The sequence below is a fragment of the Lissotriton vulgaris genome, chromosome 5, assembly GCF_964263255.1.
Source record: "Lissotriton vulgaris chromosome 5, aLisVul1.2, whole genome shotgun sequence".
Lineage (NCBI taxonomy): Eukaryota > Metazoa > Chordata > Amphibia > Caudata > Salamandridae > Lissotriton > Lissotriton vulgaris.
In genome coordinates, this window is record NC_141693.1 from 500,596,413 (window position 1) to 500,884,770 (window position 288,358).

Consider the following 288,358-nt stretch of genomic DNA (forward strand, 5'->3'; position numbering starts at 1 on the left):
TGCAGCATTGGCGCAGAGATATTCAGTCATTATGATCCCATTGACTTCCGTTCTTACTTGTTCCTTTTTTATTTCAGAGAGCGCATCCTATTCGTTGGTTTGAGATAGAGTCTGTGTCAGGTCTTTGTCTTGAAGTAGCGATGGTAGGGAAAGAATTGCAATGATTTCTTCTGTCGAGTAGCTGAGTCTGAGGTTCGCAGCCATTTCACTCTACTTGTTCAGAGGCGTCGGTAAGTTACAAAAAAGAAGACAAAAATTCCATTTGGGTAATGCTCCGAAAGCTGTGCGCTGCTCAGTCTTTATCAAATCAAAAAGAGGGAGAAGGAAGAAACAGTGATCCACAAAGCTTCCTTATTCATATATCACAAAATCAACGGGGGTGGAACACTTGTCCTGATTAACTAGGGTTTTTAAGAATTTTCATACACTGTACCAATAAAAAACCCTTATTCACGTATGGAGGACAGTGGTGGCGGTATATCTTGAATATCCGCCTTACTCCTTAGGAACGTGACAGCATCATCATGGGGTTAGTGGTTATGCTTGCTCCACCCGGAGGTATTCCCATGGTTAGTAGTGATAAGTAATTCAGAGGGTTTTGTGGTGAATCCCACAGAAGGGTTTTTGTAAAAAACTCGTATAGCCAGATTGAAAAAATGTATTTAATGGTTCTGGGTTTGTAGTTGGTTTCAAAATCTGTTCCGTGCGTAGGGGGATCTGTTAGGAATCACCCTTCAGAATTACAAGAAAAAGGTGCGTCATTTATGCTTTCCTAACTGCTGATATATTTGGAAATATGTTTACTGATTACTTACATGCATTGAAATGTTACAGCGTGTTGAAGAAACAGGTATACATCTTGTGCCTTATCAATGTTATTACATAGTCCACTTTACAAAATCCTCTTTCTTTGCAGTCAGAAAATTGAAAGTATGCATCATTCTTCATGTTTAAAGAATAAGCATCAATTTTTAAGAAGACATAGCCTGACATTTGATCTTTGCCTCTGAAGGACAGTAAATATTACAAAATAAACATATTTGTTGTTAATTTACTTTCTGAACTCCAGTATGGATATTTTGGGAGTACTGAAGCAACCCCTGCATACCTCCTTCTAGCTTTTATGTCCATGAATGAATGTTATTTGGGGTGCAGATAGCTGATATTATCAGCATGTCTTGGTGCAGACCAGCATGTTTCAGAGAATAAACACTGTGCTCTGCTGAGACTGAGACAAGCTTTGACAATAATGCCTGCACCAGAAACTACCCTGGGCCTTATTGAGAGCCCAGCCTTAGAGACTCAAAATATAATAGCCAAAGTCATTAAGATATCTTTAATTTTGATAACTCCATGCCGTTCAAACAGTAATTAGAGGATCCTCTAAACTCAACAAATAATGATGACTCACCTAAGGAACCGCGGATACTTGAACACCTATTCAAGATTATTAAATCTGGCATCTTTAGGCATAGTCTCCCCTTACTTTTTTGGCCCTTGTACCTTGTTAGGACCTTGTTTTGCTGGTGGCGGTCTTTGAGCTCTTTGACCCTACAATTCAGTGCCACAGTGCTGTGCTTTTCATATACATACTGATGACTGCTGTGTACATGATTGGCTGATTTGAGTTAGCTGTAAGCCCCTTGTCTAGGGGTTAATACATATACATAGGTCATGTAACTCAAATGCGCCTAGTGGGCATGTAGCACTAGTTGTGCAACCGACTGAGGTAGCTCTTCAAACGTGCAACAGGTTTGCCCAGGGGGGCCTGTGTGTGCAGGTTACTGTTACTTGGCTTGGCATTTAAAAGCTACTTGCCATGGTTCTGCATGTCTCTCGCTACATCAGAGTACTCCCTGGGGGCAGGGTGCGGTAGCAGGAAGAGACAGGGCATGGGAGAATATGCACTGGTAGTGAATGGCACCAGGTGGTGAGTTCGATACGGTGGGACATACTTCTTGCATCAATTAACATGTGGGACGAGTGGAAAGGCTATTGAACAGTATTTCCTTTCCTACATGCAGACGTGTAACAGTATAGCTTTTGATACTTATGAGTTAGTAATGGCAAATCATCTCTGTTAATGCGAGTGGATTTGACATTACTAATGTGGAAATGGAACTTTAGGAAGTGGCCATTTCTTTGCTTGTGGCTCTGTGTGCCTGTCAACCTCTCTCCATTCCACTTCTGGGTGCTGGGGGGATAGCTACATCTGTTCATTCCTGATAGAAGCCCATACAGTAGGGTCTCAAGAGAAACTTCCTGGGATGGATACGAGGGGGTTAGAATTGGCAGAAGGGAATGGGGTTTATACCCCACTAAAGATATTGATTAAGCCTGCCAGGGTAGGATGACAGACAGGACAACATTTAGAGAGGGCCTGAACATTTCAAAGATGGTCTTTTGAACTGATCTTAACTTCAAAGGCCATTGTGGGTGTGGTGACTGCGGCTTTGCCCTTAGGAGTTAGAATGTAACCATTCTATGCTGCTTTAATGCTGGGTCATCAACAAGAGGAACCATTGAGGCAGGAGGGACTGCAACAGGACTACCCATGGACTTGTGGTGGCCTGGAACTTTTTGTGATTGAGGAAGGGGACTATCGCTTGGTGGATTTTGCCTTAATGTTGCTGGCCTACATCTAATTGCCATCTGTCGTGATCCGGGTCGCTAAGCACTTTCCAAGGGCCGGTTGGCTGCCCCCCTGTACACGAGTTACCAGGGACAGAAGACAGGATGTCCCTGTTTCCACAAAAGGTGCAGTGGAAACGGGTGGAAGTGATCCTTGACTGGGACAAGGACCATCCTGACATATGCCATAGTCACACTAGGCAGAGGAGTGTCATATAAAAATCAGCGTCCCACCCGGGGTGCGAAAATGTGAGGAGTTTGAGGAGTGCTGGGGAAGTTTGCCAAGTCTGAGGGACCTGTGCTTGCAACTGGAAACCTGTGCCTGCTCACACTGCATAGCATGTGGTGTCTGAGGGGTTTTAGGGGATGATTGCCGAGTCCGCGTGACCCAAGCTGGAAGTCTAGACTGTCTGTGACCTCCAGATTGGGAGGATGACAGTAACTGACATCGCGGACTCCATCTGAGGTTGCCTGTTCCCTATTCCCAGATACACGCCACAAGGTACTCTGTTATTGAGAATATCATGACTGGACCCACGGGGTCTCATGCCTTATATGCACCCAGGACTGGCTGCCTGGAGCAACTGCAGCTCACACCTCTGCCTAGAGGGAAACATTTCTCTAATTTGAAATTGCTCCAGCTTCTGGTATCACAGTCTTTTGCTTCTGCGGGGATTGTAATTCCTCACTCCTGAAGGTGCCACTCAGTGCCTAAGTGCCTACTCTGGAGATAAAACCAAGTAACTGTTTCCTACAACTTTAGGTGGTCTCAACAATCTAATTAAAATATCAAAAGTAGCGGCAATGTGTATTGTTAGCTGGTTTAGTTTCAGTGGCCTAGGGCCTGGGTCACAAGGTGTAGTCACAACCTATGATTTCTTGTCCTTTACAAAAGTATGGGCAATGTAATATTTAGAATGTCATGTTTTATGCCAATGTGTTAATGGCAAAGTAGAATACCCTTGAAAAATCTGCATATATGTTTCTGTCATTTTTGATATGGGATGGATTGCTTAGAACATGAACACCTCGGAAAGTACGCTCATGGGTTTATGTTGTTTACAAGGCTAAAATGGATAATGGGGCAAATGAATACCTATGATTAGTACATATATGTTCATGGCATTCTGCTGCTAATAGGTGAGTTTCACAATTGCATATAACTGTAAATTATATATCCAATGTGTATGTCACTTTGATTTCAATGTGTGTGTAATACAAAGACGAGTGTTTTATACATACGGTGTGTAGTCTTTTTGTAGTATACTCAGTGTGTTGTGAAGGTGTCCAACCTTTTACGTTTTATTCCGACCTTTTTAATTTGTTTCCTTCTTCTTTTAACTGACCATTTCTTTTACTTCCAAAAGCTATTTGTAATGGTTTTTATTAACTGTACAATAAAGCATTTACTGTTACTGTGAAGGTGGCGTTGTATCAATACTTTACTCTTTGACTCTGAGGATAGGCCTGACTGCTCTGTGCCAAGCTACTCAAGGGTGAGCACAGGTTATCGTATAAATTTATCTTACTCATCCAATCTACGAGTATGGATTCTCTCTGGCTTTGATATGTCCTAGCCAGCATGAAACTTCTGGGTCTAACATACACCAATCCTGCCCACTCAATGACAGACCAAACCCACAAGCAGGCAGAAGCTGATGATCAAGCACACGCTCTGGAAGGTTCAGACTTTCATCAAGAGTGTTTTAACAATCATGTGATTTGGCGTCACTGATGAAGCCTGTGACATGAATTTTGGTCAGTTCTCATACATGAACTTCATCCCTCTCCTTCCACCACTTGTCAAAGATTGAAGCGGGGTCAGGGGTGCTAATCTCACCTACCCAGTGATGAGTTGGGAAAAGTCCTTCCTTTGTAATTGACATTCAGACTTGTGCAGAATGGGGCTGGAGCCTAAAGTGCCCAATCTGCATTCAATCAGTGAGGGTGCAGCACTTCATAGAAGGGAGTGGTCTTAAGCCTGTCAGGCCACAGAAGCCTGCTCTGGAAGCAGGCAGTTGCAGTAAACTCTGAGACAAGGCTCGTGTGTACAAGGGCATCTGCCTTATACAGAGCCCTGACTCTGACATTGCAAGAGCAGCATAGTAGGATTCAATGTATGTATTTACTTTAAATAATAAAAGCCCAAACTAAGGGAGGCATGTGCCCTGAAATAAGTAGTCACCACTGCTAACCATAGGATTCTTATAGTGTTGAAAACCTCTTCAGTGATACAGAAGGCCACATTTACTTTGGAAGATGGATAATCTTTATCCAAATAAAATGGACAACAATAAATCATACCCAAAGCTAGTGCAATGATTGTATTATACTGATTGTTAGACATGGGATTTCTAGTTGACTGAGGTATGCACCCAGGCCAGGCAGAAACCACCATTCTTGTCAGCGTTATCGAGATACACATTAAAAGATAACCTGTGCCCAACTTCAGTAGTTTGGCTCAGAGTAGACAGGCTTCTCTAAAGAGGCAATGTGTAAAAGTATTTGTGCAACACATACACACACACAGTAACACAATGAATACACCACAAAAACACTCTACATGGGTTTGCATAATAGAGAATAATTCTTTGAGCAAAATAAGACCAAAATGACAGAAATCCAATCTGTAGAAGTCAAGATATTCATTTTTAAAGATTAAATGCGAAAACAGTGCTTAGAAGTCAATAGCGCCCAAAGGTTACTTTAAGTCACCGTAGACCGGGGTAAATCCAAAGTTCAGGGTGACGTAATCGCCAAAATGCTGGTGACAGGACACAGACAAGTCCTGCTGAAGAAATACCTTGGCTGTAGCAAGTGTCTACATGCAGAGCCAACTGGGCAATGCAATGCATCGTCAACATGCATCATCATTGAACAGCACAGGCTATTGATCTAATATCCTCGAGCAGCCTCTGCATCAGCTGATACAATGGAATGTCTCCTACACTCTGGTGATGCATCGGTTTTTGTAGAAAACAGCTGCAGAACCCACTTCTGAGGCCCAGAACTCAGAGGCCGCAACTCAGGCAAGGGTAGGACTCGCGGAAGGCAGAGCCCTGCAGCTCCAGCAGACTTGCAGGAAGTGTTTTGTGTCCCTGAGACTTCAGAATGCAGGAGACAAGCCAACAATCTCTTGGAGATCACTTGGAGAGAATTCAGAGTCCAACTCTCCTTCCAGCAGAATCAGGGAGCAGCAAGCAGCAGGGCAACAAGCAGAAAAGCATTCCTTCCAGAAGAGCAGTCAAGTTGAGTTCTTTAAGCAGAATAGCAGTCCTTCTGACAGAAGTTCAGTCTGATTTTAGGGGGTTAGAGACCCAGTACTTATGTCCCAAAATGCCTTTGATGTAGGGGGGACTGCAAAGCAATTCTCTAAAGTGCATAAAGCCCTCTTAACTTAGTCCTGTCTGCTCAGTTATCTGTGGGGGGTGGGGTTAAATCATCCCTTTGTGTGTGAATAGGAAACTACCTATTGAAGTGTGTCAGCCCCTCCCATTCCTCCCTGCCCAGGAAGACCCATCAGGATGCAGATAAATGCAGATGAGTGCACAGAATGCCTTTGAACCTCACATTCCTGTATCTGTGGCTATCTAGAGGGAATGGACAAAGCGTAGTTGTCACCCAACCCAGATGTGTATTGGAAACAGACTGTCAAGCACAAAGAACAGTAGATGCAGAGAAATGTCCACTTTCTAAAAGTTTGCAAAAACAAGGGGAGTTAGGCTCACGGGACAGAGAATAGGCAGGGCCATTAATGAGTACAGAACTGGGGATGAGCCTAAGGGGTAGATGTATCAAGATTTTCGTTAGCGATTTCTTAATTGCGAGTCGTTGCGAATCGCTATTAAGAAATCGTTAAATGCGATGTATGTATGTTTCTGCGACTTTTTTGCGATTCCTTAGAAGTCGCATTTTATTCTTAGAATTTTATGCGACTTCTTAATTTGCGAATTTCGCAAATTAAGAAATCGCAAAAAAGCGTGAATCTGCTGCTGCCAACTACAAAATAGCTGAGTCATACTCAGGAAATGGGCTTGATTAGTTTCACCTGCATGCCTGAGCCACACCCAGTGGCAGTTGGAAACCTGTTTGGCTGGAGAGAGGAGCTGCTTGACTACAGGATGGAGGCTGCAAATTCTGAAGGAGGCCCCTCAGTAGAGAAAAGAAAAAGGAAGCAAAAATGTTCTGAGAGGGAGGTGGAGACACTGGTGGAGGAAATGGCCTGCCATCATGAACTTTTGTTTGGAAAGCAATCCAAATATGTTCCAGAAGTCAGAAAGAGGAAGTTATGGCTGGAAATCCAGGAAAAAGTCAATGCAGTTGGTGTCATCCCAAGAACAATTGATTAACTTAAAAAGCGTTGGTACGACATGAGGCTGAGGGCAAAGGAAAAACTTGCTGAAAGACTAAAGGATGCCAATAAAACTGGTGGAGGATCTGGAAATGTGGACCAACCAACCCCACATGAGGAGCTCATTGAATCTACAATTCAGCATGAGAGTGTTTCCGGAGTCTCAACAATTGACAGTTCTGATCACACAGTTGCTGAACATGGTAAGCAGGATGCTTGACTTTTTCATTGCATAAGTTAGAAGCATGAGTGTATGAGTGTGTGAGCATTATTCCATGTGTTTAATAAATAACTGCACTTAAATGTGAAAATTGATCCCCTTTTTTGTTCCACATTACTGCATACTTATGATATGCAGTACATTTAAGCTGCACCAACATACATGCATCTGAATAAGTACACAATACTACCTCTTTAGTTAGCTTAATTTAATAGTTATGAAGCACACAGACAGGCAAGCATCTCATGTGACTCTTTCTTTATTCCCAGATCATGTTGTAGATTCACATGATGGTGATGGGGGCCAATCCTCACAGGAACATATTACAGCCCCAGAAGAAGAAAATGTCAGTGATGAGCATGAATCATTGTCTTTTATGAGAAGAAAAAGAAAAGCAGTTGCACAACTGCAATCTTTTGAATAATCTGATGATGAACCTGAGGGATCAACAAATAACATAAATGTGTCAGAACAGGAAGTTATACATCTTGACACAGTTAGTGATTCTGCTTCAAGAAGGTCATATTCTAATAATAACACCAGGAGAAGCAGGGGAGAAGTCACAGAGACAGCAAATGTTTTTGCTGGTTTGGAAAACAACATGCTTTCAGTGCAACAAAAACAACATAAAGCATTAAGGTCAATTAATGCCCAACTAAATAAATTAAACAAGAGTAACAATAAGGTGGGTGATGGTATGGCCCGGATGGCTGACTCCATGAACAGACTTTGTGAAGCAATTGAAAGATCAGAGTCAAACAGAGTGAGGGATTCTCGCACTCATAACATCAGACTAAAGAAGTACTATGCAGCTATAAATAGTCTGTGCACTGTGACAGCACAGAGTAATAGGCGAAGCATTGCCATGCAACGCATGGTTGGTGAATGCAGTAGAAATGTTGCCAAAGGGCTGGATAAAGTATCCCATTCTTTTGAATTATTAAAAACTTGTCAGAAAGGGGCAAGTGCGTTCTTTGAGGCCATTGAGTCTGAGGACACTTCCAGTAGAACCAGCAGTAACCCTACGCCCACTTTGGACACCCCTGACATGAGGAGTGGAAGCCTTGGTAGCCAACCTACATCTGTGAGGAGAAGTGGGCCAGGCCAACGCAGGAGTAGCAGAAGGGGAAAAAATTAAAAAGAAAATTCAACATATATATTAATAAAAGAGAATGACACTGTGAGCAAACATTCTCAGATGTATGTCCTGTGGATTAACAGGTTCCAGGTTTTTGTTACAAATTTAATTTTGAAAAATTAAAGGTTTACATAATGAAAACAAAGATGTTGTGTTTTTATTTCTTACCTAGAAATAATTGTTAGTAATTTCTGCACGCCTTTGTCGCCCAGCCACAGCTCCTAAACCTGTAGCACATCTTCTTGGTGGAGGGACATCATCATTGTCTGAAGATTCAGGGTCACTCACTTCACATTCTGTTCCCTTTCTAATAGCCATGTTATGTAGCATAGCACAACTTGTAATTGTTTTGCAACACAATGATGGCTTATATTGCAAGGATCCTCCACTTTTATGGATTCTTCTGAACCTGCTTTTCAAAATTCCAAAAGTTCTTTCAATGACTCCACGTGTAGAACGGTGTGCCTTATTGTATCTCCTTTCATGAATATTACTTGGATTTAGATAAGGTGTCAAAATGAAATCACAAACTGCATAGGCGCTGTCTCCTAAATTGTAATTTCAGAAATATGACGATTTTAAAAATTGCTTGACGAAAGTTTTAAAAATGATTTTGTGTTTTTAAGTAGCACTTACCAAGCAGAAATCCATCTCCAAATTCACCAGCACTCAAACGTCCATGTAATCCACTGTGTCTAAATATATATGAATCATGAGTGCTTCCTGGAAATTTTGCAACAATGTCAGTAATAATATATTTAGCATTACACACCATTTGAATGTTTAAAGAGTGGTAACTTTTCCTATTCCTATAAACATGCTCAGTTGCAGCTGGAGGTGTAATGGCAATATGTGTCCCATCTATACATCCAATTACATGTGGAAAATTGGCAATTTGATAAAAATCAAATTTAGAAATTTGGATATCTTGAGGTGTGCTGGAGAAGTAAATATGATGTTGCAACCTGTTCATCATTGCATCCAAAAATACCCTAAAAAACCTTGAAAAGGCACTCTGAGATACTCCTCCCACCTCTGCAATCACCCTTTGAAAAGATCCTGAGGCAAGAAGGTGCAGGGAACATAAGACCTGCACATGAGTTGGTATAGAATGTGTCCTGTGTGTCTCATGCTCCAAAAAAGGCTTTAACTCCTCAATTAAGTCCAAAATGGTATGTGGATGCAGTCTATATTTCTCAAAAATGTCTTCTTCAGTCTGTTGAAATAAGGTAATCCTCAGTTTGAAAATCCTTTCCTGCCTCTGTCTCATCTGTGCAAGAGCTTGGATGCGCAGTCTTCTAGCTATCAGGTAAAGTAAAGCCATGGTTGTGTTGAAAAAATCAGTTGGGGCTGTCTTTTAAAGATTCAAACAAAATTACACCTGGTTTGAGTTAGTGTTAATTGCGAATTCTTATTTTGCGATTTACAGTTTTTCGCTACTTGCGATTCTTTGATACATTTCATAGCGACTTCTTAAAATGTGATCATGCAAAATAGAGAATCGCTAAGAAATATTCGCATAAACATGAAAACGCAAATAACGAAACGCAAAATATAGCGATTTCTTATTTTGCGCTGCGAAAAAATACATACATCCCGAAATATGCAAAATATTCATTAACGATTCGTTATGGTCAAAATTCTGCGAATTTTGGCCATAACAAATCGCAAAATGCTTGATACATCTAGGCCCAAATCTCTAATTATTGAAAAGCTTAAATAGTTTGAGCTTTTGAAACAAACATTTACAACTTATGTTTATCCTTGTTCATTTATTCAAACCTCGTCATTTAGTATTTTGAATTGAATTTATATATTTTAGCCACATAGAAAAATGAAAGCAATGTCTTTCAGTTTTCATGGAACAGGTAGAGAAGGCAGAAAGCAGACAGTTCTCATTTGAGAGTCACAAACATAGTCTGGCAAAATAAGGGCATGTAGTAATGTGCGCAAAAGCAGCATCTTGGTAGCAGAGCTCATGCTATCTTAGCAATGTCATCAATGACGCTAATGGCCATATAACACCCTCCCCTTGGTAAGATCACAGTATATAGACAAAAGACCAAAACAGAGTTCAAAGTTAAGCAGTTTAGAATTTTGTATGTCATTTAACATTTTTGTTGATTCAGGGGAAACGTGATTGAAAACACCAAGGCACACCAATTGAGTGTAACTATCATCCAATTCCCATATTCTGTAGTTTAGCGCGTCACAAGTAAATGTCCTTTTGAAATATTGCACAATAGACGTTGAATCAGGTCCCTTTTACTTGTTTTATTCCATTTTGTTATAGAGAACAGCAGCAGCCGACGTACTTTTCACCCCCATGGGATTTCTCAAGGCTTTGATTCAAAACATTGATTTCGATTTTATTAACAATTCCATTTACGTGCAAACAGTTGTTGTTATTCCGATAAATGATGTCAGATGTCAGCCCGACTGGCAATCAAAATACCTTCTGTTTCAGAATACGATATGTACTTAACAAAATGTGGCGGAAGAATTGTCTTCTTAGCAGGTGTAGAAGCTTGATAAGTCCTCTCTTGTTTCCACAGTGATCCTGGCACCTCGTAACTGGCAACAGTGCTGTTGGCAACATCCATTGTGGAATTCTTTCAAAAAGACATTCACTTGTGATGCGCTAAACCACAGAATTGGAAATTGGATGATAGTTACACTCAATTGGTGTGCCTTGGTGTTTTTGGTTTGAGATTGTTCTAGGCTGTTCACAGTCCTAGTTGATTTATACCCTGGTGGGAAGGTAGGCTGACACCATGAGCACACCATAAATTATTGTGATTTCCTGGACACGGCGGTGACAAACTGAATATTAATATAAATAGATGTGCAGGTCATGGACCATACTTACAGTCTTTGGTAACAATGTGATTAAGAAGAAGGTGGAAAATCCATCAAAGTATGTGAACCTAAGAATGCAATACGTTCCAATAGAATATCCCTCTTGTTAGCAGAAAAAAGGGATGCCATCCAATCAAGTAGGCAAAGGAACAGTCATGCTCCTCGTAATCCAATGCTACCAAGAGCATTTCCGAGCAACTTGTGTGATATTTGATGAAACTCTGTTAAAAGAGGTTCTGTGCAGCTGCACAGACATTCCACTCAGCAAAGACTCCAAGTGCAGCCGCATATGCCATATGGCTATTCACTGAAAGGGCCTGCTCATGGGCCACTAAGGGACCCATTAACTGGTCATAATCCAGGTCTGAACCTCAGGTATTGGAGAGGCATAAATCCAAAGCATAATAGAAGGGGCACCGCTGACAGTAGAACACAGGTTGCACGCAAGTGAAGTAGGCAAAAAGTTAGTCCATAACTCAGGCTTAGCGTTGCTAATAGCAAGCATCCAAAACGTTTTTTTTTTTTTTTATCCTCATTTGCCTCCTCGCCACCCATAACTTCTATCTTAGTCCACCACTGGGCTTTTTATCTCATAAGCTGGTTTAGAGCAGTGGGGCTTAGACATCACCTTTTTTTGAATCCGGCCTTTCTCCAAACTGCCCTTCTTGGCCGCCTGACTCAACAAGTGTGTCTTCCTCCAACTCTACTTTTCGTCCTGGAGAACCATATACCAGCGAGATAGGCATGGGCTTAATCATCGGAAATCAAAAAAAATTGTTCAACCAAAACATAAAAGAAGGGTATCCAGAATCCTCAATTTCTCTTAGAATGGTCTAAAATATCAAGCTTAGCCATATACCTCATGGCTAAAATCCAATCCATTAAATTAGGACTAAGTGGTGAGACCCATAACTTGCATATCTCTCTACGCGCTAGCAACATAGCATAAAAAGTGAGTCTAACATTGTTATTCAGATTTTTGTTTTCAAAATCATATCTTCCTGTTATAATTAATTCAGGGCTTACCTCAATGTGTTGGTTCAGAGATTTGGAAAGAGAATTACTTACATCTATCCAGAATTGCATTATTTTTGGACAGGAAACAAACACATCCACATTTGGGGCTTTACATTTTGGACACCCAACAACTCCGCCGGCTTTAAATTTGGAAAGTCTATAAGGAGACCAATATGCCCTGTGGATAGTAAACAAAAGATTTCGCCTTAGGTTTTCAGGTTTAACGATACTATAAAGCATAGACATTGTTACTTGCCATTGGTTTTCTGTCGCGATCCTTGGCAAGCTATCCATCCACAGGGTCTCTGGCAAGACAAATGGTCCATCTTCCATTTCTAATATCGCCCAATACCAAAAGGCCACTTCCTTCTTAAAGATCCCTGTCTCCAGCTTCAACTCAAAGTCATTTTCAATTCCAATCTCTGTTTCCAAATCATTAGCCCAACTTTGGATCTGTAAGTACTTGTATTTTGAAAACACCAGTCCCCACATTTGTTGGCAAAGACCCCATGAAAGCAGGTTCCTTTTTCAGATGTGTGCTAACGCATCTTTTGTCCAGAATGGAGCACCAGGAGACTCCCATATTGGAGCCATATAACTAAAGTAAGGCAGTTTTAACAACTTTCTAATTTTATACCATGTCTCAGCCAAGTCCAGCAAAATCTTAAGTCTCACCTTTTTAAAAAATTTAGGGTCTGCAAACTTATATAAAAAACTAAAATCATGATATCCAGACCTTTTCAACAAAATTCCAAACGTTTCTCCAATCGTGGATTTGAGTAGGGTACCCAACAACATCCTACAGTTTTTTAAGCAAAAAGCCCATGCATAAATTTGAATATCTGGGGCCGCCAAACCTCCTTTGTTAATTCTCCTCCTTAGTTTCTTCCATGAAATCCGAGAGCCCTTTGACGCCCAAATAAAAGATGTTATCTCGCTCTGTAATTTAGCCAGCCATTCCTTTTTAAAGCCAAGTGGGATAGTCTCAAACAAAAATGTGATTTTTGGTACTATCACCATTTTTACAAGATTAGTTCGTCCATATATTGAAAGAGGTAGATTCATCCATCCTTTTAATGTAGCAACGACTTCTTTTTTAATCCTATCAAAGTTAGTTTTAGCTAATTCTTCAATCTTTTGTGTAATCCTGACCCCCAGATATCTCATTTCTGATGTAGTTTTTACCCCCCCCCCCCGTATTGAGATTCCAGGCCATTATTTCGGTCTTATCCTGATTTATCTGATAGCCAGAGATCTTTCCAAATTCCTTCGTTATTTTTACTAGATTCTCCAAAGAAAGCAACAATTTAGAAGAATAAATAATAATATCATCTGCGTATAATCCAATTTTCTTTGACCAATCCATAACCACAAAAGGGGGTATCTCTTCTGAGGCTCTGATTTTACAGGCAAGAGGCTCTATGTACAAATTGAAAAGCAAGGGCGATAAAGGACACCCTTGTCTGGTGCCCCGCATTACTTTAATAGAATGTGTGAGAGTTCCATTAACCAGAACACGCGATATTGGTGAACAGTACAAAGCAAAGAGAGATTGCATGAATGTATCTCCTAGGTTCAGATATTGCAACAATATTTTTAAGTATGTGAAGTTGACTCGGTCAAAAGCCTTGGCAGCGTCTAGAGCAGAGGTCTTCAAACTTTTGGATGCCGAGACCCCCCTGTCAACATTTTCAAGCGTAAGGACCCCCCCCTGACAAAAATTTCTAAACCTCTAGGTTATGAGGAAGGTGAGGACCAAATTATGCGACAGGCTTCACTAAATTGTGTGAGTAGAAAATGTAAATAATGTTCTGTGATGCGTATTTTGGGGTCGCATTGCTTTATTATTTCGAATATTTTTAAACACTGTAATACTGAGGAAAGATTTCACCCCATCAGTACCAGTTTATAACCAAAATACAGCAATTAACATCAGAAAGATGTCTAGTCAACCTCTGTGAAGGGCCTCCCAATCGCAGGAATACGCAATGCCACATTAGAAGCTCACCTGGCCATGGCCGGGAGCAGCACAGGTGAATTCAAACCGTGGTGGTCTTGTGCAGAGTTAAGCAGTTTACCCATGCCCCTTTCCTCTCACCCCCTTCCTTCCATCCCTCTCTTCTCTTCTCTCCTCTCCCAACCCTGGATCCCGCTCTCACATTGCAGGCAGATGGTTATTGGCCCCAGGACACCTTTTAGTAACAGTAGCGCCCTACAAATGTAAATAATAGGCAGAAACAGGGGATCCACTAGACCCGAACTTCGTGGTGGGGGGGGGGTTAACACTCCAGCCATGGCTTGTCCAAGCACTGGTCGCACACGGTGCAACAGTCTTTCCAACTTCTCCATGAATTCCCTCACTACCACTCACCAACAATACACCTCCTCTCTCTAAAGCACCTGTCTGACAAACATTTCATTTTTTTTATAGCGGTACTCATAGTTTACGCACACTCAGTTCTGTGATGTGCATGGTGCATCTTCTTTGTACCAGGCACTTTAACCTTCTGCACTGTGTGGGTGACAAGAGTGCCCATGTGACTGCACGGTGAGCAATGCAACAGTGTGAGAGTAGGGTAAAAGGAGTGACTGCAGGGTGAGTGAGGTGACCATATGAATTTGGGTGCTGCTGTAAGTGCAGAGTGGGACGAATTAGTGCATGGTTAGTGATGGCCTTGTTTGAGTGAGCTACAGATTGAGCAGTAAGGGGGGGACAGGTGAGTGGAGTGTGACATGAGTGCAGGGTGAGAAGTGTGCTCGTGTGACTGCAGGGTGAGGTATAGAGTGAACAATGCAAGCAAATTTTTAGTGCAGAGTGATCACTGTGAGAGCAGGGTGAGCGGGTGAATGTTGTGAGTGCATGGTGATCAGTGTGAGTGCATGGTGATCATTGTGAGTGCATGGTGATCAGTGTGAGTGCAGGGTGAGCGGGTGAATAGTGTGAGTGCATTGTGATCAGTACGAGTGCATTGTGATCGCTGGGAGTGCAGGGTGACCGTGAAAGTGAAGGCGAGAATGGGAAGTGAGTTGCTGGAAAGCAGGGTGCATTCCCAGAAACTTGATGCGTAGTGTTTCAGATATAAGTTAAACTATTGCTATAATGGCATTAATCAGGGTTCGAGGGTGGAGGAAATAAATACTGTGCTGATCCTGCAACAAACTTCCAGTCTAATGATTAGGGTTACCAGCTCATTATTTTGATGGCCCAGAAATAAGCAGTCACCTACAGCTGTATTTTTTGCACTTATCTGTGAATATTTAGAACAGCAAATATAAATAGGAAGCACTTTTAATTGTGTTCTAGGGATGCCTCAATGATCCATGATTAATAATTAAAGAGAATAAAGACAGAAAAATCACATCACTAATTAATACATACTTTTTTATTTATAACTCAATTTAGTGTCAAGAGCAGGGCTCTGCAGGATCTTTAAACAACACATAGCAGGCATGTTTCTTTTGGCAACCCAACTTTATATTTCTTTTCATTAAATGCATTCTCACACTACAGCAGTAAGTGTAAAAATACAAATGTAAGGAATAGGCAGTGTGGGGGCCCAGGGGGTACTGGAACCATTAAAAAACTAAGCTTTGGTAATAAGTTAACAAAGGTATGTAAATATGTTAATGGTCTTTAAAGACCTGTGAAAAACTCTTCTGAGATAAGACTCCAGACACTGCCCAGCCGAGGCCCCAGGAGCGAGCTGCACTGCAGCAGCCCGGGCTGAGAAACAGGATGGGGAGGAGGGGGGCTGAAACCCTGGAGGCCAGGGCAGAAGTGACACTGTGAAGGCGCGACCCCCTTTGCATCGCTCCACGGCCCACCTGGGGGTCACGCCCCACAGTTTAAAGACCCCTGGTCTAGAGCGATCACTGCCAAGGGGTGCTCAAAACTAGAGGCCATATCTATCATACCTATCAAGGAATATGTTAATTATTTTAGATGTCTCCCATTTGATGAAACCTCTTTGGTCTTCGTGAATCAATTTGTGAATAATTGAATGAGTCTGTCAGCTAAAATTTTTGAGAAAAATGTATAATCACTATTTAGAAGTGAAATAGGTCTGTAAGCATTTAAACTACTAGGAGATTTCCCTGGTTTAAGTATTAGGGTAATTGTTGCCTCATTCCATGAATTTGGTATTGTTACCTCCCCACTAAGGGACCCATTAACTGGTCATAATCCAGGTCTGAACCTCAGGTATTGGAGAGGCATAAATCCAAAGTATAATAGAAGGGGTACCGCTGACAGTAGAACACAGGTTGCACGCAAGTGAAGTAGGCAAAGAAAAAAGTTAGTCCATAACTCAGGCTTAGCGTTGCCAATACCAAGCATCCAAAACGTTGTTGCATTCAGTCATGGTACAATTGCAATTGGCCTGGTGTGTGCATTATCACAAGATGGGCAGCCGTTGAGTAGCAGGAGCAGAAGAATCAGGATCCCAACAGCTTCCTCCATTAACAAAGGGAACCCTCCAAAGATGCTAGAAAAAATGTAATGAATAAAAGCGGTATTGCCAAATATCATCTGGAAAGAAGTCACAGGGCCGGATCCCACAAGTTAAAAAAAAATTGAACAAGGACTTTGGTGTCAGACGCATTAAATATTTGATGTTTAAGCTTCAAAAAGTAAAATGGGAGGTTTGTGTTCAGAAGCGACTGAATCTCGCTAGATGTTCTAGCAACCTCCAATTCGAAGGTCTCTAGAGCCAAAGTGAGAAACACTTTTTGTTGAAACAATAGCACTTTGAGTCTGCATAATTTGTTCAAATCTGTTTTCAAAGTTGGAATGGAAGGCCAAATGGAACTATCTACTTTCCCATGTGGGGGCAGAAAAAGGACATTGCAACAATAAGTAACACATTGTGAAACTGTTACTATATACTGGATACCCGCCCATAAACCTCAGCAGCCGTGGTTGTTCAAAATAAGATAACTGCAGTTACTAAGCTAGTAAGCTAGGTAAAAGTGGGGATTTTTGCTGGGACAGGAGTTCCTTTAAAAAAACAAGCAATATTAGGCGCAGATACATTACAAGGGCTGTGCAACTTAACGTGTTTACAAACCAGGGAATGTCCTACTGTAGAATCACAGTCCTCTCCTGTTATGAAAATGTCCTTATCCTCTCGTTGATATCTGTAAGTGAAAGGTAGGGACCATAATTCATGGAGAATGCACTACCCAGGGGTTCAAAGAGGCCTATCAGGAAATGTTTCTTACATGATTTAAATTGAAACCGAGAAAATGGAAGAGAGATAGCCCCATGGATTAACTATACAGCTTAATCTGCTTCTGCCACAGAGAATGGCAAATTGTTTAAGCATTCAATGTGTAAAAGCAAGTATGTAGCATCTTTCATGGGCATTAATCTTTGCTTATCTGTTAGATTAAATGGTAAAAACAAAGTAGAAGCATCCAAATAATCCCAAGGGACATTTCCCATTTTGAGTGTCTATAACGTATATACAAATTGCATCATGGATCGTAATTGATTTTGACCATGATATAACACAGATACATCATTCTGAACAATATCAATAACAGATGAAACAATTTTAATCCAAGGTATAAATGCGTGAAGACAGTGTACTGATACAATTGTAGACCACTGCTCTGACTTTTTCTAAATTTGCTTTGTCACTTTGGCGCAGACGAAGCACTGCCACAATCTGCAAAAGTTTCCATACTTCATTTTAAGCTGCATAGATAAACCTCTTTGTTCTAGGAATTCTATAACCTAAGATAATATAAGCCAAATTGATGACGCTTGACAGGAGTGGCAGGTGTTGTTTCACTGATGAAAAAGTGGAGTGTACTAACCATTGTTGGCTCAATTTACCCACCAAGTATGTGGTGACCGAATGTGAAAGTGGAAAACGAGAATCTGGTCTAGTCTGTGTTAAACCAGGTGTTACATCATAAAAACGCAGTTTGCATGCATTTGAATTGGTTTCCCACACCAACTATCCAGACGGGTCAACATTAGAGACATTGAAAGTGTAATTTCGAAACAAAGCTTGTAATACATTGATCCTATAATTTGTTTGTGTATGCCAATTTTCATATTCAGCTAACAACGGAATGGATTGGATATTCAAGTTTTTGGCAGTTGCAAAGCCAAAACAAGTAGTTTGTTTCACTGTGTCATTTAAAAATAAAATTTGAGTCTGGATTAGGCAAGAGCAATGCAGAGCTTCATTTGCCTCAACTTGACAAGCCTTAGTGCCCCAAATAGATTTCAAATCAATGGTATCTTTCCGGTGATCCAAACCCTGTGTGGCCAAATCAGTTCTAAAGGAATTGAAATAGATTAATTTAGTGTGGGTCAGAATAAATTTGGGCTGAGATGACAACTGCAATTTTTAAAAAAAGGATTCCGGACTGGATGAGTTATAATCTGTGAAATAGGTGAACTTATCCCTAAAGGTTTTAGAACACCCCTGTATGGCAGTTGGACAATAACCCCATTGTATGTAATTAAAAACAAGTCTCAATGTGTTTATTTTGTGTAAGAAATGATGTACATAGTGTTGATAACAGTATAACTCAGCATAATTGGCAGAATTTAATTATAAATCTTCAGCATCAAAGGCAGCACAATACTTTAAATGTACTGCTTGTACATCCCAATCATGGGAATGTGTCTGTATGTATGTATCACCACATCGCCTAGAGAAACACAAAACATGTATGGTATTTTGAGGACTTACGTTGAGCCGTGAATTTAAAATGAAATGAAATGTGATTTGTAGAGCGCATGGCTGCCCGAAAGCGAACCAGCGCTTGCTTAGGGAACCCATCATGGTATTCCCCTGCGAGATAACCCATTACTGGGCATCCCCAAGGTGAAAGCCAGGCATCCCACTGCGAGGGGCCGTTGTGGAGATTAAGCAAGCTATTGCCCAGAGTTACAGAGTGGGACTCCATGATTGGAATAGGCACCTGAGGCGAGAATTGTCAGGTCCGGGGAAATTTTGAGCCCAAGACCCGCCGAGGCGGGGAATTGAACCCTGGTCCGGGCCAGACCTCTGCATCAGGGTCTGCCGCTCCAACCACTTGAGCCACACTTCTCCACAAATGCTACTTTATGCCAAACCATGCCAAATGCAACGGAGAAAGCCGAAATGTTCACAAGAGTTTGATCACATTTCATGACATGGGACAATGTATGGGGGGGCAGAATTCTATCGACCAAGTTCACAGCAGAGTGTTCTGGCAAATAATGACCATTGATAAGCAAGAAAAAATATTGTCACAAATCCAATTGACATGAAGAGGAAAAGTAGGATAAGTACCAACCAGGGGTAGATCTATGGGGGGACAGGTAAGTCTTTTTGACCCAAGAGATGAAAATACCATTTTTAGTCCGGGGAATTGCCATAGTGGAAGACAAGGATAAAGAGTCATAAGAGAAGCTTGCACGGTCCCCAAAATAACCACTGGTACCCATGTTCCTTAAAGGTGGCAGGGCAGCATCAGCTTGATGTTGTCAAGGACTTGTCGGCACTTCACTTTGGAACGCATCTGCTGGGTAAGTATACTTGACTTCATAGTTGGATGAGAATGGAAGCAGAACAGGCAAAAAGTCAATAGTATTGTCCATCTCACCCTCAGCAATAGGGGTATTAGTTGAAGAGAATAAATTCACCGGATTCTGAGATAGCGTTGCATGACACTGCAGGTTTTACACTATTCAGAATCGGCCAGATGGTGTAACTTGACATTGTAGAGTTGTGTTTGCGGAAACCGCAGGTACATCCCCAATGAGGCACTCCAGTAATGATCATCAGACGTGATTCAAAAATTCGTTTGAAACATAACTTTTATTTTCTTCAATGTTTTTTTGTATGTTCCGTTTTGGTTATTTTACTGATATTTAAAGCATATCAGAGGACAACATCGTTGAACACATGAACAGTTATATCCAATGCATTTCGGGCTGTTCAGCCCTTGATCACGGAAAGGCTGAGGAGGAAGAGTACGAAGAAAATGTCAGGGGGAGTGTGATGGTCCAACATAAGAATAATGTGCAAGTGCTCATGGTGCTAAACACTATTTAGACAAACGGGTGCCAACTAATGAAGTGAAGAGTGAGGGGATTGTAACGGGATTTGTGTTTGGTGATGATTATGCAGGGAAGAATCAGCTTATGCAGTCGGGTGATGGCAGTGAATAGTTATCATTAACGAAGTGCTCGAAGTGAGTTTTAAGCCGGTCAGGGAGTGCTCCGGAAAAGACCGGTTGCGTGTTCTCTAAGCGAACGAGGTGCGGGTCCGTAAGTCGGTTGCACTTACTTCATGATGAATAACGTGGTGGCGCCGAGACGTGTGCTCATGCAGGATACCGCCGGTTATCTGGCGTGTTGGGAAAACACGGGAGGATAAATGGACAAACAGTGAGGACGGACTAAAACATGCGGGGAGGGTTGTGGTGGAAAGTGGAGCGGCCATGTTGGAACGGTACAGTGGTGGATTGACCAGTGAAAGATACAGGTACAGAAGCAAGGGGAACAATATGGAATCATGAAGATGTGTGAACGATATAAACTCATAAAAAACAACTAAATTCAGTGCGATCATTAAGCCCGTTCGGCTTAAGTGTCTGTAACATGTAGATCCATTCAAGTTCTCTCTTTAATAGAAACTTGGTGTTATCAGTCCCTTCTCTTTTGGAGACAGTTTCTAGAATGATGAATTTCATTTGGGCAATGGTGTGGCGAGCATCTATAAAATGCATGGCAATATTTGATTTTTCTGATTTCAGTCTGATGTTTGATTTATGCTCGTTGAGGCGTATTTTCATTTTCCGTTCAGTCTTGCCAATGTACAGTTTGCCACATGGGCATTTTAACGCATAGATCACGTTGGCTGTATCACAAGTTGCATCAACACGGAGTTTCACATTGTGTCCTTTCATTGGGTGCTGTATGGTATTTCCTTTTATTACATTATTGCAATGACTGCAGTTGAGGCACGGTTGAGTGCCACGGTGGTGTTTAGGTGTCTCTGTTGATTTTGCAAGAATTTCTTTTATGTTGTTGCTCCTGGTGTGTGCGAATAATGGGAGTTTCGCAAAAATGCCCTGGAAATCGGGTTCATTCTGTAGAATGGGCCAGTGTTTACATATAATTTTCTTGTATTTAGGACTTGCAGTAGAAAATTTAGACACAAGAACCATGCGTTGATCTGGATTTTTCTGAGTTTTTGTCATGCTTTCTTCTCTCGATATGTTGGTGACACGAGCCCGTGCTTGTTGTAGAACGTTGTTGGGATAGCCTCGTTCAAGGAACCTGTTTTGCATTTCTGTGATGCGGTCTTCAACCAAAAGTTCATCAGACACTATGCGTCTGACACGTAGCATCTGAGAAAATGGGAGATGTTTTTTAAGGGAACCTTGATGAAAACTGGCATAATGTAAACAGTTGTTGCGATCAGTATTTTTTCTGTAAAGGTCGGTGACCAATCCTTGTGGAGTATTTTTTATATGTACATCCAGAAATGCGATATCGGTATCGCTGATGAGCCATGTTAGTTTGATGCGTGGATCTTTGTTATTGATTTCAGTCATGGGGTCATGTAGGGTTTCCTTGGTATCTGACCATAGAAAGAATAGGTCGTCAATGTACCGCACGTACAATTTAGAATGATTCTGGAAATGAGGGTTGGTATATATGTGATGTCTTTCAAAATTTTCCATATATGTATTCGCGTATGACGGGGCAGCACAATTCCCCATAGCCATCCCTGAGAGTTGTAGAAACCATTGATCATCAACTGTAAAATAAGAGTGGTACAACGTGAAAATCATCAATTCAATCAAAAATGTTTGCATTTTCGAGTCGATTTCACTGTTGAGTAGGACTTGTTCAATTGCTTCGATGCCTCCTAAGTGTGGTATGGAGGTATACAGGGCGCTCACATCGGCAGTACATAAAACATACGGTTTATTGTTGGGATTTTCTATTTTGGAGAGTTTCATCAGAAAATCGGTAGTGTCTTTAATGTAACTGTCTGATTGAATCACTAGAGGTTGCAAATATTTATCAATGAACTTTCCAGTCATTTCATGTATAGACTGCTTAGTGGATACTATGGGCCTGAATGGCGGATCCATGAGGTTTTTATGGATTTTAGGGCTCATATGTATCGTTGGACTTTTTGGACAATCAATGAGCAGATATTTTTTGGTGCGTTCTTCGATAACCCCATTTTGGAATGCTTTGTGAACAATCTCTTTCAGCAAGTCTTGATATTCATTGGTGGGGTTACAGTTCAATGCCATATAGGTTGAGGTGTCTTCTATATGTTCTTTAAGTTTTTGTCTGTACATCTCGCTATCAAGTATAACTAGCGCACCACCTTTATCAGCTTTAGTGATTTTGATATTAGGATTGTTAGCCAGCGACTTGAGAGTATCTCGATCTTTGGTAGTTAGGTTTTGGATTTTCCTTGGTGTTTTAAAGTTGATGTTAGTAAGGTCTTGCCGAACTAAAGTCTCAAATAGGTCTATACATTTGTGGCTGGTTGGTGCTAAATATGTGCTCGGTGGTCGTAATCCTTTGAGCTCATCATCTTTGGTTGTGGTTGAAGGAGGTAAAACATTATCGAAGAAATGCCTAAGTCTGAGTTTACGGGTGAATTTGAAAGTACTTACTTCAAGTTCCAACAGGTTAGTGGAGGTGGTTGGGATAAATGAAGTGCCCTTTTCAAGTAATTTCATTTGATAATCACTGATTTCTGTCTTCGAGATGTTGATTACGAGACTTGTTTCTTTTTGGCAATCGTGCTTCTCGTGGTTGGTGGACTTATGTCTCTGTCTTTTGTTTTTGCTCCGCCTGGGTCTTCGGGTGGAGTTTGGCCAACCTCTAAAAAAGACTGCGAGGTTTTCCGGAGCACTCCCTGACCGGCTTAAAACTCACTTTGAGCACTTCGTTAATGATAACTATTCACTGCCATCACCCGACTGCATAAGCTGATTCTTCCCTGCATAATCATCACCAAACACGAATCCCGTTACAATCCCCTCACTCTTCACTTCATTAGTTGGCACCCGTTTGTCTAAATAGTGTTTAGCACCATGAGCACTTGCACATTATTCTTATGTTGGACCATCACACTCCCCCTGACATTTTCTTCGTACTCTTCCTCCTCAGCCTTTCCGTGATCAAGGGCTGAACAGTCCGAAATGCATTGGATATAACTGTTCATGTGTTCAACGATGTTGTCCTCTGATATGCTTTAAATATCAGTAAAATAACCAAAACGGAACATACAAAAAAACATTGAAGAAAATAAAAGTTATGTTTCAAACGAATTTTTGAATCACGTCTGATGATTATTACTGGAGTGCCTCATTGGGGATGTACCTGCGGTTTCCGCAAACACAACTCTACAGTATTACTCAGTGGTGTGCAGACGGAGAACACCACCCTGTGAGAGCACCCATAACTTTTCTAACTTTGTGCCAAACATCCTTTTCAACCCAGTTGTGCACCCTCCACGCTCTCTTTTTGTAACTTGACATTGCCCACCGGATGTATCTGTAGTCTTTGCGACCAGGCATAGGTGATAGAATTACTGTATGAGTACCCTTCAATCCAAGCACAGGAACCTGTGTACGATAAGAGGGAAAAAAATGTTTTTCTTCTCCAGCTTTTCTCGTACCAGATCTCTAATCGTAGGAAGCCAACAGGCAACCAGAATTAGCAGTGCAGTAACAGTGGAAGAGGGCAAATGTTCAGTTGTGTAGCTGTCACAGGTACTTTGTAGGTCCTGTAACATAGTAGAATGATTATCTACGTCAAAGGTCACCACAATCTTGAGACAATCAAGGTCTGGCACAAACATTTTAATCCCAAAGAGCATTTGTATGGGGTCCACCCACCCAGAGATCTTCTTGGGAGATTATTAAGTGTACAATTAACTCCACACAAATGGCCCAGTAAGTACCTAGGACCCTAGCTTTCAAAGGTTGCTTTAAGTCATGGTTCATTTGCTCCACTATTGAAATGCCCTCAAGCCTGTATGGAGACAAAAACTGCACCAGCACCCCCATCAACTTCATTGTGCCCTTGTATGCCTTAGAGTTGAACGCTGGACCTTGGTCTGAATGGAAGGTGCCACATGCAAACATCCCGACAAAGACACGAGAATTTATAATGACATTTCGAGAGTCAGCACAGCATTGTGGCCAAACCCAGAGGAATCTAGTTCACAAATCAACTGCAACAAAAATGTATTTATATGCAGTATCTGAAGAAAATGGACCGCAGTGATCACAACGGCTGATTGAAAATACATATCTGTGTATATGGTGGGTGTGAGACTGTAGATGGTTTGATTTGCTGACAAATGTCCCACGAAAGTACATAATTACAGTTCTGATATTATATAAACCATGCCACCATTGAAGTTGCTGTAAAATAGAGACAGTCGAAGATACCCCAGAATCAGCTGATCCCCAACTGATGGTATTTTAGTATAAGGAACTTGTTCAAGAGATAAATGTTAAGAATATTTCGAAGGGAAGCCCTGTAATTAAGCAGTTCCATCCATTATTGCAGCTATAGGTGCCAAAATGTCTTTATCTATCTTAGTCATAGACCTTGCAACTGCTGCAATGGAACACATGGCTACTGCATATTTGGCTGCCTCATCAGCCAAAGAATTACCTACAGCATGTACTCCTACATGCTGATGGCAGGAGTATGTATAATCGGTGTGAGTGGCACACGTTCTTTAAGTTCCGCCACTCGAACCCAAAGCTTTTTATGCTTTACTGCACTGCCTTAAGAGTCTTGATAATCATTTTGAGACCAAAAGAATAAGTTGGTATTGAAAGACTGGACACAGTAGTAAAAATTGCATACAAGAAGAATATTCACATTAGGATCAGCAAATTCAAAAGCTATAATAAGAGCATGCAGCTCCGCCAATTGCGCTGTACAGTCCATAAGTGCCTGTGTATGCACAATGGAAGACTTAACTTTTCCATTCACAATTGAACCAGCCACAATAGTGCAAGCCGCTGAATAAGCGTGCTTGGAACCGATGGGCGGTTGAGCCATGCCATCGGTATAAATGATACATTTGTACTCATCCAAAGGAAGTAAGGACAATGGAGGAGGATGAACATGTTCATACTGTAAAAACTGGGTCTGAAGAGCAGGATCAAAGATAAATGTGACATCAGTCGATGTCAAAGTAGTAGCCTATTGTATCCAACAGCGATGTAAAGCCTTATAGGTTTGGTACACTTGCCTTAGTCTCTGCTTCTAAAGCAGGGAGAGGCGTGACCACAAGAATGAATTTCCCTGCGCCAGAGAGCGTTCCTTCAGGCTCGTCATTTGGACTACCATCAAAACTTTTTCAACAATCGAAAATCGCATTTCAGCCAATGTGTACAAATGTGGTTTGTATGCAATAGGTACTGTGTCTCCCTCATTGAACATCCAGTAAGTGAAACCCACCGTCCCCGGTACTATACGTATCACCAGGTTTGTGGTATTATCACACTTCAACAAGAAATTAGTCGAAAGCACATCTGATTGCAAAGATTGCAGAATAGTGGTATGTTCCGGAAGCCAGTTGGCAGAAGAATATGTTGGTTGTATCAACACATAAAGCGGTGTGATAAGATGGGCATAATCGGAAATGTAAGTCCTCCCAAAATTAAAAAATCCCAGCAAAGACTAAAGTTTCTTCAGAATTGACAAAGGTTGCAACTGTGCACACTTCTCCAGAAAGTGGGGGGCCAACCCCCTACCTACATTGTTGCACTCATAGCTCAAAAAGAGCACTGAAAAACAAGTGATGTGTGACTTTGCAAAGTTTAAGTTTGTATCAATAGTTGGCAAACAACGGAATTATTCAATCGACTCGTATTAGATAAAGCATTAGTTCATTGTCGGTCAGATAAATATTATCAACGTGCGAGAATGCATCTGGGTCTATGCTGTGTAATAAAGACACAACACATGCAGCGAGAACCCCCGGGCTATTCTTATACCTCATAGGCAAACGCATACATTTTTTCTGATTTCCAACAGTGGTAAATGCTGTCAAGTCACGGGTCTCAGGAGACAAGTTGTGACTATAAAAACCATTAAATATATATCCAGTGTAGTTTTGTTTTACTTATGAATAAGACTGTTCACTAGCGCAGAGCTACATGTGTTCTGCACCCCAAATGTACAAAGACTATTAAAATTTCGATAATCCATTACAATGCGATATGAACCATCAGGTTTCGATACCGGAAAAAGAGGATTACTTATCGATGATACGCAGGATTCAATCATACCTTGATTCTCCAAATGAATTAGAATATCACAAATGGGAGCCTTAGCTTCTCGTCTGTTGGATATTGTGGCTTTAGTGTAGACCTTAATGGTATCTTATGTGCCGGTGAATCTCTATCCCAGCCCATCTGTTTACAGTACACCACCGGGGCAAGGGCCAAAGCCGACTCAAATGCGTAAGCCTTTGCATGCTCCTCAGGGATGTAATATGAAAGACTCTGAAGTATCACGTCCTGCCCTCTAGAAGCGGCTAGTACAAAATGGTGGAGGCCAATCTGCCTCTGCCAACAAAACGTTGTATGAAGAGGTCAGATGTTCCCAGAAAACAACAGTGATTGTACGCTGTATATCACCTTCAATTTGGAAGACAATTTCATAAAGTCTATTGGGGGCAACTTGTGTATCTGCTGTTTCAACTGTAATAAATTTACCAGTTGCTCTCGCCTGGAGACAGGGGGCAGTGCCTCCCGCACTATGGTAACCTCCGCCATGCTGTTGAGCAGAGCCACTGCCTATGACCAAGTGAGCTGAGTGAGACGAGACAAGACAGCGCATGAGCTGCAGAAGCCATTGAGAGCTACGGGAAGGCGCTGGAGCTGAAGGGCAGTCGCGGTTGACTGAAGGAGCTGCCGGGGATCAGGATGCCCGAGAAGCATCATAGAGAAGGAGAGAAGGAAGACCTGTAGAGCCGGGGGCAAGAGAAGCCGCTGGAGTGAAGCGCAAGAAGGGGGAGCAGGAAGCAGCCGTGCAGTAGAAGCAGGAAGTGGAGGTGAGTCATTGCTAACCCGCTCACAGTCAACCCGCTAAACTAGTCAATTTACCGGTTGTCTGCTCACTGTCCCCGCTTGTCCCGTAACTCTCACCAGTCACCTCTTCCCTCCTCTTGGCAAGCCCTGCAAGGGGCCTACAGCCTGCAGCAAAAAGAAAAAGCTCATAAGAGCCCGAAGACACCTGGCAAAACACAGAGCCAGAGCCCCATAAGGAAACATAAGGGAAAAATGGTGACGGAAGTTAGGAAGAAAGGCGGTACACATTAAGAAAGATATAAATCTAGTAACCCTGTGGCCACGTCCTCCTCTCTCTTGATCAGTACCCCTCGCATACCCCTGACTGCGGCAGTCATAAAGGGGGCAGCTGCCTGTAGGAAAATCTAGAGCAATCCCTCAGCAACCCCAGACCCCCTAAACCGAGCTCACTCTGACATTTAACAACATCAGCAGCATTGCCGAGTGAGTGACCCAGTGGGGGGGAGGGGGGGGGGGTTCAAACTGGCGGTGACTAGAGGAGGAGAAGGAGGGGACAGAAAGCTCCAGGGGTAGGACCACAGACAGGAGTAGGATAACGGCAGGATAACGGCTAGAAGACTAAGATAAAAGACACCCTGTGCAGGATCAGAGCAACCACAGGGAAAAAATAAATGACAGAAATAGAGATAGAAATAGCACCGTATCATTGTCAATCATCCCACCCCAATGGAGAAGGAAAGAACATCCGGAACTAGACAGGATCTGGATAGGAGCTTGATAATCTTACAGGAGTAAAAGGACTTGGATAACTCAAAGACAACTAACTGGAGTAAGCAAGGAAAGCACAAATCAAAGATCCCCACTTCTACATAGAACAATTGCGAAAGGAGGGACAGCAGAGAAGAAGTTAGAGATCGAAGTCTATCAAACAAGCTTATTGAACAAGCTTATCAACTGAAGTAAACCAATAAAGCAACAATTGAAGGGACGAACCACAGCCATCACACAAATACTCAATAAAACTAAAACAGGTAAGGTAAAAAACCTAAGCAATTAAAGGTTCGAATAAAAAGAAAAGAAAAATAAATACCACCAAATTACTAACTTAAAAGGGAGAGAAATTGACCAACAACTGATCAACTCAAAACTTGACCTCAATACCGATACCAGCTACCTGTCCACCTGGTCAGTCATGAGGTTGGGTAAAGTAAGAAGGTCCATTATAAAGCCTTTACCAAAACATAAAAGGGAGGCTGTATTAAAAGACGGCGGTGACATGGCAGCCTCAAAGACACCATTGAAACAACCAACATCAAGAACGACGAGGATGTCAAAGACACTAACACCAACAAAAATACCTATAAAGACATCAGCTCTTGTCAGGCGGTTGGCATGGAGGCCAGCAAAGACAGCAGGCTACCAATCACAAAAGGATTAAAAAACGCAAACCAACCAAACAACACACTTAAGAGGGATAAAAGAGACAGAACGGAAGAGCTCATTAACACAGAGGGGGAGCCCTCTAGAAAAATCTCAAACTCTTACCAGCCAAACATTTACAACAAATTTGCATTTTTAAAAGACCCTGGAACAGCAATTTACACAATAAATGAGAACATTGAGGCCTTACAAACCCTGTTTCAGCCCAGGAAATCAGAATATCCATCACTCCAAACACCGAGAACATCAAGAACCGCAAAGGTCACAGTTGTGGATATACACATGGATAACAGTCACACGGTACCCAGCAAATGCTGGCCGGAAAGCCCAGTGGGGGATGAAGACACAGGAGGAAAATCGACTGAATGGGTTGCGGGGGCCAGTAGTCCGATAGACAACTTATCAAAAAGCCAACAAGACCAGGAAACATCATCCAGTCGGATTAAAAGAGAGAGGGCTACGGAACCTACAAGCACTCCAGAACATCAGGAATCTAATGACTGGGGGGACGAGTCAGCAACTCCACCAGATCAAAAATCACAGAATGGACAGGACGGAAGGACTATAACACCCCAGACAAAAAGCAGTCCCTCACTGATGCCGAAGAACGCACAAGCTGGCACCCTGACAGCCTTAACCCCTTCGATGCTCATGACCGAACGGTTCCGTCATGAGCATCGGTTGAGCTGTGCTCATGACAGAACCGTTCCGTCATGATCACGCCCATTTTCGTTAGGGTTCGGCACCCGGCGGTAAATCTTACCCGCACAGATGTGGTTAAACAAGCAGGGGAATCATCCAACCCAATTTATCCTCGAATGTACTACAGGAGGGCTTGCGCACCACAGATAGCAAAATGGCCTTTCTCGCATCACAAGATTGGGAGGATTTAGTGGCTTCATACAGTTTAAAACCCACCAAAAACCTTAACACAGACTAACTCACCAGCATGCACAGAGAAGGGAGCAACAGTCTGTCAGATACATTTTGGGTAACTATCAGCAACAGCACTGCAATACCAATCTGATAAATTAGACATGTATTTAACAATCCTTCACACACTAGCAGAATTCACTTACAGGATAGAGAGGAAACTAGGAGAACTAAATGGCCTCATCAAAAGGGGATGAGAAGCAGTACGAGTCTCTCAAATTGTAATAACTGAATGCATCTGTGCCCCAATAATGGACAAGGTATCAACACTTCTGTCAATGTTAGGGAACCTCCGGGCAAACTTGAAATTAAATACAATACCACATTCAACAATTAAAGTCAATGTGTGAAATACAGCCTAGAGCGAACAAGTAAAAGAAATCGAAGATAAGCAGACTAGACTGCAAAAACGAGAGAACTCACCTCTCAACCCTACACAAACTCCAGAAAACTCCAGCTGAATAGACTCATACTAAGAAAGAGCCAGTGCAGCAGCATTTACAAATGTATGAATTCATGGGAAACAAAAAAGGAAGGGCAGGAATAGGAAAATAACAACAGCAATCAACAGTGAGGAGAACCAGCCAGCGGAAACCCTGGGAAAATAAGAGCAAACAAAGTAAATGTCAACTTCTACCCAGGTTGAGCAGACTCCCCCCTTGGATAAGAAACTGAAAACCACAAGGATTTCCAAGAAATTGGAAATCCCAAAGCCAAAGGAATTATTTGAGACGACAAGCGAACAGCCGAGCAGAAGGAGAGCAGAATGGTAAGACGCATGCCACAATGGGAAAGAGCTGAGTCCGAAAGTTACTGAGTAGAGTAAGGAGATGGACAGATAGTCTGTCAAAGGAAACAATACAAAGCGGGCATAAGCTGGCTATAGAGCAAGCACCGGAAGAATCTAACGGAGCCGGAAGTGCCACACTAAATAGCAAAAATAACAACCAACTCTCTGACAGGGTCCAACATCATGAGGCATCCTCACCCCAGGAAACCAGGTCCATCATTTCAAAGGAGACAGACATTATTCTATTTGTCCCAGAATACAAATACAGAGGAAGAGTTGATACCTAAACAGAGGAAATATATTAGGACTCATCCACACAAACAAAGGACTGGAAGATAACAACTTAACAGATTTGCTTGCAATCAAATTCCAACCTACATTTGGCCCACAATACCCAGAAACATCAAAGACAATATGGAAATTAAACGAGTTGGTTGATTGAATCCTAGGAGAAATCAACAAATTCTCTCAGTGGGGAATAAAACTGGAACTATGAAAAAGACTAGCCTATCCAACACCCTTTTTAGAGGAATGCAAAAAAGAACATTTACATACAGTAACATCATTTCTAAAAGAAGCACTAAGCCACTCTCCAGGGCCTCAAGGAACCCTCTCATACACAAAAACCTTAACAACACAATCATCTGTCTCCACCCTGGCCAACATACAGTGAACAATAACAAATGGGGGAGGGCAGTGACAAGGGGTACTCGTTCAGACTTCACCACATACCATTCTGAATAATGTTAGTATATGTATCTGGAATACCAATGGTCTGATGAACAAGCTGGAGGACCTTAAATTACTTAAGGTCATTTGACCTGATATTACTTCAAGATACCTGGGACGAGCATGATATAGCCCTAGAAGGATATACGTCACAAATTGTCCCAGCCGATAGAAGTTCAACTTTTGGTCATTGCTCAGGCAGTCTGATGATATTTGCCTCAATTCTTACTATAGGAACAACAGGAGAGATAAAGATTAAAATCACAGCCCCAAGTGCGATACAGGCAATAGCCATAACAATCAAATTAAAGAAGGTGGATTAGCCACTTATTATAATCAACTCATATATACACCCGAAGCACAGACTTAAAGGGGCAAAAGAACTGGTCAAAGAAACAACAAGAATCATAGAAGAGAGGGATGTAGAGAATTTGATCCTGGCAGGTGACTTCAATCTTTTCCTCTTCGGAACTGCACTGGAAGATGAACTATCACAGGCACTCAACATATCCTGGGTAATTCAAAACCAAGCCCAAGCACTTCCATATAAACAAGCAAGGTGTTCCATTCAATTACTGAAGGATTTAGAACATTAAACCTAAGGGTGTTGAATTCCTGATTCAAAGAGGATACCCCACCAGTATCAACTTATCACTCCTCAACCATCTCTTCTTACCTAGATTATACCCTGGCAACTCTCCCTTTGTTTGACAGCATCAAATCATTTAGATTGGGTGATAACAACAAAAGTTACCACCTACCGCAAGAAATGATGCTAAGCGTAGCCAGAGGGAGCCACATGGAAACAAGGATATGTGCTGGGACCAAGTACACCTCGGATTTTACACGAATAAGGTACAAGGAGGACAAGATTGAAGGGTTATCCACAAGTGCGAAAGAACTTATTCATCAAGACAACAACTTGACTATAACCCCAATTGAAGCTTGGGAGGAGTATACGAAAGCCCTTGAGAAAAAACATGCCACAAAGCCAAAGACTTTTAAAGGGAACTCTCAGGGTCCCATATCAGGAAAGACAATCTCGCCTGAGACAAAAAGACTTAAACGAAAAAAAGATCAAATTTAAGACGACTTCGAGCACAATCACGAAATGAAGCCCTGAAAGGGGAGCTACGTAACCTAAAAGCAAAGCTAAAAAAGGTGATCTGGGAAAAGAAAAGACAGATGAATGATGAATTCAGGGCAAAAATAATGTACGAATTGAAGTTGAAATATAGCGGCAGGTTTTGGCGGACAATTCATAGTCTCCAACGGCCAGGTCACCATGGAATAAGCTCATATATAGCAGAAGCAGATTGGGCAAACCTCCTGTACAATCACTCTAACGACAGAAACCAAGAGGGAAACTCAACTGAAGAGAAATCATGGAACACTAAGATGAAACAGAATGAAATAAACATAGGAAAGAACAAACAAGGGACTAGTGAAGAAATCAAACAGGTTGAGAAACGGCATGAACAAAAGGACGAAGATGGGGTAGGGAACAGAAGTCCAAAATTACTATCAAGTAGTAAAGAAAATAGTATTAACATATCAGCGGCTCGGATAAAAATCACAAATAATGAAGGGCAAGTCGGAAGGAGCACTAGGTCCAAATGGAATACCTCCAATATTGTACAAGTACGACATTGAATTTTGGAGCAACATACTGGTACCAGTTTTCAAGGGCATTCAAGAGCTAGAAACCAGCCCGGCATCTTGGAAAGGCTTAACTATAAGTCCAATGTACAAGCAGGGCTACAGGAGCAGCACTTGCAATTATCGGCTCTTCGCCCTAATTCACATAGAGGCAAAGTATTACACCGGCCTAGTCCTGGAGGAATTGACATCCTGGGCATCGTCAAAAGATTTAATCCCCGCAATGCAAACAGTGTTCTGTAGAGGAAAGGGTACTACTACTAATATCATGGCGCTAACCCTGCTAGCAGACGTGGCAAAAGTAGCAAAGAGCTCGCTATTTTTATGTTTTATAGATTACAGCGCAGCGTTTGACTACATGGATCAAGCCAAACTATGGCAAAAGTTGGAAAAGTGGGGGATGCCAAGACCTCATATGAAACAGCTGATCTTACTACATACCAACACCTGGGTTAAAATCAAGCTGGGAGATGGGATGCATCTCTCAAGGCGGATTAACACCTTCAAAGGTTTAAAACAAGAGTGCATTCTAGCCCCGTGCTGTTTAATCTCTTCTTAACAGACCTTCCAGGGGAATTGGACAACACTACATCACATGCCCCGCGATTGGGAAAAACCGTGCTGTCCAATCTCCTATACGTGGATGACTTAGCCCTTATAAGCCTTTCTCCAAACGGCCTCCAACACCTTCTGGACACTACCAGTAAATTCTCACAACTCTAAGGATTAAGTATCAACTTAAATAAAACAAAAATTATGACTGTGAACTACAACAAGACCAGGAAAAACACTTGAGGGCATATCATCAAGGCGGCGCTTTTAGGCAAAAAGCGGCAATAATTATATCGCCTTATCAGCAAAGTCACACTATTGCGTGAATCTTTGCCTTAGCGCCATTTTCCTCCTATGCCCAGCTTTGCATCTCTAATGAGATGCAAAGCTTAGCAATAATTGTCTCCGGTTGTTGCTGATATGCTCCTTGGTATTTGGAAGGGCGGAAACTGGATCAGATAACTAGCTATAAGTACCTCTGGGTACTAGTGGACAGCAGAGGTATGTTTAAACCTCACCTAGTGACCCTGCCACGAAAGGGCACGATGAGCTATCTCGCGATGAAACCCCTGAAGAAAGTCCAACCAGACTGTATACTTGACCCCCTCCTATAAGTAATCAGAGCACGATTACAGCCCATGCTCACATATGGGAGAGAACCAACACATGGAAAAGATGCGTTGGACCTAGAGAAAGTGATTAGCAGCACATACAGAGCAATTTTTCAGCTACCCAACTATGTATCACCTGCCCAAATATGCCTTGATTTTGGCCTTCAGAAGCAAACAGTGAAAAGAAGGGGCGCCTACATAAAATGTTAGCTCAAGATCAGATGCAGAGCAAGGAACTCTAAATGCCCACCTTTGGACTGAGTTCTTACAACGATAGCAATCACCAGCCATGGAGTTTCTGTTGGAATCATTAGAAAGACTCGAGTTGACCGATCTTTGGGAATCATGAACAGATCATAAGAGATCATAAGAGCAAAAGGTTGCAACCAAAGTAACGAAAATGATATCCTTAACAGAAGACAAGGAAGCTCTAGCCAAGAGGGAGCACGGATGGACAGTGTTGAATGATTACAAAGCACTTATGCCACAAGCTTATTTGAAGAGGAGAATCAGACAGAAGATAAAAGAAAAGTTTTTAAACTTGCGTTTTGGTATCTTACCAATTCTCCCTCACCTGGCACCTTGGAAAAGGAGACAAGAAGAACAGTCCTGTTTTCTCTGTAGAACAGGAACTGAGGATGCAATACACATTATCTGTATTTACCCAAGCTTAATGGACAAAAGGCAAGCTTTTTTTCGAGCAGAATGGAACCAGAAGGGCATCAGGTCTTGCAGGCAGGCTGTCAAACTGCGTGTTAACCCACAGGAGACCCGGCTAAACTGCTGTCTTGCAAAGTACTTTGATTCAGTGGCTGGAAGACTAAAGTATCAGCAAAACGTGGGAGCAGAATAGCAGGCAGCTAGCACACCTTATAGACCTAGCCAACAGCCAAACCAAAGCGCGATTGTTTTGGCCAAGTTTTTGCACCTTGAAGCACAAGCCCTTTATTATGTCTGGAATAGCCTGAATGCCTGAATAGGCAACCCAAAGCTCAATGCGACTCATCCACAAATTACAAAAAAAACATTTTCCAAAAATTTGGAAGGACAGAATAGATGGCGGAACAGGGACTCTAGCTGTATAACATCAATAAGCTAACCTGAAAGTATGAATTGTAACCACCAATGTATAAAGTGAGACAATGCTGTATTTTAAAGTTTGAAAGTTTTTTTTAAACCGTGAGTTTTAAATTGTGAGTTTTAATTAACTGTACAATAAAGACTACTACTTACTTGCCCATGTTCAATCAAGAAGCCATGTTCTCACCGTCTGAGGTATATTTCGCTGTTAAATCTGCGTAAAACTGTCTAGGTTGATCCCGTCCATGTTGTGTGGTCCTACCTTTGCCACAATACTGGCATTCCCCACCACGACTTGAGTGTCCGATGTGTCCAGTAAAGAACGAGGAGAGCGCTGATCAGGGACTTGAAATCTATCAGGAGTCTTAATTTTCGCACGGGCGCGCAAGTCATAAGTACACTCAGAAGACTCAGGTGTTGGTGATCTAGCATGCGAACCCTGCTTCTGTTGTTGCTGCACCTAATTTTTATTTCTCCAGTTCTTTTTAGGAAAGAACGGGTGCCCATCCTTATCAGTCTGGGCTTTATGTTGAGTTTCAGTTTGCCATTGAGTAAAAGGCTTAATTACCAGTCTATTGCGCCCTAAGGTTTTTTAAGCTTTAGAAATAATCTTTGGCAATTCTCTCTGTTTGTCTGCATCTACCACAGCCTCCAAGCGTTGCGCCACTTGTAAGCTCACAGCATCACCCTTATCATTAGCAAGTATAATAACGCAAACATTGTCAAACACACCCACCAGTCTCATTCCTAACTCCAGGACCGCATCGGCCGCATGTTCATCCTGAACACGTGTTTATCACGGAAGGGAGAATGGTCACTGAGGGGGTGCCGAAACACATTGATTATACCACTGCAAATACTCTACCCCAAGTGTTACAATCAGCTAATTCGGGAACAAGGCCTTTAGGTAAACTCTTGGTGAAGATCTTGTGTTTCTCCACAAGAATGGTATTTGGTAAAACAGCTTAGAGTCGTCCAAACTTTTCAGCAAGCCAATAAGGAAGTACATCCTTATTTTGTGGATCCATGCCCATCACAAAATTAATAATTATTGGACTGATGATTACACCATCAGGTGCTGGTGGTTGCGCAGCAATGCCAGATGGTCGCGCCTGGAAGTTGACAGCATTAACTGAATAACGACTCTATGCACACGTATTAACGAAATATGCAATATGCTTAGCTCTGAGACTGTAGCAGTGAGATAATTTGGGTGTGGAGTATGCCAAACTAAAATGGGCCACGTGGCCCCATCTATTGATAAGGGGCCTAAATGGACCGGTGTGATTGGGTGTGGCCGGACACCATTAAACCATATTGCATGTTAGTATTGTGAGCCGTTAGCGGAACTTCAAGAGACCTATAAGGTGATAATTCTGAGGTAGGGCCATTGCAGTATATTTGTGAAACAAATTATCTGCCCCATTGACTGCTGGAAAGGTGGCCTAAGAATAAAACACTTTGAAGCATTGAGCTGCATCCCCTTCCACTACAAAAATGGGTGTAACACCAGCATTAGGGACCCTCTATTGAGTCAAATAAGCTGTGACTGCTGCCTGGTTAGGCGGTGCAATGACAACTGCCATAATCAATAGTAGAGAATAACAACTTATGCGTAGCAGCACAATAACGTGTTAAAAAGAAAAAGAAAGACCTTTTAAAATTCAACCTTGAAAAGTCTATAAAATATCACAATATAGTAGGCAACACCGTCACAACCATCCCCGGAAACAGAAGTGAGGGGTTTGTGGACAAGCACTACTCAGGAGTCTCGCAGATAGGAACCAGACCAAACGCTGGGTGCCATGTTGCGGGGATTCTGCATATACCTAAGAACTATGTGCAGGAAAGCAGAACCTCGATGTATAGGGGTTGCACCTTCTTACCACCTTAGTACTCAAATTCCCAAAACCCGACTAGCTATAGTGTCTCATTCGTTCTTCTACAGAATCACAAAGCTACAAATAATTGGACCCTGAACACAACACTCCCGACTCTCTCAGGATTCGCGGTAGCAAGGCATACCCTTTCACTCGCTCACTCGTACTTGTCCACAATAAGAATTGTCAGAGCATTGGTTATAGTTCAAAATGTTTATTTTAAATATTGTGCTCGATAAAGCACTATGCAAGCCACTACCAGCAGCAAAATGCATAAACCTAAAATAGCTAGCATTGTTACAATTCCATAGAATATAAAGGGGGATGACATCATATACAGACAGTGGAAAAAGGACTAAAAGGCCTAACCACCCTCCCCTTGGTAAGTTGAAGTTTATTATATCAAGGAAGATCTCTGGACTTTGTCAGCAGAACCCATACCTTAGTGCCTAGATGGAAGTTTTACATCATAGGAACAGCATAGCTCTTCTCCCTGGAAAGGTCCCTCTCCAAGTGTGTGTTTGAACAACATGCATTCCCATAATATCAAAGCACGAGTTTCCAGCAGTTAGGCTGTGTTAGCATGTTTTGTCTAGGTGCTAGGGACTGACCTCAACAGAATAACAGGGAGCATTGTTTATTGAGCTTGCAAATCGTGTTCAGACTAAACTCCAGGAACTAGCAGAGAATGCAGAAAGCAGACAGTTCTAAAGTGAAAGGCACAAACAGAGTCTGGCGAAATAAAGTCATGCAGTAACGTGTGCAAAAGCAGCATCAAGGAAGCAGAGCTCATCCTAATTTAGCAATGTGGACAATATCCCTAACGACCATATAACACTAAGTGACTTCATATGTACAATAAGAGTGACATTTTTATTGTCTATGCCACCTACAACTATCAGTGGAAAACTCCATGTTATTCACAACCCCCCAGAACCTTTCCCCCTGTGCAGATCATCATGTGGATCAAAGGTGAAGCCCGGTATGATATGGGGTTACCCACTTCATTTCCACTCTCTAACTGTATTTGAAGAATTCCATTTACCTTGTAGCCTATCACCAATCACCATTGAAGGATCCCTCCCTTAGGTACACACAATAAACGAGCTGTCCACCTTCGTCACACCGCACCTATGATAGTAAACTCTCCTCCCCCAAATGCACAACATTTATGAAAGTCCTGCTACCCACCTTCACCATTCTCAAACGCAGCCTTCCCATTCCATCCAAATATTTAAAAAATATATGTTTTATCATGCCACCCTGCTCTTTCACACATGGAAACTGGTTTCCTCAAGTTCATTTCTGCTTTTGTGGGAGCTGCTTGTCAGCGTGGCTAGAAATTCCCTGTAAGAGTGTATCTGTGCAGATCTGTGTTGAGAGAGCAGGTTGTGTATGATATTCCCCACCCCTGTTGAGTTTTCGGGCTCTAATGAGCGGTAGGAAAGATTGCAGCTCAAGAACGGTGATTCCGCTTTCTCCCTTGGGTTCCTGGAGAACTGAGGATAGTGGCAGATTTGCATTGACAAGAGCACTGCTTTAAAAACCTAGAGCTAGATGAGCAACCCAATTCTTTGGGGCATAAGCTCTGATTCAGAGACTGCAACTGCAAAAATGTCCTGAGGGTCCAATATTTATACCTGTTTCCATCAAGAAATACTGTCCTACTTCAACCTTGTTAAACCTTTTGTCTTGTAGAAAATTCCCAAGAACAGAAGACTGAGACAGGTGAGAGCCTTAGGCCTCACTTATGTGTATGGTGATCATGCATAGTGTAGCAAGGATACACACAGAAAGTCCTGAGGAAGTCCCCAGACCCGACGTGGGGGCTGAAACATGGTGGCAAGTAAAGAGAAGGTTTAGTTGAACAGTTATTTTCAACAAAACGTTACATTCTCTTTTAACCATATCCCAGGTACCCAAAGAATAAAATAAACTGCTGGGTATACCTGTAGATATTTTTAATATTATACTTCCCACCTGGATGTCTGCTTATCCAGTTTTGATTTATCTAAGAACTCCCATTCCAACTTTGGTTGAGTCTGCCCTGGTGGTATCTTATCAGGGTGCGGATAGGCGCTGATGATGAAGCATGTCACGATCAAGTGAGTGAGGCGTCTAATCCAATATCTTTAGACACCCAAGAGATTCAATAAAAGGCTCTATCCTTACATTCATGACTTATTAATTAATGGCAATATTCCAGTTGCTTTGTGTGTGACTTAACATACAACTTTACAATTAAAGAGGATTTTAAATTAAAATTAATTTAAGACCAAACCTGACTTTTCTACCATTTCTCAATCAAAAGTTAGCATTTACTACATGAAATAAAGTAAACAAATATTATCCTATGAGAGATGTAGTTGAAAAAATGTGGGAGGTTTTAACTACCAGGGCATTTAAAGCTTCAAAATACATGTCCTCACTTTTAAATACAATTAACCTTGCCCTATGGGCTATTTGAGGTCTACTTTAAGGCTGACGTACATGCCCTAAAAACTGAGATTTAGGCCTGGCAAAAGGTTTACTTTGTCAGGTCCAAAAGACAACTTAAAACTTCATGCAGGATTCAATGGTTGGCCTGAGACATGTTTTAAAAGGCTAATTAGTGGGTGGCACAAAAAGTGTTGCAGGACCACTAGTAGCATTTAATTTGCAGGACATGGGTGCATGCCGTACCACTTTACTCGGGACATATAAGTAAGTTAAATGTGCCAGTTGGGTGTAAGCCACTTTTACTATGTTTAAATGAGATAGAACAAGCACTTTACTACTGGTTAGCAGTGGTGAAGTGCACATAGTCCAAATGCCCCAAAAAAACAGAATTCAGAAAACAGGAGAGGTGAAGGCAAACGGATGGGCGTGACCCTGCTGAAAGGGCAGAGTCAAACAAAACCGGTGATCAAGATATGCAAAAACTGGACAAAATAGTCACATTGGCACATAGTTCATTACTACTTGGTTTAATTAGTCTGACAAAGTAATTAAGAGCGAAACTATCACGTTATGAAAGAGAATGAAGGCGAAAGCACAGGTCTGCATTATGTCTTTTGGATTCCAAATCTTTCAGTGCTAGTCTACAACAGGTGCTTAATTGAAGCAATTAATGCATTTTGGATTGTTTCCAGAGCTGTGACTGCTGCCAAAGTCTGCCAGTATTGAAGTGTAAACACCATTTATTCCATAATTGCTTTCAAAAGACTGTGATGTAGGCACAGTAGTGTTTGCGCTGGGTATGTTGGACTTACAGCAGGGTGTGCTGTGAGGCCCTGACAGTGTTCCCTCTGTGAAAACATACAATGATTTTTCCCCATTTATCTTACATAGAAAGGGAAAATGAAAAATTAACATTCTCATTATCTCATTATCTTGCATTCTTGCATGAGATCCTTGTATGAGCATACTCAAAAAATATTAATTTCAGCATTCTCTCCAATCTATTTATGTCACAATTGTTGTTGCATAATATGAATGCTATTTAGTTATAGGCGTGTGCACTTTGAATTAAAGGCAATTAGAAGGAAGGCAAAGAAATAGGGCATTTGAACAGTAAAGAAAATCAGGAGAACATAAGTGAAGTGACAAAGAGCTCTGTCAGCGTCTCAGCGACAGTTTGTATCGCCCTAAAATCTTTAGGCATTTTCCTCAAATCGTTTGAACATTATTATCACTGAACCTTTAATTGTGGACGCCTGTGCCTTAAATGATCGTTCTTAGAGAGCCAGGTTTAGTTATGTGAATGACGTGGGCGCTCCTGGCATTACCTGCACATGCGTGAACGAGAAAATCCTATGTCACTACCTAGACTCCCTGGGCCTCATTTATGAAAAGTGACGAATCGCTGCGTGAAAACTGCGATGCGCCACTTTTCACTGCGCACTCCTTGCGACACCAATGATGCGTCATATTTAATGTATGATGCATCATGTCGCAAGGACTTACAGATACGTCAGTATTTCTGACGTATCTGTAAGCGCAAAAGTGATGCATTGCTGGAGTGTGTCACAAAAGTGACGCAATTGCAGCAATGCGTCCTTTCACATGGGGAAAGCCCCATGTGAAAGGGCTTGCGTTAGTCTTACGCCTGCTGTGAGGCAGGCGCAAGATTTTGACACAACAGCATCCTAAAAGTGACGCAGTGAAATCTCATAGATTTCACTGCGTCACTATTACGAGGCTTTTTGCGGGGGAACCCCTCTCTGCATACTATATACCTGACGCAGGTATAATGTGGCGCAGGGATTTAAAAAGTGACGCATCTACCTAGATGCGTCACTTTTTAAATATGGCGCAACAAGGCGCATATTTTACGCCTCTGCTGCGTCACAAAAAGTGATGCACCGCCGGCGCAAAACTGACGCAACGCCTCATAAATAAGGGCCCCTGTGCCATCAGGAGCTCAGCGCTGCAAAATAGCCTTCTTAGTCGCTGAAGCTCACGAGTGTATGGGTTCAGTACTAATGAGTTTGTGTGACAAAAGCAAGAACTAGCCAGTTTTGTTTTTGATTTTGCAACATAGGTGCCCACATAATTAAAACACACACATATATATATATATATATATATATATATATATATATATATATATATATATATATATATATATTGCAATTCATATGATTTTTGATACCCCATCTCAGCCTTTTACTAGCAAATCGGAGCACCTGTTTTTTACGGTACTTAAAAAACAGAAAAATTGTGAAATTAATTGAATTACAGTAAAAACACAGATGACTCTAGCAGAGTCGAATATTTTTAAGATGCATGGTTTATTATAAAAATAGTTCATAATAATTCATGCATGTGAAGATATTTATTTCATTTTGGAATTATGTAGAGCACCTCATAGCGAGGAGATATCTTTATCACTCTACCAAATTAATTATTTCGGTAGTTTTATTTGTCTCCGCATTTTCGGCTAAAACTCCCCTTCCATTGGTCTTCATTCGAGCAGTACACAGAACGCTGTACTCAAAGTGGGGGTTGATATGTCAGGAGTGCGGGGGGGAGACATCTTATAGAATGCGCTGACCGTACACAACTGACCTTTTCTTCCAAACTGCATCGATTGGTGTACTGCGTTCTTGACTTCCTTATTGATCACGAAGACTTCCACATTATCAATCACCGTTTCGCTTTGACAGATTTATTTAGGAAAATGCACATTGAAGATGATCGGTTTGAAGTTAACCTTTATTCTGTAATACCCTTTGGATCGTCATTTGCTGAAGCAATGTGCACGAGCGCTCTAATCCGCACGTGCCAGTTCCTGTTGATGAATGGTCTCGATGGCGACCAAGTGGGTCGGGGCTCTGAGGAGCCTTTGAGGCCAAGGTAAGTGCTCCGCAAAACTGTTAAATACATGAGAAAATAACGGAAGGAAAAAAAGTTCACCTATATCCTCGTTTGATCACTCACAAAATATTCCAATCAGTGCATATCAATAAAATAATTAATGTCACGCAGATAGCAGATCACGTTTAAAAAAAAGTATATGTCACTAAAGACACTTTGGGCAGATTTAGAGTTTGTTGGGCCTGTTACTCACCAACGGGACTGATATCCTGTCGGACATATTACAAGTGTATTATATTTGAGAGCACTTGTAATACGACGAGGGGAAACTCGCCACCTTTGTGATGGTGTATCTCATTCTCCAAACTCTAAATCAGGCCCTTGAAAACATTGCACCCAACTCTAAATGTGCTTCATATCATAAACTCAACACATCCCTTCATTTTATTTTTCTGTTCTACACATTGATTTTCACTGAAGGACATTTCACATATGAATGCAATGTTCTCCCCTGCAGATTTAGGCAGGATTCAAATGTAGGCTGCTTTTTTACCTAAGCGAAGACATACTAAAACATACTTTATATACTGCAGGTCAATATTTTGGAGACATTACATCCTTTAGTGAATCGCAATGTACTTTAACACTTTATCCAAATATTTGTAAATTAGTTGAACAACTCCAATTAATCAGAGAAGGCATTACAATAATTGTTATATGATCATGCAATCATAGATGGACTTACAAACAATCAAGAGGACACTAAAACATCATTAGGAAAAACTTAAAAAAGATATTCTACACTTTGCAAGAGGTGTTATCTTTGCAACAGTTTAATATTCTGAGTTAGATTCAATAACAGAAACATAAAAAATGGCCGACCGACTGAATAAGGACCAAACTAACAGAGTTCATCTCAAGGTCCCAAATCCATCGGTTTGCATGCTATTCAGGCACATCATGGGATGGGAGCATATCATCAGAATACTTCCTCTCCTAAAAGCAGACGAAAACTCTTGCTGCAATTTTGTGTATAATATTGAAATATAGCTCCTGGGCTGCTTAATTTCTCACTGATCATTCAAGTGCAATGAAAAAAATAACATGAATATCCTCAGTGGGCTCATATACTCCCAAATCGATAAACTCATCATTTACTTCAGAAGTATCCAGCCGGCAGGTGTTTGGTGATTACCCTTGAATTCTAAATGATTAAAATATATATGTAACAGTAAAATGACAAATGCAAATATATGTATATATATACATGCTGGGGAAGTTGTGTAATCGAGCAGAATAAATGTTTTTACACGCATCTGTGGTCCGTACTCCGTTCTTGAGCGCAGGGAGAAGCATAGGTTTCAGGGGTGTTATAGTTAGTTGGACATTTCACTTGTACAAAACCATAGAAATTCCCCCGTTATAGTTAGTTCAGCTAACTATAACTTGCGCCCCTGCAATGCACTGCTGAAGACGTCACATATTACAACACTCATGACATGGTCAGTGACATCACTCATGACATCACTGATGACATCTCAAATGACATCAATGATGACATCATCCAGTGAATGTGTGTTTCTGTGAGATTTAAATATGTTTTATATATGTATATGTCGAGGTCGATGGAAGAATAAGTGTGTATTTAAGTGTCTAAATGGATGATTTTGTTTGTGTGAAACTAATTGTATAACTGACTGATTGAGTGTAACTTAGTGAATACATGGGTTAGTGAGTAATCTTTAAATGTGTAAAAATCTGTATCAGTCTCTTACTTTGTGTATAAGTGGCAGCTTGGGTTCGTGAGTAGCTCCATGAGTGTCTGTATGGTTTATTAGTTGGTTTTCTGAGCATCAGTATGAGTGTCTGAGTGTCTGTGTTGTTCGTTGGGGGTATTACTTTGTGCATAGATGCATGAATGAATGAGTCACTGTTTGTATCTGTTGAAGACAGCATGTGTGCAGGACTGTATGGGTGGATGAGTGTGTGTTTGGGTGTGTTGGTGAGTGAATGACTGTCTCAGTAGTGTCTTTATGAGTAACTACATATGTTTTAAACTAGTATATGTGAATATTGGTGTTTGTATGTGAGTATATGTGAGAGTGAGAGATTGGAAGAGCACCTGTATAAATGAGTATGTATTTCTATAAGTGATTGTTTAAGAGAGAAAGTATGTGTTAGCTTCTGTAGAAGTAAGTGCGGTGGTGTGTGTATAACTGTACACGCAAGTAAATGGATCCTTGATACTTTCTTTGTATGTGTGACTATGTGTGTGAGTAACTCTATGGTTGAGTGGCGGTGTGTAAGTGTAAGTATAGATGTATGAGTACATATGATTAGTGAGTGCATGTATGAGTGACTGTATAGGACTTTTGGTGAATGAGTGGATGTGTGTGTAGATCTTGGAATTAGTGAATGGGTATATTGTAACTGGTATTGGTGTGTCCATTGTTTTGAAAATGGTGTTTTGTATTTTAGAGTGTGTGTATCAAAGGTTATATTAGGGTGAGAGGAGGTCTGCCACTCTATCACAAGGATGATGTCATCAGTGATGTTATTTGAGATGTCATCAGTGATGTCATGAGTAATGTCACTGACCATGTCATGAATGATGTATTATGTGACGTCATCAGCAGTGCATTGCGGGAGCGCAAGTTATAGTTAGCTGAACTAACTATTACAGGGGAATTTCTATGGTTTTGTACGAGTGAAATGTCCAACTAACTATAACACAACTTAAACCTATGGTTTTTTCAGTGAATTTCTAAGGGTTTTTAAATGATAATTTCTAACTATAACATGCCTGAAACCTATGTTTTTCTTAGTGAATTTCAAAGGTTTTTAAAATGCTAATTTCTAACTATAATGTGTCTGAAGCCTATGGTTTTTTAAGAGAATTTCAAAGGTTTTTTAAATGCTAGTTTCTTACTATGCCTACAGAGGTAGGACATGTGAAGAAAGAAGAAAAAAGCACAGAAAGAAGCAAAAGAAGTGCAAAAAGAAGCAACAAAAGTCCACGAAGAAAAGTGCAGGAAGAAGCAAGACATGTGCAGAAAGAACCAACAGAGGAGCAGAAAGAGGCCTTGTTGCAAAATCATCCTGTGCCCACAACTTTTTCTGACGGGTACTGGTGGTAACTGACTCTGACTAACCAGGCCTAGAGCCAGTGCTATGCTAAAAGACACATAGAATACAGTGAAAACACCTACATACACTAGGGAACACTATGCGTTGGGGTACCCCAGTGATTAGCATGACCTCCTCTGTAAGCCCCTAGTACATAATAGAGCAGGGGGATTAAAATTACCTCTAAGTCAGAGGAGCAGAAATATGCTACTTTAACTAGTAGTCACGTTTGCAGAGTGGTGGAGAAAGGGTGCTGGGCCTCCAACCAATGCTCAGGAATTCCACTGCATAGGACTTATATGAGGTACCCGGAGGGATTCTTGGCCCCAAACTCCCTCAGGACTAAATTGGACTTCATCCCCCATCCCGTAGTCTGCCACGAGGCATGTTTGCAGAGTGGTAGAGAAAGGGGACCATGGCCTCCGAAGAAGTCTTAGCAAGCAGACTGTGTGGGACTTACTGGAGGTAACAAGAGGGGTAGTTTGCCCCAAGAACATTCTTGGGGGTCAACTTCCCAAACTATTACCTCCAGTCAGTCCCACACAGCAGCAATGTTCAGTACTCGTACCAGGCCATGCCCACTTTGCCCACCACTCTACAAACACACTCCCTGGCAAGCTCTTGGATGCAAAATGAAGCCCCCTTCACTGCTGGGGGTCCGTTAGGGGCCAACTAGCCTACCTTTTACCTCCAGTAAGCCCCAAGCAGTTGGATTGGTGAGAGGTAGACAAAGGCCATGTCCCCTTTCTTCACCACTCTGCAAACATGCCCACTGACCCGTTGTAAGTTGGGGAATTAAGTCCCATTGATTCCTGAGGGTCCCTGGGGTCCAACTAGCCCTCCAGGTACCTCCAGTAAGCGCCACAGAGCTGCATTGGAGAAAGGTGTAAAAAGGGGCATGGTCTGGGCCACCTCTCTGCAACGCAGACCTGTGGTGGCTACTGGAGGTACCTGGTGGGCTAGTTGACACCCAGGGCCCCTCAGGATGACGGGGAATTAATTCCCCAACTTAAAACGTGCCACAGGGCTTGTTTGCACATGTTACCTCAGGCCCAGCCCCTCCTTCACAACTGTGTAAACACGCCTGTGGCATGTTTTCAGTTGGGAGATTAAGTCCCCTTGAATCTTGAGGGTCCCAGGTGTCCAACTGGCCCACCCAGTACCTCCACTAAGTGCCACAGAGCTGAGTTGCAGAGAAGTGTAAAAAGGGGATTTGCCTGGACCACCACTCTGCAACGCAGGTCTGTGACACTCAATGGAGGTACCTTGTGGGCTAGTTGGCCCCCAGGGGTCCTCAGAATTGAAGGGAATTAATTCCCCAGCTTAAAACATGCCACGGGGCGTGTTTGCACACATGTCACCTCAGTCCCCGCCACCTCCCTTTACCACTGTGCAATCACGCCCTGTGGCGCATTTTAAGTTGGAGGATTAAGCCCCCTTGAGTCTTCAGGCTCCCTGGGGTCCAACCAGCCCACCAGGTACCTCCAGTAAGTGCCACAGAGCTGCATTGCAGAGAAGTGTAAAAGAGGCGTAGCCTGGACCACCTCTGTGCAACGCAGCGCAGTACCTTCAGGATTGAAGAGGAATTAATTCCCCAACTTAAAACGCGTCACATGGCGTGTTTGCTCATGTCACCTCAGGCCCCGCCCCCACCCTTTACTACTGTACAAACGTGCCCTGTGGCACGTTTTAAGTTGGGGAATTAAGTCCCCTTGAAACCTGAGGGTCCCTGGGGTTCAACTAGCCCACCAGGTACCTCCAGTATGCGCCAGGGAGCTGCCTTGCAGAGAGGTGTTCAGAGGCCACGCCCATTTTTACACCTCTCTGCAACGCAGCTCTGTGACACTTACTGGAGTTACCTGGTGGGCTTGTTGTACCCCAGAGACCCTCAGGATTCAAGGGGACTTAATCTCCCAACTTAAAACGTGCAACAGCGTATGTTTGCAGACATGCAAACATGCGCGCCCCCTCAGGCCCGCCCCCTCCCTTCACCACTGTGCAAACACACCCCGTGGCGCATTTTAAGTTGGGGGATGAAGTCCCCTTGAATCCCCAATGCTTTTTTTGGCCCTAGGGGTCCTTGTGGGACCCCTAAGCAGTCCTAGGGGGTGAGGTTGTTTTAACCTGCCCTCTTTTCTTGTTGAAAGCCTTTGTTTCCCTGTTTTCTTGTGCCTCGGTCACAGAGGCACAAGATGGCTGCCAACACTTCCTGGTTCGGAGTGTTGACAGTCAATTAGAATAAAGCTCTGTGCCTCTAAATATCGAAACTTTTAGTTTTTGATTTTCTGAGCAACTACTGAACGGATTTACACCATATTAAAAAAAAGGTCTCTTTCTGAGCCAAGGGCTACCTTTGTGCCAAATTTTTGTAATTCCGTTCAGCAGTTTCGGCTGTAACATGTCTTCCGACCTCTTTTTTTTTATTTCTCAGGAACTACTGAACCGATTTACACCATTTTAAAAAAAGGTCTATTTGTGAACCAAGGGCTACCTCTTTGCCAAATTTGGTGTAATTCCGTTCAGCAGTTCGGTCTGTAGCCGTGTCTAAAGTTCCCTTTTTTCTCTGGCCCCGCTTGCCGAATCACCCAAAACCTTCAAGATAGGAGCTGACCAGAGCGCTTCATTAGTTTTGAAAATTTCGCAAAGATTCATCAACCGGCACCAAAGTTAATGGGAAAAAAAAAATGCTCTTTGAATTGAAACAAGGTCCTAACTATAACTACCTACTGTCCGTAATATATATATATATATATATATATATATTCACTGAAAAAAACATAGGTTATAGAACATATATAGTTAGGAATTAGCATTTACAAAACCTTGAAAATTCACTGAAAAAACCATAGGTTATAGACCATATATAGTTAGGGATTAGCATTTACAAAACCTTAATTTACTCGCACAAAACCATGGAAATTCGCATATATAGTTAGTTGCAATAACTATATATCGCGCACCCGCAATCCACTGCTGATGATGTCACATATTACATCATTCATGACATGGTCAGTGACATCACTGATGACATCACTGATCACATTATCCAGTGACTGTATTTTTCTGTAAAGTTAAAATATGTCTTACATATTGAAGAATGAGTGGATGTATAAGTGTCTTGATGAAGGATTTAGTAGGTGCATGACTGACTGTATGAGTGAGTGATTAAATGTGTCTCACTGAGAGCATGAGTTGGTGACTAAACTGTCTTAATTTGTGCATCATTATGTCTGTTGTTCTGTAAACTGCTGCATGTGTTGATCAGTAGCTATATGAGTAACTATATGGGTTATTGATTGGTTGCCCAAGTATTTGTATGGGAAACTGAGTGTGTGTGTGGGTGGCTGGGAGGTGTATGACTCTGTGCATAGATGTGTGAGCAGTTGATTCACTAGATGTATGGGTTCAAAAGTGCATGTGGAAACAGCTGTATGGGCGGTTAACTGTGTGCATGAGTGTATTGGTGAGTGAATGGATATCTCAGTGCTACCATGTCAAAGTAAGTACATATGTAAAACACAGTACATGTGAGAGTTGACATATATAAATAACTGTGCATAAGAGCCAGTGAATGTGTGAGTGGCTGTGTGGATCATTGTGAACTTGTATCAGGGATTGTATAAGAGAGTAAATATGTGTTAGTATATGTTTGAATAAGTAAGGTGTGTATAACTGTATAGTTGAGGAAATGGAGGTGTGATTGATTCTTTGCATGACTGACTAGGTGTGTGAGTAACTCCATGGATGAGTAACAGTCTGTGAGTGTCTGTTTACACTGAGTGGATCTAAGGTTATATTAGAGTCTGAAGAGGTTCATCGTATTATCACATGAATGATGTCATCAGTGATGTCATCAGTGATGTCATTTAAGATGTCATCAGTGATGTCATTTGACATGTCATCAGTAATGTCATTAGTGATGTCATTTGAGATATCATCAGTGATGTCATCAGTGATGTCATTTGAGTTGTCATCAGTGATGTCATCAGTGATGTCACTGACCATGTCATGAATGATGTAATATGTGACATCATCAGCAGTGGATTGCGGGTGCGCGATATATAGTTATTGCAACTAACTATATATGCGAATTTCTATGGTTTTGTGCGAGTAAATTAAGGTTTTGTAAATGCTAATCCCGAACTATATATGGTCTATAACCTATGGTTTTTTCAGTGAATTTTCAAGGTTTTGTAAATGCTATTTCCTATGTTCTATAACCTATGGTTTTTTCAGTGAATTTCAATGGTTTTTTAATAGCAAATATCAAAAGCTGTCAAATGTCAAGTATGTGATAGGTAAAATTTTTTTCGTGTTTATGCATGCTGATGTGCTTTGAACGCTGCCCCCCCTCCCCCCCCCCTCTTTTCTCTTAGGAGTACTCTCTCTTTGCAGATAGTGAAGGGTAGTTAACGCAGGCCTTTGCCCCCGTTGTAATCCGTCGTGCCTGCTTCTCTCTCCATTTGATTGATTGTTATCCAAGCATTTACTGTTTTAGAATTGGTTCTCTTTGGTACATTCTCTATTTACAAACAAGCACAGAGTCGCAATACTCTGTTTAGTCTTTGCAGATAGTGAAAAATCGTTTAAAAAAACAAAAGGAATCGAGCAAAATCAGTAGGCCACTAATGGGATCTCTTTTTGACCTCGCTAAAATAGAAACATTAACAACAACCCCTCATGAGAAATACAAAACTAGTGAGATGAACTGAGCTCCACACCATGATGGCTGCAAGACAGCTCGGCTCCGCCACCCACCCCACCCAAAATAACGACAAACCCTATGCAAATATTGTAAATATATACAACACACCAGCAAAGTAACAGGGTAAAACATTTTATTAAATAACTATTTACATAACTATTTTATACTTTGTGTTGCCCGATCCGGCTAGCTCAATCGATCGAGCATGAGACTCATGCACTCTGATCTCCTTGGCCTCAGTCAAGCATCAATAGTAAGATTTTCATACATGAGTGTACGTTCATGGTTTTGGTCCCTGAGTTGCTTCAATGTCACTGCCTTGCACAAATGACATAAGTCCTGGATGTTGGGTGCCATAGTTCAGAGTTCTGAGCAGCGCTTGTAACACTGTCTGAAGCTTATTTACACCTGCTGCAGCTTCACTATTCTCAAAGTAAGTGGGGGCCGTTTGTGGACCTGACTGCATTTGAAAACAATGTGATGCGGTGCCTCCCTAAACCGCTTGACGGAGGCCGCCGAGGGGCGGTGTGATGGCACGGACTCGGAGGGGGCGCTTGGCTCCGACCCCCTCCCCAAGTCTTGTTGCCCTGGTGTGCCCTGAGATCGCCCCCGACATAGGCAGCCGGCTCCCGGGGTCAAGCGGAACTTTTTGCCTTTTGGTGACTCTTCCATTATGGACCTTGTCCCACAATCCGTTCGACCTGAAGACACGTCCTGCGGTTCCCTAGTCCGACCATCACATATTCCTGCGCCAGGAAACGGGGTGGGATGCACTAGAAGGGAGAGGTGGCGCGAACGAGCCTCCCCCACCTCCCCAGGTGGAGGTTTTTCAGGTACACCCCAGCGCTTTACGCAACCAGCTGAGTTGCGCCCGCTCTTGCGGCTACAGCGTCTCTCCCACCATCCACTTGTATTGCGCCCACTATTGCAGTGCAGCGATAGGCGGCTGCCACAGGACTCTCAAAATGGCGGCCGGCTCTTCGGATTTTGGCCTGACCCACTAAAATGGCCCTGGGACACCTTGGAACTCGGACGCTTGACTGCTAGGGCATGGACCCCATTCCCAAAAGCGTCCCCTCAGCCTTGAAGATACTACAAAAGTCACCCGGGCCCCTGACTCCCGCAGACTTCCGGTGGTGAGCGACTGCCATGATTGCTCGCGGAATGGCCACGACGTAGCCACGGGGTGCTCTCATGCTGACGCCAGCTTCAATCTGAAACATTCAGAAACACTATAGACTACCAATTCGATCAGTGCCGGTGGAGCCCCAACATGACCCGGTAGAAAAGAACTTGCCCTCCCCTTTTTTGAGTGATGGTTCTTGTTGCCTGTCCCTTCTGTTGTCATTTTACAGAACTTTTTGGACTACTGAAAAGGGTTGTGTTCCGACCGCTGGTTGGTGGAGACATTTTGACTATATTCTGGACCTACGTTGTCGCGTAATGCGTCATATGACGCGTCGCGTTAGCGCACCCGGAAGTGCTCCGGTGCGCGAGGCGCAGCTTCCCGGAAGCGATCCAGAGCGCGGCGCGCAACCTAAGCATAACAGGTCATGTGACTTGTTAATAAAACTTTTCATTGGTTCATTTTACTTTTGTTATTCTAATGATGAAAGGCTTGGTCATATGACCTAAAAATAACGCTTTTCATTGCTTTCGAACATTTTTTTTTCCCAAATGATGAAAGCCCCACCTTTTTTTTTCCCACTCTGACTTGTAAAGCAAAGAACCCAGATGCATTTACAGTTTATCACTAACAATGTTCCAGGCTAATGTATTTTCCCGGGAAATTTACAACTGTCCTGCAAGTAAAATATTCCTATTTCGAAAAAAAGGACGTTTCTTCGTCCCATGAGGGAACCGTTGAGCAAAAGAGGCTCGGCCTGCTGTCTTAGTCGCTGATAGGCATGAATATCAGATTCTTATCGATCACTTTATGTTGCAGGAGTAGAAAACACAACAGCCCTTGACCATTTATCTTTACTGCGTTCCTGCGTATTATACCTTTTAACCGTCATGTAATTGGACTGCTTTATTTCACTTGCCTTTTACTGATTCGAAAACAGTGGCTATTATTCAAAACTTTACCAATGTAAGTACTACTACCATGTTTTGTTTTAAAAACCTTTATTGTGAAAATGTCAGTATACAAATACGAGCCAATAACCACGTGGGCCGGACACGGAGCAAACTGGAATCGTATATGATGAGGGGACATTTACACTGTAGAAGAACGTAACGGGCGGGTCATTAGGTTGCAAGAACTAAGGTGTCTAAGAGTTGCGGAATCGATGGACGTACATTTTATAATTAAAATACGACAAGCCAGTTACAATAAAATTATCTAGATATACATTTGCGGGCAAGTACCATGGGTGACGTTAATTCGAACTTTCAATAGTACAGTAATCAATAACAGATCAGAACTTAATATCAATAGGGATGTCGAAATGTTCAATCAATTCTCGTCCCCGCCCACCATGTGCTTCAAAACTGCATACGTATCTTGTGATATCAAGGTTGGGCAACCAGTACACAACAAGGAGTTACGAGTCCCATTTATACCGGCGCCATTTTGGGCGAGGCCGAGCAGGTCCAGGATATAGTCAAAATGTCTCCACCAACCATCGACTATGAGGATGTTCATAAGCTCTATTGATTAGACTAACACTCCTCTCTCCACATGAAATTAATTTGCCGCAAGTTAAACATGTCATTTTCATTTGTCCAAAGTTCTTCTAAAGATTTAGAACCATTTCCCTTGCCTCTGATGCTGTCACTGCCACTTCATTGGTGGATGTACTGGCTGGTCGGGGGTTATCCACCAAATCTCGAATTTGGGCAGCACTATAATTAATCGGGTGCCACCTCTCCATATGACGATGCATGGTATAATTACCATAACTATATATTTTTTCGGTTCCTCTGGAGAGTACATCGTGGCAGATGAGGCAGGTAACGTACCGGGTATTTACCTTTTTTGCATGTGGAGGAAAGGAAAAAAATTCGAGCGTCCGAGTTCCAAGGTGTCCCAGGGCCATTTTAGTGGACCAGGCCCAAATCCAAAGAACAGGCCGCCATTTTGAGAGTCCTGTTGCAGCCGCCTATCACTGTAGCAGCAAGAGCGGGCGAAACTCAGCTAGACGGCGCCCCACTGCAGATGAAGTGCCTCCACCTGGAGAGGCGGGAGAGGCTCATTTGCGCCGCCTCCCCCCCACAGCATTGTAGGATGGCCACACCAGTACGGCAACTTGCTGGACACCACCTCGGTGCCATCCAGATCTCGGCGCGTTGTGCTGCCTTCGGCCTACTGTAGCCGCAAGTGCGGACGCAACTCAGCTGGATAGCGAGTGAAACACCAAGGGGCGCCCCACGGCAGCCGAGGAGCCTCCATCTTGGGGGCGAGGCACCGCATCACATTGCTTTCCAATGCAGTCAGATCCTCAAACAGCCCCCACTTACTGACGCCACCTCACAGGCCAACAGGGCACCCCACAGCGACTTTCGCCGCAGCATTGTAGGATGGCCACACCAGTGCGGCAACTTGCTGGACACCACCTCGGTGCCATCCGGATCTCGGCGCATTGTGCTGCCTTCGGCCTATTCGCACATCGGTCCGCTTCTGACGCCGCCTCACGGGCCAACGGATTTTTTTGGGCTTTTTATAGCCCAAAGCCGCATAACAGGTCATGTGACTTGTTTTTAAAACTTTTCATTGGTTCATTTTACTTTTGGTTTCCTAATGATGGTAGGCTTGATCATATGACCTAAAAATAACACTTTTCATTGGATTAAAACATTTTTTTTCCCAAACGATGAAAGCCCCACCTTTCTTTTTCTCACTCGGCAATCCAAAAAGGTTCTGTTAGATGACAACAGAGGGGACAGGCAACAAGAACAATCACTCAAAAAAGGGGAGGGCAAGTTCTTCCCTACCGGGTCACGTTGGGGCTCCACCGGAACTCATCGAATTGATAGTCTACAGTGTTTCTGATTGTTTCAGACTGAAGCTGGCGTCAGCATGAGAGCACCACCATCTCGTAGCTCCGTCGTGGCCATTCCGCAAGCAATCATGACAGCCGCTCCCCACCGGAAGCCTGCGGGAGTCGGGGGCCCCCAAGACTTTTGTAGAATCTTCAAGGCTGAGGGGACGCTTTCGAGAATGGGGCCCAAGCCCTAGCAGACAAGCGTCCGAGTTCCAAGGTGTCCCAGGGCCATTTTAGTGGACCAGGCCCAAATCCGAAGAGCCTGCCGCCATTTTGAGAGTCCTGTGGCAGCCGCCTATCGCTGCACCGCAAGAGTGGGCGCAACTCAGCTGAATGGCGGATTTTGGCACAGTGTACCAAAAGCGGGCAGAATGGCAACTGAAACGGTAAAGGGGCGCCCCACTACAACAGACGAGCCTCCACCTGGGGAGGCCCGTTCACGTAGCCTCCCCCCCCTCCCCGGGGCGCCCCACGCCATTTTTCGGAGCAGCATTGTAGGATACCAAAACCAGTGCGGCAACTTACTGGACATCACCTGGATGCCATCCACATCTCAGCGCGTTCTGCTGCCTTGGGACTATTCGCACAACAGACCGCTACTGACAAGGCCTCTCCCCCCCCCCCCCCGGTGCGCCCCACGCCATTTTTCGGAGCAGCATTGTAGGATACCAAAAACCAGTGCGGCACCCAGGTGACATCACCTGGGTGCCGTTGTGCTGCCTTGGGACTATTCGGACAAAAGACAGCTACTGACCATTGTTGCTTCTTTTTTCAAATTTTTTTTTAAATGTGTTTACTGTTTTTGTTGCGTTGTATATATTTATAAGTTATTAAAGTTTTATAATCCTACTACTTTGTTGGAGTGCTATATAGTTTTAATGTGACACATAATTGTAAAAACTTTGATGTACAAAGAGGCATCCCTGGAATCTTCCGCTTCAGGCTCGGTCCCACACACCCTCACAGTGAGAATCCCCTCCCCAATCACAATACAGGATGGTTATCAGATAGTAAGAACGCGTGTGCTGTGACGGATCTCATGAGGTGGGGGCCTTGATCTACTGTAACTCCTTTGAACAGGGGTGATTCTTTAAAGTTGGGGCCATAAACTACATCCGCATGGCTAGGTGATAGCCTAGGACTGGCCTGGACAATTAGACACAGAGGAAGAGGAGTGTCAGAGGGTGCGGTAGTGAATAGGGTGAAAGGGAGGTGTCGGGCGGGCACAGGAAGTGATTCACAGGGAAGAACAGCGCAGATGGGGGGAGGTTTATGGCCCATGCATGAGAGAGAGAGCGGGGGTGACCAGTGCGTGGGGGAGATGCTTGCAAGGGTGGGGAGCCATGCTGAGGATCGGCGACGTGCAGAGAGTGGGTCTGGTCAAGGCATCTAAAATGGCTGCCGTGCACGACAAAATTGTGGCATTGGAAAAAAGGCAAGATGGCGCAGACAATGTTTATCAATACGGATTAATTTATAACAATTATTTTTGACAAAATATTTACTCGTAGTGACAAAATGGCGGTCAACACTTCCTGATTTCCTTCGAATCGAACGTTAACAGACGTCACACAGCAAAAAAAAAAAAAAAAACACTCACGCGCAGCCGCTGGAAGACATGTATCAACATATATGAGCCTCCTCAGCCACCCTCAGAAAACATAAAGGGTCAGGATACGTCTCCCGTACCCCCTTATACCCACTTCTCACATTGTTTTTCCTCCATCTTGTAATTTAATTAAAACGAAACACAAAATGGGGAATTCCCGTTTCGCGACCCGGTTCGCGAACCGGGAAGCGCTTCTACCGCGAAAAATCAAATTGTTTTCATTTGCCCCACGGGACCCTTTAATAACCCCAACATCATTCCTAGGGGGTCAAGAGGGGTCTACCTTGCCCCCTTTCATTAAATTCCCCCTTCGTTTTTCTCCTCCTCTTTTCTCTCAATCCTACCGAGAGACAAGATGGCGGCCGCACCGGACTGTTTAGAATGTTGACAGACACCGGAGAGCCAATCAGCTTCGCTTCGCAAAGCTCCGTTACGCGACAAGTTCGCGAACTGGAGCGCTACCCGGGACGCTGTCACAGATATATCTGTTTTTTTAAAACGTTAATTTCTCAAAATACACTGGAGCACATATATTGAGACCCAGCAAAGGCACATCGGGCTAACAGTCCCTACAATTTTGCCAAGTTTCGTGTAAATCCATTCAGCCGTTCGAGCTAAAAGTGAGGCCAAACGCCCTATGGAAAAATGAATGGGAAAAACGCGTTTTGGGACCCCCTTTTTTCTCGGCCCCCCCCTTGACGAAACCCCCCCAAATTTTTAGGGGCTGATCAGAAACAAAATTTGCCATTTTCCTGAAAATTTCAGCCGATTCCGTCCACAAACGCCAAAGTTATTAGACATAGAATTTTCAAAAGTTCCATAGAGAAAAAATCCTAACTATATATACCTACTGGCGACCGCCAGTAGGTAATATATATATATATATATATTTATATATATATATATATATATATATATATTACCTACTGGCGGTCGCCAGTAGGTATATATAGTTAGGATTTTTTTCCTATAGGATTTCTGAAAATTCTATGTGGAATGACTTTGGCGTTTGTGGACGGAATTGGCTGAAATTTTCAGGAAAATGGCACTTTTTGTTTCTGAGCGTCCCCTGAAAGTTTGGGGGGGTTTCGTGAAGTGGGGGCCGAGAAAAAAGGGGGTCCCAAAACGTGTTTTTAACATTGAGTTTTCCATAGGGCGGTTGGACTCACTTTTAGCTCGAACGGCTGAATAGATTTACATAAAACTTGGCAAAATTGTAGATATGGTTTGCCCGACGTGCCTTTGCTATCTCTCAATATATGTGCTCCAGTGGATTTTGAGAAATTAACGTTTTAAAAAACAGATATATCTGTGACAGCGCTCTGGTTAGCGCCCCGGTTCGCGTACCTGACGCGTAACGGAACTTCGCGAAGTGAAGCTGATTGGCTCTCCGGTGTCTGTCAACATTCTAAACAGTCCGGACCGGCCGCCATCTTGTCTCTTGGTAGGATCGAGAGACAAGAGGAGGAGAAAAACGAAGGGGGAATTTAATGAAAGGGGGCAAGGTAGACCCCTCCTGACCCCCTAGGATTGATGTGGGGGTTATTAAAGGGTCCCGTGGGGCAAATAAAAAAAATTCGATTTTTCGCGGTAGAAGCGCTTCCCGGTACGCGAACCGGGTCGCTCACCGGTAGCGTAACGGGAGTTCGCCATTTTGTGTTTCGGTGGAATTTAATCACAAGATGGAGGAAAAACAATGTGGGAAATGGGTAAAAGGGGGCACGGGAGACGTATCCTGACCCCCTAGGGTTTTTGAGGGTGGCTGAGGGGGCTCATATATGTTGGAATAAAAACAAAATTGAATTTTTCGCACGGTTAGCTGCCGGTACGCGAACCGGGTAGCGAACCGGGAAGCGAACATAAGTGAAAATTAGTGAAAAAAGGTACATTCGAAATTTGGAAAGAGTAATTATAGTTAAGGTATCTCTGAAAAGAGCTTTTGTGTTCTGTGTAAGTTCTAGGTACTTATAAGTAGGTACCAATACACAGTCTTAAATTTTGTATGAAAACTCTGTTTCCGTCATCTGAGAAGTGCACACCATCTCCTCTGTAGATATCTTGCATGTAGTAACGCAAGTTATTGTTGGAGATGGCGCCCATTCCATGGTCTCTCATATAAGCTGAAACAGACTTATTTACATGCTTCCTCACTTTCTCAATTTGTGGACAACATTGATTGGACCACCTCCATTTTTGTCTTTGGCATATATTGGAATATACCAAGGCAGTTTGAGGAAAAAGTGCCATTAATTGCTCAAAGGTGTCCTTTAAGAGCATTTCCAGACCTACCCCAGTCAAAGTGCCCAAATCATTTCCTCCACAGTGCACTATTATGAGGTCAGGGTTTGGCAAATGCAAAAAGGTTTTCACCAATGGTATCAATTGGTGACATCTCAATCCTCTTTGCCCAATCCATTTGATTTACACATTTTGTAAATTGAGGTTGTGTAAATTTCTGTTATCAACATACCTGTGAGCCCAGTAGATGTAGCTATGTCCAAGAATCCAGACAGAAAACATGGTGAGAGGAGGTTCTGCTGCAGTCATATGAAGTGTGGGAATGAAATGGCAGTTGAAACAGTAGGAGTTTGTAAAGAAAAAAAACTGTGAAGTTTCAGTGCTAATGGTTCATTAGCAGTGATTGGTGTATTTCCATTGCTGAAAACAGAAAGTTAGGGTGCAAGGATGTGTTCTTTGAAAGATGTAATTTGAATGGTTAAAAAAAATGATTTTAAGAAAGATTGCAGTGGATTAGCAGGTGTACTGAGAGTTCAGAGTTCATTTGAAACATTGTTGTGTGAACTTGTAAACATGAGAGGTCTGGCAGGAGGTAGTTGCTATGGAAAAAGGACAGAAAGGGCAGAGGGGGGAAGGGTGTTGATTTGAAAAAAGTGAGGAAAGAGTTTTGATTGGGTGACATGAGAGATATGTGTGATGAATATCAGCATTTCTGTGCCTTTCTTGGTTGCAGCCTCTGGAGTGCATACCTTTTGCTCTGCTAAAGAAAAATTGGTGTGTTTCAGAGACTGTTTTGAAATTCAAAAAACATTTGCTAAGGTGAGATATGGTTCCTTTATTTTAGAAAGAGACTAGTATGCTTTTTGGAGAAAATAAGGAAGCCAGCTGTGCATTTAAAATGTTGTTTTGTGTCAAGTGTTTGCATTATGTTTTCCAAGAAGATTTTGCATTCTTTTACAAATTGTAATTGCAGATAATGTGAAGTATTAGTACTGACAAGGTGTGCTTCTACATAGGAGCTGTGCTGTGTTTTCAAATTATGATCAGAAAATCGTTTTTGAAGTTTCCTGCCTTTGCTACTTCCCTCATTTATTTTTCTACTACTTACTCACGCTACTCTTTCCACTCCTTTTCTCAGTCCCTCTTTAAACAGTATCTCTGTGTTACTCCCTCTATTTGTCTTTCTTTTAACATTACTCTCTGTTTACTTACTCTTTTTAAAAAAAAAAAAAAAATTTTAGTTCGCTTCCGGTTCGCGTACCGGAGCGCGAACCGGGAAGCGAATCAAAAGAAATAGAGGTTGCCAGAGTGCTAAACATTCTAGCAATTTCTTATAAAGGGGAGGTAGTTCTGAAAAGAACTTTTTTTTTGTTGTTATTTTATATTTTTTTTATTATTTTTCAGAACATTTTTTTAGTTTTTTTGTATTTTTTGAACGGTTTTATATTTTTTTTGTTTTTTTTGGGGGGGGAAACGAAAATGATTCATTATAAAAGGCTCAACAGGAGCAACAAAAAAAAAAGATAATTTATTTTCTGGGGCGTTTTGTACATTGATGATTTTCAAAAGATGTATTGATTAGAGTTATACTCCTCTCTCCATAGGCAATTAATTTGCCGCAAAATATACAGGTAAATCTCATGCTCCCAAAGTTCATCTGTATATTTGGGACCGTCTCCCTCGCCTCTGGTCCCGTCACTGCCTCTTGATTGGATGTACTGGCCACAGGTGGGGGGTTATTCTGCAGGTCACGTACTTGTGCAGCACTATAGTTTATAGGGTGCCATCTTTCCATATGCCGATGCATGGTATAATTCCCATAGCTATATTTCTTTTCTGTCCCTCTGGACAGTTCATTTTGGCAGATCAGGCAGGTAACGTACCGGGCATTTACCTTTTTTTGTCCTTGGGGAAATTAAAAAAATTACCATATATAACTCTCTTTGGCATGGGACCTCCTTGGCTGTTCAGGTAAAAACCTATTGGTCACTTGCTCCTCTTCCTCTTCTTCCTCTTCTTCCTCCTCTTGCTCAAGGATAACCTGAGGAGGTGGTCCTCTCTTCCTAGGAGGTGGTGGTGGTGGTGGGGGTCCACCAGCTGCAGCAATCAATGAAGCCATTTCTAAAAAATGAAAGTCAGAGTGAGGAAAAAAGGTGGGGCTTTCATCATTTGGGAAAAAAAATGTTCTAAACCAATGAAAAGTGTTATTTTTAGGTCATATGACCAAGCCTTACATCATTAGGAAACCAAAAGTAAAATGAACCAATGAAAAGTTTTATGAACAAGTCACATGACCTGTTATGCTTACGTTACGCGTCCCGCTACGCACCCGGAGCGCTTCCGGGGCGCTGCTCTTCGCGCCTCGGTTCGCGCTCCGGAGCGCTTCCGGGTGCGCTAACGCGGCGCGTCATAAGACGCATTACGCGGCAACGCGATACGTCGCGCTTACGCGACGCGTCACGATGTTGTTTTCTAACGCGGTAGTTGCGCTATCGGAACGTTTACCGGTTCGCGGACCGGGTCGCGGAACCAAATTGAGCTAACGGAAAGCTACCCGGTGCGCGGACCGGTAGCGAAACAAAAAAAAAATAATTAAAAAAATATATAAATAAAAAAATTATATTACAAACATATAAAATATATTTTTGCATTAAAAGAAGAATACATTTTACAGCTTTTGATATTTGCTATTAAAAAACCATTGAAATTCACTAAAAAAACCATAGGTTATAGACCATATATAGTTAGGAATTAACATTTACAAAACCTTAAAAATTCACTGAAAAAACCATAGGTTATAGACCATATATAGTTAGGGATTAGCATTTACAAAACCTTATTTTACTCGCACAAAACCATTGAAATTCGCATATATAGTTAGTTGCACTAACTATATATCGCGCACCCGCAATCCACTGCTTGATGATGTCACATATTACATCATTCATGACATGGTCAGTGACATCACTGATGACATCACTGATGACATCTCAAATGACATCACTGATGACAACATCCAGTGACTGTATGTTTCTGTAAAGTTAAAATATGTCTTACATATTGAAGAATGAGTGGATGTATAAGTGTCTGGATGAAGGATTTAGTAGGTGCATGACTGACTGTATGAGTGAGTGATTAAATGTGTCTCACTGAGTGCATGGGTAAGTGACTAAACTGTCTTAATTTGTGCATCATTATGTCTGTTGTTCTGTAAACTGCTGCATGTGTTGATCAGTAGCTATATGAGTAACTATATGGGTTATTGATTAGTTGCCCAAGTATTTGTATGGGAGACTGAGTGTGTGTGTGGGTGGCTGGGAGGTGTATGACTCTGTGCATAGATGTGTGAGCAGTTGATTCACTAGATGTATGGGTTCAAAAGTGCATGTGGAAACAGCTGTATGGGCGGTTGACTGTGTGCATGAGTGTATTGGTGAGTGAATGGATATCTCAGTGCTACATGTCAAAGTAAGTACATATGTAAAACACAGTACATGTGAGAGTTGACATATATAAATAACTGTGCATAAGAGCCAGTGAATGTGTGAGTGGCTGTATGGATCATTGTGAACTTGTATCAGGGATTGTATAAAAGAGTAAATATGTGTTAGTATATGTTTGAATAAGTAAGGTGTGTATAACTGTATAGTTGACGAAATGGAGGTGTGATTGATTCTTTGCATGACTGACTAGGTGTGTGAGTAACTCCATGGATGAGTGTCAGTCTGTGAGTGTCTGTTTACACTGAGTGTATCTAAGGTTATATTAGAGTCTGAAGAGGTTCATCGTATTATCACATGAATGTTATTATCAGTGATGTGATCAGTAATGCCAAATGAGATGTCATCAGTGATGTCATTTGAGATGTCATCAGTGATGTCATCAGTGATGTCACTGACCATGTCATGGATGATGTAATATGTGACATCATCAGCAGTGGATTGCGGGTGCGCGATATATAGTTAGTGCAACTAACTATATATGCGAATTTCAATGGTTTTGTGCGAGTAAAATAAGGTTTTGTAAATGCTAATCCCTAACTATATATGGTCTATAACCTATGGTTTTTTCAGTGAATATATATATATATATATATATATATCCAAACAGCAAGATGCACCACAATTTGGAGGCCCACACGCATCCGTGTAAAGTTATTTATTTTCACTGGCGGCACAGAAATCACCTTTACACACTCCAGCCAACATCGCCAACGGAGTTCTTTCCAACGCGTTTCGGGCGGCGCCCTTAATCATGGAAAATGGCACTTAGGGAGAGGCAGCATCATAGCCCTTTAAATGTTATTACGAAGTCCCGCCCTCTGGCTTCTCGGTTATGCATTATGGTACTTGTATTTCTTCCAATTAAGTCTATAGTAGTTTCTGCTGCCGTTTTCTCCTCAATATAAATTATAAACCACAGTGGGTTGCTGGTGTGGTTACGGGCAATTGCTGTGCCAATCTCAGTCCAGAAGAACATCACGCTGCTCCAAAGGTGCCATTTAGAGTAATGACACGGGACCCGCTCTTTCGGGACGGGGGATCTCCGCGACCCAGTGCGGGCCGCCATATATCTAAACAACAAGACGTACCACAATTTGGAGGCCCACATGCATCCGTGTAAAGTTATTTATTTTCACTGGCGGCACAGAAATCACTTTTACACACTCCAGCCAACATCGCCAAAAGAGTTCTTTCCACGAACTAAACAGTTATAACACTGTGAAATAGCAAAATGTACGGTGGTGATCACAAGTACTTCGCACTCACTTTTAACTGTGTTTTAATGCATTACACTGATGTACAGAGTCAAGAAGCAATAACAAATGTAAAAACCCAATAAACAAATTTAAACAAAAACAAAATACTAGCAGTCACTTCTATACATTGAAAAGAACCACCATTCGTATGGGTATTTTCAATGTGCAGAACGTTTGGTGGTCCTCCACCATTGTTTTTTGACAACCACTCACAAACCTTTGCCAAAACATTTGCTTCTCAGAAACATAATCCAAACAATATTGTGTTTCTGAGTAACAAATATTTATCGACCTACACACTCTCAGAGTTTTTCCAAAGGTGTAGTGTTTATTATTGTTTTCTTCTATCCTTCACCAACAAGTTTTTTCTGTCTGTGATCGACAGGAAAACAACATTACAATATTCTTCCTAAATAGGCCTGACTATGTAATGTCCTTCCTCAATGGCCTCCCACTCTGCGAAGGTGTATGTTGATGGAGAACACAGGGGCTCTGTCAATGGAAAATGTAAGGTCGGTCCATCTCTAGTTGAGGTGGGTGGACCGAGGGAACGCAAAAGAGTACTCTTTCTGCCAAACTCAAAACCAGACCCTTAGTTCTAACACTATGCCCTAGCTTCCTTTCTGTATCAGTACATCGCTGTGGTTTCTTGTTGAAAAACTAAGTTTGCATCTTTCAGACATGTTAATATTTGAATCCATCCCCCCAAAAATCACATCACTTGGTTAGTATTACCTGGACAATGAACTCATTTATAACGTTATTGCTCAAGAAAAAATTGATAACTGTGGATATCTGTTTGCACCTAGACAATAGTAAAATTAGGCAAGAGAGACTCCTCCACACATACATCCATAGACGTTTACAGCAGTCCCCCAGAAACAGTAGTTTAGGAATCATTTTCCCCAATTATCAATTCCTTCTTGTTCTTATCATTAAGATGCCTTTTAAAGTAGACTTTACTACTGCTAAATGCCTTCTGTGAATACCAAAAGTAGTACGCTTAGGATTTTGTCTACAGTTAGTTCTGTGAATCGGGCCCAGGGATACTGCGAGGTTGACTTTGTTTTGCACTTCTGTGGGTGATAATGTAGGGATCTTTTCTATATCCTTGTGAGCCTGAAGTCGGGGGAACAATGTAATATGTTTGAATATATGACTGTCACATTGTGTGCAGAGCTGACCTGTAGTAACAATGTCTATTCACAAATATAACTGATTGTGAAGTCTTGACTCTGTGCAGGAGATCCACACTTGCAGATAGTTTTATAAGAGTCACTGATTGTAAAATGTGAAGCTGAAATAACAATAAAAATTACTTTTAAAAAAAGGACAGAAAAACATTTTTGGTGATCAATATTTAATTTTTGGTATTTTTGTGTTTTGATATTGCATCAATATTATGTCAGTGATCTATAATTACAATCAGTCATTTTGGCTGTGGCCGTGCTTAAAATTCCCTCTGGAAATTGCATGGGGAAGTGTTTTTGGATAACACATTTCTCTCAGCAACTGCTTGATGGATTAAACCAATAGTTTTCAAGGAACGAGCTGAGTTAGGTCAACTTTTTTAGGGGAAAGTTTTGTGAAAATTCATAAAGAGAGTCAAAATTATTAGAAAATCAGTAAATCCATAATCTATTTAAAACCCGTAAAAAATATGTAGTGGGCCAGGGTAGGGATACCATGCCCCCAAGACCCCATGAGGACGCCAAAAACAATTTTTTGGGTTCTACCACAGATTCACAAAGGTTCTGTAGATCTGCTGCTCCATGAAAAAAAACAGGTAGGGATCCACTCTTTTGATTTAAATCCCTCTGGGTGGGTCAAGGCCAACAGTAGGTTGGTACATTTTATTTTTAGAGGGGGTGCATGCCCCCCCTTCCTGAGCCTTATACAGGTCCCTTCCCCTTTCCCAAGACCCAATTGCTTTATTGGAGGAGAGATGCATGCATCTCCATCCTGAGCTTCTTTAAGGCCCAGGGACTCCATTCCCAGCAGGGCAAATCACTTTATTGGGGGTAGGGAAGAGGGTATGCTGCCACCCTCTACAAGTCTCTGTAATGCCCCAAAAACCCCATCCCGCATGGCCAGTTTTTTGCCCCATCCCCAAGCTGAACAATGAGCCCAGGGAACCCATTCCTTGATGCAAGAACAAAGCAGTATCCCAAAGACCCCCATGTCCCAGGACAATATTGTTTCCTGCCCTGGAGTGTGTGGACATGGAATACAAATTTAATTCCCCTGCCCCCATTCTCCCAATCAGGGACACAATTTTGTTTGTGCTCACGGCAACAAAGAAAAAAGCTGCTGTTGAAACACAGTGGTAGAATCATACTGAGTATGGGTGTTGTGTGGGGAGCTGGCAAGGACTGCAGGTGCCTTGGGACTCCCGCCAGGGTCCCAACGATGGCAATGTTATGGGTGCCCCAGGTAGGCACCAAGGTACCCACTCTACAATGATTTCTGGCTCCTGCCGTCACATAGTAAGTAGTGCTTGCCATGGAGTCAGAAGGAGCCACACAGACCCAGGGTCTCCGCCCTTGGCCCGAAAGTTATTATAAAGTGTAGGTGTCTTGGTGGGAATGAGACAACCAATAAATACATTATTTAACAAAAATAATAATATATGAGTCACAGGAGCTGCTAATTTATTATTCACTGCTCCAAGCATTGAACACCTCTTAATGCCTGCAAGGCCTTTTCTGTATATTTTGGGATTCTGGTAATATCCCTGAATGGAACAGGAGCACCATAAACCATTTGTGTTAATGTCCTGGGGGTTGCAGGGAGTGCAGCAGCCCCCCAGTAACATATAAAAACACATTAAATTAAATAGGTAATTAAATCCATGACCCCAGGAGAGCTTACCATTTTTTTAAACCACATCAACTGGAGCTGTATGGTCTTCAGCTGAAATGCAGGAACCCCTTGTAATTAGTTCTATGGCTACACTTTGTGACCTAAAATATATTTAAAAAAACAATCAAAGACATGATTAATGTTTTTTAAATCGGTTATTGAAAATATTTTGTTACACTCACTAATAATAAACAATGCAATATGTATATTTATAAAAAATAGATTTGATTATACTTATTGGTGACTTTTTACACTTTGGTGTAATGACTCTTTGCCTGTGTGTCTACTTCATTTAAAATGACCCCCTTTATAATGTTACCTGGCACAGTGAGCTGTGCTTGCCCGTGGGGGGAGGTGGGGGTTTGGTGCTGGGCTGGGTCACAGTTAGGTGCCCGTGGAGGTTGACCCCAGTGCTTGGCCCCAAGCCATACCCTGGGCCAACCCCAGCGCGAGTACATAGATAAACACCCTACTTTACATTAAAAAACACATAGAAATTTACTGGAAAAACAAAGGCAAATGTGATGTTATAGTTAGGACTTTTAATAATATTGTTAAATATGCGGGAAATATCAGTCTGACAATAATATCATTTCAAGCACTATTTCTTGTTTCATCTTGTTTAATCACATATTTTAATATTCGTCCTTTAAAATGGTCTCTCTTGCTCTTCTCAGTTATCTGAAGGCCAGGACCATCAGGAAGTTGAATGCCCCTCAACAGAAGAAAAAACCACAGGTAGTTTTTTTTGTTTTGTTCTTGTTTTGTATTATTTGTTTTTTTTCAGTGAGTTGTCATGAGGAAGGACAACATATTCATTCCAACTAACTCAGCACCAATTTTATAATGTTAACTTATAGCAAAAGGAGAAAAAAAAAAAAAAAAAAAAAAAAAAAAGCAAAAGGAGAAGAAATGGGCTTTTATAACTACAATATTTCTCCTTTTATTGTGGAATTAGCTTAACTGAACATTCCACTGGTAAAATGCCTTTCACTATCTGTTCTGTCTTCCCATGTATACTTTAGCTGTCAGTACTTTACTATTTATTTCCTTGCAGCAAGCAAGAACATACCTGGGCTAGACGCATTCCTCCGGGAATGTTGCAGGGAGGGTCATTCTCATGGTAGCCTCTTGGCTTCTCTTGAGGTCCCACATATGCTTTAATTTTCCCCATCACCACGGTCTTCTTGCGTCGTTGCCCTCATTCCGAGCATTCTTCGATCCATACTCTCAGCCTTCCTCCTTCTGTTCTTTCTTCACCTCCAATTGCTCCATTCATCTCACATCTTTCTTTCGTACTACGCAGTCAGCGGTTTCGGAAAATTTGAAAGGTCCTATCCCTGAAGTTAGAGTGTTTAAATAGTGACTTTCATCCCACATAGATTTATTTGTTGATCTCCTGTCACTGTCGGAAAATGGAGAATAGAAGACTCATTACGACTGGTGCTGGGGACGTGCCAGGAGAATCCATCAGGGTCTTCTTCTTCCTCCCCTACTTCTGGAGACATACTGTCACAACAAATAACTTACATTACATTTTTTTTAAACTTAGAAATTAACCAAAAAAATACAAAGGTTAAAGGGTAGTTATAGTTAGTTAAAAACGTCAGTTAAAACATACCATTTAAAAACTGCTAAAATTCACAAGTTCTAGTTAACTCAAATAACTCTAACTCATGCTTTAAAGTAAGTATAACTCGCACACTCGCTATGCACTCCTAATTATCTCACATGTTACAGCACTCATGAAATGTTCTATGACATCATTGATAACATCACTGGAACATCCAAAATTATATTATTGATGACAACACTGTGCATTGAAGGGGGAACAGATGTACCTCTCTGATGAGCTCTCACTACAGTGACACACATGTTAGGAATACTTTTATTCATTCCAGGTCACCGTGATTGGTATTTTATCAATCCAAACCTGTAATACTGTGCATGAAGTGGTAAAATGCTTTTGTCATTTTTGGGATTGGCATGTATGGCATTTGCTAACCAACTTTGCTGCAAAAATGGCCAAAGGCTTTGTTATTTTGTAGCTTGGTGTGGATGGTACTGTGCTAATCCTATGCTTAAAATCTCTGCTAGAAAAACAAACACCTGAAATGAGCAGATTCAGAGTGTTGGTTGTGTTGTAAGGTTAGCAGCTGCTCTCCAACTAAACTTGAGAACTACCCTGAGTTTCCTGCTACCTTTTATACATAATGTATGCATCATTCTAAGCCTAAATGAATGAATGAATGAAGGAAAAGCTTTTTTCGATTTCACTATGCATAAAATCATAAAAGCAACAAGTTCATTTACAAAACATATATCCCAAACAGTTACAATCATAAGAATAAATACATGTGTTTTTAAAAGTTGATTGAGCTTTTCCTTTTTTTAAAAATGCTTTTTCAAAAGCCTATCATTACGGCCACACAGTATACGTCATTTAAAGATAATAAAAACAATAGTGTCGGACGGCATTGGCGCCATGTGCCATGGTTTTTTAAAAGTGGTTTGATCCACCTAGACCTTTCTACATCATAAAATTTACAAAAACAAATAACGTGCAGTGTGGATTGATTGGACAGATTATCACACGGGCACTTACAAAGGATTCTGCCCCAATCGTTCGGTTTTGGAAATGTAATTAAGCGAAAAAAGACATAAAACCTAAATCTTGTCAATAAATGACAATCAAAGCCCTCCAGACACCAAGTTAGATAAGGCTGAATTGAATAAGAGACTAGAGTAAGTTGATGTTGCATTACAGTTTTTTTTGTTTAATTCTATTCCTAGTCTGAGAGCTTCTAAGTGATACCAGCACAACAGCTTCAAGTCCTTCCTCGATATACTACACATAGAATCAGGGTGATAGATAAACTCAGGTCTTCCTAGATCCATAGTAAATTTACAGGTATAGGACAGCCAGGGTATCCTGATGGCCTTGTCCAAACCCATACAGTCAGTAATAATGTCTCTGTTAAGCATTAGATCGGGTGATGTCCAAACTCTGTGCCAGAGCAATAGGGGTTGTATACTGATGAGGTCGCTAACATATCGGATGCCCAACTCTGAGTGCCAATTAAATACTGGTGAACTTTGGGGGGTTGCCAGAATGAATCTTAAAAAAGAGTTTTCTACCTTTTGGATAGAGGAAGAATCGGAAATTCCCCCCACACCTGCCCCGTAAATGGCTGTACTAATGCACTTGGCCTGATAGATTTTTACCTGGATTTCGGGAGGTCTTTTTCCCATCTTTTTAGAGAAGGACATAAGCGGTGCCATAGCTCTTTTAAACACCATTGTCCTGTTTCTAATGGCAGGCCCCCAGGACCCAGTTTCTTCCAAAACAATGCCCAGGTAGGAGAAAGTTTTAGTTGAAGCAATTTTTTCCTTCCCAGCAAATAGTCGACACTCTCTATTCTTGTGTCTACGACAGGTCATAACAAAAGTTTTGGTTACATTAAGTTTCAGACCCCTGCTATCGATAAAATTTAAATATGTATCCAATGCCGTTTGTAAGCCTCTTTGTGTGCGTGCCATAATCACGGCATCATCCGCATACAAGAGAGACACAATTTGTTTATGATTAACCTGCGGGGAATCACGAACTTCAGCCACCAATTCTTTTTCCAAGTCGTTAGTGTATAAATTAAAAAGAAAAGGGGGGAGTACACATCCTTGCCTTTTTCCCCGCATTACATTAAACGACTTGGTACATTCACCGTTGGTGCGGTATCTCAATTTCGCCCTGGCTCCAGCATAAAGTTGCCTTAGGTAGGAAATTAACAACTTATCCACCTTCAAATCCTTTAAGATCTGCCATAATCGGCTGTGGATAACACAATCAAATGCAGCGCTTAGATCAACAAACACTGCATAGAGTTTGCCATCCTTAGCCTGTGTATATTTCCCTAAAAGCAGCGAAAAATTTAAAACCTGTTCTATAGTACCCCGTCCCTCCCTGAATCCGTATTGTACAGGGGATAAGACATTAGCATCTTCTGCCCATTGTTGCATGCGGTTCAGAATTACCCTCCCTGTAACTTTCATAAAAGAATCCAGGAGGGATATAGGACGATAACAAGAGGGATTTTCCCGGTCCCCTTTTTTTAAATATCGGGATGAATTTTGAGTCAGACCAAGTTTTAATAAAACCCAAATCACAGCTAGCCTGAAGGACACGAGTGAGTAACGGGGACCATAACTCAGTCAAGTATTTAAATAAATCTATAGGAACGCCGTCCGCACCCGGGGCTTTATTTCCCTTACTCTGTATAATGGCCTCTGAAATTTCCTGAACTGTGATCGATAAATCCATTGGGACAAATGTTTCCCGATACCCATGAGTTTTTGTCCTCATGTCTGCAATTTTATTTGCCCCACCTGGATTGTAGACTTCTGCAAAGAAGTCTATCCAGGAATCTTCAGTTATCATCACTACCATTCTCGCCATGTCCCCTGTGCTAAAGAACGGTGCCTTGACAGCTTCCCAAAAAGAGGAACTATCCCTTTTCAGCGAGGCCTCATATAAATTCACCCACGCATCATTTTTAATTTTACTTTTGCAGGACTTTCTTGCTAAGTTATACTCATGCTTACATTTTTTTATTTCTTCCTGATTTCTCTGGTTTTTATGCAGGGCCCTCTTTAGTTGTGCATGGGTCTTCGTACAGATTGTATCAAACCACCCATTTTTACAAGGTTTCTTGCCTCTATTAGAGTAAATTGGCTTGAATAATCCTAGTAATGTCAGCAAAAGAGTCTAGTACTTCTGGATGTGAAACCTCCTCCTGCAGACATTTGGTAATAGATGTTAGGGCTTGCTTTATTATTTTTATGTTAGTGACCTCCGGATTACTCTGTGACCATCTAAGAGCATATCCATTTAGTCTATTCAATGTGCAGTTAGTGGTCCAGGCCAACCTTTCTACCAGTGTACATTCTTTAGCTTTAGGGAGTTGATTACAAAAGCTAAGTGGGAGGTGATCACTTATTCCTATCATGTGGGTTACAAAGTCAGTTAGCCAGGTTGCATGGGAATTTGAGATAGTAATAAAAACAATCAGCGTGCTGTGCCCTCTCCCCACATAGGTTAGGCTAAACTCCACTGTAGGTGTGCATAGCATGTTAACAAAGCCCATATTATATGTGGCCAACATCTTGTTAAAAGAATCGCCCCCGTTATTATGATAAAAATGGGGTTGGTGCTCCAAGTTGTCTGCCTCTTGATCTCCACATCTGCTCTGAAACTGTTTGCAAAGATTGTGGTTAAAATCACCTCCCGGGGGGCGTGGCCAAGATGGCAGAGTGAGAGGACGCTTCTTCTTGCAGCTCCCCGATCCGACTAGGCCCAAGCTTTGAAATATAGCTTTTTCTCCCCCCGCTGGAGCTCAGCGGCGCAGGGAGAGGTGGTGTAACCGGTGCGAAGACTCTGATCCAGAACTGGCCTCAAATCGGCCTCAGGACAGCCCGTTGGACGGCATCGGAGGACTGGACCAGGAGTCGGAGAAGAAATAGGCCAGCCCCCGAAGCACGTGGGAAGGCGATGCGAACAGCCACACGCCGCGCCCATCTTCGGCCAGTGTGCACCATCGGGGGAAGGAATGCCCCACAGCGCCTGGGCTGCCTTGAGTGACAGCCGGAGACCTGACGGGTGGGCCTGCTCTGGCGGTGCCGCTGTGGGCGGCACTCAAGGTCGTGGCTTCGGCCTAGTCGACTGAACGCTCGCTGGGAGTGAACCGAAGCAGACGGGGCAATAGCCCGGAGCTCCGCCCCCGGTCTTGAAAACCGAGTATCTCCTGGAGCCCCTCTGGACTGGAGGGCGAGCGGAAGACGCGGCGGAGGCCCCATGCGACTGGAGGTTCCGAAGCACGGATCAGCACTCGCTAACCGGACACCGGCTGTTACTCTTGTGGAGCACGGCACGACTGTACTGGAGTAGACGAAGAGAGGGGCGACTAGAGAGGCTTCCGCCAGTGGACGCACCTGAAGGGTTCCGAGATGAACCGGTGGGCCCGCGGCGTAGACCCCGTCCGGGGCCGATCGAGGTCTAGCAGTAACGACGAGCGCGAAGGCGGCATCGAGGATCGCAGTTGCCACCCATAAGCAGGAATTCGAGCGGAGACTCGCCCTAGCGACCTGATCCCTTCCATGAAGCGGGGTGCCTAGCGGAGTTTGCTACGACCGGACACCAGCAGGGCCCAACGGACGGGTGAGCAGTGTAACAGCGTCCGCAGTCGCGGCTGCGGCTGAGGCCTGGTCCGGAGGGGCTGGAAGCGAATTTCCCGAACACACTCGAGGCTACCGTTGATACCGGCCGAGGGTCCCCCACTCAGCCCAAGAGGACATCTATAGTGCCTGGAGTATCGAACCGAGGGGACGGGACGACCTGGCCTGCACTCGTCCCAAAATGGCGTTCGGTAAAGGTACCAAAAGAGGGGACCGCACTCTCCCAGAAATGCTTAACAGGACTCAGCAGAGAGGAGACAGGGGACAACCGTCACCAAGCTCCGCCGGAGGATCGCAGGATACGAGCGGAGGGGAACCACCTGTCACTAGATCCTTCCTGGAATCTCTGTTCAGCACCCTCAGAGATGATTTTCAGACACTGAAGCAGGAAGTGGCGGGAGAAGTAAGGGAGGTGCGCAGAGAGGTAGATGACTTGGGAGAGCGAGTGGCCACGGTGGAGAGCACGAATCACCGACTCGACGAGGACATTGTGCAGCTGCAACAGGAGGTGTTGCGCCTGAGGGACCAGCATCTGGATCTTCAAATGCACAACGAAGACCTTGAAAACAGGTCACGGCGAAACAACATTCGGGTCCGGGGAATTCCATCTACAGAAGAGGGCACGGATGTGGCTGGCTACTTACGCGACCTGTTCAGGGCGATCTTGGGCGAACCAGCGGAGTTCCCAGTACGGATTGATAGGGCGCATAGGGTAGGACCACCACGACGTGCATCAGCGCCACCCCCGGACATTCTAGCATTTCTCCCAGACTTCCCGTTGAAAGAAGGCATTATGGCTGAGGCACGGAAGCAACCCTCATTCACTTTTTGCGGTCACTCTGTGGCCCTGTATCAAGACTTGTCCGCTATCACCCTCCAGAGGCGGAAATCATTTAAGATTGCAACTGACTTTCTGAAAGAGCATGAAACGTCCTATGCCTGGGGACACCCCTTCCGCCTCATTTTCAGGTGGAATGGCACGATGCACCAATTGCGATCACTGCAAGAGAAGTGCGAGGTTCTGGGAATCACAGCGGAGGAGGAAGAAATGACTACGCTAAGCCAGAGACGCAGCCCTAGAGACAGTTGGCAGAGGGTGTCGAGGAGACGGGCGCCTGCCACTCTGGCCTTACAGTGCTCCTACACACTACCTGCACCACAGCCGCCCCTCATGGGCCGTGATTCAGTGCTTGAGCTCTGTTTGTACCCACACCGAAGACAGCCCTTAAGGTCGTCACCTTTAACGTGAAAGGGTTGAATAACCCGGTCAAGAGGAGAGCAGTGCTATCATTACTAGAAAACACACACGCAGATTTCTGTCTCTTGCAAGAGACCCATCTCCTAGCCCGAGACTGTCAGAGGATGCGTTCTCACAAATTCCCAACACAATTTTTCTCCTCCAACACTACCAAGACAGCCGGGGTAGCAATCCTAGTGTCCAGAACATTTAAAGGGGAGGTCCTACATAAATTTGCAGAACAGAAAGGGGGGCTCCTAGCATATAGAGTCAAGTCGGGAGGTCTGGTGTTTACCATTGGGTCGATATATAGCCCTAACGAACATCAGGAACGATTTCTTAATTCGGCCATAGTGTATATCACCGCCACCCCAGACAGGCACATAATCATAGGGGGTGACCTGAACATGGTCTTCGACTCGTCCTTGAATAGATCAGCACAGAGACACCCGCAGACGGGGGAAATCTCGCAGACCGGCAGATCCCAACTGGAGGACCTAGATCTCCACGACATCTGGTGCCGCCTCCATCCCACCACCCGAGACTACTCCTATTACTCACACGCACATAAGACCTATGCGAGACTGGACCACCTTCTGGTCACGGGGCGGGTCTGTGACCTAGCCATAGCCTCCGATATAGGGGTTCTCTCCCTGTCGGACCACGCCCCTGTCATGGGCGCATTCCGACTACCATCGATGTCCCCCTTGCGCGGGGTCTGGCGCCTCAGGGATACTCTTCTGCATAAGAAGACGGTGGTGAAGCACATACAGGTCTCGGTACATGATTACCAAATGCACAATGATAATGCTGATACCACCCCGGCGACACAGTGGGCAGCATTGAAGGCGGTGCTCTGGGGGGAATTCATTGCTATTTCCTCGTCGGAGAATGTAGAACGACAGCAAAAGCGTGACGAACTCACCCGTAAGGTGCGTGAGCTGGAACAGGTACACCAGAGGACGGGAGCCCTCAGAATCTGGAAGCAACTTAAGGCAGCGAGGAAACTCCTTTCAGCCTTGGATATGGACAGAGCGGAATATGCTGCGTTATGCTTGAAACACGCGTATTACACGGGCGGCGATAAGTGTGGCAGGTTTCTGGCGAACAAGCTCTGAGTGGCGCATCAAAGACATTTGGTAAAGGAATTATCGATCTCCGCTGGTGAGACAGCTACGGGGGATAGCCAGATAGTGGAGGGTTTTCGCCGGTTCTACGCTGACCTATACACGGGCGAACCCCCATCGGCACAGGCAGAGGCAGATTATTTGAACTCGGTTGACCTTCCCTCTCTCACTCCAGAACAAGCAGAGCACCTTGAAAGAGACATTCGAGTTGAGGAGGTGATGAGGAGCCATCTCCAAACTCAAACACGGAAAGGCTCCGGGCCCGGACGGTTACACATCACTTTTCTATAAAACATTCTGCTCAGTGCTAGCGCCGATCCTTACACGCCTCTTTAATTCATTCTCCACCCCTGGAGCTATCCCTCCAGATCTACTCCAAGGTATCGGTCATCCCCAAACCAGGGAAGGACCGGACGCAATGCAGCTCATACAGACCGATCTCTCTTTTGAATATCGATCTCAAATTGTACACTGGGATCCTGGCGGCCCGCCTGGCGGTTCATCTACCGGGACTGGTGGACCCAGATCAGGCGGGGTTTGTCCCCGGGAGGAAAACGGTGGACAATACCAAGTGAGTGGTTCATACCCTGGAGAAGGCCTCCCGGATACCCGGAGAGAGAATGCTGCTGGCTGTCGACGCGGAGAAGGCCTTTGACCGGCTATATTGGCCTTATTTGGAGAAGGTCCTGTCGAAAGTAGGCATAGGGGAGAAATTTCGCACTCTAGTATTCAATTGCTACAGATTCCCGTCTGCAGTGGTGCGGGTGAATGGCTGCAGCTCTCAAAGGTTTGCGATAGAGAGGGGCACCAGGCAGGGGTGCCCATTGTCCCCGCTGCTCTTCGCACTCTATATGGAGCCCCTTGCCCAAAGGATACGCCAAAATCCGAATGCAACCGGAATACGGATGGGGAGGTATACGCACACCATTAGCCTCTACGCAGACGACATTATATTGACACTGGCTGATCCAAGGAGGGAACTTCCGGCGTGCGTCGCTGAGCTTGAGAACTTTGCAGCTGTCACAGGCTTTAAAATGAATATGGGGAAGGCGGCGGCCCTCGACGTTTCGTTGACTGCTGCCACGAGAACCGAATTGCAGGACCGCTTCCCCATGCACTGGTCTAAAGACCTGGTGCCCTACCTGGGAATACTACTGGCACCCACCCTACCCGCCATGGTGACCGCTAACTACGCTGCCTTGGGAAAGAAAATTAAGGAGGAACTAAGTCGTTGGAGCAGGGGCACACACTCCTGGCTAGGCAGAATAGCCGCAGTGAAGATGACCATCCTACCACAGGTGCTATACCTGTTCCGGGCTCTGCCGCTCCAGCCCCCGAAAGGATGGATCCAACCCCCGAAAGGATGGATCCAACAGATTCAAGCGGACCTTGCACGCAAATATTTCCAGGCGGCACAGTTGCGCTATTTAGTGAAGTGGAGCAAATGGGAGTCAGATAAACACTGGCTTTTTCAAGACCAGGCGGTCGTGGGCCGGACTCTATAGGAGGTGCCCTTCTTACGTAGGGTTCACTGTTCCCCCAACTTGTACGCGTCTTTTATCACACGGGTCCCGATGAGAGTGTGGGACGCCACTAATGCAGTGCATGATCTCACTACCTTCCCCTCGCCGTTCACGCCATTGGTTGAGAACCCCGATTTTCATCCTGGGATGGAACCTGGGGCCTTTGCACACTGGCGGGCTGCAGGATGCAGAACGCTGTTTCACGTGTATACCCCAGACAGCGTCATTCCGTTTCAAGATTTCAAGAGGGAATATCAATTGCCCGAGACGGAAAGGATGCGATATATGCAGGTGCGCCCCTGGGCGCTGCAGCCGCAGGTGCGCGAATCGGCAGACAGGAAACTCCTGCCTTATGAGAAGTGGCTTGTGACACGCACCTCAGACACGAAACTCATTTCGGATCTATATAAAATCTTGCAGCCTTCCTCCTCTCATCTTTATAACCCGGGTAGGGAACGCTGGGAACGAGAACTGGGGAGGGCCTTAAGTCACACAAAGTGGGGGCACATTTCCTACCGAGCAAGACACTCTGCGTATCACACAGGACTTACAGAAACGTTTACTAAGGTATCCACATATTGGTATTACACACCTGAGAGATTGCATGAAATGAATCGTAACATTGAGAACACTTGTTGGCGGGCTTGTGGGCAGATAGGCACACTCACACATGTTTTATGGGACTGCCCCCTACTGTGCCCCTATTGGAAAGAAGTTTTAGATGAGATCGACTCAACCTTTGACATTGAACTGCCTCGCTTCCCTGCATATTTAAATGTAAATGTAAATGTAATGGACATTTCTACCGCGCGGCTTTCACTCCAAGGAGTATCTTGGCGCTCACACAACTCAGGTGGGAGAGTTGGAAGGGAAAGGGTGACCTATGTTCTACACAAACATTACACCAAGGTCCTACATATGGCGTCAGGCAGAGAGAAAATCCAAGTTTTTAATGCCTTCCTGAATGGGGCTTCTTGAGAAAATGACCGCAAAGAAAGAGGGAGCTTGTTCCAGGCCTTAGTGCCCAGTACAAAGAGGGATTTGCCACCTTTTGTGGCCAGCTTGAAATGAGGGAGGGTAAGTAGGTTCTGGCTTGCAGATCTCAGACAACGCGTTGGATGATATCTTTTAAACCCGTTACGTAAATAGGTTGGGCCTCGTTGATGAAATGCCCTAAAAGTGATTAAAAGAAGTTTAAACAAGATTCTTTTACCTATTGGCAGCCAATGGAGAGTGTTTAGTGCTGCTGAGGCTGACGACTTACGGGGCAGACGCAGTACAAGGCGGGCTGCCGCATTTTGGACCATTTGTAATTTATGGAGAACAGTTTTATTAGCTCCAACGTATAATCCATTACAATAGTCCAGCCTAGAACTTATTAAGGCCACTGCGACTGTTTTCCTTGCCGATAATGGGAGTAGATCGAAAAACTTCCTCAGTGCTTTTATGATCTGAAAGCACATGCCTGCTACTGCTACAGCCTGGGGTTTAAAAAATAATTGGTTGTCAAATTTGATGCCCAGATTGCGGGCGGAAGCAATTGTATTGGGGGGTTCTTCGGCTTCCGCTGGCCAGCACATTTTTGGGGAAAAAAGATTGAGATTCCCTATGGGTAAAATTTCTGTTTTTCCGGCGTTGCACTTTAAATGGTTGTTCGTCATCCATTTAAAGGTTGCTGCAAGACAATCCTTAAGATCTTCTTCGGCACCTGGCCGCTCCCTATCCAACACCAGTATGAGTTGAGTGTCGTCAGCGTATGAAATGGAACTGATCTTGAATGACGCGATCAGTTTCATCAGGGGTACCATATAAAGGTTAAAAAGGACAGGGCTCAAGCTAGAGCCCTGAGGGACCCCTGAGCTGACGTCTTTAGCCTCAGACTGATATGGGCCTAGCACTGTTACTTGGCGTCTGTTGGTAAGGAAATTCCTACACCATGCCAGGACCTGTCCTCCTACCCCTGCGGCAGCCAACCGGTCCACTAAGATGTTATGTGAAACCGTATCGAAGGCTGCCGACAGGTCAAGTAGGATAAGGACAGCCTTCTTTCCCTGATCCATTGCTACCCGTAATGTTTCTGCGGTAAAAAGTAATGCCGACTCGGTAGAATGTTCTGACCGGAATCCTGACTGGTTAGGGTGGAGAACGTTGTTCTTCTCCAAGAAGTTAGTCAGTTGACTATTGACAAACTTTTCAGTCAGTTTGAATAGAATGGGTAACAAGGAAATTGGGCGCAGATTGGAGAGGGTGGTAGGATCGGCAAGGGCCTTTTTTTGGAGAGGCTTAACAGCTGCAAGTTTCCAATCATTAGGGATACTTGCCGTAGTTAGAGAGGAATTGATAATCCTGTTGATCATCGGATTAACCATCTCTATTAAAAGATGCAACACCGGAGGGGGACAGGGATCGAAGGGAGATCCCGATTTGCTGGCCAAAATCGCTTTAGCAGTTTCCTCCAAGGATACTGGAGCGAAATCATCAAAGCCGGGGGAAGTTATAATCTCCACTATCTCTTCAACATCCACCGTTGCAGTTGCTCCTGATGGAAAGGTCTTCGTGATAGCCAGGATCTTATTGTCAAAATAGTCAGATATCGTGTTACAGAGATCCTGCGATGGAGGAATCTCTTGCGATAGAGCTGAGGGATTCATAAAATCCTTGACAATCTTGAAAATTGCTTTTTGTTCCTGGCCTGCCATAGATACGGCCTGTAGATAGTGTGTTTTTTTTGCGGATTTTATTCCTGCATGATACTTCCGTCTCGCTGCTATATAGGTGTTACGTGCAGCGGTGTCGTAATTTCGACGCCACCTCCGTTCCAGTGCTTTAACTTCACCTAGTTCAAGCTTTAAAGTTATTGAAAACCAAGGGGCGCTCTTTTTGATCTTCCTGGGTTTAAAGTTCTAATTTCTAGATGACTTTAGCAGAGTTCCCGCTCCAGCAATCCAGTCACAAAAGGTCTGATTGTCTGTTGAAGTAAGATCGACTAGGACTGGCATACTGTCTTTTAGTTTGTCAATGACGTCAGGTCTGCTGGCTAGTGATTTCCAGTCCGGGATCATTTTAATTTTGGGTTTGTTGTTACACTTCGAAGGATTTATAGTAGGTTTCAAAAACCCAACTATATTAAAAGGGATGAAAAAGTGATCTGTTCATGTACTGTTGGGCTTGCCCAACGGGCTGATGTACCCTCTAAAGTCTCGTAGGGGGAGGCAGATCGCGATAGCACTGGGCTCTGCAGTTCAAAATATACCACACTCCCCTCCACTACGGGTTGGCTGCATAGATTGTGGCATGTTCTGGGGATGGAGAAGTTGTCGCTCATGGTGGCGGGAGAGGTGGAGCAGTTTAATGACCTGTGGCAGCCGTTTCACTCACTAGTTGTTACGGAATTTAAAGAACTTACATGCCCCCGATATCTTCGATTGTTGAGATTAACTTCACCAGCGGATTCAGCTAACCAATGAGTCTAGGATTATGTGCAGCTGAGAGGAGAGGGCGGCTTGGGAAGGATGATGTGAGAGGGAGACAATAGCACTGGATGGGAGGGGATTGGAAGGGGTTCGAGGGGATGGGAAGGGAGGGGGGAGTTATGAAGGGGATGGTTTATTTTTGAAGTTATTGTTGCAGCATACGCACCAAGCGCCACACTTGGATGGACATTACGATTGCAGAGCCTTTGCGCGCTGGCTGAGCTCCTATATGGTTGTGCCATAAGCAATGATTACCTGCGACAACTGTTTTCTATTTGTAAATGTATCAATAAAATGCTTTAAACATAACATCACCTCCCCAGATAAGGATGGGATCCCTCCCTGGTTTATCCATCAAAATCCTTACCTCCTTGTTAAGGGTGATTACTATATCACTTACTAAACCGTTTTCTATGTTGTTATACATATTGATGATGATTATCTCAACCTTAGGGAACACCTGTATTACAATAATTTGATAATTGCTACACGACCTCACCATTTTCAGCGTTACTACCCCCAATAGGTTTGTTACGTAAACACTGAGCCCCCCTTTGCTCCTCCCGTGATTAGATGGACCTGCTGGTACATGATATGTTTTAAAGCCGTCAATAAAAATGTCATCGCAAGACCAGGTCTCTTGCAGGCATAATATATCTACGTCTTTAATAAAATCTGCCCAAATTGGATTATTTATCTTGGAGCGAAGCCCCACAATGTTCCACAAAGTAACCCTCAGACCTTTCATAGCATGTACCCCTGATGAAACATGTAGGGTGATCAGCTTCTGCTGTTTACCTTGACTGGCTACCACTGTGTATTCTATGACAGTTGCGATACCCTCCGTAGAGATATCCCCAACCTTACTGGTTGGTGGTCAATCAACTCCTTCCAATCCACTCAAGGGTGAGAAACGGTTTATACATTCGACAGCTGGAGCGTAGCCCTCAATTCCCCTCCATATCCGAGTTGGGTAGTTCTTTCTGGGAAATTCCCAGCCCTGCCATATTTGCGGGTGTGGTGTCCTTCTTTGACCCCAGACAGTTTCTCTACTTGGTTTAGATCTATTCAGGTCCCTGTAAAAATAATCGAGAGGGAGAATCTCAATACCTTTTCGACGTGACCCGACATTAAGTAATGCCTCGCTAAGTATTCTTCTTACTGGATCAGGACTTTTAAAAATAATTATAACACAGTCCCCTGTTTTATTCTTTCTTGTCCTGCCTATCCAGGCCACTCTGCGGGCCATAATGATGTCTTGCCATATCTTTTTGCCCTCTGATGTATTGTTTGCGATCCAGTGCGCCGCCTTGTTTTTGAGTTGGCCATAATTCTCCCTTGATCCTTTATTCAATACAGGGACATTTCCAAGCACCAATACTAGTGGTAAGGACTCGGTCGGGAGGTTAATTACGGGCAGGGGGACCTGATCGTCCAAGTGGGCTTACACTGTCTCCCCCCCCCCCTTATTCTCATTTATGTTCGGTGATGTTATAATTGAAGTGCTTTTTTCAATGGGTTTATTTTCTGGTGGTTTCTGTGCTTGGCCAGTATTGTTACGGTCTTTAGAGACGGCCTTTGGCGCGATGTTGGTAACTAGAGGACCTTTAGATTCTAAAGTGTTTCTGCGCTCTATCTCACTATCCTTGTTGGGCTCGAGTGGTACTAAAATGTCCAGCTTTCGTGCATTCTCAAGTGCTACTTCACTCAGGGCATCAAGCTTCCCATTGATAACCCTTAATCTTTCAATCAGAGGGAAAGTAAAAGATCTTAATAAGTGTATCATGTTAGGAAAAGACATTTCTACCTCTTCCTCTTTCCCCGGGGTTTGTGCACTGCTATGAGACTGTGGGACTGGTGTCCCTGATCCTATCAGTCCTTTAAAATGCTTATTAGATGAAATAGTGGCTTTTTTTGAAAGAAGTACACCTGAATTACATGATAACTTTGATATTTTCGGTTTCCTACCTGAATGGCGACCCCACCCCTCTTCCTTTTGCCTGCTTGCTTAGGACATAAAGGTGCTTTAATTAGTACATCTGAGGGCTGTAAACTTTTCCTGGTCACTATCGGATGAAAGCCCTCTGACGATGCACTGCTACATGACAAAATGTTCAAAGATGGTGCAGCGTCACCCCATGCTGCAGAGTTGTCTTTAAAAACATGTCTTTCCAGGTCGATGGGGCTACGTGTGAGTAAGGTTCTTGATTCAACGTGGTTCAGTGAAACAGCGTTTTTTAGTTCACCTAGCAAAGAACGTTTGGCACCCAAAAGCTCCTGTGATAAGCGTTTTTCAGTTAATGCAATTTCTCTGCCCACACCCCGGCCGCTCTAATGAAGAAATCATCCAGGGTTCCTGTTAATCCTCCCCCAGAGGCAGTAGTAGTAGGGCAGCGTTTCCCCTCCTTTCCGGGATTTAAGGCCATTCTCAGTTAGTTACAGAAATGCTGATGAATTAAATGGTCTTACCACAGGGAAAGAAAACTTAAGGGGGCTGGCCCAGCCCAGCCTAGTCCGGCCCTGGACGGCCGTAGACGGCCCGCCCTCTGCCTGGGCTCAGCCCGGCGATTGCCCGCGCGCGTCCCGTGACGCGGGACGGGCGCAGGATCTTTAAGCACCTCCGGGCGCAGATGTGCGGCTGGTGAGCGGGTCTGTCCCGCAGGGTTCTCTGGACAATGTGGTCCCCCAGCTCTGCGGCCGCTGCGATGGTGGGTTGCGGCGGCGGGGGGGACCGTCTGGAAATGTCGCCCTCAGTGTGCAGGACTCAGCGGGACTGTAAAACAAGATTTACTCAGGTAGGCAAAGGTCTAAGCCTGAATGTGTATTGTCTTCACTTATGCTGGGCTCTCCCTTGTGCCAGGACAAAGCTATACCTCTCTTATGACCTCTAAGTAAAGTAAAACACACAAGTAAGGAGTTGCATTTATTTATTCCAGGTTGACTTGAATGGTACTTTACCAATAAAAAGTTGTAATACTGTGATTTGAGTGGTAAAATGCTCTTCTTATTTTTCAGCTAGGCGTTACGGCACTTGCTAATTTTATGCTTAAAAACTATGCTGTACAAATAGCAAAAGGTTTTTTCATTTACTAGCTCAGTGAGGATGACACTGTGCTGATCTAATTCTTAAAAACTCTGCTCGAAGAACAAGCATTTGAAGTGAGAAGATGTGTTGGTGGTATTGCAGGGTGATCCATATGAAGGGGCTGATCTTCACCTTACCTTGGAAACTACCCAAAGTACCCTGATCCCTTCTTTGCACAGTTTAGACAGCATTCCAAACCTGAAAGGGTTTTGCCTTGCCTTATACTGTGTTTTTATTTCTGTCTGGACAAAGATATACCTCTCTGATAAGCTCTAACTAGAACAAAACATGTGTATGGGTTGCTTTTATTAATTCCAGGTTGGTTTTACCAATACAAAGCTGTAACACTGTGTACACAGTATTGAAAGGCTTTTGTCATTGTTTGTCTCAATGTGCATGGCACTTGCTAATCCCATGTTTATAGATTTTGCTGTAAAAATAAAAATAGACGTTGTCACTTTCGAGCTTTGGTTGCATGGCACTGTGCTAATCCTATATTTAAAAACTATGCTATAAAAACCGATATTTGAGGTGAGCAGATTCAGATAGCTGGTGGTGATGTAGAGTGCTCTGTATAAAGAAAATCCTATCCTATGTCTGAGTTTCATCTTTATTGCCTACAGGTAGCAAGCGTGGTATAGAACTGAGTTTCACACTACTGTGTGGCACACCCTCATATTTTTCAATGGTGTGCTCATTTGACTTAGACAATCACCAATTTTTTTGGGAGCCGCCTAGAATGACCTTCTTCCTTTTTTAAAATTACATTTATATATACAAAATTTTGATAAATTTAAAGTTCCAACCCACTAAGACAGTGCAACAACACCCAACAGTAGATTAGAACTGCAGGGCAGTGATACAGGTGACCAAAGTTATATGCCAAGCTCAAGTTCTAGTAAGGAAATTACTTTTTTAGATGAAATAAAACTAAGATTATCAGGAAAAAGAAGATTGTACAAAAAAATTACAACACCGTCCAAAAACTAAAGGAGAGAAAACAGCTAAAAAAGGGTGGCCAACTAGAGGAGACAAAAGAATCAAAAGAACAGTGGCACCACCTCATGATCGAAAGGGAAACACATACAATAGAAACAAATAACATAGGTTTAAGTACAAAAGAAACAAATAACATAGGTTTAAGTATTCTTACAAATGTTATAATTTCTGACCTTGAGTGAAGGACTTCATTTTTTAATATTGTCAATAGGTAATACCTCTGGATGATAAGATAAATCTATTTCAATGTGTTAACAAATTGAAGCTTTAACAACATTTTCAAGTGAGTCTAGAAAGGACAAATGAACAGAGTCTAATCATAACACATTCAGACATTTGCGTTATTGATTTGAAATATACTCAGCAATTGCTGAGTTCAGAAAATAATGAAGTGGATAGGACTAAGGGCAAAGTAGTAATCATAAACATAGACATTCTTTAGATGTGATTGTAGCTTTTTGCAAGCAGCTCCAAGGGTTTACATAAGTTCATTGATCATATGCCCAAATAATGTTAATTCAAGTATGTAAACTCTTCATATCCATTGTACTAAAAATGTGTAAAAAGTCACTCCAGACAACAACTCTTCAGTACACCTCTTGACCTGTGGACACTACTAGAAGGAGGACTTCTGCCCTGTAGGACTGCTGCTTGCTGTGCTAAGCAGCTGCCTGCTGCCCTGATGCCTGGATGAGAAGTACTGGATCTGAATCTGTTAAACCCAGGACCCCAAAGTGACTACAAGGGCTTGTTTGCTGACTTCCTGACTAGAACCTTAGAGACAACAGGTTACAATCACCTAGAAACAAGCAACTCTGCAATATATGAGTCCTGCCCTAACAAGTAGTGCCCCCCAGTCCTAGACCTTTGAAGTGGGCCTGACGGTGGTCATCAAGAACATCTGTGGGTCCAGCAAAACAAGCAGATCTCCTCTTCTGCTTGATGCAAACTCGAGCAGAATCACCTCTGCTGCGAAGATTCTCTCACAGCAAGGACTCGATCTTACAGCCCACATGAGAGTTGCAGCTGTACAAATTTTCACCAACGCAGGAACTCGCATCACAACTATCTCACCTACAGCAGCCTCGACAATGATGCAGGTTCTCGCATTGCAGCCTCACAGCTTTTGGGAAATGATAAATTGCCTCAAATCTGCAGTGCATCCGCAACACTGTACTTCAAATCGCAAATCTCTTGTCGACGGCAGCATCAACAACGACATAGGCTTCAGAACTGAATCATTACCTTAACTGTGCGACGCAACAACAACGCCAGATTTTGCATCAAAAGCCCTCCTCAAGGGGATCCTAGACAACTCCTCAGAACAAATGCATCGCCTCAGCTGCATGATAGATTTAATGTACTCTTGTTCAGCAGGCCTAACTGGGTCCCTGTTGTCAGCCAACACTCCATCACGGTTAGCCTGAACTCAACTTTGATCTAATCTGGAGCAACCAACTATCTACTATTGGCGCTTCATGCTTTTTGTTACTAGTTTTACTGAAATTTTTGAAATAGCATATTGCCAGTTCTAGTGATTGTATTTTGTCATTTTGCTCCTACTTTATCATTCAAATGTACTGTATTTTTCTAGATTATTGTGGGAGTTTCCTTGTGTTGCCCTTTCACTTATTTACTGTTTGAAGTGCTGAATAAATCCTTTACACATTGCCTCTATGTTAGGCCTGATTGCTCTGTATCAAGCTACCAGAGGGTTGGGCACAGGTTAATTTGGGGTTTGCATATGCCTCACCCTGACAAGGATTGTGGTTGCTGCTTGAGAAGTGTTTCAACACCCTCAACCAGTAACCCAAATTCTTACAATCACTTTAGCCTTTATTTTTTCAGTGAATTTTTCAGTTTTTTTAATGTACAGTAAGATATTATTACCATCTCTAGGTATAAAATCATGTTAACCTTTGTTTTTTTCCTGTATGTCAAACTATACAAACGGAACTATGGGGCATATTATCAAGGCAGGCACAATGAAATTATTGCCGTTTTTATGGCCGTTTTTGGCCTCAAAGCGGTGATAATTTCATCTCCCTATTAGCAAGCTGTCGCTAACATCAGGTACCGACAGCTTTCAGGTGAAAGCGAGCGGTTTGGGGCCCGCTTTGCATGTCAGCGATATTTATCGCTAATGACATGCAAAGTGGGCGTACCCAACCAGTTAGCGACTGAAAGCAGTCGCTAACGTCGATATCGCCTATTAGCAAGGCAGGCGTAGCGATAAACAAAATTGTGCTAGGCGCAAATATCGCTAAAAACTAACACCTGCTCAGACCAGTTCTTAGCCATTATATCCAATAGGAGGTGGATATTCTGGCTAAGACCCTATTGGCGATGATGCGTGAATATCGCTGGTTTTCCAGCGATATTCACGCATTTTGCCGCTATCGCCGGTTATTTTATCGCATTGGAGATAAAAGTTGCTAATAGTACGTTATCTCTGCAATAAAATCCAGCGTTGCTTGCCGATAAAAAAAATGTCGCTATATATTCTCTAGTACGATGTATTTTAGCTCTCTCTCCATGAACATTTTTTGTCAATAAGCCAGTAAAGCCATTTCCACATACCTGCCAAGAAGATAATATCTTGAATAACTTGATGTCTGAGTTTCATCTTTATTGCCTACAGGTGGCAAGCGTGGTATAGAACTGAGTCTCCCACTACAGTGTGCACACCCTCATATCTTTCAATGGTGTGCTCTTCAGAGAGGCTACATTTGACTTAGACAATTAGAAGTGATTTACAATTTGTTTCACAGACAACAACTAGCCCATTTATTGATTTGAACAGTGGATAATGCTGAGTTGATTCCCATACAAACCACTATCTTTGTAAGACCACCTTCATCCAGAACTCTAAGGGCACTACTTCCATTCCTGGAATTTCAATTGATTAACCAATGCATTTTGGATGTTTACAATGATTTTTAGGTGAAAAAATCAGAACTGTAGACAATTTTCGAAACGATCTGGAGGGAGGAGGTTACCCTAATTTAGACTGTTTTGCTCTTGTGATGTAGTAATCGAGCAGACCTATGACCCAATGAAGCTATGCATGGCTTGTATAGTGTTGGAGGAGCATTTAGAATGAGGAACCAGATAAACATTTGAGTGTGTATGCCCCCGAATGGAAAAAGAGAGTTTCAGAGGCGGGTTTAGAAATTCTGGAGTGCCAGCTTTATTAACCCATACAATCAATCTAACTTAAGCAATCAAGTATCAAAGGACACGTAAATCATCATGGATATTTCACAGTACAATTTACGCATTTAGGAAAACTCAAGTATGATGAGAATTTACCCTATCAAAATGAGTGATAGGAAGAAGAGATAACAGCAGAGTGCAATGAGTCAATGCAATCCTATATAAGTGAGTGTCAGAGACACAGAAATCATCAAAGTATGCAATACCAAGGAGAGATAGGAAGAGAACAAAACAGCATAATATGATGACTCAGATAAGTCTAACCTACGCAAAGATAAGGCATCTATCTAACCCAGCTTGGGGAACATTAAGTGGCGACAAGTTGACTGCTTATCAGTGATGTTCGTACAAGGCTCTGTGACAGTCTCTTAAATACAGTTCTTCACACTGCAGTTTGACCACAAGGCCAGGTGCTTGATGAAGAAACACCTTTACAAAATTAGACTCAAACCGCAAATGTTCTCCTCATACCTAGGTATTGAGGGCAAGGGTAATGAGTTCATATACAAGTAAGGCCCACATGGGCTCTTTGATTCTACTGGCTAGCAGCATAAAGCACAACACAACATGATTGGTCAATTTTATATGACATGACGGTCCCTTGTAGGGACATCTTCTCAGGCCGGGGCTTATTTACTCTGAAGGACCAGAAGACAGTGACCTGGGGTTATGGGTCATACAGAAGAGATGTACCTGAATGAACTAGAGGGCATGTGGCCTACAGCTTCTATTTTCTTCAGGGCAGTGTGGACAATTTAGCACAGCTCAGCCTATGGTCTGACTGGTTCGGTCTGGATTGGTGGATTAGGGATTTGCTCATGTATATGCTTTAAATCTGAAAACTGGGGGGTTTAAATTGGACCCTGCTACACTAGTACACTTTTGTGCCCTATGAGGCTGTAAAGGAACTTTGGAACATTGGGAAATCCAATACAAATATTCACTGGCAGAGGGTAAATAATGGCTGGTATAGACATTCTGCTGCAGCATTACATTGTTTCTCTTTATGTTTTTTCTAATTCGTTGTATTTCTCCTCTTGTGGGATGAAATGTTCCAAAAGGACTACAACCCTTCTCTAAGCCTTGGCTACATTTTAATTATGCCGTAGTAATCAGAGTGTTTTCAGAAATTTTGTGTTAGCCTTTTGACACAAATTTACCAAAAATTATGTGATTACGACCGCAGATCACAGAAACATTAAAGTTAGCAAGCATTAGTGGCTGTTGCTGTTCATATTCTGGTGCATTTTGTGCTATTTTCTTAGCACAAAATGCACTTGTGAGTCCACTTGCAAAGGTGCAATTTGTGCTAAGAAAATAGAACTGTTGGTTTACGCTTTTAGCGTAATTCTGCTTCATCTTGCATAATGTTGCTTTAAGTACGATACAGTAAATTATGTGAGTTACACCACAAAATTACTCTTACGTCGTTGGATATGCCTGTTTTCAATGCACGTATTTCCTGTTATTGACCTACGATTTTGCTTGGGCTGTTCACTCAGGGAAGGACATTTCATGGCTTGTATCATCTGTGCCAGACTGTAACGCAGCCTAACAATGTTTTACAGATTGCCAACTCTTGGGAAAGCAGACTGGTGCATGTGGTACTTTATAGAATTTCTATATTGGTTACATTTATGTTTATGTGCACCCTTCCCTCTTTACACACGTGTGACTTTCACCTTGTAAGTCGAATTGAGAGTAATGACCAGAATTCAAGGGACAGAAGTTCCTCAGACAAAAAGTAAATGAATCACATATCAGAGAGTTGGAGTTCCAACGAAATTCACACATACTAGATTTGCTTTGCATTTATTCAGATGTCCAGCAAGTATATCAAACTGAAATGCCATAACATAGTTAGATTGAGCAACAATAGTGAAGATCATACAAGATATTGAAAATAAGTCGGTCAAAGTACATGCATTTGAATTCAATCACGTCTGGGTGTTTTGTTGACAGGAGGCTTCTACAGTAAAAGGAGTTGGTGTGTAGAGAAATTTTCAAATCATGTTTTAAAAAGAAATTGTATACAAATAGCGCAAGCACCTGAATATTACAGAAGAACAAAGCATGTGGAGTTTAAAAAGGATGGCAATATTGGATTTGTGGTTAACTGTGGTGACCAGAGACTTTAAAGAAAATTGGAACGGGTAAGGTGGTTTTAGCATAAAGCATCATAAGAACTGTAATGAGGGGACAGTATAAAGAACCATAGTAGACTATGAGCCTGCCTGCCTGATGTTTTTTGGCAAGTCAACAATATGCAAGTGGCATGGTTTAAGACTTGTTCAAGTAGTTAGGAAGAGAGTGATGGTAGAGTGGGAGGTTGTTGCTGCATTTCTTGATGAAAATGAATGGAAAATGTATTATACTTGTAGACTTGGAGGTGGGAACGCAGTGAAGTTTGCAGATGATAAGTAGGTGTTAGCAGTAATATAAGGCAACCCAGGACCTTGTGGTCACTGATAATATGAACCCTAGGTTTGTGAGTATATGGTGTGAGGGTTATCGAGTTTAGGTTGGTCAGATGGAATCAATCAATCAGATTTATTAAGAGCGGCAAATCATCCGTGAGGGTCTCAAGGTTCTGGAGTTGCTAGGTACTTTGTGGAGAAAGCAGTGAAAAATGATGGCAAAGAGAGAAAACAAACTCAGAAAAAGTGGGAGAGGAAGGAGAAAGCAGCCAAAATTAGGGAAAAGGAGGAGAAACCACTCGGAAAAATGGGTGGAAAGGAAGGAGAAAGCAGGAAAAAATAAAGCCCTGAGAAACACGGAGAAAACAGTAAGAAATTAGGCAAAAGCAGGAAAAACATTCAGAAAAATAGGGGAGGAGAAGGAAAACAAAACGAGGCAAAATCAGGAGAAAACACTCAGAAAACCAGAGATCAAGCAGGGCGGTGTAGCAGCAGGGATAGCTAGACCTGGTGCCTACTCAATGGGGTTGAGCTGCGGCCTCCATTAAGTAGGTCTGGGAGGAGGGAGGGGCGCTGCGAGATGGTGGGCAGGGTTAGGCAGGAAACAGGAAAATGGACAGGAGCTGTAAATGTGGGGAAAAAGAAAGAGAAACCATGAAAAACGAGGGAATAGCAGGAAAAAGCACTCTGAAAAATGAGGGGAAAATACGGAGAAAGCAGCAAAAACTAGGCTAAAGCAAGAAAAACACTGAGAAACGGGGGGATGGAAGGAGAAAGTAGTGAAAAATGAGGCAAAAGTAGGATAAACTCTCAGAAAAACGGCAAAGCAGTAAAAAAACTGGTAAAAGCACCAAAAGCACTAATAAAAAAGGGGGGAGGGAGGAACAAGTTAAACAACGAGGACACAGCAGGAAAAAGCACTCTGAAATACAGGGAGTAAGCTGATTGATGCAGCGGCCCATGAGAGCTAGGCCAGGGGCAGGAATATATTTGGCAGCATTGAATATTTGGAAGGAAACAATCATATTCTTGGTGTGAATCTCTATTGCGCAGAATGTGGACAACCAACTAATGGATGGCAGGGAGCAGTAAATAACTCCAACCTACACTGAAGAATGAAATAGGTTTAAATGTAGCATGTTCATAGGTGCACTGACAAAGACTAGTAGTTGCAAAAATAGCAGTATTGCAAAAATCATCACAAAAACACAGGAGTACATTTTGCACAGATAATGCTTGTTCAACATGGTGTTCGATAGAAAATTATTTCAGTTTGCTTTGGTTTAATGTAATGTTTCAAAATCATAAATAATAAGTATCACCACAACAATTTTTTAATTTCCTACACAGCTGCAGTTGCTCCCCCACAATGGTAGTAGTGACTTTAAAGACACAAGAGGATATGAGTGAAATATTACTAAATAGTTCAAGTTCAAGTTCAAACTTTGTATGGCGCACTACTCACCCAGAGGGTCTCAAGGCGCTTGAGGGAGGCGGGGTGCTTTACTTATCGAATATCCAAGTTTTTAGTTGTATTCTGAAGGAGAGTTGGTTCTGTGTAAGGCGGAGGTGGGTGGGGAGAGAATTCCAGGTCTTGGCCGCTAAGTAGGAGAAGGATCGTGCCATTAAAGCTGAAGATGTTCTAATTTTAGTAATACATGTCTCTATTCAGTTCCTACTTGCCTCCATACGTTCTTCAAAACAGATTCCCTTTTTGACTATTGTATGCTTTTTTCATGCCCAGCCTTAATCAACCTATACCTATGCTGAGCAAGAACAACTGAGACACATTTGAATGTGCTCCTTTAGGAGGGTTTATAGTGATATTCAGTGCTCAGAGGGAAAACAATCCATCATTGTCAGGGACTAAGTTTATTCTGAAAATCGTGGCAGGAATTTAGGCAATGATTGTCACTGGAGTGGCAATTACCTGTCACTCCAGTGTAACTATAAATGGTTTCCATGAGGAATATGAAACCCCCTCTGGTATAACTCCTGCTCTACTATTATCTGATTGATTAAGCATAACATACACTATTTTCTCTTTCTTAATTATCCAGCGCTTTATAACAATACGAGTTTGAATTTCATCATGGGAATAGCTGCCGGCAAGCTGCCCACAATGCTATTTTCAGCAAGCGTTTTAAGATTCCACAGACCCCAAAGTTCATCGCTTCATTACCATCTGTCTTTTGGACGTTTCAAATATAGAGTGACAGGAGTCAAGGACCCAGCATCAATAAATGCATGTTAATTCATTTTTGGTGATTAATTAGAATTTCATTATATCACATTATTCATTTTCAGTTACAATCAGCACAAAGGAAGACAAATAGCGAGTGTTAAGCAAACAGTTTACTAGCATATTCAATAATCAATATTCACAATAAATATTGTGATTATGCCTAAGAAAAGTTAATTAACACCTGACAAAAGTTATTCTAATAAAAAAAATGAGTTTTTAAGTGATTACAAAATTTTTTAATATCTTGCACTCTTCATCAAGGAAGTGAAACGTGGCACTTTGATTTCAACTTTGGAAGTCGATTCAAATGATAGTTTACATCAATAATTGCTGCTATTTGGAGTTGTTTGAGAAAACCAAGGCATTGAAAAATGGAGTACTTAGCTGGTGCAGGAACATTTCTGGATGCCATTCAAGGACTCAATTAGGCTTTAACCTCTCAGTAGCTTAAAAATGTCCTTTTCACACTGCCAGAAATCCCATCTTCAGGGAGGCTTTTCTGGAAGTGAGAAATTGATTGTACATGGTTGTTTGGCTGTCGTGTAGCAGCTTTTGCAGTGTTTTTCCATTGCCAGTCAGAGACAAAGGCAGCCATTAATGGCAACTTGGAAAACTTGTCCTGCTGGCAGTCAATTTCCTGAAGCCAAAGTTCCTGTCCATCTTGGCTGGGACATCCAAATGCAGTGAATATTGTAAGGAAGATCATAAGCTATACCATGCGCAAGGTTGGGGGAAGTCGATAACATTTCCCCACTTTTGTCCTTTATATCCTAGTACATATTTCAGCAGGAGACCTCAGAGGTAAACTTCTCAATTCCATATTGTAGTTGGTAGTTAAAATTGTTTTGTGTTCAGGCATTTTGTGTTAAGTTAGGACTTTCAGAGCTCACTTCCTTTCATGAGATACCACCCTCGATCTTTAGGGTCTTATTTATGAGGCCTTGCAACACTTTTACACCGCCGTTGCGTCACTTTTTGTGATGCACTTGTGGCGTAAAAAATGTGCCATGTTGCATCCTATTTACAAAGTGACACATCTAAGCAGATGTGTCACTTTGTAAAGCCCTGTGACACATTATACCTGTGTCAGGTTTAATATATACAGGGTGGTCATTCACCCGTAAAAAGCCTCGTATCTATCAGATTTCACTGCACCAGTTCTAGGACGACACTGTGTCAAAATCTTATGGCTGCCTCAAAACAGGCATAAGACTGGTGCAAGACCATTGAACATGGGACTTGCCCGTGTGTAATGACACATTGTTGAAGTGATGTCACTTTTGTGACATACTCCAGCAATGCATCATTACTGCACCTACAGATATGTCAGAAACACTGACGTATTGGTAACTCCTTGCAAAATGGAGCACTGTACATTAAATATGGTGCAGGAGGGCGCAGTGAAAACTGTTGCATCACTGTTTTCATGCAGCAATGCAACGCAACACTTTTCATATGTGTGGCCCTTAATTCTTAAATTAGGTATATCCTCACTTGAATGCTTTTAAACCCTAATCAATACTATTCAAGCATTTCCCTAATCCCTCTTCAATTTTTCTTTAACCCATCTCTTGGTTTTCCCTTTCGGCATTCTCTCTTTTCAGCGAGTTTAACATGGTTGATGTCTCATCCTTTAACTTTGATATTTTGTACATTTTTCTGTGTTTGAGTGTTTATGGTATGTCTCCTCTTGGTTTGGTCTGCCACATCTAGATGTAGAACTAATCATGGTGTTGCATATTCGTCTTTGTCGCACCTATATTTTGGAACAAACAAGTCATTGCCATGCCTAAATTTCTTACTCTGTAGTCGTTCTTTCATTCTGTGATTCCTAGCAAAGTTATAGTTCCTCAGTAGTTCTGCTATTACCTTTCCAACTAGGTCAATTCAATTATTTCTTTATTCGTCCTTCCGAAGACAGGTCATAAAAGATACACAATATTAAAAACATCATATAAAATCATACTCATTTCAGCAATTATAAAACTCATTTTCCATTTAAAAGGAGTACAGTATTTGTATTAATTCACATATGGAAACACAGCTGGAGGCATGTTTTATTGGAATAATGGTTAAAGTTCGCAACGCCTCTATTACAATGTGTGGGTTTAATGACACCGCTAAGAGGAGGATGATCCAGGAAGATCTCAAGTTGTTAAATGCAGATGTTTATTGTCTACAGGAGACCCACATTGCTGGGAATGATGGCAACCTACTTGAATCCCTGGGGTTGCAGGTAGCAGCTTACACTACACAAGATGTGAAGACTAAGGGGGTTACAGTTCTCATAAAAGGCAGTGTCATCAACCCAGGTAGGAAAGCTGTCGATAGGAATGGCAGATGGGTATTATTGGAATGCAGGTACGCAACTGGCTCATTTACATTATGTACAGTATATGTCCCTTTCCTAGATGACCCAGGGCTATTCTGTTTTTTGGCCATTGAATTAGCATCTTGGCCAGCACCGTTTGTGGTGCGTGGGGATTTAAATCTTAATGGATCTAGAGACATTCCGGGAATATTAGGTACCTCCAGTGAAGGGCTGGAGCCACATTCGATGAGGGTGTTTAAAACATGATAAATGATAATGGTTTGTTAGACGCTTGGCCTAAAATTCGAGCTCCGGAGCCCGGTTATACTTTTTATTCCGCTCCAGATTGAAAGTTTGCCAGATTGGACTACTTTTTAACCTCGCCATCTATACACCAAGAGGCACGGTTTGATCTCTCCCCCAGAGTTATGTCCGATCATAACCCGGTAGTCCTAGAGCTTTCAGTATCTGGAGCATGGAAGGTGTATTCAAGATGGACTTTTGAGAGGGCTCTGCTATCAGATCAAAGATGTATTGAATATATGAAGGGTTGAATCAGGGAATTCTTTGACAATAATAGCGTTAGTACCCCCTGGAATGGTTTGGGATGCTTTTAAAGTGTCAGTGAGAGGTGAGATCCTGCAATACTGCCTGAGAGAGGAAAAAAAAGAGAAAGAACAGACTAAACATTTTTATCAAAAACTTGCCCAATCAGAAACTGAATTTATTAGTACCGTGACTCGTGGAGGCGAGGTGGTCAGAATCATGATCTCTATTAATATACCTAAAGCCTGTCTGAATGATTTCACCGCTGAGAGGCTAGTGGGACAATGCTTAGCTAAAAGGCAGGAATTTAGAGAGACCATTGGCAGATTATTGGCAATCAGGGCCAGACAGCAGGCGGCAGCAGGATATATAGATAGGATTAGAAATAGGCAAGGCAAAGTCGTGACAGAGCCTGCCGAGATTAGAGAGGCTTTTCGAGAATTTTATAAAGACTTTTGCCCCATCTTGCGATAGATATTTTTCAAATCTGGAAGTTCAGGAATTTGACCCGATCTGAAGGGTTCCATAGGAGGAGAGTGCCCATCTAGGGGCAGAGATTACACAGGAGGAGCTATTAGTGCTCTTCAAGCCCTTCCATCTGGTAAGGCATCAGGAATTGACTGTATCCCTATAGAGTTCTATATAGTCTTCTTCAGCGAGATTTACCATTCTTTGCTCAGTTTATTTCAGGAGATCAGGGAAGGGGCTACACCATCGGGCTCTTGGGGTATTGCGAATATTGTAATCTTTTTTAAAAAGGGGAAAGATCCTTTGAATTTAGGCTCATATAGGACTATAATGCTGCTAAACAGTGATGCCAAGCTTTATTCCAAGATTCTTGCTTCACGCTTGAACTCTGTGATGCATCATCTTGTTACGGTTTGGCAGCACAGGTTTTTTACAAGGAAGAGGAACTGCAGATCATGTTAGGAGGTTAATCACCTTCTTTGATGCTACAGAGATTTCCTCCAAACCTATGGGGTTGATTTTTTAATCACAGAGAAGGCTTTTGATAGGGTGTCATGGAGCTATTTATGGCAGACCCTCGAGGCTTATGGCCTAGGGGATTCATTTGTGAAAGCAATACAGGTCTTGTATGTCAACCCTAGAGCAAGAATATGACTTATGGGGGGAAGATATGGCACCATTCTCAATCGGTAGGGGAACAAGACAGGGCTGTCCTGCCTCTCCCCTACAGTTTGCCTTGTATTTAGACCCACTTCATGGTGTCTGGAGGCCTAGGTATTATCATCACGGCAAAGGTAGACTATATAGTGGATTTAAATATTATCCCTATAATGGGGAAAATTAAGAACGATTTCCAACGACGGGATAATTTGAAATTTTCAATATCAGGGAGATGTGATCTCATCAAAATGATGATCCTGCCAAAACTATTGTATATTTTCCGTGTTATTCCTTTGGAAATTCATAATTTTTAGTTTAAACAAGTAGAGAAGGAGGTAGCTAGGTTTATCTGGCGCTACCAAAGGACTAGGAGAGCTATTGTATTCCTATCCCTTTCCAGGGATAGAAGAGGATGGGGACTCCTGCATATTATTTAGAGGCTTTATTCCAATATTACTGGCCTCTCTTTGGAGTCAAGGAAAAGGGTAGGGAGGATTCTGTTTTTGTGCCGACAATATATGAGCTACTGATAGGCGCCCCGAGCTAACAGCTATTTCTTGAAATTCTGTGAAGCAAGTTACTTTAAGAAAATGCGATTCAAGGTACTCATCACTGCTTTTTGCAATTAGGCAGGCATAAGGAAAAAACTTGGGGTAGGGAGGTTCAGCAGCTATTCTCCAATGATTGGGAATGACCAACTGTCAAGGGCATCACAAGATGCATGGCTGACAAGGTGGGGAAAAGGTGGTTTATACTGGATAAGGGGCCTGTTAGCTGGGGATCACATAACTTCATTTGAAGTAGTTAGGGAATGGTTTGGTGTTGGCCCCCTGGATGGTTTACTTTCTATAGCTGAGGGATTTCCTGCTCAAAAAGGCTGGTGGTGTGGCAGGGTTTGGACAAGTACCTTTGATGGAATTGTTAACTAGTAGTGCCAGATCCTCAATTACACAAATATATAGATGCCTGCTGGAAAGAGTACCAGTTGATTTAGATAAACATCGGCTGAAATGGCAGAATAGGCTGGGGGTTGAGGATTCTTGTTTTATGAGATCATTAGAACTCTGAAACATGGTATTGTGCACTGCCAATCTACGGGCCCAACATTTTAAGACCTTATTTGATCTCTATATTACACCTGTGAAAATTGTTAAATGGGGTGGAACAGAGAGGACTTCTTGCTTTAGATGTGCAACTTTAGGTGTGGATTTGGTGCATATTTTTGCCACTTGTTCCTGTATAGAATCTATAGGTCGTGACATCTCAGGCTTTTTACAACAGGCCCTTAATGAAGATGTTCCTCTGACACCTCAGCTGATGCTGTAAGGGGTTAATGATCAAGTCGAGAACATAGGGGAAGAACTCACGTTCATAGCTATGGCAGTTTTCAGGCTATCTGTCACCTCAGCCTGGCTTGATTCACAACCTCCAACCTTCCAGCAGTGGAAGGGACAATTTTTACATATATATAATTTAGAAAAGGCACTCTATGAACAAAGAGGTAGAAAAGTTAGGATCAAAGGGAATAGGATCTGGGGCACACTTTCCTCCTGGATTGCGTCTTATTTATAAACTGATTTTTTTTTTCTAATTCCATTCTGAAAATTCTGTTGTTACATTATGTTATTCTCTAGCTTATGATTTATTGATTATTGTGCACAATGTATTACTTGATTGACACTTGTTTTTCAAATGAAATTATGGTGTTATGTTTGGATTGTATGTATATATGATTAACACTGCATTTACACAGTTTTTAGCAAAACATTTAAATATAATTAAAAAAAATAAAAGGAATACAACAAGAAACAAATACTGTAATTTTCCTCTGAGCTAAAGTGACAATGCAAGGTGATTGGGTTCATAAGTAGCAGCAGTTATTATCTAATACTGCAAAAAACAACAGCAGCAAATAATTATCCAATAATACATGAATAATAAAATCAATCATTTTAGGGGGGAGCAGCAGGGGTAGACATTTTAGCTGCAAATCAAATACAATCCATGCAGTAGAATGGTAAAGTGCATTGGAATTAAAACAGCATGCTCCTTCTGTTTGCTAAAATACACTTCAAAAAGCACCCAACAGCAAAGCAGACATCACAGTTATTGAGTTGCTGCAGAAAGCACAAAGCCGCTTTGCACTTGGAAAATTTGTGTCTACGCAAAAGAGGTATTAAAAATGTCATGGTAAATGAAAGATAAAACTGACAAGAAAATACAAAATGTAAAATGTTTGACAAAAATTTTCATCACAAGGATAGATAGTAATAGATTCCGAAGAATACTGACCCAAGGGAAAGCATAGCAACCACCGAAAGGACCCCATCCTGAACCAGCTCAACAAATTCCTTTCATGCACATTATTTACATATAATAAATACGGGGCAATATAGGGAGGTAATTTTATAAGGCAATAATTCCTCACAGTGGTTTTGGCTACTTCGGACAGTTCCCTAGATGATTCTTTGTGTTTTTTGAAAGCTCACCAAAACCCTTTGTCGGGGGCGTGGCTAGCAGCCAATGAAGATGGCCGCAACCTAAGCGAGCTCCACGATGGTTGGCGCAAAACCTGCATAATCCTGTCACTTATCCGGCGGAAATGAGGAAAAAAAACAGTAGCCGAGAGTCCTGACGCCGTTATAGACCATCCGAATCAAGCAGAGATCCCGCAGGTGCCATCAATTCACTGCGGCACCGTGAAACGTAGCTGCGGCCTTGGTCCTGACAACAAGCCGGGGGATAAAGTAGATACATGCCGATGACGGACTCAGGAGAAGAAGACCCACCTCTGCGGAGCACCAACACTCGATGAGGTGCTACGAATAAGGAACTGGACGCAGCTTCTGTGCATCAGACGATCCGCCTCGAGATACGAAGAAGAGGTGATACGCCGGCCGCCATTTTCTGCGCCACATCAGACTAGATTCCAACCAACCCCTGCCCCCCAACGATACAGACACCGCAGTGATTGGGATCCTTCAGCAGAATACCGAGGCCAGGTGAGGCGCTGGGATTGTGGAAGCAAACCACCACTTAAGCAAACAGGAGTGTCTGCCACGCACCAGCGCAACCCGTCTCACCTACCGCCAGAAACGACAGACTGCATGATCCTAGCGGCTCCCAATGAAGCACAAAGCAGCACGCAGACTCTGCGCACCTAGCCCCGGAGGTATTGATAATACCTGAGTCATACCTGAGACATTGAGACGAGGTCCTCACTGCATTGCCACTGTGCACGTGGTGCAAAGAAGCCTGCTCCTCCCACTGAGGACAACAGAGACAGGAATAAACGTCGCCTTGAATCTGACACTTACATCAACGGCATACTCAGCATGCATCCACAGGTAGTGGCCACGACAAGTTGCCAACACAGTAGACTCATCCGCACAGCCCACACCGCCCAAGCTCCAGACAAAGTTCCTTGGTGACCAACCGAAAGACTCCTCGATGGATAAGGGACACAAGTGACACAGACAATCCAGACAACTGCAAAGGGAGGGAGGGCATAGGAAAACTGGAAGGCCGTGCGTGGAAGGAATTCCCGTGGTCAGACGATGGCAAATACTATGCTCCCCCATAAGTGATCCTCCATGATGGCCGAGGAGGATACCTTGACATGAGCGGACGTGGCCTAGGCACAGTCCAGACGAATAAGCTGGACAAATATGCCTTCAATAATGAGCAACTGGGCCAATAAGACCCTCCCACATCGGAAACCGCAGATGACCCATTGAAAGTAAAGCCAAAAGAGACTACACTACAAGACATAATGGCGGGGCAGGATGGAATCTGCGTGAGTCCTCTTCACTCGGCTGCTCACGCCGGAGGCATTACGCTCGGCCAGCCACCCTGCGCAGACCCGACAGATGCCAGAGCTAGAGAGATGCAGAGGTTGATGCTGACTCTGAAAGGTCAGAAACCAATCATAATTTCGAAGCCTTCCTTCCGAGTGGGGGCTCCCCTGTAAGTAATACGTGGCGGATTGGAAATTAGTAACTTTGTGCAGGAGGCGCTGCTAATTCTTGCCATAACTCTTGCCGGCCCACAGGCACGAGCCGTCCTGCTCAACATCGCGGCACCAATCATCTTTCAAGCCGCTTTTACCCCCGCTGGTCTTCCGGCAGAAGGCAGAGTTTACCACAGCCTGACATCACACAACGCCCGGCGCAGGAGCATCATGAGTGCCAGGGGTGCGCGAAGAGGCTCTAAAACAAGGACACCGGTTACCGCAAATGATTGCAAGAGCTTCAAAGACTCAGCTATTGCGGCTGTCAGTGCGGTCACGTCCGGAGGTGTTTCGGGAGGAGCTGCCAGTCACAGACCTGAGGTTAGTTTGGGGCCGAGACTGCAGGGGAAACCGATGGCTAGGACGGGGGGGGGGCAGTGCCTAAAGACATGTAGCTCACCCCCTCGGGCAAAAATATTTTTGGGCACTAAAAAGATTCACCACAATACCGCTCTAAACGTTAAAGCCCAAGCAGCCTCACAGCAAGAGGGGAGTGCCACGAAAGAGAGTTCTAGTGGAGGGCCTACCCTCGGCCCAGAAGAAACTGCACATAGCATCTCTGCTGAGCCCACAGTGATCGCTAGGGATATAGATACTCTCTCTCAGACCTCCCTGCCAGATCAGTCTCCCAGCGACCCCTCTCTACCTCATGTATCGGGCAATGGCGGCAAGAACTCCTGCCCTGAGACTTCAACTCATGCTCTGAACCCACGGGCAATTAGCACTTTACAGGCGGAATGGATTGACAAGGTCATTCAAAACTTGGTGGTGCCCTCCAGCTCACAAAACCCCTAGACACCAGAGGCAGAATTGGAACTCTTTTACTCTGTTTCAGACAGCACCCCTACGTCCTCCAATGATGGGTCCGAGGGTGCTAGTGAAGGGGACAGTGAGGTCTCACACAAGGACATCTGCACTGTTCAGCGACCTAAAAAGCCTAGCAGCAAGAGCAAGCGTCGCAGTCAGCTGAAGTGGGACTACTCTGGCTCTCAAATGTCATACTCAGCAGATGAAGATGACCTTAACTCGACCCAGTGTGGGAGCTCAAAGAATCTGCAGGCTGACTCCTCTGAACCCTCCTTAGCTTCCATACTAGCTTCCATCAAGGAGTTCCACGAGAGGTCCGGGCAAATAACTGCGCAGCCAAAAACGCTGCTAAGAAACTACAGGGTGGGCTAAGGCGCCTGAACAAAACTTTCTCCGACATCAGCGATCATGTCACCATGATGGAGGCACAAACGGAACATCTGGAGACAGAAAGCCTTGCCGCCAAGCAACTTTGGGAGTCCAACACAGCCTACATGATTTACCTGATGACAAAGCTGGAGGATCAAGAAAATCACCAGCGCCGAAATAATTTACGCCTACTTGGTATTCCTGAAAGGAAGGAGGGGGATGACCCAAGACGTTTCATCGTCAAGCTGCTTCAAGATTCCTTTCCTGATGAACCAGGCTGAGATTGGGACCGCGAGGTACAAAGGGCGCATTGCTTCCCCTTCCACCTAAAGCGACAACATAATAACGGTAATCCGGCTGGAGGACATCCAAGAGTTTTTCTGGTGTATTTCGGAAACTTCCTTCTTAGAGAGATGATCTATGACAAAGCTCGCCTCAACTCCAAAAAAGGTGTCAATGGAATAACTTTCTTTGCCAAGCCAGACTTCTGTCTTCAGACAGTTGAGCGTAGATGGCGCCTAAAACAATTAATTTTACCTTTTCAGCAACAAGGGACGGACGTTTATTTCATGAATCCCGCTAGACTTAAGGTCATCACCAACGGGACAACCAAAATCTTCCTTTCCGAAATAAAAGCAGGGGAATACCTGGACGAGCCCAAGTCTGAAAGAAGTAACAGATGACCATCCGGAGCCAAGCTTGAGTTGACACTACCTGTCCCGGCCGTGTGCTTCCTATAAGATTACTTCTTGTTTCTTCTCACATACACTGATGCCTCTTTTTCATTACCTTTTTTGTTTCTCTTTTTCTTTCCTCTGTCGGTTCACACACAGTAAATAACACAAGGGATTCTGGCTATCTAGAGAAGGAACTTAGCATGGGTCTTCTATCTCATTCCAGCGTGGCTGACGGCCGGGGCTCATGAAGATTGCCATCATTCAGGTTTCACCTGATTGCTCAAAGAAGGGGGGAGGGAAGCACTTTTAATGGAAAAAAGGGGCACAGAAATTTGCTGTAACTCACTTCTTAGTCACTTTGTGTACATACAAATAGAATTTATATTTCACGACACCGGACGACTATTGCTCTCTTTTTTTTAAAATCACTAACTTAGACACATTAAAAATCGTTTGTGTAAACATCTGTGGACTTAATGATCATTCCAAAAGACAAAGTGTGACACAGGGTCTTCGGACTTTGAGGGTTGACATCTACTGCCTGCAGGAAACACACATTGAAGGCTCACAGAAGCACCTGCTTCACTCTTTAGGGTTCAAAGTTTTAGGGGCAACCACTCAGGGTTCTAAAACCAGGGGGTGGGCATCCTGGCCAAAAGAATACTCCTTCTTAATACTCCTCAGGTCAAAACGGACTCTCTCGGTAGATGGGCGATAACCGAATGCCTTCTTCCTGACAGTCCCCCCTTTACACTGTGCTCAATTTATGTTAGTAACACGGATGATCCTGGAATTATCAACCTAGTGTCAGGGGAACTAGCCCACTGGCCCACCCCTATAATTCTTTGTGGTGATCTCAACTTACACTTACCCAGTAATTGGGCGATCGATAACAACTGGAAGTATAGGGGCAGAAAGCCCCTGGTTTTTCAGGCCCTGATTACCCTGGCTGAGACACATGGCTTAAAAGACGCTTGGGCTAGCCGACACCCTTCTCAGCCCTGTTACACTTTTTTTTCTGCTCCTCACCACACTCTTGTCAGGCTAGACTATTTCTTTATCTCATCATCTCTCATCAACAATAGCTCCATTGAGGTAGCCCCACGCTTTATGTCTGACCACAACCCTCTTATCCTTAGCATTAAGGGGCTGGGAAAAACCTAGAACGCCCTCCACCTGGAGTTTTGAGAAAGCCCTACTACAGGATTTTACATATCAGACACATATGCAGGGGCGGATACTTGAATTTTTAGAAATAAAAATGGGGTCAGCTCCCCTAGCGGTCGTCTGGGAAACATTTAAAGCAGGTATCAGGGGGGAGACACTTGCATTTTCAGCTTGTAAAAATAAAAAGGAGAGGCTTCTGATTAGTATTTTTCAGGAGAAGCTTAAGACAGCTGAAACCAAACTAGTCCAAGCTTTCCACTAGAGCTAAACACCGAGGATATCCAGGATGAGGTAGTCCTGGCCAGAGCCAAAATAGGGGCGATTTTCTCAGAAAAAACTGCTGCAAAATGGGCTAGCACACAGCAAAAAAATTACAAATGTAGCGATCGCATAGGGCACCACCTGGCTGTCAGGACCGGGCAACAGGTTTCTAGTAACGAGATACACACAATCAAACTCCAATCAGGAGAAGAGACAAAAGAATTTGATATGATACGTAAGGGCTTCCAGGATTTTTATTCTAAACTATACACTGAAGAGAATAAAGGTCCAACTGATATAATCGAGAATGATATCTCCAGCTTCCTAAATGAGATCAATCTCCAAACACTCTCCTCCAACAATAGTGACTTATTAGACCTAACTCCTACTTGGGAAGAGATACTGGATTTTCTTAACTCCCTTCCTGATGGGAAAGCCAGTGGCCTGGATGGTATCCCGTAGAATTTTATGAGATCTTTGCACCTCAAATCAAAAAAAATATTAACTGAGATAGTTACATCTATGTTAATGACTCCAGCTTCTTGGTCCAATGCAAGAAATGAGCTCATGTAGACCAATAACACTCATCAATTGTGACTCTAAAATCTTTTCTAAAATATTGGCAAATCGAATCTCCTCAGTGGTGGAATCCCTCGTATCAGAGTGGCAGCACAGGTTTATCCCGAAAAAGGGCACAACAGAACATGTTAGGCGAGCCATTACCCTATTCCACGTCGCACAGGCGGCCGGAGACCCAATGTCATTAACACTCTTAGATGCCGAAAAGGCCTTTGATCGGGTCTCCTGGAGATACCTGTGGGCTGTCATGAACAGGATGGGCTTTTGGCCAAAGCTTATACAGGCTGTACAAGCACTCTACCTGAAAGCTTAGGCCTGTGTCTCTATAAATGGTCAATTAACCGGGTAACTGGGGATCTCCCGAGGCACTAGGCAGGGCTGCCCCTACTCCCCTCTGCTGTTTGCCCTTTATTTTGACGCTTTTATTAAATAGATCGAAAGCAATCACAACATCCCCCCGGTTAGTTTCCAAGGTTGTAGCACTAAAATTCTAGCATACGCGTACGATCTGGCTATTACCTCACCACATCCTTCAAAAGCCATAGCGGGCATGGAAATGGAGGCAAAAACATTTGGAAAGTTTTCTGGCTATGCCCTAAACAAAAACAAAACCCAGATAAGAACAAATAGTCAAATCTCTCGGGCTGACCATAGGGTGGTACCTAAAGCCAAATATTTAGGCGTTTCAATTTCTTCTAATCTGGACGAAATCGTTTCCGACAACCTAGTTCCGCTCACTACACATTACAGGAAGGCATTGAAACAAATAAATAATCTACACCTAACCCTAGTTGGCAGATGTAATGTCATAAAAATGACCTATTTTCCCAAACTTCTATACTATTTCCGTGCAATACCTCTAGAATTTAGTAAAACTAACCTTTTGAAATTTCAACGGATATTTACACAATTCATTTGGGCATATTCTCAACCCAGGAGGGCACTCAGACAGCTATGTCTGCCAAAAGACCAGGAGTCTGGTCCTTTCCCAACATCACTCGGTACTATTGGGCCGCGGTTATGCAGTACAGCTCTGAACTTGTAAAAGAACATCCTGCTACTTATACCACAGAGCTGCCATCTCCTTTCCAACTGTTGGTTGGGGAGCAGCATTGGGGGTGCCTGCTATGAGAAACTACCTTTGGATACTTTAAACGGGTGAGATTCAAGACTCTGCTTAACTCGTTTAAGGTTTTCCGAAGCATCCGTAGATGTTTTGGGATAGGCAGATATAATCACTACTCCCCCATTTTAAACAATAATAACCTCCCCGCTATTTTTGGAAGGGCTTACGTCTTTGATTGGTACACAGCTGGTATTAGAAAATTAGGGGACTTAATTACCAACAAGGGATTTATACCATTCTCTGATCTACTAGTTAAATTCAGCCTCAAGAAAGAGGATGCTTTTAAATATCTCTCTATTTATGATTTTCTCTCTAGGAAGGCCGGGGGAGCCTCCAGATTCATGGAAGTTGAACTTCTTAATGTTCTGCGCAAACCCCTGACCCCTCAAATTGGCCTTTTATACAACATCATAAATAGACAGACTCCGGACGATTTACAAACTATTGCTGACAAATGGCATAACAAACTTGAATCTCCTAGGAATGTCTTCTTTAACTCACTCACCCTTTCTCAGAATATTTTACTCTCAGCTAAATTACAAGCTCAACATTTTAAAACTATCTTTTTATCCGAGATGTTCTGAATTTGGAGCCCACTCTATAAACATTTTTGCCTCATGTACAAAGCTTTCACCTACATTGAACCGAATAAAGCGGCTTTTAATGGAAGTCACCTCTCAGCCGATAACCTTGAATCCCACCACCATTATGCCTGGAACAGAATCAGAAACACCACGCCTGAGAAGTGAGGGTTTAACTTTCATAGCAATGGCGGTTTGGAGGATCTGTGTGGCTAGACCTAGGGCCCCCCTCATTTTCTCAAAGGCTTGCTAGATTTGTGGCAACATACCATCTGGAAATAGCTGTATCTACAAAAAAGAGACAAAGGGGCCGGAAGAAAGGCCTTGAGGTCTGGGAGAATCTTACAAACTGGTTGACCCCATCTGTATTCTCGTTTTTCTCTTATTGACTGTTTGTCTGATTTGTTGTCTTTTTTTCCAACCCAGCTGTTCTATATTGGAGTCTTTCCCTCTTTTTGTTTTCTCTAGTTACTTTACTCTTCTCTTCCTTTATTTTTCTTATTCTTTTTCCCTCTTGCTTTCTTTTTCTTTCTTTTCTCTGTTACTTCTTTAGTTCACCTTTATGCCTTATTTCCAGGTACATGAAGTGCTCCTGCTATGAGGGGGTGGGGGGGGGGGACTGATGTCTTCCAATGTGTATTTGAATTTGTACGCACTTTGCAATTTGAAAAAATAATTAAAAAAAAAAAAAAAAAAAACAAGACATAATGGCTACGCTACAAGTGCGAATGTCAAACAGCACAATATCCACGGACATAACATTTCTACGTGCTGACTTTTCCAAAATGAATTCCAGGATCTCAGAAGTTGAAACCACAACAGCTGGTCTCTCCACCGACACAGCAGCCTTACAAAAGCAGATAAAACAAATGGAGCACCTTACTCAGCAGCTGGCCACTGAGCTCGACGGCCAAGAAGGGTGCTCACGGCTCAACAACATCTGCCTGTTTTGAGTGCCAAAAAGCGCTTGATCTATTCGTGGGAGACCTTGTAAAAAAGCATCTGCAGCCACGTGGTCTGTCCAGCTTCTTGTCAGTGGAAAGAGCCCACAGAGTTCCAGGGGGAAGATGCAAGCCCGGGGCCCCCGGGCCTATACTGGCCCGCATCTTCAACTATTGCGACAGGGACGCAATTCTTCAAATGGCACGTGTGGCCCCTCCGTTACAGGTAGAAACTACTATGGTATCCATGTATCCCGGTTACACAGCGACAGTCACAAACCAGCGTAGAAGCTTCCTAGAAATAAAATAAGAATTACGAAATCGAGAATTAAAATACGCTATGCTCTTTCCCGCAAAGCTTAGGTGGAGGCGGAATGTAAGAGTTGTTTTTTCTTGATCCCAGAGAAAGCACAGAACTGGCTGGAGGGCTGGAGACCGGCCTCAGGCACGAAACAACTTATCTCAGAAGACAACATCAACTTTCAACTTTGGAGGTGCCAGCATCAGCTCGCCTGACAGAGTCAATAATCAGCATCCAACAGATCACTGATGCAGACTCTGAGTAGACCAGAAAGCAATTAATGGACAAGAACGGCCTAGGAAACTTCAGCACAGATAACACCAAAGCACGCACATGGACTCGCAGAGAAATAGCGAAGTGACATCATTGGGAGAATGTAGATTGACTTCTTGTGCTCCTGACGTGAGAAGGGTCTTTACTATGGTACACGCAAATGCCACCGCAGATTAGGGACAATACAGGGGACGAATGCCACACAGTCGCTAAGAAGCTCCACCTCAGACGCAAGTATATAGTTATGGGACAGAAGTATTCTGCTTAATTGGGGTGGCAGGTAGTTCTAAATCTGTGATGCAGGGAGGCAGGGAGGGGGAGGGGGTAACAGGGTATGTTCAAGGGGTTAATGTTTGTTTTTAAATGCAACAGTACTTAACACCAATACAATGTACACATAGGGGTTACGAAAACTACACTAAGAGATGGTCCACGCTCAATCTCACGAGAATGACGGCAAAAGTAAAGGCTACAACATCAAAGGATGGTCCTAACACAGGTGAATCAACACAACAAATTAGATACCATGCCTTTACAATAATCGCATGGAATGTGAATGGGCTCGGGGACAAAATAAAAAGAGGATTGGTCCTTCAATATATAAAACTTAAAGGGTCTACAATAGCTCTCATACAGGAACCACACCTGGTAGCTTCCACATGCAATTCTTTGGACAAATGGGGCTACAAGATGGCAGACTTCACCTCCGGATCCATGGGAGTTGGCATTTTAATTAATAAACGCTTTCCACTGATACTACAAGGGTCTTGGTCAGAAAATCAAGGACACTTTGCGGTCATAGCCTGCCAATGGAAGGGACCCACCTACAATCTGGTATCGGTATATGTTCCCCCAGCACAACATCACACAGCAATATCTGCATTTGGTAAATTTCTCCTATCACTCCCAGAAGGAGAACTTATACTGGGAGGACTTCAACACTACGATGGGCGCATCCATGGATAGACAGCCCCCCAGGACCCAGTAGACCTGTTTGCAGACTGTCGGAATTTACTGAGACGACTGGCCTCATCGATATCTTGCAGGCCAGGCACCCACATACTAGAGAATATACGTTTTTTCTTGGGAGCACACAGTAATCTCTCCAGAATTGACTATATACTAACATTGGCAACAGCTGTGGAAAAGGTGTCAGAAATCACGCCAAGGGTCATATCTGACCACTCACTGATAATAATCACCTACGTTTAACACACCCCGGGTAGACGGCCTGTATTCCCACTGCACCCAGGCTATCTTAAAAACCAGAAAATGGGAAAGGACTGCTAAAAACCACAAACCAGTATTTCTCTGAAAATGAACACACAGTGACATCTCCGGCAACCCTGTGGGAAGCTTACAAAACGGTGATAGGAGGACAGGCCTTATCCCCAATCACAAAACGTAAGCAGAACAAATGACAGCATGTTGAGTCTCTGGAACAAGAAGTATACAGGGCTGAGACCGACTGTGCAGCAGACATTGGAGAAATCATGGCTCATAGGCTACAATTAGACCAACAAGAACGTAGGCTTGGGAGGCAGCAAAATCTAAGAATACAAACACCCAAAAGATTTTTTTTGAGATGGGAGATAAGGCAGGGAAGCTGCTTGCATGGCTAGATAAAAAAGAAAAGACAGGCAGATGGGTGGTGGAGCTCCGGACATAAACAGGCAAACTCACAACAGATCCGCAACAAATAGTTGAAAAACTATCGGCACATTTCCAGCAGGTATACACGTCCATCGCAACGTCCACAGTGGCCGAAAATATAGAATTCCTTAAAGACATACAAATTCCATCACTGGGGCAGGATGATGCCCAAAAGCTAAAAGTAGAGCGGACCAGTGATGAACTTCAACAAGCGGTTGGAGCATTGCACTCAGGGAAGGCATTGGTGCCTAATGGGTTAACAGTAGCTGCAACACAACTTATGTTACATATACTCCCTATGTTTACTCGTAGTTTGCACAAATGGGAACTTCCCAGGGATCAGTGCCTGGCTACGATAATTGCTATCCCTAAACCAGACAAACCCCTGAGGACTGAGAATCATATACACCGATCTCCCTAATAAATGCGGAGGCAAAAATCCTAGCTAAAGCGTTAACTACGCAACTCCAGGCACACCTCCTGACTTTAATCCACCTTTACCAGTCAGGATTCATGCCAAATCAAAATACAGCGCTTAACTTGCGAAGGTTGCATGGTGTAATGGCACGCAAAGACACGATGGAGGAGAATGCGGTGATTCTATGACTGGATGCACTTATGGCATTTAACTTGGTGGAGTGGCCCTTCCTCTTTGCAGTGTCAGCACATGAGCTTTCGTCCAAAATTCTGTGCATCTGTAGAACTCTTAAATAAAAAACCTCTAGCTGAAGTGGTGGTAAATGGTCGTATTTTTATGGCTTTCCCATTGGGGAGGGGAACAAGGCAGGACTTCCCCCTGTCTCCGTTACCTTTTGCACTGGTGCTAGAACCCCGGACGGCATGTATCCGGCAATATCTTGTCATCCGGGTGCTACGGTGGGCAATGGGGTGGAAAGACTGTATCTTGCTATACGGGGAGGATATCCTACTATATCTGGCTTCCCCCAAACCCTCCATAAACAGCCTGCTGGATATTTGTGTGGCGAATGGACGCACCACAGGCTACAGGATAAACTGGGCAAAATTCCCTCTTTACGTACTGCACGGACCTCACCAAAATTCCCACAACACCGCGCCATTCAGATTGTGACCAAAGGATTAAAATACCTGGGTATATATATATGACACATACACGTACACGCTTTATTGTAGAAAATCTCATGAACCCAATTGCATGGCTCCAAGGCAATTTCAATAATTGGCGCTCCTTGCCGGTAACACTACTCGGAAGAGCAGCCCTTTTTAAAATGATGGCGCTTCCTCAGTTTATATACGCCCTTCAAAATACGCCGCTCCCAGTAGAACCTGCATATTTCACAACAATCAATGCTGAAGTGACTAAGCTATTGTGGAATTGCAAAGCGAGTCGCATAGCAATACAAAAGCTCATGTGGGGGTAGTACGACAGGGGAATTGCCCTTCCTAATGTTAAACAATACTACTGGGCTGCACACCTTATGGTTATAAACCACTAGCTTTATGTACTACAGGAAGAGCCAGTGTTCTGCATGGACTGAAATCTACTTGAAAAAGAAGGCATTCTGTGGACATTATACAATAAAAAGCGACAACCTACACTCACAGGCCTGACAGCACCAACAATTAAAATGTGGTTTGAGGCACAGCATGCACTGTGATGGGAGGGGGCAATTACACAGGCCACACCTAAATGGGATACCCAACAACTAGGAAAAATGAGCAATATGAAGGGATTACGACAATGGCACGTACTAGGCATTACAAAGGTAGGGGATGTTTGAAAAAAAGGAGCAATCATCCCATTTGAACAGCTACAGGAAACATATGGATTAACACAGACAGAGAAGTTTAGATATCTGCAGGTGATAAATGCACTTCAGAGTACCCTGCAACAGAGCACACAACTGCCAGAAGCCTCACCACTGGATGATAGACTCCTCACAGACTTACATAAGAAAGCCATCTCCCTCGTATACAGAAAAATATTAAACAATGAGCCAGACCCCATGATAGCCCTTAAGGAACGATGAGAGACAGAGTTAAGACCCTAGAAGAGGCAGATTGGCAGGAAGCATTGGCATCTCCCATGGAGATGGCAACCCCCTCAAGGTTGAGACTACCACAAATGAAAGTCTTACACAGAACATACTATACACGTACACTCCTTCATAAATTGGGGAGTGCTGATACACTGCTTTGCCTGAGACAGTGCAGCCTCCCTGGTACGTTCCTACAAACTATCTGGGAATGTCCCCACATCATGTCATTCTGGGAAGCAATTATGACCACAATGTCACACGTCACAGGGATAGCAATCCTCCCGGAACCGAAACGCTGCCTAGTTAATATATGGGAACCAACAAACCTCAATCATTCGGGCCAGGACTGGGTAACTCTTGGCCTGTCACTGGCAAAACAGAACATAGTCCGTATTTGGGGATCAAGGTAGGCTCCTACCCTACAAAATGCAATGGTAACTGAAAAATCAGTATATGTACATAGCGGATGCCCCAAAAAATGGTCCCGAATATGGGGAAAATGGATCATTTTCCATGGTAATATATGTGAACCCCCCCTTGAGGACACAATATCTGATGTTAGTGACTAATGGAGATTAAAATGGGATAAATGCGTATTGAAAGGCAAGCCCACCTAACTTTGTACCTTCTTTGTAAACTAGCAAATAATACAGGAATGCTTAAGAAGAAATGTAAATGTAGACATATGTGCAACAGTAATGACTACTGTCAGTTATTATGGGAAAATTTACTGATTGTAATGGGTTGCAAAATAAAAAAAAAATAATTAAAAACCCTCTGTCGATCCCCTTTATCAATTAGATCTGGGTGCTCAAACAAGGAGGAGTAACTAAGTTCCGTAAGGCCGATTTTAATGTATTGGAGCCAGGGGATACAAAGGCCACAAGTGCAGCTTAAACAGTCTCTAATAACTACCGGGTTGAAATCAGCTTCTTCATTTGACCAGATAGAACACCAAGTAGCTAGAGGTGCAGCATTTATGGTGTTTTGGAAATAATGACGACCTAGCTCCAAATGGAGGGTAAAATGCGGAAAGGAAGGGGCCACTCCTAAAACTCTATGGCAGAATCTGTTCTCCTCCAACTGCATAACAAGTATGTCCCTGCATCCCCAGATCCCCATACCATATGTTAAAATCGGAATACATTTTTGTTTGTAAATCTCTAAAATTGGGGCTATTGGCTTTTTACCTATGGACATGGTAAGTGAATAAGTAGTACCAACTGCAGTTGTGAATCTTATTAGTCTTTTATTTATGCAGGTATGCCATGTACAGCCTTAATCAAAATAAAAACCTAAATACGGAAGGAACTAACCCTTTCCATCGTTTTTCCCTCTATATTCAGGCTACAGGACTTAGTATTGTTGGGGCCACAAATCATGACAAAAGTAGTTTGGCTCCAGCCCCAAGTCCTTCATAAAGTTTGCATAGCTTAAGATGAGTTTTTTTTAGGTCAATCTCAGTCTTTGCCATAAGGACTGCGTCATCCGCATAAAGAAGTGCTGGCACAGCCTTTTTCTCACCTTGTAGCACGTCAGCCCCCACCGTAACTAGAGTTTTCTCCAAATCATTAGTATGAAGGAGAAATAAGATTGGGGCAAGAACACATCCTTGGAGCACCCCGCGCTTAATGCTAAACTGTTCTGAGCATTCACCATCATTGCCATACCTCACTGAGACAGAAAGATCGTGATGGAGAAGCCTCAGAAAGGAGACCAGGCCCACGTTGACGCCCATGTTTGCTAAAATGTCCCACATCTTAGCGCGTGAGACATAGCTGAATGCGCTGGTCAAATCCATAAATGGTAGATGAGTGGAGGTGTCCACTCACATATTTATAATTTAGCCAGGATGAAGTGCAGATCAAGGCACTGTTCGATCGTACCGAGACCCTTCGTAAACCCCTACTGGGTAGGAGCTAGGATATGGTTGGTATTTATTCAGTCCAGGAGGCAGTCTAGCACAACTCTCCAGATTACTTTGGCCAAGGAGTCCAAGATATATATTGTTAAATAACATTTGGGATTGTGCACATCACCTTTTTTTCAAACAGGCACTATCCCAGATGTACGCCAAGATTTTGGAACACCCTCGCTGCAAGCTGAATTTAATACAGCGGTAAGTACCGGGAACCGGAATGCTGGGTCTTCCTTAAACAAATCCAGAGGAAATCCATCTGGGCCCGGTGCCTTCTTACCTTTACTGTTGACAATTGCTTTCCGGACTACCCCTTCATTAAAACCAAGGTTTTGGCATGTAAAATTCAACAGTGATGGGGCATCCTCTACAGCAAAGTCAACGGAGTAAAGGCCAGCGTAATGAGTCACCCAAGACTCAGGAGGTATGCGGACAGTTACTTAGTTGGCTGGTAGGGTAGGAGATAGAACTGACCATACAGCCTACCAAAAGGCCTGGGGATATTTTGAGAAACAGAAGCCAACAACTAAGTCCCACTTCTCCTCCTTCAATGCTAGCTTTCTTTCTTTTGTGGCAAACTTATACATCTTCCTGCTTTCCTTGATCATTAGCTGGTCTCTGGGATTTTGTTTTAGAGCCCTGCATAGGGTGTTATTAGCCTCGCTACAAACCTTATTAAACCAGGAATTAACCCGATTACAGGACTGGGAAATGGGTTTAGAAAATAGATGTTTAACTTTATCTAGCAGGGCTGCAAATACTTGTAAAATCCGAGAGGGCTCACATGGTAAACAATTGCAACTAAACACCAGTGCAGAACTAATCGGGATTACATTTGACATAATACTATTCATGTTCACTGTGCGCCAAACCACCCTAGCCCCAGCATCTTTGGTGGATAGTGCCTGGATGGATACAGGCTTGGGTTTCTGTTCCCTATAAGGTAACACTATCTTGGCAGAGATAGGATTGTGATGACTATCTGGCTGGATAAGAACCTCACTGTCCTTAATAAGGGAAAACATACTCCAGGAGACAAATACATAGTCGACAGTGCTTTCTGTGCCTCATCCAATAAAGGTGGGAGTATAGTGGTCAGCCAATGTAGGTGCCTTATTTACCATACCTCTTTCTAATAAGTGGGAAAATAAAACCTGTTGCCTCACGTCCATCACATTGTGGTCCGGCTCGGAGGCGACTGGCTCAAAGGGGAGAGGGGTAATGGAAGCACCAGTTTGGCACTAAAGACTCCTGCTACCAACAACTTAAAATGGATGATCCGCTTGAGGCTCTCTCTCCGCGAGCATGTTAATCAGCCCAAAAAGTCCATGGAAATTACCTTTAGATGTAAAGTTATTATTATAAAAATTTACCAGGTACAACTTAAAAGTTTCTTTCCAGGAAAGACAAAAAGCCTGCACCTTCCCCATCTCCTGTGGTAATTGAGAAATCATGCCAGTAATTTCCACTTTAAACCAGCAGACAAGCCTCCCCTTAGCTCTGCCTGATACAGAGGGAATAGCAGGCAGGCTAAAACACATAAATCCATCAAATGCATAATCCTCACACTGCCACGTTTCTTGCATACAAACGACATCATAGGTCATAATAAAAGACCGCCATCCCTCTAGACCGATCTTAGAGGCTATACCTGCTATATTCCAATTTAGTATTTTCAGACAAACGTTTTCTATATGACCTTTGTCATTACCTAAACTTACGCTTACCCCATCGAGGGTAGAAGACAGTAGGGAACTGGGGGACAAATGATAAACGGTAGTTAAATTAGCAGAATCCACTAGGCTGGTCCTGATACGAGGATCTACCCATGGATAGTCTTGCGGCAGAATATTATGTGTGAATACAATAGGACTGGGATGAAAAGAAACCCTACCCATCTCCTCTAAGCCTGACACCAGGAGTGTGGGATTAGGTGGGGGTGGGGATGGTATTTGGATAACAATAACTGGGTTGGCATGTGATCAGACCGCCTCCTGGAAGACTGGGTAGGCAGGCACCTCCCCAAACCGTCAGTTGATTTCTTCCAAGCCAGCCAGTGGGCAAATCTATTGGACAGGTGGAGTGAAAGCAAGGGGGGGAGGGGTATTTGGTACAGAGTCCCTGGTGAGACGACTACCAGAGGTACCTGGTTGTCTCACCAAGTGCTGGTAAAAGAAGCCAAGGGGGACTATCTTGATGGAACTATTTTTAACCATTCCCATTCTAGCTTTGTACAGTATTTCCTGGACTACCTTTGGCGAGTGGAGATTTACCACAATAACATCTCCATTTTTCCGCAAGCCCCTGCCCCCAATGTCTCTCACCCACCTGGCTATCAAAATGTCTCTTGATATATCCCAGCTACCAGTAATGTTGTTATTCAGCCAATTATTAGATTTATTCATTAAATTTCTAGTAGTTTCCACATTAGTTACTGTGAGCCTAGGCACGTTTGTCAAGACAACAACGTATGGAGCCGATGCTGGTAGAAGGTCTCTCACAGGAAGAATTGCCACGGCTGTTGGACATGCTGCCAGATAAGTAGCAGGTAGAGATGCTGGGAAAATTTCAAGTGGATTGGAAGCAGCCTTGCTTTGGTCAATGGAAGTAGAGATAAAATCACAGGGTAAATACTGGGTACCAGTGGAAATTGAGGACCGGATCCATAGACTTTGCCATATTAGATTCAATTGTATCCAGTCGATCAAAAATGGGGCGTAACTTGCAGTCCAGGAGATCACTTAGGCATTTGTTCAGAGCACCCCATGTATTCTCTTTGGGCTCCACCAGCCCCCCGGATAAAACGCCATCTAGACCTTTGTTTTGCAGAGGAAGGTTGCTAGTTTTACCAGAGCTGCCCGACTTAGTGATTTTAACAATTTTCCTCCTCCGCTCAATTCAAGAGCCACTTTCCCCTTCGTATACACAGGGCTGCTCAGCACCATCAATACTTAATGAGCCCTCAAGGTGCAGCCCCCACACCGCCCTCCCTATAAGGCTGTATCATAGAAGAGGTCAAAGACATTAGTGCCTCAGATGGACTTATTACCCGAACAGCACACTGTATTGGTAAAGGTTCATTGTAACTCTGGTCAATGTGAGGATGGGTAGCCTTTTCAGTTGTGAGGGAAAGGCAGCGTTCGACCAGCCGGATCTCACTTTACACCATATCCACGCGTCAAGTTAAGTAATTATCTATTGTCGAGCTTGTGCGGGGAGGTGGTAAAATGCTAGACACGCTTGAGCTCCCTTTCTCTTAGTCATTTTTGGAACTTCACTAAAGGGGTAATGTACTTTAGGCATAACTCAGACACAAAGGTGGAGTGAACTGTATAGACAGGTGACCCAAATAGGTGTGGACAAATTAAAATAGCACAAGGGAGCGTCGTGTCAAATCCAAGCACCAGATGAAACTAGACACTAGACAACTAGAAGGCAGATAGAATATCACGTCATATTCATAAACGTAATGTGCACATTTAATGAAATCTTGTCTATCTGGCACTTAACGTCACCATAAGATGGCATTTTTTTTAGCACAAGCACAGCTAACAAATTTATCAGTGTATGACATTATTTATTTCCCATCGAAATAGGTTGACCATAATATTTTTCATGCTCCTTTTGTACCTCTCCATTTGTGCACCCTGCTTTTTGCATCTTGTTGTATTACATGCAGTCTGATTTCTTGGATAGCATATTGATCATTCAGCCAATTATTATTTGATCTCTAGCCCTATTACACCAATGCAAGAGTGTGAAACTCGATGACTATCGTCTTTCTGGTCCGAACCAATATCTCCTAACTCTTTCTTTCCTACAAGCATGTCTAAACTTACTGGGAATAAATTAACTTTTCATGAAATTGAAGACCGTGCATTTTTATAGTGCTCTTAGTCATCATGAATCTCATTTTCTCTGCTTTATATTTATGCTTCTGATGAAGTGTTATCTATATTTGTACAGATTTATATCGTCTTACTAAATCCTAAATGTTTAATCAACCACCACAGTAAATCAAACTTTGATCAAACTTCAGAAACTAAGATTTTTTCAAAATTGAGTTTGGCCCGCTTACACAACATTTTTCATGAGGTGAGAATCCTATGATTTTCTGCAACTTTGTTTTTTTTTTTTTTATTGTGTTTATCATGAAAAAGAAAGGCACATTACATAGTACGAAGAGCCATTCGCCTACAACCCGTCGCGGGCCGGCAGTGGGCTGCCTCGCCATAACCATGACACATATGTATAACAAGCAGAAGGACATACAGAGCAAGTCCAGGTCTCCACAGTGGTGCGGCCTATTCTGGGCTACCCACGCCTGCCAATCCGATTTGTGTTGCGGTGTTCGCTGTATGTATATAGACAAAACTGTACATTTTTATCATTTTCTCCCAACCAACACTCCAACCCCTGAACCCTCCCACCCCACAACTGGTCCCCTGTTGGTGCTCCTCGTGTTTGGTGGTGTGCGTCGCAGTAATGTGTTTTGGCTCGTGCAGCATGCTACTCTCCAGCATTCCAGAGGGTGAGTCCTATAGTCACACAGCTAGGGGTGGGGAGACTCCCCCACCCAGTGACGTTCTATGGTGTAGGGAAGTGCTCTGGAAGAGTTATCCAGGCTCCACGTGCGGGTCACTATCTTGATCCTCCCCCTCCCCTTCCGCTAATACATCCTCGTCCATTCAGGAAGTTAGGTAGGTCTGATATAGCCCCCAGAAGTTCTTGGGTCGACTTCGGGCGGGAGGAGCTCACTGTATGCGTCCGCTTGAGTGTTGCAGTACTTCATGTCGCCCGCCCACCGCTTCAGTGTAGGTAGGGGGCCCTCATCCAGCATAAAGCCACTACCCGTTTAGCAAGGAGCATGCCCATGCTTACCAATTTCCTCACTGAGGCGGGTATCTTTCTTGTGTATCCCATCAGAGCGAGGGCCGGGTCAAGCACCAAGTCCAGCTCCACGATATTGCTAAGTTCTGCAAATACGCAGGTCCAGAACCTCTGAACCCCCGGACACCACCAGGCTAAATGCAGGAAGTCCGCAACCTGGGCATGACATCTCTCACAGCATGCTGTGTCCCGTAGGCCTTATCTGTGCAGTCGTTCCGGCGTGTGATCTACTCGTTGCAAGAATTTAAAGTGGATCAGGCAGTGCCTCCCGTTCAGGGAGATGCGCCTAGAGGCCGCACAGCAGTACTCCCACATGCCGTCGTCAATTTGGGTCCCTAAATCAGTCTGCCAGGCTAAGCGCGCTCTCGTGTAGTGGAGTGCCGTGTGCTCGTGGCCTATCTTATAAAGCCTGGAAACCAGCTTCTTCGGGTTCTCAGTCTCTATGACATATGCTAGTTCCGGTACTTCAGGAGGTTCTTCCAAGTCGGGGCCCAACTGCTCCAGCAGCGCGCTTCTTACCCTATGGTACTGGAAGCGTTGAAGCAAGGAGGTACGCTCCCTCCCATGTGCGAGCTGTTCCCACTTCTTCACCTTCCCCTGCTCAAAAAGGTCATGGTGCGTGCGCCTAGTTCGTTGAGAGCCCTGCATACACCAGGCTCCGTTAATGTTGGGAGCCAAAGCGCCCATTGTATCGGCATGTTGGGTGCGTACATCAACACCTTGTCCTGCCGCTGCACTATAGAGTGCCAGGCATGGTTAGTGGACAGAAGAGAGTCCAGCATGCCCACTCTGCGGTCCTTGGGACCGCAGACGGTCGCTGGAAGTGGGGTGGGGTCCGCAAACAGCCGCTCCATGATCACATGTGGAATGTCCTGGTTACCGTGTATCCAGGTGTGGAGATGGGAGGCTTGCGCAATCCTGTAATAGCGCTCCAGGTCCGAGGCAGCCAGACCCCCTTGCTCGTATGGCAATTGGAGCACCTTCCATTGCACTCTAGGTTGCTTACCAGCCCACGCCAGTCTCCCTAATAATTTGTTCATGGTCGCAAAAAAAGCTTTCGAGAGGACCATCGGGAGGGTATTGAAGAGAAACAGAAACCTCGGGAGAATGACCATTTTCATCATGGCTATTCTGCCCATCAGCGACAGCGGAAGCTTTATCCAAAGCTCCACGTCGTCCACGAGCTTGCTGTAGGCAACCCCGTAGTTCTCCCTCATCATAATGTCAGGATCTGTGTGGAGCATAATGCCCAAGTACCTTACCGGTTCTGTGGACCATTGGAGCGGGTAGTCCATCTCGAAGGGCTCGGTTATTGGGGTCAGCGGGAAAGCCACCGATTTTGACCAGTTGACCTTTAGTCCCGACAGTGCGCCAAACCTAACCACTTCCCTCAAGACCGATGACAGATTATTGGCCGGGTCCCTGATGTACAACAGGGTGTCATCCGCATACGTGGATATGCTGATCTTGTAGGTAGGGTACTTGATGGCTTCGTAAAAGTGGTATTCCCGAATCGCGCACGCCAGTGGCTCCGCCACCAAAGCGTATAGTAGCGGGGAGAGGGGGCACCCCTGCCTCGTGCCTCTGCTTATGGTGATCGGTTTCGAGACTGCATCCCCCAGTCTGATCCTCGCCGTGGGCATATGGTAAAGCGCGCCCAGGAGTTGGAGGAATAGCTCCCCCAGCCCCAGCTTATTTAGGACTCTACGCATGAAGGGCCACTCCACGGAGTCAAAGGCCTTCTCCATGTCGAGGAAGACCGCCATGGCTTTGGTATCATGTCTAGTGTGCTGCATGACCCCCATGACAGTACGGATGTTGTAAGCGAGGTTCCTAGCTGGGATAAACCCTGCTTGTTCCGGGGCTACTAGCTCCGGGGCCACAAGTGCCAGTCTGGTCGCCAGGACCTTCGCATAGAGCTTAGCATCTACATTTAGAAGGGACAGGGGGCGGTATGAACCTGGAAGATCAGGAGGCTTGCCTGGCTTCAAGATCGTGACGATGAGTGCCTCTCTCATAGAGGGCGGCATAGAACCGTACTCACATATCTCGTCAAAGAGGGTGGAGAGGTAAGGCAATAGCTTGTCTTTATACGCCTTGTAGAATGCCACCGTCAGTCCATCAATCCCGGGCGCACTTTCGGACCTCATGGAGTCTAGCGCGTCTGATATTTCCTCACGGAGTATAGGGGACATCAGGAATTCCCTCTGCCAGTTCTCGAGGAATGGCATTTTGATATAGTCTAAATAGTTGTCAATTTGGTCTTCCACCCCTGTAATCTTGGTGGTGTAGAGGTCCTCGTAAAATCTCCTAAACTCCGCTAGGATGTCTTCCTCCGCGGTTACCCTCGCCCCCCCTGGAGTTTGTAGTTCCAGGACTGCCTGTCTGCGCCTGGCGCCCTTCATAATCTTAGCTAGGAGTGCTCCAGGTTGTTCTCCCTCTCCATACGTGCGCGCTGTCGCATATTTCCCTAGATGTCTGACCTCCCTGTCTGCCTCCTCATGGAACTCTTTCAGTAGGCCTTGCAAGGACTCATCCCCAAGCAGTGTCGGGCCCAGTAGCTGGCGGCGTTCACAGTCTGCAATCTGCCCCTCAAGATGCTTCAGCCTGTTTCTAATTGCCTTTAGGACACTAGAGTGTTTCGCCATGACCACCCCCCTGACGTAAACTTTGAATGCCTCCCAAACTGTGCCAAAACTGTCCACCGAGCCTAAGTTATTGGCAAAGAAGGTATCTATGTCCTCCCCCAGGTCAGCCCTAAACGCCTCATCTAGTAGTGAATAAGGCGGAAAGCGCCACGTGAACGGGGGAATCCTGTGCTTGGGAGTGGTCAGTACCAGCAATACTGGGGAGTGGTCCGAGAGGGTGCGGGGAAGCACCCTGCAGCCCCTGATCATGGGGAGCAGTGTGTGCGTGGACAGCCAGTAATCTATCCTGGTATGGATGTTATGAAACGCGGAGTAGTGTGTGTAACCCCCCTTGTCGCTGTGCCTATCTCTCCAAACATCCACCAGGCCCAGTCGCACCATTTCAGCTTGCATCTGTTGCGCGGCCGCCGCCGGGCGCCGAGGGGGGCCCGCCGACCTATCTAGCTCTGCGCTAAATGTGAAGTTGAAGTCACCCCCCCAAAGCATTCTATCAGTGGGGCACTCAGCACAGTGGTCCGCCACCGCCGCGTAGAAATCAGGGGAGTCATAGTTCGGGCCATAGACGTTCATGACTAGTATGTCGTGGCCGTTGCCTACGCACCTTCTCAACGCAAACCTCCCTTCCGGGTCCGCCTTCAGTAGTGTGAGGGATAACTTGGATTTCGGGTTGACCCATGTGAGTACCCCCCTCGCGTGTGTGGTGAAGCCTGCGTAAGTGGAGTTTCCCTGAAGCCCCCTGTGTGTGAGCATCTTACTGGTGTTGGGCAAGTGAGTCTCCTGCAGTAGCGCCAGGTCTATGTGGTGTCTGAGTAGGTACTGCAGCACCTTGCGGAGTTTTCGATAGTCATTTAACCCCCTCACGTTCCAAGTGACGGCCTTGAGGGTCTCTGTATCACTCAGCAAATCATCATGTGGTGCATCAGCCATTGTCCTTGAAAGAGCACATCAGTGTCAAAGCCCTTACAATCACCACCCCCCTCTGTACGTAGCAGCCGCCTACGCTCTCTATGGCATACAACAGTTCAGAGCACAGTTTGGACCCCCCCCCGAACATCCCTGAACCCAGAACTCCCAACTCCCCCCACCTCCCACAGCCAACCAACCCCAACCTGGTGTGACCGAGTTCCTTGCATCCCTCCCTCCCACCCGCCTTCAATCCGATTCCAAACTTCCCCAATCAGGCTCAATAAGAGCCGCAAGCACTATAAGCACTAGGGCAGAGGTAGCCTACTCAATGTCCTTATCGACCACAGTCCGGTCGTGCCTCCCGTGCAATGTCAATAAGCCGCCCCTTCGCCAGCGCCCCCAAACACTAGTGCGGCATTGAGTAGAGAGTGCAGTATCCTACCAGCATTTACGGGCCTTCCCCCCCCCCCCGATCGCTTTGTTCCTTCCATGTGTCGGGCCCCCCCCCGAGACCACCCCGGCCCAGTCTAACAGTAGCATGGAGAGCGCCGCCCCCCATTGGAACCAATGTAGCCTGTGCAGATCTCACCCACAATCTCAGATACAGTAGTCCGCCCACGTCAATGGCGCGCCCCGAGTGGGCACCTCCCGGTCCGACAGCTGGGGATTGTCACATTGGCCTGAGTAGCTGAGTCTCCAGAAAGTGCCACCGTGCCCCCCCCCTCTCATCAGTCCTGCTCATCCAGATCTCCTTCGCCAGTGTGCTCCTCCGCGGGCGCCATCGGGTCCCCTCGGTTCTCCTTGATCCATTGCTTCAACGATTTTTGCAGTTCTCTGGGATCGGTGAAAAAGTGTGAGTGGCCTTGCCTGTTGATGCGCAGCCGCGCCGGGTACAACATGGCGTAGTCCAAGCCCAGGTCTCTGAGTTGCTGTTTGTAGGGGACGAATCGCCGCCTCTCCTCCTGTACCTTGGAGGTGAAATCAGGGTATAACGAAATGTTCATTCCTTCGTACTGCAATTTCCCCTTCTCTCGAGCGGCACGGAGGGCAGCGTCTCTGTCCCTGTAGTTGAGGAGTTTCGCTATTATCGGCCTAGGATTCGCGCCCGGAGGAGGCCTTGGTCCCAGGGTGCGGTGGGCTCGCTCCACTATAAACATGGGGGAAAAGGTGTCGTCCCCCAATAAAGCCTTAAGAAGTTTCTCGACAAATAGTTCCATTTTACCCGTTTGGGTCGACTCCGCCACACCCGTGACGCGGATGTTAGACCGCCTGGAGCGTGCTTCCAAGTCTTCCGATTTCTCCTGTATCACCTGAAGCAGCCTTCCAAATTGCTTGCGGTCAGCGTCCCATTCTGTCTGTGCCTCCTCCGCCTCCGTCAACCTGCGCTCTGCCATGTCCAGCCTCTCCGCATACTTGTCCACTCTCTCCGTCATCCGGTCCATCCGGTACGCCAGGGCGTTAATCTTGGTGCCAATGGCTGACATGCCTTCCTGCAGGCCTTTCTCCATCGTGTTAAGCATACCTTTTATTTCTGCACACAGTGCGGCACTCGGGTCAGCAGCAGCTCCCGGGGACTGGGCAGCCGGAGGCTCTGGCGCCTTCTGCCTCCTCTGATCAAACGTGAGTTTCGTCTGCGTCCTGTTGCCCTTGCCCATCGTTGCAGTGGCTGGGGAGGCCAGTGTCCACAGGCTTAAAATGTCGATGGTCCCCCAAATGAGCGATGCGGGATCCCTCCCCGTCCGTAGGCCGGTGCCGGGGGTCCGTTGGCCTGGTCACCTGTTGCGTGCGTCCTGGTGCGCTCAGTGAGGCCCACAGGCCAAGATGGGCGCCCGCCGTTATCTCCCACACAAGGTACGGCGGTTCTAGGACGCCCCCGGACCTTCTCAGCGTGCAGTCCTCGTGGTGTGAGCCCTCCGTCCCAAAGCCGCCTTTCTCTCCCCAAGCCTCTCTCCGCGAGGTTGGGTGGCCAGGGAGTTCTTACCGGCAGAGTGTAGAGGCGCTCGTGATAGTGCAGGGCTCCGCCGGCGCCACGTGCGCACGCCTGGTGATTTCCCTGCAACTTCGCCACACTCTCGATTCCTCTGAGCTCTTCGGGGTGTTCAGCCAGCTCTTCAGGGGCCCTACGTTGTGGTTGCAGCGTGCAGGAGGGGCCGCGGGAGCTGCCGATCACGGGGCCCGCTCAGCGTCGGGGCGCCCTCACCAGGCGGCCGCACGTCGGGTGACGCAACCCGGCTTCGCATCCAAGGATAGAGCGGGGATCTTGGCCTGGTCCGTAGCTCTCCGGTCGGTGGTGCTGCTGGGGGTTCCCGTGCACGCACCTCGTCCAAATTCACGTCGGAGGTCCGCTGGGGGTAGGGGAGTCAGCCCCCGCTGGAATTACACAATGTTCGCCGCTGTAAAAGGATATATTACGGATAATTGGCAGCGCTAGCACGGAGGTCCGCTCTTATGCGTCCGCCATGAACGCCGGCTAGCTCCGCCCCCCATTTTCTGCAACTTTGTTTTCAGTACTTGTTTTAAAGTAAGGTGCTAAAAAGTGCATTTAACAGAATTAGAATAAAAAATCCACAGGATATTATCAGGAAGAGCCTTGGTAGGATAGATACAGGTTTCACCATTCCTTGAGTCATTAGGGCTTGTCTCTTTCACATATACATTTCAACACCTTTACATCTTAAAAATCCTTTTTTTCTGCACTTCCATTGCAATTATTTATTTATTTCTTAATGCATTGCTTCATTTTGAAGCTTGCAAAGTTAGAGTTCATTGGGGTAATATCGGACCCTGGATCGCTGTGGGTAAGACAGACATTTTTCGTTTCCAGAATTGACATTTGGGGGAATTCTATAGCAAGAAGTCCTGGACTTGAAGGGTTCTGACTCTATATTTCATAAGCTGAAGGTCCCTTGAATGACCAGGAGCGCAAGTGACCAGGATCCTATTAAGTTCATAGTAGTGCACCAGCTTCTGTTGACACCCAGGCAATTCACCACAGTAGGCTTTCAGGGAACATTAAATTGATGTATGCTTTCACTAGAATCAATGGAACACCTCATAGAGTTAAGGTATACAGTTGCTCTAGGAGGCCATTGTAATTGATGTTTCACTTTTTCTTCACCCAGGGCCATATGAATCAAGCAAATTCGCATTCGCAAAGGCCGAAATTCGCGAATTTGCTAAATGGTATGTATGAAGCAAAATCTAGTGCAAAACAAGGAATCGCAAAATTTTTGATTCCTTATTTTGCAATTGCATTTAGGAATCGCACATTTTGCGATTCCTTAAATGCAATGTATGAAGCCAAAAAAATGCAAATTGTCCTTAAGGAATCGCAAATTACCACCAACTTCAAGTTTGTGGTAAGTTGCGAATTCCTTGAAAAATGCTAATTTTTGCATTTTTCAAAGTGCCGTGTGACACACATTCATGCCCTTAGGGCATGTATGTGCGCCACATGTGCACCCATGCTGATTTCAGGGGTGCAACAGGGTGTACTTTGGACATCCCTACACCCTTGAAATTATTCTCAAGTTGCGATTCTCAAACTGTGAATCGCAAATTGAGAATAACTTCCCATTCATTCCTATGGGCCTCCTGGCCCATAGAAATGAATGGGAAAGTATTCCTTAATTGCAATTTGCAATTTGCTAATCGCAATTAAGGAATACTAAGAATTCGCAAAAAAAATGAGAATTTGTACATACATACCAATTTGCGATTCTGAAATAGCGATTTCTTAAAAATCGCTATTTCAGAATTGCAAATCAGCTTGATGATACAAATGGCCCTTAGTCACTTCCTAGCTCCATTCAATGCTTAGTTTTAAGGAACTTGAGAATTTGTCTAAGGAAGAAAAAGTTCAATTTGATGCACTTGATCACTTTAACTTGGGACGTGAAGGTGAATACATTGGGGCACATGCATCAACCTATTTAGGAAGTGCAAACGGTGCGAATCGGTAAATTCGGCCGTTTGCACTTCCTAAATACGTTTTTGGGATGCATCAAACTATTTTTCAGAATTCGCATTTTTTTGCATTTCTAAAAAATGCGAATGCATTTAAGGAATCGCATTTGTGCGCTTCCTGAAATGCAATGCATCAATTTTAAAAAAAATGTGAATTCTGAAATTGGAAGTGCAAATTAACACGAGGTTGACCCTCGTGGTAATTTGCGAAAATGTTTAAAAATGCAAAAAAAATCATTTTTTACACTGTCATGTTACAGACAGTCCTTAGGACATGTGTGTGTGAAACATGCACTTTCAAATGTATTTCAGGGGTGCAGGGGGGGGTCCTTTGGACCCCCCCCCTGCACCCTTGGAATGCATCAACAAATTGCGAATTTGGAACTGCCTTCCCATTGACTCCTATGGGCCTTTTGCCCCATGGGAATCAATGGGAAATGCGAAAATGCACTTAGGAATTCGCTACTTATTTGGAATTCGGTAAAAATTGCAATTTTTACCGAATCCCAAATGAAAAGCAAAAAAAATGATGCATACCATTTTGCAATTCCTAATTTGCGATTCGGTATTTTTCGCATATTAGGAAATGCAAAATGTATGAATGATGCATGTGCCCCATAGTCTCCTAAGAGTCTTAGGGCCAAATGTAGGAACCCTAATAACGGTCGGTAACGGCCGAAATTACCGAATTTCGGCCATTACCGACCGGTATTAGGCATTTGGGATGTAGGTGGCTACATTTCAGATTCAGTAATTTACCGAATCGGTATTTAAGAATTCGGTAAATTACTGAATTCTTAAATACCGATTTGGTAAATTACCGAATCTGAAATGTAGGAAGCACTCAAGTGAGTGCTTTTCACCTGTAAGGATTCGTTATTTACCACCAACTACAAGTTGGAGAAGAATGGGAACATTTCAAGGAGTTAGCATTGCTTGTACTGTTGGTTGCTTCAAACTCCTTAACTGTTACATCTTCACATTACCAGACTGGGATGGGATGTGGTGTCTCGTTGTTGGGTGATAGCATAAACTCAATTAAATTTGAGATGTGGTGTAAACAAGAGACTGTGCAAAGATCATACAAAGGAATCGTGGTGCTTATATTCCTTTAGGGAAAGGTGATAAACAAGTATAATTCAAACAATTACATAACTCTAAGGCTAATATGTTTGGAAATGCCTTGTTTTCAAGTATTTCCCGAATGTTGTTAGTGGAAATTCTAAATGTAAGGCTGTTGCACGCTATTCTAAAGCATAGCTGCTGCTCATGCAAATTCTTTTCTACCTAACTTCGTGAAACAATACGTGGGAACATGAACGAGACATGCTATTTTAGATCTGATATGACAAGTACCCATGGTAAAATATTCTATTGGCCACTATCAAAATATTTGTGGACTGGACATGATGATTTAATGATGATTCTCTGTGTAACCTGCAGCCAAGGCATCTTGGCTAATGCTGTGTAGACTTAGTCAAATGTTATCATTTTTTAAATGCGAAACTATATTGCATGCTATTACAACTAGATTATTACAACAACACATTGTTACATCGCAAACCATTACAACGTAAGTTGTTACAGCGACTTGCTGTAGAGGTCAGAAGGTTTTGGATTTAAAATACAACACCTTCCCTACTGTTGCACAGACTGGAGTTGGAATACTAAATTATACTATTTGTAATAGTATGCGATGTAACAACGCGGTTGTTGTAATGACTGCATTGGAATGACATGCGATGTATCGCATGCATTGCAATGTGGCCTAGTCTTTTAAAATTTATCCTGCGGCTGAATTTTGCAAAACCTGCAGTTCCTGCAGAGCTTCATGAAGAAGATGGTGGCCGCAACACCAGCAGGTCGCTAGAGGGCCGTCAGTGCCCACCACAGAGATAGCTGAGTAATAACCTGAGCAATAACCCCCCATTACTTGCCATAGTGGTCTGGAATGTGCCTAGCATGAGGAACATCAAGGAAAAACAGTACCCAAATTGTGGGTTTCATTGGAGCACGGCCGACCTGGAGCTCAGAAGGAACCCTTGGGCAGCAAATGCGGGCTCCTCTGGGGCGTCAGGGGAAGCATCAGTACAAGCACTGCCCCTGCAGCATCAGGAGTGCACCAGCTGATTTGAGAGTCACAGAGCTCCAGGAGCTACTGGAATGGAGCAGAGTCAAGGAGGCGGCTTCGGTAAGAATGTTGAGGACGACCAACTTACCTTGGAGTCCCTGGAGTCAAGTATATTTATTTTATTTATTTATTTGTTGAAATTATAATGCGCATAGCTGCCCCAGCAAATGGGCGTCCCAGTGCAAACCACAGATTCCAAGACAAGAACCAGAGAGCAGAAGAATATACAGGGAAAAGCCAGGTCTTTAAGGCCTTCCGGAAAGCAAGATGGTTCTGGATCATTCTGATGGATCAGGAAGCGAGTTTCAGAGTTGTGCGGCCAGACAGCGAAAGGAACGGCCTCCTGCTCTGGCTTTCAAGACACGCGGGGTGCAAACCAGAGCTGAAGCAGTGGATCTCAAAGGACGACATGCCACGTAGAAGTCTAGAAGCCCTGCCAGCCCCACGGGTGCCTTGAGTGACAGTGACCGTCCTGTTCCCAGCAGAAGCGGTCGCTCCTCACGCTGCTCCCCACCCTGCCTGTAGCCTGGTATCTTAGCGCTATACCGCCAGACTGCTGTCTGCTACCTCGCCTCGCTCCCACATCTGCTATTGGCTGATTGATTTTCACAATTATATCATAGCGCTAGATTGCCTGATTGTTTATTCATTGATTTTCATTATTATACCGTAGCGCTAGATTGCCAAAGTGCGCTTTTACTATCTTTTCAATTGTGCTGCGCTGCATGTAGATTTGATTGTGCCTAATTGTGCCGGTGCCACTGCCAATTGCATCACGTTTACGCTGATTGTGCCCCATTCCTGTTTCGCTTTTGGCTTGCTGCCATTTTGGTTGTTGTTGTTGTGCCTCCCTGCCCGGATCTCCACCCCGCTCCCACCTCCCAGCTGCTCCTCCCTCCCACTGATACTGTTAGCCCCGCTCTCCCGCTATAGCGCTGTGACCGTCCTGTTCCCAGCAGAAGCGGTCGCTCCACACGCTGCTCCCCGCCCTGCCTGCAGCCTGGTATCGTAGCGCTATACCGCCAGACTGCTGTCTGCTACCTCGCCTCGCTCCCACATCTGCTATTGGCTGATTGATTTTCACAATTATATCGTAGTGCTAGATTGCCTGATTGTTTATTCATTGATTTTCATTATTATACCGTAGCGCTAGATTGCCAAAGTGCGCTTTTACTATCTTTTCAATTGTGCTGCGCAGCCTGTAGATTTGATTTTTGCCTGATTGTGCCGGTGCCACTGCCATTTGCATCACGTTTATGCTGATTGTGCCCCAATCCTGTTTCGCTTTAGGCTTGCTGCCATTTTGGTTGTTGTTGTTGTGCCTCCCTGCCCGGATCTCCAACCCGCTCCTGCCTCCAGCTACTCCTCCCTCCCACTGATACTATTAGCCCCGCTCTCCCGCTATAGGGCTGTGATCGTCCTGTTCCCAGCAGAAGCGGTCGCTCCTCATGCTGCTCCCCACCCTGCCTGCAGCCTGGTATCGTAGCGCTATACCGCCAGACTGCTGTCTGCTACCTCGCCTCGCTCCCACATCTGCTATTGGCTGATTGTTTTTCACAATTATATCGTAGCGCTAGATTGCCTGATTGTTTATTCATTGATTTTCATTATTATACCGTAGCGCTAGATTGCCAAAGTGCGCTTTTACTATCTTTTCAATTGTGCTGCGCTGCCTGTAGATTTGATTTGTGCCTGATTGTGCCGGTGCCACTGCCATTTGCATCGCGTTTACGCTGATTGTGCCCCAATCCTGTTTCGCTTTTGGCTTGCTGCCATTTTGGTTGTTGTTGTTGTGCCTCCCTGCCCGGATCACCACCCCACTCCCGCCTCCCAGCTGCTCCTCCCTCCCACTGATACTAAAGGATGAGATACTGGAAGGGGAGTTAGGACCTACGTATCTCAATATGTGTTCATAGTGCGTTGGTCAACATGTTTCAACCATCAGAGACTCACCCTGTCCTAAATCCTGCTCGGCTATGCATAGGTAGAAGGTAGACGTAGGTGACTGGCCGCTTGCCACGCTTGAAAACTAATACGTTGTACAGCGTGATGCACCTACCCCCTGCTCGTTGAAACACATTAGGAAAACACCTCAAGTTTTTACTGATGCTCCACATTTTTGAGAGCACCTTTGGTACAATTTACCACTGGTTTATTAAAGATTTAGGACAGGGTGAGTCTTTTTGGGGGCTCATACCTTCCATCTCCTTTGGTCCTGATGAATACCGGGAATTTTCCCTGATGGTTGAAACATGTTGACCAACGCACTATGAACACATATTGAGATACGTAGGTCGGAACTCCCCTTCCAGTATCTCATCCTTTATTATTTTAATATTGTCCAGTTGCTTTCATTAAAACTTACTCACAAAGCTAAACCAGGACAATTTTTAACACTATATTTTTTTGCACTTACACTTCACAACCTGATCCACTGCATTCCAGGTGTCAAAGCACACCCTGGTGATGCTAGGCCACCAGGGTCGACCCCGATGATGAAGCATGTCACCACTAGGTGGTGAGTGAGGGGTTTTATAAAAAAGGAATATTTATTCCACGTTTGGAAAACCTTCAGCCTACTCATCGGGTGTTACTCCTCCATTCGTTTTTCAATATTGACCAGGGGAACAGGAGTATCCCTCGTCCATCGTATGTGGACACAATCCCTTACTCTCTCACTTGTTTTTTTCGGAGGCACTGTATGGTGCCTGCCACACAGTGCAGGAAGGTTTACAAACTTCCGTTTTCCAACAGGAGCTTGTGCTCTGGGCATTTACAGCCTGCTGCACAAGCTCCCATTGGAAAATTGATATTTCTGACAGAACTATGTGAGGTCTTATCCAAATTAGGGTGTCGGAACCGCCGACCTATGGTTCCTTCTCCTCAAGGGTGTCAGGCTGACGCAAGTCCACCCAACATCATAACAAGGGCCATAATGTGTTTCTGTATGCATTTTAACATGCATAGTTGGTCTGTAGTTTTTATATACAACTATTTAGTACTGACTTCACTTGCTTGGTCTTGAGAAACTGTTTATCAAACTTTAGCCCATGGTTTTTAACACTTTGAACAGAGACAGGTGTTTCCAAATGACTGAGGTCAGGAAGGCAAGTTCCATATCAAAGAATCGCACAGATGATCCAGAATCTGTTTCCTTTTTATCCATCACTCATGTTGATGAATTTAATTGTAAAGACATTTTGATTTCATTTTGAAATCTCTATCTATCTTAAGTTTTTGGAGTATTGTCAGCATACACCTGTCCTGACAACCCAAACTAATTCCTTTTACTTAAAATGTTGACTTCAACAGAAATTCTTAATGCAACCTTTGCCCTGCGAATGTCTGTTTCCACACTGGAAGGTCTGCACCTTTTTATTATTGAGTGGCATTGATCATTATTTTGCATAAGAAAAAAAGGAAAACACCTTAATAGGAGCTGGAAAAGGAAATTGGTTATGTCCACCCCTCTCATAAATGGCTTTGCTGTTGTCAGCTTTAGTTAAAAAAATGCAGAGTTAGCAATAACTTTTAGCTAAACCGGGTGAAAGTTCAGTTCCGCTCGCCTAATCCTGCCTAATTTCTGTACATTTGTGTTACGCTAGATCCCTGAAATTATTCTATTCCAACATGTTGCTGATATCCAAGCTGTTTGCAGCAAAGGTTTAGTCAAGGTGCACAGCAACAATGTAAACAAATAGAAAGCAAGCTGCTTTTGTTTGCTGCACTTTTGTGTTGTGGACTATTTTTAGTGTGGAATGTGTCCATGCATCCAAAATGGATATAAGAACACATTTCATGCAAAAACATATCACCAAGGGCAAGATGTCCGACCCTTTTATGCGGCCGCAAAAGGGAGATCCTCACTGAGTCACTGACTCACAAAGTAGCATTTGCGACTCCCGCTATTAGAAATGGGAGTCCCTTCCTAATAGAGAGTCACTCGCAGTTTACCACCTACTTCAAGTAGGTGGTAAACCACTCGCAAACAGGAAGGGGTTCGCAGGCGACTCCTTCCCCTTAGTGAGAATGTGAGAAAATATTTTTAAGAGTAGGCAGTGGCCCCAGAGACCACTGCTTGCCCTTAAATAATGTAACTGAAAAGTTAATTTTTTCATTTTGAAATGCATCCCGTTTAAAAAAAAAAAAAGACAGCTTTATTTATAAAGCAGTCCCAGACATGGTGGTCTGCTGACCCCAGCAGGCCACCATCCCTGGGAGTGCTAGCCATTCCTAAAGAGGTCACAAATTGCGACAGCCTCATTAGTATTCATGAGGCATGCAATTTGCAACCCTATTAGGAATCACTAAGTGTCTGAGACACTGTTATACATCCCAATCTGCGAGTTGCAAATGCGACGCAATTTGTGAGTTGCAAATTGGTGAGTCGTACATCTGGCCCCAAATGTCCATTTTGAATTTTGAGTAAGTATGCAGAATTTTATGACATTTTCAAATAAACACACAAATGCAAATTACTCTAATTTCATACACTCATAGTTTTAGCTTATTTATGTCACCAAAAATGTTTTGGGAGATAGTAGGTGCAGATAAAATCTTTCCTGATTTCTTATATTGCTAAATGTGCTCCATCTAAACTTAGCATTAGGGTGCTAATCACTTTACCTAATTTCTTCTAAACTGAGAGTTTGAGAATTCTTTTTTCTACATCAATTTGGTAATACAGATAGTGATAGTCACCTTTTTTTATTTTGAGCAGAGCATTAAGTACATGATATACATATTATGATTAAAATATTTATTGAAACCATTTTTTACAAATACAATAGCTTTTTCTTTCCATGACAGAATTTAAAAAGATATGGCTTTAGCAGCTACTAACATCAACAATAATTTAAAAAAAATAGCAATGTGCAAAACATCTGATAAAGTGCAATAGCAAGGAAAGTGCTAGTGCTTCTAAAGTGCAACTGCAAGAAAAGTGCTAGTGCTTTTTATCACAACTGCTATAGCTTCTACTTCAATATGGAGTGTTAATATCCCTCCTTTAGCTTCTCTAAATTACTAAAAAACTTCAATTTTTTAAAAAACTTCTTATTGGCTCCCAACTGTCTTGCATAAGCTTCTTCAAAATTGTTTGTCCTTTTTATTTTAATAAACCACTTCGAATGAGAAGGAACGTCACTAGATTTAAAGAATTAAAGAGCGGGCTACAGTACAAGAAATAAATAGAGAATCTTTTTTGGCCTCTGTTAACATCATTCTGTCTCTACATAATCCAAACAGAGCAGCCTCGGCCTCAAGCTGAACTCTCTTCCCAATTGCCTGCTCTATATCTAAACAAATTGCCTCCCAATAGGGCCTCAACTGTGGACATGAAAACAAAATATGTTGCCATCCACCTTCTCCATCAGCCTGATAGCGAGAGCACTTGTTTTCAACCTCCGGATATCTTTTTTCCAGAGCTTCCGGAGTCAAGTAGGAGATCATTTGTGATAAGAAGGCCATCCTTTCAAAATTAGATGCGAGCAGGGATTTGCTTCCTATGTGGCATACGGCGTCCCAAATATTAAGGGAAAAAAATACATTGTGTCTCACAGACTTTTTTAGCCAGATGTCTCTCTATCAAGGGTACTTGACCCTGGTGATATAACATCCGGTACCAATTTCATACACCATTGACTTTGGCCCCATATAGAGCTACCACAAGTTCGTTTGGAGCATCAAAAATGCTATTAGTGTTTTTTTTTAAATGAACAAGTTGAAAATATGCAAAAAAGCCAGGTGTCCTAAGGCTCTCAGCCCTTGCCATTACCTCTTGCCAGGATATCACCCTGTTTTGAATAACAAAATGTGTAAACTCCCACAGCCAACAACCTTCCTAACCTTCGAAACTGGAGGCCGAGACTAGACACTCTCTCAGTCTCAAATATTGCAGAACCGAGGAGCCTGTCTTTTTAAAAAAGGACTGAAGTCTAAAAGAATAATCCTTTCAGGTCTTGTATCTACTTTTTTTAGGAAGTTTGGGAGGTTTTTAAAAACACTCGAATTTTAGAACCGATTTCTTCTGTCATTATATCAATGAAGAAGCTGCTTCTTGTTTTTTTCTTGTCAAATTAGCCAAACGTTTACCAGCTAACTGGCTGTCTTCATCAACCTTTTGTTGATACATTTGAGAACTACAGATCTCTTCTAGAACTAAGAAATCCCTCAGAGCTGTTCTTGCCTGCTTGAGTTGATTAGGGTGCAGCTGAAGCTGGAGGGCATACTCATTTTCAACGGCTATTTGTAATTCAGCTGTTTTAGGGATCTGAGCATTTTACTGGGCAGCCGTACAGGCAATTATTTGCCCACGAGCTGCCACCTTGAACCTGCCTTACACAGAAAAAGGCTCCCCAGTGTTCTCTTTAATCTTTAAGTATTTGGAGATCCATTCTCTAAAGCTTTTCTCCCAGTACTGGTTTTGGAGGAGGAGACGGTCCAGCTGCCACCTGGGCCGCACTCTGCTCGCCCCCAAGTATGAGTTCGAGCCCAATATACCTGTGGTCCAAGAAGGGATTGCACCCGATATCTGCCTTTAAAACCTGAAGAGATCTGGATGTAAGAAAACATCAATTTGGGACACGGTTTGAAAACGATGCGAGTAACAGGTAATTTTTTTTATCAGGATTCATATTTCGCCAAGGATCTACTAATGGATATTCTTGTTTAATGGCCTCCACCATTTTTTTGGTTTTTAGTTTCAGTTGGTTTTTATTTTCATTTGAAGTGTCCTTTTGTAAATCCTGTATAAAGTTAAAATCCCCTCCTACAATAAACTATCCGGGGGCTCCCCTGAAAAGCTCATTGATTTTGACCAGCCCTGAGATTTCATCCAAGACAGGGCCATAGTAACTTATGAAATTCAAGGTCCTCCCCTGTAACCTTGTTGCCACCCATATCCATCTCCCCTGCGGATCCCAATGGACTTGTAAAAATTTCCTGGGTAGTTTTCCCGAGAAATAGATGGCAACCCTTCTCATGGCAAGGCATGTGGACGCAAAAAAAACATTCGAAAAAACCCTGGGTAAAAATTATTTAGGGGAAATCGATTTTAAGTGTATCTCCTGAAAAAATAAGACTTGGGTTTTGAATTATATCAGCCATCTAATATGAATGCCGTACTTTCGTTTATTTAAAACTCCTTTAGCATTGACTGATAGGATCTTACATTTACTGGTTTCTATTGATATTTCTATCTCTAAAGTAAACTCCTGGTTTACTCAATAACACATTTCTAAATTGCTTGCTATCTGTACCTTCTGTTCCTGCTCTTTTTTCTGCAGTGAACCCTATCCCAACCCCACTCTTCCCACCCCGAAAGAAAAAAAAACACCTATCGAAATGTGGCGATACCCCCACTAGCCACGCTAGCCACATTTCGCTCCCTCCCATCTAACCCCCTGGGTGTCATGAAATCACACCCTGTGTGACCCCGCTGGCCCCGCTGACCCCAGCAATAGAAAGAAACAATCAGAATTATCTAGCTGGCTAGCACACCAAGCACCAAAAACAAGAGAAGCCCTTTTTGTTCACATATTACGGATCCGAGTATTTTAAGCTATTCCCTTAAGCTCAGTATCCATGCGAAATCTTTTAAACACACATGCATCAAGCATTTTTGGAGTCGCAAACGGTGCGATTCCTTAAAATCGGCCGTTTGCGATTCCAAAAATGCTTTTTGAGATGCATTATGATTTTTTAAAAATCGCAACTTTTTTGCGATTTCTAAAATTGCGATAGCATTTCAGAAATCGCAATTTAGCAATTTCTAAAATGCTATGCATCATTTGATTTCAAATTGCGAAATTTGAAATTGCAAGTGCAAATTACCACGAAGTTGAACCTCGTGGTAATTTGCGAAATTGTTTAAAAAAGCACAAACATGCATTTTTTAAACTGTAAAGTTACAGACACACATGTCCTTAGGACATGTGTGTATGTAACTTATGCTCAAAAGCACATTTCATGGATGAAGGGGGGGGGTCATTTGGACCCCCCTCTCCACCCTTGAAATGCATTGCTGAATTGCGATTTCAAATTGCGAATTCGCAATTCCCATTCATTCCTATGGGCATTTTAGCCCATAGGAATGAATGGGAATTGCGAATTCGCACTTTGCTAATCGCATAATATTTGAGAATCGGTAAAAATTGCAATTTTTACCGATTCTCAACTGTTTTGCGAAAATGTACATGCATCCCATTTTGCATTTCCTAATTTGCGATTGCCTAAAAATCGCAAATTAGGAAGTGCAAAATTAAACAATGATGCATGTGGGCCTAAGTGCTGGTAATCTAGTAGTGCCAGAGGTTTCATGAGAGGGCGTCCCTCACAGCCCCATGCAAATGATGGAATCTATTTGCCTCCGCACCTGCGCCACAATGTAGGCACTAGCGCAGATGCATACAGTCCCTTAGGAGGTGCACTCACAGCGCGCCACAAAAAAGTGGTGCTCGGTCAGTGCGCCGCCTGTATGCAGCCCTCTGCAGCTTTGAAACAGCCTTTACATATTTCACTGAAAGTGCTCTCCGCAGGGCAGTGTGAGTTCACGACTGCCCTGGCGGCATGGTATTCATTCTAATGGGGCTTGTTCCCTTTTTGCGCTTGGCACACCTTTTAAAACGTGTGCAATAAAGTAAACAGGTAAAGTGCGCACTATGCCATTTATCCCCATATGTACCGAAGTATATGAGGTTTTGATTATGTTAGATCACCAGCCCATATTGAAAATCTAGATAGCTATTCTACATTCCATAGCATATCATTTTCATGGGGAAGTTGTGTACAATTGAAGTAACTTGGAACTGGTAATGTACCGCTTCACAGCACACATGATAATTCATAAAATGTTGCACTGCGGTACATCTATCATCCTTGTGTCCAAATGTATTTGTTTATTATTTGATGGCTCTCAGTGCAACCCAATTATTACAAGCTATTTTTCTAACAGAACCGGATAAAATCAACAGTGTTTAAGAACCCATCAACATCATTTATTCGGAATCAGGCCTTGTAGCATTTCATTTATTTTCATTTATTTTACCAAGAACAGACTCCAGTGCTCTGGCTTTATCTCTGAACTTTTACGACCCCTTTGCCACTAGCTGGGAAAGAGCAATTTGGCCACTTTGTAAGGGTTCATTTGTTCATTAGTCCAAGGCTGGTTTTAATGGTTGGTTCTTGGACTCCGAAATCATCAGATTTGGAAACAGGTAAATGAGGATTAATTTCTGTGCTAGGCTCTTATTGGCCAGTGCAATGAACCGAATCAGATATGGACATTTACTTCCTGCATTCAGGCACCTTAATAAATAGTTAGGAATGGATGGCAGTGTATCTAATTATGCATTTCCAGTTTGCTTGAAAAAGTGTAAAGCATTTACGTTATTAGTAAAACGACTCCCAAGACATCACCCATTGCTCATAAAATATTGTTGATAAACCAGATTATTTTGATGATCCCATCTTTGCAGCAGAAATAATGGCATGGGGACAAAAGTGCTCTGGTTTGTTTAAGTTTTCAAAATGTCACAGCAGGTTTTTGTTCGTATATGTTACAAAATCAGTACTTTCGCATTACTTAATTATATTCAAACATTAATGCATTTTCCTACGTGAGTTGGCTTTCAAGTTTCTTCTTTTTTCGAGAGAGGCTGAGATTAGCCTTTCAATATGTTTTAATAGGGTTTCCTGAGCCAAGTCAAAGAGGAAGGCCTCGGTAGGCTATTTATTGTCTCTTGCAGAAATGTAAAAGCCTAGAAAAGCATTTGTATATATTCTGCATGCTTACACTCGTTCAGCAGATGCTATATTTCTCTCTTATGCAATACACCGATACCGATTTTCTTCTTTTAAAATGAGAGTAACAATAAAAAAAAGAAAACGTTAAACATTTTAAAGATGTGGAATTATCTGTGAGCTACTATGTGATCTGTGAGATTGTTTAATAGAAGGACCTGCTTATTTAAAAGTGAAGTTTCAGGACTGTGGAGAAAGTTTATGGCAAGACTTAAAAAAACGTACCTTAGCTCTTTTCGTGCGTTATTCATCTACAGCAAGAACTACAGCCGACATTACCGAACAAAAAACCCAACAAATTACCAGCCATACGATACAGTCTGTAAGCCATTTTTGTTGCCAATACAGAGAAGATACCACTGTGGCCCTGTTGTTGAGATTTTGCACTCCTTTCCTCAGCAGCAATGTGTAAGAGTTAAACCCCAAAAACTTGTGCCTCCCGCTTCAGCACCAGGTACAGCCAGGACAACTCTGCATCCGGACCCTATGAGCCAGGTAAAACACAACTGACTGTCCAAGCCTAGTCCTAGGACCAGTCCCACCTCTAAAACCAGTGGATTCTACTGGACATGACCTGCAAATGACCAATTGTCACCAGTGTTTACCCTATTGACCACAATGTTAAAGCTTTGCAAGAGTGAAATGCACTGATTTATATTTATAAATTGGTGTTGGATTTCTGTTGAATCATGTTAATTATTTATAATGGGGATTCAGAAATGCTTCACACATGTTCCTCTAGTTAAGCCGGACTGCTCTGTTTTACACTAACAGGACTAAGCTAGGGGTTTATTAGTGTGAATCCGAGGATTCTATTTGGTGTATTGTGTAAGTATTGCATGGTGAAGTCGAACTAGCCTCACTGCATACTAAACCACTTTCTTACATGGCAGAATCCAGGTGCAAATTCAAGTTTGTTTGAAGCCTGTTGTGTCACTGAGGCTCCTGTTAAGGAGGCCAGTCAACCGGCCCTTGGAGTCACTCTGCGTACTGGGGGTCAAGATATGGGAGTCCAGTCCTTCCCACCCACGCAAGAAGGCATCAGGCAGCAAGCCAGCGCAGCAAAGTAGTAGACCAGCAGAGTGTGGTCAGTAGAGTGGCAGTCCTTCAGCAGCACAACAGCCCTTCTTCCTTGCAGAGTATCAACTGGTCCAGAAGTGTACTTATGTGGCGGAGTCTGAGGGCCAGTATTTACAACGAGTTATGCATTTGAATTGTGTGAAAAGCTTCTTGAGGTTTACCTTTTAAGTCCCCAGGCATCCTGCCCTGTTCCAGACTAACTATAGTGGGGTATGGAGGCGGGAGAGGTGGGGGCTGCGCCCACTTCTTCCCTCCCTTTCTGTTAGTGATGGCCCATCCAGGAGCATCTAAGCTCCCTATTTTGTATGGATGTTTAGGAGGAATACAGATAGCCCAGTAGTCAACTACACCCAATCATCAGACCAGAGACAGGCTGTGGGAAATAAATGGGTAAGGCAGCATTTTCAGAATTGCGATTTAAAATCCAACTCACAGGAAGTTAGGTTTTTAATTGTAATTCATGAGACACCAAACGTGGACTGGTATCTCTTCCCATTGGGAAATTACACTAATAAAATCTAATAAGGCAACTTCAATTTTATCCTAAGGCCTTGCAGTAGTAAAAAATAAATGCAAGAGTAATGCACCTGTGTGGGTCTATTGACATCAGGGGGAGGACTGCCCTTACTGCCCTTACTGAGAAACTCTACCTCTAGCCGCACCCGCACCCGCTTCGCGGGCGCCGCGTCGCTTGTTTCACCAAGGAGCTGATCCCTTGAACCCCACCTGTGTTCCTGTTGCCATTTGTTCTGCGGGGGTGTTGCTGGTTGCTGGCGGTGAGGAGAACTGTGACGGTCCCCGCAGGGACTCAAAGATCCAGGAGTCCCTGCTCAAGGCAAGCGGAGACACCTGAGCACGTTTGCCAGCCCCTCCCACTGGACGCCTCACGAACTTAAAAGTGCCCAGTTTCAAATCCTCTGCGGTCACCTGTGTGGGTCTATTGACATCAGGGGGAGAACTGCCCTTACTGAGAAACGCTACCTCTACCCGCACCCGCTTCGCGGGCGCCGCGTCGCGGGCGCCGCGTCGCTTGTTTCACCAAGGAGCTGATCCCTTGAATCCCACCTGTGTTCCTGTTGCCGTTTGTTCTGCGGGGGTGTTGCTGGTTGCTGGCGGGAGAGGAGAACTGTGCCGGTCCCCGCAGGGACTCAAAGATCCAGGAGTCCCTGCTCGAGGCAAGCGGAGACACCTGAGCACGTTTGCCAGCCCCTCCCACTCGACGCCTCACAAACTTAAAAGTGCCCAGTTTCAAATCCTCTGCGGTCACCTGTGTGGGTCTATTGACATCAGGGAGAGGACTGCCCTTACTGAGCAACCCTACCTCTAGCCGCACCCGCTTTGCGGGCGCTGCGTCGCTTGTTTCCCCAAGGAGCTGATCTCTTCAACCCCACCTGTGTTCCTGTTGTTGTTTGTTCGGCGGGGGTGTTGCTGGTTGCTGGCGGTGAGGAGAACTGTGCCGGTCCCCGCAGGGACTCAAAGATCCAGGAGTCCCTGATCGAGGCAAGCGGAGACACCTGAGCACGTTTGCCAGCCCCTCCCACTGGACGCCTCACGAGGTATATACTCAGCGTATGATACACGCAGCGCGTGAGCGCGCGGGAGTGCGCCGGGCTAAGCCCGGTCAAAGCACGGGCCCTCTGAGGCCCTCCGAGGTCGAGAAGGTCGGGTCGGGCGCACCACCTTAACATTGCCTTTTTAAGCCTCTTGAGGTATGTGCCCATTATACTTCCCACTTGATTTGGATTGACTTTCAGACTATCATATTTTCTACCTTCCTGTCGTGGGGTTTACTATAGTCTCACATACAACAACCTGCACTTGCTGCCTCTATAGTCCTCACCGTATGGTATATTGCTCTCTGCTTCGGTTGTTTTGCCATCTGAGTGACTATACCTACTGCTCATATTGTATTTGCACTTGCTCCTTGCATCGCGATTAGTGCGCTGCTGGCTCAGCCCAGATATATCCCCTCTGTTTAATAGTTACTTTATAGGGGTCCCTTTCCTCTCACCATTATTGCCTCCCAGAAAGGAGAGCGCGAGGGCCCAAGTTTTACATAATAATTTTGCGTTTTTGGAATTGTGTCATTTTTTACCTGTGTTAAATAGAAAACGCACTCAAAACTATCATTATGTCTACCAGGGGCTCCAGGAGTAAAACGGCAGCTGGGGTGGTCCCAGTGACAGGCCCAATAGATAATTTTATAATAAGGGCAAATGATGCCATAAACCAGGGCATCACACTTTTGGAGCGTAGGGTTTCGCAAGATTTAGCTATAGCTAGAAGATCATCTCTTGGCCTCATTGCATCAGCAAGAACACCAGTTCAGGCCACAAATACCAACGCTGGCCTTACAACTGCTGTTCGTGCTGATATTCATAGTATACCTAATGAGGTCAATTTATCTGCATCAAACCCTCTAATAGATTCTGACCTAGATTCTATTACGGACCTGGAAAGGACCCCGGACCTCCCCATTGACCCCACACTAGTAGAGGTAGCTGCAGATAGGATAAGGCAATTGAGGGGCAATCGGGAAGGCGCAGTACAAAAACAGACTAAACACAAAACACATCCCAGTAGGTCCAAAGTTAGAAAGCACAGCGCTCCAAAGCGAAAGGCCAGGAAAGCAGCTAATTTACATACAAATGTAGAGGGAATAAACGCAGTAATAGAAATAGAAAATGATGGGTCACAGGGGGCGCCGCAGCACACAGGAAACAAATCTGACATAGATTCTGTAAATGACCACTTGTTGGAAAGAATGGGTGAGCTTCTTAGCATTTACTTGTCCCCAATAGAATCTAGACTCATACGGATTGAAAAACAATTAGCTGAGCTACACGCACCCACTAAAAACACTTCTAGTGACTGTGCTCCAAACCGTATGGGATCTAGACCTAAGAATAATATAGCCCCCACTACGGGTGTAAAGCCTAAAACACCACAAGCCCCATGTAAGGGAACTGCTGCTAAACAACCAGCAGCAAACACTATCACTACTACTAATCCCACTGTCAATTCCCATAAGACTATGGTAACCACCCAGCCAGGGAAGGGGACAAACACCGCCCAAAGTAAGGAAATCCAAATTAGTCAAACTAGTCAATCTAATAATTCCACCCAAAATCCCCCAAGGGCCCTTTCCGCCCAAGATATGGCAACTAACACGAGGCAGATCCCTCCACGCATTAGTCTGCCGCCCGAATGCGGGGCCTACGTGCTGGTCCTGGTAAATGTTTCCAAACTTAGGAAGGACCAGGAAGAAACTCCAATATCCCTTAAAAATAAGACCTTACACTGGTTAACTGCAAATTGCAGTTTCCCAATGGAAGGGGCAAGGGAGATTATTCACACTCAGAGAGTGGGATGGATAGGCCCGCTGAGGAAAAAGTTTGAGGGGGACTGTATCATTGTAAATTTTAAAAATCCTCTATGGGCGGAAAAAACCTTGGCTAGCGCACCACTACCTTCACCATGGGAATTTAATACCACTTTGCTCCCATTGGGTTATTTTTATAGACATTTGATTCCCCCCAAGCCAAATATGGCAAATAACTTTGTTGTGCCCTCCCGGGACTCAAACATAAATTTTGGTGTTGGGAATAGGCCCCCACCCTTTCGCCAGAACCTGGACGCCAATTCCCTTATGGGCCCTGCATTGCGTCACCAGGCCCCAATGTTAGCACATCAACTGTACCACACCCACCTTCCCACAATGCCCCAGCATGACCACAGGGATAGATTTTACCCTACAATTATCCCCAACCAATTCATGTAACAAAATGAAGTAAGGCCATTATTTAATACCCCAACCTACAATAGGTTTGAACAGGCCTTCTCAAACTTAGATGACCTGGATTGACTGGCTACCGGGGCAGGTGGCAATACTGGAAGTACAGCTACAAGCAATGATCACAAGGGGTGCCACTTAACAGAGGAAGAAATTACAACCCAGGGTAAATTACTTGGTGCCATGGAAGCTAATAGTGGTCACACAGCAGTTGGTAATAGCAACGAGGAATGTTTATTCGCATTACCAAGTAATGCTGATCCGGGAATATCATCATCGCCTGATCTGGATGTGAATATATTGAGGAATCCTGGGTCCAAGTCTACCAGACACCGTGGCCATAGGGGTCTGAAAGTCCTTAGCTGGAATGTAGCTGGGTTAGAAGCAAGGCTTTCAGACCCTGAATGGATTAAGACAATTGATGATATTGACATTGTGATGTGTCAGGAGACTTGGACTGTTGAAAACCTTCACATTGAGGGATACCACTGTTTTAGTGTAACAGCGCCTAAACCCAGCCTTGGCCGAGCAGTGGGCGGTTTGTTTATAGGAATTAAGACACTGGCTGGTGGCACCATCAGAGATTTGTCAGGAGGGAATCTGAACATTCAAATTTTGGAATATAAAACAAAGACCAGGATTTATTTAATTATTTTTTACAATAATGATTTTAATTGTGTACCAAACAAAAACTTTGAGGCTCTTTCAAAAATCTTACATAATTTGGAATCTAGCCTACAACTAGATGTTGGGACAGGGATCTTGATTGGGGGTGACTTCAAATGCAAAGATACCCACAGATTCTGGGATGAAGGACAGGATTTATTCAGACCAAGCAGAACGAAGGGGCACTGAACTAGGGAAATAGGCTATAACCCAAGTGCCCCCCATGCTCCTACGTTTAGAGGTAGGGACTGCAGTTCCACCATTGATTATATCTTTATGACGCCCCATCTAATAGATTGTGTAGTTAAATCTACAGTGATGGAGACATCGTTTGGGGATCACAACCCATTAATAGTCACCCTAGATGTAGCCCCTAGCTCTGTTTACTCAAATATAAATGGTGCAAGAGATATTACACCCTCGGCTGATGGCCTGAGATTAAAATGGAGAGGGGTTAACAGCGGGGCAATTTTGAATACCGTACAAGTTAATCACCCCCACCTGATTAACTCCTGTTTATCCATGTACGGCAATCATCATAGGATGATTGCCGACTTTGTTAAATTATGTTTAGTTATAAAAACTCTTCTGTCGGTCCCACTACCAAGGGTAGAGACAGAACCAAGATGGTTCGACTCGGCCTGTTCTCTGGCAAATAGGGACTTAAGAAGGGCACTCTCCACTAATCCTAGGTGCTTTACGGCCCTCCAAACAGCCAGGAAACAGTATAAACTTACAATAACGGGCAGAAAGGCCGCACTGCTTTCAGAACAGTGGCATTCGCTTGTCGCTAGCGCTAATCTGGGGGGAAGTGGGCCATTTTGGTCCGCAGTTTGGAAAACTAGAGAAATGGGTAAAAAGTTAACACCAATTAGCTGTAATATAACTAGCAGTGTCTGGGAGGCCCATTTTTCAAAAATGTATGCTGCCCCACCTAAGGAGGCAATGACTTATAGCCCAGGACAGCTGAATGGCCTACTGATTAATGTCTATGAAGTTGAAACAGCTATAAAAGAAAGTCTCGGAAACAAGGCCTCAGGCCCTGATGGCCTGCCCATCGATATCATTAAGTATAGCCCAGATTTATGGGCACCAATTCTAGCCAATGTTTTTAACAGTCTTCCAACAGTGCCCATGCCCACCACCTGGACAACTAGCACCATCGTCCCAATTTTTAAAAAGGGAGATAGGTCGGATCCAGTAAATTACCGCCCGATCTCCCTTCTGGACAACACTCTAAAAATCTTGGGACAAGTAATTTATAACAGGGTGCTTGAATGGACTGAAAATACAGAGTTATTAGACCCGTGTCAGATGGGATTCAGGAGCGGGGTGGGGACAGTTGAGCAATGTTTGAATTTAAAATTGATAATCGATAAGTATAATATTGCTCGATCGTCCCCCATTTACCTTGCTTTTATGGATCTCTCTTTCGCGTTCGATCTAGTAAATAGATCAAAACTCTGGACGACCTTACTGAATTACGGACTTGATGAGACCCTTGTTAATTTCCTGGCCTATCTACACACTGATTTAAAAGCACAGGTCCGGATTGGGATGGGCGGAGAGGTCTCTGGAGCGATTGACATTGGTAGGGGGGCGAGACAGGGGTGCGTTTTAACACCCCTGTTGTTTATCATCTATATTAACGGCCTATCTGTAACCCTCAAACAAGTCACCAGCGATGTACCAATAATTATGGGGAAACCTCTTTCAGTTTTATTATACGCGGACGATGCAGTGCTTATGGCCCACACACCAAAGGCCCTCCTTCTACTTGTTCAAAGTTTTGTTAAACATATGGAGGGACTGGATCTGCGTGTACATTTTAAAAATTCTTTTATCATGTCATGTGGCCCTGGGAAGCGGAAGTTCAATACTATACACATAGGGACAGACAAACTCAAATCTGTCCCCATGTTTCCCTATTTAGGGTTGGTTTTCGCTGCGAACGGCTCATGTCGTGGGCATTTGGCCCACTCCACGAGCAAGATCTTGAAAGCCACCAATTCTATTCTGAGCTTGCCCCGCCCGAATAAAATAGGTGCCACTAGAGCCATTTTAAAAATATTTAGATTACAGTGCTCACCAGTAGCTTCTTATGGAGACGAGGTTTGGGGTTGGGAGAGAGCGAATCCATTCAGCGGGAAGAAAGCTGCTTCTACAGGAAAGTATTGGGTGCCCCAATCTCATCGTCTGATTTTATTTGCCATAATGAATTAAACCTCCCATATGTATGTGATTTTATCAGAGCTAGACCAGCATTATTTTGGGTTAAGGTCTGGAGGAATAATTCAGCCAAACCTCACACAAAATATTATAAAAGATTGCTTAAATTGTGACCAGGGCATGAAGATCCCATGGCTCTTAGGAGTTTTTAAAACACTAAGTGCGTGGGCAAAGGTGATCTTTTCTCCGACCCCTCCAATATTGAACCTAAGGATAAAACAGAGGTTAAACATGCACTGTATGCACTTTTTAAATCTGAAAGGATGGGTAGAGAATCAATAAAATCAACTGTTGCAAAATATATGGGAAATGAACTGTGCAGATATCCACTCCCGCTCTACCTCACTCTACCCATGACTAACTGGGAGAGATCACTTCTGTTTCGTTTAAGAGCGGGTTCAGTGACATTTTTGTTGTCCTTCCCTATGGGTTATCGACATAGCACTGATTTTAACCCATGCCTATGTGATGGTGTTAGCACACAGAATGATTTACACTTCCTATTCTTCTGTAAATTTTATTTAAGATATATTAATTGGTTTTTAACTCCATATTTTAGGAAATATCGACCCCTTTTCGCTGGAAAAGTCTTACTTGATGTTGGTTTCCTTGGACTCAGATGAACTAATTTTTCGCACTAGCACTTTACTGAGACTGTTAACTCGAATGTTGGAAAATCCTTGAAATTTGCCTCACCAGAACTGCATTGTACTGTATCATATATATTTTAAAGTTGACAATTCTGTAATAATGTGTAATGTAAATGAATTGTTGTTTTTATGTAGTACTTTTATGAATTTTATGAAATTCGAATAAAGGTCTTTTGAAACTTGAAACTTGAAATGCAAGAGTGTTTCACTACCGGAACCTGTAAAAACATAAAAGTATATGTCCTACTTTCTATATACATTGCACCCTGCCGTCAGGGCTGTCCAGGGCCTCCCCTAAGGGTGACTTATATGTATTAAAAAGGAAGGTTTGGGCCTAAAAAATGTTTATTTTCCCAGATCGAAATGACAGTTTAGATTTGCAAACAGAGGCTCTGCAATAGTAGGCCGGAGACATGTTTAAAGGCTACTTAAGTGGATGGCACAACCAGGGCTTCTGGCCCACTAGTAGCATTTAATTCGTAGGCCCGGGGTATATGCAGAACCACTTTACTAGAGACTTTTTTTGTTAAATAATTTTTATTGAAGATAAAAGAATACAGAAATACAAATATAATACGTCATTCAGATGAAGATATGATAGTACAAATATACAATTGGAATATCTGTAAAAACAAGTGAAGTAAAACTATAAGATCAAAAAATTACATAGATTGTAGTAAAACTCTCAAAAAACAAATAATACATAGAACATAATCATTATAGGACTGAACTTTGAATTAAAAAATACTGTAAATCAGTGAATTATTGGAGGATAAAACTTTATTTAAAGGATTTTATTATAAAAAGAAAATAGGAAAGAGGTATGACAAAGAAAAGAAGAGAAAGAGAAGAAGAAAGAGAAGAAAAGAAATAAAAAGATAAGAAAGAGAAAGTATAGAATATAGTAAGATGAATTTATAGAGAAGGAGATTTGGATGATAGGTAAGAAGTAAACGATAGCCATAGGAGATCAGATTTAATCTGTAGATGAATCGAAGCATAAGATACAGAGGCAATTCTATACTCATCACATATTAAATTCCACCAAAGTAAAGAAGATAGCTTAGAGTTGTCTTTCCAGCATGTTAATATAATCTTAAAAGCAACAGCGATAAATAGATCAAATAAAATTGACCTGGAGGTAATTTGATCAAAGTCAGGAGACAGAGTACCTAAAAATACATTATGTATGTTAAGTTGAATTCTATAAAGAAAAATCAATAGACATTTTGACCAAACAGTTTTCCAAAAAGCATAAACCTTTGGACAGTAATAAAGTAAGTGTATTAAAGAACATTCAGCAGTAAGACATGACGAACAAGAAGGTGAGACTGTTCGGTGGAATTTGTGCAGTAGAAGGGGAGTAATAACTACTCTATTATAAATAAAATATAGAGCTTGTGTAATGTTTGGCGATTTTGAAGTCTTGAAGAATTTTTGCCATAATTTGTCCCAATGATAAACAGACAATGTTTGGGATATATCCTGTTCCCATTCCAATTTTACTAGAGACTTATCAGTAAATAAAAATGGCAATTGGGGATAAGTCAATATTGCAAAGTTTAGAGGGAAGAGCACAAGCACTTTAGCACTGGTTATTAGTGGCAGAGTGCACAGAGTCCTAAGGCCAGCAGAAATGTAGTCATAAAAATGGATGAGGAAGGCAAAACATTTAGGGGAAGACCACCCTAAGGTTTCCAGGTATAACATGCTTCATTTATGTTCCCTACAAAAGTGAATGCCATAGCATATTTGACTGAAAGTTGGTTGTGTTTCACAGACAACTCCTGAATACTCGATAACAAACAAGGTTTGAATATAGAATTTGGCATCTCTCCTATACTTACTGCTAATTGGAAAGAGGGTATCTCACTTCCATCTGACAAGTTATAAACGTTTCTGAGCAAAGGCCATAAGCATGTAAAAAACTGTTTCAGTATGATATATTAGTATTGCTCCTAGGTGATAGTGATACAGAGTTCTGTGACAGTTCTGCTATTATTTTCTTGTTTTAAATCCCAAATATTGGTTGCTTAAAGCCACACTGCTTCCCACATTGGTCTTTTGATGTGTAAGGCCCTTGCACACGTATTGCATAGTTTATTTGGGAAAAAGTCTAACATACAAGTTTTTTTTTGTTTTACTTACACACCATGTTTTGGGGGGAAAATGTGGTACACACAGATGTATTTTGTACATGCTGCCATGAGATACATAAAAATGCCCTGTAAGGTCCATCAAAATCAAATATCAAGTCAAGGAGACCAATTAAAAGAGTAACTTCATGTCACAGTGGGAAAAAAAGATGGATTGTAGTTCTACCTCAAGCAATTGCCAATGGATAGACTATTTTCAAGCATTCTTCCCATCACCTTTTTAGGTATATGACAGGGGTGTGCGAAATGCACATAATTTACTTTTGCTTACATGTGCAAGATCTCGGCAAAAATATACAAAATTGCTTGTTATGTATGTGAAATTCAAATCTGTCATTTTCTACTGTATTTTTAAATGAAATGCGTCCTCGCATCAATTTTTGATGCAAGGTGCATTTTGCCCTAAAACATAGCTAAATAAAAGCAGTTTAAACAACAGCCACATACGTTCTGTTGTTTCTTTACGTTCAAGCAAAATTTTCACAGGGAATGCATTAACTGGAACATTTCACCGCAAATTGTTCATTATTGCACAAAGCGGCATAATGGCATGTTTTTGGGGATTCTGAGTAACATGTGATATTATGTGAATTAGGCTGGTGTAAGTTAAATTTCACCCAGACCTAGTGACTTATTGCAAGTAGTATGCCTGAAAATCTGAGACTGATGCAGTATTCCAAGCCAACAGCTGCCAATGTTTCAAAAAGTAGTACATTTGTACCCAATTAAGGAGTATCTCTATTATCTCTATGAGTGCAGATTTACTTCTTTTTTGGGGAACTGGCCACTATATGTATAAATTCCTGATCCAAAAAAACAACAATTTAAAACCTCTCAGTGAAATCAGGTTGATGTGAAAAAAAACCCAGACAGCAGACCCCACTCAGGAACCCTGGGCCCTGATCCAAAAATCAAGCCAATAATGAATGTAGGCTAGGGGTGTCACACCCTAAAAACCCCCCTGAAGCTATGTGCCTGACATCCTGCAACCATTTTGTGATAGGCCTGTCCACCAAATAGGCCTACTTGGGATTTCTTGATTGCATTGATCTACGAGGACAAAATCCAGTTACTAATGTATTTCTCATTTTCAAGGCTAACTGCAGTTCCACTTGATCTTTTTTCATATAAGTGAGATCTTTCTCCCTCAGGAAGCCTCCCAACATGTTTGCTGCTGTTTACAAAGGTAAGATATATTTCTGGGAAATATACTCATACAATTTACACATACACTTTTCAGTACCTTTATCTTTTTTTGGCTATTCACAAAATCCGAGTGTAAAGTCACTAAGAAGTGTAAACTTACATATATCGGCCTCCAGTAAAAGGAGGAGGAGCCTAACTTACAAGTTTAAGCTACAAAAAAAAAGTCTAGCATCACACATGGCCAAGCTCTGAAAATATTGAAGGCAGTGACTTAAACGTAACCGCCAATAAGAAATAATGCTAGTTTAAATTAAATTATTTTGAAAAGTTAAAAATATAAATAATTGGAATTGAATATTGAGCAAATATATAAAAATATTACATATTTCATTTTTATATGAATGAAAACACAGGGATGCTGTATGCAGCCTCTTGAAGGGGACGTTCCCTGTGCTTGTAGTCAATCACAGAAGGGTAAAAAATTGACACCTGCCTAATAAATATTCATTAGGCATGTAATTCTGCATTCAGTGCTCAATCAGCAATCAGTTTTAACTAATGGACTTTTAGTACAACATGCCCATAATCTTTCTTATCTGTCCCCATATCCACAATACATTGCCACTCCCTTGTTTGTTCATTCACAAATGATAAGTGCCTTCTTAAAACTCAAGCTTTAACATCCACTTCAAATAGTAATAGTATTTTTTCCAAGATGCAGGGGTGTGGAATGACCTCTCATTGAACCCTGTGCCACCTTCATTGGCACACCCTTTGAAGCCTAGCTATACTAACCTAGTATAAGCATTGGTTTAAAGTCATCTGCGCTAAGATACCCTGCCAAGGATATAGCACTCTCTGCAAATGAATATGGCTAGTCAAAGCCCCATTTTTCAATGAGTGAACAAATGCGGAAAAAAATATCAATGATGCTATGTGTACTCAGAGCTTGCACTTTCAGTCTTGCTGATGTTCAGGCAGAGGTGGATGCGAAACCTAGAATATCCTGAATAATACAGGTGTCAGTTTACCAGAAGATATAGCTAAAATGTGTGTGTAGTATAAAGTACTTTATATAGAAAGTGACAAAGGCAGAGATCAGACCCATGTGCAGAGTATTCTCTATAATAGAGATGGCAGTGCCCCTACAGAGGTGACTATATTGTTTTTGTTCTGACTATCCTGTGTAACAGAGATATCATTACCAAAAAGAGATAATTGTAGTGTGGTTGTAGCATATAGTATTTTATGAAGAGAGATATGGGCGCAATGCATAGAGTATCCTCTATAATAGAGATGGCGGTGCCCAGCAAAGTTGAGTATATTGTGTAAGTGTACTGAGTATCTTGTGTATTAACGAAAGCTAAGCAGATCCAGCTGTTTGCAAGTAGATTATGTTATATTATACTCCGGTAGAGATGGGTGCAGTGTGTGTGGAATAACCAGTATGCTAAAGACAGACTGAGATAGAGACTGTGATTTTGTATAGTATATTCTGTATGGTGAAGAAGAAAGATTCAGGCAGAATTAGGTACACACTGTGTAATATATCCTACACTACAGGCTCACGCACATATAAGTGCATGGCCCAACACAATAGAAATGTGGCCCACGCAGATAAACCTTCAGTGTGTCTGTTTATTATGTTGTATAACCCTCACAATTTGTTGTTCGTTGTACCTTTCTGAAAGTTCGGCAGTAGGTCTAGCACCGTTATGTGAGTGCAAATTTAAAAGTCTACGGTGCGCGATTAGATTTTAGTCACGTTGGCTGTGACAGGATCTAAAAAAAACAACCCACACACTTACACTCTCAAGCTGAAAGGCCAAAAGGCCACTCCAACACTGCCACCTTCTCACCGTTCATTAGCCTATCCACATACAGCATTGCACAGCATAACAAGATCTATAGTGCAATGCCTGTTATTGTATTCAGCCCCACGATCTGTAATCATTGGAGTACTTGCTGTAGACTTGACATTCCTTTTAATCAGGTTGCATGCTGATGACCTTTTTTGCCCTTTGCACAAACATAGTGGCAGCTCTCACTGGGCTTTTGTGCTGAATCTGCCCATCTAACAACCATTCAAATATTTGTTCTCATTTAAGTAAATTGAAAGAGTTAAAGAGCATCACTTCACTTAATGCACTGAATATGTTCTTAGTTCTAATAATATTTGTTTCAATGGATCATGGTAATTATTTTAAGCAAAACAATGCAATTTGTTTGCAATCACGGGGCAGCCTAATACAAAAGCAAGAAGATTTCTCAATAGTCCCTTGTCTCTGAAAGGTAAGTCAGTGTATGTAAGGCTCACACAGTATGAAGAGGCAGAATTAGAGTATCATAAAGCGATCATAGATAAGTGAGGCACTGAATTGCAGTGGGTGATGCAAACAAGATAAAGAGGGTAGAAGTATGTGTATGAGGGAGAAATGAGCATGCATTTAGAAAACACACTTGTTCACTGTGTTAGAATTGGATTATAGAATGCTTTAAATGCTGCAAAAAATGTTTACATTAGAAAATGTCTTGTATGCAAAAAATTGTACATGCATAATGTTTAGAATTTTAGTAACCAAACAGTGAAAATATATAAGTTAATCACACATAGGATTGAGAATGCTCTTAGAATGCTTGCAAAATAATGCACATTTAAAAAAAAAAAAAGATTGCACCGGGCAGCCATTTCTTAGCTTGTATATTAATGAATGCTCAAAGGTGTGTTCCCTCCACTCTTGCTCACATTTCCATGAATAAGACATTTAGTAAGACTACGTAGAATTAGTGACATCTTTTAGAAATATGCTATGTATAACTTTGTGTTTATCCGACTCCTCACCCCATGTTTGATCATGTGTTATAATACAAATAGCTTATAAAACTGCTTACATTTAAGATGACCTTCAGACTTTTATGGATGCTGCTTCTAATCGCATACATATTACTGACTAGTCATTGTTCACACATCGAGCTCATAGTGCATCCTTAAGCTTAGGTATGAGGATTTTCATTAGAATGTTCCTTTATCTAACAGATGCTGTATTAATTGTATCAATCTTGGTGATGAGAGTACAGACTGTAGGAATCATAAGAAGAAGCAATGTATGACTGATTACCCCATCTCGTGAACTATTCTCATTGGATATCGACAGAGGACTCTTACAGAATTTTCACGAAAGTATGAACCTATATTAATGAGTGTTCTTAGCTAGTTGGTATTTCATTTTTCCCATACACCTCATTGCCTCTTAATTCTTTCCATTTTTCCAGTGGTACTGCTGCTGGATGTTTCCCTGCTTCTGAGGTTCTTCGATTTCTGATTTCGCCCCGTATCTAGCCGACATTTTGTGGTTCGTCGCCATTTTGTGTTGCCCTCACTCAGGCAACACGGCGAACAATGTATTTTTGCATTTCTAGCTGCTACGTGTCCTTTTAGTTAAAAAGTAACTCTATTGCCCTTGTCCACGAAACCCGATGTCAGGGTCTGGCTGAGTTCGTTACACCATGTCTGGCTCGATTGATCCCTGTCTCGACCGACTATTTGCCTTCTCCTATTCTTTCTTTATATTATCTAATCTGACTGGCCTTCGCTATTCTCTCCTTGTATTCTCCTATTACACAACTATCTTTTGAGGCATACAAATACGTCCTGCCACCTGCAAGAGTGGATTGTTGACGCCATCACTGATTAATTTGTTGGGAAGGGTAGCACACGGGGTCTGAGAGAGGGGTGTATTTGAGACACCTGATAGCTTGTTTTTCAACTTTTATCATTTTTTCGTTTTGTATGTGTAAGGAGTGAGATGCTGTAAATATGTTGCTATAAAAGACAGTGCGCCACGCATTGAAGGGGCAGTCTCCTTAAAATCCACCTCGTGTGTAACTTCTGGGACAACTGTGCTTAGCTGCAGTTAATAAACCTGGCTTCCACGCTCAACGGAGTGTCTTGTGTCTCTGTTTTGTACAAGACAGGTGAACTCGTGGATTAAGGCGTGCCCTGCGCCGCCCGGCCCATAAGGCCTGGTTCTCCACTGTGAGGCTCTTCTTTATGGAGAGTTGATTTTCTTTAACTATTTTCCTGAGGTAACTGAATATTTTTCATTTTGATCTTTTTGGATTATTAGTGATCAATGCTACTGTAAGGATCACACTTTCATTTATAGGTGATACTGCAGCCGTAGGGAACTCGGCTGAGTTTGCAGAACTACTTTTTATAAGAAGTTCATCTCTTATTCGCTCCTCTCCAGAGGAACTCTTCATGGGTTCTATTTTAAATAGGTCCTTTAGTTAGCTTACAAGAGTTCTTTATGGAACACTGTGTATTTTCTAATGCTGATTTCTAACCAAATCGATTTTCAATTTCTGTAATCTTACTAAACTGAATAAAGACTATTAGAGATTCTACCTTTTTTATAAATAAAGGTTTTGAAACCTTCACCAACCTCTTATCACTGACTAATCGCCAAAATCTAAAGGTCACTGATGTATTGTTTATTTTGAAAGAGCTCTAATTTGCCTATGGTGGAAAAGGTCCGTCGACCTCTTCAGAGCTGCAAGGATTCTCCACAGCGAAATTTGTAAGTGGGTGTATATAAAAAATGAACCATCTTTGTGAGTCCTTGGACTCCCACAGTTTCAGGCAACAGAATTGATGGTTTAACACCCAAAATAGAGCTCAAAATGAGTGCCCCTAAAATATTGACATCATTCCTGTTTCCAGTTTCCAGTGCCCAAATATGGATGGAGTGACGAGCAGTTACAGTTTTGATGGTTGCGGTTTGGAGTTGTGAGTACCAATCAATAGGGAGAATAATGTTGTGGGTGTGAGGGTAGAGTGAATGTGCTTGCTTTGTAGATTAACCAAATGTTATAAGAATAGTGTTAAGAGATTGTTGTAGTGATGAAGTTGATTCCAGGCTCCAAGAAGCTGAAGTATCCTGGGATAATAATTTTGTTTTGCCAAGGGATCAGTGGATGTGGAGTGTGAGGTACAATCACTTTAACAGTAATTACAGGGATACATTTTGATGATGGATTAACCTTGTTGTTATTGGTGAAACTTTAGTGTGCACCAGATTGAAGCAGCATTAATGTTTGTGGATTATGAATAGTTGAGAAATTACCTGTGATTGTGGAATCCTCTTGGGTAAATATAGATATAACATTTTCCTTAGAAAAAGAAGAGTTAAACAAACAAGATTGGTCAGAAAAGTGTTTTAAAATAGCGAAGAAGAAAATTGTCAATGAATGTGGATGCTGCGAGGAGGGAGAATTTGACATCATAGTGTTTCGTGCTGAGATTTGCTGGTTGATTTGTTTTGTGCTGCCATTGGTTGGTTGGTGAACTGTGCAGCACTGCGTATCTGATATTGTCAATTTGAGCTCTGTTTATGGGTTGGACAAAGGGGTTATAAAAATTAAAACTGCTATTTGATTGCCAATTGAAAATTCTGACGAATACGAACCAAAATCAAAAAATTCAGTTTTGCAAAACGAATCAATAAATTTGGTGGTTAAAATAAAATGTTTTCAGTATTTTAAGAAATTTGTGAAGGGAAAAGTTACTACTCCTGTTTGAATCCTATGGATGTTCCAGTTTACATAATGACTTCTGATCATTGATTAAATACATGTTTATGGTTAAAAGAATGGATGAGGATTATGGAGGATGATGGTGCATTAAGTTTTCCTACATTTGGAACGGTTAACACCAAGAAACCAGATAATGTGAGGGGAAAATTGTATGAAATAAAGTCACCACCTTGACCCATGCAGTATGAAGCTTGGCAGATCTGGGAAAAGTTTGGGCGAGAGAAGGAAAGGGAAAACTATCTTGTGAACTATTCTCATTGAATAATGACAGAGGACACTTACAGAGTTGTTACGAAAGTATGAACCCACATTAATGAGTGATCTTAGCTAGTTGGTAATTCACTTTTCCCATACACCTCATTGCCTCTTAATTCTTTGAATATTTCCAGTGGTCCTGATGCTGGATGTTTCTCTGCTGTGAGGCTCTTCCTTATGGAGAGTTGATTTTCTTTAACTATTTTCCTGAGGTGACTGAATCATTTTCATTTTGATCTTTTGGGATTATTAGTGATGAATGCTACTGTGAGGATCACACTCTTATTTATAGGTGATACTGCGGCTGTAGGGAACTCGGCTGAGTTTGCAGAACAACTGTTTCTAAGAAGTTCCTCTCTTACTCGTTTCTCTACAGAAGAACTTTTCATGGGTTCTATTTTGAATAGGTCCTTTAGTTAGCTTACAGGAATTCCTCATGGAACACAGTGTATTTTCTAATGCTGATTTCTAACCAAATCGATTTTCTATTTCTGTAATCTTACTAAACTGAATACAGACTATTAGAGATTCTAACTTTATGATAAATAAAGGTTTTGAAACCTTCACCAACCTCTCATCATTGACTAATCGCCAAAATCTAAATGTCACTGATGTATCGCTTATTTTGAAAGAGGTCTAATTAGCCTATGGTGGAAAAGGTCTGTTGACCTCTTCGAAGCTGCAAGGATTCTCCACAGCGAAATTTGTAAGTGGGCGTATGTTGGACTTGGCCCTTTTTGCTGGGTCTACCCTTAACTTTTTGCCTTTTTCCTGTATTCTGTCTGACCTGATTTTGTTACTTTTATGACTCTGGGCACTTCACCAGTGCTGTCAGTGCTAAAGTGCATATACTCTCCCTTGTGTAAATTGATGTATGGATTAGTGACTCAATGATTCTCTGGTTTGGTTTACCTGTCAGACCCTAGTACAGCACACCATGAGTGCCCAGGGCTTGTAAACCAGATGCTGCTAGTGGGCTTCCAGCACTGGTTGTGCCACCCACAGAAGCAGCCTGTAAAAGTGTGTATAAGGCTTGCCATTGCATAGGTTGTGTGCAGTCTGGTACTGCCATGCTGACTAGGCAAGTGCACCCACTTGGCAGTCCCTAAACATTCCCTTTTCTTCATGTCAAAAGGACCAAGGGCAGGGTGCATTGTAAGTATAAGGAAGGACAAGTCCTGATGTGTGTGGGATGTCCTAATAGTGATCTACAGCCATTTTCGTTTTTCACTATTGCAAGGCTACCTATTCCCCATAGGCCAGAATGGGCAGTTAGATTATTACATTTTATAATCCTAACTGACTCAGGGATCATGGTAGAAATTCGAGTTTAGTGTGCCTGAACTCAGAATGATAAGATACATCGTTTAGTGAAGTTGGTTTTAACATTTTGTGCTTGCAAATGCCACTTTTAGAAAGCAGGTATTTTCTTGTCTAACCATCCAAGCCTGCCTCTGCTAGGTTGTGTATTCCTTGTCTGACGATTGAGTGACAGGGGCTGGGGGATTCAGGGTGAGTCAGCCCCCTGCTTGGGGGATTGGACTGCATTGGTTGCCTGACTGTCAAAGAAAGGAGAGATGAACTTTGTGTGTACTTTCATCAACTTGTGTAAGGATCTCCAAGGGATTGAGAACAGAGCTTGCCTCCTGATGAAGTCTCAGGGACTACAGGCTTGACCCTCCAGCTCCCAAGATTACTTTTGAAGTGCCTGCAGTGTGCTGGACTTTTTGAGGACTTGCGTGTCCCAAGGAGCTGGAAGCGCGACTCAAGAACAAGAAGCGTTTTGCCGAACTGGAGAAGAGGATCGACGTCGCAGCAGATGCTGCCGCATCACCAGGAAGCGTGTCGCAGAGAAATTGTTGAGTCATCTCAGGTCCACCGAAGTGCCTTGCATTGCCAGGAGAAGTGGATCGACGTCACAGCAGACGCCGCCACATCACTGGTAAGCGTGCCACAGGGCCTGTCGCGGCTCATCGCTGGAGAAGCACGTCGACTTTGCATCAGACACCGCAGCGTCTCCGAGAAGCATGTCACAGGGCCTGTCATGACTCATCGCCGAAGAAGAGGATCGACGTCGCAGCATACGCCTCCGCATCACCAGGAAGAGTATTTCAAGGCCTGTTGCAGCTCGCAGCGTTGTAGAAGCAACTTGCATCATCTGGGAAGAGGATCGACGTTGCAGCAGATGCCTCCGCATCACTGGGAAGTGTGTTGCAGGGCCTATCGTGGCTCACATCGTATAAAGCATCTTGCATCGCCGGAGAAGAGGATCAACGTCGCTGAAAACGCGGCCACATCACCGGGAAGCATGTTGCATCAAAAGAAGGAAAGCGCCATCTTTCTTTCTTTGCACCAGATCTCCAGTAAGCATGGGCGAATTTTGCGGATCTCGCGTTCGCGAATTTTGCGGATTTGCGGATTCGCAATCCGCAAAATCCGCGAATTCCCGCGAATGTGCGGATTTTTTTTTTTTGTGTTCGCCCGTGTTTCTGCCAGTTCGCGAGGGTTTTTACAATTTCGCAATTTGCGAACTTACCTGTCGGGTCGCAAGTTTTGCGAACTTGTTGTTTCTACATGTCCAGCCTGTTTGGGACACTCTTCTTCATCACTGCCACTCTCTGTCACCACTGCCACTCTCTGACTACTCATGCCACCCTCTGGCCCACCCATGCCACCCTCTGTTTCATCACCACACCCTCTGGTTGTCCAGTGTACATTATTTTCGGCAAAGCAAAGCACACCTTCCCTGCCTCAAGTGACTTGAATTAATTTGGGGCTGATTAATGTGTCACAGAATATTTTTTTAGCTGGCACCTGCTTCCTTAGTGCGCCCTGATTAGTGATCTTTTGCACTTGCTAAGTGCTTTCATTGTTGCAAAATTAGTTACAACACCTGCCCTGCCCCAACTGACAATAATGAATTAGGGGCTAATTAATGTGTCACTGAAAGAATTTAAAGTTCCAGCCTGGCACCTGCTTGTCTGCTCCTTTAGCTGTAAATCAGGACCTTTGTGGCATACAGTTAAGGTCAGAGCAGGGTCACACAATAGTTGCAAGCAGGCAACCGAATTCTGGAGGGCCCCCTCAGGAAGCACTACAAAGAATCGTTACAAATCATGAGGTTGACCTTTTGCACCTGCTCATTGCTTTTGCTTTTGCTGAAATCGTTTTTCGTTTTTTTTCGCGCTATTCGCGGGGCGCGGCGTCGTGCGAAACCGACCGCGGAAGCCGCCAATTCGTGCGAATGAGCATTTTATTTTTTTGCGGCTTGTTGTTTCGCGAGTTTTTTTGCAGTATTCGCGAGCCGCTTGCAGCGCAACACGCGAATTTACCCCAAGGTCGAGTACGGGCGCGGCCATTTTGTTTGCGTGACGTATTTCCGTTTCCGCCCGCTATGTATAATCTCGCGCAGTAAGCGCATTGCGAGTAGAGGGTCGCACGAGATCGCGCGGGAAATCTAGAGGTTCGCACGAGATCGCGAGGAAAATCTCGCGCGAACTTACTTTTGCGCTCGTGAACGGGCGCCGGCCATCTTGTTTTTCATTCATTTCCTGTGTCTGGGCATGGTGTTTAATCCTCTTGGTATCTTTGCCATCCTTTGCTTGTTTTCAGTTTTTTTTTTACGATTTTGCTTCTTATCTATCCCTCTCTTTTCCTAGCTGTATATTTTTGTCTTTTCTGCTATTTTTCTTTACTTTTAAACTACATTTTTAAACTCTTTTCTTTTCTTCTTCCCTATCCTATTCTTTCTTAATTTTCTACTTCTTCCTACCTTACCTGCCCAGACCATGGTCAAGCCAGGCGCCGTGAAGCTGCCTAGGCACTTGAGGGCCGCAGCGGCGGCGGGGAGTAGTGCTGGACCCAGTGGCAGGACAGCATGCGGGAGATTGAGGGGGGAGCAGGTGACGCGACGGGAGATCTTCAGCCCGGAGGAAGTGGGCGCGCTGGTCTACTTCGTCCAGCGCCGCCTGCCCAGGACCATCGCGGGAGGCGGCAGGATCGCGGCCGGCGGGTACAACATGCGGGAGCGCCGGAAGCGGTGGGAGAAGGTGTGCTGGGCCATATCCCACCTCTACGGGGTCCAGCGCACCTACAGCCAGGTCACCCATCGCTGGACGGACCTCCTGGACCGCGAGCGCGACCTGCTGGACCAGCTCGGCTTGGAGATCCCCGGGCTTGGTGAGTAGTAGTAGCCATTTAATCACTCACTACTATGATGTTTTCTCCTGCTCTGTGTTGTTGTATTGCAAATATTTGTTTTTTACATGGAGCAAGCCAATAATGCCGCTGATGACGATTACATTGTAGTTAAATTATATTTCAAAATCTTCTGTGCATTTCAGGTGCACTGCTCTCCTTCTCAGTGGCGTTGCTACTATGCTTATTTGTTTTCTATTTCGTGGTCTCATTGGCCTGAGTAACTATTATGTATGAGTGTACTTTACAGAACTGCGTAATGCTAGACACTAGGGGGCAGATTACATTTACAAGCCCCTTGCGCCACGTTTACGTTGCCTTGCGTGACGCAACAGCGGCGTAAACGTGCCGCATCCCTGCGAGTCATTTACAGCATGACGCATCTAGGAGATGCGTCATGTTATAAAGCCATGGGCCTGCACCACAATGGGTGCGTTCCTAGTACGCAGGGTGGGCGCCGCGGTCCAGCGGCTGTGCGCCTCGCAAAATTGCCTGCGTGAAATGTACAAGATTTAACGCAGGCACTTCTGCGACGCTGCTACGTCAATTCAATTCCTTATGTCTGCTCGAAGCAGGCGAAAGGACTGACACAGCATGTTAAGTATTGGGTGGCCCTGAGCATTACTGGAGTTGCATTGCGTTGGCGACGTGACTCCAGCGATGCGCCGCTCTTACGTGACGAGATGCCTCACGCAAGTGCCTACCCTTGCGCCAGGGCGCGCCGCATTGTAAATGAGGCACATCTGCCGTGTCGCAAGGGTAGTTTTGCGTGACGCATTTGATCTGGCGCATCTCTGGAGATGCGCCAGAACGCGTAAGTAAGTATGCCCCTAAGGGGCAGAATTGCAATTACCATCGCATCCCTGCAAAGTAGCAGGGATGCACCATTAATTGTGCGGCCCGCTACCACCACCAAACATGGTGCGCCGTATTTGCAATGCGGCGCACCATGGGCCCAAAACGTCACCGAAGCTTTACTGCTGGAGTTGCGTCGCAACGATGGCGCAGCTCCATCAATGCTCTGGGGTACCCTATCTCCCCAATGCTGGGTCAAGCCGTACGTCTGCTTCAAGCAGGTGCAGGGTTTGTGTGACGCATCATTGTCCTAAAGGTGACTGATTGATATTTTGTAGATTTCCCTCAGCCACTATTAGGATGTGTTCCAGCGCAGGAATGCCCTCCCTTGCGCCGGAACGCCCCCTGATGGCGCAGGGCTTTATAACGGGATGCATCTCCCAAATGCGTCACGTTGTTATAATATTATACGCCGCACCATGGCGCCCTTTTTTGTTTAGCTGCTGCGTCACAAAAGTCACGCAAGAACGGCGTAAAAGAGCCGCAAGGGCTTAAATCTGCCCCTTCCTTTGTAACCCTGACAATAAGAAAAATAGTGGTGGTGGATTGATAGTTTGACTATTTAAATGACTGGTAATGTAGCAGGCAACTGTTAGTGTTGTCACTGATCTGACTGAAATCACAATGGAGTTTGTCTGTCACTTTGCGTCTTGCCTGCGGACTGCTGCCTGCCAGTCCTAGGTGAACGTTTCAGTACTTTGTTTAGTGAGTTACGTGACTTTCGAAGTCACAGGTCCGCATATAAATGAAAAGTAACCATAATCAATATAATTTCGCAGAAATATTTTGTTATTGTTCTTTTGAAATGTTTGATTTGGTTGACATTGACAAGCAACAATCATCCATGTTTTCTGTTCTTTCTTTCATGTTGTACGTCAGCTCCCCCCAGGGGCGAGAGGAGGACACAGGAGCAGCAGGCGGCGGATGCTGTTCATCAACAGGGCCAGGATCGGGCAGGCGAGGGCTCCTCTGCTGGCCCCAGTAAGTTTTCATTTTAGACTAGTACCTATTTTTCCTAGCGTTCCTCATTTGACTTTTTTCAAAATTGTCTTTGCTCTTCTTGTAGACTGTATCTAAATTCTTATCCTGCCTCTACTATGACTCCCTGTGGTATTACTAGATTATTCTTATTAGTCTGTCTGTGTAGCTAACTAAGATTGCACGGTTGGCGAAACTCCCATGATTCTAGTCAGCAATAGCTCTATCAACTTAGTGCAGTCCTCTGGGATTGTCCATAATGTCTTTTGAAGTGTTCTATCTGGACTCATGCTTGCAAAAATTGCAAAACCTTTCGCTCAGTCACTCTAGTCTGGACCAAAAAACACAGATTGTATTTAAGTTTAAAAGCTTTATTAAAAGTAAACACATTTATTAAAATGAAGTCATAATAAAACTAAACGTTTAACTGATAATGGAAAAGTGGTTAGTGCTGACGATTAATTGAAGACATTTCTTGTGGTCGAGCCGAGCTCTCACCTGGTTTCAACTTGATCTTGTTGTTAGAAGTCCATCTTCTGTCTGTGTGGAGAAAAATGGTGCGTGTTAAAAAAACAGCCTTCATCAGTTGTGCCAAAAAGTGCAGCAAGACAACCTTCCCTGGAAAAAGGGACATTTTTTTTTAACTTTAACGACAGTCACAAATTACATTGTTTTCACATGTCTTCATTCCTAGACCAAATACTAGTGACTGCTTTATTCTAACATTCTTAAATGTACTTTGTAGGTGGAACATCTGGTGGCGGGGCCAGTGTGGAGGTGGTGGTGCTCGACACCGAGGCGGAGGGCGAATCGGGCGATGCTTCAGGGGAGGAGGCGGCGGCGGCAGCTGTGAGAGTTGAGACGGTGGTGGTGGCGGCCAGAGGTAAGCTCTTATATATTCCTTACTTATTGAGATTGAAGACTAGCTGGGAAGGCAAGAATATGAGATGCATGGCTGGGTGAATGATGAAGCAATGATGGGTGGAAGGACAACAGCCTGGGTGGGTGACACAGAAACTGTATGTGTCCATATACCTGGATCATGCTACTATCTGACTCTTAGATAGCATATGTGTATCTAGAGCAGGGGTACTCCTAGTACGGCCCGCGGGCCGGTGGTGGCCCGGCAAGCCTTCGTTGGCGGTGCGCTGACCTTGCAGACAATCACTGCTCCCCCGGCCCCCACAGAGCAGAGGCTTTTTTGTATTTCACCTGTTAGCGCCCCTGCATCTCCACTCTGACAATCACTGCTCCCCCGGCCCCCACAGAGCAGAGTGGAGATGCAAGGCCACAAAGAGGTGAAATAGAACTAAGCCTCTGCTCTGTGGGGCCGGGCAAGCAGTGATTGTCAGGGTGGAGAAGCAGGGGCGCTAAAACAAACAAAGCCTCAATAATATGTTAATGGTCTTTTAAAGACCTGTTAAGTACTTTGGTGTTGTTGTCTGTGTGTGCGCGTTGAGGAAGCGGTCTCAACCCGGGCTGAAGGCTGACACAGATAGACACACACACAGTGAGATGACAGAGGGGGAGGGAGAGGGAGGGCAGGAGGGAGAGAGAGATGGAGGGAGGGCAGGAGGGAGAGCAGGAGGGAGAGAGATGTATGTAAATGCTGGGTCTGGTGGCTCAGTGGATGAGGGCATCTGCTGCAGAGACCTGTGTGCAACCTCATGGTCACAAGTTATCGTTTTGCTTTAGCCCCGCCCCCTCTGACTCCGCCCCCACCAGTGCGGCCCTCGGCCCCAAACTACACTGTAAATGTAGCCCCTGAGAGAAAGTTTGTGAGTACCCATGATCTAGAGAGAGTAGACGGTCAGTGGATGAACTAAGTGTAACTTTGAAGAGCATGTAACACTAACACTGCACCCGCACGTCCGTTCCAGTGTAGGAAAGGCAAGGAAAAGAACTTTTAATTTTGTCCAAATACTACCATAAATAGTAGCAGTAGTTTGTATTGCAAGCACTGCATAGATCCGGTTATTATGGTGGCCACTCCCTACCTCTCTTAATAAGTTTAGTAGTACTCAGTCATTCATGTGTGGATGTATCACTGGTCACTCAATAAAAAGCAAAGCACCTAAAGTCATCCCATATATAAGCAAAAACATCCCATGTGAAGTGATAGATAATCAGATTATTTATCTTCTTCAATTTTCCATTTCTAGTACTCATTTCCACTGTAGGGTGAAAGTTAAATTAATTAAGCAGTAGCCCTTGAGTTGTAACAGAGTATTCTCAGTGCCACCCGTACTAGAAAAGTAAGAGATTCACCACCTGCATGTACTGGACGGGTACAGTAACGCAACGGCAACGCAAGTCTAGGTCACTCCTCATGGCGTGCGTCTCTTTTTCTCGGGTGCAAGTTTACCGCGCTGGCATTATGCCGGCTTGCAGAAAATAACGTACCAATTTTCCAAAACAAGAGATAAGAAGAAGAATAAGACTGGTGTACTTTCATAGTCGACTCCAATGGAAGTCCACAGTGCTCGTAGACTTTGTTCCTTAAACTCCCACTAATGTTAGAGCAAGGATGAAGAAGTGTGAGGTTAGATAGATACTGGCCTCAATAGTTATGTAATGCGCTTGCAAGTTGCTAGTTGTACTGCAACACAAATTTCTGCTGAATGATTGAGTTAATCTAAAAGAGCATTGGTTACAGACTATGTCTTTCTTTCTTCATATAGGTTCTCCTTCCAAACGGACAAGGAGGAAGGAGCTGGCTAGAGCGGCCCGGCAACGGAGGATCGAGGCCACTGTTGCGGAATATCGGCGGCTGGTGGCCCTGGAGGACGTGGAAAGTGTGCAGTCGACAACTACAACAACGTCGTCTGCATCGGCCTCCGTGGCCCCACGGGCTGCCACCCAGCACAGTGGTCCACCCAGACTGAGCCGGGCTGCCAAAGGCAAACGCCACCACCGAGCAGCAAGGCCAACAGCTGCCTCTCACAGGCATTGCACCTGCAAGGCAGTGAAGGCACGCCTGCGCCGCACCACCCTGATGGTGTCCCGCCTTCAGCAGGAGCTCGCCTTGCTCCGCGAGGAGCATGATGCCCTGGCCCAAAAAGTGAACAGCATCCACCCATAGTGTCCCTTGCCCCTTTTTTAGAGACTTTTGGGGGGTGGGAATTGGGAGTTGGGTTTTTGGGGACTTTTGAAGGACAATCGTTGGGGTTAGGGAGGGTCTTGCGGGAGATTATTTTGTTAGGGATATAAATATACTTTTTCAAACTTTATCTGAGCATACCTGTTTTTTACTGCTTGCCTGGTGGGTGGGGGTTTAACGTTGACTGTTTTCCTGAAAGTTTAGTTCCATTTTCTTCCTTTAAGTGTAAATGCCCAAATGTTTTCAACACTAAGTGCCTCTCACAGACTCAGTGAAGTGAATCCAAGAGTCCTAGGACTTTAGTAGTACTACCTTCAGTCTCTCGTCTCTCGTACTAATACTCCATTATACCCCCAAACCACCAAACGCTTATCTTACCTGTAATTTGTGTTTGAAAGTAGGGCTAGACCCAGGGCTGGCTCCACGGGAAACACCGAATAACGTTGGCAATCTTGGTCGGATAAAATTTCCTCATAGCGGTGGTACTATTGTTGTGACACAGTGGCAGTTGCATGCCTATGAAAAAAAAGAAAATGAAATCTGGTTTGTCCTCCTGAGCAATTCAACGGTACAACTGAGAATATAGCATGTGACAGAAGTACAGTAGAGCAGTGCCACATTGTAGCCTAACAAATGGTAAAGTATAACTACTAATTCGGTTGAAGTTCTTTCACATTAGCAATGGTTCTTTGTCAAGCTGAGTAAGAATATATCATCGACAACTGTGGAAAGAAAGAATGCGACAGTACAGGGCCTGTGTGGAATTATTGATAACGATATTCAACATAAGGTCTCTGTAGCCAGATACCCGAGAGCCTTGCTGGTCACTATAAATCCATTCACAACAACACTCAATGGGGTTGGTCTGGAAGGTGTCCGGTTTACTCCCCGTGATCCAGTCGATGCAAATATGGTTCCACTTCCAAATGTCACCAACACCCAGAAGTGTAAACACAGGGTGTTCGAGGCATTAGGCGGGGGAGAAAAATAACAAACTAAAATAAAAAATGTGGGATGGGTAAAGGTAGGGTCAGCAGGGAAAGGATACCTGTAACAGAAGACAAGACAGGCATCAGTGAAGTGCTGTCCTAACATACAAGAAGAAGGTATAGTAGATAGAAAAGGAGAAATTGCTTTTTTTCTAGGTGTCCCCTCACTCACCAGGGTTGCCCCTTGGTGACATGCTTCATCATTGGGGCCATCCCAGTCCTCTACGGCCTGGGGCGTGCTGCGACTTGCGAATTACGTAGGAGCACTTACAAATGACTATGTGTGGTGCAGATGTGATAGTGGAGTGGACTAAGTGATGTGTTAAGGGATCAATGTAGAAGCAGAGAGAGAGCCAAGAAATGCAGTCACAGTCAGAGAAAAAGGCAAGGGATACTGTATCTATGTGGTTGTAGTGGTCCTGTTGGAAGTGGTAAGTAAGTTGCCCGCAGAAAAAAAATCCTCCTATTAGCGGCACTCCTCCATTGCAGCCGACGCTTCGTCCATCGATGTTGGTCACCAGAAGACACCCTGTCCACTGCCTGCCTGATGCTGAATTGTGGCTCGCTACTGTGAAGCCTGACTCCATCCTTTTTTCCCCATTGCAGAGACTGAAACCCGGCCTGTAATTATTCAACGAAAAACAGGAAGTGATATAATATTACAACACCACTGATAAATAAATATAAGGCATGTAGGCTGTGGAGTGCAAAAAGTCACAATTTGTTTTTCCTAGTAGACAGTACAATGTTTTTGAAAGTGCGTACTCTGAGTCACCTTTTGAAGGATGTATGGGCAAATTAATGTATCGGATCTTGCCCCTCAAGCTAGGTGTACTGTAAACTGTGTTTTAGAACAAAATTAGATCTTCCTAGCAGTGCTCCCACCCAGACCCTTACTAAAGCCAGTCGCAAAAATGTAGAAGACCCCCAATCAAATCTCAAAAAACGAGGCCTAGCAGAAAACTGGTGACAAAACTTACTTTGAAAGTAAAAGTAGGCCGAAGTACCCTAATTACCCATTACCCACCGTGGATTGCATTCAAACCACTTGCAAGCAACCAAGCAAAAGTAGCCATAGCCAGCATCGCTCCAAGACTCGAAATCCCCCCCACTCAAACACATGCAATAGAAATACTGCTAACCCTAACGAACCCTAAGTTAAGAATAGTGGCAAAGGCTTTCTTTAACTATGCCAAATCCCCCCTTTCCCACCATGGATTTTCTTCAAATGACTTGCAACCAAAATTACACATTCTCACGAGTGCTCTAAGACCCCAGAACTCAGTTTGAAAAATCTAGAACACCCCGAAACACATGCAATCCTGCTGCTAGGGCTAACCCTAACGAACCCTAAGTTACAAAAAGTGCCAAAACTAAAGGCTTTTCCGCGCGGATTTTGTCCCAACCACTTCTACCCGGTATTAGACCTTCCCAGGAATGCCCCAAGACCCGGCAACCCACCCGCCAAGAAGCGTAACACCCCCAAACAGGCCAAAAGCAAAATCTCATACTTGCAATATTTCTGGGCCTTCGGTCCAAACGCGCTGCGTAGCTAGGCCATAAGTCGGGGTTGGCACGACGGATTTCCTGAAAAGCAAATGCAATCAAGATTAGAGTGTCCCAGCAGTGCTCCCAGACCACGAAACTCACCCGCAAACAGACGGAACCCCCCCTAAGAGCACCTCAAAGGCAAGCAAGTCATCAAAAACACAAAAAAAATTCCGCCTGGGATTTGGTCCAAAACACTTTTATCCGGTATTAGAGCTTCCCAGCAATGGCCCCAGAGCCGTCAACCCAGGAGAAAACGAGTAGAAGACCCCCAAACAGCCAAAGAGCAAAAGTACAAAAATGGGGACTTAGTCACTTTTTCACAAATTTCCCAAATCACTCCGCGCGCGCTCTGCAGCTAGGCCCTAAGTCCCCTCAGCCACCATGGATTTGCTTCAAACCTCTTGCAAAGTAAAGTATATATAGCCAGCAGTGCTCCCACACCACGAAACTCACCCGCAAACACCAGGAAGCCCCCCAAACAGGCCCCCGAAAACGCTACATAGAGCAAAATGTCAGAAATAGCCCAAAAAAAAATCGGCCTGGATTTTGTCCCAACCACTTCTACCCGGTATTAGACCTTCCCAGGAATGCCCCAAGACCCGGCAACCCACCCGCCAAGAAGCATAACACCCCCAAACAGGCCAAAAGCAAAATCTCATACTTGCAATATTTCTGGGCCTTCGGTCCAAACGCGCTGCGTAGCTAGGCCATAAGTCGAGGTTGGCACGACGGATTTCCTGAAAAGCAAATGCAATCAAGATTAGAGTGTCCCAGCAGTGCTCCCACACCACGAAACTCACCCGCAAACACCAGAAAGCCCCCCAAACAGGCCCCCGAAAACGCTACATAGAGCAAAATGTCAGAAATAGCCCAAAAAAAAATCGGCCTGGATTTTGTCCCAACCACTTCTACCCGGTATTAGACCTTCCCAGGAATGCCCCAAGACCCGGCAACCCACCCGCCAAGAAGCATAACACCCCCAAACAGGCCAAAAGCAAAATCTCATACTTGCAATATTTCTGGGCCTTCGGTCCAAACGCGCTGCGTAGCTAGGCCATAAGTCGGGGTTGGCACGACGGATTTCCTGAAAAGCAAATGCAATCAAGATTAGAGTGTCCCAGCAGTGCTCCCAGACCACGAAACTCACCCACAAACACCAGGAAGCCCCCCAAACAGGCCCCCGAAAACGCTACATAGAGCAAAATGTCTGAAATAGCCCAAAAAAAAATCGGCCTGGATAATGTCCCAACCACTTCTACCCGGTATTAGACCTTCCCAGGAATGCCCCAAGACCCGGCAACCCACCCGCCAAGAAGCATAACACCCCCAAACAGGCCAAAAGCAAAATCTCATACTTGCAATATTTCTGGGCCTTCGGTCCAAACGCGCTGCGTAGCTAGGCCATAAGTCGGGGTTGGCACGACGGATTTCCTGAAAAGCAAATGCAATCAAGATTAGAGTGTCCCAGCAGTGCTCCAAGACCACGAAACTCACCCACAAACACCAGGAAGCCCCCCAAACAGGCCCCCGAAAACGCTACATAGAGCAAAATGTCAGAAATAGCCCAAAAAAAAATCGGCCTGGATTTTGTCCCAACCACTTCTACCCGGTATTAGACCTTCCCAGGAATGCCCCAAGACCCGGCAACCCACCCGCCAAGAAGCATAACACCCCCAAACAGGCCAAAAGCAAAATCTCATACTTGCAATATTTCTGGGCCTTCGGTCCAAACGCGCTGCGTAGCTAGGCCATAAGTCGGGGTTGGCACGACGGATTTCCTGAAAAGCAAATGCAATCAAGATTAGAGTGTCCCAGCAGTGCTCCCAGACCACGAAACTCACCCACAAACACCAGGAAGCCCCCCAAACAGGCCCCCGAAAACGCTACATAGAGCAAAATGTCTGAAATAGCCCAAAAAAAAATCGGCCTGGATTTTGTCCCAACCACTTCTACCCGGTATTAGACCTTCCCAGGAATGCCCCAAGACCCGGCAACCCACCCGCCAAGAAGCATAACACCCCCAAACAGGCCAAAAGCAAAATCTCATACTTGCAATATTTCTGGGCCTTCGGTCCAAACGCGCTGCGTAGCTAGGCCATAAGTCGGGGTTGGCACGACGGATTTCCTGAAAAGCAAATGCAATCAAGATTAGAGTGTCCCAGCAATGCTCTCAGACCACGAAACTCACCCACAAACAGACGGAACCCCCCCTAAGAGCACCTCAAAGGCAAGCAAGTCATCAAAAACACAAAAAAATTTCCGCCTCGGATTTGGCACAAACCACTTTTAGTGCTTCCCAGCAATGGCCCCAGACCCGTCAACTCACCTGCAAAGAGGTAGAACAACACCCCCACAAGTGCTGAGTCTTTCTTCATTGGGCGTAAACCAGCCCTCTGCTTTGATGGAAATAGGAGTCTGGAGGAGGAGGATAGAGGAGCATGTTCTTCTGAACTTGTGAACCTGAGGAATGCAGACTGCGGCACCTTCAAATAAATTAGCAAACAAGTGAAGACAGTTCTGCTGATGGGCTTGTCTTTGTGATTATCTGATTAAAGTTTGAATTATATTAACTGTGCACAACAAAGAAAGACAGACACACAGGAATAAAAGTGAATAAGGATGAAAAAGAAAGTTATTGATTCGTTGTCTCATTTTCAGGGCTCGAAGTCGGTATCACGGTCCAGGAATAAGAATAAGGCTTCGTCATCATACTCTGCGAATTCAGCCCGGGTGAGGTCAGTGCCACCTGACAGAGTAGAAATTCCCTCATCTATGGTGCTGGCCACCTCCTCTTCATCCGGCACGCTCTCTCGTACTCTTATATCTGGTGGTATGAGGTGCTGATTCATCTTGATCATTGTTAACCTCTCCACATTTTTGGGCGAGAGGCGGCTCCGTTTGGGAGTTACAATCCCACCAGCCGCACTGAAAACCCGTTCAGAAGACACACTTGCGAGTGGGCAAGACAAGTAGTTTATAGCCAGGTTGGTGAGCTGTGGCCACAATTCTTTTTTCCCATGCCAATACGCCAATGGGTCAGAATTAACATAGACCTCTGTGGAGTCATTCAGATAGTCCTTCACCATCGACTCAAGGTCCTCCTCCAAGGTTCCTCCACTTTGCGTAGCTCTTGCTGTGCCTCTGACCTTTTGAGAACCAAACCCACGCAGAGCTAGCCAATCCTCTTCAGCCTCCAATGTTTCTGTTGTCTTTCGTGCAGATGATCCGGTTGCCGGTGTCTTTAACGGCTGAGAGGTCACTTGTGCCACAGCCACAGGTGCAGAAGTGGATTGTTTTGACTGGGGATGGCCTGCTGATGTACTGCCATTTCCTTCAATTTCCAGCCGTTCTGTTTCAAACTTCTTGGCTGACAAGGCTAGCCAACGTTTGTACTTTGTAACATCTTCATCACCAAAAGGAAAGAATGCTCTGCCTGCCAGCGCCTTTTTGTAGCGTGGATCCAGAATAGTAGCACAAATGTAATGCTGTTCTGAGTGGATCTTTTGAAGACGTTCATCACCTTGTAGGAGCTCTAATAATTGCTCAGCCAGAAGCAAAGAGTCTTTCTTTTTGTCATCTTTTCGAAACACAGAACACACCTCCTTCAGTTGGTCCTCCAGCATGTACAACAATGGGATAGCTTTTCCCAAATTAGAGTCCTCCTTGCTGACTGCACGCGTGAAGACCTCAAAAGGACGAAGCATGCGTGTTAGGCTTTCAACTATGTTCCATTGCGGCCCACCCATCCTCAGCTCCTCTATACCCTCTTTCAAGAAATATTGATCGAGTTGCGTATACTGCTCATACAGACGCTCAAGCATGTAGAAGGTTGAGTTCCAACGTGTTACCACCTCCTGGATGAGTGCTTTCACTGGCATTTGACATTGATATAGCATGCTCCTCAGCTGCTTCCGGGCCTTAAAAGAATGCCTGAAATGCTTGCAAATTTTTCGGCAGTTCTCCAATACACTGTACGCTGCACTGCTTTTATTACCCAAGAATTTTTGGACAACCAGGTTTATACAGTGCGCCAAACACGGCACTCTGAAATAGTAACCGTCCCTCATGGCCTTAACTATATTGGAGCCATTGTCCGTGGAAACATAACCAACCTTGCGTTTTAGTGGGGACAGACAGTTAAGGACCTTTGTGTTAAAGACATCCAAAATGTTTTCTGCTGTGTGACGTTTCTCCAAACCAAACATGGCTAGTGTTGCATGTTTCCGAGCACCTTTAAAAACAATGTTAGTGTCAACACCTGAGTTTAGCTTTGCTTTAGCCCCTGAAAAAGAGACCCAGTGTGCAGTGATGCACATGTAATCAGCGCCTGCGCCACTGGTCCACATGTCTGTTGTCAGATGTATAGTGTGAACAGCACTCTTCTGCAAAGCTGCCCCAATCACCTTCAGAACATCTTCATGTAGTGCTGGAACCGCAACTCGGGCAAAATAGAACCGGCTAGGAACCTTCCATTTAGGGCAGAGCACTGCCACTAATTCTAGAAAACCAACCCCTTCTACAAAAGAAAAAGGGAGAAGGTCCAGAGCTAGCATTTTAGCCAGCTTAGTGTTATACAGACGGGTCATTGGGTGGTTGCGTTCATATTGCGCTTCTGTAAACAACATCTTTTTAATGTTGCCCTGGACCAATGATTTACGGGATGATGATGATCTCTTCGACCCAGTTACGCTCGCTGATGAACTTTTCCGCATTGATGTCTCACTCTCTCCCACACTCTTAGTGTGGCTCCCATGGGGTGTGCTGCTGACATGGGAACTGGGTGTAAGTGAAGTGTTTGAATCGTCTTCTTGTACCTCCTCGTCATCAGCAGATGACAAATCAACGTTTTCATTACGTGCAATTCCGGCTTTCTTGACCGCCTCTAGGTGCGGAAACCATTGGACAGGGTGCGCTCTCTCAAGATGACCTCTCTGGCCTCCGGTACCATAGTTAGAACCAAGCTTACCACGACTAACTAGAAGCTTACAAAGGCTACAAATGGCTACGTTTTCCTTTTTTGGGCAAACACTAAAGAAGTCCCAAACTGGAGACTTGAAATGTCTTTGGGGGCCGGAGGAGGCGGCGATTCTGGTGGTGGTGGTCCTGCTGCTAATGACAGATGAAGTGGAGGATGTGGATTGCCGAACTTCAGTACGTTTTGCACTTTCACCACCACGAATTGAGGTCGAGGACGAGGTGGGTACCTTCTTGCGAAGAAATATGGAAGCGGTAGGTTTTGGTGTACTACTTAACTCCAAATCTAATGATTCCATTTCCATTGCCTCCTCGCCGACATCATCATCACGCTCAGCAGCTTCTCGGGATAGGGTCAAAATGTCTCTTTGCTGCATGCCCGGTGGGGCTGCAGTGACCTTTGTGATGACTGGCTCGTCGTCATCGTGAGAGGCTTCATCACCAGCAGTATCTGTCACTTCTTGTTGAGCCTCATCACACTCCATAGGTTTGAGTTTTTGGACGACCTTCCTTTTACGCTTAGGTAACGGTGTCAGATCATGGTGTGCCTCTGCCTCACTGTCAGACCGCAGTTGTGGTTCCCAAGACAGATCACTTGCACCAGAACGAGGTGGGCTTGAAGAAGATGTAGACACCCCCCTTGATCTTTTCCTTGCTAGGGATGTGGAAGACAATGAATGATCATCAGGAGGAGTTGCTTCCAATGATACCTCAGCTTCATTGTCGATTTCCAAATGTGCCCCTACTTCGGGAGGAACAACTATTGTGGGCACTTGTGAACGTCCATGCACCTTTGCTTGCGCATCTCCTTTTGCTGCCTCTCCTTCCACATGTACTTGGGCGTGTACTTGCACATGGTGTTGTTGTTGCGGCTGTGGTTGTTCAACACTTGTCAGATGAGTTACAACAACCTGTGTTGATTCAGGGACATTGCTGCTACTTTCTTGCGATGAGCCAACATCACTGGTCGATGGTGATTGGAGAAGTACACTGACTGCCTCTGAAGCACTCAAGGGCTTTGACTTAAGTTGGCGTGGTGGTGGAGGCACTGAACCCAATGGAGCAGGGGTGCTGCTCTCAGGTTGGTCCCCAGCAGATCCTGCTGCTGCAGGCGTACTTTTTTTTTTGCTCCCAAAAAAAGTGGCGGGTGGCACACCAGCCTCCTTGGTAACTTGCTTCTTCTGCTCCTTACTAGCAACTTTCTTGCTAGAGGAGCTACGGAGAACTTTCTTTGGGGCCATCTTCTTCAGAGCAGGTCAGACAGCAGGCCGCAGTTGCACGAATTGTAGAGTTGTCTGAGGCCAGACGTGACGTCGCGTGACGTTATGCTGCACACACACACCGCTGCAGGACTTCTTCCTGGCACTGGTGGTTCTCTTGAGTCTTGTGCACCTAAAAAAAATGGAAGACAGAGGAACATCAGTTCAGTTATAGAGCACAAAAAAATCGAAAAACACTGCAAAATCAGCACAATCCCAATCCATCCATGCCCTCCATAATGTTTAAATTCAAGACAACCCACAGAAAGACTAGGCCCATGCAAGACTCACTACCCCTGGGCATAAATAAAGGTTGAAAAGTAGGCAAAATGGTTGGAGGCCTAACAACAAAGCCTGCATTCAAAATGGCCACTTGCCTGCCAGCACATGGCCAGTGCCTGTAGCTGCACTCAAAATGGCCACCAGCCACATGGCATGTCCCTCCCCATGAACACCCCCAAAAATCGAAAAACACTGCAAAATCAGCACAATCCCATTCCATCCATGGCCTCCATGATGTTTAAATTCAAGACAACCCACAGAAAGACTAGGCCCATGCTAGACTCAAATACCCCTGGTGAAAAGGCCACAAGTACAGGCCCAAAAATCGAAAAACACTGCAAAATCAGCACAATCCTATTCCATCCATGGCCTCCATGCTGTTTAAATTCAAGACAGCCCACAGAAAGACTAGGCCCATGCTAGACTCAAATACCCCTGGTGAAAAGGCCACAAGTACAGGCCCAAAAATCGAAAAACACTGCAAAATCAGCACAATCCTATTCCATCCATGGCCTCCATGATGTTTAAATTCAAGACAGCCCACAGAAAGACTAGGCCCATGCTAGACTGAAATACCCCTGGTGAAAAGGCCACAAGTACAGGCCCAAAAATCGAAAAACACTGCAAAATCAGCACAATCCCATTCAATCCATGGCCTCCATGATGTTTAAATTCAAGACAACCCACAGAAATACTAGGCCCATGCAAGACTCACTACCCCTGGGCATAAATAAAGGTTGAAAAGTAGGCAAAATGGTTGGAGGCCTAACAACAAAGCCTGCATTCAAAATGGCCACTTGCCTGCCAGCACATGGCCAGTGCCTGTAGCTGCACTCAAAATGGCCACCAGCCACATGGCATGTCCCTCCCCATGAACACCCCCAAAAATCGAAAAACACTGCAAAATCAGCACAATCCCATTCAATCCATGGCCTCCATGATGTTTAAATTCAAGACAACCCACAGAAAGACTAGGCCCATGCTAGACTCAAATACCCCTGGTGAAAAGGCCACAAGTACAGGCCCAAAAATCGAAAAACACTGCAAAATCAGCACAATCCTATTCCATCCATGGCCTCCATGATGTTTAAATTCAAGACAGCCCACAGAAAGACTAGGCCCATGCTAGACTGAAATACCCCTGGTGAAAAGGCCACAAGTACAGGCCCAAAAATCGAAAAACACTGCAAAATCAGCACAATCCCATTCAATCCATGGCCTCCATGATGTTTAAATTCAAGACAACCCACAGAAATACTAGGCCCATGCAAGACTCACTACCCCTGGGCATAAATAAAGGTTGAAAAGTAGGCAAAATGGTTGGAGGCCTAACAACAAAGCCTGCATTCAAAATGGCCACTTGCCTGCCAGCACATGGCCAGTGCCTGTAGCTGCACTCAAAATGGCCACCAGCCACATGGCATGTCCCTCCCCATGAACACCCCCAAAAATCGAAAAACACTGCAAAATCAGCACAATCCCATTCAATCCATGGCCTCCATGATGTTTAAATTCAAGACAGCCCACAGAAAGACTAGGCCCATGCTAGACTGAAATACCCCTGGTGAAAAGGCCACAAGTACAGGCCCAAAAATCGAAAAACACTGCAAAATCAGCACAATCCCATTCAATCCATGGCCTCCATGATGTTTAAATTCAAGACAACCCACAGAAATACTAGGCCCATGCAAGACTCACTACCCCTGGGCATAAATAAAGGTTGAAAAGTAGGCAAAATGGTTGGAGGCCTAACAACAAAGCCTGCATTCAAAATGGCCACTTGCCTGCCAGCACATGGCCAGTGCCTGTAGCTGCACTCAAAATGGCCACCAGCCACATGGCATGTCCCTCCCCATGAACACCCCCAAAAATCGAAAAACACTGCAAAATCAGCACAATCCCATTCAATCCATGGCCTCCATGATGTTTAAATTCAAGACAACCCACAGAAAGACTAGGCCCATGCTAGACTCAAATACCCCTGGTGAAAAGGCCACAAGTACAGGCCCAAAAATCGAAAAACACTGCAAAATCAGCACAATCCTATTCCATCCATGGCCTCCATGATGTTTAAATTCAAGACAGCCCACAGAAAGACTAGGCCCATGCTAGACTCAAATACCCCTGGTGAAAAGGCCACAAGTACAGGCCCAAAAATCGAAAAACACTGCAAAATCAGCACAATCCTATTCCATCCATGGCCTCCATGATGTTTAAATTCAAGACAGCCCACAGAAAGACTAGGCCCATGCTAGACAGAAATACCCCTGGTGAAAAGGCCACAAGTACAGGCCCAAAAATCGAAAAACACTGCAAAATCAGCACAATCCCATTCAATCCATGGCCTCCATGATGTTTAAATTCAAGACAACCCACAGAAATACTAGGCCCATGCAAGACTCACTACCCCTGGGCATAAATAAAGGTTGAAAAGTAGGCAAAATGGTTGGAGGCCTAACAACAAAGCCTGCATTCAAAATGGCCACTTGCCTGCCAGCACATGGCCGGTGCCTGTAGCTGCACTCAAAATGGCCACCAGCCACATGGCATGTCCCTCCCCATGAACACCCCCAAAAATCGAAAAACACTGCAAAATCAGCACAATCCCATTCAATCCATGGCCTCCATGATGTTTAAATTCAAGACAACCCACAGAAAGACTAGGCCCATGCTAGACTCAAATACCCCTGGTGAAAAGGCCACAAGTACAGGCCCAAAAATCGAAAAACACTGCAAAATCAGCACAATCCTATTCCATCCATGGCCTCCATGATGTTTAAATTCAAGACAGCCCACAGAAAGACTAGGCCCATGCTAGACTCAAATACCCCTGGTGAAAAGGCCACAAGTACAGGCCCAAAAATCGAAAAACACTGCAAAATCAGCACAATCCTATTCCATCCATGGCCTCCATGATGTTTAAATTCAAGACAGCCCACAGAAAGACTAGGCCCATGCTAGACTGAAATACCCCTGGTGAAAAGGCCACAAGTACAGGCCCAAAAATCGAAAAACACTGCAAAATCAGCACAATCCCATTCAATCCATGGCCTCCATGATGTTTAAATTCAAGACAACCCACAGAAATACTAGGCCCATGCAAGACTCACTACCCCTGGGCATAAATAAAGGTTGAAAAGTAGGCAAAATGGTTGGAGGCCTAACAACAAAGCCTGCATTCAAAATGGCCACTTGCCTGCCAGCACATGGCCAGTGCCTGTAGCTGCACTCAAAATGGCCACCAGCCACATGGCATGTCCCTCCCCATGAACACCCCCAAAAATCGAAAAACACTGCAAAATCAGCACAATCCCATTCAATCCATGGCCTCCATGATGTTTAAATTCAAGACATCCCACAGAAAGACTAGGCCCATGCTAGACTCAAATACCCCTGGTGAAAAGGCCACAAGTACAGGCCCAAAAATCGAAAAACACTGCAAAATCCGCACAATCCTATTCCATCCATGGCCTCCATGATGTTTAAATTCAAGACAGCCCACAGAAAGACTAGGCCCATGCTAGACTCAAATACCCCTGGTGAAAAGGCCACAAGTACAGGCCCAAAAATCGAAAAACACTGCAAAATCAGCACAATCCCATTCCATCCATGGCCTCCATGATGTTTAAATTCAAGACAGCCCACAGAAAGACTAGGCCCATGCACCACTCACTACCCCTGGTCAAGGCCCCAACAACAGGTCAAAAATCGAAAAACACAAAATTTTACAACAAAAAAAAATCGAAAAACACAGAAAAATCAGCACAATCCCAATTCATCTATGGCCTCCATGATGTTTAAGTTCAAGACAACCACAGTCCACCCACCACTGAGTACCCCTGGGGAAAAGGCCCCAAAACAGCCCAAAAATCGAAAATCCCAAAATTTTAGTTGCAGCAACTGTAATGCCCCAAACAAACTTACTTGTAAAATTTCTAATCCAACAGTGATCCAAAGAAAGTCAAAAAGGCCTCAAATCCAAAGATCCAGCAGCATCCACAAAAAGTAATCCTTCCAGGTCCACATCCGAATGAAAAGTGACCAGGAGATGGACAAAGCACTGGGAGGAGCCTGCTGAACAGGAACAGGAAGTTGAAGACTATGGGGCACTTCCTTCCTCCCACCCCCCTGCCCCCCTCCCCAAAATGGACTCCTCGCTAAAAAAGTGCAGGCAAATGTCAAACTAAGGAGTTATTCACATAAAAATCATCATTTCTAGAAGGTTTATGCTGCTTGCTGGTGGATTTCTTGTGCAGAATTGCAAATTTATATTTTCGCTCGCCGCATCTCAAATCTCGCAATTGCGAAGTACCGCGAGACGTGATCTCGCCGTACTCGCGTTGACAAACTATCGCTGGCAAGCCGCGATGACGTAATCGCGCTCGCCAATTCCCGCGGGATCACACAGCAAGATCCAAAATGGCGCAGCACTCGCAAACTATCGAAAAAAACAACTCGGCAAACGATGATAAACGCCGCGCGCCGCAAAAATTGTATCACCAACGCCGCGCGCCGCCAAAAAAATCCGCTGCGTGCGAATTTGCGGATTTTGCGGGAAATCCGCAAATCTCGCGGATTGCGGATTTCCCGAAAATCCGCAAAATCCGCGAGCGGAACGGATTTTCCGCCCACGCTTAATCTCCAGCGCATCACCGTCCTTGCATGTAAAGGATTACTGCATCACCTTTCCTGCAACACTTTTGTTGCCCTGTGTGTCGCATCTTATGGTACATTGACTCAAAGTGTTGCATTTTAAGATCCCAAGAGAACTAAGCTAACTCTACCATTTTAAGTACAGTATTGTGGATTTTTGGCGTTTGTGGTCTTGTTTTAAATCTATATAAAGAATGCTTATTTTTAATATACAACTGTGTGGTGTCTATCTGTAGTGTTGCACTGGGTTACTGTATCAATCAATCAATCAATCAGTGACACTTATAAAGCGTGCTACATACCCGTAGGGTCTCAAGGCGCTGGGGGGGGGGGGTGCCGCTACTGCTCGAACAGCCAGGTCTTCAGCTTCTTCCTGAAGGAGAGGTGGTCTTGGGTCAGGCGCAGGTCGGTCGGGAGGGAGTTCCAGGTCTTGGCGGCCAGGTAGGAGAAGGACCTTCCTCCTGTAGTCGCTCTTCGGATGCGGGGGACGGCGGCGAGGGCGTGGTTGGCTGATCGGAGGTGGAATTTGGGAGCGTAGAAGTTGACTCGGCTGTTGAGGTAGCTCGGGCCTTGGTCGTGTAGGGCTTTGTGTGCGTGGGTGAGGAGGCGGAAGGTGATTCTCTTGTTGACGGGGAGCCAGTGAAGGTCTCTCAGATGTCCGGAGATGTGGCTGGTTCGTGGGATGTCGAGGATGAGTCTGGCTGAGGCGTTCTGGATCCGCTGGAGTCTCTTCTGGAGCTTGGCGGTGGTACCGGCGTAGAGGGCGTTGCCGTAGTCCAGTCGGCTGGTGACGAGGGCCTGGGTGACGGTCTTCCTGGTCTCGGTGGGGATCCACCAGAAGATCTTCCGCAGCATGCGTAGGATGTTGAAGCACGCCGAGAAGACGTTGTTGACTTGCCTGGTCATGGAGAGGGAGGAGTCCAGGATGAAGCCCAGGTTGCGTGCATGGTCTGTCGGTTTGGGTGCGGTGCCCAGGGCGGGAGGCCACCAGGAGTCGTCCCAGGCGGAGGGTGAGGAGCCCAGGATGAGGACCTCCGTCTTGTCCGAGTTCAGTTTCAGGCGGCTGGTCGTCATCCACTCGGCTACCTCTTTCATCCCTTCGTGCAGGTTGGCTCTGGCGGCGGCGGGGTCGTTGGTCAGGGAGAGGATCAGCTGGGTGTCGTCGGCGTAGGAGATTATGCTGAGGTTGTGTTTGCGTACGATGGCCGCGAGGGGGCTCATGTAGACGTTGAAGAGGGTGGGGCTCAGAGATGATCCTTGGGGGACGCCGCAGATGACTTCGGAGGCCTCTGACTTGTACGGTGGTAGGCGGACCCTCTGTGTTCTTCCGTCGAGGAAGGAGATGATCCATTCCAGCGCCTTGTCCTGGATTCCGATGTTGCTGAGGCGCCGTACTAGGGTGCGGTGGCAGACCGTGTCGAATGCCGCGGAGAGGTCTAGGAGGATGAGGGCCGCTGTTTCTCCATTGTCCATCAGGGCTCGGATGTCATCGGTGGCGGCGATGAGGGCGGTCTCGGTGCTGTGATTGGCTCGGAAGCCGGACTGTGAGGGGTCGAGGGATCCGTTTGTCTCGAGGAAGGCGGCCATCTGCTTGTTGACGGTCTTCTCGATGACTTTGGCTGGAAACGGGAGGAGCGAGATGGGGCGGTAATTCTTGAGGTCGGTGGGGTCCGCTGTTGGTTTCTTGAGTAGAGCGCTGAGTTCGGCGTGTTTCCAGCTCTCAGGGAAGATGGTGGTGTCGAAGGATGTGTTGATGATGTCTCGCAGGTGGGGTGCGATGACAGCGTCGGCCTTGTTGAAGATGTGGTGAGGGCAGGGGTCGGTCGGTGATCCGGAGTGGATGGAGTTCATCGTGCGGATGGTGTCTTCGGTGCTGATCGGGGTCCAGGCGTGGAGGGTGGTGGTGGGGGGTGGTTGTTCGGTCATGGTGTGCGTTGGTTGGTTGTTGAAGCTGTTGTGTATGTCCGCGATCTTGTTGTGGAAGTATGAAGCGAGGGAGTTGCAGAGGTCTTGCGATGGGGTGATGTCGTTGTTTCCTGCGCTGGGGTTGGAAAGCTCTTTCACGATGTTGAAGAGTTCCTTGCAGTTGTGTGCGTTGTTGTCCAACCGGTCCTTGAATGCTGTTTTCTTGGCGGCGCGGATCAGCTGGTGGTGTTTCCGGGTGGCAAGTTTGAAGGAGGTCCTGTTGTCCGGTGTCGGTTCCCTTCTCCAGACTTTCTCGAGGGCTCGGCAGTTCTTCTTGGAGCTCTTGAGTTCGTCGGTGAACCAAGGGGCCTTCTTGCTGCCGGGTCTGCTAGGCGGGGTCCTCAGTGGGGCGAGTTCGTCCGTGCAGTTGCTGATCCACTTTGTGAGGTTGTCGGCGGCCTGGCTGGGGTTCGCTGAGCTGGCAGGAGGGTGCTGGCTCAGGGAGGTGGCGAGCTGGTCTGCTGTGATCTTGTTCCAGCTTCTGCGGGCGGCCTGTTGCTGGTGTTGGTGGGTCGTCGTTCTCTTGAAGGTGAAGTGGACGCAGCTGTGGTCCGTCCATTGAAGCTCTGTGGCGTGGCTGAAGTCGATGTCTGTGCTGGAAGAGAAGACTGCGTCGAGTGTGTGTCCGGCGAGGTGGGTGGGGGTGGACACCAGTTGCTTGAGTCCCAGGTTGGCGAGGTTGTCGAGCAGGGTGCTGGTGTTGCGGTCGTTGTTGTTCTCCAGATGGAAGTTGAGGTCTCCCAGGAGGATGTAGTCAGCGGAGGGGAGGGCATGCGGGCTGACGAAGTCGGCGATGTCCTCGCTGAATTGTGTGCGTGGTCCCGGGGGTCGGTAGATCAGGGTGCCTCTGAGGGTGGTGTTCGGGTTGGTGTGGATCTGGAAATGCAGGTGTTCGGCGCTGGTCAGGGTGTTGTCGGTGCTGGTCGTGAGACGGATGGTGTTCCTGTGGATGATGGCGATGCCTCCTCCCATCTGGTTGGCGTTTCGGTCCCTCCGGACGATCTTGTAGCCCTCTGGGATAGCGATGGCGATGTCGGGAGCTGAAGAGGCGTTCATCCAGGTCTCCGTGAGGAAGGCAACGTCAGGGGCTGTGGCGTCTAGAAGGTTCCAGAGTTCGATGGCGTGTCTGTGGACGGAGCGGGTGTTGAGCAGGATGCACTTGAGGTGGGTGCTGCTGGTGTTCGACTTGGCGGGTGCTGGTGCGAGGCTGGTCCGGATGCAGGTGAACTTGCAGGCGTGGCAGCTGAAAGGTCCGTGGGTACGTCGTGGAGTGGCTTGATGGCATTCTGGGAGTCGGCCGGTGTTGAGAGCGGTGAGGGTGGCGGCGGAGTACGTCCGGCGGGTCAGTCGGGGTCCTCGTGGGCCAGGGGTCCTGGCACTGGGTGCGGTCCAGGAGCGGACGGGCGTAGACGGGCTTACCTTTGGCGCGCCTTCGGCGCACAATCGGCGCGCCCGCTGCGTGTGACCGCTGCGCGTTCGCACGGTCGCCATTTAAGGCGAAGTGCGCGGGTGGGCGGAGCAGCTGGGAGGCGGGGAGGGTACAGAATAGAAAAAAGGGGCGGGGAAAGCGGCGGTGGCGGGAAGGGAGGGCGGAGGGCGGCGAGGAAGGACAACAAGGAAGGAAAAACCAAAACACGGGCACAATGTGAAAAAAAAAAACAGGCACAAATTACGGACAAAAACAAGGCAAAACAACAGCAGCGCAGGCAGCCGGCAACCGGCAAACGAGGCAGGTCAGCGAGGCAGAGGGCAGGCAAGGGGCACACGCAGCAATGTATGTGTTCACAAATGCTTCACTTACTGCCTCTGAGATAAGCCTGTCTGCTCGTGCCAAGCTACTAAGGGTTATTTTCGGAGTGTACCTCATTACCCTGACTAGATGCAAGGGTCCCTATTTGTCACAGGTATCTACCTATGCCAACTAGAGACCCCCAAATATAACATTGGTGGTCAGCTGTGAGGATTTTGGACTTGCATTTGTGACTCATGTGCAGTAATTGGTGAACACTACTAGTGAGTGCAGACCAAAACGCAATCACATACTATTTTTCCATGTTTCCCTTTGGAATTTGGTTTTTGAAACTCTGGTTAGTTGTTGCATCTGTTCTACCTTGTCAAAATGGAAGTCAACTTTTCTCACCTGTACATCTACAAGACAGGGGAGCTAAAAGTAATTTTGAAGGAGAGGGGGCTGCCTGTGAAATGGAGATCCACAAGGCAGGATCTTGAGGCATCCCTATTTCACTATGAGGTGCTACGCCGGGAAGCAACACTAACAAATGACTCTAAGGAGGAGTCTGAGGGGGAGGATTCCCAGCCAGAATACCAAGAGGGCAGAGGCCCTGAGGAGGAAACATTTTGAGAAAGATTGGCTTGTGAAGAGAGGAATCAGATTCGTGCTCGTGACCAGAGGCAGCTAGACCAGGAGTGCAAGGAAATTGAGCGCGTCTTGATTGAAAAGGAATAGTGTGTAGCTCAGGAAGTCGGCTTTGCTGAGTTGGAGGTGGAGTCTAGCTCAGATGGTGGCATCAAAATTGAGTTATCTAGTGCTGAGGGAGCAGTACATACACCCAGAGATGTTGCGCCTGACTTGAAGGAGGGGGTTAAAATACACCAGGAGGTTCAAGGACATGAGGTACCTCCAGTGGTAAATCAAAATCAAAGATTAGGGAGTGTAGAGGTGTGCTCCTAAGAGTACTGTGGAAGATACATCCGCCAAACAAATTTTAATGAAACAAAAGGAACCATCTTAAAGGGATTATTGTCTGCCTAGAGATGCAAGGCGTACACAATGTTTGTTGAAATACTCCTCACACACCAAGTTTTGCCTCAGGAGAAACTATTCCGACATCTCTGAATTCAAAAAACAAGCATATGAACTAGAACGGAAACTACTAACAAGAAACTACCCTAAGAAAATTGTTCAAAAGGGTTTCAAGAGGGCCAGAAACAACAACAGGGAGGCTAAGTCAGTAAAGGAACCAAAAAAACAACCGATATGTGTAACAACCTACAACACCAATTCCAATAAAATATCCAAAATAGTGAATAATCATTGGAAAATCCTCAATTGCGGAACCCTTGACTTCCCTAAACCCATGTTATCACACAGGAGAGGTAGAAATCTAAGAGAGATATTGGTTCACACTAGACCAAGATCAATGTGAGGACCAAACCCAGCAATACCAAGTTTACAATCAGTACAGGGACAACACCCATGTGGCTCATGTAGCACCTGCAACCTAACCAAGAAGAGCAGAACTATCAAATTTGCTAATGGTACAACTTGGAACCAAAGAACCTTCACAAATAGCAACAGCAAGAACGTCATCTACTTGATCACGTGCCCCTGCGGCATGGAATATGTAGGAATGATGTCGCGACGGATCAAAGTACGGATCAGTGAACATAAGAGCAATATCCTTTGCAACAAAAGCACAACCAAAATGGTCAACCACTACCTCACAAAGGGTCACGGCATACAAGATCTCCAGTGGACCGTGATAGAACAGATCTAGAATGAGACAGGTTTACTGGAAAAAGAACAACGATGGGTATTTCGCCTTGGCACTCAAGTCTAAGGGATCAATCATGAAATCCCTTGGGCCCAGTTAACATGAAATCAATAAATTGATCTTCTGTAACTAATTTTTTCTGGCCCTCCTGTGGATACCAGCATGATCCATATCATCTGCGGCCAATGCACAAACAGAAGCACATCACATATCTTTATTCCAGCACATTAAGATTTTTACCCCGCAAAAATGACTGCTTCCCCGCAAGTATAAGTAGTGCATTACGCTATTTATGATCGTTCTGTCTATGCCAATTAAATCTACCCCCTCATACCCTTTCGACAGTACAGGCCGGATTGGGTAATCTTCTTTTTTATGAATCGCTATGAATCTAACTCTGACCAACCTGGTTTATTTTTTAACATAAGTATTTTTTCAGTAAATCTAGACCACAGTCTCTTACAATATCTTATGCTCAGTGTGTTAAGTCAGGCATACCTTTGCATTGTATTCTTAACACAACCAACCAATGAATAGAGCACCACATCGGCCAATGACGTTGACCGTGCCTTACGCTTGTCACGGCACGTGCATTAACATGGCCGCTACCTCCGAACTATGATTCACCCTTTAAGACTACAATTTGAAAACACGCACGTCTTTCGGGATCTAATTTGGATAGGTACAAACAAGAGTCCCCGCCGATGCCCAAAAAACCTTTTTTTAATTTTTAAGTGAGTCTTCGACAATGAGCGCCTTTCCAATATGGCTGCCGACGATGCCAAACATTGCAACAGACCTTGGACTAGTTGTTTTGATATTTCCTGCCATGGTTTCCACAGCCAGGTGCATCCAATTTTCAATCAATTAACCAATTATGCCTAGTATATATACGCCGCCATTTGCTCTCTCAAACCATACCACAGAAACTTCGGGTTAGCGAGAGAGCAAGCAGTGACTTCATGACAGTAATGAAGTACGGCATAGCCACTTTTAGGATGGACCTTGTTTTAAATCCCTCCTACCCAGGAGCACCTATGGAGGCATTTTCTTCCCCAAAGGAATGATAACAATCACACATATGCTTTTTCTCCCTTTTTCTCTCTACATAGATGAGACTTTCATTACTTCTCTCGACCCAGAAGTTAATGGAGCACTGACTCCCTATGTTTCTAGTATGTTCTGTTGATTTACTTTGATTTACAAATACAAACTTTTATTTACTTCCAAGCCAACATGAAACCATTCCAAATGACATCTCCGAAAGTGTGTGATTTTTGTTTTATGTTGTGTGTATTGTCTCCCCTTTCCTTCACTGATACAGGTCACGGTATTAACGTTTAACTATAGAAATATTCACTATGCATCGCCTTTTTTCCTTGGGTGATAATAAGTCTGCACATTGGGAGCGCACCGGAAATAATTGTGCTCTCTCTCACTTTGCAGGCTTATACTCAGAAATACTGATATAGCTCTAGAACAATTATGTAGTCGTCATAGGGCCTTTTCAGTCCACCACACTGTCCTTGCCGTGCGGTGGACCTCAAGGCTCATCCCTGAGTCCGACACTCTTTAACATATATGTGTCGGACCTTGCCAAAACCATTCGTGCCCATGGGATGAGCCTTACATCGTACGCCGACGACACTCAGTTGGTTTTGGCCATCAAAAATGACGGCCAAAAAATCGCCGATAATTTCAATCTGGGCATGCAGGCCATAGGGAACTGAATGGCATCCAACTGTCTCAAATTGAACTCGGATAAGTCCGAGGTGGTCATCTTTGGAAGCTTAACCCCAGAATGGTCCTCTCGCTGGTGGCCACAGTCTATGGGTCCTCCCCCCATCTCTGTCAGCAAAGTGAGGAATCTAGGTGTCATGTTTGACGATCGTCTCACGTTTTTCCCCCATGCAAATCAGATTGCCTCCTCTGATTTTTATAAGCTACGAATCATTAAAAAAATTCTCCCCTTCCTTCCTGTCTCTGCTGGTAAAACCCTGATCACGTCCTTGGTCCTGTCCACATTGGACTATTGTAATGCCCTATTTCTGAATTCCCAAGAAAAAGTTCTCAATAAGCTGCAAACCATCCAAAATGCGGCTGCCAGACTGCTGGGTGATATCCCCAAGTTTCAATCAGTCTCAGGAACCATCAGAGAACTTCACTGGCTTTCCATCAGGAACAGATCTAAATTTAAAGCTTTGTGTATTGTTTATAAGGCATTGCATAACCAGGGACCAGCCTTTCTTACGCAACAACTTGTCCCCTATCGGCCCACCAGATCCCTGAGGTCTGCTGACCTCCTCCAGCTGGAAATACCCCGTACCAAACTGGTTTCATGGGGCGACAGAAGATTTCTCTTTTCAGCACCCAAGCTCTGGAATACTTTGCCACTATCTATAAAGAGCAGCCCCTCTCTGTGGTCTTTCCGAAAGCATCTTAAAACGTGGCTATTTGATCAATAATTACATCCTTCTCTAAGGCAGATTCAGCAAATACTTAGCGCCAAGATGCCCACGGGCCTTTGCTGCGCTTAACAAGTGTTTAAATAAATAAATAAAATAAATAAATGTATACCAAATAGGTATTGTGTTTTTTCAAACATCACCTGTATATATTTATTTACTTTTTTGCATGTATTGATAGCAACAAAGTGAGTGGCTGAGGGATCTTACTCTGTCCTGAAGAAGAAGCACTCCCGTCTTCAAAAGATGTTGACACCCAAAGGAGAGAACGCATATTACTAGTGTGATCTCTCCATCCACACACGTTTTTAATAATACCAGCCTATGACCGAATAAAGTTTTTTTGAATCCATAAGGCCAGGTATTTTTCAGCATCACTTTTTCATCCGCTCTGACCCTTTTTTCACTCACAACAAGCACACCTCACATAGCACTTACAAATATCAGTGCTCCAGCATAGTCGCTCGTCGCAGCACGCCCCGTCCCGCAGCGGGCGGGAAGACCCCGATGATGAAGCATGACACCAAGGGTCCTTTTGGTGTGTGAGGGGTATTTTTAACAAACATTGTGTATGCCTTGCATCTCTAGGCAGACAATAATCCCCTTTAAGGTAACTCCAGTGGTGCCAGCGTCCCTGAGGTGAATGGGGAAAGTGACGCATGGGTTTTTGGTCCTAGTGGTGGGAGGGACACACTACTGACTCTAGTTGTGAGGTGCAGGGAGAGGGGTTCCCCCAAGGTTGAAGTCCTGGTATGTAAGTATGAAGAGCGCCCAGAAGAGTGTGGGTTGACTGGCAGAGACAGTCAGATACTGTCTTGCCAATCTCTGGAGAGTGGTGTGGAGTATGCGTGCGAGGCACTGGATGGTGAGGTAAAGAACCGTTTGGTTAACCCCTGTGGGGGTCTGTCTGATCCAATTGTGGGAGAGCATATTGCAAGTCCATGTTTTCCAGAGCTATGCCAACACCTGTTGGAGAGTGAATTCTCTGACCCCAAGGAGCTGACATTGGAGGCAGACCTTTTGGTGGATTCCAGAGGGTCTGGAGAGGCATTCGGTAGCAACCCTATGTGGAATGGCTCAGGTATCTTTCAACCCAGAGTGGTGGAAGTGGTTCAGAGTAGCCCAGCTAGGTCCCTTTGTAGTGGGAGGGGTGTAGGGGCTCACGTCCTCTCTCAGTGGAGAAGGAGTGAGTGTGGAGCTGCATGTCCCAAGGTGCTGAACCCCATTCTCAGAGCCTGGTTGGTTCTTTAAGGGAACACCAGGTAGGGAGCCTAGGCTGTCCTGATGGGCCACCCAATGAGGGGGATCCCCTAGTGTATGGTGGACTGGGAGTGTCTGTAAGCAGCCCTAAATCAGTTCTGGTGTCTGACCATGCCACTCCTAAGTGGAGGGTCAGAAGTCCAGACTGAGGGGTGAGAGTCCCCAGTGGAAGAACCAGTGGGTCAGGGGCAGCCAGAAGTGCTGAGTCACCAGTGAATGACCATGGCGACACCACTTCTGTCCTGGGGGATCTTCACGTCCTCTCGGATGGACAGGGGTCGGGAGTTCTGCATCAGGCAGACTGTCACACGACGCATGAGTTATGTGTCATCCTCAGGGGAATATGTGCTCCCAAGGAAGTCCTGGTGTGCCAGTCAAGATTTCAACCACAGGGGATGGTTCCTGGGTTGGGAAGCCAGGTTCAGGTGTTGCCTGACCTGGAGGTAGTGGCAACTGTAATCAGTGTCCTGACCATTGAAACTTCTAGGGGTACCACTCCAGGTTGGAGGGTACAGCACTCTGTAAAGGGGTACAGAAGGAGGGAGTCCTCGCCTCTGACCCCGGTTCAACAAGAGGGTTTAGACCCTAGGTTGAAGGACCGGGTTCAGGGTGACCCCCTGACCTGGTAGCCCAGTTGCAGGATAGAACCCCTGAACTGGTGGATGAATTGTGCAGGACACATGTTGCAGGCACCCTGACAAATCTGGAAGGGGGTATCACTCCAGGTGGAAGGGTAGAGAGCCCCAAGGAGGAAGACTGGGTGTGGGAGAGGCTGGTGGGGCAGTGTCAGGATGTCAAACCTGACCTGACAGGAGGGAGAGTGGATAAAGGGTACCAAGCACCTGGGGTTACTTCCCCCTTATTTCAGATGCCACAGAGGTTTGAGAGGCCTGGGAGGCATAAGGCCAGTACTGTCAGTGGCCATTGTGGCTTGCTGTCTGTCTGTTGGGACACACCTGTGAGCAAGGTTAGGTGATGCACAATGGAGTCCCCAGGTAAGGAGAGGGGTTCCACATGGGTTAGCTTGGTGGATCCTGAGAGTATGGACAGAGGGAGCCAAAAAGGTTCAGATTGGCGTAGAATTGGAATATGCCCCTGCTGTTGCGGGCCAGGGTCCATGTTCTATCACAAAATGCAGAGAATCCTATCAGGGTAGTTTAGTAGCAAGCCTCAGCAAGGCCCACCAGTACAAGGAGTTAGCCCTTCTCTGCACAAAGTCCTCAGACCAATAGGAAGACGTTGGCAAAGAAACTGGAATAGAAAAGATAACGTTTATTACACCTCATGTGGTGGTGCTACGGTTTAGAGAGTACCCTTCGGTATTGCAAGAAGTAGCACCACAAACTAAAAGAGCACGGTCCCTTTATACCCACACAGGGGCTCAAAAGAAGGCGGTACAAACACAAAAGCAAGTTTTATGTACTTATAAGGTAATATAGAAAGGCACAATCGATACATAGGAGGAGCTAACGGTTTTGGGAACTGGTAAACACATTCCTGTCTGGTAGTGTGGCTCACTGGTTAGAGGCGGCAGACCCAAGAGCAGAGGACGGCCCGGGACCAGGGTTCGATTCCCGGCGCGGCAGGTTTCTGGACCAGGGTCAGCGGACTCGATAATTCTCTCGCCTCGGTGCCCACTCTGATCAGCGATCACACTCGGCAACTCTGGGCATTAGCTTGCCTCATCTTCACTAACGGCCCCAACAGACCGCCGGGGATGCCTGGTCTCACCCTGGAGATACCCATTAAGGGACCATCTCTCAGGGAAGCCAGGAAGGGTTTTGCAGCGGTCGAAGCGCCTTGGGACCCTACGGGTAAGTAGTGCGCTATATAAATGCCAATACATACATACAATACATACTAATCACTAACAGCTGTAGACCCTACTGGGCATGCGCGAAAGTGGGGAATGCTAAATTTAACTAGATGCCGGGCAGATTTCAAGCGCAATTAACAGGAAGATAGGACAAAGCACACGGTTGACACGCGGCAACATGTGGCAAACAAAATGACTGCCATGAATACAAAATGAAATCTGCTAAATGTCACAATAATAGCTAAACATGAGGTGTCTTCTGCTAATGCTTAATCTAATCGCTGTCAAACGACAATAGTAGTGATTGGTCTCCTCCTGTGTTTTAGCTGGAAGGGGGTTGTGTTGGACTTGGACCTTTTTGCAGGGTCATCCCTGAACTTTTTGCCTAACTCCTGTATTTTGTCTGACCTATTTTAGTTGGTTTTATGACTCTAGGTACTTTACCACTGCTGATCAGTGCTAAAGCGCATATGCTCTTCCTATTGTATATTGATGTATGGATAAGTGATTCCATGGTTGGCTGGTATGGTTTACCTATCAGGCCCTAGTACAGTACACTAGGAGTGCCCAGGGCCTGTAAACCAAATGCTGCTGGTGGGCTTGCAGTACTGGTTGTGCCACCCACAGAAGGAGCTTGCACAATTGTGTCTAAGGCTTGCCATTGCAGAGCCTGTGTGCAGTCTGTTTCTGCCATGCTGACTGGGCAAGTGCACCCACTTGCCAGTCCCTAAATCTTCCATTCCCTTCATGGCAGACACTCCTTTGGTAGGCCCTAGGGCAGGGTGTATTGTACGTTTTAGGTAGGACAAGCCCTGAAGTGTGTGGCATGTCCTAGTAGTGAATTACAGCCATTTTCATGTTTATCACTATTGCAAGGCTACCTATTCCCCATAGGCCAGAATGGGCAGTTGAATTATTACATCCTAAAATTCTAACTGACTCTTGGAACATGGTGGAAATTCGAGTTTAGTATGCCTGAACTCAGTATAACATACATCTTTTATTGAAGTTGGTTTTAACATTCTGTGTTTGAAAATGCCACTTTTAGAAAGCAGGTATATTCTTGTCTAACCATCCAAGCCTGCCTCTGCTAGGTTGTGTGTTCCTTGTCTGGAGTTTGAATGACAGGGGCTGGAGGATTCCATGAGACAGAGTGAGCCAGCCCAGTGGTTAATAGAGAGAACTGCATTCAGATGGGAGGTAGGAGTGCACCTGGGACCTGATAGGGCTGTGCCTTCCCTCCACAATGCGGACTCCACCTCCTGTGGTGCCTCTGATGTCTCTGCCCTGCACTGTGAAAGGAAAGAAGGAATCATTTAAACAGAGTGCTCCAGGACTGACCAGAACTGCTTTGGACTAGGCAAAGGCATCTCTGCCTTCAGAGAACAAAGATAAACTGTGTATAAGAGAGGGGACCCAAGCCCCAGAGAATTAGATCACTTTTGCGACAAGAAGAAGAAACCTTTGCTGTGTAGTGGAACTAGAAAGACTGAGGAGAGACTATCCCTAAGCTGAAGTGCTGCTTGTGGGATTGTCCTTCAGGGGTTGCCTGACTGCCAAAGAAAGGAGAGAGGAATTTTCTGTGTACTTTCATCAACTTGTGTAAGGATCTCTAAGGGCTTGAGAACAGAGCTTGCCTCCTGCGAAAGTCTCAGGGACAACAGACTTCACCCACCAGCTCTCCAAGAGTTCTTTTGAATTGCCTGCTGTTGTGCTGGACTTTTTGAGGAGTTGCGTGTCGCAAGGAGCTGGAAGCGAGACTCAAGAAGAAGAAGCGTGTCACCGAACTGCCGCTATACAAAACAAAGCGCCTCGCATCGCTGGAGAAGAGGATCGACATCGCAGCAGACACCGCCCCTGCATCACGTGAAGTGTGTCGCAGAGGAATCATTGAGTCATCGCAGGTCCACCGAAACATCTCGCATCACCAAGAGAAGAGTATCGACGCCGCAGCAGACGCTGCCGCATCACTAGGAAGTGTGTTGCAGGGCCTGTCGCGGCTCATCGCCGGAGAAAAGGATCGACGTTGCATCAGACGCTGCCGCATCTCCAAAAAGAGTGTCCCAGGGCCTGTTGCATTGCCAGGGGAGAGAATCGACGTCGCAGCAGCTGCCGCTGAGTCACTGGGAAGCGTGTCGCAGGGCCTGTCGTGGCTTGCATTGTGTAAAGCATCTCACATCGCCGGAGAAGAGGATCGACGTAGCCGCAGATACCACCGCATCACCGGGAAGCGTGTTGCAACAAGAAGGAAAGTGTCATCGTTGTTTTTTTGCAACAAATCTCCAATGCATCACCGTCCTTGCGTGTAAAGGACTACTGCGTCACATTCTCTTGCAACACTTTTGTTGCCCTGGGTGTTGCATATTAAGGTACATTGACTCAAAGTGTCGCATGTTAGGATCTAAAGAGAACTAAGCTAATTCAACCATATTAAGTACAGTATTGGGGATTTTTGTTGTTTGTTGCCTTGTGTTAAATCTATATAAAGAATACTTATTTTTAATATACAACTGTGTGGTGTCCATCTGTAGTGTTGTCACTGGGTCACTGTATGTGTTCACAAAAATTTCACTCACTTCCCCTGAGATAAGCCTGTCTGCTCGTGCCAAGCTACCAAGGGGGTGAGCAGGGGTTATTTTAGTAGTGTACCCCTGTACACTGACTAGATGCAAGGGTCCCTATTTGTCACAGGTACCTACCTATGCCAACTAAAGACCCCCAATTTTAACAGTATATATAGAAAGATGACCCATCTTGGCTACTCCTTGGGCTCCCACAGTTTCTGGTAACAGAATTGATGGTTTAACACCCAAAATAGAGCTCAAAATGAGTGGCCCTAAAATATTGACAAAATTCCTCTTTCCAGTTTCCAGTGCCTAATATGGATGGAGTGGGGCCGACTATTCAAAATTGAGCGTACTTGCCTGGAGGCCTATTAGCTTCCTTTCTGCGCCCATTCTTTGACCTGCCCACGGACCTCGCCGCACCCGCTCCGCGGGTGCCGCATTGCCGGCTTGTGAGAGGGGCTGGACTTTGGACTCTGCAGGGAGCTGAAGAACGTTGGAACCGGGCTGAGGGCTGCAGCGGGACTGCGAGCGTTGCAGGGACTCCATTACCCAGGAGTCCCTGAGTGACCGAGTGACAGCTTCCGGTCCGCTCTCCCTGTTGCCCCACCCACCGCCCACTGGAGGCCTTTTTAAAACCCCTGTCACTGTTGTAACTGTGGGACGACTTTTCCAAATTGAGCGTACTTACCTGGAGGCATATTAGCTTCCTTTCTGCGCCCATTCTTTGACCTGCCCACGGACCTCGCCGCACCCGCTCCGCGGGTGTCGCATCGCCGGCTTGTGAGAGGGGCTGGACTTTGGACTCTGCAGGGAGCTGAAGAACGTTGGAACCGGGCTGAGGGCTGCAGCGGGGCTGCGAATGTTGCAGGGACTCCATTACCCAGGAGTCCCTGCATGACCGAGCGACAGCTTCCGGTCCGCTCTCCCTGTTGGCCCGCCCACCGCCCATAACGCCCACTACATCTAAGAACAATCCTCCCGCAGCGCGGGACGCAGCTCGGGGCGAAGACCGGGCTAAGAGCGGGCCGTTTGAGGCCATTCGAGGTCTGAGAGGCCTGGCCTGGGCCACCCCCCCTGTCTCTTTGCTGCCATATTTTATTCCCACTAATTTGCTTATTCTTCATAACCATTATGTGCACACGGGGTAGTCGTAGCAAAACTGCTAAGGGGGGCGAACAAGCCCAATGGGACTCTCGATGATGAACCTAGCGTCCTCTAAAAAATCATCCTTAGGGAAAATTGCCTCTGTATTAACCCCGGAGCGCCTATCAGGCCCTCGATCATTGTCAACACAGGCGGATATCCATCATGTCCCAACCACATCTCCATCTGAGCCTCTTCTTATTCCATCATCGACACCTCCAAAGTCCACTAAGGTGTCTGCGCCATACGTACCTGGGTCAGGCATGGGCTTTACCAGCAAATTTGAGCTGTCTAAGCAGGCAGCAAGCGTAAAAAAAAAGATGTCACTCACAAAAGGAAATGCCTTGCCAGATCAGCCTATGCACGTAAAAAGGTCAAAATTGCGAGGTCTCAATTTTTTAATAATCGTCGACCTCTGGTCACTAACAGGGTAGATAAAGAGGTCCCTGAAGCTAATACTTGTACACTGGGAGAGGAAAATGGCTCTGGTTTATCCAGCGCTGTGTTTGACCTAACAACAGGGGTTTCCCTTGCTAACATCGCTGAGAGGTCTACTGAGGGTAGGTTGAGTGAGCCAGGGAAGGATCGGGGGGGTGATGAAGAATTTCTTAAAATCGTTTGGGTTACCTTAAAACAGCTCCTAACTCCCTTGGAACTTAGACTTTCTCGTATTGAAAACAGCTTATTAGAAATGGACAAGACTATAGTTACTCTAGCTACTCTTAGCCTAAAACAAATGGAAGATAAGATTACCAAGGGCGATGATTGTACCTCACAGGCCCCTGTGCTAGAACCCCTGGCCTTGCCCCCCCCTAAACCCAAACCCATACCGAAACCCCGTACAAAAGTTCGTAACCCCACAGCTACTACCCAAGAACTACAGCCCTAACCCCCCATCCCCCACAAAGCATAGTACCATCTAACCAGAGGTCTCAAGCTGTACCTCACCAGCCTAATCAGCCAGCGACCACGTGTACACTTCCCCAGCAACCTAGCCGCCCGAATTTTCGTGGGGGATTTATTGATCTGCCTCCAGAAGCCAGGCCATATGTCATCGTGTTAGCTGGCGTGCCTGCCCTGGATTCACAAACTCAAGAGAACCATTGGTGGCTAAAAAACAAGGTAATTTACTGGCTTAATGTAAATAGACAGCTTCCTAACCACCTAAGAAGCAGGATACTAATGGTACGTAGAGTACCCTGGGTAGGTCCACACGTAAGTCCATTGCTGGTGACTGCATAGTAGTCTCCTTTGCGGATCCCCACACAGCTCAGCATCTTTGTTCATGGGATTCACGAGGGGATAATTCAACTATTGTTGTCAGACCCCTTACATTTTTCTACCCTCCACGGCAGAATGTTGATATAGAGGGGAACTGGTCAACTGTCCGAAACATCAGACGGAATGGACGAAGGGATGGTCGGCAAGGCCAAAACATCTGGTGGGAAGGGGCTCCCACTTCCAACATGTTTGGTTGTTTGGATGAGGTTGATTGACTTGGGGGGATTGACGCTTCAGTGCACACCATCGAACCTAATCCCCTTCAGGTGATTTCCCCCCCCCCCCCCTACCCCCTTAGTAGCTTGCGTAGACAGTCCTGCTCTCTCCGAAGGCCCTAGTCCAGTCCCTGGTCATGTCACCAGATCCACTGAGATCAGGGCGGACGACTTGGGCTTATCGGAGACTATTCCATCTAGTAGTTCAGTAGGAACAATCTGGGTGGCTTCCTGGAACATAGCAGGGCTAAGGGGTCGCTTGGATAACGATGATTGGGTCGATTTCATCGACACGTATGATATCATCGTTTTTCAGGAAACCTGGGCAATTGGCCCTCTATTTAGAGCAGGCTACCTGAATTATTACAAGCCCGCCATACAGGGCCCCAAGGGTAGGGCCTCTGGAGGACTTGCGGTGTGGATCAGAAACTCCCTGGGATTCCAAGCTAAGGAAATCTTGGTAGAGAATGCTGACCTTCTATGTATCAGCCTTAGAAAGGGTAACAATAAGGACATTCTCCTAATTAACATCTACGCCCGAGGCTGCCAGGGTGGTCGCAAGAAAACCGGTCCTGAACGATCTAGATAGCCTTCTGAAGAAGTTCAGTGGTGACCGTTTTATCCTAGTAGCAGGCGACCTGAACTGCTCTTATCTTTTCACCAGTATCCTTGCTTCAATCCCGGAAGGCCATCATGACCTGCCGCTCAGGAGCCCCTACTGACTCCTGTCCCCCGGCTATCCTCCATCTTCTCATTGAGGCCGTCAACCCTCTTATCAATTCCATCATCAATCAATCCCTCAGCTCAGGCACTGTTCCGGCTGAATGGAAGAAAGCCATCGTAAAGCCTCTGATGAAAAAGCATAATAAACCCCCGACAGACCTTTCCAACATGCGCCCAATTTCCCTACTTCCAGCATTAGGCAAGATAACCGAGCAAATAGTACATGCTGAGCTAAAAGCCTTCGTGGAAAACAATCATATTCTCCATCCTCAGCAATCTGGTTTCCGCTCCGGCCATTCTACTGAAACTGCTCTGATCGAGTTATCCGACACCATCAAGTTCCTGCAGGATGAGGGGAAACACGCAGTTCTCATCCTTCTCGACTTAACCGCAGCATTTGATACCATCTCCCATGCAATCCTCATCCACAGAATGCGCGAAATCGGAGTGTCAGATACCGCTCTGAAATGGATATCTTCATTTCTGTCTAACAGATCACAAACAGTCTCACTTGGCCCCTTTCTCTCCAGCGAAAGAACCATTCTATCAGGTGTGCCCCAGGGGTCCATTCTGAGTCCACTTTTCTTCAATGTTTACATGGCCCCCCTGCTTACCCTGATTGAATCGCACGGCATCCTTGTAACATCTTACGCTGACGACACCCAACTTGTCGTCACCCTTGACAAAAAACTCCCCGATGCCGCTCTTAGATTCCAGAATTGCCTTTCCCAAGTCTTTGCATGGCTCAATAATAATCACCTCAAGTGCAACAGCGCCAAAACTGAGATCATACCCTTAGGCAAAGACACCCTTTTTTCTCCAAAAGATTGGTGGCCCCAACACTCTGAGGCACCTCCCAGTGCAGTCTTATCGGCCCGCAATCTGGGTGTCCAATTCGACTCGTCCCTCAGTTTTGACGACCATGCGCGCATTACTGCAGGGTGCTGCTTTAACATCATTAGACAACTAAAGAAATTCTTCGACTTCCTCCCTATTTCCGCCAGGAAATCAGTGGCCGTGGCTTTGATCCTGTCCAGACTCGATTATTGCAATGGTCTCCTGGCAGGTATAAAAAAGTCCACCCTGAAGAAGCTACAGAGCGTCCAGCACGCGGCGGCCAGGCTCGTCCTCGGACTTCCGAGAAGGTCCTCAGCCTCGGCGGCCCTCAACACCCTCCACTGGCTGCCCCTCCACAAAAGGATCCTTTTTAAACTCCTTGTTACTGTCTTTAAGGCCACTAAGAACACAGGCCCCTCCTATCTTGTCAAGCGCTTCCCTCAGTACACTCCATCGCGCTGCCTGAGGTCATCAGGAGCTAATCTGGTTACCATACCCAGGTTTAAGCTCAAAACGAAAGGTGGAAAAACCTTTTCACTCCTGGCGGCTAAGGCTTGGAACGGCCTTCCCCCTAACCTCAGGCACGCCCCTTCAGAAACCCTTTTCAGAAAACTTCTGAAGACTTGGATCTTCCTCCGACCCGACTCTTTGGTCCTCGCAGCCATATGATTCCCATTTCCCTCAAGTTGGTTTCTTCTGATTGCTCAGCGCCAAGATGCTCCTTCCGGAGCGATAGTTGCGCTATATAAAAATTAATAAATATCAAATATCAAATATCAAATTATGAACCCATCCTTAGTCTGGCTGAAGATGTGGCAATTGATGAGGATACTGCTTGGAATATCCCCCCGCTAACTATAAGTAAGGGTGTCAGGGGAACCGAGGCGGCCCTCCACTGGTTGGGATTTTGTCTGGAGTGGGGGCTTCGGGCAGTGAACGGCCGCACTCCGTCTGATAAATCCGGGAAACCAACCTTTGATAATGGGACCAGTGTGAGTCGTATTGACTACATACTGGTCAAAGTAGAATTTTGGTCACTCGTAATAGATATGGAGGTAGAGCCTAGGCCAGAGAGTGACCACAATCCCCTCTCTTTGGGTTTTAGGGTTCCCGGACTGGGTGTTGGTCCTATGGTAACAACTTGCCTAACGTCCGACATAATATTGTGTAACAACAGAAGACGGGTTAAATGGCCTAGGGTCATAGCTGACCCAGAGCTCACTCATGAAATAGATGAGTTGGTCTTAGAAGCAAGGGGTAAGATGATAGACTTATCCCCCCTGGTGGGGCCGACTCCTTAATTATCAACCTCCATGAGAAGTGTTTTACGGAACTTTAAAGCCTGGGGGTACAGTCTACTAACACCGGGGCCCCACTTAATTTTTCCGCCTCAGATACGGTGCATGCCCTCGGCTCCGTCCAGTCAGGAAAAGCCCCGGGTCTAGATGCTATCCCAGCGGACCTTTTTAAATTAAATTTTGATCTATGGGTCCCATACATCACCCTATTGGCAAATGCCATTGCAGCAGGGGCAAGGATTCCACAATCCTGGAAAGGGGCTGAGATACTGCCAATATATAAAAAAGGGGATTAATCATTGCCAAACAACTATCGCCCCATAAGCTTGATCGATTCACTCCAAAAAATAGTATCAAGAATGGTTCTTGCAAGAATCCAGGGATGGACAGAACAGAATAATATACTTTCCCCCATGCAGGCCGGGTTTAGATTGGGCACCAGCACTATAGACCAGGTGTTCAGACTCACCATGCTCTACTGGAAGGTGGTCTCCTTGGGTGGAGGGGTTATTTATGCCGCATTCGTAGACCTTAAGTCGGCTTTCGACTTAGTTCCAAGGGTGAAACTATGGGAAGCATTAAGACGCATGGGCTTTCCTGTCGAACTCTTGGAATTAGTCATGAGATTGCATGAGGATAATTTTGCCCGAGTGAGGTGGGGCAAGCAGGGCCAGGTGACCAACAGCTTCCCGGTCCAACGAGGGGTGCGCCAGGGCTGCGTGTTGGCTCCCACCCTGTTTCTCCTCTTCATAAACCAGGTAGTCGAATATTTTACCAATACGCAGACCGATGCACCATCTCTGGGTGGGTCAAAATATCCGATGCTAATCTTTGCCGACGACACCCTGCTCCTTTCTAAAACCCGGAGCGGGTTGCAGTCAGCACTGAACAGGTTTGCAGAGTTCTGTAAGATAAATGACTTGCAGATCAACGTAGACAAAACCAAATTTATGGCCTTTAGCAATAGAATCCCAATCAAAAGCTCCGTTAGTTTGAACGGTGTTTTAATCGAACAGGTCATGGTTATGACGTATTTGGGTGTGACCCTTGACTACCAACTTAGCTGGAAACCCCAGTTGGAGGCACTAAATCTCAAATTTGTCCGCCTCACGGGTTGTCTATTGCATGAACAGAAGAAATCCTTGACTAAACGTATTACCCCAGCATTAAAAATATATGAAGTCAAGGTCAATGCAGCGACCCTCTACGGAGCAGACATATGGGGCTACAAGGATTTGTCAGTTTTGACCACAGCCCAGAATAGGTTCCTACGAAACTTGGTAGGGCTTCCCCAATCCACACCCATCAAACCATTGCTATTAGACCTAGGTTGCAGACCCTTAGATGAGATGGCACAGTTTCGATTAGTGGAACTCTGGCGACGGCTTTGGACGACTCCAGAGCTTAGCCTCTTCGCTCGTGAGTTGGATGAGGTTAAATCATTGTGGGGTGCCCATAGAATCCCCTGGCTCAGGGAAGTCAAACATGTTTTGTATGCAATAGGCCTTCCTGAGCTGTGGATAAATCCTGGGCGTTCCAGCTTCCCCCCAAAACAAGATTTTAAAGATCTATTCTGAGCTTCGATAAAATCTATTGTGGTTACCCATTCTTCGGACACGAACCTAACGGGGCTTTTCTTAACACACAAATTGACACCTTCCCTCGAGCCTTATTGGGACCTGATATGTAAAACCCTGGATCGCAAACTGTATCATCAGTTTCGCGTAGGTACACTCCTCATTAATTCTTTTACTACAAAGTGGGCAAAGAATGTAAGCAACAAATGTTTCTGGTGTCCGGATCATGTAGAAAGTATTGGCCATTTGTTTTTTGCCTGCCCAGCTTATCGAGCCCCACGACTCAAATGGCTGAAACCTTTATGCAGAAGTTTGGATTGTGGGGGATATCTTGAAGCCCTGCAGAAGTTTTGTGATATTAGATCTGAGCTTTTTGTGATTTGAGTGGCTAAATTCCTGGGGTGGGCGTGGCTGATCCGTACCAAGAAATTGAACACTTATCTAAATCAATTGCCATGAAATGAAGTACATGTCGTATGCTCACAACTTTTTAAATATTATGGGACATGTTTGCAGTTTTTTTAACATATTTTATGTATTGCATGTTGTCTTTTATGAATTTTATTTTGAAATAAAGACATAATGAACTGAACTGGATGGAGTGAAGAGCAGTTACGTTGTTGGTGGTTGTGGTTTGGAGTTGTGAATATCAATCAATAGGGAGAAAAATGTTGTGGGTGTGAGAGTAGAGTGAATGTGCTTTCTTTGTAGATTAACCATATGTTATGAGAACAGTGTTAAGAGACTATTGTAGTGATTACATTGATTCCAGGCTCCAAGAAGCTGATATATCCTGGGATAATAATCTTGTTTTGCCAAGAGATCAGTGGATGTGGAGTCTGAGGTACCATCAATTCTATCAGTAATTATAGGGACAAATGTTGATGATGGATTAACTTTGTTATTATTGGTGAAACACCATAAATGTGGTTTTGGCAATGTTAAGTTCCAAACTCCTGCTCTTACAGAAATCAAAAAAGTATTCACTAAGATTAGATTAGCAAGCCCATTTGTGTTGTGGAAATAACTAAAGAATCATCTGCAAAGAGCAGGACTGGGACCTTCATTCCATTCTTGACAGGAGAGTCATTCCTGCTGTCCAAAAGGCTTCTGGCCACGTCGTTGATATACAGAGAAAATAATGTAGGCGCAAGCACACATCCCTGCCGTACACTGCACTGTATTGGCATTGTGTCAATTAATACCCCATCTGACCAGGGCATAGTTATCCGGGTGGAGTCTAGCTATCAAGGCCACCAGTTCAATGGGAGTCCCTATGTAAGCGTTACTTTCCACAACAGGTTGCGTGGTACTAAGTAGAACGCAGCTCTTAGGTCAACAAATCTACTTAAACCTTTTGTTTTTTCAATAGCACATATTTTAAGGTTAACAGAGTAAATCTGAAAGCCTGGTTGCACGTACTAATTTTGGAATGGAAACACGCTTGATAAGGGGACAATATCGTCTTCTCATCCGTCCAGCTCTGGAGTTTGTCCAGGACTTGACTTACAAAGATTTTTGCAGATTATGTATCAAGCTAATTGGTCTATATTTGGATGGGACAGAAGTATCACCCTTCTTTTGTTATGTTATGTTATGTTATCTGGATTTTATATCGCGTCAAATCACCGTCAGGTCTCAAGGCGCTTCTGACAGATACAGCAACAAGAAAAGGTAAGTAAACAGGGATACGGATTATCAGCCTAACTCACAGAGATCCAAAGGCATCTCTAAATAAAAGTGTCTTCAAAGATTTCCTAAAAAGGAGGAGGTTAGTTTCTTTACGAAGGGCCTCAGGTAGCTTATTCCACATTTGAGGGGCTTGGATTGAAAGGGATCTCCCGCCTTCGGTTGCCATTTTAAAGCGCGGACATGACAGCAATTGGGAGTTGGAGGATCCTAAAGCTTGCTTGGGATTATAAACGTCAAGCCTCTCTTTTATATAGGCAGGTGCCTGCCCATAAATTGCCTTATGGGCAATGCACAGTCTTTTAAATTCCACCCTTTGCTTTATGGGGAGCCAATGTAGCCTGTGCAATAATGGGGAAGCATGGGTCTGTCTGGGTAATCTGAAGATTGTGTATGGTGATTATCTCGGCTCCTCTCCAGGTTGGTGGAATAGGCCACCAGCCAATATGCAGTTTGTTTGGAGGTTTATATAAGGAGCCCATACCATTGGTTCCGATTTATATAGGTCACCTGGTATCTGATCGGGACCAGGGGCCTTTCCTGCCTTGAGTCTGTTTATAGCTGACACGGTCTCATCCAGACTTAAAACTAAGTATGGGCGAAAGCGAATTTGCAGTCCGCAAAATCCGTGAATTTGTGCGAATTTGCAGATTTTTTTATTTTTGCGTGTTCGCGGGGCACTTTGCGCGTTTGGGTTTTTTTTTTCAGCGCAACGACCGCGAAGTTACCCATGCGGTCATACATGGGCCCGGCCATCTTGTTTTCAGTGTTCACATTGCGAATTTCCGTTTCCGGGCGCCAGTTGCATGCTCGCGTTGTGCATTTCCTAAGTGCGGGCTGCAATTATGTGTTCGCGTCCGTTTTTTCGTGCTCGTGGGGGAAATACCGTCCAAACTTACCCACGTGGTCACAATGGGCGTGGCCATCTTGTTTTTCACTCATTGCTATGGTTCTGGGCATACTTTTTCAATCCTCCCTTAATCTTTGCAATCCTTTGTTTCTTTGAACTTTGTTTTAATTGTTTTTACTCATTATCAATCTCTTTATTTCTCTATATCTATATTTTGTGTTTTTTTCTACTTTTGGTTACTCAAAACAACTTTTTTAAACTCTTTTCTTTTATTTACTTTTTCCCTACTCTTCCTTTCCTATTTTATTTTCCTTTCCTGTCCAGGACCATGGCAAAGGGAGCCGGGAAGAACATGAAGGGGAAGGACCCGCACCCCGTACCCGGCTCCTTTGCGGGTGCTTGAAGGGGGAGGCAGTAGTAGCCTGGGAGATCTTCAGTACAGTGGAGGTGGCCACACTAATTTTCTTCATCCAGCGCCACCTCCCCAAGACTGTCGCGGCAGGCGGCAGACCCGGTGCCGGGTACGGACTCCGGGAGCGTTGCAAGCTATGGGGGAAGGTGTGCCTGGCCATGTATCGGGAGTCTGGGGTCCGGCGGACCTACAACCAGGTGACGCACCGGTGGTCTGACATCCTGGACCGGGAGCAAGACCTGCTCGACCTGCTTGGAGTCGAGATAACAGGCCTTGGTGAGTAGTAGTAGCTAGTATTTATTTGCTACTTTGTTTTCTCCTGCTCTGTGTTATGATATTGCAATTAGTTTTTTCCGAAGAGCAAGAATGCTGCTGATTACATTGCAGGTAAATTATGTTTCAAAAGCTTCTGTGATTGCAGGTGCTCGCCTGCTCACTGGCGGTGCTACTATGCTTACTTGTTTTCAATTTTGTGCTCATTTGGCCTGAGTGAATATGTATGAGTGAGTACTTTAAAGAACTGCGTAATGCTAGACACTAGAGACTCAAGTCCAGTCCTTCCTTTGTACTCCTGCCAAGAGATAGTGGTGGTGGATTGATAGTTTGAGTATATTATGACTGGTTATTTAGTAGGAAACTTTTTAGTGCTCTGCAATCATGATGGAATGTGTCTGTTACTTTGAGTGCTGCAGAGTGCGGCCTGCCAGTCCTAGTAGAACCTTTTTGTAGTAGGTTTAGTGAGTTACATAACTTTCCAAGTGGACAGTCCGCGAATCCAGCAATACTAATATCCTAGTAGACCACATCATAGAGGTCAATAAATTTAGTGCAATTGTTGTCTATTTCCCCGAAATAATTTGTTATTGTTTTTTGAAATGTTTGATTTGGTTGACAACAATCATTCATGTTTGTGTCTTTCTTTCATGTACATCAGATCCCCCCAGGGGCAAGAGGACAGATGTGGAGGTAGCGGTGCCGGCGGAGCAAGAAGGACAGGATAGGTCCGCCGAGGGCTCCTCTGCTGGCCCCAGTAAGTTTTGCTGTTAATAATATTAATTATACTTCCCTATCTTATACAGCACCTATTTATTCCAAACGTTCTACATAATTCTATTTTTTCCTAAATCGTCTTTGATCTTCTTGTAGACTGTTTTTAAATCCTCATCCTGCCTCTAGTATGACTCTCTGTGCTACTACTAGATTATTATTAGTTTGTCTGTGTAGCTAGCTAAGCTTGCATAGTTGACAAAAGGTGTACTGTTAAACAAAACTCCTATTCAGCAATAGCTCAAGGCACTGAGTGAAGTCGTCTGGGTTGTCCATAATGTCTATTGAAGTCTTCTAAATGTTTATGCTTTGACAATTCCCAACAATAAAATGTCAATGGCCACCAAGAATAAGATACTGGTTTACTTTTTGATTGGATAGGAGGACATACTACTACTGTTGCAGGGACTATTCTGCACATATAGAACTATTGACAAGAAATAGGGCATTGGTTATAAATTATAATAGGCGCAGTTAGACTTTCCACATACCTCAGTCATACCAGAAGTTGAACGTCCAATCTCCTTACTGACTAGCTAGTGTGTCAGAGAGTAATTATTTTGCTCCCAAATGCAGCGATGATCCCCAATGATTATACAACCCAGAGAACATAAGACTATGGAGTCAGAGTTCCGACCTCTCAGACTCACGGACTCCTGCTTGCAAATTTCAAACCCTTTCGCTCACTCATTCATGACCAAAAACCACAGAGTCTATGTAAGTTATGAAGCTTTATTAAAAGTAAAACATGTAGCTCTGTGTGTACTCTGTAAAAATTTTAATTGTGCATTATATAAAAACATTTATTAAAATCAATGTCATATAACAAACGGAGAACGACTGAAAAGTGGCTGATTTCACACATTAATTGTGGGAGAGCCCTCACCTGGTTGGAACTTAAAGTCTTGGTGGGATGAATCGTTGACGACTAAGAAATGATTTTGATCTTGCTCTTGTACATAGAAGGGAAGCTTCTGTCTGTTGTGAGAAAAATGGTGCGTGTTAAAAAGCAAGCATTCATCAGACTTGTAGCATCACATGTTATGGCTAAGCATCAATAAAAAACACCCTTCCCTGAAGAAATTGACATTTTTAGTTTAGACTAGAGAGTCACAAATTATTAAATTTGTTTATGTAGTACTAGTAACTTTTTTTCATTCCTAGACAAAATAGGGAGTGGTGTATATGGCATCTCAAAATATTAAATGTTTTTTCTAGGCGTAACACCATCAGCACAGCCAACCACCAGTGCCGGGGCCAGAGCGGAGGTGGGCACTCCAGTGTTGGGTGCAGGGCCACAGCCAGCAGGAACTGCTTTGGGGGATCCCACAGTAGTGGCGGGCATTAATAAGCTATTATATTCCTTACTTATTGAGATTGCACAGTGGGCTATCTGCAGTGGTGTATATGTTGTACAGTACAAGTACACTTTACTGTTAAGAAGACTTACAAATTTAGAACTACATTTTTGTCAACCAGGTAGAAGACAGTCACCCTTGACTTCTCATTAGCAATAGTGACGGGAGTTGACAAGTAACCAATGGCCTCCTCTAAATTTGACCTCAACTCAGCTGTGAAAGTTTTATTGAAAAGCCAAATCAGATCAGAGATGAACTTGATGGATGGGATGAACAAAAAGGGAAAGAAGGGTGTAAGAAAGGACAAGTGAGTGAAAATGAATGACTGGCAAAGAATGATACTTGTTTTTGAATGCTGCCCAAGGTGGCTGGGAATCTGATGCATGGTCTGATGCATGGCCGGTTGAAGGCTGAAGCAAGGATGGGTGGAAGGAGAAAGAAAAGAGAACTGCCTGGGTGGGTGAAACAGAAACTGTATGTGTGCGCAATATATCCTTTAGTTGAAATTCAAATGCAAGTCAAGCACGGATGCATGGCTGGCGTTTTACAAAAAAAAGCAAAAGGTTGTTTTTCGGTGAGAAAAAGTAAGGTTTGTTCAGTTGAGAGTCAGACATTACGAAGAATGATTGGCATTTACTTTGAATGGATGGATGCCTCCCTGCCTGCCTGGATGGTAGCTTCCTCATAGTTAGCATAGGTGTATGTAGACAGAGTAGACAGTCACTGGATGAAGAAGACTGTTTCTTTGAGGGAGCATGTAACACCGTATGTCTGTGCCAGAGTAGCAAAGCCGAGGAAAGTAGAAGTTGTAATTTTTCAGAATACTACCATGACTAGTAACAGTAGTTTGGAAGCACAGCATATATCTGGCGATTACGGTGACCACTCACTCACTACCTCTGTTACTATTTTTTTTACAACTCTGTCATTCATGTGTGGCCTATTGGTGTTCACTCAATCAAAAACAAAGCACCTAAATGTCATCCCATATGTAAGCAAATATCCTGTGAAGGGATAGATGAACATATTAATTATCTTCTTCATTTTCCTTTTGTAGTAGTCAGGGGCAGGGCAGGGGGAAAGTTAAATTAATTAAGCAGTAGCCCTTGTAACAATATGGCCAGTGCCACCCGTAATAGAAAAGTAAGAGCTTCACGACCTGCATCTACTGGACTGGTAACAGTAACGCAAGTCTGTGTCATCATGGCTTCAGTCTGTTTTTTTTGGTTGCAAGTTGACTGCGCTGGCATTATGCCAGCTTCCACAAGTTTACGTACCAATTTCGCTTAACAAGAGAGAAGTAGAAGACTGGTGTACTGTCTGATTCTAATATAGTGAGTCCATATAGTGCTAGTAGATTTCCTGAAACTCCCACTAATGTTAGAGCAGAGGGCGACGAAGTGAGAGGTTAGATGGATACATGCCACAAATGCTATGTACTGTGCTTGCAAGTTGCTAGTTCTACTTTGACACAACCTTCTGCTGAATTATTTTGTGTTAATCTTAAAGAGCATTGGTTACGGTATGTTTTTCTTTCTTCATATAGATGCTCCTTCCAAACTAACAAGGAAGGAGTTATCTAGACGGGCCCGGCAATGGAAGCTGGAGGCAATTGTCGCCAAATATTGGCAGCTGGTGGCCCAGGAGGATGAGGACAAACAGTCGCAGTCGACATCAACATCCACGACAGCTGCATCCTCCTCCGCCCACCCTGGGACATCCAGTCACCGCAAGCCTTCAGCGGTACGGTGCCGTGGTCCCGCAGCCACCCGCCACCGGCAAGCAGGAAAAAAATCAGCTGCCCCCCACAGCAGTTGCAAGGCTCGTCTGCACCGCTTGACCCTCAGAGTGTCCAACCTTGAGCAGGAGCTGGGGAGGCTGAAAACCCTGCTCAAGGACCTCCGCAGAGAGCATTGTGACCACCTGGCCAAAGGACACCGCCGGCAGAAGTAGAGGAGAGACTGTCCCTTGTCCCTTTTTTAAAGACTTTGGGGGGGGGGGAAATTGGGCGTTGGGGTTTATGGACTTTTGGGGACTGATTTGATTCATGGACATTGCCTGGGGTTAGGGAGGGGGGTGGGGTGGGTCTTCTTGTAGGATAGTTTATTTTTGTTAGGGCTCCAATAATTATTTATTTCTCTACTTAAACCTAGCATACGCATTTTTTACTGTTTTGTGGCGGAGGTGGGGGGGGTAACTGTATGTTTGTTTTCCTGAAACTTAACTGGCTGGTTGATTCAAATTGTCTAATCGCCCAAATTTGTACAAAAGTGCCACTGACAGAGTTAGTGAATTCAATTGTCCTAATACTTTACTAGTACTACCGTCAGTCTCTCCTCTCCTCCTACTCCATTATTCTTCCTCCCCCAAAATGCTTATCTTACCTGTGATTCGTGTTTGAGAATAAGGCTAGGCACAGGGCTGGCTGTATGGCAAATGGTGATTAAGATTGGCTATGGAATCCTGGACAGATGAAATGTCATTGTTGTGGTGGTGGTAGTAGTAGTGGTACACACTGGCAGTAGCAGCATATGAAAAAAAGGAAATGAAACATTGAGTGGCCTGAGCGTAGCATTAGAACAGTACGATAGATAGTACAGTACACAGTAAGAATATATCCTCTGATTCCTTCACCAGCCTTGAACTTGATTTTCTGTTGCTTGACCTTATCCTCCCCAGCAAGTGTGTAAAATTATTGTTGTCATTTAGTCACACCTCAATGAAAACCACACAGCCTGGGGGAAGAGGGTTAGGGTTTGAAAACTAGATGGGAATGGGGTTTTTCGGGAAAGTTTTGTGGAGAGAGGAAAAAAAAACACAGCATGGACAAACAACAATGAAGAAAAACAAATCTTTGGATATGAAGATATCCATAAATCTTTTAAGGGTCATAAAGGAAGTGCACTACTGCATGCATGAAGTTGTTTGCTAAATGGATGGTTAGGTTACTGAAAAGTAGTACTTACTACAACTTACTAACTATAAAGAAACATTATTTGACAGAACAGGGCTGCAGTAATTACGCAATTTCACTTGCCTATCTGCCCTCAGGGAGAATAAACACTTATTAGTACATTAAATTAGTTTTAAAAATAGCAAATAAACTTATCAAATAGCTGGAGGGATGAATTTGAAGCAGAGAGCAAACAAACACACATAGTCACACTCATAGAAGTTCACAACAATAACATTATTTAAAAGCTAAGGACAAGTGAAGAGGATACTGTAATGTTGTAGTTGTCCTGTTCAATTTGGGAAGTTGCATGCATCCAGCCATTCCTCTTATTCGCCCTACTCCTCCATTCCATCTGACGCTCCATCGATCAATCTTGGTGACCAGCCAGACACACTGTCCACTGCCTGCCTGGACGATGCAGAATTGCGGATTGCTCATGGTAAGCCTGAGTTATTCGTTTTTCCCATCGCACAGGGTAAAATCTGGCCTGTAATTTTTGATGGAAAAACAGGAAGTGATATTAAAAAACACCACGGAGAAGAGGCGACAGTAGTATAACATACAAGCATCATTTCTAAAGTGCGTACTCTGAGTCTCCTTTTCAAGGATAGTAATTAGCACACAGCACAGCAGGCCAGGGCCATGCAGATGGTCAAGGCAGGCACCACTGAGAAAAGCAACCTGATGTAGCATACCTCTTTGACACAGACAGACAAAGCATATCTAATTGTATGCAGCAAGCCACATAACCATAGCCGCAATTTTACATGAAGTGCTGACTGGACTCTGGCATAACAACACTACACTGGCTCGACCACTCCATACCACGACTAGACAGACATGTAGTTCTGCTGTAGTTGTTGTTACTAGTTTACTTGTTTGCCACTCACGAAATGGCCATAGTTCTTCCGTAAACCGACGATGATCCATCCATCCCAGTGAGTGACTGTAAAGAAAAAAGATATTATGTAACTTTGATCATCAAGACTCATCATCATCATGGTATATTGGCAAACTCAATGTTGTTCATGCAGTCGCAGTCTACACACACAGTGAGTCCATGGACATTTTGCATATTAAAAAATGCAACTTAGTGGCCTCAGCAGTAGAAATACAATTTGAATTAAACAAGGTAAAAAAACAGAGTAGACTTGAGTTACATTTAGTGTGTAAAAGATTAAATAATAACAGAAGACATATGATGATTCATTTCATGCACAACAAACAAACAGCAATTGCTTTCATCAGAGCCAGACAGCCAGTGCTGTCCACTGCATGCCATCTCATTATTCATTACCTGTTCCACTTTTTGTCCACATCTTGTTCTGAAGTGAAGGCCCACAGGGCAGCCTCTCGTGTCAATTTCAGAAGTAACTGTCAGCAATCAGCATATAGTCAGTAATTCCAGTCCGACTTCTTTTGAGACGACTCATCTACGAAGCGACAGTTTCTTCATTCTGCGTAATCCAGCCATCTGCCTTGAGGGAAATGGATAGGGGGAGTATGGAGGAGGAGGATAGAGGAGCATGACGGAGCATGACTGAGTTGTGAACTTCAGGATTGCAGACAGCGGCACCTTAAATAAGGAAATAAGACGAAGACAGTGCTGCTGATGGATTTGTTGTGATTAGAGTTTTGTTGTGGTAAAAGTTGCAAAACAAAGAAAGACACACAGGAGTAAAAGTGAATAAGGAGTCAGGGCGGAGAAAAAAGGAAGTCACTTTCAGGCCTAGGTGTCAGGGAAGTAGAGCTCGTCCTCAAACTCTGTGAATTGAGACAGGAGTAGATCAGCTAACAGATAAGAACTTCCGTCACCTAAGTCGGTGTCCTCTTCTTCCTGCGTGAATTCATGTATTTTGTAATCTGGTGGTATGAAGTGCTGATTCATCTTGATCATTGTTAACCTCTCCACATTTTTGGGAGAGAGGCGGGTCCTTTTTGTAGGTACAATGGCACCAGCAGCACTAAAAACACATTCTGATACCACGCTTGCAAGTGGGCAAGACAAATAATTTAGAGCCAGCTTGGTGATCAGTAGCCATTGACCCCTTTTCCCAAAACAATACAGCAAATGGGTTGTGATCAATGTAGACCTCTGTTGGGCCATCCATAAAGGCTGCACCATCCACTCAAGGTCACCTGGGGCTGCTCCACTTTGCGTACCATCTGTGGCCTTTGCATCAGCACCGGAACGAGCAAACCTTTGAAGAGTTATTCAATCCGCTTCCGACAATATTATGGCTAGGCCCGGTGCAGGTGAGGATGATGATACGGTTGCTGGTGTAGGTAACGGCTGTGAGGGAAAGTGACTGCCTTCGGCCAAAGACGTGGACCTTGATGCCGGATGGCCTGCTGATTCAGTAGTACTTCTGCCGGTTCCTTCAATTTCCTGCCGCTCTTTTTTTAACCGAGTGGCTGACAGAGATATACAATGTTTGTACTTTGTAACATCTGCTTCAGTAAAATGAATGAATGCTTTGCTGGCCAGTGCCTTTTTGTACCGTGAATCCAGGATAGTGGCACAAATATAATGTTGTTCTGTATGTATTTTTTTAAGCCTTTCATTGTCAACTAGGCGGGTTAATAAGCTCTCTGCCAACGGATATGCATCTTGCTTGTCAGTATCATATTTGAACGTTGAAGACACCGCCTTCAGTTGGTGCTCTAGCATGCGCAACAATCGGATAGCTTTGCCCAAAATACAGTCCTCCCTGCCGACTTCACGCGTGAAGCCCTCAAAAGGACGAAGCATGTCTGTCAGGTTTTTAACTAGGTGCCATTCCTCCAACTCTAGCCTCATATCTTTCATAGAAGAACCCAGTAAAAAGACATACTCATTGATTACCAAGCACTGCTCAGACAGGCGCTCAAGCATGCAGAAGGTTGAGTTCCAATGTGTTACCACCTCCTGGATGAGTCCTCTGACTGGCACTCTATGGTCATGTTGAAGTTTCCTCAGCTGCTCCCGGACCTTAAAAGAATGGCTGAAATGTGTGCAGATTCTTCGGCAGGTGGTCAGTAACTTGCTGACTGTGTTTTCTTTTTTCAAGAAATCTTGAACAACCATGTTAATATTGTGCGCCAAACACAGCGCTCTGAAATAGCCATCATAATTCATGGCCCTAACTATATTACTGCCATTATCCGTGGAAACATAACCAATGATGCGCTTTCTTGGATGCAGCCAGTCAAAGACCTTACTGTTAAACTCCTCCAAAATGTTTATTGCAGTATGAGATTTCTCCATGGCAAACATGGCTACTGTTGCATGTTTCCGACTAGCTTGAAAAATTGTGGCAGTGTCAACACCTGCAGACATCTTTTCTCTAACCCCTGCAAAAGAGACTCAGTGTGCATTGATGCACATGTAATCAAGGGCTTGGCAACTGGCCCACATGTCTGTTGTCAGGTGGATAGTGTGAACAGCACTCTTCTGCAAAGCATCCCCAATCACCTCCAGCACATCTTGATGTAGTGCTGGAACCGCAACTCTGGCAAAATAGGACCAGCTAGGAACCTTCCATTTAGGGAAGACTGTTGCCACAAATTGTGGAAAACCCACCCCTTCCACGAAAGAAAAAGGGAGAAGGTTCAGCGCTAACATTTTAGCCAGCATTGCATTATAAAGGATGTGCCGGTGGGTGGTTGCTTTCCAATGGCGCCTCCGACCAAAACATGCTTTTAATGGTGGTCTGGACCATTTTCGTATGTGATGAGGATGCAGACCTCTTCAACCCAGTTAGGCTCATTGATGTACTTTTTCACATTGGTGTCTCTACCAGACTACTGTGCCTCCTTGATGTTGCTGGGGTAGAGGAGGTTGTGGGCACTACCACTGCAGCAGTGCTGCTGCCAGGGATTCTGTGTGTACCAGAAAAAATGTCTATCGATTGTCCACCTCCCCCCTGTATGATCAGCTCCTCTTCGTCATCAGATGCAATATCAATGTCTACATTTGGATTTGTACTTTTGGCTTTCCGGATGTTACTTAGCTGCGCCTCCCACTGGATAATGTGGTGTTTTTTGAGATGACCTCTCTGGCCTCCGGTACCATAGTTGGTACCAAGCTTACCCCGACTAACTTTCTTGTTTACAAATCAAACAAATGACTAGGTTTTCTGCCTTTTTGCTAATACTAAAGAAGTCCCAAACTGGGGACTGGAGATTTCTGGTGGTGGTGTGGAGGTACTACTTTCAAAGCCAGATGAAGTGGAGGATGGGCGTGGCCGAATTTGACTCTGTTGTGCACTTACAGTTACAGCACCACTACTTGAAGTAACGGAGGTCGAGCTGGATGGAGGTCCCTGCCGGCCCTTCTGAAGAGAAAATATGGCAGCTGTAAGTCGCTTTGGTGTAGTAGTTACCTGTGTTGGTGGTGGTACCAGTGCCACACCGCCTACATCCCGCTCAGCAGCAATTCAGGATAGGGTATAAATGTCTGTCTGCTGCATGCCCGCTGGGGGTGGAGTGACGACTGTGTTGACTGGGTCTTCATTGTCAGACTGTTCATCAGCACCAGAATCCACCACTTCTACTTCTTGTTTGTCGTGATCACCCATAAGTGAAAACCTTGCGGGAACCTTCTTTTTAGGCTTAGCTACCTTTGTCGGCTCATGTCGGTTCCAATTAAGATCAAGATCATCAGAAGGAAAGGGCCTTGAAGAAGAACTTGGACTAGCCCTCCTTGACCTTTTTCTTGCTGGGGATCTGGAAGACAATGGATCATCAGGAGGAGTGACTTGCTCGAATGATACCTCTGCTTGAATCTCGATTTCCTGATGTGCCCCTACTTCTGGAGGAGCAAGCATTGTGGGCAGTTGTGCCTCTCCATGCGCCTCTCCATGCACCTCTCCATGCACCTCTACTTGCACCTCTACTTGCGCCACATTTTGCACCTCTACTTGCGTCTCTACTTGCGCCTCTACTTGCGCCACTCCTTGTGCCACTCCTTGCGCCTCTCCTTGCGCCTCTCCTTGTTGCACCTGTGGTTGTCGTTGTGGCTGTGGTTGAACACTCGTCAGATGAGTTACACCCTGCGTTGATTGGATGCTACTTTCTTGTGATGAGTCAACGTCAACATCACTGGTCGATGGTGATTGAGCAATTAAAGTGGCTGCCTCTGCGGCTCTCATGACCTTGGGCCTAACTTGGCATGATGGCACTGATACCAATGAAGCTGAGGAGCTGCTCCCAGCATGGTCCCCGGTGGACACCGCTGCTGCAGGCGTAGTTTTTTTTCCCAAAAAAAAGTGTCTGTGGGCACACCAGTCTCCTTGGTAAGTGGCGCCACTTGCTTCTTCTGCTCCTTCTTACTGGCAGTGGCACTGGCAACTTTCTTGGTAGAGGAGCTACGGCCACCTTTCTTTGGGCCCATCTTCTTAAGATGTCAGAACAGCAGGCCACAGTTGCACGAGTTGCAGAGTTGTCTGTGGCCACACGTGACGTTGTGCTGCACACACCGCAGCAAGACTTCTTCCTGGCACTGATGAATGATGAACGATGACTGATGTGGTTCTCTTGTGCACCTAAAAGAAAAGGAAGCCAGAGGAACATCAGTTAAATGAATGTTGCATATGTTGTGCTTCAATTATTATTTGCAACTAGGCATTTATTATTATTACTACACACCCAAAAATGGAAAGACCAAAAATAAAAATTGCAATTATTTCTAATCATAAATGGATGTTTACATTGATAGAAGAGAGCCCACACAGGGAGAGTTGTTTCATACACCACTGAGTATCCCTGAGCATAATGGATGAAAGCAGGGCAGACTGGGTGCAGGCCTATGGCACAAAGCACACTGCCTGGCTTCAAAATGGCCCCTTGACCCCCACCCACATGGCCCTGCCTGGACTAGGCCTCAAAATGGCCCCCACCCACATGGCCAAGCCCCAACACCACCCCAAAAAATCGAAAAACACACAAAAAACAACACAATCCGATGCCATCCATGCCCTAAATGATGTTAAATTCAAGAGACCCCAAAGAAAGACTTGGTCCATTCACCACTGAGTACCCCTGGGCATAATAGATGAAAGCAGGGAAGACTGGGTGCAGGTCTATGGCATAAAACACACTGCCTGGCTTCAAAATGACCCCTTGACCCCCACCCACATGGCCAGGCCCTGCCTGGACCAGGCCTCAAAATGGCCCCCACCCATATGGCCAAGCCCCAACACCACCCCAAAAAATCGGAAAAACACACACAAAACACCACAACCAATGCCATCCATGCCCTAAATGATGTTTAAAATATTCAAGAGACCTCCCACAGAAAGCCTTGTTCCATGCACCACTGAGTGCCCCTGGGCATGATGGATGAAAGCAGGGCAGACTGGGTGCAGGCCTATGGCACAAAGCACACTGCCTGGCTTCAAAATGGCCCCTTGACCCCAACCCACATGGCCAGGCCCTGCCTGGACCAGGCCTTAAAATGGCCCCCACCCACATGGCCAGGCCCCAACACCACCCCAAAAAATCGAAAAACACACAAAAAACAACACAATCCGATGCCATCCATGCCCTGAATGATGTTTAAATTCAAGAGACCCCAGAGAAAGACTTGGTCCATGCACCACTGAGTACCCCTGGGGCTACTGGCTAGTGCGGCTTTACAAGCACCCCAAAATAAATTATATTTAAGTTCAACAAAACTCACAGAAACAATTGTATCATGCACCCATGATTAACCCTGGGCCTACTGGATACTGTGCCTACTCAAAATGTATTTTATAAAAAGTTGTGAAAAAGTTTAAAAATTGTAGTTGCAGCAACTGCAATGCCCCAAACAAACAACACCAACTTACTTGTAAAATCTCAAATCCAAAAGTAACCCAAAAGTGATCCAAACAGAAAGCCCTCAAATACAAATATCCATCAGCAGCCACAAAAAAATGTAATCCTTCCAGCTCCAGATCCTAATGAAAAGTGACCAGGACATGGACAAAGCACTGGGAGGAGCCTGCTGGACAGGAACAGGAAGTTGGAGACTCTGGGGGAGACTCTGGGGCACTTCCTTCCTCCCACCCCCCAAAAATTGAGTCCTTGCCAAAATGTGCAGCCAAATGTCACTCTGATGAGTTATTCTGATCCAAATCATAATTTTCAGAAGGTTTATGCTGCCTGTGGTAGATTTCTTGTGCAGAATTGCATTTTTGCGAGTTTGGGAAAGCAAGCTGTTCAAATCTCCCGCCGGAAGTCAGCTGCGAGTCGCATCTACGTGTTCGCAATTGTTTACTCCCGCGATGCGTGTTCGCGGGCCCTTATGACGTATTTGCGTTCTCAAACTCTCGCAGTGCAAGATGGCAGGCTGCTATGACGTACTGCGATCACGCAGCCAGATCCAAAATGGCGCAGCGCACGCAAAACGGGGAGGAAAAACAACTAGGCAAAGTCAGAATCACAGTAAGTCAACGCTGCGTGCGATATTGTATTTTTGGAGCACGACCAAGCAAAAAAATCCACCAGTTTCGAATTGCGGATTTTTTTTGCAAACTTGCGGGATTCGCGGACCGCGAAATTGCCAAAATTCCGAGAGCGGAACGGATTTTCAGCTCCCACTTACTTAAAACTAGCACTGTGTCAGTTGTGGCATAGAAGGTCATAGAAGGACAAGTATTAAAAGTGGTTTGTTCAATTCTTGTATTGTGTGTACAACCTTCATGTTTCCCTTTGCAAAGATGTGCCTGAACGAGTGGGAATCTTTACAATTGGCTGCTAATACCTGATCCTGCCAATTTTTATTAGCGAAATCGCATTTGCAGTTGTGTATTTACTGTGTACCTGCACGACCCCAGGCTGATTGTCTTATTTGTTTATGGTTCAAGACTGCAAAGTAATGAAGGTATACTGAGAGCAGCATATGCCTTATTTACAATAAATGATGCGGTTAAAGCTTTCTGGCTCCAATCTTTTTTCTTCACACAAGTTGCTGAATCAATTGCCCTTACCCAAGCCTACAGTTTAACTGCTCAATTGAAAGTCACCATGTTTACAGACAGCCAGTATGGTGTTGGTGTAGTCCATGATTTTGGGCAATTATGGATGCAGCAAGAGGTTTTTAACTTCCACAGGATCTCTGATCAGCATTGGACAAAATGTGAAAGATCTGCTAGAAGTATTGCAGCTGCCCAAAGAAATTGCTTTAGTGTGGTGCCCGAGGCACTAAACATGCAGTGAATACATTGCCATAGGCAACAGATATGCTGTCTCTGTAGCAAGCTAGTGCACCCTGTTAGAATGCACAATTGATGGAAATTTTTCATTAAATGATGGATTCACTTGCAAATCCAATGACGAAAGTTGGTTCACAATGATGATGGAAATAACTGATACTTGGGAAGAATTAAAGAGAGTAGATGAAAGTATGACAGAAGCTGAAAAGAATGGGTGGGTCAGAGTAGGTTGTACACAAAAATGCAAATAACATTTGGATGACCGAAGATGGGAGACCAGTTTTACCAGAGAGCTTGTTGTTTCCAATGGCTATGCATTACCATGGATACACATTTAGGGAATGATGCAATGGTGAGGTTTTTCAGACACAGTTGGTTTAATCCTAGATTTTGAATGATTGCTGATGAAAACTGTAGGAGATGTGTCACATGTCAACATCTGAATGTAGGGAAAAAGACACCAGTCAGGAACACACAGATAGGAAGATCAGATGGTCCATGCAACAGTCTTCATATGGACTTTATTGAGATACCTGTTCAAAATGAGCTGAGATATATCCTCATGATTATCTGTGTAATGTCCAGATGGATGGAAGCTTACCCAACAAGGAGAAATGGCAGTCTCACTGTAGAAAAACCTTTATTGCAAGAAATCATACCCATTCTTCTTGAGTCAGATAGAGGGACATACTTCAATACAAAAGTGATGAACATGCTATGTGCTGCATTACACATTGAACAAAGGTTATACTGTAGTTACAGACTAGAAGCATCAGGCATAGTGGAAAGGATGAAAGGAAAAATAAAGTCCAGCGTGGGGAATGTATGTGCTTCAACATCACTGAAATGGGCAGATGCATTACCATTTTTATTGATGAGTGTCTGATGTATTCGAGATGAGAAGACAGGACTATCCCCTCATGAAATCCTCAAGGGAAGAGCTATGAGGTTACCTGCTGTTCCAACCAACACTTTACAGAATATCACTGATGATATGATTATAGACTACTGTAAGGCCCTCACTGATGTGGTTTGTTCTGTCTCTCATCAGGTGTCAGCTGCTATACCAGACCCTTATCACAAACAGTGCCACAATCTCAACCTCAGAGATTGGGTCATTATTAAGAAGCAAATTCAGAAGACCTGTCTTGAACCCAGATAGAAAGGCCCCTACCTAACTTTGCTCAATACAAATGCTGTCGTTAAATGAGGGGGAGCTCCGATTTGGATTAATTCCACACACGCAAGATTGGTGAGCAATCCATTAGAAGCGTCATTGGTCTATGATCCTGAAAGAAGATACCTAGTGGTTGCACAACTAGTTGAGAGACCAGTCCGACCTGTAGCACCTGCAGGATTGCAAGGAGAAATACCAGCAGAATCACAAGGAGAAGTAAGGGGTGAAGACAAAAGACAAGTTCCTGAAATACCGCAAAGTGGGATCGAAGTTTTCAGTGAGAAAGAAGGAAAGACAGAGTTAACAGAACACGGAGAAGAACAAAATCCAATTGAGGGAACAAGTTTCAGAACAAAAAGACGATGCTGACAGACTGAGTGACCAAAAAGGTTCTAACAAAGAAAGGGTCGAGAGAGGTCTGTCAAAAGCACAAATTCCAGAAGTAGTGCCTGAAGTAACTGAGACAGAAGAAGAAAACTCACTCGATCTAAATCATCAAGTCCTGAGAAGATCCAAAAGGATGCAGGTACCAAATAGAAGATATCCTACACCCGAATGGTCCTACTGCATGAATACAGCACTGAATACGACTTTGGAAGATCTGTGCAAGTTGAGCCCTGAAGTGTTAGAAACTCCCAGAAAACAAAATAATTTATTGCGGTTTACAGTTAACATTGAAAATCAAGGTGAGATCAGGTGAAAGAAAAACAGTTATGAGCCTTGACTATTAGTGTTTGTCATTTCACTTATTTGTTTTACAGAAGACTAACCTAGGCCCGAGAAGAAAGTTACAGAAGAAATAGGAATTACCTTTTAGAAGAACATGGAATAAAGTTAATAATTGTCTATTAGCGAATTTCCAAGAAGAAATAAGAAAAAAAACAATGTAATCAAAACCTAGCTACTGACTCTGAAAGGTGTGTTGCATTAGAAGGCATTGTGAATGCATTATGTGTGTGATTTTCATAACAGTTACATGGAATTCAATAGTATTAGTAGGATTTTATCTAACACCCCATCCAGAAACTCCTAGAATTAACCTTAAAAAATGATATGCTCAAATCTTAGCGATAACACATTTACTAAAACTTTTGAAAATTTCAATAAAAAAAGATTAATCACTAATGTTTACCCTAGATAAGTGCAAGAACATGCAAATGCTTTAAATTATATGGATTGCTATGTTTATGCACATTTTCGATCTGCAGTTTCAGAAGTAGTCATCTACTATCACCTTCCTATGTATTATGCAATCTCCTGTAGTGTTTTGCCTTCACTAGTATAAAGACGAGGACATTTTGAATATTTTTATTCAAACTATAATTTAGTGTGGTCACAAGTGCTGTTAAGAGAAAGCATGAATTTACACCCACAGATGAAAATAATGGATACAGTTTGGTATTATTTCTTCCCACACTTAACTGTAAAGAGTGAAGAAGTTGATCAAATTCATTTGACCTGCTTAATGTATGCCGAAAAAAAGCTTAAATTTTGGCCTTAGAGAAAAAGTACATGAACATAATAAAGACTGCAGAACAAAGGGAGATGTGTGGGAAAAGGCATGGAAGTAGGAGGAGAATAAATGTATGGAGAAGTTAATACAGCCAAGACTAAGGGCCTCATTATGATGAAGGATTTTCCGCCTCCTCCGGGCCGGGGGAAGCCACCTCCGGCCCGGAGGAGGCAGAAAATCCTCTGCGGACTCACCAAAGACCCACCGCCGCATTACGATGGCTGGTGGGTCTTGGTTACTGTCCGCTGCTTTTCCGCCGAGGTCAGATTACAACCGCGGCGGAAAAGCTCTTAGGAAGCATTTGTAAACATGCTTTTCCGCGGCGGTTTTTCCGCCGTGGAAAAGCATGTGTACTTTTGATTTTGGGGGCCCGTTGCGAGCCCCCAGGGTGTTGGCGGGTGAGGGGTGCACATGGGGGGTACCTATGGTACCCCCCGGCATTTACTTGCACAAAGCGGCAGGCACCGCGCGGTGCCTGCCGCTTTGTGCATGTAAATGTTAAACATGCACTTTTAACATTGCGGCAGGTGCTGCTTCAAGCAGCACCCGCCGCAATGTTAAATATCCAGGATGTGACCGCCAGGGTGGCGGTCACATCCTAATCGCACATGAGGGAACGCCGCAGCCCACGCGGACGTTCCCTCATCCTCTGGGGTCGTGGACGGACGCAAGTCCGTCCGCGATCCTAATGAGGCCCTAAGATTGGACAGTAGGGGAAAGTTTGTTTTTATAAAAGACAGACACAAAGACAAATAAGACACATAGTGATTAGTAGTTGTGAACACACTTTCGAATTATTAGCTGGAACTTGCCAAATTTTACAGGAAGATAAAAATGTGATAACTTGGGTATATTCCATTTGTGAACAAAATGCTTATTTTCCGATACCAACTGACTGGGAAGGAACATGCAATGTAGGTATATGAATTTAAAAAATGTATCATGTTACTAACATAGAAGCTTTAACACTAGCGCCATTACTCATACATAAACACAACACAAAAAGTGGGGCTGCTTGAGAGCCCACGGCAAGGTGGCCCCATTTTAGTACAGCTCTGCCGGCTGGGCTTCTAAAATGCATCAGCCTCTACGGCAGAGGTCTTCAAACTTTTGGATGCTGAGACCGCCCTGTCAACATTTTGAGGCATAAGGACCCCCTCCTGACAACAATTTCTAAACCTGTAGGCTGGGCTCCTAGAATTATGAGGCAAGTGAGGACCAAATTACGCGACAGGCATGACTAAATTGTGTGGGAAGAAAATGTAAGTGATGTTATGTGATGCCGCGTATTTTGGGATAGCATTGCTTCATTATTTTGACATTCTTTACACACAGTAACACCGAGGAAAGATTTCACCCCATCAGTACCTGTTTATAACCACAATACAGCAATTAACATCAGAAAGACTTCTAGTCAACCTTTGAGAAGGGCCTTCCACTCCGCAGGAATACGTGCTGGCACATTAGAAGCTCACCTAGCCGGGAGATGCAGGGGTCCCTTAAAAACCTGGTGTTGTTTTGCAGAGTTAAGCAGTTCACCCATGCAGCTTTCCTTTCACCTGAGGTTCTGTGACAATTATAAGTGGTGTTTTCGACTTGTTCGAATATGGACGAGTTTGGTATCTATGAACCACAAATGACGAGTTTAGTGGGTGTACGCGTTTTCGCTACGCTGGTCTGAACCGTTCGTCTTATTCGTGGGTTTCTTTATCTGAACCCACGGGTTCCATTTTAGATACGGCATCCATTTTGTCTCTTGCCCTCAAGTAGCCAGCGAACGGCCGCTTCGTGACCCTGGGATTTCCAAACTCTTGCGGAAGACACGTGTTCCTTTGAGGGTGTCTTTATGACGAGGGGGATGATACTGCAAAGGCAGATGGCCCCGCTCAAGGCTCATCTTGCCGTGCCGGTCTATTGTTTCAGCCGTGCATTCATTAGGCACGACTTCTTTGATCCTGCAATCGTGTTTCCGATATCACCCCCCTACACCCTTTTCAATCTGTTGTCTATCTTCATCTTCCCTTGCACCTGTTTTTGACTCTTTCCTTAACTCGTTTACAACTGGAATGGAATGTACTTAATGGTGGGATAACGTACTTTTACAGTTGGGAACTGGCGATGCTACTGTAATTATGTTCCGGGACCCTGAATACATGAAAGCAACCCTTACGAAGTTTACTGTGGGAACTGAGTTGTAACCTTTTGTTCGCCATGTTGTGCTACAACAGAAATATGTATAAAAGGAGCGATCCACAGTTGCAATTTGAAGCAGTCTCCTAGAACCTACATGCTTTGTACTTCTTGTGACTTCTGTGTTCCCTGCAGTAAATAAACCTGTATCTTTGACGCCGAAGGAAGTGTCCCATGTCTCTGTAAATTGTACGCCGGAACAGGTAACCCATGAAGGTTTCAGGTGTTGTCCCCTGGCACCGCTGGGCCTTAGAATAGCCCAGTCCTTCAGTTGGCGCCCAACGTGGGGCGACATCAGCGGTACCGGTCCAAAGCCCGACGATCGTGAGGAACTTCGTGTGAAATCTCTGAGGAAAGGTGCACCCCGCTTCATCGATCCTGTTGTCGAAATAAGTGGTCCGAAAACTTTTCCCGCGAAGATCCCCGCCTCCTGACGGCTGCGACGGACTGATGCCCTGACTGTCGACCTGTTTTGGCGCCTGGCGTAGTCCTCTGTACAGCGAGACGATAGACGGGCCTTCCTGGTGACGCCATTGTTCTTTCAGTTAAGTATTTGTGGGTCACTCCCAGAGTCCTTGGTTGTTGTTGGTGCTTGGTTGTTTGCATGGTTCCATTGCATTTGTGGTTCTTAGTATTTGGTTCTTAGTTGTTGGGTTTTATTTGACGATTGCAATTGCCAAAAACCGAGTGTTTCGCATTTTTGCGACAATATCGTAATTCGATAACCCTTGACGTTTGTGAAACTCGGTTAGTGTGCACGATGCCTGGCCGTAGTACTTTGTTTAGTTGCTTTAAAAGTTGCGGTGCGGATTCCCGATTGGAGGACTCATGTCCGATACCTCCCGTTGGAACTCCGGTCTATGAGTTATATAGTCACCATGGAGTGGGTCCTATTGCATATAATGATTATTGGATTCGCTACACTAAAAATGACGGTGTCCTTAGTTGGCCACCTCATGGTAGTTCCGAAACAGCAATTTTGGATAATCTAGAAGCAAAATTGTTCAAAAAGAAGTCTAGGCCGGCCATGTTTGATTCCTTTTGGTTATGGCGTAAAGAGGCCAAGCAGAAAGAAATCAAACAGCTTAAGAAAAATAAGAGGGAAGGTATCGTTACGACGATGAGAAATGCAGAGCAGTTTCAGTGAGACAAAGAAGAGAAGGAAAAGGAAGTTTTTGATAGACTACAACGTATGGCGGTGGATAAGTGTTATCCTGCTTTACTGTCGAGTACTGATAAGAAGGGAGAGGAAGCGGTAGAGGACCCTTTGTTGTCCTACCTACTGAAGTCACCACCTCCATACGCACAGGATACTACAGCCCCTGTGGTCCCTCCTGTTCCTCAACCCGTCGTTCCGGCAGCTGCTGGTCAGCCTGTCGCTGGTCCTGTCCTTCCAAATCCCCTTGTTCCTCAAGTTATTCCTATTGCCTTACCTGCTCCTGTTCCTACTGCTCCACTGCCTATACCTACTCAGTCTGCTGTTCCCGCCACTTCTGCTCTTTTGGCTACTCCTACTGCTCCTGTGTTTAGTCCCCATGTTGTTGCTCCTGCACTTCTCTCCTCTTCTCCGTCTGTTCGTAGTCGCATACCTAATGCTGTTGCTAATCTTTACTCTCCATTTGGACCGATCCTTGGGTCCGAAGTTTCTGATGTCCCTCAACGTCGGAGTCAAATCCCTGGTGGTAGGGAAAGTGATACGTTAATAAAAATGGCGCGTAATTGGATTAGGTATCCCGTTAAAAACACCCCGCGCATAATTTTTGAGACCTTCTCTCAATTCAATGAGCCCACACAGAGATTTGTGTTTGAGGAAATGTGTAAATGTTTACGAGAAGTGATGGATAATGATGAGGTAGACAATGTGCCGCCCGAAGTGACTGAACTTCAACATCAGTTTTCGAGTGGTATGATTGTGGGTAGTAATGTTCGACGTGCTGTAGAACATCTTCTATCTTTTCGGCCTACTGTACTACCTCGAGCACTGTTTAAGGACGAAACTGAGGAGTGGATGGCAACACCTGGTCAATATCCCATGCTAGAAGTTCCCCCATTGTGGATGCCAGGTGATGCTACTGTTAATCCTGCTATTTTGCCACACTTCCAGAGAGTTTGGTTACACCTCCCATGGAAGCGATCAGAAGTTTTACAGGTGAAACAATCTTTGCCTGACCCCCGCAAAAATCCGGCAGGATACTATAAGGAGTTATCCCAACTTGTGGATGCTACTATTATGAACCTTGCCGACATTGACATGTTGTTTGCTAACGTGGTTCCGCAACCGGTTTGGGCGAAAATACGTCAAGAGAATCACGCAGCTGAGTTAGGCGGTGATTGGGCTGCACTTGTAGCGGCTGACGCATTGCAGGTTGGTGGGGCTAAGCCTGAGCAGTTAATTACGGCTCTCCCTCAAAGAATCATTACACTTATGAAGACACTTATGCCAGCAATGAAAGTTAATTGGGATAAACTGTCTGCGTGCAAGCAAAAGAAGGATGAGAGTGTCTCCGATTTCTTTACGAGATTTGAGGGGGCATTCATCGATCATAGTGGTCAGGATATGAGCACTGAGGGAGGTCAGCGATTGTTTGTTGATAAATTTGTATCAAATTTGTTGCCTGACCTTAGCAACAAATTAAAAAATTCTGAGAGTTTGTGGGCTGTTTCTACCTCTGCTCAGATATTAGCCACGGCTCAATATTATGAAAATAGGGAGAAGGAGGAAAATGATTGTGCGGATAAGAAAACAAAGGATCTCAAAACAAAAGTTCTGTTACAACAAGCGTATCCTCCACGCTCGAATCAAAATGACTCTCGGCAGCAGAATAGATCACAATCACAATTCTCTAGGTCACAGTCGCGTAATGACTCTTCCACGCCGAGATCTATGCTCGGATATAATCAATGTGCATACTGTAGAGGTGAGGGTCATTTAAAGTTTGATTGTCCGGTTTTGCGCGACCAAAATAGTGGTGGTTCGGCTCGAGGAGGTCGTAGTGGTCCTCAACAGGCTTCACGTGGTAGAGGTCGTGGTGTTACTCAAAACCAAAATGAGCGTTCTAATAATTCATCAGACTCCAACAATTGTTTTGATCAGTGTGGTTCCTCGTCAGGTAGATCTGCACAGTATCATGTGGATGACTGTTAGGTCGAGCATGATATAGATGACGGTAATTACTAGGACAGCCACAGACAAAGAGAGGGAGTAGTATCAGTTCCGGTTGATCAGAGAGGGCCTTACGTCGCAGTTGCCACATCGGGCGTAGTTGAGCCTTTTCTGTTGGACACTGGTGCAGCGAAAAGTTCCATCATGCATTCGAAACTCCCTGGCGCACCTTTGTCTGGCTTAACGAATGTTTCCGTTGGATTCTCTGGCGCCCCCGTTAGCAATCCGATTTCTTGCCCGTTGCCCCTCACAATTGGGCCTTGTGAGCTGAAAGCTCCTTTGATTTTGACTACTGGTTGTGGTGAGAATCTTTTGGGCCTGGATTTGCTGAAACGGTTATATGCGACCCTGTACTGTTCTCCTGCGGGAGTGGAGCTTACTTTGGGTCAGAGAGTGATCTCTCCTATGTATTTGTCAACTGATAAGCTCCCACCGGAATTGAGTTCCCTTCCTAAGTCTTTGTGAGCTACAGGTCCCAATGATGTGGGCCTGCTGGACATATCACCTTATGTTGTTCAATTGAAATCCAATGTGCGATTGCCATGTATTCCCCAGTATCGTATCTCTCTTGATGGTGAACGAGCGTTGTTAGCGATCATCTATGATTTGATCAAGAAAGATGTTATTGAGGAGACTCGAGGAAACGTGCCCTGTGTTACCTATTCTGAAACGTACTGATACATCCAAGCCTCCTGTGTATCGTTTTGTCATTGATTTATGGGGAGTTGAACAAAATTGTGGTTCCGCAATTTCCTGTGGTGCCTGACATTACGGCTTTACTGACTCTGATTCCAGCCTCCGCTTCTTGGTTCTCAGTGATCGATCTGAAGAATGCTTTCTTTAGCATTCCGATTGCTGAGGAAAGCAGAGATCTATTCGGTTTCTCATTAGGAGGTCGCAGCTTTAGGTTTAAACGCGCTCCTCAGGGCTATTGTGAGAGTCCATCGATATACAGCCAAGCCCTGAAGAGTCAACTCGATGCATTTGTGTTACCGGCTGGTGCGGCCTTGATCCAGTACGTGATGACTTGCTGGTGGCTGCTGACACAAAAGAGATCTGCAAAACTGCTACAGTATCGCTGTTACAGCATCTCTGTGACTTACATCACAAGGTGTCACCTTCTAAGCTGCAATATTGTTGTCAAGAAGTAACCTATCTAGGTCACTTATTGTCAAAGGAGGGAAGAAGGTTGACCCCAGAGAGAATTTCAGCGATCGCTCGAATGACTGTGCCAACAACTCAAAGAGATGTGCGTGCTTTTCTAGGTATCACGTCATACTGCAGGAAATGGATTCCAAATTTTTCATTGCTAGCGAAGCCATTGGTAGCCCTCACGTGCAAGGATGTTCCGACTCCTTTGCCATGGACTGAAGAGTGTCAGAAAAGTTTTTCTGAATTGCGTGATGCGTTGTGTTCGGCTCCTGTGTTAGGTACTCTTGACTACAGCAAGCCGTTTACACTATACATTCACGAGAGAGAGGGTTGTGCGTTGAGTGTCTTGACGCAGCAATTTGGTGGCAAGCAGCGTCCATGTGCATATTTTTCCTCGACCTTGGACCCAGTAGCTAGAGCATTGCCGAGTTGTCTAAGAGCGACAGCGGCGGCTGCGGTGTCCATTCGACAATCTGCAGGATTGGTCATGGATAATATGCTTACGATAATGGTTCTGCATGCAGTTGACACTCTCTTAAATCGTACAAAAACTCAACACTTGACGAGCGCAAGGTTGTCCGGTTACGAGTTGACGCTTTTGGCAAGTCATATACAAATAAAGCGCTGTAATGTCTTAAACCCGGCGACGTTGTTGCCAACTCATATGGAATCAGATGATGTGCCACCACATGATTGCTATTTGCGAACTGAGGAAGAAACGAAGGGTCGTGTTGACCTAAAAAACACTCCATTGGCAGATGCCCATGGTACCTTGTATGTTGATGGTTCGTGTTTTAAGTTGCCGAATGGTGATGTGACGACTGCGTATGCTGTGGTGACATTGAGTACGGTTGTGGAAACTGCGAGATTGAATCAGAATTCCGCGCAGGCGGCAGAGTTGATTGCGTTGACGAGAGCGTGTGTTTTGTCGAAGGGAAAGCAAGTGAATGTGTTTACTGATAGTCAATATGCTTTTGGCGTTGCACATAGCTTTGGTCGTCTGTGGAGAGAAAGAGGGTTTATGACATCGCATGGCACGAAGATCCAACACGGACAGCTCGAGAACAATCTTTTGGACGCACTTACATTGCCTAAGCAGGTGGCGATTATTAAATGCAGCGCGCACCAAAAGGTGACTGATGATGTTGGTCGTGGTAACGCGTTTGCGGATGAGATTGCTAAAGAGACAGCTAGAAACCTTGCAACCCGAATGTATGTTACGAGTTCAGTGAGGTGGCCGGTAGAGACTGGTATGTGTGAGGACACTGTTGAGAGCGTGAAAGCGATTCAGAATGAGGCCACTGAAACTGAAAAGACTAAGTGGAAAGAAAGTACGGGAAAGTTAGATGCGCACGGATGTTGGATTGATTTGTCGGAAAATCAGAGATGGATGTTGCCGGATGCATATGTGCTAGCCGTTGTGACTATGGCTCACGGCTTGTCACATATTAGCGCGAAAGGTATCTGCAAGTTGCTGTCCCCTGTATGGAAGAATGATGGTATCGCTAAGTGTGCTGAGAGAGTGGTTAATAATTGTATGGTATGCATGATGTACAATCCCGGTAAGAGCACCCCTACTCCCCCTGGCCATTTTGCTCCTCCTACATGTCCCTTTGAGGTTATCCAACTGGACTTCATCCATATGGAGAGATGTAATAACTTGAAGTACGTTTTAGTTGTGGTTTGCGCGTTCTCCAGATGGATTGAAGCCTATCCTCTCAAAGACAATACTGCCCTGTCCACAGCGAAAGTCCTACTGAAGGAATACTTTCCTCGGTATGGAATGCCACGGATTGTATGGTCAGATAACGGAAGTGAGTTTGTGGAGAGTGTGATGAAGAGTGTGTGTAAGGGCCTTGGAATTAGACAAAAATTCCATAGCGCCAATCATCCCCAGTCAGCAGGTTTAGTTGAAGGGTACAATGGTACTCTGAAACTGAAACTTGCTAAGATCCAAGCTACGACTGGTTTGTCATGGCCTGATGCCTTTCTTCTGGCTCTCTTGTCGACCAGGGCGACTGTACACTCTCGAGTAGGGCTTAGCCCATATGAGATTGTGTTCGGCCGTCCTGCGAATGTTTGGGGAGTCCCTAGGCCTAAGGCCTTCGATAGTCTTGAATACCCAATGTTAATTGATTATCTTTATTATCTGACTGCTAAACTGAGGTTAATTCATCAACAGGTCTTTGAGGCACTGCCGGCACAGACAGAAGGTCCTGGACATCGGCTCCAACCGGGTGACTGGGTGGTTACCCGTAATTTCGGCAGGAAGCGCAATCTGGAGCCGAGATTCGTGGGCCCGTTTCAGGTCCTCCTTGCCACAACAACTGCAGTTCGTTTGGAAGGCCGGAAAAATTGGGTGCATGCCACCCACACCAAAAAGGTGCCTATACCTTTACCAGCAGATTCCTGGGTGAGGACTGGCATCGGTGCAACGGAAACTGAAACCCCAACGAAATTTGTGCCGTTCAGCGATGCTCAACCTGTAGGAAACACTTCATTGCAGTCAGATTCATTTGTTGAACCTTCATCATTGGAAAACTCAAGACTTGAACTATCATCTGATCGACAGGACTCTGTTTCGCAACCTGAACAATTATTCGAAGAGCAGACTCGTCCAGGAAGAAGCAGATATTTTCTTCGTTCTCACAACAAAGACTAATAAAGCAATTCTTTGTTTTTCTCCCTTTTTGAAGACATATTACCCCCTTACTGCCGTTTTGAATATTATGAACAATTGCATCCTCTATTAATTCTTGAGTTCTTTTCCACGTGTTTTTCCACAGCTAGGAGTTCTTGTACTACACTTGAATGCTTGATTAAAGAACCTTACATCCGAGTTGACCGTAGGGCCGTGCAGGTACTTCCTTCTGTTTAGCAGGTTCCTGACACTAGGTCGGTACTTTTGTCGATTCCTGGGAACTCCTGGGAATTGATAATCGCTACTCAGAACGAAGTACGTCAAGAACGTTGCGGACGTTTTTTTAGAGGATGGAATTCTCAAAGTTGTCGGAAGTGGAGAAGACTCTAGCTCAAAGATCAACACTACACAGGGTTGTACGAACTAAATGCTTTCTGTTTCAGGTGTTCCTGCTGTTCTTAACTGTTTCCATGCTACTGGTGGGTGGAGTTTATTTTGGACTACAGTCGTTATTGCCTTCTGCTTTACCTACTACTTCTTCTGAACCAAAATCTACTCCCACTGTTTCTCCACATTCCTTTCACCCTCTACCTCAACACGAACAGGTTAGACGTGCGGAATTCATGAACAACTCCTTTGTCCAACTCCTTCATCAACATCAGTTGGTGATGAATACTACTAACTGTTGGGTGTGTGGTCTAATGCCACATACCATGGATAGGGGAATTCCGTATTTGGTCCTTCCTTATAGTTCCCAAGGGTCAGCTCGAGAATTCCAAACTATGTTTCGTAGCGCACTAGATTCCTACCCCCATCGAGAGCCACGCACTGCAGATCATGGTCCTGGCCCGTACCACAAGCCTTTGGCAAGAGCGATTGCTGACTTAGATAGAGATATTTTTGACGTATCGCTTATTCCAGAGGAAGAGGTGCGAGCATACAGAGATCTGAGTGAGGCTGAGTATAGCATGTCAGTGGGTGATAGACAGCTTAAAAGCTCGTCTCCGATTTGGATCGTACCCCATCTCGGTAATTTCTGCTTGAAAGGTCTTGGCCGAAGCCCGCGAGCTCAGATCGGGAGGAGTGCTTGCACTGAAAAGTATGTTTTACCAACGTCCTCTTCCCCTGTTCTTTTGACTGCCAAGGGTACATACTTTGTAAGTTACGACCGCGCATATACATGGTTGCCTCGTGACTTCTCGGGCACCTGTTATATTGCGAATCTGTTGCCACCAACCTTCACAGTTGGGTCGGACTATCACAAGACTAGAGTTGTGAGAGGAGTTATTAGCGAAGAAGACACTGCCGGTCAAGAAGCAGGAGACTTCTTTAAGGGTTTCTTGCCGTTTTGGGGACCTATGATCAATAGTAGGAACCTGAGACAGTTGACTCGAGTGGTGGAATCGACTGCTAACATAACTGCAAGTGACCTTGGTAATCTGACAGCAGAGCTTCAGGCGGACAGGCTTATGACGTTACAAAACCGTATGGTTTTAGACGTTGTCCTTGCAGATAGAGGTGGTGTATGTAAGGTGATCCATTCGAGTTGCTGCATTTTCATCCCTGATAACGCTCCAACTGTCTATCAAGCCATCTCGAAGTTGCATAAGATCTCTGAATCCATACACGTGGACGTAGGTGATTGGACGCTACTCGGATGGTTTTGGGGCCTGATGTTGACGTGGGGTTGGAAGATTCTGATGATCATTGGTGTTGTTGTAGCATTTCTGTTCACGTGTTGTCTTTGTGTGCAGTGTGGTCCTGCCTTATGTGGCCTCTGTGCTACGACGTGTATAAGACGTCCATCTGTTACCAAGGAAGCATTGATGGATAGAATGATGTTGCAGCAACATCTGAATGATCTGATGAATATCGAGATCGATTCTGATATCGACTAGTGCTTGCCTACATGAGGGCAAAAGGAGCGTCTGAGGTTCTGTGACAATTATAAGTGGTGTTTTCGACTTGTTCGAATATGGACGAGTTTGGTATCTATGAACCGCAAATGACGAGTTTAGTGGGTGCGGAAGACACGTGTTCCTTTGAGGGTGTCTTTATGACGAGGGGGATGATACTGCAAAGGTAGATGGCCCCGCTCAAGGCTCATCTTGCCGTGCCGGTCTATTGTTTCAGCCGTGCATTCATTAGGCACGACTTCTTTGATCCTGCAATCATGTTTCAGATATCGCCCCCCTACACCCTTTTCAATCTGTTGTCTATCTTCATCTTCCCTTGCACCTGTTTTTGACTCTTTCCTTAACTCGTTTACAGCTGGAATGGAATGTACTTAATGGTGGGATAACGTACTTTTACAGTTGGGAACTGGCGATGCTACTGTAACTATGTTCCGGGACCCTGAATAGATGAAAGCAGCGATTTTGAAGTTTACTGTGGGAACTGAGTTGTAACCTTTTGTTTGCCATGTTGTGCTATGACAGAAATATGCATAAAAGGAGCGATCCACAGTTGCAATTTGACGCAGTCTCCTAGAACCTACATGCGTTGTACTTCTTGTGACTTCTGTGTTCCCTGCAGTAAATAAACCTCGATCTTTGACGCCGAAGGAAGTGTCCCGTGTCTCTGTAAATTGTACGCCGGAACAGGTAACCCACGAAGGTTTCAGGTGTTGTCCCCTGGCACCGCTGGGCCTTAGAATAGCCCAGTCCTTCATACCCCCTCCCTTCCATCTCTCTCTCCTCTCCTAACCCCGGATCCTTCTCTCACTTTGCAGGACATTTTCTTTCACGCCTTTTTACAACATCTGAACTCTCCCCATTCAACTTCTCACTTTAACAATGCAACTCATCTCTCTATAGCACCTTTCTGACAAACATTTCATTTTGTTATAGCGCTACTCATAGTTTACTCACACTCAGTTCTGTGATCTGCATGGTACACGTTCTTTGTAGCAGGCACATTAACCCTCTGTACACTGTGTGGGTGACAAGAGTGCCCATATGAGTGCACAGTGAGCGATGCAACAGGGCGAGAGTAGGGTAAGAGGAGTGACTGCAGGGTGAGTGAGGTGGCATATGAATTTGGGTGCAGATGCAAGTTCATAATGGGATGAACAAATGTATGATTACTGCTGGGCTTGTTTGAGTGAGTTGCTTATTGAGTAGTGAGTGAGTCAGGTGAGTGAAGTGTCACATGAGTGCAGGATGCGTAGTGTACTCGTGTGACTGCAGGGTGAGGTATAGGGTGAACAGCGCAAGTGCATTGTAAGTGCAGAGTGATCACTGTGAGTGCAGGGTGAGCGGGTGAATGGTGTGAGTGCATGGTGATCAGTGTGAGTGCACGGTGAGTGTGAAAGTGAAGGGCAAGAATGAGGAGCGAGTTGTCTGAATGCAGGGTGCATTTCCATACACTTAAAGTAATTCAGCATGTTCTTGACGGCGGCATATGGTTTAGGATCTAAGTTAAACTACTGCGGCATTAATCGGGGCTCGAGAGTGGAGGAAATAAATAATGTGCTGATCCTGCAACAAACTTACAGTCCCATGGTTAGGGTTGCCAGCAGAATATGTTGATTGCCCAGTCGGTACAAAAATAAGCAGACACCTAAAGCTGTATTTTAAGCACTTATCTGTGCATACTTCGAACAACAAATATAAATGGAAAGCACTTTTAATTGTGTTCTAGGGCTGCCTCAATGATCCCTGACTGACAGAGAGAAAAAGGACAGAAAAGTCACATAACTAATGCATAGATTCTTTTGTATTTAAAAGTCTATTTAGTGTAAAGAGGAGATCTTTGCAAGGTGGCCCCATTTTAGTACAGCTCTGCCGGCTGGGCTTCTAAAATGCATCAGCCTCTACGGCAGAGGTCTTCAAACTTTTGGATGCTGAGACCCCCCCTGTCAACATTTTGAGGCGTAAGGACCCCCTCCTGACAAAAATTTCTAAACCTGTAGGCAGGGCTACTAGAATTATTAGGCAAGTGAGGACCAAATTACGCGACAGGCTTGACTAAATTGTGTGGGAAGAAAATGTAAGTGATGTTATGTGATGCCGCGTATTTTGGGATAGCATTGCTTCATTATTTTGACATTCTTTACACACAGTAACAGCGAGGAAAGATTTCACCCCATCAGTACCTGTTTATAACCACAATACAGCAATTAACATCAGAAAGACTTCTAGTCAACCTTTGAGAAGGGCCTTCCACTCCGCAGGAATATGTGCTGCCACATTAGAAGCTCACCTGGCCGGGAGATGCAGGGGTCCCTTAAAAACCTGGTGTTTTTTTGCAGAGTTAAGCAGTTTACCCATGCAGCTTTCCTTTCACCCCCTTCCTTCCATCTCTCTCTCCTCTCCTAACCCCGGATCCTTCTCTCACTTTGCAGGACATTTTCTTTCACCCCTTTTTATAACATCTGAACTCTCCCCATTCAACCTCTCACTTTAACAATGCAACTCATCTCTCTATAGCACCTTTCTGACAAACATTTCATTTTGTTATAGCGCTACTCATAGTTTACTCACACTCAGTTCTGTGATCTGCATGGTACACGTTCTTTGTAGCAGGCACATTAACCCTCTGCACACTGTGTGGGTGACAAGAGTGCCCATGTGAGTGCACAGTGAGCGATGCAACAGTGCGAGAGTAGGGTAAGAGGAGTGACTGCAGGGTGAGTGAGGTGGCATATGAATTTGGGTGCAGATGCAAGTTCATAATGGGATGAACAAATGTATGATTACTGCTGGGCTTGTTTGAGTGAGTTGCTTATTGAGTGGTGAGGGGGTCAGGTGAGTGAAGTGTCACATGAGTGCAGGATGTGTAGTGTACTCGTGTGACTGCAGGGTGAGGTAGGGGGTGAACAGCGCAAGTGCATTGTGACTGCAGAGTGATCACTGTGAGTGCAGGGTGAGCGGGTGAATGGTGTGAGTGCATGGTCATCAGTGTGAGTGCACGGTGAGTGTGAAAGTGAAGGGCGAGAATGAGGAGCGAGTTGTCTGAATGCAGGGTGCATTTCCATACACTTAAAGTAATTCAGCATGTTCTTGACGGTGGCATATGGTTTAAGATCTCAGTTAAACTACTGCGGCATTAATCGGGGCTCGAGGGTGGAGGTGAGGGTAGAGGAAATAAATAATGTGCTGATCCTGCAAAAAACTTACAGTCCTATGGTTAGGGTTGCCAGGAGAATATGTTGATTGCCCAGTCGGTACAAAAATAAGCAGACACCTAAAGCTGTATTTTAAGCACTTATCTGTGCATACTTCGAACAACAAATATAAATGGAAAGCACTTTTAAATGTGTTCTAGGGCTGCCTCCATGATCCCTGACTGACAGAGAGAAAAAAGACGGAAAAGTCACATAACTAATGCATGGATACTTTTGTATTTAAAAGTCTATTTAGTGTCAAGAGGAGATATTTGCAGGCTCTTTAAACAAAACAGGCGGCATTTTTCTTTTGGCAAACTCTATTTTATATTCCTTTTCATGAAATACATTTTCACACTACAGCAGTAGTTGTAAAATACAAATGTAAGGAACAGGTACAGTGGGGCCCCAGGGGGTACTAAAAGCAGGAAAACAACTAAGCCTCTGTAATCAGTTTACAAAGGCATGTAAATATGCGAATGGTCTTTAAAGACCTGTAAACTTGGGCGTGTTGGAGATGACTTCAGACACTGCCCAGCCCAGCCCACAGCTCGAGTTACACTGCAGCAGCAGCCGGGCTGAGAGACATGATGAGGGAGGAGGGGGGCTGAAGCCCTTGGGCCTGGAAAGAAGTATGACTGTGAAGGCGCGACCCCCTTTGAATCGCTCCACGGCCCCACTGGGGGTCGCGCCCCACAGTTTGAAGAACCCTGCTCTACGGGAACTGATAGCGGCCATGGTGGACTGTGGAGGAGCTTCCCGCTGCTCACCACATCTGCTGTTAAGCAACGCTGAGGAGATGCAGTGTGGCTGATGACTGTCCCTGCAACTGGAGTGAACGAAAGAGAAGAAAGGGAAAGGCTTCTGCCTGCGGGTATGCTACTGGAGCAGACTGCGGCCCACTATCAGTGTGTGAAGACGCGCAGCCCGTCACCTTTGTACAAGAGTGTGCATGTGACTGAGCCTGTCCCCATCCTCCAAAGTGCGAAGACAGCCTGTTGAGTGAAAAGGCCGACAGGAATAAATTGAGGCCGTGGCGTCAGCCTACGTGCAGGCGCCAAGGAGGAAGGCGCAGGGCGAGTACTAGCGAGCGTACTACTTGAGCGGACTGTGGTCCAATGCCTGTAAGTGCCGATGCTAAAACTCATTGCGCTTGAGAACGATTGCATGTGAAAGATTGTGCCCTCATTCCCATGAAGCTGGTAAGCAGCCTGTCGAGAGAAGAGGCAGTCAGGGCAAAATTGAGACCAAGGGACCAGGCTGCACACAAGGTCCGAGGAGGAAGATACAGGGCTCGTGCTGGCAAGTATCTAATTTGAGCGGACACGGCCCTGCAACTGTATGTGGGGGAGCCCATAATCTCTGTGCCTGTGAAAGTGTGCGTGGTATGAGGTCCGCCCCCATTCCCCTGATGGGTGCAGGCAGCCTGCACTTGAAGGGGCCGGTGGGGCTAAATCGAGGCTGCAGCGTTGGCCTGCGTACATGGTCTGCCTACATGGCCAGTGATCGGCACATCAACGCTAGTAGAGAGTTTATAGCCTACTGAGACATGAGTGACTGGCCATATTACAACAGAGCTAGAAAGAGAGATAATATGGGGGTATTTTATCTTTTGGAAGGTGGCATAGGGCAAAGTGAAAGCAGACAGAGACCTGACAGTGGAAAAGAGGCTCGAGGCCCAAGAGCTGGTGTGACATATACAACATTGTATGAGCAGGGCAGGAGGCTGTCCTCCGGGCATGCGGGACACTTGAAAAAACTCTGCTCACTGTGCTAACTGTGGGACACATAACACTTGGGGTATCCCAGGGATATCTGGGCTGTGCATAGTGGTGGCTCTGAAGTTGCAACATATTAGACATGCGCCCCGAAATGGGATAGAGGGGCCTGTGGAAATTGAAAACAAGCAAGCCAGCATCAGAGAGGGCCACAGTAGTCATCACAACCAGCAGCATTGTGTGCAGTAGCGGTAAGGTGGCAGCTGATACCATGGGTAAAGTAGAAAAAGGGCAAGCCAAGCTTACATTTGAAGGGCCTGAACCATGACCCAGGCGAGGAGGGTCATGGTTCAGGCCCTGATCCTCTCCAGCCTGGATTATGGAAATGCTTTGTATCTAGGAGCCCCGGCAGCAGTGACCCATAGGCTTCAGGTCATACAAAACTGTGCCGCTCGGCTACTGTACAACATCCCTCGTTGGCAGTCAGTCAAATATGCCTTAAAAGACCTTCACTGGCTTCCAGTTGCTGCAAGAGCACAGTTTAAGGCCACGTGCATTGTGCACAAATCTTTCCATCAAACTGGCCCTTCCATCCTGTTCCCCTTAGTTGTGCCCTATGTCCCCTCCAGAGCCGTTCGTGCCGGATCATTGCATCTAGCGACCACAACGAAAATCAACAAAGCCCAGTGGGGTGGTCGCTCTTACTCCCATATGGCTGCAAGGCTCTGGAATTCCCTCCCCTTGCCCTGAGAGGGAACCCAAATAGGATGGCTTTCAGGAAAGCGCTAAAAACACACCTGTACACAAAAACTTGTTAATTCTTCTGGTAGCTCGCCTTTAGCAATCAATGTAAGGGCTGCAAGGCCTCCGGGTAGTTTGACGCTGGGTTGTCTTCTGGGGGCACCACTCCAGGTGGGAGGGTGCAGGGCTTCAGTAGGGGGGACGGGGAGAGGACAGCCTCACCCCCTGACCTCTGCCCAGTCTAAGGGTACAGACCCTAGGCTGGGGTCCCAGTTGCAGAATATAACCCCTGAACTGGGGGGTGAATTGTGAAGGACACCTGCAACAGGTGCCATGACAATTCTGGAAGGGGTTACCGCTCTAGGTGGGTGGGAACAGAGCCGCAAGGAGGAGGACCAGTTGTGGGAGAGCTCACCCCAGTCTTCTGTCCAGCCGCCCGGTACAGGCCCAGAGCTGGTTGATAAGAGTCCGGATGTCATACCTGACCTGACAGGAGAAAAAATTTACGAAGGGTGCCAAGCAACCGGGGCTACTGACCCCCGCTCTCTGACACCACTGATGTTTGAGAGCCCTGAGAGGCATAATGCCTGGGTCTCATCACTGACCACTGTCAGTGCCCTTCTAGCTTCTAGTTGGCAGAGGTAGGTACCTTTGACCAAATAGAGACTCTTGCTTCTAGTCAGGGTAAGGGGGTACACTTCTTAAATAACCCCTGCTCACCTCCTTGGTAGCTTGACACGAGCAGACAGGTTTATCTCAGAGGCAGTGTGTAAAGCATTTGTGAACACATACAGTAATACAGTGAAAACACTACAAATGAACGCCACACAGTTTAGAAAAATAAGTAATCTTTACTAGACTTAACACAAGACCAAACAACAAAAATCCACAATACTGTAATCAAAAATAGGCTTTAAAATGGTAGAAAAAGGTTCAGTTCAATGTAGATGGTAAATGCAACACTTTACTCTCAAAGTACCTTGGATGCGTCACACAATACAAACAAAAGGGTCGCAGGGAAGGTGATGCGTCAGTTCCTTGCTTCGGGGCAGGTGATGGGTTGGTTCCTTACTGCAGCGCAGGGGAGGTGATGCATCGGTTCCTTACGGGGGGGGGGGTGATGCGTCGGTTTCTTACTGTGATACGGTGCGAGGCACCAAGATGGCCCCTCCATGCGATGCGACAATCCGGTGTGATGCAAAAAAATGGCATCTCGATGCGATGCGACAATGTTGGATGCGATGCGTGCACGCCCGATGGCCGATCGGCAAACTCTGTAACTTCTGAGCCGCAACAGGCCCTGCAACACACTTCTCCGGTGATGCTATGGCGACCTCGGCGGTGGCGACATGCTTTTCCGCTGGTGCATCACACTTCATCGATGATGCGACGGCGAGCAGCTACAGCGGCGGCCTGCTTCTTCGGCGATGCTGCTGCAACTGCTGCGGCAGAAACACGATTCTCCTCATTGCATTGCACTTCCAGCCTCCCAGCGACTCGCATTCTTCTCACATGACCCAAACAACAGTAGGCACCTCTCTGCAGGCAGAATTCCACAGCAAGGGAATTCGGGGGAGCTGGTGTTAAAGTCTTGTATCTCTGAGACTTCAGGCAGGTGGCAAGCTCAGTTCAAGCCCTTGGAAATTCTTCTTCAAGATTGCAAAAGTACACACAAAGTTCCTTTTCTCCTTTCCTTGGCAAATAAAGTAACCACTGCAGGCCAACCCCAACAGCACAGCACAGGGGCAGTCTCATTCATGCAGCTTTCTTGGTTCTTCTCCTTGGCAAAGGTTTGTCTTGATTCCAAGAAGTGAGCTAAAGTTCTGTGGTCTAAGTCCCCCATTTCATACACCAAAATCCTTTGTCTCTGAAAGCAGAGAGTGTCTGTGCCTAGTCCAAATAGTTCTGTATAGTCCTGGAGCACTTTGTTTACAGGACTCCCTCTTCCCTTTGACAGTGTGGGCCAGGGTCATCAGACAAACCACAGGAGATGGAGCCAGCATTGTGGAAGGCAGGTACAGCCCTATTCAGACCCAGGTGCAACTCCTCCCACCACTCTACATATAGATAGGTCTATTCAGCCCTGTGCTGACTCACCCTGTCTCCTGGAGCCCCCAGCCCCTGTCACTCAAAAGCCAGACAAAGAATACACAACCTAGCATAGGCAGGCTTGGATAGTTAGGTAAGAAAATACTAAGGGTGGGCGGGCAGCTACGCTCCGTGCACGGAGTGTGCGTAGTGCCGGCTTCTACGCATTTTGCGTAGCAGGCGTAGAATTCGGCACTATGCACGCTCCGCAGATGGAGCGTAGCTGGCCGCCACCCGCCTCCCTCCCGCCCTCCCTAAATACTTTAATTTAAATGTATAAAAGAATTAAAAGGCACTTACCTTGCCCGCCGCTGCCCGCCGCGTCCCCGGGGCTCGCTCTCTTCATTGCTGCCGTCTTGTGTACTATTGCGCATGCGCGGGCGGCCGTGCATGCGCGGGCGGCCGTGCATGCGCATTTCTCGTGAGATGCGCATTAGTACACAAGACGGCAGCAATGAAGAGAGCGAGCCCTGGGCATGCGGCGGGCAGCGGCGGGCAAGGTAAGTGCCTTTTAATTCTTTTATACATTTAATTTAAAGTATTTAGGGAGGGCGGAGGGAGGCCTGCGGTGCGTAGTGGGGCTACGCGGAGTGCGGAGGTGGGCGTAGTTTCTCGCCCACTTCACGTAGCTCCGCGAAGCCCCACTACGCCCACTACGCCCAGGATTAGAAAATACCTACTTTCTAAAAGTGGTATTTTCAAACACAGAATGTTAAATCCAACTGCACTAAAAGATGGATTTTGTCATTCTGAGTTCAGGCAAGCAGTTCGCTGAGTCAGTTAGAATTATGACATGTTCTAATCAAACTGCCCATTCTTGTCTATGGGGAAATGGTAGCCTTGCAATAGTATAGTGAAAAACGAAAATGGCTGTAATTCACTATCAGGACATGCCACACAAATCAGGGCATGTCCTACCTTTTACCTACCTTTTACCTACAATGCACCCTGCCCTTGGGCTTTGATTAGGGGTGACTAATATGTAGAAAAGGGAAGGTTTAGGGACTGTCAAGTGGGTGCATTGCCAAGTCGACATGGCAGCCCCAGGCTGCACATAGGCTCTGCAATGGCAGGGCTGAGTCACATTTTAAAAGCTAGTTCTGTGGGTGGCACAACCAGTGCTGCAGGCACACCAGCAGCATTTGATTTACAGGCCCTGAGCACACATGGTGCACTGTTCTAGGATATGGCAAGTAAATCAAATGAACCAATCATGGAGTCACTGATCCATTATAACAATTTACAATAGGGAGAGAATATGCATGTTAGCACTGATCAGCAAAGGTAAAGTGGCCAGAGTCATATAACAGCCAACAACAGGTCAGAAAAAATACAGGAGGAAGGCAGAAATGTCAGTGATGACCCTGAAAAAATGGCCAAGTCCAACACAAACTATGGAACCATATTAGTTGATCACACATAGGATTGAGAATGCTCTTAGAAGCTTTTCAAATTAATGCAGGTTTTAACAAAAAATGCACCAGGCAACCATTTCTTAACGTGTATATTAACAAAGGCCCAAAATTCCTTTCACTCTATTCTTGCTCATTTAAATGAATAAAACATTTAGTAAAACTGGTTAGCAACAGTGACATCATTTAGAAATATTCTGATTATAACATCATGATCATCCACCTCCTCACCCCTTGTTAGATCATATGTTAGAATAATGAGAGATTATGAATGATGCTTCCGAATAACTCTGGTAATTGCTTTAATATTACAGACAAGTCATTGTTCACACATCAGGTTCATTGTGCATCCTTTAGGTTAGGGAAGAGGGTTCTCATGAGGACCTTCCTTTATGTAACAGATGCTGTAATAATTGTATCAATCATGGCGACGAGAGTACAAACTCTGCAATTTTGATGAAGATGCATCGCATGACTGATGACTCCTTCTCGTGAACTATTCTCATTGGATATTGTTAGAATTGGGCGTCTCTAGTTGGCACAGGTAGGTACTTGTGACAAATTGGGACCCTCTCCTTTAGTCAAGATAAGGGTTATTACACTCCTAAAATAACCCCTACTCACCCCCTTGGTAGCTTGGCAAGAGCAGCAAGGCTTTATTTCAGAGGCGTTGTAAGTAACGCATTTGTGACCTCATACAGTAACCCAGTGACAACACTACAAATTGACACCGCACAAGGTTTTATATAAAAAATAAGTATATTTGATATAGAGTTACCACAAGATCAATAAAAGACAAAAAGAATCCACAGTACTATTAGATTTCAAGAGCTCTTGTAAAAAGGCTTAAATCAAGGTTTTGTGCGAGTCGGTAGCCTGGTCCGGCTACAGCGTTGTTGCAAATCCAGCGGACCGCGTTGGTACAGGCCCACTCAAATGTCGACCGACTCAGTCACAGTACCTTTTACTTGAGGCGGCTGGCACGGATATGCGAGACGGTTCTGGTGTTTGTCGCGGTGCAAAAAGGAAGCGTCGGTGGATCCAAGGTTGCATTGCAGGGCGAGACAGTGCTTTGATGCAGTGCTTGCAGTTAGCGGTGCGGCGACAGAGCCAGAGTTCGGGAGCTGGCGTCAATCAGTCCGGAGAGCGGTGCGAGTCGGGCGATGCGTCGCGAAGCGTGCGAGGCGGTGCCCAACTCTGGTGCGGTCAAAGGACTTGCTGTCAGCAGCAGGGACCGGTTCCGTCAAACCGAGATGGCGTAGCAAGGCGTTGCACTTCGCGGTGTCCATCAGTCGAGATGCAGGCTACGGCTCGGTGTCGGCATCAGGATGTAGTCGGTGAGCTCAGAGCTTGTATTGTTCGAGGCGGACGTTGCTTGATGCGGTGCCTACTGGACACCGGGCCGGTCGTGAGAGTCGTTCACAGCTCTCTACCACTGTAGCCACTGAAACAGCATTTCCAGCAGCAATTCACAAAGGCTGGTGAAGTCCTCTGGTCCTGGGACTTCGGTCAGGGGGCAAGCTCTTTTCCAAGCCCTTGAAGATCTTTTGCACAAGTTGAAAGTAAAGTCCACAAAATTCTTTCTCCTATCTTTGGCAGTCAGGCAACCAGTGAAGGCCAATCCCCCAAGCAGCACTTCAGCTTGGGAATAGTCTCTCCTCAGTTTCTTCTGGTTCCTTCTCTCAGCACAGGTTTCCTCTTGTAAGTCGAGAAATTTCATGGGATCAGGGTCCCAATACTTATACCCCAAAATCCTTTGTTCCCTCAGGGGAGAGGGGCCTGTGCCCAGTTCAAGCCAGTTCTGAAGCACTCTGTTTTTCCAGACTTCTCCTTTCCTTTCACAGCACAGGGCAGGCACATCAGACGCCCCACAGGAGGTGGAGCTAGCATTGTGGAAGGCAAGTGCAGTCCTGGAGCACTTTGTTGACATTCTTCCTTCTCTTCTTTCAGTGTGCAGAGCAGAGACATCACACGCACCACAGGAGGTGGAGCCAGCATTGTAGAGGGAAGGCCCAGCCCTATTCGGGTCCCAGGTGCAACTTCTCCCTCCCATCTAGATGCAGATCTCCCTATTCACCACCGGGCTGCCCCGGCCTGTCTCTTGGAATCCCCCAGCCCTGTCACTCACAAAACCAGACAAAGGAATACACAACCTCACAGAGGCAGGCTCATATGGCTAGGCAAGCAAATACCTACTTTCTAAAAGTGGTATTTGCAAACACAGAATATTAAAATAAACTTCACTAAAAGATGTATTTTATTATTCTGAGTCCAGGCATACTAAACTCAGATTTCTACCATGTTCTCTGAGTCTGCTTGGATTATAAACATGTAATAATCTAGCAGGCCATGCTGGCCTATGTAGAACAGGGAGCCTTGCAATAGTGAAAAACGAAAATGTCTGTAATTCTTCATTAGGACATGCCACACACATCAGGGCTTGTCCTACCTTATACTGACAATGTACCATGCCTGTGGGCCTACCATAGGGTTGACTAATATGAAGTCAAGGGAAGGTTTAGGGACTGGCAAATGGGTGTACTTGCCCAGTCAGCATGACAGTACTAGACTGCACACAGGCTCTGCAATGGCAGACCTTAGACACGTTTTACAAGGCCGCTTCTGTGGGTGGAACAACCAGTGCTTCAAGCCCACTAGCAACATTTGGAATTACACGCCCTGGGCACATTCAGTGCACTGTACTAGGGTCTGACAAGTAAACCAAACATCCAATCATGGAACCACTAATCAATACATCAATTTACAGTAGGGAGCACTCGCACTGTGGCACTGGACAGCAGTGGAACAGTGCCCAAAGCATCAAACACCAGCAAAAACACATTAGGCAACAGCAAAAATGGAAAGGAGACCCACACCAATGGTGCCAGGTCTAACAGATATTGACAGAGGTTGCTTACAGAATTGATACAAAACTAAGAAACTATATTAATGAGTGTTCCAAGCTAGTTGGCAGTTCACTTTTTCTATACACGTCGTTGTCTCAATCCTTTCAATTTTCCAGGTGGTCCTGCTGCTGGATCTTTCCCTGCTCTGAGACTCTTCTTAATGGAGAGTTGATTTTCTTGAATTATTTTCCTGAGGTGACTGATTCTTTTTAATTTTTATCTTTTTAGATTATTAGTGATCAGTGCTACAGCAAGGATCACACTTTTATTCACAGTTGGTACTGCAGCTTTAGGGAACTCGGCTGAGTTTCCAGAACTACTCTTTATGAGAAGTTCATCTCTTACTCGTTTTTCTCCATAGGAACTCTTCATGTGTTCTATTTAGAGTGGGTCCTTTACTTAACTTACAGGGTTTCTTTATGGAACACTGTTTATTTTCTAATGCTGATTTCTAACAAAATGTATTTTTTATTTCTGTAAACTTACTAAACTGAATAAAGATAATTAGACATTCTAACGGTATGATATATAAAGGTTTTGAAACCTTCACCAGCCTCTAACCATTGAATAATCACCAACATCTAAATTTCATTGATGTTCTGATTATTTTAAAAGACCTCTAATTTGCCTACAGTGGAAAAGGTCAATCGACCTCTCTGGATCCGCAACGATTCTCCACAGATAGATTTGTAATTGGGTGCAAATAAAAATGGAATCATCTTGCTGAGTCCTTGAGCTCCTGCATAGGCATGTCCTGAAGGGAGGAAGACCAGTGATTGTTGAAGACTAGGGCTATCATTACATGCAAAGTCTGTGAATTAATAGAAAAATTGAAACTAAGAAACTGCATTGGAGGACACCAAATATAAACAAAAAACTATTTTAATGAAAGACAATTTTAAGGAAATACAAGAACATCAAAAACTAAAGGAAACATTTGACAAGTAAGGTAATTTTAAGGAAAATCCACAATTACATTAGAATTGGGTGTGGGTGAATTTTAGGGATAATGAGGGGGTTTGGGTTCTGGGAGACTGTTTGGGGTGAAGAAGGATTTTAGGTTTGAGGAAGGCTTGAGTTCTGGTGTCGAAAGGTTATTTTAGCCCTGAGTGATGGGTCAAGTTTAGTAGTGCTGATCACGAATGGGTGGAGTTTAGGCATGGTGAGGGGTTAATAGGGTTGACTGAATTAATGGAAGGTGTGTTTTTGTTTAGAGTTCAGGGGTGGGGGAGTGTAGGAGTGTTGAGAGGTTTTTAGGGTTTATGCATGGACAGTTTAGATGTGGAAAAGAGGTTTTTGAAATCAGGACTGGGTACATTTTAGAGGCGATTAAGGGTTCTTAGGAGTCTGGAAAGGATGATGTTTAGGATGGGAGAGGGATTTTAGGGGGGCAGGCATGGGTAGTGTTTAGGTTCAGGGATGGGTGGAGTTTAGGGGCTGTGAGGTTATTTACGAGATCATGTGATGGGTGAGTTTTAGACATAGAAAGAGGTTTTTAGGGTTCAGGTATGGTTTAAGTTTAGGGATAATGAGGGGGGTTACTGTTGAGGAATGGATAGAGTTTAGGGGTTAGTGCCGGGCGGAGTTTTGGCGTGGTAAAGAAGGTTTAGTGTTCAGAGTTGGGTGGAGTGGGTGAAGTTTAGAGTTAGAAGGGTCTTATTGGGTCAGGAGAATGTGGAATTTAGGGATAGAGGACGGTTACAGTTTTGGTGGAGAGGTTTTTTGGGGGAAGGGATGCAGGTTTTATGGGACTGTGACACAGTCAGTGATCCGTGGTGTTTAGGGGCAGTGGGGGTTGTTCAATAATTACAAGCATCCTAAGTAATTGTTTGACAATTTACAAACAAAAAATCTGAAATAATGTACCCTAAAGTGAAGCAATAAAATAAATGCCTCCAACAATGTAAGACGTGTAACCATTGCATTCACACCTTACAAAAGAGGCACGCAAAAGCAAATTTTAATAAAGAGTCATTCGATTAATAGGTTTCCATGAAATGGTAAATGCTATCCAAACTGCAATTTTCCATTAAACAGTTTAAGTAAAATCGTTGTTCTATGAAATCACATGCAACCATTACTGGCTCTACCACTACCAGTTCCAAGATCTACTTCCTGAGGCTGGTTCCTTCCGTTTTAGCTCAGGCAGTGTTTTGTGCCTAGATGCTCTATCCATTAGCTGTTTAGACAATCTTTTATTGAGGTTTGTGAGCCAAGAAATCCTATGGATGGTAGGACTTGCCTTGTATTCAAAACATCTGTGCTTTTAGCCAATGTTTGTTTAAATTGTACATTGAAATGCATAATCTCTGCCTGTTTTTTCCAAAATGACTCAAGCGAGAACCCCACGAAATCCGTGTAGGAGAAATGGTGCTCACTTCGCTCTCTTGATCCTATTCACAGTAGATGTGCGCCACAGCACTCTCAATGCTCACCAGCTGCCACTGCTAATCAACAATAAAAATGGTTAAATACTCATTTTTGTGCCCGTTCTTTTGATACACTCTCAGAGGTAGTTTTCGCGGCTTTCTGTTATCCATGTGGCTATTTTAAATTCCCTGCACTTTCAACATGTATTTTACATGTACAGCCCATAGCAGACTAGGCCTCGTTCATTTAAAAAATGGCACTTCACTGTGTTTTCAAATTTGAATCAAGTGTTTGAGAAATACGGAAGATATGAGAAAACTAATCACTACATTATTCCATAAAATAGTACATGTATCAGTCCTCAGTGGGTGTGAAAAATACGGCAGAAGCACACAAAACATCTGAGGCTGGTGTAAAGAAAGATGGATGAAAGCAGTGCAAAAAGAAACTAGGGGGCATATTATCAAGAACGGCGCTAAAATGATCGTCGGTTTAGTGGCAGAAAACTGCAGCAAAAGCGGCGATAATGGGCCTGATAATATGCCCTTGAGAATTCCAATAGAAGTCCATGTTATGGTGTGAACATGGGTTTCTATTGTAATTCTCCAGGGCATATTATCAAGCACATTATCGCCGCTTTAGCAGCAGTTTTCTGCCGCTGCACCAGCGTTAATTTGAACGCTGTTCTTGATAATATGCCCCCAGATAGTTTCATGTTTGCCCTACTTAGAGAGGAAGTTATATAATATAGCTTTATAGGCTTGAGCACAAACAGCAACACGTAACATTAACGTATTAAGGAGCATATTATCAAGGACAACGTTAAAATTATCGCAGGTTTAGCGGCAGAAAACTGCTGCTAAACCGGCGATCATTTTTAATGCCGTCCTTGATAATATCCCCCTAAGCTTGTCAAAGGACATGCAGAACTCTTGTGAATGAACCCAAAAGCTTAGGAGGGAAAGGAAAGAAGAAAGTTACGTTGTATTTGTCTCATATTTAAAGTGCTTGTTGTTTTGTGTCAAACGTTTCTTGCTTTCATATTAAAAGAACTACAAATCCTGCTAACTCTGCAGCCAACAATATTGAATTTTTTCAGTGACAGATTGGTTCCTACAATATTCAAAGGGAGCATCGGTGATCCTGCTTTACATAAAAAATATAGCAAAGGCTTTTGGAGCACTGTGTTTGGTATGCTCTTATTGTGTTCAGAAAATGGGATGGTTTAACATTTTCCCCTCTTTTTATTTTCCCTGCACGCCTTTAAAAGCAATGACAAAACATCCAACTGATAAAAACATGCGAGAATAAAAAGCAGACCATGTGTCCTTTAATTCTGAAATGCCATTTGGACGTTTTTAATATTGACATTCAGACAAGATAATTTCACAATGCTGCCTTATCAGTAAAATTAATTTAAAACCCATTTTTCATCTTTGTCATAGTGCTGCTGTTCCACTTCTCTGCAAGAGATAATTTCAACTGCTTGGCTATTCAGAAACACTAGACTGATGGTTCATTAAATGGCGATTGTGAGTGTGTGGCTCTCATGTTGTCACAATACCTCAAGGCTTCAAAAGATGTGCAAGAAGCACAATTAATATTCCTCCAATATATTTTTTATAGAATTGTGTACACACGACCGAACTCGAATACTCTCCCTGGGGGCTATTAAGAATAGCAGGACAGGGCTTAAAAGCCACGTCAGATTTAGCCATGCTGAGAGGCAGGCAGGAGCAGATGAATGCCCACTTTGCTTTGGAACAAGAAAACTGCTATCCTGACTCCAATTATAATAATCACATATAATTTTGTGCTACTTCTGTGGAGTGCTTTCGGGCTGTCAGATCGTCGTCTGCAGCATGTTGCCATCCAACTGTTGTGCTGGACATTTAGCACACCTTTTGGAACAATATTGTTGGACTTGGCCCTTCTGACAGGTTCACCCCTGAACTTTTTGCCTGGTGTTATTAAATATGTATAGTGATGTCTTTGTTTCTGCGCACTTTCACTGTGTCCCAGTGGAAAGTGCGTGCACACTCTGAGTGCGTGTAGTGAGATAGGCCTGCCCTCCCATAGGAATGCATGGGGAATGTATGTGTCCCTGGTAGTTCCTGATGCGTGGGGTGTACAGGCTCGAGTTTGATATGTGTAGACTTGTGTGATTGAATGCAGCGCAATGATATATGCGGCATGATTGTGTCTAATGTGGAAGTGCCACTTCTAGAAGTGTGCCTGTTTGTGTAATTTGTGTCTGGCTTGTGATTGGCTGGAGCTGGCTGGTGAGCCTGGCTCAATGAGTCTAGATGGGTCTGCCCAGTGGTGAGTGTGAGATTAGCATGCTGATGGCTGGGGAGGAGTGCACCTGGGTTCTGAATAAGGCTGGGCTTTCCCCACACAATGCTGGCTCTGCCCCCTGTGGTGTGTCTAATGTCCCTAGCCCTGCCAGTCAATAGAGTGAGGGGTTGAGCACATCAAGGGTGCTCCCAGACCAGCTACGACTGGTTCTTCTCCCACCCTGCACCTTTAGACAAAGGATTTCTCTGTATAAAAGGAGGCTGTGACCTCTTGTCAAATGTTCTTGTTCCCAACTTGAATCTTACCAGGGGCATGCTGCTGCTGGGGCCCGAGGGAAGGCTTGCCTCCCTGGGTCCTGCCCAGCCCCTGGACTACTGCAGCCCCTGGTCCCCTGAAGGACTTTACTGGACTGTTGGCTCTTCTAGCGCCTAGGGGCCTTGGATTCCTTCTCTGGGCGCCTGGAAGTGCTTGTTCTTTGCACTAGCGCTGTGGTGCACTGTATCTTGCCATTAGCGATTGGGAGCGCTGATTTATTGCCCTTCTAGCGCTTTGGGGCACTTTGTTCTCCACTAGCGCCGAGGGAGCGCTTTATGTCCACAGCCGGTGCCCACCCGGCATTATCTCGCTTTACCTTTACTTGCTGAGGGAGCCCACCCCTCCTTTTGCCAAGACGAGATCACCGCCGCGGCCCGAGCTCTCCCTGACCCCGGAGAAAGGCAGCCGCCGTCATCCCCACCCAGCCGTGCTGGGATTGACCCAGCCGGCCGAGCCTTCCGCCGCATCATCGGGGGAGGAGCCAAGGAAGCAGGAAGCGGCGGGGGCCTACTCCACGCTCCTGCCTTGCCAGAGATGACCACCGCCATCCCCCCCCCCCCCAAACTCCCAAGAGTGAGGGAGAGCCCCGGAGAGCGAGAGGAGGCCGCGACACCCATCAGGAATCAGGCTCCCAGGCTACTGAGAAGCCACAGAGGCAACACATTGCATGTTCCAGGATGACACTGTATGTCGCTTCACTTTCATAATGGTAAAATTCTAGCTGTATTTTTTTTTGTTTTGCTGTCACAGAAAATAGGTAGAAAATGAAAGAGGAGCTTCAACTGGTGTTTGAACTTTTACTTTCAACACTATGCCGATTTGCGATGTGTATCAAGTGGTTAATTGTTTTGCATTTATTTGTCCTAGTCACGTGTGGGAGAGGAAGTTGCATAATGCTAGAGATGGCGACTTTGGAACTGGGAAACAAGGTTTGAGTCTAGGTGTGACCGCACCTTCCTGTGATTCTGAGCAAATAACTTAATCTCCCCCAGCTTATAAAAATCAAAAATGAATGTGCCCTTGTTTATTGTAAATGGTGCTCAAGGAAAATGGTCCAATGCATTCTGATTCAGTTTGCTCTACTAAAACCTCAAAGAAAAAAATGAGAAGAGATGCAATTTGAGTCATTGAATGAATTAATACATGGATGAATGAAAGCACATTTTTATCTCATGATACTTAAGTATATTCTAGAAGCAAAGTATGGACATATGAGACATACTGGTGAATGAAGGAAGCAAAGACATAGATTATTCTTACTTGCGAGAGCTGCATATAAGCAAGGTCCTACGGAGAGTTTCTAATTGATGCATGACCAAAGCACATGTGATTCAATTTTTTTTCTTTTATTGAGCCTAGAAAACATACATAAAGCAGACAAATTTATAGACTCTCCAATCACATATAATAAATAGACAGTAAGTATAACAAATTTCATAATCCAATAGTACATGATAAATATGATACACAAAATATACTGAGAAGCAAAGAAGATGAACCTTATTGCATATTGAATCTCACATTTAATTTGTGCGAACGCGCAAATTCATATCCCATTCTACATGATATACAAGACCAGCATTCTAAACATCAAAGGGCTTCTTTATGAGCCCTTGTGTCACTTTTTTGCCGCCGGTTCGTCACTTTTTGTGACGCACCAGCGGCATAAAAAATGTGCCGCTGTTGCACCATATTTACAAAGTGACGCATCTAGATAGAGGCGTCACTTTGTAAACCCTTGCGCTACATTATACCTGGGCCAGGTATAATGTATGCGGGGGGTGACCTAACGCCACTTTAAGGATGCAAATGGGGCAATATCTTACGACTGCCTCACAGCAGGCGTAAGACTGGGCAGGCCCTTTCACTAGGGTCTTGCCCCTTGTGAAAAGACACATTGCTGGAGTTGCGTCACGTTTGTGACACACTCCAGCAATTTGTCACTTTTGTGCCATACAGATACATCAGAAATACTGACGTATCTGTAACTCCTTGCAACATGATGCGTCAAACAGTAAATATGACGCATCAATCATGTCGCAAGGAGGGCGCACTGAGAAGTGACGCATCGCTGCTTTCAGGCAGCGATGCGTCACTTCTCATAAATGAGGCTCCAAATTTGTAATAACATATGACCCCTAGCTAGATTTCCTGTATGATTACAGTCTTCGCCTGGAGATTCCCCACAGATAAGTCACATAGTATCATTTATGTGCATGGTTGCGACATAGCCCTCCCCTGTCATCCCAAATCTCTGCACCGCCCCTATCCTCTTTGCGTAGGCCTCCTCAAATTTGTAAGTCCTCTCCATCTTGTGTAGCCTTTGGGCCATTTAAGATATTTTCTGAGATCTTGAATTCTGTCAAATTAAAGATCTGGCTACTGCTATGGCTAGGGAAACGAACAATTGCATGTATAATGAGAGCTGTTCAATTACATGAGAGAAACCGAATAGCACCAATGATGCACACGGAAGGATATCTTTTGACACACATTTATCCTGAACTAAGCCCCCAAGAGATCCTACTGTAAGTGCACCCATGAGGAAGACTCTAGTTCACTTAAATGAGGGCCTGGGACCGTCACCTCTACCGACCCCAATTATTCCATCCACCTCTGCTACTAGGGTCTTAGGCCAGTCTCCAACTGGCACCGCCAACTCTAATGCCCACCCGGAGGTTCCAAATATCCAAGGAATGGGTGCAAGGGATGCATTTCAGCAGGATCCATCAGTCCAGGAGGAAAATAGAGTGGTCGTTCAGCCAGCAGGAACATGAGAGAACTGTGCTGCAGCTGCAGATAATTACTTGCAACAAGTCTTTCATCTTCCACCAGCTGCCTTCCCTCTGGTACTGGTTATGGTGAATGTTCCTCCTCTTCGGGAAAATCAGAACAAATTCATGATACAGTAAATGGATAAATGTCTCCACTGGCTATCAAACAACATTAAGAACTCAGGATTGAGGAACCACCAACTGGCCAACAAAATTATCATGGCCAGGAGAGGGAAGTGTGTGGGCAGCTCAAGCAAAGCCATAACTGGTGACTGCATGGTGATAAATTTCAAAAGTACCTTTACGGGACACTTTCACCTGGACAATCTTCATACATTCTCTCCCAAGAGCTTACAGATTGTTCTTTTACCACTGGAGCATTTATATAAGCAGTGTCCATTGTCAGGCATGGGCCATAGGGTCAGGAGAATGCCAGGACAACCCTTCCCAAGATATATGGAGGATTCTAACATTAAGTTGGATATAAGGTTGTATAATACATTCACAGCCCTCTCAGATTTGGAATCTTGCAATTGACTATTGCCGACAGCACCCTCATTAGTAGGATGGGCAATAACACCATCTAACCCAGTGCCTAGTTTGAAGGAGATCCACTCAATCCCATTATCTGTAGGGAGGGCATCTACATCAGTTACTCTAGTTCCCAGTGTGTAGGAGACTCCCTTGATTATACCACCATCGAATGCCGTAGACAAAAACATGTCTAGTCTAGCATCCTGGAATGTGGTAGGAAGAGCCTCCAAGATAGGAAATGCCCATTGGCATAACCTTTGGCAGTCACTGGAGATTATATGCTTCAAGGAAATGTGGGCCAAGGACCCAGTATTCTTCCCAGGATTCCATACTTTCCACACACATGCAGTACCTTCATTGCCAGGTAGAGCGAAGGGGGGGACTAATAGTTTTAACCTCTACCACTATACCCCTACAAGTAAGGCAGGGTGGCCCTTCAAATTGCCACTTCCTTGCGAGACACCCTTTTGCACAAAAAAGTAGTGGTGCAGCGTATTACGGAAGCAGTGACTGAATTTCAACTGCATAACTCTAACCCCGACACCACGTTGGCGACTCAGTGGGGAGCACTTAAGGCGGTTCTACGGGGAGAATTTATAACAATATCGGTGGCTGAAAATAAAGAAAGGAAAGTTAAACGGGATGAACTCACGCACAAGGTCAGGGAATTAGAGCAGGTGCATCGACGAACGGGGGCTCCTAGAATTTGGAAGCAACTAAAGGCGGCGAGGAAACTCCTGTCGTCTCTAGACTTAGACAGAGCTGAATATGCGGCTCTTCGTCTGAAGCACGCTTACTACACGGGAGGGGACCGCTGTGGCAGGCTGTTGGCGGCTAAGCTCAGAATCGCACACCAATGCCGTCGGGTCAAAGAACTTGCGGTGCCAGGTGGGGGCACAGTCAAAGAGGACGTTGACATAGCTGAAGCTTTTCGACAGTTCTATTCTGAGCTCTATGCGGAAGACGGCGCGACGACTGGAGACCCTGAGGAATATCTGGACTCAGTGACTCTCCTGTCCCTCGATCAAATACAGACTGACCACCTAGACAGAGAGATTAGAATAGAGGAGGTTATTACAGCGATCGCTAGGCTGAAGCTTGGGAAGGCCCCGGGACCAGAGGGATACACCACCCTCTTCTATAGAACGTTTTGCACTACCCTGGCCCCAATATTGACCAAGCTGTTTAACTCTTTCGACTGCCCCGGCGCTATCCCACCGGATCTCTTGCACGCCACAGTATCAGTCATTCCAAAACCGGGGAAGGACAGGGCTCAGTGTGGCTCGTACAGGCCGATTTCACTCCTGAAATTTGACCTCAAAATCTACACGGGGATTCTGGCTGCGAGGCTAGCACAGTATCTCCCCGGGCTGATTGAACCGGACCAGTCCGGCTTTGTACCCGGGAGGCAAACGGTGGATAACACCAAGCGGCTGGTACACGTATTGGAGAAGGCTTCGCGGATTCCTGGGGAGAGGATGCTACTCTCAGTCGATGCCGAGAAAGCATTTGACCGGGTGCACTGGCCGTATCTTGAGCGAGTGATGGCGCGAATGGGCATAGGGGAGAAATTTAGGTGCATGATCTTTAATTGTTATAAGTTCCTGTCTGCAACGGTGCGTGTCAATGGCTGCGGATCGCAGCGCTTTTTTATTGAGCGCGGCACGGGGCAGGGATGCCCGCTATCACCTCTGCTCTTCGCTCTCTATATGGAGCCCTTTGCCCAGAGAGTGCGACAAAACCTAGATGTCACGGGAGTGCGGATGGGGGGTTATACCCATACGGTTAGCTTATATGCAGACAATGTCATTTTTGCGCTGGAGGATCCGCGGAGGGCTTTACCGGCGTGTATGGAGGAGCTTGGGGCTTTCGCGAGAACGGCCGGGTTTAAGATGAATCTGGGGAAATCCACGGCATTAGATATCTCCCTGACACCTGGAACGAGACGAGAGTTGCAGAGTCGCTATCCACTGAGATGGTCACGGGAACATGTGCCTTATTTAGGCATCCTGCTGGCTCACACGCTACCAGCGATGGTGGCGGTTAACTATGAGGCGTTAGGCAAGAAGGTGAAAGAGGAACTCGGAAGGTGGAATAAGGGGATGATATCGTGGCTGGGCAGGATAGCAGCGCTGAAGATGACTGTGCTGCCACAGATTTTGTATCTCTTCCGGGCACTTCCGCTGCAGCCCCCTAAAGGCTGGATACGGATGATGCAGACCGCTCTATCCCACTTCGTCTGGCAAGGATCTAAACCCCGAATGAGGAGAGTATTGACGACTCTAGCGCCGGAAGCGGGTGGACTGGGTGTCCCTGACCTTCACAAATACTTCCAGGCGTCACAGTTGAGGTACTTGGTAGAATGGAGCAAGTGGGAATCGGACAAGCACTGGCTCTTCCAGGATCAGGCAGTGGCGGGCCGGCCCTTGCAGGAAATCCCATTTTTGCGCAGACAACACAGACCCCCAAATCTTTATGCCTCCTATGTTACTAGGGTGCCGCTGAGGGTGTGGGATGCCACTAGTGAACTATTCGAGCTTACCTCGTTCCCTTCTCCGTTCACTCCTATTGTGAACAACCCGGATTTTACGCCGGGGACGGAACCGGGGGCCTTTGCGCACTGGCGAGAGAAAGGCTGTAGAGCACTTTTTCATATGTACGGAAGGGATGGGAACCTCCCCTTTGAGGACCTTAAAGAGAGTTACCAACTAACCGAGGCAGATAGGTTGCGGTATTGGCAAGTCAGACACTGGGCACTACACCCGCAGGTACGGGACGAGGCGGACAGGGCTCTGCTCCCTTATGAACGATGGATGGCAACACGCACATCGGATGCGAAACTGATAACGGATCTGTATAAAATGCTGCAGCCTCCATCTACACACATTTACAATCCAGGTAGGGAACGATGGAAGAGGGAGTTGGGGAGAACGCTCAGCCACAGGGAATGGAAACACATCTCATACTGGGCGCGACATTCTGCATATCACGTGGGGCTTACAGAAACCTTCACCAAGGTGTCAACGTACTGGTATCGCACCCCCGAGCGCCTGCATGAAATGAATAGGCTTATAGACTCTACATGTTGGCGCGCTTGTGGACACACTGGGACACTGACACACATTTTATGGGACTGCCCACTACTACAGGACTACTGGAGGGAGGTGCTCGATGAAATTGATAAATGTTTTGAGATAGAATTACCCCGCTTCCTGGCCTATACTTTACTGGGCCTGCCTAATGCCTTAATGTTCCCGCTGAAATCCCGGAGGGGGAGACACATTGCCATCGCTTTGGGCTCAGCTGTGCAGAACATTCTAATACACTGGCGCACCTCCACTATTCCCTCGATCGCGGGTTGGCTGCATAGGCTGTGGCACGTAGTAGGCATGGAGAAAATCTCGCTTACACTGGCTGGGGAGGTCGACCAGTTCGCTGAGTTGTGGCAACCATTTCATACTTTACTAGCCACTGAATTCAAGGAGCTTACGTGCCCCAGATACTTGAGACTCCTTAGGCTTACACTGCCGATCACTTGAGCAGCCAGTAAGGAGGGGGAGGGGTGGATACGCCTGTAGGGTACGTAACGGGAGAGGACTTAGGGGCTCCAGAGTTCCATTTTTGCAGAACACCGGACGGGGAGTTAAGGGAAGGGGATGGGGTGGGCAAGAGGGACTGTTGGGGTAGTTTGTTATGTTAAATGTGAGATACAGTGGGATTGTTATTTGCTTTCTGATTGGTACTCGTATGCAATGCTCAAGGACGCCACCCATGGCGGCTCTTTCCTAGCAAAGACTGTAGTACTCTGCAGGTTGCAGCGTGCTCTGGATGACGCATCAGTTTTTTGCGCTAGGAACTGTCTATGATTTCCTGTTTTATATCGCTGTACCACTGTACTTCTTTAATAAAATACTTAAACCAAATTGCCACTTCCAGCTCCTCCAACCTGAGCATAGGAAAGAAGAGATCTGGCTCGTAATAAACTACTATAACAATAAATTTGGGAGAGACAATGAAGTCAGTGGCAGAAGAACTAGCTAATGAGCTAGATAAAAACCATTGCGAACATAAATAGGGGCCTTGTTAACATCATTTGGGTGGGGGATTTTAGCATGCATTTTTGTAAGTGTAGCTAGGCTATGGTGTGTGGCTTAGATGACCCTCATAGTAACCCTCTTCCACATTTCACGCATAACGAATATAGCGACGCATTAAATAGACTTCTACATAAGTGGAATCTGGGAATAATGAATGATATAAAAGCAGGCCAGATAGGGATAACATTCAAGAGGGGAAATCAAGAGTCCACAATTGAATTCCTCCTAGCTTGCGCCACGCTAAATGGGAAAGTGGCCGACATAGGTAACCTATTTTCTTGTCACAGCGATCATGCTATCTTACTTACCCACTTAAGTATCCTGTGTAAGTTGAAAAAACATCAACAGGTAGTGACAACACAGGCACAGAAATCGAATCTGGTCCCCGAAATATTAGCTCAAGCTAGGGAAGTAATCATATATATTGTCACCTAGTTTAGAGCCCTTTTGATGAAATTAAAGATGCTCTTACTCGTTCCAAGTCACCAAACCCTATCTCTACCACCAGATGGTTTGACTCATTATGCTCTACAGCTAAAGGAGCCCTTGCCAATGCTTCAAAAATGCACCCTAGAGATCCCATCATGATACGAGTACTAAGTAATGACTATAAGCAAGCAAGAACAAGAAGAGAGAAGGCTCTAAGGGGGAAGGCCTGGGAAGATCTCAAACAAGCGGCTATCTTAGGTAGTGGCATGGATTTTTGGGAAGTTGTAAATGCCCCTTATTTTAAAGATTCCAAGGACCCGTCCCTGAATACACATGTAGATGAGTAAGCATGGGTGGGACACTTTAAAAACATCTTTGGTTTCAGCACCTCCATACTATTCCTGCTCCCAGAGTCAGACCCCTTATACCATGGCAGGCTGAGCTTCTCATTATGTGAGGCCAGAGGTGGGCTGGATGCTTGTGCCCCAGGAAAGGCTTTGGGCCCTGACAGGGTGCCAATTGTCCTTTTCCAGGAGAATTATGAGTTCCCCTACTAACAAATGTCTTTAGCACCATTGTGGTAGAGGGACCTCCATCATCCTGGAAACAGAGTGTAATAGTGCCTATGTACAAAAAAGAAGATGGGGGTCCCCAAAGAACTACCACCCTGTCTCCCCTCTGGACACCACCGTCAAGCTTATGGGATGGCTTTTATTAGCCAGAATGGAGGTTTGGGGCGAAGAAAATAGCATCTTGATGCAGGCGCAATATGGTTTCCAGAGGGGAAGGGGGACGGTAGATCAATGCCTAAATCTCTCATCATGCATAGATAAATACAACGAGGCAAAAGGTGGGAAGATTAACATGGCCTTCATGGACTTGACAGCGGCTTTCGACTGTGTCTCCCATCAGAAGTTGTGGCCCATGATGGAGGGGATAGGGATTGATCCCCTGATAATCCGCTTCATTCGCCAGCTATATGCCAATGCCACTGCCTGTGTACAATATGACATGAAAGGGGAATGCACACATTCTTTTTAAGATCGAGAACAGAATAAGGCAGGGATGTGTCCTCTCCCCATTACTTTTTTCCATCTACACAAACGGGGTGGAGGCCGCCCTGGCCACCTCACCTTTGGATGTGCCTACATTTGATAACAATCTTCTTTTGATATTGGCGGTCGCTGATTATGCTGTATTAATGGCTAGAACAGGGGTGATTTACAATCCCTTATAACATCGTACACATCATTTATGGCCTCATTAGAGTTGAGAGTAAATCAATCTAAATCTTTTATAATCATAGCTGGAGCGGGTAGAGAAGAGAACCACTCCTATTTCAATCAGGCCTTGAAAAAAAATGAGGTGGTAGATTCCTTACCATACTTGGGCGACCTTTTCGATAAAAAACACACTTGGACAAACTTGGTGCGACAAGAGCACAAGGTATGGGAAGGAGCCTCCAAGCTATTAGGAGCTTTGTTAAGAAGCTAGGAGCCAGCCACCTGGAGACTGCTAAGGCTGCAACAACCTATGGGGCAGTTGTCCGGGGGATGGCAAATGCAGAAAAAACTTCAGAAATTAGAAGATAGCTTTTTTTTAAATCGGGTATCATTGTCTCACTCATTTTCAAAATACATTTTACATTTAGAATTGGGGCTACCCTATTTGATAGATTCCATAAGACTGGCCCTAATCCTGTTATGGCTTTCTATCTGGTGTAGGTCCACCGTCAATTTAACGCAATGTATCATTAAGGACTGTCGGAAATTGGATCACTATTAGAGGATTGGTTGGCTCAGATACGGCAGAATTGACTGCATTGGGGCAGGGTGAATTATTTTAGGATCCCGACTCCTGTAGGAGGGTTTCGAAACATAACATAACTGAATTATTTATGCAGAGAGCTAATTATGCCCGGCGGGGAATAAAATCACCTCCTAAAATCCTCTCTTGCATATGACCTTATTCCATCAAGACCAGGGGAAGGTTTTTCGTACCTCTCTTGCATTACAATTGCACAGCATAGATTAATTCTATTGCATTTTCGACTGGATCGTATTCCACTGAGAATAGGATACTCAGGGAGGAAACAAAAACATTTAGGCCCTTATTTATGAGGCCTTGCGTCAGTTTTGCACCGCCGGTGCGTCACTTTTTGTGACGCACCAGCGGCGTACAATATGCGCCTTGTTGCGCCATATTTAAAAAGTGACGCATCTAGGTAGATGCGTCACTTTTTAAACCCCTGCGACACATTATACCTGCGTCAGGTATAATGTATGCAGAGGGGGCGTACCCCCGCAAAAAGCCTCGTAATAGTGACGCAGTGAAATCCATGAGATTTACCTGCGTCACTTTTAGGATGCTGTTGCGTCAAAATCTTGCGCCTGCCTCACAGCAGGCGTAAGACTGACGCAAGCCCTTTCACATGGGGCTTTCCCCATGTGAAAGGACGCATTGCGGGAGTTGCGTCACTTTTGTGACACACTCCAGCAATGCGTCACTTTTGCGCTTACAGATACGTCAGAAATACTGACGTATCTGTAAGTCCTTGCGACATGATGCGTCATACATTAAATATGACGCATCATTGGTGTCGCAAGGAGTGCGCAGTGAAAAGTGACGCATCGCTGTTTTCACGCAGCGATGCGTCACTTTTCATAAATGAGGCCCTTAGATTTGTCTCCCTGCCCATGCAATAATCACACTCCTCAGTCAGACCTACATTTAATAATATTCTACAAGTACAATCTTAATGAAAGAAAAGTATTTCTTTTTCTAATTGTAAGTCCCTATAAATTCAAACAATGCAGGGTGGCTCTGTATTTCCTAAAGGCTCTCCTTGATCAGTTTGTTTGCTTTTCTCTAGCAACATTTCTGTGGGCCTGTATGAGAAAAAGGAAAAGCTGGGGGCTGTTGTCTTCAATCGCTGTAATTAGGATAAAATTGGGCTCACTCACGTAACATGGGCCTAAGAGCTACTAACAGTCGATTAGGATTTTAACTGCTTTTTAAATGGTATTGTGATATTATCTTTATTATATGTGGGGCTAATTTGATTAAATTGTTTTAAACCTTCTAAGCTCATGAATTTTTACATGGTTTTATAAATTGCTTTTTAATATATTTGATGAATGTTTTTTTATGATCTCTTTGAAAAGATCGAATAAAGGTTTGTGATTGATTGATTGCTTGAATTGAAGCGACATTTTTTTACCCTTTTAAAATGTTCATTAGGTGTCGGTATTTTCCCTCTCTCCGATGAGTTATGGTTGAAGTCTTTGCTGTACATGTGAGTGGGCATCTGTGGTGTATAGCTTGCAAATCATATATTTTAGCCTGTCTGGGCTGTAGTACTACAGGGGTAGATGTGGGTGTAACTTTAGTGATTGCAACTGACTTACCCATTTGATGTCTTTTTGTATTTCCCTTTACCTCCATGTGCCTCTCTTTAACTTTACATTTGCTCCTCCCACTGTGTGGTAGATTATCTCAATTTTTCAGTGAGCACCCCTTGCTACTACCACATATAGACCTAAAATGAAGAACATCTTGAGCGTAATTCTATGCACTCTCAGTAGAGAATTGTGCACATAAGAGATTCTGTCTGCGTAACTATAAATGTATGCCTGTACCTTTCTTAACTGCATGTGTACATAAATGAAGCAGTACTACGGGAATGTTAATCCACATACTGTCTTTCTGAATTGAAACAATATTTCAGACTTGCCGTTGTGTCCTCTCCATGCATCACCAGGGCAGCGCAATCAGTTGATGTGCATTTGCCGAGGTTGGTGCCACCCTGCAAGTACTTACCAATGGATGAGAGGCAGAACCTGTGATTGCAATATCAGAGGCGGTGTTCAGGATTGTGTTGATTTTAAGAGTGTACAAGGGTTGCAGCGTTATTGCAATAGCTGATTCAGAATCAGGGAACTGAATGGTAAGCAATTGGTAATTTTACCAGCTTGAGTACTACCCTTAATATAATGGGACAGTGCATGCCCTCATTGAAGAGGGTTTTTCAGACAGGGGCACCAAGTATAGCTTTTAAGTACCTCATTGAAGTAGGAGTTAAATGCCAACACCACTTGTGCACAAATGGTACATTTCATTATGTTCCAGTGTGGATCTGCTAGAGTAACGATTAATATTCCCCCGACTAGAGAATTAGCAGCCTCACAAATGTATTGTGTTTGTGTATTAGTTGCAGATTTATGCTAAAATAGCGTATTCTGTGTAAATAAAATGCTAACACCGTTTTTGACAGGCTCAATTTTAGGTTAATATTGCTTTCATGTTATCACCTGGCTGAGAATGTATTGAGCAGAAAATATAGATCTTACATGCAGATAACTCCTGCTTAATATTCAGTTTCCTCACAGCAGAAAAAATAGGGTTGCAGTCAGTACTTTGGTATTGTGATACCATAACTGACTACTTACCATCTATAGCAAATAGAACGTAAAGCGAGACTTATATTAGACATCCCTCGCCAAGATCACATCACCGGTCACCTAAAAGACCTCCACTGGCTTCCCGTCAACAAAAGAATTACTTACCGCCTTCTCACCCACGCACACAAGGCCCTCTACAACCTTGGACCTGAATGCCTCAACACTCCTTCTACAAACCCACCGCCAACTAAGATCGTCCAATCTAGCCCTCGCCGCAGTCCCGCGCATCCGAAAATCCACCATGGGTGGCAGATCCTTCTCCTTCCTTGCTGCCAAGACCTGGAACTCACTCCCTACTCACCTTCGCCTTACTCAGAACCACATCTCCTTCAGAAAAGAACTTAAAACCTGGCTATTCGACAAATAATGAACCCCCTCCCCAAGCGCCTTGAGACCCTCTGGGTGAGTAGTGCGCTATACAAATTACCGAACTTGAACTTAAACTTAAAGCGAGAAAGAGGCTGCAATTTCTTTATTTCTCTACAATACAGCAACACCTGCACCAAGGGGGTTTTTGGAAAGCACTATACTTTGGAGAAGGTTGCAAAGAAAATGACATGCTCCACTGGACAATCCTACACATTGTACAGCAGCACTCTGCTATATCACTGCTAGGTCAGTGTTGTATCTCTCTGTCGCAATGTGACCCATTTATACCATGGTCAGATCTGCCTCAGTAAGGAACACTGACACTTTGGAGTAAGCTCTCTGCAAAATAATTGCAAGATGAACCTGTTAAAATTGATCAAGTCAATGTGACGTACGATACATTCACATACACAATCGAATATGCTTCTTTATTAACGAATTTGCCAATTGTGAACTCCAGGTTAACCCGGACCCAGAAATAGTTAGTTAGGTAGGCCCGGAGACCGAGGCACAAGGTCACAGATTGACAGGTCACAGGAGGGGAGGGGTAGCACATAGCCAGCAGACAATTATGCAAACAGGAAATCCCAGTCCAATGCCGCAGATATGAACAGCAAGACCACAAAGGTCCAGGAGATTGGCCCCAATATAGTACACATAGCTGGAAGGGTGTGTGCTTTTCCAAAACACCCTAAGGTCAGATATCACATAAAGTTAGGAATTCTCAGCCAATCGGACCACAGCACACACAGTACACACAGTGGTCATGAGCTTCCCATGCCGTACATCTGGACATGTTAGGTACTGGCCAGATTGTGTCCACGCATGGTCGAGGCCCACCTGGATTCTTCATCCAAAACATTAATTTGTGGTTCCGAACAGAGCGGGCAGCCTTCCTTTCCATTAAAAGGCTTGATGAACCATTTTACTGCATCCAATGAACTGTATAAAAGTCTATGTCAGACCAATTTTAAATTGAGACAATCCTCAGACTCTGCACCTTTAACTGTTTCCCAGGACGCACTGTTTATTTAAATGAACTGTTCCTGTTTGGCCAAATGTCTCTTGTCTCTTGTTGTTTCAAGGTATTTCATGTTCAAGCAACAAACCAAATTAGAGCAGAACAAATAAGGCAACATTAGGCTAGTAGAAAAGGTTGGACAGATGCATCCAGGGTCTCTATTGTTACTAGTGACACTTAAATTATAAATGTTCATTTATTTAATGTGCTTAGAAATCTTGGTTGAGCCTTGCAGTTTACTTCTGTAATTCCTTTCTCCTAATTTAATAGTATGATTAATCACGGACACAGGACTCATTTAATAGACTTGGACAATGCTGTCTTCATCTCCTGCCAGGAAGCTGCACCAGAGAGTTGCACATTCTTCGGAATGTCACATCAATATTGCTTCTAACACAGGATAGGCAGCCATACCACAAAAAATGTTTGGAAATATATTTCTACTATAATTCAGAATTCTAATGTTTGTGCTGCAGTATAGGCAATATTGACCTCCTTTTTATGGCATTTTATATAGCATTTTTTTCTAAGCTGATATTGATTATTCTCTTTATGAACATGGAAGATGTTGAACTGTGCATTTAAAAACAGAAGCATTATAAAAAATTCACATTCACATCTATAAGCAATACAGACACATCTCCAATGTATGCACTACAGCGGAGGTGTCCATTGTTTAGTGTGTAAGCTACTCATAGATGCCAGTAAGTTGCTGATGTGTGTAGAGCACAGACCAGTAAGTTACATAGACACACACAGCATAACTGACACATTAGAGGATCTCCACCGTCAACACCCAACGTGCCCTTCTTCAAAGAGACCTGGTTCACTGCCTGCAATGGCCCTCAACATCACCACCGCAACAACTTATGGCTACATGATAAAACACCAAGATGACACCAACAGACACGGAGACGGCATTACCATCGTACACAAGGAATCAATCACCTGCACCACCACCAAAGATGAAACAATGCCGATCATGGACTACCAGTGCTTCCAGCTCCACACTGATAACCAAATGACCATCAAAGGCACCCTTGCAGAGGCCTCCCGGCTGCAAACCAGACTCAGCAACGCCATCACAGAATGTATCTCCCCACTTGCCACTGATTCTGAACAATTTGTCTCCTTGGGAGACTTCAACTTCCAGCTGGACGACCCCACAGACACCAAGTCCACAAACCTCATGGAAGGAATGAACAACAGAGGCCTCTTGCAGCTGGTCTCAGACTCCACACAAAGAACAGGACACACGCTAGACCCCATCTTCACATCCGCCAACAGAGTCAGATATACCCCCGCCACAGAACTCACAGGTCCGATTATTACATTGTCCACTTCAACATGGCTGGACCACCCAGGACCACCCCAAAGGCCACAGCACCCCCTTCCAGAGCTGGACCAAAGTCTGACTGCACCAATGGGCTGACAACCTCAGCAACATCTAAGCAATGTGTCTGCCAACCTGAATCAGGCAGTAGGGACCTCAAAGCCTAAATCACCAGGGCCGCAGACCAAGTCACCCCCACCAAATCAGCCAAAATGCACAGATCCACCAAACGAGCCAGCTGGTACACCCCAGAACTCAAGTGCAATGATACACAGATGCAAACACTTAGAAAAAAGATAGCACACCAGCAGAAATTACACTGACCGGGTCTCTTTCGAATCCACCCTCCACAACTACCACCACAAACGCACAGATGCAAAACAGGAGGACCTGGCAAAAGGTATTGAGGCCAGTGCCAACCAGACCAAGAAACTTTTCACCATCTGCCACTGAAAACTCGATCCCCACCTCGCAAAATCTCTGCGCCACTCTAGCAGACCACTTCCACAACTAGATAGCCGCCATATAAAGAAACTTAAATAGCCAACCCACCATCCTCCTCACCCCCATAAAGATAGTCAGTGACCACCCGCTCACCACATGTAGGCAGCTCAGCACACTGAACACAACTGCCTTAATGAACTCCATCTACTCGGGAGCACCCTATGACCCATGCCCCGTGATGGGGGTGTTAGAGCACATTGACACAGTGCCATTGTGATACTTGACTTGTGTAGTCCACGCTCTGTTTTTGGTCACACATGTGATGGTAGTTACATTGTATGTTCTATCTCTTATTCACTGTCCGGGGTATTTGGCAAACACTTCACACTGTTGTCATGATGTTAGGGGGATGTATTTTTCTGACATACCTGAGGTTGATGTATGATGGATATGTTGCGCATCACCCATCCTATGGGTGAGGGTGTTGATATTGATAGTCACACAGCCCCCTATGAGTGGGTGTGGCAGTGGTGGCAATAGTGTTAGACAACATGACACATATAGGTGGGGGTGGCAGTAGTGGTGGGCAACATGACACATATGGGTGGGGGTGGTAGTAGTTGTGGGCAACATACCCCAATGAGGGGTGCAGTAGTGTTAGGCAACATGACCCTATGAGTGGGGGGCAGTAGTGGTGGGCAGCGTGCCCCTATGAGTGGGAGGCAGTAGTGATAGGCATCATGACACATATGGGTGGGGTGGCAGTAGTAGTGGGCAACATGCCCCTAAGAGTGGGGGGGCAATAGTGTCGGCAACATGTCCCGATGAGTGGGGTGGCAGTAGTGGTGGGCAACATGCACCTACGAGTGGGGGGCAGTATTGATAGGCAACATGCTACATATGGGTAGGGGGTAGCAGTAGTGGTGGGCAACATGACACATATGGGTGGGGTTGGCAGTAGTGGTGGGCAACATTCCCCTATCAGTGGGTGGGCAGTAGTGTTGGGCAACATGCCCCTATGAGTGGGGGGCAGTAGTGTTAGGCAACACGTCCCTATGAGTGGGGTGGCAATAGTGGTGGGCAACATACCCCTATGAGTGGGGGGGAGTAGTTGTGGGCAACATGCCCCTATGAGTGGGGGGGCAGTCCTGATAGGCAACATGGCACATATGGGTGGGGTGGCAGTAGTGGTGGGCAACATACCCCTATGAGTGGGGGGGGCAGTAATGATAGGCAACATGACACATATGGGTGGGGGTGGCAGTAGTGGTGTGCAACATGACACCTATGGGTGGGGGTGGCAGTAATGGTGGGTAACATGCCCCTATGAGTGGGGGTCAGTAGTGTTAGGCAACAAAGCCCTATGAGTGGGGTGGCAGTAGTGGGGGGAAATAGTGTTAGGCAACATGCCCCTATGGGTAGGGGGCAGTAGTGGTGGGCAACATGGCCCTATTAGTGGGGGGGCAGTAGTGATAGGCAACATGACACATATCGGTGGGGGTGGGCAACATGACACATATGGCTGGGGGTGGCAGTAGTGGTGGGCAACATGACAGATATGGGTGGGGGTGGCAGTAGTGATGGGCAACATGCCCCTATGAGTGGGAGGACAGTAGTGATGACCAATATGCGCCTATGATTGGGGGGTAGGGGTGGACGGAATTTTCAAAATTTACTTTTGCAAATTATCTCACAAATGTCAAAAATCTCCGCAAACAAGCGAAAATATCGCTAAGACGCAGAATTTTTTTCCCCCGCTTGTTCGCGTTATTTTTTGCGTGATCGCATTGAAAAATGTCTCACCCACTTGCCCATGCGGTCGCCATCTTGTTTTCACTTGTCCAACCCGCTCGTGATGTTTATTTCCTGTTCGGGGTCTCGAATAACGTATTCACGATCGCAAACTCGCGCGGGATAGCGCGACCGGCTACCAACAATCCAACATAGGAAAACTCATTGGCGAACGCATTTTTAAAGCACGAGCAAGAAAAAACTTCTGTTTCGAAGCAGATTGCGAAAGTTTTGACATTTTTGCGCTCTCTCACCGGAACGCAGAAATGTCAAATTATGCGAGCGGGACAAAATTTACTACCCAGGCCTAGTGGGGGGGCAGTAGTGATAGCCATGCAACCCCTATGGAGGCCTGTTGCTAGTGGACAGGGTCTGGAGCCCCAAGGTATCAGTGACATTTGGCAGGTACATGTTGTTTGTGTGGTGGGTGTCTGACTTACCGTCTGCGCCGTCCGCGTCTGTTCCTGATTCAGTCATAGATGTACAGGACTGGTATGACCTACGAGATGGGATTCATGATGCGTTCGTCTCGTACCCATTGCTAGCTGGTCCATCTCGTAGCCGTGTATTGTGTTCTGGCACGAATCGTACCTGATATGCAGCTTTACCAGATGCTGTGACGTGCTGTACGTGGCGACCCGCCCGGGGCGTAGGACGTTCGCATTATACTTGACCGGCCAGAAATTGCAGTGATAATGGTGCTGTGCGACTCGAATTGTGTGTTTACGGATCAGAGTCGTACGGAAAATGTGGAAGGAGTCGGAGCCTACGTTTCGGTTGGGAATTTTTCACTTTTCCGCATCGTACTTCCTCGCCCAGACGGTCCCGCTCCTGGTACGATTCGGCTGTAAGGTAAGCCTACAAAAAGCACTCGGGGAGCTGTTTGACAGAGATCGGAATGAACCCCCTAGTTGTCATTTATATTAATTAATTGATTTGAAATTAATTGTGGAAATTATTTGATTAATTTTGGTTGTGGGGTTTATAGGGATAACTGGTGGAAAGTAGGTTATGTTTCATGAATTAATTTTGTGTTGTTTATTTGTATTCACCTATTAATTGATAATTAATTATGGTAATGGCGTAATTTATTTCTGTGTGGTTTGTGGGGTTTATGGGGTGAAGGGTGTGAAACAATTTATGTTTAATTAATTAATAGGTATTTGTTGTTTAATATTAATTTATACATTGAAAATTAAATATGGAATTTGTATTATTAATTTTAGGTGTGGTTTGTGGGGTTTATAGGGGTAAAGAGTCGGAATTTTTCTTTAATTAATTAAAAGTCAGTTGCCCAATAATATTATGAATTTATATTTAATTAGACTATTTGTTAAACACTATTAGTTTGTTTATTGAAAATAAGTTTTAAATGTGTAATTCATTTTTTACAGGTTAATTTTAACTGTTGGTTGTGGCGATTTTGGGGGTAAGCTGTGGGAAGGTAAATCATTTTTATGAGTTTTAATTTGTTTTTTGATTAATAGGATTTCTTTAATTGGTAATTGATTTGTTAGTTGAGGAAGTACTTTTTAAAAAGAAAATTAGATGTGGGTTGTGAATTGTGTGGTGTTATAGGGTAGGAAAAAGAAAAGTAAATGTATGGAATAAATAATGTTTTTCTTTCTAAATATTTTGTATATAATTTTTTATTTGTTTGGAATTTTTATTTTATTTTATTTAATATAATATTTGTAGGTATGTGTTGTATGTATTTACCATCATAATATGGTTTTTTAACATTTAATATTAAATATATTTGTATATGAATTTTCTACATATTTATATATTTGTAATTTATTTTATTTTTTTTAACAACTTTTATTGTTTTTAAAATGTTGTTTGTTTTTAATTTTGTACTGACTGGAGTGAGAATATTAATTGTTATTCCTCTAAAATGCAACACTTTCCCTACTGTTGCACTCAATGGAGTGGGAATGGTAATTTGTACCCATCCGCTATCCAACATTTTCCCTCTTTTTACGATCATTGGAGTGGGAATAGTACATTTTATCCTGACAATATCAAACACTTTCTCTACTGTTGCCCTCACTGTAGTGGCAATGGACATTTTTACCCTTCCGCTGTCCAACACTTTCCCTACTGTTGTACTCACTGAAGTGGGAATAGTAATTTTTACCCCTCCGCTGTCCAACACTTTCCCTACTGTTGCACTCACTGGAGTGGGAATAGTATATATATATACATACATACATAAGGAGCTCACGTTTCGCAAGTTGGCTGCCTGTTATCTGGTGTCTGCGCAAGCAGTTTTGTTTCCCATCAAGATGTTGGCATCAGGCAGTCCACCGACAGCAAAGCAGTAAAGCATGGGACGTTGCTCCATGGCAATCTGTGACTTCATGGATGGTGTTGGTACACTGCTACCAGCCCACGACCTGGCGGACCTGTAAGCTGCAGGTTGAAGCGTTGTGCGGGGACTTGAGAGGCTCTTTGGTTTGTATTGACTGTTTTTAGTTCGCCCAGCCCTGCATATGCCATAAACACAAGGACTTTACCTCGGTTTCCCCTCGTCACACTAACCCAGGTTGAAGCATTGTGGGAGTTGCAGTGTGAGTAGCTCTACGCTGAAACTGACGATCACATGGCAGGGGGAGGCGCGCTCTCAGCAATTAGGAGTTCCGCAGAGACCTATATCAGCTGGGCGCACAAACTCTCAGTTGGGCAGAGGCGTCTGAGGAAGGCTCACGCCGAAATGCATCACGCTGTATCTGCTAACTAATAAAGAACCTCAACAAAAGTCCCCGTTTGTGGCTCCTTCCTTTGGCAATACTGGAGGTTGTGTTGGATATATATATATATATATATATATATATATATATATATATATATGGCATTCTGGTATTTGAAGTGTCAACACCCTTTAATTGTTTCAATCCCAGGTGGGTGTTGCTTTATGTCCCAATATTTACGCATTTATCCACAGTGGGCAACCAGAAAAACAAAGCGCTTCATTTCATAGTCACTCACTTTGTGAATAGTTTTCCTGACATCACAGGTCCGCTACACAAGCGGCGCGTCATCCTCGCGGCTCAGGCATCGCCGCTAATATCCAACAAAAGGTTTGCACCAAATGAGGATGTCCGCTACAACATCGCCTCTCAGGTGAAGACTTGCAACTGCTAATTGTTCAGCTAAAACATATTGGCTCTATGATTTTCGGAAAGCATCCTTGTTCACAAGCCCTTTCATTAAAAACATAAAGCAACTGAAGTGTGGGTCACATGTTCTTTTATTAACAGTCCTGCCCCAGTGGGCGTGTCTCTCGCCTAGTAGGTGTGCGCCTCACGGCATTCTGGTATTTGAAGTGTCAAAACCCTTTACTTGTTTCAATCCCAGGTGGGTGTTGCTTTATGTCCCAATATTTCAGCATTTATCCACAGTGGGCAAGCAGAAAAACAAAGCGCTGCATTTCATAGTCACTCACTTTGTGCATAGTTTTCCTGACATCACAGGTCCGCTACACAAGCGGCGGGTCATCCTCGCGGCTAAGGTATCACTGCTAATATCCAACAAAAGGTTTGCCCCAAATGAGGATGTCCGCTACAACAATACCTCCTAAGTGAAGACTTGCAACTTCTAATCGTTCCGCTAAAACATATTGGCTCTCGCGTTTCGGAAAGCATCCTCGTTCACGAGCCCTTATATTAAAAACATAAAGCAACTGAAGTGTGGGTCACATGTTTTTTTATTAACAGTCCTGCCCCAGTGGGTGTGTCTCTCGCCTAGTAGGCGTGCACCTCACGGCATTCTGGTATTTGAAGTGTCCACACCCTTTATTTGTTTCAATTCCAGGTGGGTGTTGCTTTATGTCCCAATATTTCAGCATTTATCCACAGTGGGCAAGAAGAAAAACAAAGCGCTGCATTTCATAGTGACTCACTTTGTGCATAGTTGTCCTGACATCACTGGTCCGCTACACAAGCGGCGTGTCATCCTGGCGGCTACGGCATCGCCGCTAATATCCAACAAAAGGTTTGCCCCAAATGAGGATGTCTGCTACAACATTGCCTCCCAAGTGAATACTTGCAACTGCTATATGGCCGGGATGCCTGTCACCCCCTCCCAACACAATCCCCAATGATGGGAGATGGACGCAGTTCTGAACTTTTTGGAAGGCGGGAGGGAGTTACCCTCCCGGCCGTATTTATTAAAATATGAAACAAAATTAAAACATTAAATAAAAGTTTCATATCATGTACAATTTTCATTTATTACATTTCGATGAAGACATGTTCATTGGCTAACCTTAACAAATCTCTAATACAAAGGTTTTCCTAGCCGAGTCTAACATCCTGCAAATGCATACTTTCTAAATTAAAATTGTACATCCTAGCATTACGGGCCAACGGCAAGGTCGCAACCGGTGTCAGATCCCTACTACCACAACTCTCGCCCTCACGGTGTGAGTGGCGCATGCGCAGAGGACTGTACCCTCTGTGCCAACTCCAATTTCCCTTGTCTTGTTGGGGGCCCCCCATTTAACTGGACGCCATCTTAAAGGTCGTCCGAGGACCCGTGTGAGGTGTCTGTAAGAAGGCAGCGTGGACTCCCCCTCCCACCCCACACTGTCTATCACATCCGCCGTCGCGGATATCCGGGCCCGGGAAATTCGTAGGAGGGGCATATAGCCGCCTCCTCCCCTGGAAGGGGTCTATGGCCGTCTTCCCCTAGGCGACCCATACTTAGTGGGTGCCGCCTCCCCGTGGGAGGGGCCAATGGCCGCCTCCCCCCAGGCGCTCCCATCCATAGTGGGTGGCGCCCCCCTCTAGGGACCTTGAAATTACTGCTCACCGATCATGACCTTACCGCCCGACCAAAAATAAATACGACATTGATTACCTACTAGGGGAAAAACATCATCTTGTCTACTTGCATCTTTGTCTATGCTACAAGAAACAGTACCTACAGACAGAAATCATATCATTAAACTAGACCTTCATACATCGCAACACCGAGGGAAGAAGATGTTTATCGGAGAAAAAAGACTTTATTGCAGAACTAATATTGCCATAAGGGGCTGGTGGGTGGGTCAAAATTGCTCCTATGGCCGTCTTCCCCTAGGCGACCCATACTTAGTGGGTGCCGCCTCCCCGTTGGAGGGGCCAATGGCCGCCTCCCCCCAGGCGCTCCCATCCATAGTGGGTGGCGCCCCCCTCTAGGGACCTTGAAATTACTGCTCACCGATCATGACCTTACCGCCACAGGCCGGATAGTTGACCGGCTATCCGGCCCCCCCACAAACTCCTCCTAAAGGTCATGCTTTCTTAAACCCCTTAGCCATGCTATGAAGTCTCCTATGAGTAAGACATTCCCCTCCCGGGACAAGTGAACCCCATCCTCGAGATACATGTGATCATCCCGAATACACCCATGCGGAATACTGTGCAACTGCGCTGAGCGAAACAACCTACCAATTTTGTTGTTGACCTTCTTTACTGAATGGTTCAGTGCTGACACCGAAAGGCCCCCCGCCATACCTTCCTGGGAATCATGTGGGACCATGCAATCGTGCACCCCGGGATCCTTTTCGCCAGCCAGCTAACGGTAGACAAAACTTGCTCGAGTAATACTTGCCTACCGAGTGTCACCATGTCGTTGCCCCCCAGGTGTACTATGATTACAGATGGCGGTGACCTCTGCCGCCCTAGGAGTCCCTCGATAAAAGATTCGAACTGGTCAATACAGAGCCCGCCCCTTCCGTGGAAGGTCACTCTGTACCCGTATTCCCCAGCTGCGTGAGTCGCGTCACCTGCTTTGAATACGTCCCCGGCCCGCCTCACGTATGAGTGGCCCACGACCCACACCACTCTCTCCTCAGCCGGTGATCTCTGACCGCTGGTCCCCAGGTGCCGGGTCGACTGCAAATTCCGCCCCGCATAACATGCTCGCGAAACTGTAAATCAAACAGAAGACAAGAAGCGTGAGTGCATGTAACTTGACTTCACAACATGTGCAACCGCACATACTTTTTGAAACAATTCGAGGACCATCATCCCAACAGTTTCACCTCTTCGGCACTCTGACCCCTGGCTGTAGCCTCAGTAGCAGCCCCTATCCTGAAGGAGTGGGTCCCAAAATCGCCCGGGTCCAAGCCCGCTGCTGCGATTGCCAATGTTAGCACCCTCTGAAACTGAAACCTCGTCAGTGGGGTGGCATCGATGTGTCTCAGCAGACTCCCATCCCATGTATCCGCCCTCAGCGCCAGATATTCCTCAATGCACTTTACCGGGCACATGGGGGACCCTTGCATGCGCTGGACCACAACACTGTCTCCCATAGCTGTCTGGTCAGTCTTGGACTTAGCTATTGTAACCACCATTGAATCACCCCTAATCAGGATGTGATTCCTACACAGACCTCCCTCCACATCGTTCTTATTCTTTGCTACCAGTTCGCTCACCCGCATAGCCCCATGGAATGCTAATGCAAAAGCGGCCCGGAACAGAACTGCCTCGAATTCGGAGGAACATGTCGTGGGTAGTATCGCCATGAGCAGGGACAACCTCTCTAACCCAATCGTGCGCCTCTCGTCTACTCTCCGACCCTCAAGGCGCTGCCAGCCACGAAGGGCTTTCTTTGCCAAAAAGGAAGATGTCGGGTCCTTGACGCCATGCACCTGCGCCATGAATGAAATGGCCGCCCGGTGCCTATTGGCCGTTGCCACTGATCGGCCTTCCCTATGTAATGCTACCAGAAACCTCAGGAAGCAATCCTCCTGACCCCATGTCTGATCCCCTGCCAGACCCAAAAATGCACAATAGGAACGAAACGCTCCTTCGTATGCCTTCCTTGTCCTGGGGGCTAAGCTTGCTGCCACGAGGTCTTGTAATCCGGGGCACCGAGTAGCCAGAGTACTTCGGGGAAGGGTGGCGCCGCTAGGTCCGCAGTAGGTAGATAACCCCTGAACGCCTGCATATGTGAACGAGAGAGTGCATCAGCAGCATGATTCAGTACCCCCGGCACATGCTTTGCCCTGAATTGTACATTTAATCTCATGCAAATTAATACAATTTATTTCAGCAATCTCAATATCCACTTGCAGCGTGCTGCCTGATTATTTATACATTCAACAACAGTCATGTTGTCAGACCAAAATACCACAGAGCGATCTCTGAACTCGTCCGGCCATGCCCTCAGAGCCACAAATATAGGGAATAGCTTGAGGAAACCAATGTTACTTGTGAGACCGCTGGTGTGCCACCATGTCGGCCATGTTTGCGCCGACCATCGATTGCCGAAAATGGCGCCAAATCCCACGCTCCCCGCCGAGTCAGTCCACAAACCTAGCTCGTCCGAAGACGCTGGCGGCTTGTTCCACACTATTCGACCGTTGAAGTCCACCAGGAATGCTAACCAAATACGCATGTCCTGGCGAACCTCTGCAGACAGTCTCGTGCGATGGTGTCCTTCTTTGAGACCGACCATAGCCTGTGCAATAGAGCGTGAAAAGGGGCGGGCCATTGGTATCACCCTCAGGGCAAAGTTAAGCTGACCCACTGCCTGTTGTAACTGATGCAGGGTCACTTTCTCCTTACTAAGGCACAGTTCCAGGGAAGCCCTAAATTTCGCTATTTTCCCTACCGGCAAACGGAAACATCCCTCCACGGAATCGAGCTCAATTCCCAGAAACTCGAGTGAAGTAGATGGTCCCACCGTCTTACCTGGTGCCAATGGCACCCCGAATTCCCTCATGAGGATGCAAAACTCCTGTAGCGCCTGCGCGCATGTTGTGTCGCCGGCTGCCCCCAAGAACAGAAAATCATCTAAGTAATGCATAACATGGCTATGCCCAGTGGCCTTCTTGAACGCCCACTCAAAAAAACAGCTGAATTTCTCAAAATAGGCACAAAAGATAGAGCAACCCATTGGCATGCATCTATCCATGTAGTAACGTCCTTGGAACACAAAGCCTAACAGACGCTGGTCCTGTGGGTGTACCGGGAGCAACCGGAACGCCGACTCGATATCTGACTTCGCCATCAGCGCTCCGGGCCCCAGGCGATTCAACATGGTGATGGCATCATCGAAGGATGCGTACCGCACCGAACAAACTCCTGGGTCAATCGCCTCGTTCACCGAGAGACCCTTCGGTGCTGACAAGTTATGGATCATCCTAAACTCCCCTGGGTCTTTTTTGGGGACTACTCCCAACGGGGAACAGACAAAATTTGCCACTGGAGGGTGCTGATATGGGCCCGCCACCCGGCCCAGTAAAACCTCTTTTTCAATCTTCTTCTCTACCACCGCTGGATTATGCCGAGCCGATAATTGGTTTCTACAAAGTGATTCCCCACGAAAATCCCCCGCCGGGATGCGAAAACCATATAAGAATCCGTTCCTCAGCACCCCAGCGGAGACATGATCAGGGTATTTGTTTAGCCAGGGGGTTATTGCCATGATATCAACGGGGGTAGGTAACGGTACACGGTGATCCTCCTCAGTCTTGTTTGGACCCTCCCTTACCTCCCGACCCGCCATTTTTGGATCTGCACGAACTTTCCGGGTGCGAGGAATTCCCACAACCCGCACACGCATGCCTGAACTTACATGCCCCTTGCGGTCTGGAGCAGTTACCTCTATTAAAGCTCCAACAGACCCCCCGCTTTCCCCCATTCCCCCCGGTCCTTGGTTGGTGATCGCCACCGGCGCCTGCTCGAAAGGGCACCGCCGGCTGTTGGCGGGAAAGCCCTGCCCCAATCCCGCCTGGCGAGGACGTCTTTGTCGCGCCCGGCAGGAGCTGCTTCTGCCAAGAAATCGAGTCGAGACAATCCCACGTCAGAGATGAATCGTACCCCTTGGCCTTACGGAACTTCATGTCGTAACCCATCCATTCGTTCCCCTCATACGTTTCATAGAAATCCATTATACGTGCCTAATAACAAGATAATTTGGGTAATACCTCGGGCTTACGCTCCCCAATAATTGCAGTAAACATTTCAAAGGCCTTGGCCCAATTTGTTATAGTCTCATCCACCCTGAATCCCGCCATCTTGGCTCGCCAAACACTCGGGTGCCACAAATCTTTCTGCGTCTTAGCATACTCCATCTCGCGATGGTCAGTTAACAGAGAAAACATATTAACATACTTGTCAGCCCAAATTAATTCTTTCGTGGCCAACGGGATATGTTGAACCACTCTCTCCCGTCTTGAGGGCAATGAGCCCCCCCCCCGCAATTGGCAATGCCTGCTTACCCGGTTCGGTTGACGTTCCTGCTGTTTTTCCCACGCCAGCTGCCGGTCCTTCCGAGGTTACCTGTGGGGGGACAAGAGGGAGATTCGCCTTTGCGGCATCTCGCGACTGCCGCAACTGCTGCATTAGTAACCTGGCCTCTGCGGCCGTGTCTCCAGGTGCCGTAGCACCCCCTGTTTTCTTGCCGAGCCATGCGGCCAACTGGGCGGCCAATTCAGGCGGCATGTCCTCCTCGCTAGCGGGCGTAATCACAACCGGTATCGGCTGACCCGCGTCTGGGAGTACCGGGGCCTCGACCGGAATGGCAGGGCTCACTGGGGGTACCTCGGGGACGGGGACCTCCCCCCCTGGGGCCCTATTCCTGACCCGCTTCCCCCTACCCTCCGGGCCTATTACCTTCTTTGGTTTTCCCGGATTGTTCATCGCAGCCATCTGCTTCTTCATGTTCGCCATATCTCGTCCAACGTTCCGTTCCATCTTCGTCATTCTGCTAACCAACATCCGGAGCATCTGGTCAGTCTCGGACTTCTTTCCTGCCTTCTTGCCAGGCATTCCTTTCGAGTATTCACTCTAAGACGATCAGAAACGGTCCTAGGTCTTTTAGCCTTGAAGTCGCTGAAAGAGAAACACAAGAATTATAAATTCTCAAAATTGCTCCTTGTTCCGTCGAGGGCTCACGTGCAACGATGGGTGCAGCTTCCAAGCACAGGAACAAGAGGATGCTTCTTTGGATTCCCGCTCTCTTTATTCCTCGTCGGGAGGGCGTGAACCCTCCGCTGGTACGCCTACTGGGCGTGGCCATCGGTGTAGGTGTCTAGGACAACCCCTCTTGGGCGGGAAAAGGCGCGCCCCGGCTACGCCGCTTTGGGCATACCAGCCGTGACACGCCCCCCGCCCAAAATGGTTTCCCGGGAGGATCTGGGCCCCCAACCATACGTTCGGGGGGACCGAGTGGTCGCCCCTTTCCAATCGTTCCACTAAACCATATTGGCTTTACACGTTTCGGAAAGCATCCTTGTTCACGAGCCCTTTCATTAAAAACATAAAGCAACTGAAGTGTGGGTCACATGTTCTTTTATTAACAGTCCTGCCCAAGTGGGCGTGTCTCTCACCAAGTAGGCGTGCACCTCACGGCATTCTGGTATTTGAAGTGTTCACACCCTTTACTTGTTTCAATCCCAGGTGGGTGTTGCTTTATTTCCCAATATTTCAGCATATATCCACAGTAGGCAAGCAGACCTTATTGTGTTAACTTTTCTTAATTACCTTTATTTATTATATTTTTTAATTTATATTAAATCTACTTCATATTTTGTATTAATTTTATTATTCACCATATTCAATATTTATGTTTTATTTTATTACCTACTGGCGGTCGCCAGTAGGTAGTTATAGTTAGGATCTAGTTTCCATAGGGAATCCACAACATTCTAGTTGGAATACCTTTGGCGCCGGTGGACGAATCTTCGCGAATTTCTCTAAGAAAATGGCCTGCTCAGTTCCGCTCCTTCCCTGAAAGCTTGAAGGTCGAGAAAAAATGGGGGTACCAAAACGTGTTTTCCCCATGCAATTTTCCATGGGGAAAACACGTTTGTTAAATGGTGTAAATCCGTTCAGTAGTTTCCGAGAAAATTACAAGTAAAATCATAGCTATATCTAGAGTCGGAGTACAGCAGGCGTGGTTGTCAACTGTCTGTCAACACTCTAAATCAGGAAGTGTTGGTAGCCATCTTGTTCGGCTCTAGAACCGAGTCACAAGAAAATAGTAAAACAAAGTTGTGAAATAAGGAAAGGGGCAGGGTAGAAACATCCTGACCCTCTAGGCTTGCTCAGGGGGTCGTTCATGAATTTTTAGGCCATATATATTTTTTTTAAAATAGAAAAATTGCGGGGTAAGCGTACGGAAATCCGTACAATTACGAGCATGAGCTGGATGCTGATTGGCTGTCAACTGTCTGTCAACACTGCAAACCAGGAAGTTTTGGCAGCCATGTTGTTGGTCGCAAGAACTGAGTCACAAGAAAATAGTAAAACAAAGTTGAGAAATAAGGAAAGGGGGCAGGGTAGAAACATCCTGACCCTCTAGGGTTGCTCAGGGGGTCGATCATGGATTTTTAGGCTATATATTCTATTTTTTTTTTATAGAAAATCGCAGCGTACTTGTATGGAAATCAATACAATTACGAGCACGAGCTGCATGCTTATTGGCTGTCAACGCTCCAAACTAGGAAGTGTTGGCGGCCATCTTTTATTTTGAAGTATGCGGGGAGGCTCATGGCCCTCGTACATGTCTCTGGGGCCACCACCTTGCTGGGGCAGTAATATTTAAAATAGGGGGGTCCATGACGGCTCGGACCTCCCAGCCCCGGGGATTACCAGTTGTTGGGTCTTTTTAATGTTGGGAGGGGGTCGCCCGGTCTCCGTCCTGGAGCTCTTGATCGCTCTGGGGACCAACATCTCTCAGGGCCCACTCCTGCAGTGTCCCGGGGTGTCTACTCCTGGGACACTGCTGTTTGGTATGGTAGGGCGAGAGCGTCGCGGCTCCCACTTTAGCACAGGAAACCGGTTTCCTATTTGAAAGAGAGAGCAATTTAAGCTGCTGTGTCTTTCTAGTAGGAAAGCTTTTCTTTAGAGAGAGCAGCATATAAACTGCTCTCTCTGACAAAGCAATGCCGGCTCTCGAAGGACGCGGGGAGCTGGCTGGGACCGTGGGGGTATTGGTGTTCCCTACACGATCCCTAACAATATTTTTTGAGTCCCGGGGTTCCTTTGCAGCTCCTTAAACATTCGTACATATAATTTCCGCAAAATCCTTTTTTGTGTTGGGGAACAGAGAATTCCTCTAGTGACTGTCATCCACGTATGTTTTTTAGTTTTTCTTTATTTGAATTCCGTTTTATATACAGTATGTTTCTACCTCCCTTAAGAACTTGTTTCACAGCGTAGCGTCCGTTGCAGTGTTGTTAGCTTTTTTGTTCTTTTGCCTACTTACCAGTTTGTGTTCAAGATTCGGTGTACTATTTGTGTAGCTTTCCTTTGTGTATCTTATGTGCAGCCTTCCTTTGTGTATGTTTTTTTGAAACTGAGTTTTTTTATTCAGTGGTTCATCCAGTGTTCTGAATATAGCAGTACATCTGTAGACAGGTAAGTCCAATTGGTCGCACACTGCTTGTCCTATCAGCGTGTTGCCCCAAAGCATCGTGGTCTATGTAGTTAGCATCAGCGGGTACGCCTCTGCCAGGGTCTTGAGCAAAAAATCCAAATCGCGTTGGCCATCCCTGGACACGTGTTTCGAGGTTGTTGCCTCTCGTCAGCAGGGAGTAGGAATGTGTGAAGGGGTGCTGCATAGGCTGCCAAAAAATATCTTCAGGTTCGGTACCACTCGTGGCACGCAGGTGCGTAACCCGGCTCGTCAGCCCCACCAGCTCCAAGGAGCTTGAATATAAGTTTAAGTCCAATTGGTCGCACACTGCTTGTCCTATCAGCGTGTTGCCCCAAAGCATCGTGGTCTATGTAGTTAGCATCAGCGGGTACGCCTCTGCCAGGGTCTTGAGCAAAAAATCCAAATCGCGTTGGCCATCCCTGGACACGTGTTTCGAGGTTGTTGCCTCTCGTCAGCAGGGAGTAGGAATGTGTGAAGGGGTGCTGCATAGGCTGCCAAAAAATATCTTCAGGTTCGGTACCACTCGTGGCACGCAGGTGCGTAACCCGGCTCGTCAGCCCCACCAGCTACAAGGAGCTTGAATATAAGTTTAAGTCCAATTGGTCGCACACTGCTTGTCCTATCAGCGTGTTGCCCCAAAGCATCGTGGTCTATGTAGTTAGCATCAGCGGGTACGCCTCTGCCAGGGTCTTGAGCAAAAAATCCAAATCGCGTTGGCCATCCCTGGACACGTGTTTCGAGGTTGTTGCCTCTCGTCAGCAGGGAGTAGGAATGTGTGAAGGGGTGCTGCATAGGCTGCCAAAAAATATCTTCAGGTTCGGTACCACTCGTGGCACGCAGGTGCGTAACCCGGCTCGTCAGCCCCACCAGCTCCAAGGAGCTTGAATATAAGTTTAAGTCCAATTGGTCGCACACTGCTTGTCCTATCAGCGTGTTGCCCCAAACATCGTGGTCTATGTAGTTAGCATCAGCGGGTACGCCTCTGCCAGGGTCTTGAGCAAAAAATCCAAATCGCGTTGGCCATCCCTGGACACGTGTTTCGAGGTTGTTGCCTCTCGTCAGCAGGGAGTAGGAATGTGTGAAGGGGTGCTGCATAGGCTGCCAAAAAATATCTTCAGGTTCGGTACCACTCGTGGCACGCAGGTGCGTAACCCGGCTCGTCAGCCCCACCAGCTCCAAGGAGCTTGAATATAAGTTTAAGTCCATTTGGTCGCACACTGCTTGTCCTATCAGCGTGTTGCCCCAAAGCATCGTGGTCTATGTAGTTAGCATCAGCGGGTTCGCCTCTGCCAGGGTCTTGAGCAAAAAATCCAAATCGCGTTGGCTATCCCTGGACACGTGTTTCGAGGTTGTTGCCTCTCGTCAGCAGGGAGTAGGAATGTGTGAAGGGGTGCTGCATAGGCTGCCAAAAAATATCTTCAGGTTCGGTACCACTCGTGGCACGCAGGTGCTTAACCCGGCTTGTCAGCCCCACCAGCTCCAAGGAGCTTGAATATAAGTTTAAGTCCAATTGGTCGCACACTGCTTGTCCTATCAGCGTGTTGCCCCAAAGCATCGTGGTCTATGTAGTTAGCATCAGCGGGTACGCCTCTGCCAGGGTCTTGAGCAAAAAATCCAAATCGCGTTGGCCATCCCTGGACACGTGTTTCGAGGTTGTTGCCTCTCGTCAGCAGGAAATAGGAATGTGTGAAGGGGTGCTGCATAGGCTGCCAAAAAATATCTTCAGGTTCGGTACCACTCGTGGCACGCAGGTGCATAACCCGGCTCGTCAGCCCCACCAGCTCCAAGGAGCTTGAATATAAGTTTAAGTCCAATTGGTCGCACACTGCTTGTCCTATCAGCGTGTTGCCCCAAAGCATCGTGGTCTATGTAGTTAGCATCAGCGGGTACGCCTCTGCCAGGGTCTTGAGCAAAAAATCCAAATCGCGTTGGCCATCCCTGGACACGTGTTTCGAGGTTGTTGCCTCTCGTCAGCAGGGAGTAGGAATGTGTGAAGGGGTGCTGCATAGGCTGCCAAAAAATATCTTCAGGTTCGGTACCACTCGTGGCACGCAGGTGCGTAACCCGGCTCGTCAGCCCCTCCAGCTCCAAGGAGCTTGAATATAAGTTTAAGTCCAATTGGTCGCACACTGCTTGTCCTATCAGCGTGTTGCCCCAAAGCATCGTGGTCTATGTAGTTAGCATCAGCGGGTACGCCTCTGCCAGGGTCTTGAGTAAAAAATCCAAATCGCGTTGGCCATCCCTGGACACGTGTGTCGAGGTTGTTGCCTCTCGTCAGCAGGGAGTAGGAATGTGTGAAGGGGTGCTGCATAGGCTGCCAAAAAATATCTTCAGGTTCGGTACCACTCGTGGCACGCAGGTGCGTAACCCGGCTCGTCAGCCCCACCAGCTCCAAGGAGCTTGAATATAAGTTTAAGTCCAATTGGTCGCACACTGCTTGTCCTATCAGCGTGTTGCCCCAAAGCATCGTGGTCTATGTAGTTAGCGTCAGCGGGTACGCCTCTGCCAGGGTCTTGAGCAAAAAATCCAAATCGCGTTGGCCATCCCTGGACACGTGTTTTGAGGTTGTTGCCTCTCGTCAGCAGGGAGTAGGAATGTGTGGAGAGTGCTGCATAGGCTGCCAAAAAATATCTTCAGGTTCGGTACCACTCGTGGCACGCAGGTGCGTAACCCGGCTCGTCAGCCCCACCAGCTCCAAGGAGCTTGAATATAAGTTTAAGTCCAATTGGTCGCACACTGCTTGTCCTATCAGCGTGTTGCCCCAAAGCATCGTGGTCTATGTAGTTAGCATCAGCGGGAACGCCTCTGCCAGGGTCTTGAGCAAAAAATCCAAATCGCGTTGGCCATCCCTGGACACGTGTTTCGAGGTTGTTGCCTCTCGTCAGCAGGGAGCAGGAATGTGTGAAGGGGTGCTGCATAGGCTGCCAAAAAATATCTTCAGGTTCGGTACCACTCGTGGCACGCAGGTGCGTAACCCGGCTCGTCAGCCCCACCAGCTCCAAGGAGCTTGAATATAAGTTTAAGTCCAATTGGTCGCACACTGCTTGTCCTATCAGCGTGTTGCCCCAAAGCATCGTGGTCTATGTAGTTAGCATCAGCGGGTACGCCTCTGCCAGGGTCTTGAGCAAAAAATCAAAATCGCATTGGCCATCCCTGGACACGTGTATCGAGGTTGTTGCCTCTCATCAGCAGGGAGTAGGAATGTGTGAAGGGGTGCTGCATAGGCTGCCAAAAAATATCTTCAGGTTCGGTACCACTCGTGGCACGCAGGTGCGTAACCCGGCTCGTCAGCCCCACCAGCTCCAAGGAGCTTGAATATAAGTTTAAGTCCAATTGGTCGTACACTGCTTGTCCTATCAGCGTGTTGCCCCAAAGCATCGTGGTCTATGTAGTTAGCGTCAGCGGGTACGCCTCTGCCAGGGTCTTGAGCAAAAAATCCAAATCGCGTTGGCCATCCCTGGACACGTGTTTCGAGGTTGTTGCCTCTCGTCAGCAGGGAGTAGGAATGTGTGAAGGAGTGCTGCATAGGCTGCCAAAAAATATCTTCAGGTTCGGTACCACTCGTGGCACGCAGGTGCGTAACCCGGCTCGTCAGCCCCACCAGCTCCAAGGAGCTTGAATATAAGTTTAAGTCCAATTGGTCGCACACTGCTTGTCCTATCAGCGTGTTGCCCCAAAGCATCGTGGTCTATGTAGTTAGCATCAGCGGGAACGCCTCTGCCAGGGTCTTGAGCAAAAAATCCAAATCGCGTTGGCCATCCCTGGACACGTGTTTCGAGGTTGTTGCCTCTCGTCAGCAGGGAGCAGGAATGTGTGAAGGGGTGCTGCATAGGCTGCCAAAAAATATCTTCAGGTTCGGTACCACTCGTGGCACGCAGGTGCGTAACCCGGCTCGTCAGCCCCACCAGCTCCAAGGAGCTTGAATATAAGTTTAAGTCCAATTGGTCGCACACTGCTTGTCCTATCAGCGTGTTGCCCCAAAGCATCGTGGTCTATGTAGTTAGCATCAGCGGGTACGCCTCTGCCAGGGTCTTGAGCAAAAAATCCAAATCGCGTTGGCCATCCCTGGACACGTGTTTCGAGGTTGTTGCCTCTCGTCAGCAGGGAGTAGGAATGTGTGAAGGGGTGCTGCATAGGCTGCCAAAAAATATCTTCAGGTTCGGTACCACTCGTGGCACGCAGGTGCGTAGCCCGGCTCGTCAGCCCCACCAGCTCCAAGGAGCTTGAATATAAGTTTAAGTCCAATTGGTCGCACACTGCTTGTCCTATCAGCGTGTTGCCCCAAAGCATTGTGGTCTATGTAGTTAGCATCAGCGGGTACGCCTCTGCCAGGGTCTTGAGCAAAAAATCCAAATCGCGTTGGCCATCCCTGGACACGTGTTTCGAGGTTGTTGCCTCTCATCAGCAGGGAGTAGGAATGTGTGAAGGGGTGCTGCATAGGCTGCCAAAAAATATCTTCAGGTTCGGTACCACTCGTGGCACGCAGGTGCGTAACCCGGCTCGTCAGCCCCACCAGCTCCAAGGAGCTTGAATATAAGTTTAAGTCCAATTGGTCGCACACTGCTTGTCCTATCAGCGTGTTGCCCCAAAGCATCGTGGTCTATGTAGTTAGCATTAGCGGGTACGCCTCTGCCAGGGTCTTGAGCAAAAAATCCAAATCGCGTTGGCCATCCCTGGACACGTGTTTCGAGGTTGTTGCCTCTCGTCAGCAGGGAGTAGGAATGTGTGAAGGGGTGCTGCATAGGCTGCCAAAAAATATCTTCAGGTTCGGTACCACTCGTGGCACGCAGGTGCGTAACCCGGCTCGTCAGCCCCACCAGCTCCAAGGAGCTTGAATATAAGTTTAAGTCCAATTGGTCGCACACTGCTTGTCCTATCAGCGTGTTGCCCCAAAGCATCGTGGTCTATGTAGTTAGCATCAGCGGGTACGCCTCTGCCAGGGTCTTGAGCAAAAAATCCAAATCGCGTTGGCCATCCCTGGACACGTGTTTCGAGGTTGTTGCCTCTCGTCAGCAGGGAGTAGGAATGTGTGAAGGGGTGCTGCATAGGCTGCCAAAAAATATCATTAGGTTCGGTACCACTCGTGGCACGCAGGTGCGTAACCCGGCTCGTCAGCCCCACCAGCTCCAAGGAGCTTGAATATAAGTTTAAGTCCAATTGGTCGCACACTGCTTGTCCTATCAGCGTGTTGCCCCAAAGCATCGTGGTCTATGTAGTTAGCATCAGCGGGTACGCCTCTGCCAGGGTCTTGAGCAAAAAATCCAAATCGCGTTGGCCATCCCTGGACACGTGTTTCGAGGTTGTTGCCTCTCGTCAGCAGGGAGCAGGAATGTGTGAAGGGGTGCTGCATAGGCTGCCAAAAAATATCTTCAGGTTCGGTACCACTCGTGGCACGCAGGTGCGTAACCCGGCTCGTCAGCCCCACCAGCTCCAAGGAGCTTGAATATAAGTTTAAGTCCAATTGGTCGCACACTGCTTGTCCTATCAGCGTGTTGCCCCAAAGCATCGTGGTCTATGTAGTTAGCATCAGCGGGTACGCCTCAGCCAGGGTCTTGAGCAAAAAATCAAAATCGCATTGGCCATCCCTGGACACGTGTTTCGAGGTTGTTGCCTCTCATCAGCAGGGAGTAGGAATGTGTGAAGGGGTGCTGCATAGGCTGCCAAAAAATATCTTCAGGTTCGGTACCACTCGTGGCACGCAGGTGCGTAACCCGGCTCGTCAGCCCCACCAGCTCCAAGGAGCTTGAATATAAGTTTAAGTCCGATTGGTCGCACACTGCTTGTCCTATCAGCGTGTTGCCCCAAAGCATCGTGGTCTATGTAGTTAGCATCAGCGGGTACGCCTCTGCCAGGGTCTTGAGCAAAAAATCCAAATCGCGTTGGCCATCCCTGGACACGTGTTTCGAGGTTGTTGCCTCTCGCCAGCAGGGAGTAGGAATGTGTGAAGGGGTGCTGCATAGGCTGCCAAAAAATATCTTCAGGTTCGGTACCACTTGTGGCACGCAGGTGCGTAACCCGGCTCGTCAGCCCCACCAGCTCCAAGGAGCTTGAATATAAGTTTAAGTCCAATTGGTCGCACACTGCTTCTCCTATCAGCGTGTTGCCCCAAAGCATCGTGGTCTATGTAGTTAGCATCAGCGGGTACGCCTCTGCCAGGGTCTTGAGCAAAAAATCCAAATGGCGTTGGCCATCCCTGGACATGTGTTTCGAGGTTGTTGCCTCTCGTCAGCAGGGAGTAGGAATGTGTGAAGGGGTGCTGCATAGGCTGCCAAAAAATATCTTCAGGTTCGGTACCACTCGTGGCACGCAGGTGCGTAACCCGGCTCGTCAGCCCCACCAGCTCCAAGGAGCTTGAATATAAGTTTAAGTCCAATTGGTCGCACATTGCTTGTCCTATCAGCGTGTTGCCCCAAAGCATTGTGGTCTATGTAGTTAGCATCAGCGGGTACGCCTCTGCCAGGGTCTTGAGCAAAAAATCCAAATCGCGTTGGCCATCCCTGGACACGTGTTTCGAGGTTGTTGCCTCTCATCAGCAGGGAGTAGGAATGTGTGAAGGGGTGCTGCATAGGCTGCCAAAAAATATCTTCAGGTTCGGTACCACTCGTGGCACGCAGGTGCATAACCCGGCTCGTCAGCCCCACCAGCTCCAAGGAGCTTGAATATAAGTTTAAGTACAATTGGTCGCACACTGCTTGTCCTATCAGCGTGTTGCCCCAAAGCATCGTGGTCTATGTAGTTAGCATTAGCGGGTACGCCTCTGCCAGGGTCTTGAGCAAAAAATCCAAATCGCGTTGGCCATCCCTGGACACGTGTTTCGAGGTTGTTGCCTCTCGTCAGCAGGGAGTAGGAATGTGTGAAGGGGTGCTGCATAGGCTGCCAAAAAATATCTTCAGGTTCGGTACCACTTGTGGCACGCAGGTGCGTAACCCGGCTCGTCAGCCCCACCAGCTCCAAGGAGCTTGAATATAAGTTTAAGTCCAATTGGTCGCACACTGCTTGTCCTATCAGCGTGTTGCCCCAAAGCATCGTGGTCTATGTAGTTAGCATCAGCAGGTACGCCTCTGCCAGGGTCTTGAGCAAAAAATCCAAATCGCGTTGGCCATCCCTGGACACGTGTTTCGAGGTTGTTGCCTCTCGTCAGCAGGGAGTAGGAATGTGTGAAGGGGTGCTGCATAGGCTGCCAAAAAATATCATTAGGTTCGGTACCACTCGTGGCACGCAGGTGCGTAACCCGGCTCGTCAGCCCCATCAGCTCCAAGGAGCTTGAATATAAGTTTAAGTCCAATTGGTCGCACACTGCTTGTCCTATCAGCTTGTTGCCCCAAAGCATCGTGGTCTATGTAGTTAGCATCAGCGGGTACGCCTCTGCCAGGGTCTTGAGCAAAAAATCCAAATCGCGTTGGCCAACGCGATTTGGATTTTTTGCTCAAGACCCTGGCTCAAGACCCTGGCAGAGGCGTACCCGCTGATGCTAACTACATAGACCACGATGCTTTGGGGCAACACGCTGATAGGACAAGCAGTGTGCGACCAATTGGACTTAAACTTATATTCAAGCTCCTTGGAGCTGGTGGGGCTGACGAGCCGGGTTACGCACCTGCGTGCCATGAGTGGTACCGAACCTGAAGATATTTTTTGGCAGCCTATGCAGCACCCCTTCACACAGTCCTACTCCCTGCTGACGAGAGGCAACAACCTCGAAACACGTGTCCAGGGATGGCCAACGCGATTTGGATTTTTTGCTCAAAACCCTGGCAGAGGCGTACCCGCTGATGCTAACTACATAGACCACGATGCTTTGGGGCAACACGCTGATAGGACAAGCAGTGTGCGACCAATTGGACTTAAACTTATATTCAAGCTCCTTGGAGCTGGTGGGGCTGACGAGCCGGGTTACGCACCTGCGTGCCATGAGTGGTACCGAACCTGAAGATATTTTTTGGCAGCCTATGCAGCACCCCTTCACACAGTCCTACTCCCTGCTGACGAGAGGCAACAACCTCGAAACACGAGTCCAGGGATGGCCAACGCGATTTGGATTTTTTGCTCAAGACCCTGGCAGAGGCGTACCCGCTGATGCTAACTACATAGACCACGATGCTTTGGGGCAACACGCTGATAGGACAAGCAGTGTGCGACCAATTGGACTTAAACTTATATTCAAGCTCCTTGGAGCTGGTGGGGCTGACGAGCCGGGTTACGCACCTGCGTGCCATGAGTGGTACCGAACCTGAAGATATTTTTTGGCAGCCTATGCAGCACCCCTTCACACAGTCCTACTCCCTGCTGACGAGAGGCAACAACCTCGAAACACGTGTCCAGGGATGGCCAACGCGATTTGGATTTTTTGCTCAAGACCCTGGCAGAGGCGTACCCGCTGATGCTAACTACATAGACCACGATGCTTTGGGGCAACACGCTGATAGGACAAGCAGTGTGCGACCAATTGGACTTAAACTTATATTCAAGCTCCTTGGAGCTGGTGGGGCTGACGAGCCGGGTTAACGCACCTGCGTGCCATGAGTGGTACCGAACCTGAAGATATTTTTTGGCAGCCTATGCAGCACCCCTTCACACAGTCCTACTCCCTGCTGACGAGAGGCAACAACCTCGAAACACGTGTCCAGGGATGGCCAACGCGATTTGGATTTTTTGCTCAAGACCCTGGCAGAGGCGTACCCGCTGATGCTAACTACATAGACCACGATGCTTTGGGGCAACACGCTGATAGGACAAGCAGTGTGCGACCAATTGGGCTTAAACTTATATTCAAGCTCCTTGGAGCTGGTGGGGCTGACGAGCCGGGTTACGCACCTGCGTGCCATGAGTGGTACCGAACCTGAAGATATTTTTTGTCAGCCTATGCAGCACCCCTTCACACAGTCCTACTCCCTGCTGACGAGAGGCAACAACCTCGAAACACGTGTCCAGGGATGGCCAACGCGATTTGGATTTTTTGCTCAAGACCCTGGCAGAGGCGTACCCGCTGATGCTAACTACATAGACCACGATGCTTTGGGGCAACACGCTGATAGGACAAGCAGTGTGCGACCAATTGGACTTAAACTTATATTCAAGCTCCTTGGAGCTGGTGGGGCTGACGAGCCGGGTTACGCACCTGCGTGCCATGAGTGGTACCGAACCTGAAGATATTTTTTGGCAGCCTATGCAGCACCCCTTCACACAGTCCTACTCCCTGCTGACGAGAGGCAACAACCTCGAAACACGTGTCCAGGGATGGAAAACGCGATTTGGATTTTTTGCTCAAGACCCTGGCAGAGGCGTACCCGCTGATGCTAACTACATAGACCACGATGCTTTGGGGCAACACGCTGATAGGACAAGCAGTGTGCGACCAATTGGACTTAAACTTATATTCAAGCTCCTTGGAGCTGGTGGGGCTGACGAGCCGGGTTACGCACCTGCGTGCCATGAGTGGTACCGAACCTGAAGATATTTTTTGGCAGCCTATGCAGCACCCCTTCACACAGTCCTACTCCCTGCTGACGAGAGGCAACAACCTCAAAACACGTGTCCAGGGATGGCCAACGCGATTTGGATTTTTTGCTCAAGACCCTGGCAGAGGCGTACCCGCTGATGCTAACTACATAGACCACGATGCTTTGGGGCAACACACTGATAGGACAAGCAGTGTGCGACCAATTGGACTTAAACTTATATTCAAGCTCCTTGGAGCTGGTGGGGCTGACGAGCCGGGTTACGCACCTGCATGCCATGAGTGGTACCGAACCTGAAGATATTTTTTGGCAGCCTATGCAGCACCCCTTCACACAGTCCTACTCCCTGCTGACGAGAGGCAACAACCTCGAAACACGTGTCCAGGGATGGCCAACGCGATTTGGATTTTTTGCTCAAGACCCTGGCAGAGGCGTACCCGCTGATGCTAACTACATAGACCACGATGCTTTGGGGCAACACGCTGATAGGACAAGCAGTGTGCGACCAATTGGACTTAAACTTATATTCAAGCTCCTTGGAGCTGGTGGGGCTGACGAGCCGGGTTACGCACCTGCGTGCCATGAGTGGTACCGAACCTGAAGATATTTTTTGGCAGCCTATGCAGCACCCCTTCACACAGTCCTACTCCCTGCTGACGAGAGGCAACAACCTCGAAACACGTGTCCAGGGATGGCCAACGCGATTTGGATTTTTTGCTCAAGACCCTGGCAGAGGCGTACCCGCTGATGCTAACTACATAGACCACGATACTTTGGGGCAACACGCTGATAGGACAAGCAGTGTGCGACCAATTGGACTTAAACTTATATTCAAGCTCCTTGGAGCTGGTGGGGCTGACGAGCCGGGTTACGCACCTGCGTGCCATGAGTGGTACCGAACCTGAAGATATTTTTTGGCAGCCTATGCAGCACCCCTTCACACAGTCCTACTCCCTGCTGATGAGAGGCAACAACCTCGAAACACGTGTCCAGGGATGGCCAACGCGATTTGGATTTTTTGCTCAAGACCCTGGCAGAGGCGTACCCGCTGATGCTAACTACATAGACCACGATGCTTTGGGGCAACACGCTGATAGGACAAGCAGTGTGCGACCAATTGGACTTAAACTTATATTCAAGCTCCTTGGAGCTGGTGGGGCTGACGAGCCGGGTTACGCACCTGCGTGCCATGAGTGGTACCGAACCTGAAGATATTTTTTGGCAGCCTATGCAGCACCCCTTCACACAGTCCTACTCCCTGCTGACGAGAGGCAACAACCTCGAAACACGTGTCCAGGGATGGCCAACGCGATTTGGATTTTTTGCTCAAGACCCTGGCAGAGGCGTACCCGCTGATGCTAACTACATAGACCACGATGCTTTGGGGCAACACGCTGATAGGACAAGCAGTGTGCGACCAATTGGACTTAAACTTATATTCAAGCTCCTTGGAGCTGGTGGGGCTGACAAGCCGGGTTACGCACCTGCGTGCCATGAGTGGTACCGAACCTGAAGATATTTTTTGGCAGCCTATGCAGCACCCCTTCACACAGTCCTACTCCCTGCTGACGAGAGGCAACAACCTCGAAACACGTGTCCAGGGATGGCCAACGCGATTTGGATTTTTTGCTCAAGACCCTGGCAGAGGCGTACCCGCTGATGCTAACTACATAGACCACGATGCTTTGGGGCAACACGCTGATAGGACAAGCAGTGTGCGACCAATTGGACTTAAACTTATATTCAAGCTCCTTGGAGCTGGTGGGGCTGACGAGCCGGGTTAACGCACCTGCGTGCCATGAGTGGTACCGAACCTGAAGATATTTTTTGGCAGCCTATGCAGCACCCCTTCACACAGTCCTACTCCCTGCTGACGAGAGGCAACAACCTCGAAACACGTGTCCAGGGATGGCCAACGCGATTTGGATTTTTTGCTCAAGACCCTGGCAGAGGCGTACCCGCTGATGCTAACTACATAGACCACGATGCTTTGGGGCAACACGCTGATAGGACAAGCAGTGTGCGACCAATTGGACTTAAACTTATATTCAAGCTCCTTGGAGCTGGTGGGGCTGACGAGCCGGGTTACGCACCTGCGTGCCATGAGTGGTACCGAACCTGAAGATATTTTTTGGCAGCCTATGCAGCACCCCTTCACACAGTCCTACTCCCTGCTGACGAGAGGCAACAACCTCGAAACACGTGTCCAGGGAGGCCAACGCAATTTGGATTTTTTGCTCAAGACCCTGGCAGAGGCGTACCCGCTGATGCTAACTACATAGACCACGATGCTTTGGGGCAACACGCTGATAGGACAAGCAGTGAGCGACCAATTGGACTTAAACTTATATTCAAGCTCCTTGGAGCTGGTGGGGCTGACGAGCCGGGTTACGCACCTGCGTGCCATGAGTGGTACCGAACCTGAAGATATTTTTTGGCAGCCTATGCAGCACCCCTTCACACAGTCCTACTCCCTGATGACGAGAGGCAACAACCTCGAAACACGTGTCCAGGGATGGCCAACGCGATTTGGATTTTTTGCTCAAGACCCTGGTAGAGGCGTACCCGCTGATGCTAACTACATAGACCACGATGCTTTGGGGCAACACGCTGATAGGACAAGCAGTGTGCGACCAATTGGACTTAAACTTATATTCAAGCTCCTTGGAGCTGGTGGGGCTGACGAGCCGGGTTACGCACCTGCGTGCCATGAGTGGTACCGAACCTGAAGATATTTTTTGGCAGCCTATGCAGCACCCCTTCACACAGTCCTACTCCCTGCTGACGAGAGGCAACAACCTCAAAACACGTGTCCAGGGATGGCCAACGCGATTTGGATTTTTTGCTCAAGACCCTGGCAGAGGCGTACCCGCTGATGCTAACTACATAGACCACGATGCTTTGGGGCAACACGCTGATAGGACAAGCAGTGTGCGACCAATTGGACTTAAACTTATATTCAAGCTCCTTGGAGCTGGTGGGGCTGACGAGCCGGGTTACGCACCTGCGTGCCATGAGTGGTACCGAACCTGAAGATATTTTTTGGCAGCCTATGCAGCACCCCTTCACACAGTCCTACTCCCTGCTGACGAGAGGCAACAACCTCGAAACACGTGTCCAGGGATGGCCAACGCGATTTGGATTTTTTGCTCAAGACCCTGGCAGAGGCGTACCCGCTGATGCTAACTACATAGACCACGATGCTTTGGGGCAACACGCTGATAGGACAAGCAGTGTGCGACCAATTGGACTTAAACTTATATTCAAGCTCCTTGGAGCTGGTGGGGCTGACGAGCCGGGTTACGCACCTGCGTGCCATGAGTGGTACCGAACCTGAAGATATTTTTTGGCAGCCTATGCAGCACCCCTTCACACAGTCCTACTCCCTGCTGACGAGAGGCAACAACCTCGAAACACGTGTCCAGGGATGGCCAACGCGATTTGGATTTTTTGCTCAAGACCCTGGCAGAGGCGTACCCGCTGATGCTAACTACATAGACCACGATGCTTTGGGGCAACACGCTGATAGGACAAGCAGTGTGCGACCAATTGGGCTTAAACTTATATTCAAGCTCCTTGGAGCTGGTGGGGCTGACGAGCCGGGTTACGCACCTGCGTGCCATGAGTGGTACCGAACCTGAAGATATTTTTTGTCAGCCTATGCAGCACCCCTTCACACAGTCCTACTCCCTGCTGACGAGAGGCAACAACCTCGAAACACGTGTCCAGGGATGGCCAACGCGATTTGGATTTTTTGCTCAAGACCCTGGCAGAGGCGTACCCGCTGATGCTAACTACATAGACCACGATGCTTTGGGGCAACACGCTGATAGGACAAGCAGTGTGCGACCAATTGGACTTAAACTTATATTCAAGCTCCTTGGAGCTGGTGGGGCTGACGAGCCGGGTTACGCACCTGCGTGCCATGAGTGGTACCGAACCTGAAGATATTTTTTGGCAGCCTATGCAGCACCCCTTCACACAGTCCTACTCCCTGCTGACGAGAGGCAACAACCTCGAAACACGTGTCCAGGGATGGAAAACGCGATTTGGATTTTTTGCTCAAGACCCTGGCAGAGGCGTACCCGCTGATGCTAACTACATAGACCACGATGCTTTGGGGCAACACGCTGATAGGACAAGCAGTGTGCGACCAATTGGACTTAAACTTATATTCAAGCTCCTTGGAGCTGGTGGGGCTGACGAGCCGGGTTACGCACCTGCGTGCCATGAGTGGTACCGAACCTGAAGATATTTTTTGGCAGCCTATGCAGCACCCCTTCACACAGTCCTACTCCCTGCTGATGAGAGGCAACAACCTCAAAACACGTGTCCAGGGATGGCCAACGCGATTTGGATTTTTTGCTCAAGACCCTGGCAGAGGCGTACCCGCTGATGCTAACTACATAGACCACGATGCTTTGGGGCAACACACTGATAGGACAAGCAGTGTGCGACCAATTGGACTTAAACTTATATTCAAGCTCCTTGGAGCTGGTGGGGCTGACGAGCCGGGTTACGCACCTGCATGCCATGAGTGGTACCGAACCTGAAGATATTTTTTGGCAGCCTATGCAGCACCCCTTCACACAGTCCTACTCCCTGCTGACGAGAGGCAACAACCTCGAAACACGTGTCCAGGGATGGCCAACGCGATTTGGATTTTTTGCTCAAGACCCTGGCAGAGGCGTACCCGCTGATGCTAACTACATAGACCACGATGCTTTGGGGCAACACGCTGATAGGACAAGCAGTGTGCGACCAATTGGACTTAAACTTATATTCAAGCTCCTTGGAGCTGGTGGGGCTGACGAGCCGGGTTACGCACCTGCGTGCCATGAGTGG